General features: G+C 33.1%; 5 protein-coding genes and 2 long non-coding RNA genes across 7 annotated transcripts; all 7 read right to left on the bottom strand.

The window, feature by feature from the left end:
* Window positions 1-11166: 11166 nt before the first annotated feature.
* Window positions 11167-78942, bottom strand: LOC133197100 (uncharacterized). Its single transcript, XM_061332946.1, has 31 exons — window positions 78349-78942; window positions 78038-78276; window positions 77398-77620; window positions 75841-76083; window positions 69512-69643; window positions 63714-63968; window positions 63424-63619; window positions 63165-63331; window positions 59445-59606; window positions 55698-55733; window positions 54218-54337; window positions 53887-54138; window positions 49977-50108; window positions 47818-47943; window positions 46520-46777; window positions 45190-45312; window positions 43991-44245; window positions 43580-43840; window positions 42670-42792; window positions 40838-41482; window positions 36703-36726; window positions 36492-36586; window positions 35769-35830; window positions 35376-35551; window positions 25804-25903; window positions 19997-20013; window positions 19574-19727; window positions 15951-16117; window positions 14879-14949; window positions 14258-14305; window positions 11167-12369 (listed from the first exon to the last, which is right to left on the bottom strand). Exons 1-31 carry the CDS (start codon window positions 78437-78439, stop codon window positions 12367-12369), a joined length of 4956 nt encoding a protein of 1651 aa, XP_061188930.1. The 5' UTR covers window positions 78440-78942; the 3' UTR covers window positions 11167-12366.
* A 57113-nt stretch (window positions 78943-136055) lies between these two features.
* On the bottom strand, window positions 136056-168418 carry LOC133197108 (adhesion G protein-coupled receptor E5-like). The gene is made up of 14 exons (XM_061332959.1): window positions 168187-168418; window positions 152672-152929; window positions 151761-152018; window positions 151463-151486; window positions 150962-151056; window positions 150673-150734; window positions 149830-149990; window positions 147596-147695; window positions 147434-147450; window positions 145088-145229; window positions 143146-143312; window positions 138264-138334; window positions 137349-137396; window positions 136056-136764 (listed from the first exon to the last, which is right to left on the bottom strand). Exons 1-14 carry the CDS (start codon window positions 168416-168418, stop codon window positions 136762-136764), a joined length of 1638 nt encoding a protein of 545 aa, XP_061188943.1. The 3' UTR covers window positions 136056-136761.
* Window positions 168419-169901: 1483 nt separating this feature from the next.
* Window positions 169902-171095, bottom strand: LOC133190691 (uncharacterized). The gene is made up of 3 exons (XR_009721604.1): window positions 170917-171095; window positions 170594-170647; window positions 169902-170030 (listed from the first exon to the last, which is right to left on the bottom strand). It is a non-coding gene; the product is annotated as an uncharacterized LOC133190691 (long non-coding RNA).
* A 2007-nt stretch (window positions 171096-173102) lies between these two features.
* On the bottom strand, window positions 173103-233724 carry LOC133197116 (fibrillin-2-like). Its single transcript, XM_061332970.1, has 21 exons — window positions 233533-233724; window positions 233242-233408; window positions 232938-233099; window positions 230673-230801; window positions 230469-230591; window positions 228861-228974; window positions 226397-226516; window positions 225595-225849; window positions 223921-224052; window positions 223290-223415; window positions 223028-223156; window positions 205080-205211; window positions 204618-204875; window positions 204184-204423; window positions 203943-204068; window positions 203544-203669; window positions 203168-203425; window positions 178551-178811; window positions 177052-177174; window positions 174549-174803; window positions 173103-173407 (listed from the first exon to the last, which is right to left on the bottom strand). Exons 2-21 carry the CDS (start codon window positions 233282-233284, stop codon window positions 173103-173105), a joined length of 3417 nt encoding a protein of 1138 aa, XP_061188954.1. The 5' UTR covers window positions 233285-233408; window positions 233533-233724.
* LOC133190699 (uncharacterized) lies at window positions 199377-201184 on the bottom strand. Its single transcript, XR_009721605.1, has 3 exons — window positions 201019-201184; window positions 200513-200577; window positions 199377-199908 (listed from the first exon to the last, which is right to left on the bottom strand). It is a non-coding gene; the product is annotated as an uncharacterized LOC133190699 (long non-coding RNA).
* Window positions 233725-233793: 69 nt separating the features above from the next.
* On the bottom strand, window positions 233794-241134 carry LOC133197125 (mucin-like protein). The gene is made up of 5 exons (XM_061332983.1): window positions 240867-241134; window positions 240325-240567; window positions 238821-238952; window positions 237363-237566; window positions 233794-234083 (listed from the first exon to the last, which is right to left on the bottom strand). Exons 1-5 carry the CDS (start codon window positions 241132-241134, stop codon window positions 233794-233796), a joined length of 1137 nt encoding a protein of 378 aa, XP_061188967.1.
* Window positions 241135-245246: 4112 nt separating this feature from the next.
* LOC133197134 (mucin-2-like) lies at window positions 245247-285020 on the bottom strand. Its single transcript, XM_061332995.1, has 19 exons — window positions 285015-285020; window positions 284646-284735; window positions 272225-272306; window positions 264209-264280; window positions 263608-263928; window positions 263174-263268; window positions 262991-263049; window positions 260539-260711; window positions 260326-260422; window positions 257826-260209; window positions 257255-257349; window positions 257072-257130; window positions 254309-254490; window positions 254052-254148; window positions 253095-253933; window positions 250052-250876; window positions 249169-249296; window positions 246423-246589; window positions 245247-245397 (listed from the first exon to the last, which is right to left on the bottom strand). Exons 1-19 carry the CDS (start codon window positions 285018-285020, stop codon window positions 245247-245249), a joined length of 5922 nt encoding a protein of 1973 aa, XP_061188979.1.
* Between the last annotated feature and the right edge of the window lie 3338 nt (window positions 285021-288358).

Here is a 288358-nt window from a genome sequence, read left to right on the forward strand (position 1 = left end):
ATCCCCTTCCTCCAAAAAATAAAATTTAAATTTAACCTTGTATGGTGTGGCTTCAGTTTTCAGAGGTTAACTTTTTTGACCAATCAGATTCGAATAAGCTTCAAAGTATGATTTAAAAAATCATAAAACTCCATCTTTATTGACCTATGGTAGCATAATAAAGTTTCGTTATAGACAGTATATCATGATAAAGTATCATGATAGACATATTTTACCTTAATAAAGTACCAATGAAACGTATTATCTCATAATAGTATGTCTACTTGATACTTTATCAGATATAAAAAGTAAATAGTTTTTCTACTGGACTTTTTTTCACAATAGAACCCCAATCAGCTTCCATAAAAGGCACAACTAAAAATAGGTATTCCCCTTCAGAAAAAATGATTTTGAAAAGTAATACTCAGACGTGTGAGCTCCTTCCAAAATTTTGTATGTACAAGAATTCCACGAAATTCAAGTATACAGAATAGTCTCCTGAACTAACCTTAACCCCTAAACGATTTTTTGTTATTCAGTAAAACACATAACAAGAGGTCCTTCGGCACATCGTCACTTGAGTCACCTTGGTCCTACTGTTTTTCTGAAGTTTTCCCTCTTATAATTTTATAGAACATAATGAAGCCATATTGTGACCCAATCCTAACCTCAAGGTGTTATGATTTAACCAAATTTGAATCCACACATTGGGATACTTCAATATCAGTAGCATTAACATGACCGCGATATTTCCCCCCTTGAGACGTTTTCAAACGATTGTTTTATGTATACATGCATTATTAAAGATTTGATCACAAATTTTTGCCCCATCCTAACCTAGGGTTCATTATTCAAAATGGGTGCTGTCGACTTTTTACATGCTTGTACATATTCTTTTGTGAACCTTTAATACTCAATTGTAGTCCCACCTTTACCACCCGGTCAGGATATGATATTCCTTTAATATACAATCTTTCAGTAAAATACAATGTGCCTTCCTATGACATACATGTATCATGAACATTTTATTAAGGAGGATTTTTATAAGCGTTTTCCTATATATTGAATTATAAAACTTTGATCCCACATCGTGACCCCATCCTACCCAAGGAATCATGAATTTAACAAATATGAATCTACCATATGAAAATGATGAAGATAATGAACGAACAATAGTCGATCAAAAATAACCGATACAAATCTGTGAACAATGAGAGAACACGGATTCCGGAAATTCCAATGGTAGAATCATATGCCTAGGAGGACAATATCTGTGGATGCTTCCATATTATTATGAATAATCATGGTCCTGCTGTTCATGGGAAGAGGAATTTGATAAATTTATTCCTATGCATTGCGATGTAAATTTTGATCTCTTATTGTGGTCTACCCCTAGCCCTTGGGGTGATGAATAAAAGAATTTGAATATAAAATACCTAAGCCTGCTTTTATTTAGAAGAAATTTTTTTTTATTTAGAAAAAAAGAAGATTTTTCCTATATATTTATACATTGTATGTATTCCATTGTAAAAACTTTTCCCCCTATTGTAACCCCTTCCATCCCCCAGGCGCCTTAACTTAAACAAATTTAAATCTACACTACTCGAGGATACCGACATATATTTAGATATGTCTAATCATGGCGACACTCTTTAAAAAAGAGGATTTTTAGAAGATTCATCCCATATGATCCCATGTAAAATTATGTCTTCTTTTTGAGGACCCATTTTACCTTCAAGGGCCATAACTTGAATAAACATGGATATACATTATCCGAGAATGCCTCCTTATCATTATAATTGATCATGACTTTGCTGTTTTAGAGAAGATGATTTTAAAATATTTTCCCAATATATTGCCGTGCTAAAGTTTGCCTTCCTATTGTAGCCGTACTCTTCCATTGCATGGGGTACGATTTTAGCAACTTGAATCTACACAATGTTATGAAGCTTACGTTAAGTATTGTCTTTTCTGGCCCAGTGGTTCTTAAGGAGATGATATCTCAATGACACCACAAAATTTTCACAAATTCTTAATTATATCCTTTTAAAGGAGGACAAGTCAAGTTATTTGAAGAAACTTGAATTCCCTTCAATGACGTTTGCTTTTTGGTAAGTATGGTTACAACTGGACAATTTATGACTTACAACAGATGGACGCCGGACACCCTATAATCAGAATAGCTCACTTCATCCTTTGAATCAGGTGAGCTAAAACGAAATGGTGTTTTTCATTCCTGGGAGAAGGCACATTTTGCACACTATGCAGTAGTGTAGATTTTGCATGTAATTAGAATTGTCTCTCAACAAAAGTCATTCAAAAAGTCACAGAAAATAGCCATTTCATAGCAAACAAAGTACTCCGTCTCGTACGCAAATGATTTTATTTGTCAAGCCTCTAACGAGAAAAAAAAATCTCTTCCTGTTCCTAATATTATCAGAATTAATGCTAAAACATGTCGATCAACGTAAAACACAACAGGAGGTAAAGATTTTTCTATAAGGTTCAACAATTTTAATCCATGTTTCTTTTGCATAAACATGAGATTTAAGAAGCCCTGCAGGTATGCAAATAATAAACCCGTTTCAAGATTGGCGTATATATCAGATATCCCTCACTGTCTTTGAGTTTCGTAGAGAAATTCCACAAATTTAACATGTTTCAAACTAGAACCTACTTTTCCCAACCACTACGTATAATTTTTTCTACAATCTAAGGTTTTTTCCTGATATTTTTTACAAGAGTACCATTACATTTCAGTATTTTTTTTCTACATACATGTATTACATTAGTACATGTATAATGGTAAAGAGATTTCATGAATATTTGTCATAGAAAGAAAGACCGTGAATGTTTCCATGAAACATGAGGAAAACAAACAGTATTCAATCTCAAGAGTTCGTTGAAACAATACAAATTAGGAGAGAAGCAAACACGGACCTCTAAGAATATCAGAGGTGGGATCATGTGCCATGTTACACTGGTTTTATAATTAGGAAAAGCTTTTTGGACGACCATGCTATTGTGACATATTTCAATCCTTTTTTATTATTTCTAGATTTTATTTCATGTGTTGTGTTCATGCCAACCTGGTCACAGTAGTGTAGTAAGGATGCTCGCTTCGTGATCGGGGGTCCCTGGTTCGATGTTCATTTCCGCTGCCGCCTCATAGACGTAAACATAGGTAGTGACTGTTCCTTCGCACCCGGCAGAAGAAGTGAAAGTCACGGGTCTATCGGTGGAGAAGTCCCATGTTACGGTAGACGTTGTTACGATAAAGAACCCTCACTGCATAATTATATAAGCCCTAAGTGCCCAATAAAAGTGTAAATTTGAAACCCTTCATCGGGATATACAATTGATCAGTCAATCAATCTTCATGCTAATACTTTGTACATACATAGATTCAATATGTATCGAAAATAAGCAGGGTTGTCAACTAACACCTAAACAACAAAATTTTTCATTTTCATGGGATTCTAGGGTTTAAAGTTTACAATTTTTACAGTTACCATAACTTTAGCACTGAAGAAAAAACACATTTGTTTGCCAACTTATTTTTGTACACTAGGAATGAAAGGAAATCAAACGTACTACTTTAAGGTGAAACAATTTTCACTTTCCTAATTGTTTAATTACAAGATTTTCATATGTTTTCAAGATTATATTTCCTTTGTCAATAGCAGCTCTAAAATATACGTATTGATTATCATAGGAAATACCAGTTGGTCATTGCTACATACTACTGTAAATTCTACGAAAACAAGAGGCCCAAGAACCTTAACGGTCACCTGAGTACAATACAACAATTTAGAGGATCCATAAACTGATAAATGAAGCTTTGTTGCCCAAAACAAGAAAAATAGTATGATTAGCATCAACAAAATAATTGGTCTAGTATCTATCTGTCCCCCATTTATCACTATTACCATGCAGACTATTAACAAAATGTCTATTTTTTTACCCCATATTATTGCTTCTCACGGTGGCCTCTCTTGGCCTTTGAAGAAAAAAAGATAAGTTATTTTTGTCTCATTTTTATTCATTCGTTATTTCCAAGTCTACCTCATCATTAAAACTTTGAAAGTACTTTTTGTATTATACAATAAATATTCTTGCACAATTCTCTTATTCTATTAACCTTTCAAGTACATTATTTACAGTGATTAATTATCAAAGGTGAATGGCAAAGGGGAAAAACTGTGTTCAGCAGAATACAAGTTAATAGAGCCCTGGCCAGGACCAGAACACTTGACTAAATGGTCCAGGTGTTCAAAATTCTGGTAAAAATACCCCTGCACATGTTGCATATTAAAACTTTTACTCTTTTTGCCTCAAATATGCCCAGAAGCATAGAAGATTTTCAAAGAAATGCATTTTCACTTTATTTTTAAATAAATAAAGCCCCGTCCTTACACCAGAACATCTGACCCATTGGCCATGAACTCACAATTCTGGAAGAAGCACCCTTGCACATCATAACTTTACACTTGTTTCTTTGCTTTATAACCAGTAGTACAAAAAATATTTTGAAAGAAATTATGCATTTTCACTATATAATCAATAGAGCCCCCCTTCACCAGATCCCCTGACCCAGGGGCCATGACTTCACGATTTTGGAAGAGGCATTCTTCTGTATCATAACCATGCACTTCCTTTGTTTGAAAAATACCCAAGTGCAGAGAAGAAGATTTTGAAAGATTTTATGCATTTTCCCTATATAATCAATAGAGCTCCGCCCTAACACCAGAACCCCTGACCCAAGGGCCATGAAATTCATAATTTCTGAGGAGGCAGCCATGCTCATCATAACTTTGTACTTAGTTTTTTTAATATCCAGGAGCAGAGAAGAAGATTTTCAAAGAATTAATGCATTTTCACTATATATATCAATAAAGCCCCGCCTCAACACCAGAACCCCTGACCAAAGGGCCATGAAATTCACAATTTTGGAAGATGCATTCTTGCTCTTCATAACTATGCACTAAGTTAGTTTATTTAATACCCAGGAGCAGAGAAGAAGATTTTCAATGAATTAATGCAATTTTACTATATAATCAATAGAGCCCCACCCTAACACCAGAACCCCTGACCCAGGGGCCTCGAAATTTACAATTTCTGAAAAGGCAGCCATGCTCACCATGACTGTATTCTTAGTTAGTTTATTTAATACCCAGTAGTAGAGAAGATTTTCAATGAATTAATGTATTTTCACTATATAATTAGTAGAGCCCCGCCCTAACACCAGAACCCCTGACCCTTGGGCCATGAAATTCACAATTTTTGAAGAGGCACTCTTGCTCTCCATAACTATGTACTTAGTTAATTTATTTTATACCCAGGAGCAGAGAAGAAGATTTTCATAGAAATAATGCACTTTCACTATATGATCTATATAGCCCCACCCTAGCACCAGAACCCCTGACCCTGGGGCCATGAATTTCACAACTTTGGTAGAGGACTCAATGCTTATTACAATTATACCAACAGTTTGACTGCTTGATGTCCAGGAGTAAAGAAAAAGATTTTTAAAGATGGCATTAATTTTGGTGATTTTAGCCCCACCCCTCAGGCCCCAGGGGGGCAGGGACCATGAAATTTATTTTTTCCCCTTCATCCATATATGCTATATGTCACTCAGTGCCTCAGGTGACCTAAAAAATAACGTGCATTGATTGATTGAAGAAAACCTACACAAAAAACATAATGTGAACAGGCCAAAAGACACACACCGATAGAAAATTAACAAGTGTAGTCAGGTTCCAAAAAGGAATAAACATTCTCTGTTTACCGGTTAGATCTGGTTTAATCAAGTAGATAGATTAATACGTAGTCAAATTTAGTATGAAAGCGATGGCCTAACAGTTGGTTGATTGATTGACTGTATATTGTTTAATGCCCAACTCGAGAATTTTTCACGCATATAGCAACGTCACTGTATATGAAATTAAAATAATTTCTTTAGAATTGTATTTCACTTTACTGTACAAATTAAAATATTGCAAAAATCCCAATTTAATTTTTTTAAAGTTTTAAATAACAGGCAACAAGTTATCGGCGTCAAATCTTGTCAATTTATAAAACGCAGAGTGTTTTATCTGAATTTGTTGTTAGATATATTTATTACATTTATAATGTATGGCAAAAAATCATCGAACATGTTAGACCTCAGAGCACTTATCTCTGTATCAAAATAAGGGTTTTATTTCTTCAGTGTATCATTTTTGCTTTCAGTTCTATTCCTTAGAAATGAAGAATGAATACTGCAGTTTATTGAATTTCTAGATTATCTGGTGCTTTCGCTGTCAATCCTCTTTGTATCATCATTTGAACATTAGACCAATCCGCTTTGCAAACCACACATTCTTTAGCATACAATAGAATTCTCATTGACGTGAATACTTGCTGGTTCGTTTGACAATCGGCATGGTTTGGAAAGGTTGTCACGATCGTATAACTTGAGAACACTCAGTGCACTATCCTTTATTTTTTCCCCTTCAACAGTTTTATCCATTTATATCAAAACGGAAATAAAAGAAAATATTCAATAACTGGAGACGGGCGAACAAGAAAGAATTCCTACTAACAATGCATTCCTTTTATAGTATTTTTGAATTTGGAATCTGCTGTGCCATTGGGCTTTTGGAAAAATGAACCCATTCTATTTTGGGGGGAGGGACTGGACAAATAATTATGAAGGATATTTTGAAATACCTCCTCCTTTTAATGATGATATATGCTTATGCATTTCAAAAACCAATATGCACTTACTAAGTACTCATATATAGCCTTGAGATAGTTTCATACTAAGGAGAACTTTATCATTTGAACAACGGTTGGTAAATGTTACGAATATTCAGGCAGGGATAGAAGAACGATTCAACATGCTTTATAGCTATAGCATTCTCCCTATCAGTCTTATTGTGCAAGATAGTAATTTTAGATAACAGATAACCTATTATTCTTGAAGTTGGTTTAAAGGGTGCTTTAGAATAGATTAGAGGTAGTCCCTAGTTGCATAAAAGTTACCTTGTAGCAAAGATTATTGAGAGGATTTATTTTAGTATCATTTGTATACTGGTCTGTGCAAAATAAAAAAGAATGCTCCTTTCCGAGTCGCTTTACGTGTATTTGCTAATTAATTATTCTTAAAATGCACCGCTGCTTCACTAAAATTTCTTGGAGGAATTTTGAAGAATATTTTTATTCGAATCATAACCAAACCAAAAGAATGCATTACTATTATTTCGAATTATTTCAATTAAAAAAAAACGCCTTGGCCTTTACACTTGATGAATTTGAATGCACCCTTTGTAAGAACAAATGTACTTAAATTTTGAATAATCCTACTTTCGTTTTATAATAACATATTGAAGAGTCAGCATATGTTCTTCTTGAGTTATATAATGAAAGCAAAACGTCTGATTTTTATCTTAAAAAATGTGTCGAAAATGATATGGTAAAGAAAGTAAAACAACTCAGTCATTTTTTTTATAGATGACATTAACTTACATGTCATGAATAAGATGCCCATGGGCCACAATGTTCACCAGAGTAAGCTTGACCCAGCTGCTTTTAAGATTTTTTTAGAGGTACATGTCTGTTACCTTTCAGGTTCCAGGACAAATTTAACTTAATACTGACACCACCCTAACTCAACCCAAAGGGATCAAACCTAAGTATGATTCAATATCAAAATCACTTAAATGGGCTTTTTCTAAAGGAAATTCCTTTTCATGTATGCAATTTTTAACTGAAATTTAATTCCCAAATTCCCAGTTTGCCTTACCTTAGGAAAAGAATACATTAGAAAAAAAAATACTTAAAAAGAAATAATTCACACAATTGCAAATTAATAATTCTTTTGCGTTTCCTGAAATCTATGCTTTCCCAGTACATATTCCTATGGAATCGCTGTCTAGTATGTTAGGAATGCCAGGACATCAACGATAGTTGGAAAAGTAGGATAATTTGCATAACAGGCGAAGCCCGTTTCCAACTATCGTTGATGTTCCTGGCATTCCCCACAAGCTAGACAGCGATTCCTTATATTTGCACTTATATGTGAGATAAAAATCTATATACAATGTATTATTCGAAAATTAATAAATATCAATTTCCATAACCCCGCCAACTGACCTCAACTTTTACTATTAAAAGTAGTTCGGAAAAATATGGAAACTAATTTAATTATTGTTTATTTCTTTTATTAATTATCAAAGGAATTATCAAAAAATCAACAAACTGGACTTTCAAAGTGTTTATCATAGAGGAAGCAGCTGGAAATGTAAATATTCATGTACATGTAAAATGTTATATCTTATCGTGCCCAGACCCTTAACCCTTGACATTGATTGGAAAAAAAAAATATGGATCTGCACACCTGTAAATATTTGCATATTAATGACTGATCACGTACTTCCTTTTCTTGAGAGGGTAGATAAACAAATTCCTAAAAATCCTCATAAATATTTTTTTATATTCCAAATTGAGTCTTTCTATCCTCGGGAACAAGATTTGAACCATTCATAATCTGCATAATGATGTTAGGAATCAGACAGGTTTGATTTGTTTTTAAACAGATTTTCAAAAAAAAATTATATGTATTATATGTTAACTGTGATATCCGAGGCTATGATTTGAAGCTATTGTAAGTGTAAAAGGTGAAAATAAGTTACAATGATGAATCCTTTAAATAATACGACCGGTGAACAGGACAATAAACATGTTTTGTACCAACCTTCTTAAATACCAGTAGTCCATTTTTTCTTGAGAAATTTAAAAATTGAAAAAAATATATAGATGTATAGACAGACAAAGGAACAGACAATTATACTTATAAACAGACCAAAGGACGCTGAAAAAGGGCGCTCAAATAAACCATATGAGCCTATAACTCAGGTGGGCTAAATTTTCTTAATATTTCAGTCGATGACCTCGAAATAAAAACCCCAAAAAGGAGTTACCGATTAATTAAAATGTATAGAGAATTGTGGATTAGTTGATTTCACCTCAAATGATTAAACATTTCCGTTTGTGTAGTGATTTAAAGTAACATCTACTACTTTTATTTTTATTTCAGAATATCAAATAACAATAAAGTGATTTATCTCTTTTTCAGCGTTCCTAGTGTTATAAGTTGTTGATGTATTTTATTGCAAGCCTTTGTGAAAATTTGGTTTTAAGTTTTAAAACTGTTTTTTTTTTAATTCAAGTTGCAACAAGAGTTACCTAACAAAATTCATGTAGTCTACTTTAATTTACGCTTAAACAACTTTATACTCTCATACGTGATATTGATACATTATACTTTACTATGGAACTTTAATTTACTTTAACACTTCACCGAAGAACTTTTTGAAGATTAACAACATAAACATTTTAAAACATTTTAAAACGTTGAATCACCGTCGTTAACTTTTGTGAACTATTCTGCATTTTACAGGGCAATTTTATTTCGTAATTTAAGGAGACACTTTAAAGATTTTTAAAATATAAATTAGTTATAATTTCAATTCTTAAATGTGACTTTAAGTAAAGTTTAAATGGTTTAAATGGCGAGTTGAAAGAAAGTTGGATGCAAATATATCTTTTTTTTATTGATGGCATAAGTATATCGATAGGCTAAGGATATATGTCTCCATGTTCTATGTCTACTGAAAGCAAATATAGTGGATATCAAATATATGGAATTTATTTCATAAAAGGGACAGGGTTTATATAAAAGAAACTTTCTCACAAATGAAATTAACTCCTTATTTAACTACAAAATATTGAATTTTCTCCCTGTTACAAGTTCTTGAGTTTTCCTTTATACCCCTTCTTTTCGTAATATAGTGTCATAGTTCGAGACTTCTGGTTGCACGGGTGAGACGTCATAGCTAAGCGATTGTGAGATTCAAAGCATTGTAAACATAGATTTCAATAACATGTTTGGAGAAAACTTTGAGAGATTCCGTTTCTGTCAGGACAGTTTATCTATAATTATTCATCCTCTATATCATTTACGGGGTCAGGGAGTATTTTTAACAACACTCATCTTGAAGGGAAGGACAATCGAGAGTTTTGTCGCACTTGTGATATTCTTTCACACAGTGACAGAATATCATTTTAATATTCCTACAAATTGTAACAAAATATCATTTTCATTCAATATGTAATTTTTATACATTTTTTTTTTCAATCAATAAATTACATATTACACCATTGAAGATATAACAAATAACGGATATCCAATCTTTTGTTGCTGGATATGGAATTTATTTCATGTGAGGGACACGGTTCGTTTAAAAAAAATCACAAATGAAATAAATTCCTTATTAGGCTACAAGATAATGAATATTCTCTTTTACATATTCTTCAATTTTCCTTTACACCTCCTTCTTTTCGTAATGTATTGTCATAGTTCGAGACTTCTTGTTGCAAGGGTGAAACGTCATAGCTAAGCGATTGTGAGATTGAGAGATTGTAAACACAGATTTCAAAAACATGTTTGGAGAAAACGTTGAGAGATTCTGTCTCTGTCAGGATAGTTTATCTATAGTTATTCACCCTCTATATTACTTAACAGGTAAGGTATATTTTTAACAACAATCATTATGAATGGAAAGGAAAATCGAGGATTTTGCAGCACTTTGATATTCTTTCAGACTTTGAGAGAACATTACTTTGATACTCCTTTACATTGACCAAAATATCCGTTTTATTCAATTCAGAATTATAGTATTTCAACTTTGAAAATGTGATAATATTGGATATTTAACAAATTAATCAAAATATCGTTCATACACTTTGTTCAAGAAAATATTTCTGAAGCTTTTTTATTTCCTTTTAAAAACAACAGAAAATTTTCAAAATCAAATCCTTTATTATCAATGTACCCCAAATAGTTAATATATATATAATGAAACACATTTCTAAACACTACTGTACGCATATTCATTGATTATATATATCCAAATTCTAGTAAAAACAATGGTAAGAGATTTTTTTCGTGCAACTATGAATATCTACTCCTATCACAAATTTTCAATAAAGATAATATGATAATTATGTCTAGTGAGCCAAGAAAAATAACTCGAAAGAACCATACATCGTATAAATGTCCTACAAGTAAAATTGAGATAAACTTTTCAAATATATTTGTAGATAAACTTTTCAAATATATTTGTAGATTAAAAAGACAGGTTTGGGAGATTTATAGTAATCTATTTTCATGTTCAAAATATACCATATAAGTGGAAATTTTAGTGAGACGATAAATTAAGTGATTTTTACTAAAAATATCAGTAATTTTAGCGAGAAATAATTTTAGCGATTTTATGGTGCACAGAAATATAACGGTTACCTCTAATGCGGAATAAATTGTTAGCGATATTTAATTTTAGCGATCTCCACACCCTCGCAAAAAATGCCAAAATTGAATCCTCGCTAAAATGTCTGCTTATACGGTAGGTTTTTTTTTACTAGTAGGAAAACTTCTGTTTTGATAGGTTAAAAAAAATTAAAAATTCAAAGCAATCTGCATTGGAGTATTTTAAATATCATTTAAATTCTGAAGTTAACTCAAATTAACATTGTGAACAATTGAAAATGCTACCCTTGTCCTTTTTCACTAGTTTTCTACGTAGTTCCAACAAGACAGTGCCAAAGGGCAAATATATGATTTTTTTCTTGACAAAAATACACTATTTATAGTTAATAATATACAATTGTCCAGCTGAGGATTAATACAATTTTGTGAACCTGCAATTTTTCCATATTGGTGAATCTCTCTACATATAAATATACTGTATCGTACAATTAACAGTTGTTTCTGTAAAATTTTAAAGATTTTAATTGGATAAATAAAACATTACAAAACATAACAACGATAAGAAAACCAACTTGATTCGAAATACTTGCACGATTGAAAAATTATGGATACCAATTACATTATATTTTGTTAAAACTTTTTACATTTGTTATATTGGCATTTCTAAATCGCTGTTATACCAAACCCTATTTAACCAAATCTTCACATAACATACAACCTTTCTAACAATTTTCTACTCGTACCTAAGTCAACTCTCAATGTCTCGGAAGGTTTACAAGATTTCTATATAGGTTAAACAGATGATAATCAATTGTATGTACCACTTAACAAAGGTCATAATAAAAGATATATCCCTTTATAGATCTTATATTTATTTCCGCTGCGGAATTTTCCCAAATATAAAGAATCACTGAAGTAAACAATATATATATAGTCTATATAAGGATTAAATGATAATTGCTCATTTTATACATTTTGATTATTGCACATTATATACATTTGACAGTCTATGGCAGCTTGTAACGTCGTTGAAAACGCACAGCACATACATGAATATCACACTGTTTACAATGTCACTGTGAAAAGAAGATAAGTGTTGTTTAATATTTTTATCATTCAAAAGTTTGGATAAGATTTTTTAAATACCATTTTTAATAACCATTAATTAAAACATCTATATCGCAGAATTTATTTAAAAAACTTCAACATGAGGATAAAACACCTGCTCTGGCCTTCAACTCGAAATTCAGATATATCGACGACGTTTTATCAATTAACAACAGCTATTTCCATTCATATGTCGACTTGATATATCCCAGTGAACTTAAAATAAAAGACATACCAGAGTCTACCAAATCTCTTTCATATTTGAATGCTTTTCTGACTATAGACACCGTTACGGTAACTCAGTCGGTAGAGCGCTCGCCCCTTGATCAGAAAGTCGTGGATTCGAACCTCGGCAGCAGCTGTCCGACCTAAGTCGATACAAAAATAGGGAGCAAATGTTCCTTCGCTAAGCGCTCGACACTTTGAAGTGTAAGTTTCCTTCGGATGAGACCTTAAAAACCGAGGCCCCATGTCACGGTAGGCGTTGTCACGATAAAGAATCCTCACTGCTCAATAACCCCAAGTGCCGAGTAAAGGTCCAAATGTGGAAACCCTTCACAGGTATATGATGACGTCTCTATATGAGTGAAAAATTCTCGAATGAGACGTAAAACAACATACAATCAATCAATCAATCTGACTATAGACGATAGGGGCAAGCTAACAACTAAATTTAATGACAAACAAGATGACTTCAGCTTTTCCATAGTCACCTTTCCTTGTAATATTCTGCTATCATCTGCATATGGTGCTTACGTCTCTCAAGAGCATGCCCTGAGTACGATCAATTTTTAATCCAAAACAGGCTACTGACAGATAAATTGATGTTACAGGGATTTCAACAACCACGTTTAATGTCAGCATTTCTTTAAGTCTATAGTCGTTATTATGACTTTGGTATCAAATATAAATCATGTACTTAGGCCGATGTGTTTCATACCAATCGGTAGGCCTTTATTTGTGTACTTAATTTGACTACGAAATGTTCCATCTACCTGATCATTACATAGAGTTCAAGGCGGGTGTGACCGGTCAGCAGGGAATGCGTACTCTTCCTATGCACCTGATCCTACCTCTAAAATTTTCAGCGGTATGTGTTTTATGCCTTGTTCACAAATTTGTTTATTTTTTGTACATTTTTATTATAACGAGATCGATCACTGTTTAAAGTTATCCTAATCTTATCATTAAATGTCGTGATCTTTTTTAAATAGACGCGATTCAAATTACAAATGTAAATGACTTCTTATTTCAAGACATTAATCAAAATTGAATTTAAACAATTAATAAATAATCAATTGTCGACCCTTTTCTATGAACATCCCCGTAATTTGTACTAGAACGCCTGCAATTGCAAAGTTTAACCATAAACTTTACTTGGTAAAAACTCAGTAAATTTCAAGCAACTCACTGGCAAGGTAGGGAATAATGGGAATTCGTATTGCATCTCTTACTGTGATAACATATTTTCTCCAATCCCCCCCTTAAAAAGATCATTCAATAAACAAATCCCCCTACTTTTTTATTTATAATTTTTTTTTTTGGATATGGACTTAATCTTAAAAATTACTTAGTTTATTGTCATATTCGTATATATCCATTGATGCTTTACGAAAAGGTGTTTGGAGTTGTTTCGGCGAATTTATACACCAGGAAGAATTATTATTATTATTATTATTATTTTATATATATATATATATATATATATATATATATATATATATATATATATATATATATATATATATATATATATATATATATATATATATATATATATATATATATATATATATATATATATTGCTGGACAAACTTCAATCATAATGTTTTAAAAGAATTGAAATCTTCGCTTACCTCAGTATTTAATGGTTTTGTTCTAATTTCGGGCCGTTTGATTTCAAACTGGAATAAAATTTAGACAAGGTATAAACATCTACTTATCCATCTGAAGTTTGACTCAATATCTTAGTCTATTTATGCATAACATTAAAATTTCTAATCACAAAAATTTAAAAGAACTCTCAATAAAACATTGGTTTTTTTTCTCCTTTGCCTTTATTAAGAATACAGAAAACTCCTCCTGAAATTAAAGGAGTCCAATTACTTTATTGTATATTTACGCTAAAGATAAAATTTATTCAAAGTGTTTCTTTACTAAATCGTGATTAGATGGCAGACTGTATCAAATCTCAGAGAGAATCTTCACAGATTTGAAAGCAGGAATTGCTATTCACTCACAACGAAGTTGAAGAGGATAAGTAACGCTCTTGTGTGTGTGGATGAGTGTTAATGAGGTAGGCGTATCGTGGAAAGTTGTTCTTGTATTCATAAACCCCACAGAACTGTGATTGGAATTTTTGTGTGATGAATATTTGTCACTTGAAATTGTATAATGCTTATTATTATGGGAAAACAAAACAGGTGTAAATTAAACATCATCCATGTATAAATCCAAAATTAAATCAGGAAACTCACTTTCTCGTTTGGGTGCAAAGCTTGGTACATAAAATCCCATGAGAAATTAGACTGAACTGGATCATCATACACTGTTAAAAAAACGAAGTAAGATTAAATATGTATATTCATTACAGTGATTTCATTTTTAAATACATGTAATAGGTTAGTGTGATTGTTAGATTATTAACAATTGCTAGGAGATTCTTAATTTTTTACTATCCTTAATTCGCTGACTTAAGGATATTTATTCCAATGGAAACTTAATTATACTAAAATATATCAAATTATTGACAAAAATTCCACTGTACTTTTAATGAGGAAAACTTTCAAAGTTCCTCTTATGTTCATTATGTTCAAAGCAGTGAAAAATTAACATATTTATGATAAATCGTTCAGTACAGCTTTTAAGCCTTACAAACATTGAAGCAGGTTTGTTGGTATAACTCTTATAAATCGCCAGAAACAAGGTAGAAACTATTTCAGAATGAGAAGGTCATTATTGTTTTTAAGAATGCACACAAGGATCAGAAGTCAGATTCGATCTTTCATTAAGCTAGTAACACAATCATGCTGGAATTCATTTATATTTAAACAAAACTAGAGCAAAAAAATATATAATTTTTAAAACAACAAATTCAGTGCCATATATTATGAAACTATAGCTCATGATATGGTTCATTATAAACTATACTTATAAGTAATTAATGGGTATAGCGAAAAATAGGTAATCTTGGAATGATAGTCTCAGTTTTGAAGACCCATAAAACTGTCGACAAGGTAATAGGAAATTTCAATACAACAGGGCTCTCCCTATTCCAATTTACAATCTTTCTCATGTAGCATCTCCTTATATAAAAACATAATAAATAAAAAATTGGCAAAGATCACGTTGTTCATTTTAAATTTACGGGAGATAGTTTGAATGCATTGAGTTTAAATTCATTATAGCGTAAATTTTGAATAATATTGATAATTAATAATGCCAAAAAATATAAATGAATTTTGAATTTAAAAAAACCCACATGATTAGTCCTATGTAGTTTTTCATTTTCTATATAAAATTAAGACTATTTTTTTAAAGGGTACAAACTAGGCGATACTCCTCCTCTAGTAACATCATCAAATCCATCCTTTTCTCTAAATGCAGTTTGATACCCGTGATGAGGTGAGTAGGGCGATCTCTGTCTACCCCAACTGTCAATCTTTGTTGGAATGCCAGAGGAAAAGTATGTTCCTTGACCTCCAAACATGTTTCTGCTAAAAATATAATGATGCTTGTTCAATAAATTTATGAACTTATAATATATCATATTGCATTATATATATATATATACATATATATATATATATATATATATATATATATATATATATATATATATATATATATATATATATATATATATATATATATACACGAGGGGTTATCAAAAAGTTCGTGGACTGACGCGATAAAATTAATAATATGTAGTCTTTGCTTACAAAATTTATGCGGAACATAAAACAACAAAAGTTTAAGAAATGTTGAAAATTTTAGCTTAATACGTTGATATTTTGCCAAATTAGTTTTTCTCAGTTACACTCAGGTAGAAAAAAACGTCATATTAGAGGTTGCGCCGCCTGGACATACCTTTTCTTACATAAACACTAACAATTTATTAAAAAATAAAAATTAGGATTTATGGTTTATTCTATAGATAGAAAAGATTATGCTAACTAAATGTGTAAAAATTCATTGATGTACGTAAAGCGGTTTTAATTTTATGACGCTAGTCCACGAACTTTTTGATAACCCCTCGTATATATATATATATATATATATATATATATATATATATATATATATATATATATATATATATATATATATATATATATAATGTCAAATTGGTCAATATTTGATACATGTAATCGGTTACTCAGACAATCATCTGATCGAGTACCCGGGTACTGGGTAAAATGTATATACAAGTGTGTTTATTCTTTTAAGACTAGTTAATCCATGATCAACTCCAATTTTTTTTAATATATTTATAATGAATGACTGTATATAAACATCGAGGTCAACGAAAACTATATTTTTTCATCAAATAAAAACAAACAAGCAGAAACACGAATTAATACACAAATAATACAAATAGTTTACAGTTTATGTTTAAGAAGACAATTTGATTTACGCAAGAGGAGGACAATCTGTTAAGCAGCTTTGTTAATAAATGATTAGACTAGCAAAAGAGAATATCTTTTCGGGCTCGCTAGTCGTAATTTATTTGATTTGTAGGTTTTCTCTGTATACGCTAATTTTACTCCGCATAGCTGACTTTCAACATTTTCAATCTTCAGTTATTTCTAATTCTACTACAATCATTGCCGAGATCAAAGAAATGCCGCAGACATTATTCTCCAATAAATCACGAACGTCATAAAAAATATCAGATCAGAAACACATATTAAACCTGTACAGTTGAAATGAATATTTAACTGTAGAATCTGATACTTATTCATACCATATCGATGTGTCGTCTTCCGCAGTCTAAAAAGTGTGTATTGCCTAAAACAGCGGTTTCTAAAGCTCAGTTGGGCTGTTCCACGGACCTCCCCACAACATTTACACTCCGTGATTTTACTGGTTGAGCAATGAAACGAACAACTGATTTTGTTTTTTTTTTTTATTCTCAAAAATTAACCAGTATATGTTACAAACAAATTTATAAATAATTAAAGGTTATATTTAACCCAACAAAAGCTCAAATCGTCTGCATTTTATGCAAGTTATCAAACAAATTGACCCTCTGGTGTTAAATGGAACAGCAAAATCGCGACATAATGACCTAATTCGTTTCTCTATAGAAGAAACGATCAGCCGCATGTTTGAGCTGTTAGTAGAATAAAAACAAGTATTAGCTTTCCTAAAAAAGCTTGTCTGACTTGAGCAAATTTATTTTATGCGAAGAATCAAGAAAAGCATAATTCAGTCTAATCAACATGAAATGAATTCTTTTGCTAAGAAACAAGAAAAGTTCAATTCAGAGGCATCAACAAAAAATAAAACGTGGACATGAATTTATTCTATTTTGAATTTATTGTAATTTCTTTTTTTCATGGACGTACTGTAGGAACCGGAAAGGGGGGATGTTGGGGACCGTGCCCCCAATAATTTTGCCGATTTATACATAGCTATTTTATGCTTGTGTCCCCTAAATCATGTAAATATTAGCTTTTGATAACTTTTTTATGCTATATAAGGATTTTTTTCTTGATAGTGCCCACCATAAATTGAAAATGTCTGAAATTTCTTCCAACGAGCCTGATTATGGGTTCAAAATTATATCTAGTGCTTTTGAAAGAAAAAACTACAATACATAAAAATCTAAACATCAATGAACAATTTTGATAATTAAGAAATGTTTTATTTAAAAAAAAAATAAACGTGTTACAAATGAGCTAACATCTTTGCATTTAAGCAAAGGAATATTCAACATCTATTCTTCACTTCGATTTTTTTTTACTATGAATAAATCAAACGTTTGAAAGTTATGAATATGTGTATATTTATAAAAATGCTAAAGGAAAAGAGGCTTAGTGTGCATTGAAAATAAACATCCATTAGTTAATCCGATAAAGATAATCGGCAGTATTGACCTGACCAGTTTCATTCCTTCTGTTTTGCTAGACATGAATGATGCATTCGGAGAATGGTCAAATGTTATGTAACCTATAATGTATAATGTGATAATAATGACATCAGCTCCAATGCTCTGGCTTGTTTGGGTGTTTAGCATGTTTCCTTTACTCCTTATGCTCTCCAATTGATAGTTAAGATAGTATGAAGTTTCCAAGATCAAGTTATCACAAGAATTCTATTGAACGACTTGACCAACAAGCCTTGGCTAAATCAAGTACTGTCTGACGCCATGACGTCAGACAATTGATGCAGGATAACCTCCTCGGTCTCGAAATGTTGTTCGAAATATAAAAGCCTCGGCTAACGCCTCGGATTTAATTTTTCAAACAACATTTCTCGACCTCGGAGGTTATTCTGCAACATTCACAAAAACACAGACTTTATTTCTTAAATATTTCTTCACTTTTGACTTGGGTAGCGGAATTTCTATATATTTCGATACCGTTTACTTAGTAAGGCTTACAAATAATTTTAAAATAATAGACCATAATTAAACGATGATCATTGAATAGGAAATCAATGAAACCATCCAAAAACACAATAAATGTAGGTGAGAAGAGCTGTACACCGTAATTGCAGTATATACACAGCCCTGGGCAATTACGAGCATTTACTGGTGTAGGTGACGGCATGCTAATTCCTGATTACTGTATTAGATATTGACAATATGTTTTTTTTTTAATTTAGAAGTTTTTGATAAATACATGTACTTTAAAAAATGAACAAAAAGAAAGAAACATTCGAGTAATCGAGTACCAATTTTGGTATTCGATACTCGGGCGTTCGATTCAGTACCCGGTTAATCGGGCACTCGTTGACATCCCTAATATATATATATATATATATATATATATATATATATATATATATATATATATATATATATATATATATATATATATATATATATATATACTTATTCAAAGATTTGTATTGTTTGTATTTTCTTTTATAAATGGATCACTGTTCGTATTTTTTCCCACTTTTTTCATATCAAAAAAAAAAAAAGAAAAAAAAAGAATACTTACTCTAAATAATCATCATTATCATCAGACGAGCTTAATGAATTTTCTTTATAGCGATGTCTTCTTAAGAAAACTATTACAATGGTGAAGATGAGAACTGCGGTGAAGAAGAGGGGTATTCCAACTCCAAGACCGACAATCAGCTTAAATTCGTCATCTTTGTCAAAAAAGTGAAATCATGAAATCTTTTATAAAAGCCTAAATCCATAAATGTAATTGATGTTTTTTTTTTTGTTTTTTTTTTTTTTTTTTGGGGGGGGGGGGGGTTCATATTTGATAAAATGAAATACTTTAAGTTAGTTAACGACAGTGCTATTTATGTGTTTTGAAGATTCTTTTAAATCTATCTCACAATCATCTCCTCAATTCAAGTAAAGGTGCGTACAACCATATTATAAAATATAAACATATTTATAAAATACTCACAATCATCAGAGATCATTCTACAAATATGCAAGAATAACAAAATATATAGAAATAACTTTTTAAAGCATGCTATTAATAATAACAATAATAACTAGGAGACTAATTGTTCTCGAACAATTAGAGGTCTTTCCACCTTCTTTAAATCTGATATATTTTTCATATTTTACTCTCTAATGATAATTTTTATCCAAAAAGAATCCATAAATGGCTTGAAAGATAGAAAAAATGAGAATTTTAAAAATTTTGAAATGACCTTGACCTTTGACCTTGAACAAATATTCAAGGTCAAAGGTCAAGGGTCACATTGCACTTGACCCCATGCTTCTACAACTTTTACGTTAAAAGTTATAAGGTTTACTAGTAAGCGCAAAGACGTTAAAGGGCGATAACTCATATAAGGGGTCATCGGATACTTTCGCACTAAATAGATTGAAGTTGTGTCTAAAGACCCTGAAGACATTAGTGAAGGTTTTGTGTCTCTACGGTTTACGGTTTCGGAGGAGTAGCAATAACAAGGTTTTCAGTAAAAGGGGCAATAACTTTTAAAGGGGTAAATTTCAGGGGACAAGTATGAAATCTTTGAAATAATTTTAAGAGGACATATTAATGATGCAAAGATATTTAATATATGTTGAAAGACAAAAGAGATATAAAAAGAGCCTAATTTCTCATATTTTGAATTACCTTGACCTTTGACCTTTGCATATATTTTAAGGTCAGAGGTCAATGAATCTTATGCAGTTGGTCCCATCTCTCTACAACTTATCGTTTTGAAAATTTTTAATTATTCGTAAGTTTCATAAACTTTCAGGGGCAATAACTCATAAAAGGGGTTGACGAATACTTTCGCAATGAAAAGACTGAAGAGTCCCCTCAATTAGTCGAAGACATTGGTGAAGGTTCCATTCCTCTACAGTTTATGGTTTCGAAGGAGTAGCGATAACAAGCTATTCTTGCGAAAGGGGCAATAACTTCGTAAGAGGTCATAGGTCAAACACGGGGGGTCGTTTTTCGGAATAACTTTTGATATCCAGTATCATGAACTATAAAGTTTTTCGATAAGTCTTGCAGTTTCAAAAGTCCGGGAAGAAAAATAATAATAACTAGGAGACTAATTGTTCAGAGAACAATTAGAGGCCTTTCCACCTTTTTAAGTGTTTCCGTGTCATTTGGGTTGGAAAAAAAGGAGAAAAATGCAAAAAATGCAACAACAACAACAAAAAAAAAAAAAAATTGCTCCTCCAGCTGGGATCGAACTCAAAACCCTTGGGTTGAAAGGCAGGTGCGCTAACCATTCGGCCACGCTTTCCGATAACATACGTAAGTTAATTGTTTAAGACTATAGAAGAAATGCAAGCGTATTTTTGGAATCGGTAGGGGAAGAAAGAAGTTCCGTAAAAGGAAATAGTTCCTGAACTTGCAAGCAGTATATAAAATAATAAGGGACGGGCTGCGTGAGAAAACGTTAACACTGTTCCCTAAGGAAAATGTATTAATGGACTGTAGCCCGATTCATCGATATTGAGCGCATGTTGAATTTTTTGTAAATAGCTTTCTTGTAAGCTTAAAAGATCGGGTTCGGATTTTAACCTTTCTGACTGAATATCCTGAAATAAATATGAAACATTAAAACAAGCATTTCTTTGGGTTAAATTAAATATGTGTATCACAAATTAAACTCCCAACATGCATTTTTAGAAGGGAAACACGACAATGAAAGCGAGAATTGTTTTTAATATACCGAAAATCGCTATTTCTGGAAACTGATTAATTCTAAATAAAAATCAAATAAATTCCAAATGTAAGAGAAAGAGAGAATGCTTGGTGTTAAAATGTCGTATCATATCAGGAGAATCGAATGCTACTAACGACATCTGAAGAAATAGCCGATAAAAGGTTTAGATCACTTCTTCGTTCACCTGCACTTAAATTTCAAACACAACAGAACTTGTAGTATTTGCCGTGAAACTTCATGACTTCTATAAACTTATAAGACTCACCGTAAAACTCTACAGAAAGTTTCTCTGAGGTCTATACTACATTTGTACCAAATTTGGTGTCGATCCGAGGTCTGGTTTGAATTCTAGAGTAATATTCTACATTGTTGTTGATGTGATTTTTTTTTTTTTTTTTTTTAAGAAAAGGGGGGGGGTGAGGTGAATTATTTATTTTATGCCTCTTTTAAACTACGAATTGTAACTACTTCCACATCCTTAAGCCTTATTGTGACCTTTGAGTCAAGGTCAAAGGTCAAGGGTCAAGGTCATTCAAAAAAAAAAAAAAAAAAAAAAAAAGAAATCTTTACTTTCTGTATTTTTACCTGATACTGGAGCTGGATGCATGTCCTAACTTTTCTATTTGACCCAATGTCAAGGTCAAAGGTCAAGGTCAAAGTTCAAGGTCAAAGTTCAAGGTCATTTGGTGAATTGCTATATTTTACACATATATAAGGGATTTCTTATGTTTTTAAATGACCTTGACCTTTGACCTTGACCTATATTTCAAGGTCAAAGGTCAAATATGCCGAAGCAGTTGGTACCATGTCTCTAGGATACACCGTTTTAAAAATAAGTTCATTAAATGTAAGTAGCGTAAACTTTCAGGGGCAGTAACTCATACAAGGGTCCAAAGAATGCTTTTGCAATGATAGAATGAAGAGAGTACTAAATGAGTCGAAGACACTGATGAAGGTTTGGAATCTCTACGGTTTACGGTTTCGGAGGAGTAGCGATAACAAGGTTTTGTTGCAAAAGGGGTGACAACTTTTGAATGGGTCAAGCTCGACGGACAAGAATGAATTCTTTGAAATAGTTTTAGAAGGACATACTATAGATGCAAAGATATTCAGTATGTGTTGAAAGACAAAAGAGATATTAAAAAAAGCTAATTTTCTCATATTTTGAATGACCTTGACCTTTGACCTTCACAAAAATTTCAAGGTCAGAGGTCACAAAATCTAATGCAGTTGGTCCCATGTCTTTACGACTTATCGTTTAGAGAATTTTGTCATTATTCATAAACATCAAAAACTCTCAGGGGCAGTAATTTATTAAAGGGCTCGACAAATCGTTTCGCAATGAAAAGATTGAAAAGTCCTCTCGAGTAGTCGAAAACATTGGTGAAGGTTCTGTACCTCTACGGTTTATGGTTTCGAAGGAGTAGCGATAACAGGCTATTCTTGCAAAAGGGGCAATAACTTCGTAAGAGGTCATGGGTCAAACACGGGGGGTCGTTTTTTGAAATAACTTTTAATGTCCAGTATCATGAACTATAAAGTTTTTCGATAAGTCTTGTGGTTTCAAAAGTCCGGGAAGAAAAAAAATAATAACTAGTAGACTGATTGTTCACAGAACAATTAGAGGTCTTTCCACCTTCTTTAGGTTTCTTTAATTTATATATTTTTCTCTCTAAAGTTAATTTTTATCCAAAAAGAATCCATAAAGGCTTGAAAGATAAAAAAATGAAAATTTTAAAAATTTTGAAATGACCTTGACCTTTAACCTTTTCCGCATATTGAAGGTCAAAGGTCATGAATCACATTGCAATTGGTCTCATGCTTCCACGACTTTTAGTTTTAAAGTTACAAGGTTTAATAGTAAGCGCAAAGACGTTAAAGGGTGATAACTCATATAAGGGGTCATCGGATCCTTTTGCACTGAATAGATTGAAGTTGTGTCTAAAGACCCTGAAGACATTAGTGAAGGTTTGATGTCTCTACAATCTACGGTTTCAGAGGAGTAGCGATAACAATGTTTTTCGCACAAGGGGCAATAACTTTCAAAGGGGTTAAGCTTAGGGGACAAGAATGATATCTTTGAAATAGATTTAAGAGTACATATTAATGATGCAAAGATATTTAGGATATGTTGAAAGACAAAAGATCTATAAAAAGAGCTTAATTTCTCATATTTTGAATGACCTTGACCTTTGCATATATTTGAAGGTCAAAGGTCAATGAATCTTATGCAGTTGGTCCCATCTCTCTACAACTTATCGTTTTGAAAATTTTTAATTATTCGTAAGTTTCATAAACTTTCAGGGGCAATAACTCATAAAAGGGGTTGACGAATACTTTCGCAATGAAAAGACTGAAGAGTCCCCTCAATTAGTCGAAGACATTGGTGAAGGTTCCGTTCCTCTACGGTTTATGGTTTCGAAGGAGTAGCGATAACAAGCTATTCTTGCAAAAGGGGCAATAACTTCGTAGGAGGTCATAGGTCAAACACGGGGGGTCGTTTTTTGGAATAACTTTTAATATCCAGTATCATGACCTATAAAGTTTTTCGATAAGTCTTGCAGTTTCAAAAGTCCGGGAAGAAAAATAATAATAATAATAATAATAATAATAATAATAAACATAAGCATTTCAAGAGGTCTTTCCACAGAAAGGTGGAAAGACCTAATAATAAACATAAGCATTTCAAGAGGTCTTTCCACAGAAAGGTGGAAAGACCTAACTAGTAGACTAATTGTTCTCGAACAATTAGAGGTCTTTCCACCTTTAAATTTCATATATTCTTCATATTTAACTCTCTACTCTTTATTTTTATACAAAAGAAACCATAAATGGCTTGAGAGATGGAAAAAATGAAAATTTAAAAAAAAAATGAAATGACCTTGACCTTTGACCTTGATTAAATATTCAAGGTCAAAGGCCAAGGGTCACATTACAATTAACCCCATGCTTCTACGACTTTTAGCTTTAAAGTTATAAGGTTTACTAGTAAGCGCAAAGACGTTAAAGGGCGATAACTCATATAAGGGGTCATCGGATACTTTCGCACTGAATAGATTGAAGTTGTGTCTAAAGACCCTGAAGACATTAGTGAAGGTTTTGTGCCTCTACGGTTTACGGTTTCGGTGGAGTAGCGATAACAAGGTTTTCAGAAAAGGGGGCAATAACTTTTAAAGGGGTAAATCTTAGGGGACAAGTATGAAATCTTTGAAATAGTTTAAAGAGGACATATTAATGATGCATAGATATTTAGTACATGTTGAAAGACAAAAGAGATATAAAAAGAGCTTCATTTCTCATATATTGAATGACCTTGACCTTTGACCTTTGCATATATTTTAAGGTCAAAGGTCAATGAATCTTATGCAGTTGGTCACATGTCTCTACGACTTATCATTTTGAAAATGTTTAATTATTTGTAAACATCAAAAACTTTCAGGGGCAATAACTCATAAAAGGGGTTGACGAATACTTTCGCAATGAAAAGATTGAAGAGTCCCCTCAATTAGTCGAAGACATTGGTGGAGGTTTCGTACCTCTATGGTTTACAGTTTCGAAGGAGTAGCGATAACAAGGTTTTATTGCGAAAGGGGTAATAACTCTTTGAGGGGTCAAAGTTCATATACGCAGGGTCAACTGCAAAAATCTTTTACGGAGTTTATTCTCATGGACTATAAATCTTTTCGATAAATCTTGAAACTCAAAATCTTGCGGCGGAAAAATAAGAAGAATAATAAGAAACAGAAGAAAACCAATAGGTCTTTCCACAGAAAGGTGGAAAGACCTAATAATAATAATAATAAACATAAGCATTTCAAGAGGTCTTTCCACAGAAAGGTGGAAAGACCTAATAAAAATTTATATAGCGCCTTATCTTATATAAACTCTAAAGCGCTTTACAAAAATATAACAATCTACGTCAGAAACGCAAGACTAAAATAATCTTACAAAAGCTTTAAAAAGAGTAAGAAAATCTTTTTAAAAATCTTGTTGAATGAATAAAGAAATAAACAGTATATACTAGGAAATAGTCATTGAAGTATTTTTGGTATATGCATAAAAAATTACTTACGAACAGTATACTCTGTTTCCACTCTCAATGCATTGTTCCCCAGGTTTACAAGGATTGTTTACAACATAAATATCACATCTAGAAGATGATGATGTTATATCTAAAAAAAAAAAGGGTAAAGCAAAGAGCCAATGATTTATTATCAAATCTAATTGATATGTCTTGGCAATCTTTTGGGTGATTCAAATATGTTAAGCTTACTGTCTGATTCCATTGCATCTTTAGGATATACGAATATTGAATTAAATATATAGAATGGCGTTTATCATCAGGGTTTAATTTACAGACACGAATTGCTATTAAGAAAAAGTACATTACTTTAAATAAGAAATTGTTCTAAATGAACATAAACAAAAAAAAAACATGCGATATCAATATGGAAATTTAATGTTTTACTATTTGAAGAAAATATGCTAGAACAAAGGTAAATTTATAGTGATGCACGGAAAATTCGAACCGAGTCTTACATTTTGTAGAACAATATTCCGAAAGGTAAGATTCAATGTGTTTTTAAATATCATTCTGCAAAAAATAAATGTTATTGTTTATGTTTTATGTCAAATGATTGAACTTAGCTTTTTAAAAAAAAATTGAAATCACTATTTTTTTCAATAGTCAGTATTATCAAACATATGAATTTTCTACACTTTATACAACCGTTCCTCGCGATAAATTAAATATTAGGCTTTGTGATATTATAGACAACTACTTCTTCAATAAAGATGGAACTCGAAAATTTTCTTATCTTGCGATTGGTCACCAACAAAAATATTTGGTTAAAAATCATTCTGATTCAACACACAAGTACTCTGAAGTTGATATTAAAAGGATTCTGGAGTTCCTCATTAACAAAATCTATGTAGTCTTTAGAGACAAGGTCTTCCAAGCTTAAAGAAACTGTTGGAATTTCGATGGGCACTTATTGTGCTTCTTTATTAGCCAACCTGTTCTTATATGCCTATGAAACAGAACCATCAAAACCATTAAATGAGAAGAAAACATTTGCTGTGGTATTCAACTCGACATTCAGATATACATGTAGATACATCGACGTTTTATCAATTGACAATAAAAAGGGCCTAAAAAATTAGGCCTATTAATATCATAGACAGCTACTTCTTCAAAAAGGATGAAACAAAATCATGTCAACCTTGTACAAAAATTTCAAGTGCACCTTTATAGCATTTACATTGTATAAATTAGGATGAATAGTAGCTCAAATATTTCTAAACTGGTTGTGAACAAATGCCCAGTCTGCAACTTTTTTCATCATAATGTATATTAAAGATGAAAATTTCATTGCCTAATAAAACAAATCAAAATACTTATAATTTTCTTCATGATTACCCTGATAAAACTTCTGCAATCATCATCTACATGCAAGTGCGTTACTACGCAATATCAAGTTATATTCGATAACTTTATATAAAATTAATTTTGAAAAACAAACACTGGCAATCTAGAACAATTTAAGGAGGTTCGATCCTGAGCTTTTGAGCAGATTTTGGTCTGGACCTTTATTTATAAAATTCTGCATCATTTTTAAGTTCAAACATTAAATCTGAATTCTACAACGCAAATTAAACAATATCCAATTAAAAAACTGCGATTAAATTCCATTCAAAGAGGATTAAGCCAGGAACTATATTTTGTGGCGGAAGGATTTTTAGGAGAAAATGATCATTTTGTCCTATTTTGAAATATATACAGTATGTTAAATTTAGATTCTTATTTTTTCATGCTGGTTGCACACATAGCTGTTTTTTGCAATGAAATGTTTTATGCTGGGTCTGAAATATCTATTAAATTATTTCTTATGAATTCTTTCATTATATTGTGACAAATATAGTAATATATATTCTGAAAGTCCAGGAAAACATTTAGCCAATTTTAACATAAAATTAACACTTTTTTAGTAATATCTAAAAATTTACATCATAGACCACTTTTGTTTTTCTTTTCTGAAAATATAAGATAACTTTGATCAATCTGCCTAAATTCAGAAAAAGTTTAAGACTTTAAAATAATTTTCTTGCTTGTTAAATTTTTAATACCAGAAAAATCACATTTTTTGAGTGCAGAAAGGTCAAATAATTGATTATGTGAAGCAATTTGAAACTTTTTCTTAGTCACAATTTTGAAGTGTCTTTTCTTAAATTGACTAATAGTTTAATTTGTCTCCTGATTTATTTGGATAAAAACATTGGAGGGAAAACGTCGAAGATGTGATTTTTGATTCAGACACAAATTTCAGTGCAAAAAGGTCATATTAAATGTACTGTAGCGCCAAAAGAAGCGTATTGACCCCCATTTTTTGTTTTGATTTTTAATTAAGCTATGTGTGTAGAAACTAAAAATATACTTTACAAAAAAAGTTTAAGACTTTAAATATCAGGATCTAACCTCGTTAAGGGGATGAAGGACACATGGTCACATGACTCTGTTACACATGGTCACATGACTCTGTTAAACTACGTCATAATCTTCGTTTATATAAGTGGAAAACGTGTAAAGCATCAGTTCTTGTATAATTTTTTGGCATTTTTTTTCTTTAATTACCATCTTATATAAATAAAATAAAAAGTTTAACATTCTTGTAAACATTAAAAAATTTAGAAAAAAGATTGATCCATTCCTCTGTTTCCCTAAACTGCGCGTCCAACAACTCGGTGACGTCATACACGATCCGTTAGTACAGCAAGATCATACTCAGTAAATACAGGGGCGGTATTATTATGTAAAAACAGGTCATAATCAGTATATGATGAAATATTTTGAGAAACAGGGAACACAAAAATTATTTTTGCATGGCTGATGATGGAAATCTAATGTAGGTATATCTTATTTCGCTTATTCAGCTTACGTGTGACGTCATAGTTGGGTTTTCCCGTACTCGGAAAATGTATACATGACAAGTTTTTGTCCTGCTTATGTCGTCTTTAACCATGTCCTGTGCAATATTGAGGTCAGCTTCACCATTCGAAATTTTTACAGTTAATCGATAATTTGAAGCACTTGCATTTCAACGTAAATTTAAAAATATTGAATGATAGAATTTTTTGTAAATTACGTTTTTTGTTGTTTAAGTTGTCTTAAAAAGTTCGTAATTTTCCTATCCAGATGCAGTGTAATAGTAGAAACTTGCTTTTTCGAATTTTAAACCCTATTCATACTCTAATATTTTAAAAGATACATGTTCACTTCCATATTTTTTGTATATGCTTTAAAAAATCCCATTATGGACAGAGTAATGAGCCCGGAAACATGGAGAATTAAAACTCCACTTAGATACTGTAGGGCGTGGTATTTATCAATCAATATCTCTAAAATAAGGTAAGAAACCTAATGATATAACTGCTTTAAGATATGTGGGACATACTTAATTAGAAATATACAAAATATAAGAAAAATTGAATGACAAGTATTTTTTTCAGCTAAAGGTCCTTCTTCCCCTTAATTTGACAGACGCTAACAATTGCAACTAAGAGGCCAGATCTTTAATTTTTCTACCCAATTTTCAAGAGATATAGATAAAAGCTCCTTGATCAGAGACGTTCCTAAATAAATAATAATGACAAACTTCTTACATTAAACGCATTGATTAATTTTACGTGATATATGCAATTTGTCTCTTATCAAAATACCCTTTGCATGTTCAAATGAACACCAACAAACCCATGGGACAAATGGAATTGTGATATTTTATTTCATGACCTACTTAAGTCGTAGCATATTTCTTGTACAATGTCATTGCTCTTTTTTTTTTTAGAGACAAAAGAATTATTTTTAAAAAAAATTATTTTATTGCTGTATATTATTTTTAAAAAATGTGCATTTCCTGGTGTTACTTTTTTTTTTATAATCTTACAATAGTTGGGATAAGCTCCTTTGAGACATTTTTTTTTCAAAATTCATCTTCATTATATATAAAGTAGGACGCAACATACCGTTTACCTAAGATGCATTATCTATCAAAGTCTGAATATTCTAAGCCAAAACATTTTCCATATAAGAGCCGGACAATGCTTTGCCATATTTGTCCATATCATGTTCATTAAAGGTTACAATGACCTTAATGTGGGGTGCGACACACTTTCTACCTAAGATGCATTATTTCAAAGCTGGAAAATTCTAGGCCAAATAATGTTATAGTTATGAGCCGGACAAGGTTTTGTCATGCTAGGCCATATGGATTTATTAAAAGTCACAGTGACCTATCCAGTCACAGTGACTAATCTTAAATCTGCGACACCCTGCTAGACAAGATGCATCAGCTGACAAAGTTTGAAGATTCTAAGCTTCATAGTATATATGTTATGAGCTGAAACACGAAAAAGAAAATAGACAGATAGACGGATGGATATGATCCCATACCATAATAGACCCTTAAAGCACGGACGTATTAGAAGCATTTATAGGGAACATATCTCAAGAATTTAATCAATGATCTTACATAAATTTATATCAGCAGAACTAGGGCAAAAGACGTTTACTGAGGCTATAAATAGTAAAAAAAAAGTTCCTATCAACTAGATTTTTGTGATATTTCATTAAAATGGGAGATCTACATAGAAAATCGACATAGAAAATTTTAACTGGAATAATTATCGAGTCTAATTTTTAAACTCTACTATTTCATTTTCATTATATACCATCATCCTAAGAGTTTTATTACTTGATATATTTTGTAAATAAAGATCAAATTGGTCATATTTTAAATAATTGTGATATTTTCCAAGAAAAACTCAGATGCCACTAACATGAAAAAGGTCCCTGACTTAGATATTTGGAGGTGAACAATGGACTTTTTATGAGAAGCGCTGACGTTTACAATCGACGGCTTACTAGGACAATATATGGAAGCTCTTTTGCAATATAAATATTAAGCTTAACAGTTAATTAAACAATAATAATGGGTCATTTCAAAGCACATATTACGTTGTCTAGGAATGGAGCGGCAATCACCCTACTATCAACCCCCTCCCTTCCCACACTGACCAACTCTTGCTTAGTTTTCCTTCCGGAATGTAATTTCTTCCTTATTTGATTCCTTCAGAAAATTAGATTGAAAGAAGATACTAACTCTCACAAATACACACCCTAAAAAGTGCTACTACACCTCAGAAACGAACCGTACCGTTCCGTGCAAGAAGCGTACCGTACCGTGCAAGAAGCGTACCGTACCGTGCACAAAGAGAACCGTACCGTAAACAAAACGAACCGTACCGTGCACGAAGCGTACCGTACCGTGCACGAAGCGAACCGTACCGTTCATGAATAATTTTTGAAATAATTATGCAAGCCACGCCCCGAAAGCATTCCGAATCTTGCAATGACCAAATACAGTAAGTATTTTTTTTTATTCTTTTCGACGCAGCGCCCGTCAAAGAAGGACAGAAAATAACCCTAGAGATTCAAAATATTAATATTAAGTGCCATGCATCTGGACTTACATCTGTTAATATAAGGAAACTACCGGTACTCAAAACTAGTAACGACTTCAAAACAACTCGACAGAGTGTGAGGTGATTCCTTATTTGCTATGCATGATCGGGTTGTGCTTGACTGACATTTTATTCATATTAAATGCAGCGTCGTAATATTTTCGTGTACAATTTATAATAAATAAAAGTGAATTAAATACATTATCATTTATATCTTTAGCTTTTACCTACCCTATTCTTGTCTCTATGAACGTTCTCGGAAACCAAGACACATTGAAAAATCTATACTTATAAATTAATAAATTTTGTAAATAAACTCCGAAAAGGATGCCCCAGAGTTTTTACTTACTCCTTTAAGAATACACTAGATACAATATGATGTCCGTAAACTATATTTAGATTTCACTCGCATTGTAAGTATCGTACATTAAATTAAAAGTCTACTTTTATTTTCTATAAACAGCCATGAAATAGCAAAACGTGAGTATGGTGGCGTTTCCGGTTGGCGGATCTAAGTTTCTGGCAATTTTCAATTAAACTGACAACAAGCAATCGTTTATTTATTTCATGAAACGTCATCACTGAATTATTCAATCAAAACTTGATTTAAAAGACATAAAAGAAATAAGTTGTGATAACCGATTAAAAAGGGAAATGTGCAAATTATTTTTGTCATTCACCGATCTTAATATTGACGGAAGCTTCTAGAACATCATATAGCATCGAGCCCGATGTTAAAAAGAAAAACGAGACGAACATAAAAAAGCTTATGTGTGAATGGTCATTGAAATAATGGTAAATGTTGATAACACTATAAGTTGTGAAAATATTTATATATCGAAAGACTGTTACATATATGTAGTAGGTTTTCCTAATAAATTTATTGGTAAAATGCCTCACCGAGAGCATCGTGGCAACGAACCCGAAGTACAATTTCTACTTCGTAATAAACTTGCTTACATGAAAAGAGAAAATTAATGAATAAGACATTGTTCAAATACAATTAAAGCTGTAAAATTTTGTGCTTTAATCAATACATTTCAGTTTTTTTTTTTCTGAATACAGTCTTTTGTATCAAATACTCGGCCTATTCAAAGCTATTAAAAGCTAATTTTTACGCAGGTACTTGCGTTTTGGTTTATATATATATGTATGAACCTTATTGATATGTAAAAAAAAAAAAAAAGTAAAGTACATTTACATAAACCAAGACCCAAGTACCTGTGAATTTTTACCCCCCCCCCAAAAAAAAAACCCAATCAGTTTATCAGTAAGATGTGCATATTCGCTGCTTTTATTCTTGACGGAAATGATATAAGAGCATCTGAAGTACAATATCCATAACATCATTAACATAGTATAACAGGTTTCACAATAAACATCAATTAATGAAATTGTTATTTTTTCAAGTTTTTACAAAGGGGGGGGGGGGGGGGGGGAGAGAAGCACATGCGGGATTTTGAACAAAGTATAATTTCTTCCTGCTATAACCCTGTAGGCTGTCAGTAGAAACTACAATATATTTTCTGTCGGTAGTGGTATAAATTCAATTCCCCGCGCTTGCGCGGGATTTCATCTAGTGTATTAGAATTCTGTGCTTTTTTTAAGAAATCAAGCCCTTAAAATATTTTTTTATTCATGTAAGTAATAGTTTTAGGGAGAAACGTTTACAGATTTAGCAACAACAACAACACCCCCCCCCCCAAAAAAAAAATATATATATAAATTTAAAAAAAAAAACGAACTAAATTGTCAATTTGAAAGCGGACATGTTAAAATGTAAACGCCTCTCAATCACTAGAAAAAAAATAAATAAAAGTGATGTATATATAAATAATATGTCTTGGTTTACACTCTTCTGACCAACCCAAGATGTTATTGCCAATAAAACATAGTCAAAAAGTTCGATCGCCACATTTCCGCATGGAATTTTCAGTTTAATACACGTAATCAAAAAGCAAATCAGAATTAATTTTTATTTAAAGCATTTCCCATTTCATTTGCTTTATTCACTGAAACCTGCAGGTAAAATGTGTTACTTGGAATTCACACATAAAGCCCAGTTTAATCTATTTGATTTAAAAAAAAAAAAAAAGCTTAGTCCGTGCATGCGTGTTCATCCAAGTTTTTTTTTTAAGAAACACTGTACATTTCTTGCCATGGTCTCGTTATCTAGACTGACGTCTTTCTATACTTTTGTTATTTACTCTAAAACATTTGAAAATTTCGATCAAGTATTGTCATCACACATGCACATGTACAATGTAAAAGCCTAAGCTGTGTATATTGAAGCGTATCTAATCCCGTTAGTCCAGATTTACCTACATTCACACGTGTATCAACAGTTTGCTGACTTAAACAGTAAGTCTACAACAATGAACCAGTTTTAATCAGCAGATAAACAGAATTTCATGTGCAATCAGCTTTTCTTATAGATCTTCAATAAAAAAAAAAGTTTGAGTTTGACAAGGAAACAACTGGGGGTGGGGGGCACCCGGCATGGGCAAATTATTCATTTTCAAAGTTTTTGGGGACATGCATGGCTGCATATTATTTATTTTCTAGGTTAATTGAAAGCGGACTATTTATTCCTAACATTTTGAGATATTATTTGTGTCGGAAATTTGTCTTTGCAATCAATATATATTATATACATTTATACATTGTAGATGGAATTGTAGCTGTCTTAACCGTATTCTTGATTGTAACCTCCTTTCAGAAAGCGTTTTTACACATTGATGGAAAATTTTTGTAAAAAGGAAAACAATTAAGCGCACAAAAAATAAAGTAATATTTTGCACTAATTGTGTGCACTTCTACCGATTACTTTTTCAATGTATTTTTCCTAGTGAGCCAAATACCTAAGGAATCTATGTTAAAAGAAATTATAATTCCTCGCAAATAAAAATGAAAATAATAACTTATTTTCTGACTCTTTGTTTAATGAACAACAGCGACAAAAACGTAAAAAGAATGGTTGACGAAATGAAAGCATGAGGGATTTATAATATCAAACTCATTTGTTTAAAACTGTAATAAGTGGATATTTCTAAAAATAATTGTGTATTCAATAAGGAAAATTAAAAGAAAAAATATGTACGCTTATTCTTTAAAAAAAAATACAGAAAGGCCTTTATGGCGACGCAACCAAAATATTTTTTTCATCCTTGTTATACAGTGTTTGTTGATATGTTCGATTTATTTCCATGGTATTGAACCATAAGACGATGGTGTACAAAAAAGATAATAAATAGACAACTAAAATTATTTTACTTTTAAAATTGAAAGTACATGTAGTTCATACAGAAAGTAAATTTAAAAAAGACACAGTTAATAAGAGGACTAGTTAAATGTAATAACGAAAATACAGCTGTAAAAAGGAAATATTTATAACAGCTTTAACTTAAAAACAACTTATTAAAAATGCTTGCGACACCGTCCTTCCATTTAAATAAAATAAAGAGATTATAATAAAGAAATAAACGACTTTATTAAATAGCCAATCATAAACTAGGTCCAGGCTACGCCCACTTAATTTACATACCGTTCACCAAAGCGTACCGTTCACAAATCGAACCGTTTCGTGCAAGAAGCGTGCCGTACCGTGCACAAAGCGAACCGTAGCGTTCACAAAGCGTACCGTACCGTACACAAAACAAAACGAACTGAACCGTACAAGTGGTGTAGTAGCACGTTTTAGGGTCTGTAAATAATTTAAGCTATGTATTTCTGCCTCCCATCATCTCCTTGGTTGATTGCATGCCATTTAATGATGTAAGTGCCCCAAACAAAATACCTATAATCACTATTAAGGTTTTCTTCTCTATTATCAATTTCGTACCTCCGTACATAAGGTAGGTTTAAATGTCAAAGTAAGCCGTCAACTGTAAAAGTCAGTGCTTCTCGCAAAAGTTCAATAAGACTACATTACAAGTCGACAATATAAACTGCATGCAAGTGTTTTTTCTTTTCTTTTCTTTTTTTTATCTAAGTAAACGTCATCCTTAATGTAAACTATTGAGGAAGAAAAGTACTACCACTAACTTCTCAAATGTCTTATAAAGCACAATGTCACAAAATATGATTGCAATATGACAAACAGTTGTTTTGTTTAGATAAAATACTAACTTTTAAAATTCCCACTTCCGTCATCCACCGCTACCGAGTCAGTCGAAAGGTTTCCATTATTATACTCTACTTTATTCTCTCCCTTTGACAGGCTTATAACTGTCTGAGCAATGTCTTGCTCGGTATCATCTGTTCTATTTGCGACAATATCGTGTTCCACAATTGTACTCCCTCGCCTATTTTTGTGAAAAAGATAAAATTATTACTCAAATTAAACAAGTAATTTGTAAAGCTTCTGCTGTTTATGTGGCCTAGTAATCACTTATAAACTTTTGATTGGTTGATGTACCAGTTAAAGGATCCTCTCATTTGTTATCCGTACGAGTCCCTTGGAGCTGGTTTTTATTCATTGTATATAGTCTAAAAAATTATGAATTATTGCCAACACCTCACCTTATTAATCGGATAATAACTTTTATAAATCCTTTAATTTTCTTGCTGTAGAAATTCGAAAGCTGCAAGGAAAAAATAATTTCTTAAATAATTAAGAAATAAGATATCGTAAAAAAGGATTTCGTACATAATTAAGACATAAGATATCATTTTCAGAAGTGTATCGGGATATATATGGGAAGGTAGTGAGTATTCGACCCACCTCGGCCGATTCGTACCTCATCTGATGAAGGTGACGGAATCAGCCGAGGTTTGCCGAATGGGTAGTGAGATATAACCCGAATCAAAGGGCTTTTTTGTAAATTCCATGAAGAACCAACTCGTATTTATTTAAAAATGAGACGTTATTATATAATTATATTTCCATTTGTGATTGATTTGTAAGGAATATTCCCATAAAATAGTTTTAATCCCATGGAATGGTTAATTTATTTCAAACCTCAATGGTATAAATTGAACGTGTTTAAGATGTCGACCACATATGATGTCTCTGTGAAATATCATTGATCGTTAAATTTGTGGTCCTGTAACGAACCTGTATCTATAAAGGTCAAAATACATAATGCTGCAATAATGTTATATAAGGGGGATATTAGCATAATAAATATCTATAAATGACGCAAACTTTCTAAAAAGTTTATAAGAATAACAAAATGATGATCATTTTGTGCTCTCAAAATTTCTTTAATGAGCATAATTTTAGTTCCTATAACTTTTACTCACTGCTATTCCCATGTTTTGTTTCACTGTATCATAATCACTCAAGTCTATATTGTCTTCAAAAGTTAAAACAACTCCAAGTTTGACCTCATTCTCCTCTGTAAAAATGGGTGTAAATTACATCCTCAATTTTTAAAGTAAATAAAAAAGGTTTTCATAATATGAAATAATTATTTTTTTTAAAGAAAAAATCGTTTATTAATTCAAACTTTACCTGGAACATAGGGCTCTATTTTTCCTGGAAAGAAATTTTGATGTATATATCAAATATATATGTAAATATTAAGACGTTTGACATTAATGACCTTCGATACAAAACTGAGTATGGTATTCTTTGAATATAATCTTCAGGTATGACAAATTTCTAAGGTTTGCTTTGTATATTAATTTCAACGTTCATTTATTTCTCATATTCTAAGTGCTTGATCTAGTGAACCTTTAAATTACATTCAAATTTACATGTATCCTTCAATTACAATCCAATTAAGGTTTAATTTATGCATAAAATGACCCTGTCCATAGACACATGAATGAATTGTAACCCATTGTCTATTTTAAACACGATAGAAAATGTGAGGCTTATTGACTTTGTTACCATTTGTTAGGTCACTGAATTGAATAGAATAAACTTGATTCCTGGGTATTTTGTCTACTTTTTGAAATACATTGGGTTCATGAGGTTGCTCCCCCTGACATGGTATGTTTACTCCTCCTAGTCACCTGATTCCACCTCTGGTGTTTCCAGGGATCCACGGCCATGTTTTTGCACCATTCAAAATTCCCTTTCTTTATTTGATTTATGAGATTAATCACTGTTCGTTATCTTCCCCTTTTACATTAAAATAAAATCGTTTGAGAGTCAACATATTAATAATAAGCTAATTAAGAGAATTTGTGTCCCCTATGTAAGGAAGAAAGGAGAGTGTGGAAGAACTGGAAAAATTTTGCAGATGGAGAAAGAAAAAAAAGGTCAAGCTTAACCTTTCAGCTCTTGGCTTTAAAATTAATACGAGTCTTTTAAAAGTTAAAAAAACTCATGACCAAAGGTTTCACTGCAAAAGCTTAGAGAAAAATGAAATTATTATCTGAAAACAATAGATACAATACGTATTTCTGACCTTGACCTTTTGATCTCAAAACCAATATGGTTTTTTAAGGCCATGGGGAGCTGTGATATAAAAATTTCATTGCAAAATCTCAAGGGCTTTTTAAGATGTCGATTGGAAAAAAAGGTACAAACAGACGGAATGTATCAATGTATCAGCTTCACCTCTGACTTTTTGATCCCAAAATCAATATCATTCCTCTTTAGGCCACAGGGAGTTGTGATATTAAATTTAATCAAAGAAAGCTCAAATAAAAACTAAAGCTATAAGCTGGAAAATGTTATTTTCAATGTATGAATCGATTACCTTTTCACCTTAAAATGATAAAAAAAAGTCTTCTTTAGACTGTATGGAGTTGTGATATGTAACTTCATTGCAAAAGTTCAAAGAGTTTCTATGATTTCGTCTGGAAACGAATGTGTTACATACAAACAGAAAGTATGAATTTATTACCATGGCCTCTGACCTTTTGACCTTAAAATCGATATTGGACTTCTTTACGTCGTAGAAAGTTATGATATTAAATTTTATTGTAGAAGGGATAAGAAAACTCAAGTTATCATCCAGAAAATGTAATATTTAATGTATAAATTTTTAACCTTAACCTTCGACTTTTTGACCTCAAAATTAATAGGGGTCTTTTTTAGGCCATAAGGATTTGTGATATATAATTTCATTGCAAGAGCTCAAAGACTTAAAAAGGTGTCACCCGAAAACAAAAGTTTTACATACAAAAAGAATGAATAAATTTATACCTTGGCCTTTGACCTATTGACTTCAAGATCAATTGAAGTCTTTTTTAGGCTACAGGGAGTTGTGATATAAAATTTACTTGAAAAAGCTGAAAGTGGAAACGAAAGTGTTACACATGAACAGAATATATGAATTTCTGACCTTGACCTTTGAGCTTTTGACCTCAAAAGCAGAGGTCTTCTTTTGGCCATAGGGAGTTGTTGTATGTTTAAATTGTGTGACACAATAAATTGTTTCAATTCAAAGCAAAATATCAAAGACTCCTTAAAATATCTTCTATTACACACAATCAGACAAACATATAGACAGGCACACAGACAGACAGCTAGACAGACGGACGGACGGACAAACGAACGGATGGAAGACCAAAATTAATATCCTCCAGTTTCAAAGAAAACGGGGACAAAAACAGGACTTGTAAAAACGGTTGATACGTTTTACAAAAAAAAGAAGAAGAATATTGCCCTTTTTGAAAAAAAATGAATTGTGAATGGGAATAATAACGCAGTTCATGACGTAACAATTCATAAATTAGCAATAATATCTATTATTATATAGTCTATTTATAGTCCCTATATAATCTATACAAACGCAAACAGTTCATAACACTACATATTCACTGGTTTTGAAGCCGTATTCACCGGAGGGTCGGTGCGCGTGCAGCGGCATTGTGACGTCACAATCAACATCTCAAACAACGTTGTAAACAATGGTTGCAACGGCAAGAGCCAGCTGTGTAACAGTAGCCAAGCCTATCGCAGGATTATTTTCTAAACATTTCGATGTCTTACAAACAGCAAAAGGAAAACACATAAGCTTTAACTTGTAATCTGGACATTTTTTTTTATTTTTCCACGACAGAAGTTCGTAAATGAAAGTGATATCATCATGCAGCCTTCAATGTCTTATTTATTTAAATCCGGACTATATAATAAAACAATTATGGACTCTTTCGGTGGTGAATATGGTTTGTTATTCACCAGAAAAATATCAATATTGACCGAGGCGAAGCGTGGTAAAACTTTTATGTAATGAAAATATGTCATGCAAAACCAAAAACCTTCTTCATTGCATAACTTATTGCATAACTTGTAACAACTGCGGAGAGGAATACATCGGCCAAACCGGATCACAATTAACCGCCCGCATGCGAGTCCATCGCCAGCAAATTAATAATCCCGGCATCAGAAACACTCCATGCAGTGAGCATTTCAACATTTACTCTCAAAGAAACTACTGTGTCTTTCCTTTTTATAAACTTAAGAGCGATTCAGTCGTAATGAGAATGGTAAAATTGAACCATTTTATAAAAATATTTTCACCAAAACTGAACAAACATTAATATATTGAGATGTTTATGTCTTTTTTGTATAATTAATTTGTTTATGGTTTGATTACCGAGACTGTGAAAATCATAATTTTTTGTCCAATTCAATTTTCCGGAACTTTTACGTTACATTACATACTATTACGTCATGGATTTATTCCTTCTCTGCAAAGACACCCATGACGTCATATTTAACGTTACCAAGCAAAACAAAACAGTTCAAATGTTATGTACACCTGAAATCCAGAAAGCGCTTGTGTTGAACAAATTAATGAAATTTAAAAACTGTGCATTTTCTTTCGCTTTTGTGATAATTTTTACTGTGTGACATCATCTTTTAAGTACTTTTGAATTATATATATATATATATATATATATATATATATATATATATATATATATATATATATATATATATATATATATATATATATATATAATGTTTATTCCTTTATCCCGTGGATATTACTCATTGGATTTTTATCATATTCCACTGCTGTGACGTCACAATGGGTTTTGCGTTAAAGTAATGAAATAAATTGTGTGGATTCATATATGAAAACAGTGTAAAACATCGATGTGTTATTAAAAACATGTGATAAAAAGAATCTTCCATGATTTGTGGTTGGATATTAATTTTATCCAACTCACTGTGTGTTTTTCATCCCCTTGCCAAGGCTCGGGGATAGAAAAAACTATTTGACTTGACAAAAGAAGAGGAATTGTTTTCTAAGTGCTAACATGGTTAAGTTAACTTTACTTTCAATGGAAAATGATTTAAAACTAACTTAAGAATTGAATAATAAGTTAATAATTATGATGGGATGTAAAAACCTATTACTCTCCAGGATGAGAATTCTGACGTCAAAAATGACAAGAAATTAAATACGGATAAAAACAATGAACTGTGGATATCATGTACAGTGTAAGTTTTGTTTCTTCATCCTATACATGTATGTCGTAATTTGATTGATATTTGATTGTTGAGCTCAAAGGATGCAGCGAGGTCAGATTTCATCATACATGTAGACATTGTTATTGACAATTATTATTAACAATTCATAAACAGTACCAATTCAAACTTCGCTTAATCATATTACTGAGCACGAGACCTATTAGTGGTTTAATGTCAGATAAGTTTGTTTTGAATACAGCATTTATACCTTGCGTCGTTACTTCGGGAGTAGATTGTTGTGGACTTTCAGTTGTACTTGTACTTTGTGTTGTTGGTGCTGGGCTTACTGAAGAGCTTTTCGTACTCTGTGTTGTGGGCGCTGGGCTTTCTGAAGAACTTCCCGTACTCTGTGTTGTTGGCGCTGGGCTTTCTGAAGAACTTCCTGTACTCTTTGTTGTTGGCACTGGGCTTTCTGAAGAACTTCCCGTACTCTGTGTTGTGGGCGCTTGGCTTTCTGAAGTACTCGTACTCTGTGTTGTTGGTGCTGTGTTTTCTGAAGAGCTTCCTGTACTCTGTGTTGTTGGCGCTGGGCTTTCTGAAGAGCTTCCTGTACTCTGTGTTGTTGGCGCTGGGCTTTCTGAAGAACTTCCCGTACTCTGTGTTGTTAGCGATTGGCTTTCTGAAGAGCTTCTGGTACTCTGTGTTGTTTGCGCTGGGCTCCCTGGGGTACTTCTAGTACTATGTGTTATTGGTTCTGAGCTTTCTGAAGTTCTTTCAGTACCACGTGTTGTTGGCTCTGGGATTTCTGGACTAGTTTGTGTACTTTGTATGCTAGATGTTAAGCTCTCGGATGTTGTTTCAGATCTCTGTGCAGTTGTTTCTGTTGTAACTAGACTTGTTGTTGTTGGTAAAGCTGTACAATGTAAAAAATTAGGTGTAAAGTTATAACGTTTATTAGAGTAAAAATATAAAGTTTAATTTCAAAATATTTTATTGTCCTCTTTACATTGTTAATAAAATGTATCAATGATATTATAGAACAATGCATGTTACATGCATATTTCCTAATATACTTATAGATAATTTTTTAATGGCAATGCATTAATTTGACAAAGGTGAAAATCTAGATACTACTTCTAACATTTGAATGTGATACTAGTATACTCTATAAACTCAGTATCTATACAAATAGTTTTTCTTTCATATTAGAAAAATTTAAGGAAAATTCAATCATTAAATCCCAAGTACAATATTACTGTTTTTATTTTTTTAAAAAAATTCATGTTATAACTTACAGCTTTATAACTAACAAATACAAAAATTAACTAATATGTTTATATACATATATAATTAAATGTCGTAATTTTCGTAAATAATTTTTTTAATGAATGATAATTGAAACTCGTTTTGAGCCGGTAACAGTAGCCTAGTGATAGGGCGCTGGTTTAGTGATCGGGTAGCCTGGGTTCGATTCTCGTTCGCCGCGCCGCGTCAAACCTATGACGTAAACATATGAAGTGACTGTTCCTTCGCCAAGCGCCCGCCATTAGAAGTAAAAGTCACTGGTCTTTCGGATGAGACCTTAAACTTGGCACGATAAAGAACCATCACTGCTCGATGGCTTTGAGTGCTGAGTACATGTAAATGTCTAAATTTGATGCCCTTCACCGGTATATGGGACGTATGAGTGAAAAAATCTTGAATAGAAGGTAAACAACAAAACAAACAAACAATCAATAAATCTTGTAAGACCTTTACAGATGTTCTCAAGACGCACTCATACTCCTTTTTTGTGCCAACTCCTTAGAGTTTTCATTATATTTGGCAAACTTGTGCACTATAGAATTTCAAATTTCTTAGTGTTTTTAGGATAAGAACACATTTGATGCAACATAAGTACATGTATAAGCCAATAAGATTTCAGTGCACATACATGCGCATGTTTTCAGAACATTCTGTGTGCGTCATATCAATGCATCTCAGAATATACTGTAGGACTACATTTTAAAGGAATTTCACCAAAAAGTTAGAAAGTTATAATAAAGGATACTAATTAAAAGCAAAAAACTTCTTTTATTATGGAATATGATAATCACTTACGTGTACAAGAAGAACCGTTCCCACTAAATCCAGTATTACAGGCACAACTGAAGCTCCCAATTGAATTGGTACAATTTGCATGTGCATCACAGTTGTCCGTCCCTATTACACATTCATTTACATCTAAAAATATAACTTACCAACTCATCAAAGGGAAAAGAAGATTTAAGTACTTATTTAACATTTTATCAATTATTGCTCCATTCGACAAGGACGATGATACGCGAAGGTATGACGGACTGAAAACTTGTTTTATGTATTAGAATATACATGAGAAAAGTTTAATGAGAGATGCCCCAATAGACTTATATGCGCCGAAGGGAATAATTAGAAGAGGACAGGGATGAAACGTATATGTATAAAAACACTGTCAATTACTCGAACATCAGTGCTTTAAAGGCCATTCTTCCAGTTCAAAAACTTTGATGCAATTTGTATTTTTTTTTAAATTTCTTTTATGAAGCAATCATTGTAAAATGTAATCTTCAAAAATGTCTATGTACCGTTAAGACGAAATTTATTATACGGCAAATTAATAACTACATATACTTCACAAGAAAAGTATGTTTAGTACGGAACAAACTACTAAATGTTAAAACATGTAGTCAAGGATAAATACAATTTTACGGGGCTTAATGTCAGTATAAATATACTGAACGTACATGTATCGTTATTTAACTTCATATTTTTTGTATGGAATATAGTTGTAGAACACATAGAATAACCATAATCATTGGAATAGGCATTCACATCAATCACTGTTATCCCATATTCAAGTTAATCAATGAATATAGTTGATAATTTTATCATTTATATTTTTAAGAACAAGATCAAGGATTAAAACACTAAGGAATATATTGAACTTACCATTTTTTCAAGCAGATAATATAAGAAGGTATAAAAAATTTACCTTCACAGACACCACTGGCATCCTTTTTAAATCCAGGATTACAATTACACACATATGAACCAGGAATCTCAGAACAATTAGCATTAGCTCCACATATATTTTGATTGTTATCACATTCTCTGATGTCCTCTGTACAATTGACACCTGTCCATCCATCATTACAGTAACAAGTTCCGTTTTGTTTGTCACATGACCTTGAGTTAGTGATGTCACATGTGCATTGATTGGCACAATCCTGTCCATATGTGGTACTAGAACACCCTACACAGGTTAAAAGTATTGGCAATTATAAGAGTCAAATGAAATCACACCTTTTAAACTTGTGTAGAGAATATGCATACATGTATATTCACTTAAGGAAATTGTCTCTTTAAACGAGTTTACCATAAGATTATTTTTTATTTTACATACCAACACACTTTCCATTGGCAAACGCATAACCAGGATTGCAAATACAAGAATACGATCCATTACTGTTCAAACACTCCGAGTTAATAGGACAAATTGTCGTATTTTGACATTCGTTTATATCACTTTGGCAGGTGGGTCCCTCCCAACCAGATTTACAGGCACAGCTTCCGGACACTTTCTCACAAGATATAGTGTTCTGGGTGTCACATGTACAATTTGAGGCACACTCAGGACCATACCTCCAACCTTCACAGTCTGAAACACGAGAGGCTTATATGTCACAATGATCATATGAGTAACCTTGTCCCTGCCTTTCTTAAAAACGATTTTTACTCTCAATATTTTTGCAGGAAAGATTTTTAATCCATATGTTCGCCCTATCTATCCTTAAAGAGTCATGACTCCACATGTAACGACATTATATGGGGATACTGTATATTAAAATGACTATTTTGGCCTTGTTGTTCTGGATAAGATGATAAAAACGTTTTTCTGAATTTTTCCCTATATGAATACATTAGGCCATCTTTAAAATGATGTTTGTTTGCCCTCTCCCGAATCAGGGTTAAAATAAATGGGCTGGTAGGTAGGTGGAATTTTTTCCCTAGAAAATTTCAACATGCATATTGACGGGATGAGAAAATTCAGGAATTAAAAAAAAATGTCGTTTTCTAGATGTTAAAAAAAGTTTGATTCCGGCCATTTTAGCCAGTCGGCCGGGAGAAGGCAAACCATCTTTTTTTTAAAGAAGGCCTTAGGAAAGATTTGATCCCTGATTTTACATGTAGCTCCAACCTTATTCCAGGATCCATAATTAATTAAAAAAACTTGAATCAACAAGATTGTGAATATTTGTATATCAATGATTTAAGGTGCCCTGATACTCTTCATATCTTTCATTTTTTCTAACATAGTCCAATGTAAAATTTGATCCCTTAATTACTTTGGTATCATCCATATCGAAATCAATACCACTGGTTCTGGGAAGAAGTCAAAATAATGAAAAATTGACAGCTTTAGTGCTAGACGACAGATGCTGAATATATAAAACAAACATAGTTGATTCTTTTGTTCACTTGAACCAATAATGCAAATAACATAAGAAACATGGCTTGTTACATTTATCTTTTTGTTTTTAGCAAAACGGTTAAATAACAATCATTTTTATTTATAGACAATGCATAATAATTTTATCCTACCAACACATGTTCTCTGGTCTACATCCAGTCTCTTTCCTGCAGCACAGGAACACGTGTATCCGGCACCTGCGGCATTCTGGGTACAGTTTTCACTGCATGGATTCGGAGAACATTCGTCGATATCTATGTAAAATTAATTCAATGCAATATCTGTTTCCTTGTTTCCAATTAGATAAAATATTTTTCAGATATTTATTGAAAATAAATTGTTTATTAATAATGACATATTAGCATATAATTAAAATACTGAAATGTTCATTTACCAAATTTTTTTCTAGGTTGTTAACTTTTAAAAATATTGTTGCATGTTTTAAAAATGGAAAATCGTCGTTAGAGCATCTGCGGGATACATACCAACACAACGAACATTGTCTGCATTTAAGGAGAAGCCCTTGTTACAGAAACAATACTCAGAACCATCGGGATTAACTCCACATTGCTGTGAGCAGTTAAATGTAGTATTTGTACAAACTGTTTTTTCTACAAAAGGAAATAATAAACAATGACCATGCTGCTCTACACTTTATGCTTTAATTTGGATATTTTTTTTCAAAAAATGCAGTTATATAAGCAGTGTTCTTACGAGAACATTTAGTCCTTGTTGAGGTGTCTAGGATGAATCCTGGGTTACAAGAACACTTGTAGCTTCCTATTATGTTAGTACAAACTTGATCACAAGGACTCACAGGGGAAGAACATTCGTCTACATCTTCACACCTTGATATACCAACCAGTCTAAAACCCGTCTTACAGCTACAGGAGTAACTTCCGGGAGTGTTCGAACATTCCTGACTACAAGGACTGGTATTACATTCGTCTATATCTAAAACAGAATTTATATCCACAAATTTTGTTATGTACAACTCAAATAAAAAACTGGCAATTCGCAGCTCGTTTTTTGCTCAATCGCATATATTATAAAATATAAGAAACAACGTTGTATGAGTGAAAATGTCATTTAATCAAATAAATGACGAAAACAGACAAAATATAAAACACATACATATATTTAATTGGCTTGGGATATAAAGTCAAGCAAACAATGTTTAAATCTGACTAGATTCAATTAGAGAACATGACAACTAGTCATATAATAGAAATCCCAGCCAATACAATTTCAAGAAAGGGTAGTTTCATTCTTCGTATTTAAAATATTCACAAAATTAACATAACATTACATTTTCACATCTTTTTTCTCATTGTCCTTGCCCACTCTGCCATGTTCTTGGCGTTCTCAAGTTTTATGTAGTCCAATTTAGAATAAGAAAAATTTAATTAGAATTGTTGTAAAAAGTAAGAAATGAATACTGAAAAAAGTCGAGAAAATTACCTTGACATGTCTGGGTGGTTGTATTCTTTTCGTATCCAGTGACACAAACACACATATATGATCCTGGACTGTTTCTGCATTCTTCATTTATTCCAGTACAAGGATTAACTGAAGCACACTCGTTTTTATCAAGGTCACATTTTTCTCCAGTCCATCCATCTGAACATACACAACCTCTTACTTTGTCACAGCTTGCAGAACCAACTCCACAATTACAAGGTGTGGCACAATTCTCTCCATAAGTAAATCCATTACATTCTGCAATCAAGAATCAAAGGCAACATAGTTATAATTAAGATGCAGCTGTAAGAGAAGTAATTCTAAATTTGATGGAAAGTAATTTTTCTTAACAATATGTTCATACAAATATATATACATAGGATTTAGCAATACTGAACTATCATGCAGATAAAGGAACAATTTATCTTCCCGCTCAATCTAGAATTAAGCCGTCCCCATAAATGCTAATTATTAAATAGTAGAAATAGGGGTTATATGTTACAAAGAGTAAGGATAGCATTACATTATTTTACAATATATCTCATACATGTACTTTTCTAACCAAGCATATTTCATTTCCTCACTTTATAATGATCGTATTATTCACCTTTACATGTTCTTCCATCGTTTTCTAAGCTGTACCCTGTTGGGCAGGAACAGGTATAGGAACCGTCAATGTTGACACATTTATCTCTGAACGTGCACTTATTTAAAGAATTGTCATTACACTCATCCACATCTAAATGAAAAAATCAATTCAGTTTTTATTTTTTTATTTTGTTTGGTAATGTGCAGTGTTTATGATCCGAGACATAATAAAGTACTCAAATTAAAATTTAAATTGAATGTAAAATAATAATATGTATTAAAAGGGTTATACTTTAAAAATAAATAAGATCATGAATTTGCTTTGTTCACTGGGAGACATTTCTTAGCGAAATATTGTTTTTTTTTTTTTTTTTCAAATAATAATACAATTTAGGTTTCATAAAACATACCGATACAGGATCTTTGGTCCTGGTTATTTAGTAGAAATCCAGCAGGACAAAAACAATATCCATTATCCCCGTCCTTTTTACATCCATATGTACAATTCAAAGATGGAAATAGCGAACAGATGTCTTGCACTATTATATGAAAATGTTGAATAGAAATGAGAAATATAACAGTTTCTCACTGATTTTAAAAAAAAAAAAAAAAAAAAAAAAAAAAAAAAAAAAAACATGCTTAAAAAGAAAAAAGAAGATTTGAATAAAAATTCAGAATGAATTTATTCATCCTTCTGTAGATTTTTTTACCCTCTATACACGTTTTTCTATCATCATCCAATGTGTAACCAAATTCACATTCACAGTTAAATCCTCCATCTACATTCACACAATTCTGAGTACAGCCATGGACTTCAGCTTCGCATTCATCAAAATCTAAAGAAAATGAAACATTTTTATTCAGTTTAAGAAAAGAAGTCTCCATATTTACTATACTGGTACATTGTTTAATGCCTCTTTTAACTGTAGTAAACATTAACTTTGATTTACTACAGTAAAAACTTAAGTAGTTGAGTTGTTTTTGTTTGGGATGTCATGCATGCGAGTAATCATCAAAGAAATGATCATGAGTACTCGTGATGCCCACTACTTTGAAAAAATGAATATTACGAAGACGCTAGATGATGCCAGAATTGCAAAAATTCAACATACTAATAGAAAGGTTAGACTCGATACGCATATAGATATTTAGTCTTTTTAATGCCTTTTCTCGTTTATATCAATAATAATTATTTTGGAAGACTTTCGCATGTTCCACCTGCAAACCAGCAGTTTGATTAAAAAACAAGATGTGTTTGTGAAACACTGATGCCCCCGTATTGCAACTTATAGCGAAGGTTAAACTTTCTCAAATGCAAATCAAATATGCTGGTACCCAAAGTAAGGTCTTGTACCGAGGAATATACTTGTGAAATGTGAAAGCCCTACCAGCAATCATTGAAAAGATATAGAAAAGTAAAAGTTTTTTTTTTTCAAAAGTAAGTCAAACATCAAGGTGAAGGTCAAATGGTCAAAATTAATGGCGCCCAAGGAAAGGCCTTCTCACAAGAAATGCACTTGTCAAGTGAAATATGAAAGCCCTAGCACCAACCGTTTAAAAGATATGGCCAAGGTTAAAGTTTTTCAAATGTAGGTCAAACTCCAAGGTCAAGGTCAATGGGCTATAGTTGTTGGTATCTAAAGGAAGGGTTTGTCACAAGGATTACACATGTGAAGAATGAAAGCCAAAGCACGAACTGTTCAAAAGTTATGGCCAAGGTTAAAGTTTACCAAAAGTAGGTCAAACTCCAAGTCAAGGTCAAAGGGTCAAAGTTGTTGATATCCAAATCAAGGTTTTGTCACAAGAATTACATATGTGAAGAATGAAAGCCCTAGCACCAATCGTTCAAAAGATATGGTCAATGTTAAAGTTTTTCAAAAGTAGGTCAAACTCGTTCGTCAGAAGTCCAAGAGTCAAAGTTGTTGGTATTCAAAGAAAGGTCTTGTCACAAGGATTACACATGTGAAGTATGAAAGCCCTAGCATTAACCGTTCAAAAGTTATAGCCAATGTTAAAGTTTTTCAAAAGCAGGTCAAACTCGTAGGTTAAAGTTCAAAGGTCAAAGGGTCAAAGTTGTTGGTATCCAAAGAAAGGTCTTGTCACAAAAATTACACATATGAAGTATGAAAGTCCTAGCACCAATCATTCAAAAGTTATAGCCAATGTTAATTTTTTTCAAAAGTAGGTCAAACTCCAAGGTCAAGGTCAAAGTTGTTGGTATCCAAAGGAAGGCCTTGTCACAAGGATTACACACTTGTAGTATGAAAGCCCTAGCATTAACTGTTCAAAAGTTATAGCCAATGTTTTTTCAAAAATAGGACAAACTCCAAGGTCAAGATCAAATGCTCAAAGTTGTTGATATTCAAAGGAAGGTCCCGTCACAAGGATAACACATGTGAAGTATGAAAGCCCTAGCACCAACCGTTCAGAAGTTATGGCCAAGGTTAAAGTTGGGTAAAATTTTGTAAAACTGGGTCAAACTCCAAGGTCAAGGTCAAAAGGTCAAATATGATGGTACCCCAAAGAAAGGTCTTGTCACAAGGAACACACATGTGAAATATGAAAGCCATAGCTCCAACCAATCAAAAGTTATAAGCAATGTTAAAGTTTTTTGCGGACAAACAGACAGACGGACGGACAGGGCAAAAACAATATACCCCCGAATCTTCGATACTAGGGCATAAAAATAGTTAAATGAAATGGATAGATATATATTATCATAAAATTTAATGCACATACAGTATATGTTCGACAATCCAGTGGGCTGAGCTCGGTTTATCAAATACACATTCTGCTTACAACAATTCAATACCTTTAAATCAAAAAGAATTCATAGCACATATGTGCAGAAATGATTTATATTACTCACCTTCACATTCGTAAGGGTTCTTATTATTAAATCCAGATTTGCATGTACATGTGTAACCTCCAATGTTATTGGTACAGACAGACATCGCTGTGGAACAGTTATTGGAGGCAGCGTTATCACATTCATCAATATCTGTGGAGAAACTAGAATTGTTAAATATGATAACCATCCATATATATCACGTATCAGACCGCGAGCAAAAATTCATATCAAACCGGAAAAAAAGTTTTAATAAAGTATAAAATATTTATGTAATACAATTCAAGTAAAAACAGTTGAACTTATTTGTTTTGAATGAAAAAGGGTAAAAATAACGGACAATCTTCGATAAAAACAAAAAAAAAAACTTTACAAATCTCTGAACAGGGTATAAAATACGGACCAACGGAAAATCCAGAGGTGGGATCAGGTGCCTAGGAGGAGTAAGCATTCCCTGTCGACCGGTCACACCCACTGTGATTCCTTTGTATTGATCAGGTTAGACGAATATTCCGTAGTCAACGTTTAGTATAAAAACAAAGGCCTTACAATTGGTATGAAATATGTGAGTCGAAATACAACCCAATGATAGGTTATACATGTTTTTGCTAAAATAGTCTTTATAACGAACATATTTTACAAAATGTTGGCTTTAAACAAAAATCCCAGTAACATCAACTTATCTGTTAGTAGCATGCCTCCTTTTGATCATACTCAGATCGTACTCAGACCATGTTCTTGAGTATCGAATAAATTGGGAGACATAACACCATTTGCAGGTGGTAGCTGAAAATTACTATATAAGGCCACACCAATTTAATTTCTTGTTCGTCGGACATTTGATGGAAAAGAGTACGAGCGGGCAAGCGGCTACATAATAATATTATTACTTTTTTGTAGGTAAAATTTTTAAGTGGGGTGTGAAAAAATTTGAGCGGACAATTATATTTTTCTGATTTGCAGAGTAAGCAGATTTAAAATACGAACAATACAGCGGAAATGGAATAGGAAAAAAAAACACATAATTTCCATGGTGCAGGAAATTAAAATTAATATTATTTGTATAGTTTTGTTTAAATACGAGCGCGCGGGTCCGACGAACAAAAAATTTTATTGGTGTGGCCTAAATAAGTAAATTTGACGATGGAAAAGCTGAAGGCATCTCGTTTGTCAGACAATGCACTCGTTAGTTGGCCATTATCGTTTATAGCCAGTAAAAATCCAAATATGAAACAGATGTGACAGTCTCTGTAGTGTCTTTTTTCAAGTTCACTGGGACATATCGAGTCGGCATATGAATGGAATTAACAAATGTTAATTGATAAAACGTCGTCAATATATGTGAATGCCGAGTTGAAGGCCACAGCAAGTGTTTTCATCTTCTCATGTAGAAGTTTTAAGATAAATTCTGGTACATAGGAATCTAAAAACAGGTCGGCTAATAAGGCACAAGATTCTGTCGGAATTCAAACAGTTTATTGGAAAATCTGGTCTTCAAGGACTACGTATGTGTTGTCAATGAGGAACTCCAGCATCCATTTAATATCAACTTCAGAGAAACAAAGTAATTTTGTTGATAAGCGATCAGCTATGAAAATTTCCAGGTTTTTTTTTATTATTGAAGAAGCAGTTGTCTATGATATCAAAAAGCTTAGGTTTTTATTTATCGTGAGGAATGTTGTATAAAGTGTAGAAAAATCGTACGTTTTCATGTTTTTGATTTTAGAAAAAAATTGCCTTTAAAATATCTAAAAGTTATTTGGAGTTTCTGAGAATCCATATTTGATATACACCTCTTCTTGAACATGCTGTAGCACAGTTCGTCTGAAGTTTTTCTTTACAATGGTTAATATTTTAGTGAAGGGTAAAGATAGGGAGCTTGGTAGAGCATTTCCTGGGCCCGGCAATATATCTTTAATTGTAAGGATTTTATGAAGTTTAGGAAGCAAGTATAGGTAGGCTAGATTAAATTAACATTCGTTGATTGGAATGTTAAATATAAGAGACTGTTGTTATTTTGAAGAATTTCATCTTTGAAAGTGAACTATGAGTATAAGTTGATATGACCTAAAAGAATGAGAGGACTTAAGAATCCTGAAAAAAGCTATTAAATGAAATTTTATAAATTGTTTATTTCTTTCCATAATATAAATCTTTACAGTGCATTCTTGATACATATATGAATGTAAAACACTCTTTTCAAGGAAAACAAAATAAATTTCGGAGCATGGGACTCGAAGATTTCTTGAATATCAATTGATAATCATCCTCACGCTTTTTTATCGTCTTAATACACAGTAAGCGTATGTTTGTCGGCTGTGTTGAAGAAAACTATATTTGTATTTTGAACAAAATATTTTTTTCATATTAAAGGGAGATGAGCCAACAAACGTGTGCTCATACTTAATTTTCAAAAAAAAAAAAATTGTTCAAAAACAAACTTGTTCATTCTTATGAGTGTGTTAACCTTGATTCGATCTCGATTGACTTTTGAATATTACAATTCATCAAGTGCTGTCCAACTGTGAGTGTACTTGTGAAAAAATTATTCTAAAATGCGACCTTGATCTAAATCAGGTCTGAGAGCGTGTTTAGTTCATCTGCCTTTTACAGAATTCATCAAATTAAATCTGTTGTTATAATTTTGCGTGTCCTCAAAATGTTTTCTAAAGAAATCTTTTTATTTCTTATTGACATCGCTGTAATTGTTGTGAGTAATGATACTTATACGATAAACATATTCGAATTTAGAGAGAGAGAGAGAGAGAGAGAGAGAGAGAAGGACAGAAAGATGTCGATATGATGCTGGCCGATAACCTCGCCCCCTATTAATATTAATTAGCTATAGGTGACCTAAAATCACTCCGGGTAGATGTCAAATTCTGGACGGAGATATTAATAAAACGTTGCTTCAATTTTGATTCATGACACCAAGGCATTGCTTTGGTACAAATGTTCTACCTAATATAATCATTAATATATAGAATTTGATATTTCTTGTAAGATATGTTTTCTATCGTCAACTTCTCTTATTTAGGTAGCAATATAATCTTATCACCTGCATATGGCAGTCATATCTCCCATTTGATTCGATACGCAAGAGATGCTCCACATATGCACAATTTCTCAAACGAAGAAAGCTATTGACAAACAAGTTGATGAAAAAGGGATATCAACAATCTCGTTTAAAGTCATTATTTCGCAAGTTCTATGGTCGGTACAATGCTGTTGTCAACAAATACAACCTATTACGTCGAATACTGACTGAAGTTTTTATTCTAATTGTTACGCCATTATTTAAACACTGAATTGTCTGCGGATTTTTCCGTTTGCCCGGTCATTACAAGTAGCATACGGCGGGTGTGACCGGTCGACAGGGAATGCTTATACTCTATGGCACCTGACCCTACCTCTGACGTTTTTTAGAGGTCCATGTATGCTCTGCACCCGATTTGTATTGTTTCATGGGACTTTTGGGCTTGATTACTGATCGTTATCTCCATATTTCAATTTTAGTGGAGAAAAAAGGTACATTATCGAAACATTCTTATATGACTATCATAATGGGAACTGACATATTATATATTTCATATATATGGAATACTACATACTGAAATCCATATCATATGTCCTATCAACCCTTTGGCCCCGTATCGACCCTGGGGCATTCGGCCCTAGTGCTGAATTGGGGCCATTGGGGCTGATAAGATATATGATATTGATTGTAGTATGTGATATTCCTCATATAATATATTTCAATTCTATACGGTCACAGGTTTCAACCTGGGTCTAATAAGATACCGGTATATGATATGGATTTTAGAATGTGATATAATTCATATAATATATTTCAACTCTATACAATCACACGTTTCACCATCCATTGTACACAATGACATGAGCTTATCACATGGATTTTAGTTAATCTCACCAATACAGTTGTCACTGACTTTTTCCAATCCAGTTCGACAGTTACACGAGTAAGATCCTTCCAAGTTTTGACAAATTTTGTCACTACCACAGATGTTTGGGTTTTCTGTACATTCATTGACATCTTGATCACAGTTACTTCCTGTCCAGCCAGATTTACAGACACAACCTGTCACTGGATCACAGCGGTCCATCCCCTTACCACATGTACAAGTTTGTTGACAATCAACACCATAGTTAGGAGGTTCGCATTCTGTAATTTAGAAATATTACTTTCTGCACATGCTAAAAAATCACTTTAAGAAAAAAATAATTTTTGAATAAGATATTACCTAAACAGGTTGTTTTATCTTGGTCTAAAGTAAAGCCAGCAAAGCATGAACAAGTGAATGAACCAACAGAATTCTGACAGTCCTGGGAACAAATACCTCCAACCTCACACTCATTTATGTCTAAAAAGATAAGATTAAAAATTTCACTACATTTGTAATTGAATGACGGTAAAATGGTTTTTAATTTGCCAAAATTCGATTTTGATTCCATCGGTTTATATACAGGGGTGGAAATATCCACGGGATGTCACCTTCTCTGCAAGAACAAAGCATGCACGATATGGGTCTTGAATGCTTTCAATTACACATGACCTATTCCCTGGACGTTTTTATTCAGATTTACCTAGTTTTAAGATCACAATTTTAGATATTAGAATATTTTAGAAATTCTGAAAGTTAGATCATCTCCAAAGGGTAAATGTACTAAGATATGCAACACCAATGTTATGAAACTCACTATCTGAAAATGTTAAATGTCAAACATCCTTTTAACGGCCCAGAAGTACGATAGTCTTGTGGACTGACAAGAACTGTGACAATACTGAGAGTAGTACTAGGTAAAATCTGATTTCTTTGTTCTACAAGATGTACACACAGCTCACGTGCTACCCAGATTGACCTGTGTACATGTAACATCGCGCTTTGAATGTTGGGAAAGGAACTATACTTCGATACAGTGTATTTCTAATCTACCGGAAAAACACATTCTAAAAATAGCGGTCGCCGTCATCTGATAGCTTGTCCCGCATAGAGGAAAAACCTACCTTTGTATGCAATGTTATGTATTTCAAATTACCGAATATCATTAGCGAGAAAATTTCTTTTGTAGTACTACATGTAGTTTTTATCACTAGATATATAAATCTGTTCATGTTTCAAGTGTTTGTGAATTCTAGATCCGCCCTGCATGTATAGCAATGTAACACATATTTGCATGAAAACGTAACGCGACTCAATTCTTATTGAAAACTCTACAAAATATTAATTCTTTGAAAAATAACCACAAACAATGCAAAGTATACACTTTAAAATAATTGAAAGTAAGTTAATCGTTGTCTGGTTTACAACATTTAATGAAATTAAGCGGTGCTTTTTCTTCCGGCAGTTCACTGCTGCGTATGAATATAAATCATAATTTTTAGGTGATTTGTTCCTTATAAGGAAAGAGGTCAGTGTTAGCTTGATGACGCGACCTCTGTGTAAAGGATGCAGTGTTCAATGTTTGACAAGTACATTAAAACAGAAACATTTCAAAAAAAAGAAAACAGAGCCTGTTTCGAACCGTTGAAAGGTAAATAAAGGAACAAGAACAGGAGTAAAATATACATATATGTCTTATTACCGAATGTCATACTTTGGGAAATTTACACATGTATAATACATGTACGATGAATAATACCTGACAACGCAAGCAAAAAAGAAGTCGCCATATATAAATCGAAGGATAGTAGCTCTGCCTTAATAATCTATTCCCTATCGCATGAATTTGTTGCTGAACTATTACATTCATTAGTGTCTGTAAATATATTGGAATAATATACAATATGGGTCAACCTCAGAAACACTGTAGACTATTTTGAAAGCTTAAAATCCACTCATTCTTCTTTCCATAAAATAAAAACTAGAATCGAGTTCTGACTTGATTAGAAAAATGGACACCGTCTGTTCATCAACTTAATTGATGAAGCTAATATGATAAAAAAGAAAAAAATAAAGATCAAATAAAACCCCATAAAAGAGACATAATCCAGTTTGTAAAGAATTTTTTTCTAAATTTTCTAATGTCGGAAGAAAGACTTTCTATTAATAACTATATTGGGATTTACATCGAGATTCAAACTTTCCTTCTAGAACTAATCGCATTTTTAAGCATGGCATGTCAAAAGTAGCAATATTTTATATTTTCTATTTGTGTTGTAAAAGTTCATTTGTAATGTGTAATTTTCCATTAGTTCTGTATGATTATCCATAAGTTTTGTATGAATTTCATTTGTAATGTACATATATAATTTTTACTTGTATTGTTTAATTTTCTTTTTGTAAATAAATGTATAATTTTTATTTGTATTCGTATTCTATAATTTTCCATTTCTTTTTTTAGCTCTACTGGTCAGAGACCAGAAGAGCTTATGCGATAGTAAGGTGTCCGTCGTCCGTCCGTCTGTCTGTCTGTCTAGCTGTCCGTCTGTCTGTAAACAATTTTTCAAAACGCTACTCCTCCTACAGTTTTGGTCTGATTTCAATATAACTTGGCACACAAGTAGACTACACTAAGATACATAATTTAGTGCATCGGTTTTTGATTTCAATGAACGGTGTTGCCATGGTTACTAAAAATAGAAATTTCTGTGAAATTCTTTTAAAATGCTACTCCTCCTACAGTTTTGGTCTGATTTCAATATAACTTGGCACACAGGTAGACTACACTAAGATACATAATTTAGTGCATTGTTTTTTTGATTTTGATGAACCGTGTTGCGATGGTTACTAAAAATAGAAAATTCTGTGAAATTCCTTTAAAACGCTACTCCTCCTACAGTTTTGGTCTGATTTCATTATAACTTGGCACGCAAGTAGACTACATTAAGATACATAGTTTAGTGCATTGGTTTTTGATTTCGATGAACGGTGTTGCCATAGTTACTTAAAATGGAAATTTCTGTGAAGTTCCTTTAAAACGCTACTCCTCCTACAGTTTTGGTCTGATTTCAATATAACTTGGCGCATAAGTAGACTACATTAAGATACATTATTCTATTTATTGCTGCATGTTGCAAAGTTTCAAATCCATGTGCTCCTTTTCCTTTGTTATATGTACAGACCAGTAGAGCTACAGTCTCATCAGAGACTTCTGGTTTTATTTGTATTCTTTAATTTTCCTTTTAAGTTGGATAATTTCCATTTGGATTATACAATTTTGAATTTGAATGACTGTGTAAATTTGCATTTGTATGATATTTTTCATTTGCTGTATCATATAATTTTCCATTAAAAAATTCCCATATATATTGTATAATTTGCCATTCGTATTGTATAATTTTCTATTTTTATTTTATAATTTTCTATATATATTTTATAATTTTCAATTTCTCTTCTAAATATATAAACTATCTATTGAAAAGGGTTTTTTTTCATTTGTGTTGTATAATTTTCAATTTGCATTTTATAACATTCGAGATAGAAAAAAATACAATACAAATGGCAAGTTATAAATAGAAATGGCAAATTATTGAATTCAAATGGAAAAATCTACAACACAAATGAAAATTTATACAATACAAATGGAAAAGAAAAGAAAAGAAAAATGAACAATTTTACAATACGAATAGAAAATAATACAATATAAATGGAAATTATAGATTACAAATGAAAAAATTATACATTACAAATGAAAAATTATAGAATACATGTGAAAAATTATAGAATACAAGTGAAAAATTATTGAATACAAATAAGATTTATTAAATACAATGAAAATTTTAGAATGCAAATGGAAAATTACTAAAAACAAATTAGAAAGATGTTTGACATGCTTTATTATTCATGTAAAATTCGGTTATATTGACTGATCATTTGGACTTGTTTAAACTTTTGATATTTTATTGAGGCATTATATTAGTGTCACAATAATGTATATTTTCAGGAGACATTTCACGTTTTCAGCTCACCTGAGATGAAATATCAAGTGAGCTTTTCTTATCACATTTCTATTATGTGATATCTAAATGTATTGCATTTCTATTATGAATTCTATGATTATACCAGCCGTTGGGGTAAATATGAGAGGAATACCTGAAAACTTTGTCAAAATGGATTACGTGTTTTAGAAAAATATTAAAAAGCTGCATTAAAAAGTTAAGAGGCAATATGCAAACTTTTCATCCTTCAGTTTTCACTAAATCGGAGGTGATAAAAGAATTTTATTTAGTGTATCTAACAGGGATTTTCAACAATCTCGTATAAAGTAAGAATTTCGTAAATTCTGTGTCCGATAATTGTGTTGCATTTTGGCTGACGTGCTTCATACCAATTGTTAAGCCTTTATTTTTACACTTTGTCTTCGGAATGTTCGGTCTACCTGATTAAGCATAGAGCTCACCTCCTGTGAGACCGGCCAACAGGGGATGCTTACTCCTCCTAGGCACCTGATCACACCTCTGGGATTTTCAGGGGTCCGTGTTTTGTGCCCTGTTCACAGATTTTTATTGTTTGTAGATTTTTTTTTGTCCCCGCGTGGCGCAGTGGTTAGAGCGTTCGCTCTAGAGTCGCAGAGTAAGGGATTGATCCTTACGTCGAGGGTTTGAATCCCACTGTGGGACTTGGACACTAATTAATTGGTCGTTAATTCGGATGAGACGTATAAATGGAGGTCCATTGCCAGTAGATGCTGGCACGAAAAAAAAAATCCCTCACTGCTCCATGGCCCTGAGTGCCGAGTATAGGTCAAAATTTGCAGCTCTCCACCGGCAAGTGATTGCGTCTCCATATGAGTGGAAAATTCTCGAGATGGACGTTAAACAATAAACAAACAAAAACAAACAAACATCGATCACTGTTTGTTATCTTTAGCTTTTTCATTGGTATGGAAAGATCCTTGCGTAGTATAAATTCGAGATTGATCAAATCATGACCCTACGGGGGTAGGGTCGGACCGCAATGGATGATCAACGTTTTACAAAGAAATGTACAAGGAAAAAAATTCAATTTACTTCCCAAGAACAGATTAGGCATGGATATTCACATTGGTATAGAGGAATCCTCAGTATTTTAGTATAGATTCGAGCTTGTTCAAATTATGACCCCATGGAGGTTGGGTGGGGCATAATGGACGATATGAATATATGGGAAAAAATGAGCTTATGAAAAAAGGCAGGGTCATAGTAACTTGATTGAGCGTTGGGGCCAATAAGTCCATGTTTTTAGCACAGTTTCGTTTCTTCTTTTTCAGACTTCCATAAATTGAAAAAGAATGAAATGAAATATTCCTAAAATCTAGGAAAAGCATTTTTTTCGAATTGTAAAACATACATTTATATCTAGAATATCATAATAAAGTATGGAAATATTCTTTGCATAACGCTTTGAGTTCATTTTTGATCAAACTGTCAAAATATTTATCAAGGACACACAAACAAAATGTCACAGAATCAGCTCATCATGTTTGTGCACCAACTATAATAAACTGTCCTTCAGTAAAATGTTAGAGTGAGTGAATTAAAAATGATACCTTCACATTTGTTGTCCGATAAGAAATAACCAGTAGGACAGTCAGAACAATTGTATCCCCTCCCCTGTACACGCTCCTCCTCAGGTGTCAAGTCTGTACAATTTCTACCTTGGGCACAGGGAGACTGGGCACACCCATCTATATCGTTCTCACAATCTTGTCCTGTGATATATATATATATATATATATATATATATATATATATATATATATATATATATATATATATATATATATATATATATAGTACAGGCCACGAGTTTTCCCGAAAAACACGGGGCCCCGTGGACCGAAAGAACACGCTTTAGCGTGGACCTTGATCAATGTCGGCATCTTTGAAGTCGGGGTTTCTGTGCACCGTGTAACACGGTGTGGGCACGGTGCATCACCGTGCCCCTTTACGGAAGATCACGCGGAACTTATAATAAATATTTTGAAATTCATTGTCTTTATTTAAGCAATTATATAAACTTCCTTTTGAAATAATTTTTTTGAACTTTTTCCATAAATATTAGTACCTACTCGCAGATGTTTAAACAGTACCAGTAAGATGCCCTAAAATTTAATATCCACTTGCTTGTGTCCAGCAAACAACAAACTCTTCAAATGTATATGTATATTCAAGTTTCAAAATCCTAATTATATGAGACAAAAAATATGTTCAATAGACTTTTATAACGCTAAGAAGAAATACACTTTCATAAATTAATTACCTGGTTGTCTTCACTTTCGATTTTAACCGTGTTCATTTAAATTATATTAGTCAATACTCATTTTCGTTACAAGATCGTTTTTGCAATCATTATATTTATGCATTCATATGTAGTACTTATCAGATGCGTGATTTATTTAATGAATAATTTTGTACGTATTTTTTTTTTTTTTAGAAAATTGATGTGTATCTAAAATAAAATTTAAAAAAACGCATCAGACTCGCACATTAACTCTGCTCTCTGATGATTACTCGTCGAATTATTTCAGTTAAGGATTATTGCAGTTAAACTAACACTGAAAATCTGTAATCATGTAAAATATGGAGGTAAATATGATATGCGGTAAACGTGTACTACTAGATGTTTAGTGAACAGACATATGGATAGAGATGATAATCTAATTAAATAGTGATCAACGTACACACTGCATACAAAAATTGCCTAAATTTTTGGCTATTCAACTGCTGTGGAAATATTACTCTATTCCGAGATTTGTCTTAGTTATTAAAAATGTGTCGTACGGTTTGCGAAAAAAAAAAAAATAGAATGGGGTAGATGTATAGGTCAACGCTTCTCTCTCATAGTCAAAGTCAATGTTATCATGATTTTAGAGAAAAAAAATGTATGACTAAGAATTTTCCTGCCCTCTTTCAAGCTATATTATTATTTAAATATGTAATTTACACGGTAGAGGGCGTAATAAGTTTTCAGAACTTGTGCACAATCCCTTTGTAATTATAAAGTACAATAAAATATGTTCAAACCAAGCTATATTATGTTTGCTACCCCCCCACCCCCCCACCCCCCACCCTTCCTTCTAGAAAGCGATATGAATCAGCTGAAAAAGTGTTGGGAAAAAAATCATAATCTACGGCATGTACGGGATACATGCTTAAACGTGTCTGAAAACTTAAGGATAATTTACGAAGTAAGTTGAAATCTGTGTTGTGATGAAACACAGTGACTGTCGATTGATTTGGCTGGAAGTCAGTTGAGTGTGTTATACACTTGATGTGGTCAGGGGCTAAAGAATTTGAAAGGTGTGATAAACACACAGCACCCCACGGCCTCCGGCTGTGACCCAATATACTATTAAAACAGGTGTGAACTCGGAACTGACCATAAGAATGTTTCAAATCACAAGAGAAATTCTTTCCGCGTAAACTGACTTTCAGGGCCACCTAGCGTCGCGCGATTTTGATTGACAAGCACGAGGAATTCATGCCTAATAGAGAACGAATTGATTGCTCACTATTTGTAACAGGGTTGAATATGAATTTAAACAAAGTTGTGGAAATTAAATATTATTATAGAATGGTTAATTTTAATTGTAACAGCACTGTTACTTTGGTTATATAAATAAAACAAAGAATTAAATTTTTTTTACAGAGGTTGCTCTCTCTCTCTCTCTCTCTGACATTGTTTCTTTACACACTTTGCAATTAAAGAAAAACTTAAATACTTACATTGAAGATGTTTAAAACATAAATACTGGTTGATGAAAAGAATTTATTGTGGTACGAGAAATACGCTCGGAAATTATAAATTTAATGTACACAGTGATATCGTGTTTCTGATGTCGATTCTTGTTTCTAAATTCAGAATAATATAAGATTAACAAAATAAATGTGTTTTACTCAGGAATACATATGCTTGAAACAAATGCAGCTCGGATTTTATTCTAACACGAATGAAGTAAAGAGCTCGATGATATTTTAATTAGTCTTTCTTCGTTGCATGAACACGTGGGATTAAATTATTCGGACATATAAAAATTCAGTCTAAATTTTTAATTCTAAAAAGTGAATAAATATTTTTACAAAATATAAATTTCTAGACACACCATAGATTGAAATGTAAACAATTTAAATATCTTGGGTTTGAAATTAACTTTTACAAGTAGTAGACAAGTCGGGCTACTTCCAATAATGTTTACTAACCCTGACCATAAAATCACTAGCACATACCAAACTTGGAAATTTACTTCTTATAATTGAGAATTTTGATGAGGCAACATTTGAGATCATATTTAATAAACTGATAAAGAAATGGTCTTTTGCGTGTGACTATACTGACAGACTGTTCGATAAGTCCTAGCCAATTGAGTCGGGTTCATCGGGACATACGTATTTCAAGCCTCAAAGAATATTCAACAAACTTAAATAAAATAATTATCATAAAGATTAATCAATTCATTTCAAACTATACTATACGTAACTATTCATACCATATTGATACTGAACGACAGTATTTTTGACTGTGACTTGTCTATTACAGCGGTGGCTAAAAACGGCGATTGTGTCACGCGGGGATTTTTTTTTCTTTTTCACAGCGAAGGCTGATAACTGTCAGAAAAATTAGAAAAATTCTTTAAAAGCTTTTAAATTATTTATTTGAAATACTGAAATAGGGGTTTAACAGTTATTTTGTCAACACGACCAATCGGTCCAGTTCAGGTAAATTATATACTACCGGACCACTCATTTACAAACCCTGCCGATATTTAATCTCACTATCATTAGTGCAATTGTCTTTGCACAATGTCTTGTAGATTTTAAAGCGATAATTAAACATGCATGTATAAATCAAAGTGATCAATTATTATTAAAATCAAAATATTTTATCAAACTATACGAACTTTCTCTGTAATATTACGTACACGGTGCGGCACGGGGAGCATTAGCTGGGATTTTTCTAGACATGGTGCGGCACGGTGTGCCTACCTGTGTATTTCAAATCCACACACACCGTGCTACACCTTGTACACGGTGTAACACAGAGCATTTCACACGGTGTGTTTTCCACCGTGCGACGGGGAAAACTCGTGGCCTGTGCTATATTATATATATATATATATATATATATATATATATATATATATATATATATATATATATATATATATATCCCTTCATTTAACATAGTGGTTTTATTTATTTTGCATAGCTTTGATTGTAAAAACATTGAAGCACACAAATACAAAACACATTAATTTAAAAAAAAATACCTGTATATCCTATATCACAAATGCATTTAGCATATTTAAACAGTTCACTTGCAGAACTCAGTGTATCATTATAGTTGCATGTTCCCCGACCACTGCAACCGGAACATAGAATAACAGCGACGTCTACTGGAGCAGCTTGTTCTCCTTTGTTGTCAACCACAGTCACGCTGCAAAAAAAAAATCTTGAATTATAGCGTTGCTTTCCTAAAAAATAGTGCAAAGTACATGTAATAGATGAAACAGAATTTGTTACATTTACCTAATATTTGCTATGTTAGTGTCCTGTGGCGTCCATGTAGCTATGCCAGTAAGGTTATTGAAAGAAAAGCCTGGAGGTTTTTTAAGTACTTCGTAAGTATAAGTACCATCATCTGAAGCATTAAACTTTATTTCCACCGACTTGTTAACCAATGCCTGAATTTCCGTATCCCCTTCTATATTTGGAATCTCATTTTCTAAAGAGACGAATTGTAACTACATATTTATAAAGGACTGAGTTTTCTCTTAGATAAAACTATCATGCTTTTATCAAATTGTTTGGAATAGTACCTAAAGAAGCTGAGTCGGCTGCAGATGAATCAGCGTCTGCCCCTGAGGATTTTGCCAGTGACGTATCCCCGGTTGCTAGAAAGTCAAAAATACAAGCTTTTGGGGCATTATTGCCACCACATACTTGTTTTGCTTCGTTGACTTTTTCTTCTTCTACCTCGTCTATAAAGAATGGCACGAAATCTGGGTGCGAGTAATTGCTGTGAGACAGTCCAGTGTCATAATGGAAAAGAGACGTGGAGGAATTTATTGACCCTTAAATATTGGAAAGGTATGAATATATCTAGTAATGGCATTTTCTAAGTACATGATAATTCAAAGTTGTTAAAATAACCCTTTGAAATCAATATCAAAAACATAAGAAAAAGAAGGCTGAAAAATGTCTTTCTAATGCAAATATGTCTATCAATTTCATGGGGACAGAGGAAAAAGGTGCTGATCTTTACGAGTAATGAAAATTCGTATTTGGAAGCAGCAAGATAATTTTTCCGTGAGTGTTGTCTATTTATTTATTTATACAATTCTTTACTTATTTATTTGACATTTCCCCAGCGTTTTGAATAATTATACATTGCCTTGTGAGTCAATTGAATCATTCAAGGGAAGAAAAGTAAATCAAAGGATGACTGCACTTAACGCCGGTTTTTGGGTCTTTTTCGTTTGCTTCTGTTGCTTTTATATCTAAACCTTATTTCACTTTTGTATGTTTATGAAAGAAAACTGTCAATTTGGAACCAAGTTTAAATCTTAAAATGATTTTAGACTGTGATACAATAAAATGATTTAATGTTTTTTGTCCTTACTGCTTTCAAAAATATAGAGAATTTACACTTACCTGCCCTTGATTGAACATAAGATATGCATGAGAGGTGGAACTAACATTGTAAGAATGGGTCTAAGATTAGACTAGAAAAATAACAATGACACGTTTGAAAAAATACACTTGTACGTGATCACTATTTTCCATCTTCCTCTCAATATCTGTATGACACTACTGACAAAGGTTTCAAAACAAAACGTCAAATGAATGTAATTAAAGCAGATTTTATATCAATGCCAGATGACTTAACGTGTTCGAACACAATGTCCTAGTTGGCAGAAAACATGCTACCTTACAAATCACGTGACGGAATTTAGTATTCACAAAATTACTTGACTGAGGTAAGAAATCACGTGGTGAATTATAATATTCAACATGTCACAACCCTTGGTTACAATACAGAGAGCGAATGTAAGAAGAGGCAGTTTTTTTCCCTTTTTAACCATGAGCGCATGTTTGTCTATTAATCTCCGTTTGACACAACATTAGTAATGCAAATATACAGCTACTGTTAAAAGGAGAACAATAGACAAACATGCGCTGACTATATATGAAGTCAGTAAAAAAGTGGGCGTCCTCATTATCGAACGGAGATTCAAGAAATTATGATGACCCCTGCCTTTGAAAACAGATTCGAACTTCGTAAATGCACATTTTTATTAAACGTAATTACATAAAGTTGTAGGTTGGATGTTGACCATTCTTGCAATGAAAAGAAAAATGCTTGTTTTTGAAAGTTCATTTTGTTGCAAATTTCGCATGTCCTTAAGTGCAGTCATCCTTTACAATGTTTAACATCACATTCAAAATTGAAGTAATGCACTTGCTTTATTTAATTCACCTGAAAACTGGGGGGTTGGGGGTTGGGGGTTGGGTTGGGTTACAAACACCTTCGAACAACTTAAACGTCCATTTAAGTTTAATGATATTAATTCACAAATGGAATCAACTTCTTTCAAATAAATCTGTATTTTTATTGATCTGAATATATTTCCATTTCTATTTGTTTTCTCTGCGATAACTCTTTGAAAGTAAGTTGAGTTGATTTCTTGATCATTCAACCGGTATGCAAATTTCACCAAGCGAAAGGTCAGGAGCTAAGAAGGCCTAATATGCATTTAATTCTCGTGCGGCTGTCTTTGTGTCAGACGCTAAGGAGGTCTAATATATGCATGTAATTCTCGTGCGGCGGTTGTCTTTGTGTTTGACGTCAGTGGGCGGGGACTATTGAAATTGACATCTGTGGCCTCGTGTAATTTAAAATAAACCTATTAGTCTACATTTTTAAAATCTAAATTTACAATTTTATTTCACAATGAAATGGAAATATATGGAATCACTGTCTAGCTAGTAGAGTATGCCAGGGACATCAACGATAGTTGGAAACGAAGCCCGTTATGCAAATTATCCCATGTTTCCAACTATCGTTGATGCCCTGGCGTACTCTACATGTACTTAATAGACAGTGATTTCTTAAATACAATCACATCAGAAATTAGATACATGTAAAGGAGTAGCCTTTTTAAATGGCTCTCTACCAGTTCGTACATTCCTAACATGCTTTTTCCAATATTACATGTACATGTATCTTTCAAAAAGGGTTGTAGCTACTTGAGCAGATTTGTGTGTGAGAGAGAGAATGAGATTATCTTACAGAGTTGTCCAAAGTTCTCGTATATTTTTCGCTCTGTGTCGACATCACTACCGTATAGTGTGGTTCCATCTGGAAGAACAAAATCGTTGGTTGCATTTCCGTCAAAATTCCCCATCAATCCTACCACTTTCCCCTCGTACTTGCTGTCCACCATCGTCTCCGTTGTTAGGAAGCGTACACCTAGACTTATTTTGATCGTTATAGCTGGAAAAAAACCCAATAAAAACAAGCATCAAGATTTCTTCTAAAATAACTAATTGACTGTTATTCTCTTTCTTTAGGAGTTATTGAAAGGAAAATTCGAGATCAAACATGTCCTTCCAGGTGTAAATGAAAGTTTTGTCTAACACTTACATAATGCACTTATAAAGTTGTTAAGAGCTATTCTCTGTAACCACTTAAACTTTTTTGCCACGCATGGTCACCGATTTTGATGAAACTTTGCCCATTGTTACAACTTAACACAAGAAACATATATTAAATAAAATTTGGTTGCTGTGTGTCTTGGTTGCCATGGTAACGTCCAGAAAAGTTTGAAAAATGGAGACTTTCAGGTAATTTGAATCTTTTTTTAAGCCTTAATTATAGTTAGAAATTCAAACGAACCATTCTCACAAAAACATGGCAATTTGTTGCCATTTATGCTATAAAGAAATAATTTAGAATTTATCTCTAAGTAAGTGGTTACCATGGGTACAATTGGAATACATTTTAAATACAGTAAAAATGCTGAATATTCACTAATGATAGGTGTAACATGATCAGACTTGATTAACAACTCAAGAAAACAATAATATTTGACCTTAAGCAATTAGGTATTGGCGATATTTTTCTTAAAATAATTTTTATCCAATGTAACAATACAAAATTTGTTGCTTAGTTTTGTTGAATAATGCTTCTATCCATAGGAAAAAATTGAAATTCAAGACTGGCAAATGTACATCGCTAGGGCCGTGTCACACAGATAACATAATAAAAATTAATAAAATCACGTACAAGTGATTTAAAGTGATATTTTTTGTTGCTTAAGAAATTTAGTTTCCTTTTAATGAAGAAAAATATTATTTGACTCAACAGGAATAGTACTTATCTGATAGAACTTGAGTTGAATGTCATGTATTGGTAAAGTTTGATGAAGAAAATAACACTGTTACTATGGTTACCAAGAAGGGAAAATGATCGATTTTGTCTAATTTATAGCAATATTCAACCCCATATGCCAGCTTCTGGCATCCAGTCAGAGTTTGTGTGGTAGAAAAAATTTAAAGTCAGGTAAATTGTTCATAACTAGTATTCTTAAAAGCTTTGGGAATGTACACATAAGGGTACGTATCCAAGGAAACAAAATAAATTTTCAGCGTTTTATTTTTTAATTTTTTCTGCTTATTTCCATAGCAACTCTATATTTCAAGGATTTCATTTGAATTTTTTTGAAATGTGAAAATTAGGACAACGCCAACGTCTTTAAAAATTGATCAACAGTTATATAGAAATTTGGTTTTTAAAAAGATAAGATTTAAAGATACTGAGAGTAAATTTTGAATCTTTTTGCGGTATTAATAGCATGACAACCATTGCCAACCAATAAGAAATATCACATTTTTTCCTTGGTATGTGTTACAAGGATCTTTATCTATTTATTGATTGTATTTCAACCTAATATTGTTTTTAGTCCCCTACCGGTGAAACCGGAGGGGACTATAGGTTTCCTCTGAGTCTGTCCGTCCGTCCGTCTGTCGGTCCCTCTGTCAGTCTGTCCCACTTGGTTTTCCGCACTTTTTTCCTAAACACTTGCAGATATTGAGCTGATTTTTGGTATGTAAGTGTATCTTGATGAGTTACAGATCAAGTTTGCATTTCGTTCCGCTTCATTGATTTTTGACGGAATTATGGCCTTTTCAATTTTTAAGGGTTTTCCGCAATTTTCTTCTAAACGCTTTCAGATATTGAGCTGATTTTGGTATGCGACTTTACCTTCATTACTTATAGATCAAGTTTGCATTTCGTTCCGCTTCATTGATTTTTGACGGAATTATGACATTTTCAATTCTTAACGGGAACCAGATTACACTTGCCGGTAGGGGACTAGTATTGCTAATGCAATACTCTCAGAATGCTTGTTAATTTTGAGTGTATGACTTTATAAAAATGAATAAATGAAATTATTACTTTTGAATACTTTATTTCCATGGTAACGTGTATAATAGTTGATTCCGCAAATATGCTTATTATGCATTTAATACGTCAGGCATTCAACTTTCGGAAACAGTCATTGCCAGTTGTTTGTACTGCTGAAAACATTACACTGAAACTATGGGACTCTGAAAATGTTGAGAAATGCCATTTTTCAAACTTTTTGGCATGTTGCCATGGTAACCATGACACATAGCAACCAATTATTGCCTAATTTGAGATTACAATATCAAAGACTTTCAACATAGACAGTTTAGAGAAAGTCTGAGACCATACGTGCCACATCTCTTATATAAAAATTAAAGTCATTACAGAGATTGGCTCTTTTTAAAATTAAGTTTTTAAAATCTTCATTTAAACTTATAGATCTATATAATTAGTTACAGAAAAGTTCAAATCAAGAGTGACATAGTTTTATCACATCTGGCTCAGTCGCTCTTTCATAAAATTTAAGAACATCATTTTTATTTATTTATTATTTCTCCATTTCTTATTAAGCCAGAATTGGTATGGCGGGGGCATTCTTTATCAAAACATACAGATCAACTCTCTAGTGAAACAAAATTAAATGCACAACACAAAAATGTGCCTTTTTAGCAATTATACATAAAATTGACTCAGAAGTTCTATAGATATTCAAAATGTGACTAGTATTTCTTTTGCTAACACGACAGCCTATGGATGTGAACTGAAAAATAGCAAAGATTATTTGAGTTAGCTTTTTTTATAGGCCAAAAGTTGTTTGAAGGGGTACTGATCATCTGACCTGAATTTCATCCCATTCAAAATTCCAAATAATGATTTTCATTATTAACATGTTAAACATACCTGTACTATTTTTATGATAAACTGAACTATTTGGAACCTTTTTTCCCAAACAAAAATCATTAGGCCTTTTTTCATTCTTTGATTTTTCTAGGTCAAATACTAGTACTCTCGTTATATCTCTATTGATTTTTTCGGCACAAGGGATCGCGCATAAATTGTTTTTTTTTATACAACGACATGTACATGTAAACGGTAAATAATTACTTGCCCATAATATGTTAGAAAATTCTAAATCGATAGTTCATTGACGCACATGCTTTTCTGAATTCTCTAGAACAACATTATAAAAATTCTATCACTTACCACTTTGAACAAATGATGCAACATAAGTTCCATTGTCTTTTGATAAAGACAGATTTAAGGTTCTCAAAATGTAGTCGGGGTTATTCTCAAAGTCCGTTGTCAAATCTCGTCCATTTCCACGAACATACATGCCTGATTTTATTATATGAGTGAAGAGTTAGTACATGTAAAAAGAAAAACACTAATTTCTGTTTTATTAGATTGTCATTTCTTTCCCTGAAATACCCCCGTCATCACCTTGACATCAGGCAAATGGACATATATAAAAATATAATTTTCTGCTCTAGAACAATAAATCAGGATCTAATACATAGCAATCCAGTTTTTGAGATGAAAGTCAGATCGCTATATTTACATTTCACTGCAAAGTTACTTAAAAAAAAAAAAGATTGGTAAGTCAGAGTCTAATTATACTACCACTTATACGAGCCTGGTCTCGGATAAGTGAGTTTATTTCAGTAACCCTAGTAATATTTATCTATTCCGGATAAGTTACGTACATTCGGATAAATATAAATTTTCACCCTTAGTCACAAGCTATCATTCCGGATAATTTAGGTCCATTTGTATATAGTCTAATAATAAGTTCTTTTCTACCTCCTTTCTAGAAGAATCGATTAAACGGTAAGGTCATGGAAAATTTTTGGGAGTTAAATTGTGGCAATGTTTTAAATTTTTTAAATCAAATAAGTTTGATTTTTAGTATAACTATTGAGGTTTGTAGTTTCAAAGCAAATTAGACGTATCGATGGCGAAGTTTGACTTTGGATTTGGCCTGATTGGACTTTTTCGTAAATTGAATTGATTTTACGCGATGTTGTAATTTGTGAGACTTTACATGTAACAGGAATATATTAAGATCAATTTGGGGGTCAAATGATTGTTTAACTTGAGTTATTATTTTTAGGAGCGAAATGTTAAACTTCGAGTCCATCATAGCTATAACGGGGGGGGGGGGGGTAATTTCATAAAACACGGAATATTCTCAGAAGCTGGGCTTACTAGAAGGATTTTAGTTTGTTTTCTACATAGATTTATCGTACTCGAAGGAGGTATATTGATTCGCATTTTACAAAATGTAATCGTCGTTAAATCGGAGAAAGCATTCACGAGAATTTGTGCACTTTCACTTTTCAAGTAATCAAAGTACTGTGTGTACTGAGAGGAGGTTTATTAAATTGTGTAAGTGTTATGCTCTATTTGCAGACTTGTATCATTTCATTTGTTTGTTGGTCTTTTGAAAAGGTTTGGAACAGTACTGTTTGTTATCTTTTCCTATTTTTTTTTTTTTTAAGAAAACAAAAAGATGTAAGGTTTTATGGATGATATTGTATGAACTGATTTTCCTATTACATAATGGGATGGGAGTTAACTTGTATATTATGTTACACAACATATGGGCGCTCATTTGGTCCACATGGTCAATTTCTGCATAAAAATCCAACTAATGAAAGCAAAATCACAGTTTATTGAAATAGGATGAAAACATTTCTTATTAATTTTGCAAGCATTTGTCTCACAGTGAGCAGTCAAACTGCAGCAAAGCTGTGGAAAAGTATTTTTCATATGCATTAGAATAGGTAGGCAAATTTGCAGGGTTCAGGCACAAGCAAGGAGCAAATTATATTGGTACAAAAGGCAGTAAGTACATAAAAAACCTTAAGTAATTGATAGTGATTACAGATGTATGTTACCATGATTATTTATTTTCAGGTACATTACCAAAAACAGGTCAACATTTTTAATTTTATTTTTTTAAGACAGCTTTATCAGTGAGTCAACAGCTGCAATGGGCACAACATTCCTTTCCATCAAAGCATGACCTTATCACTTCCCCAGTAATTCATTAAAATAGTAATTAAAGATTTGCAAAAAAAAAAAACAAGTAGGAAATGTTGCAGTTGTGTTAATACTAGATATAAAAGTAGAATTGGCAAATGATATAGATCCTAATCCAGCTTCAATTAATCGCAGCTATTAGATTACATTCTAGGGAAAAGTATAATTTGGTTAAGCGAGTCTTTGTGTGAAGTGGGGGGGGGGGGGGCATATTTCAAATAAACTGGTACAATGTAATTTTTTTTAAAAAAGATGGTCAAAATCAAATTGGTTCCTCGTCTCCGTCGGATGGACTTGTTCTGATATTTAGTTAAGCTATTAGAGCACTGTGATAGGCAGATTAATAAAAGTGATTGGTCAGGAGTCTCACTAGGATAAGCAGCACCCAGTACTTGCTCCGTATGTTGCTTATCAGGCTATCTTTGAATGGATAGTCTGCTAATGTGTTCGACGAGACGGGGAAACAAAGCTTGTCAAATAATCAGTTAAATTATATATGAATCAATTATTATTATTATTTAAAGAGTTAATAGGTTGATATGAAATTGCAATATTGAATTTACTAGTACATAAGAAAAGTCAAAACCAAGGAGTTAATAATGTGTGGTCAAAACAATATTGATCCATTTATTTAAGGTACACTGACATTCAATTTTAAGCTAATCTGGTAAGGGATATCGAAGATATGTCCAGAAGTATGCCTTATAAAGTATACCAGTTTTTTTTCCACCGCACATACCCATGGACAAAGAGTTGCAACGTACTCAAGAACTTGTTTTCTTGGATATTTTATTGTGTTTATCTATTTTATTGCACACCTATGTCAGTGTCTAATGGGGATTTAAGCCTTGAGACTAATTTTATCATTCTGTTTAATTTTTACCAAATACATGTATAATTGGTGTAATACACAATGGTCCACGATTATACCTAAATTTCCCAGAGATAAAACTACTCCCTTACAGATATTTTTTGAATACTCAGAACACTTAGTATCGCAATTACCTCGAATTGTATAACTTACTGCGGCTGTTTTGCAATAAAGTCAAGAAACTTATAAATCTCCATTCATTTTCGGGGCATAACATGTTGTTTACATATATTGTTTACGCTAGTGACAATTGAATGATACGAACAATAAGTATGCCGAAGGTACAATGTAATGCCGATGGTTGCACTTCAGAAAGCAAGTCAAAGTATTCGGAATATTTAGACTTCCAAAATAACGTTGATCAGAAAGAAAATGATTAAACTTATTATTAGAATAGTCTACTTAGCGGGAAATATCCACAAAAAATTAACACAAGAGAGCTAGCATTTTAATTTCATAGCGTGGTGCAACGAACATTTAGCTAGGTATTTCACCAGGGCTTCTTTCTTATATTATATGTCCCTTAAAAATCTGCAGTGATCTATCTCATAGTGTAGTCAATAGCTATAGCACATTGTCCTCAGCTATTAATCAACGTTTCCTACCTTCAACGCAAAAGAGTTTCATTACGTTAAGTAATAGCGATATAAAGTATTCTTCCTTTTGTTTGAAATAGGTTAAACTACCCTTGTGGCATGAGGTTATATAAAACTAAAATTAGTCGTACTTTAAAACACTTAATAGGTGATGATTAAATTAATAAGCCTTGGCAGTTATTTTTAATTAAAACAGTTTAACGATTCGAATGTAGTTGCAAGTACTTCCATGACCAGTCATAAAAGGTGTTTATCCTTTTTTCAGGGAAACTTCGAGCAGGTTTAGTCAGTATTGGATACCGCATATCATGCCCATATGTTTTATTATTTGTAGAATACAAAATTTAAATCTCATTCACTACAATTGGGGAGCAACCGCTAAAGCACATTTGCCACCAACATGCAGGGGGGTTATTTTAGCTTTGAAACCCTGGCTATAAAATGTACATGTTTAGGCATCCATTAAGTAGTTGTTACAAGGCTCACATATTTTTACTTTCTTTCATTTCAATGATTTATTTATTTATTTTTTTTAATTTTACTATGGATTATAGTTGTTTGATAAATTGTGAAGAGGAAATATGATTTATGCAGCTAGGGAAATGAGAAGGGGGGGGGGGGTTAAGTACACAAATATTGTTTTTAAAAGTATTCTAAGTTGAGAGATGACGTAAATATCTCGTTTTTGTTCAATTTGGGTCTGATACACTCCACACTTTTTAGTACAACTATAACCAATACTTGCAAAGATAGTTTAAATTTTTATAAAAGCCATAAAAATGCGTAACAGGAGTAACAACCTAGTAGGTAAGTAGTACGATAAAATAAACCAACGGGACAGGGAATAGAGTGCAGGTATGGATCCACAATTTTAGATTAAACGGGGAGTTATTTTATTCTCACAAGTCCATAATTGCATTTCAACACATATAACGGAATAGGTGAATGACCGTTGACGATTTAAATTCATATATTGCTTTAATGCATTGAAACGTAATTGACTAATAAGTCACTTGTTTTATAAGTTGTATTGGTGAATGAGCAGGCCCTGGTCGACGGTGACCATTTGCGTTGAGGTACTGCCGCCGTCACCATGGTTCTTGGCACCCCCATTGGTGGCGGTTGCAGTTCCATTCTTACTCGTGGTAGACACGAGTATTCATGGCCCTTGCAAGTGGCGTATTCCGTCGCACCTCAACGCAACTGGAGGAGTGCAACACATATTCTTACGCTCATTCCATTGTTTATCCTATTGCACATGTAAATTGAAATTCAGGATTTGAATTTGTGCATTGGCTTGTAATTGACAAGCAGTTGACTTGATTGATATTGAATTGATTGATTGAATGATGATTGATTGATTGAACTTGATTGATTATTGATTTATTGATTGAACTTGATTTATAATTGAATTGGTGACGTTCATGCACTTGTGACCTACCCAGTGCATGATCCGCCCGATTTGGGTCGTCACATTTGTTGTATTGATTGTTGATTGTGGGGCAGCCCTGTGGTAGCCCCAGCAAATTGATCACCGCGGCCAGAAGCGCCACATTAAACAAGCAAAATAATATCTGTTGTTTGTTTGATTAATAGGGAATCTGCAATAATACCACTTATACGAGCCTGGTCTCGGATAAGTGAGTTTATTTCAGTAACCCTAGTAATATTTATCTATTCCGGATAAGTTACGTACATTCGGATAAATATAAATTTTCACCCTTAGTCACAAGCTATTATTCCGGATAATTTAGGTCCATTTGTATATAGTCTAATAATAAGTTCTTTTCTACCTCCTTTCTAGAAGAATCGATTAAACGGTAAGGTCATGGAAAATTTTTGGGAGTTAAATTGTGGCAATGTTTTAAATTTTACCCACCCACCCTCCTCTTGTTTTTAGAACAAATACTGCTGCTTTTTGTTATGTCATTGTAGCTGAAGACTGCCTGCTTCGCCCAGCTTCCACAACAGCCTATGTCGCGGTGGTGGATTATGTGTGTTCGGATATTATATGTACGTAAGGACGGCTTGCTTGGTCCAGCACCTACATCAGCCTATGTGCCGATGGTGAATTTTGTGTGTTTGCTCATTCCGTAAATACAGCCTGATTGGTCCAGCGTCCACATCAGCCTATGTCAAGGTGGTGAATTCTGTGTGTTTACGTAATCCGTGATGACTGCCTGCTTGATACAGCGTCCACTTCAACCGATGTCGCGGTGGTAATTCTGTGTGTTTGCGTATTCCGTCGCACCTCAACGCAACTGGAGGAGTGCAACACATATTCTTACGCTCATTCCATTGTTTATCCTATTGCACATGTAAATTGAAATTCAGGATTTGAATTTGTGCATTGGCTTGTAATTGACAAGCAGTTGACTTGATTGATATTGAATTGATTGATTGAATGATGATTGATTGATTGAACTTGATTGATTATTGATTTATTGATTGAACTTGATTTATAATTGAATTGGTGACGTTCATGCACTTGTGACCTACCCAGTGCATGATCCGCCCGATTTGGGTCGTCACATTTGTTGTATTGATTGTTGATTGTGGGGCAGCCCTGTGGTAGCCCCAGCAAATTGATCACCGCGGCCAGAAGCGCCACATTAAACAAGCAAAATAATATCTGTTGTTTGTTTGATTAATAGGGAATCTGCAATAAACCCTTCGGTCGTCATTAACAATACATGCAAAGGAGATGGGTGATCAAGGCGTGCAGAATGCTTATAATATCAGATTCAATTTGTGAACTAAGTATTTATTCTTCTTTAACAATATATTATTAACAATACATATTCAGGCATTTTCAAGCATCTTGTCGTTTACAGAAGAAAAATACCGATTCAACAGCCAGAAATGCTTACAAGGAAGATTGAGGAAGAAAAGAAAATCCGAAACCATCACTGAATTGAGTTCTCAATCTCTTAAGTATAGGACAATGTAAAAAATATTGATATGAATCTTAAAAATAGATAGTAATTATTTGTGTAAGTTTTCAATACTGAATTTAGTCTCACGTGTTCTGCTCTTTGACATTTCCACCTGTACAACAGATCCCGTTTGGTCTTTTGCAACAAAGGCACTAAATATTGTGGCGTTTATCTTTGTGCCATTTGCATTCGTTGTTAAATCTGTACGAGCCTGGAGTTCAAACTTGGTACCGTTATGGTCTATTTTCATCATTGTATATTCACCATATCCATTGAAAGTGTACGCTCCACCATCCAGTGTGTTTATATGAGGATCTCCAAAGAACCACGCTGGAATCAGCATTCAAACATAAAGAACAAATTCAAGTTTATAGTAAGTCAAAGTTAATGATTAGTCATTATATACGATATATATATATAATTAAGATAATACTTTTCTTTCCAAGAAGTAAAGAACGTAATACTGTTCATGAATATTTAACTCTTACTGCATACAAGCATAATTTGAACATGTCCATGTGCATTAATACCACGGAACATTAATGGCAAGATTGGAAATATGCAGCTTATGTCATTTTCATGTACTACAGTCAAGACATTTGATGACGGACTATAAAATGGGTACGTCGAAAAAAAAAGCAATGAATCGAAATTCTAGTTCGAAATTCATTTTCAATCCATCTGAGCTGTTTTCTACGCTAAGTGTCAACGCATGAATCAAAAGACAAGTAGTTTTAACTCCTAACTACATGTACATGTAGTTTGAAATTAATGTGTATCAGAAGTTTTTATCCAATATTTTAAGGACACGTAAAAGTTATAGATATAGAAGATATAGATAATTATATTCTTTCAGGGGGCAGTCATTTGATTCTAGAAGGGGAGCAAACTTTGTCAAGACAGTTTATTTATTTTCAGGCCTTCACATAACTAACAGAATTATATTGATTTATTCGTAGGATGACAAGAGATATTACATGTGTATTTATAAAATGTTTGACAAGCAAAATTGGGGAGGGGATGTCCAAACTCACACACACTTTTTTAAATCTATATTTCCAAGATCTTTCAGCCCCCTCCTCCCAAACAGGAATCATATGGTCGTCCTCTTTTTATTTCTTTAAAACCACTGGAAAAAAATTCTGATTTATATAAATTTCAAACTACTCCGAAACTGATTTTTTTCTGAAACAATCAGTAACAGTAAGTTTACGAGCCTTGCTGAAGTGGATTGAATTTCAAGCTAGAATTTCATTCTTTTTCTCAGACGCCCGACCCGAATCGTACCCGCCCATGTCATTGTCTATCATCATTTTTTTTTACGCCTACAGACGGAAATGACGTTTGCTGCATATTTGAAATCTTGTAAGTTTATGTTCCACGGTCTTACTGGTAATTAAATGAAAATATTTCAAATATGATATTACATGTATGTCCATTGTAATTTTCAACACACGGGCAAAACAAACTGATGTGTGTTTGATATTGCTGTGCTAAAATGTCCAAAATATTTTATTCTTCATGAAATACCGACAATATTTTAACATATTTAATTGATAAATCAAAATTTAAAAAAAAATCAAAAAGATCAAAAGGATCGGGAACAAGTTTTAGCACTTACGAGTTCCTCTAACAATAACACACCTGTTCGAACAGGTATCCGCCTGAGGCAGACGGAGGGTCTTGGTCGTAAGTTGTAATACCAATCGCAATGTCCTGATGCACAGCATACCACTTTTGCTCTCCAGTTATTAAGATAATACTCTCTTGGCTGAAAGAATGGATTTTCTGACAGCACTGATCCGGCCTCAGGAATTCGTCCGCTCAGAGGTCCCAGTAAACCAAAAATCAGCTGATAGCAACACTCCTTAGTTGAAAAAATATATAAAACAATAGTAATCACAATGTGTAACCTATTAAAGAAAATAAATAATGAGATATCTTCAAAGAAATGTAAAATTTATTTGAACAGGTTGAACTGTATATTTTATGTATGTAAAAAATAAAAAAAAAAATGTTTAATTTATCGTGGCATATTTTGCAAAAACCTTTTGTCGATGGATACTAAATATTATTTCATTTAAAGACAGTGCACACAGTTACTAGAAATACTGATAACAAAAATAATTTCTGTGTTAAAAAAAATCCTGAACATGCTTTATCTAAATTCTCAAGATATTTTGTGTCTCGCTTAATCTTTAAAGCGTTGAAAAAGAATTGGTTTTATCAATTCCATTGAATAATGGCCTCTGAAAATGGCATTTCGAATTGATCGCAAACTTACCAAAGATGATCCAAAGGTAATTGATACATAACAACCAACGTTGTTAACTGCATCAATTCGATAAAGGGCAAATTGAGAACTAAGGAATCTCATAGCAGAACCACTACAAGGACACGTCAACCACCATGGAGACGGGATTCCCTTTTGGGATTGTACAACATACCAGTTATAGCATTCGATCTCCAGTGGATTTGCCACGATACCTGTTGTCATTTTTGTAACCCAGAATCCACGAATCCCTAAAACGTGAAAATATTTGAGATGTTCTCAAAGCAAATTGTCTCGGAAGGAATAACAGCTACTAGACTTACCTGTATTACCAGGAATTTCTGTCATTCGAAAGCAGGCTGGTTGATTAGAATACGTATTTCTTTCTACAAATCGTCCGTATCTGTAGCCCATTGAAACACGAGTACCAAATGTCGGGGGAACATTAACATCTATATGGTTTATCACATTAAAGGTGTCACGACCATCAGAAACAATGAGCGATTGAAAAGTTACTCTCTGAAAGTTAATAATAAATCATTCAAATATCTGTTAAACGAATGCAAAATATACAAGGGAATAAATCATCATAAGACTGATGCAAAGTGTTGATGTGTCTTTATTTTTCGACATTTTATTCAATTTCCTACACTGACAGGACTACGGAATCTTTTTTATACATCTCTACACTACTGAAAAAGTCCATGTTTTGGTCTTTAATGGAATGGGAGATTCAATCAATTATTTCGCTCTAAATATAGTCCTGTTGTTTTGGTACATGTAAGCACAGATATAGGCTAACCACAGATAAAGGTTAACCACAGACACACGCAGAAAATAAACATATTCATCTCAATGATCTTTCGGGACAAGTTATACATGTATATTAAAAGTAATCCTTTCCTATTCATTAAATACGACACAAACTCTGCACTGGGGGAAACCTTCGTAACTTAGATAATGATTGCATAATTCAGACAAGCTTTCTGAAAAAGGTTGTTACACGTCATTATAGCCATCTAAGTAAACAATCGAAACTTCTCGGGCCTTTCCGACATGCGGTAAAACAACGAAAGACCCGAGATGATGCGATTGCTAAGTAAAGTTTGGAGCAGTTTTAATTAAATCATACCTTTGTTGTGTCCATGAAAAAGGCCAGGTTGTACCATGTAACTTTGAAAACGACGGAAGATTTGAAATTTTGAAAATCACTAAAAAATGTTTGGATTATCTTGTCGACTCGATTCAATACAGCTGCGTCGTTTTGATTTTCCCTACAATGAAAATTAAACAATAGACAGAAATACCATTAATGAAGTATTCATTCCTATGAAGAAAAAACAGCATAAAATTGTTTTTAAATTATATTCAAATCGTTACCAAGATTTACCATCAAACTTGTTTTTAATTCAATCTGATATATCGACTCTCTTCTTTTTTTTCCCGTTACCACTAAATTGCCTAAAAATGAGATTCTAATCAACGTATGCTTCTAAATAACACGTGTTCCAAGTCAAACGGAAACCCTAGATGTGTGTCTTAGAAAACTTGTACGCCATGACACGGGTCAAACATTCTGAGTCTAGTTTTATGAAGAACTCAGTAGTAACTTATACATGTACATAAAACTAATTTAGATGAACAATACGCTTTCATTCTATAAAAGAGCTTTATTTTGTTAAAGTTCAAATATATTTTCGAAAAATTTTCCAAAGGATCTAACTAAAGAAACTACCGGTAAACACGTTTGCCCATTGGTTGTTGCCTGTCCATATTTTGAACTTTGTTTGGTTTGTCGTTGTTGTTATTGGTTGTGTGTGTTTGTTTTCGTTCCCAGTTTCCTTTCTTAAATTTTTTATGTCCCCGTATCGAAGATTCGGGGGTAAATAGTTTTTGCCCTGTTTTTGCTCTGTCTGTCTGTCTAGCTGTCTGTTTGTCAGCAAAAACTTTAACATTGCCCATAACGTTTGATTGGTTAGAGCTATGGCTTTCATATTTCACACGTGTATTCCTTGTGACAAAACCTTTCTTTGGGTACTACCATATTTGACCTTTTGACCTTGGAGTTTGACCCAGTTTTGCAAAATTTTACCAAACTTTAACCTTGGCCAGAACTTTTGAACAATTGTTGCAAGGGCTTTCATACTTCACATGTGTAATTCTTGTGACAAGACCTTCCTTTGGATACCAACAACTTTGACCCTTTGACCTTGACCTAGGAGTTTGACCTACTTTTGAAAAACTTTAACCTTGACTATAACTTTTGAACGGTTGGTGCTAGAGCTTTCATACTTCACATATGTAATCCTTGTGACAAGACCTTTTTTGGATACCAACAACTCTGACCCTTTGACCTTGACCTTAGAGTTTGACTTACTTTTGGAAAACTTTCACCTTGGTCATAAATTTTGAACGATTGGTGCCTCTGCTTTCATATTTCACCTGTGTATTTCTTGGCCTTTCCTTGTGCACCATTAATTTTGACCATTTGACCTTGATGTTTGACTTACTTTTGAAAAACTTTTACCTTTTCCATATTTTTTCAATAGTTACTGCTAGGTCTTTCATATTTCACAGGTATATTCCTCGGGATAAGAACTTACTTTGGGTACCAACATATTTGATTTGCATTTGAGGAAGATTAACCTTTGCTATAAGATGCCATACGGGGGCATCAGTGTTTCACAAACACATCTTGTGAGTTTTAAAACGATAATAAAGCAGAAAATTTGAAAAATTACTCAATGTTTTTGAAATAAATTTTTATGCCACCATATCGAAGATTCTGGGGTATATAGTTTTTGCCCTGTCCGTCCGTCTGTCTGTCTGTCTAGCTGTTTGTCTGTTTATCTGTTTGTCTGTTTGTCCGCAAAAACTTTAACATTGCCCATAACTTTTGATTGGTTGGAGCTATGGCTTTAATACTTCACATGCGTATTCCTTGTGACAAGACCTTTCTTTGGGTACCATCATATTTGATATTTTGACCTTGACCTTGGAGTTTGACTCAGTTTTGGAAAATTTTACCCAACATTAACCTTGGCCATAACTTTTAGACAGTTGATGCTAGGGCTTTCATTGTACACATGTGTAATCCTCATGACAAGGTCTACCGTTGGATATCAACAACTCTGACCCTTTGATCTTGACCTAGGAGTTTGACCTACTTTTGAAAAACTTTAACTTTGGCCATAAGTTTTGAACGGTTGGTGCTAGGGCTTTTGAACTTCACATATTTAATCCTTTTGACAAGACCTTCCTTTGGATACCAACAACATTGACCCTTTGACCTTGACCTTGAATTTTGACCAATTTTTGAAAAACTTTAACCTTGGACCTATTTTTTGAACAGTTGGAGCTAGGGCTTTAATACTTCACATATATATTCCATGTGACAAGACCTTCCTTTGAATACCAGCAACTTTGACCCTTTGACCTTGAAGTTGACCTACTTTTGGAAAACTTTAAACTTGGCCATAACTTTTGAACAGGGATGCTATGGCTTTCAAACTTCACATGTTTAATCCTTTTGACAAGACCTTCCTTCGGATACCAACAGCTCTGACCCTTTGATCTTGACCTTGGAGTTTGACCTACTTTTGTAAAACTTTAACCTTGGCCATAAATTTAGAACGGTTGGTGCTAGGGCTTTCCTATTTAACATATAAATTCCTTTTGACAAGGCATTCCTTTGGATACCAACAAATGTAATCCGTTGACCTTGACCATGGTGTTTGACCTACTTTTGAAAAACTTTAACCTTGGCCATAACTTTTGAACGATTGGTGCTATGGATTTCATTTTTCACATGTATATTTCTTGTGAAAAGGCCTTTCCTTGGGCACCATGAATTTTGACCATTTGGCCTTGATCTTGATGTTTGATTTACTTTTGAGAAACTTCAACCTATTCCATATCTATTCAATGGTTGCTCCTAGGGCTTTCATATTTCACAGGTATATTCCACGAGACAAGACCTAACTTGGGTATCAACATATTTGATTTGCATTTGAGAAAGGTTAGCCTTTGCTATAAGTTGCCATACGGGGGCATCAGCGTTTCACAAACACATCTTGTTTTACTTTTGTTTTCTCCTTTTTTCTCAACTTTTCTTCGATATTTTTGTTACAATTATCAATTTGTGGGACGGATGAGGGCATTCTGTTTTACTAATGAATAATGGATATACATTTATACATATTAAAAATGTTTGCGCATGCGGTTCACCGTAGATTACTTGTATTATTAAAAAGACGTCACTTTTGAAAAAAAAATTCAAACCAAAGTAAATCTTTTCTTGTATTTTTTATCTACTTTTTTTCAGGTGGTTTGTTTGTTTGTTTCTCTCTGCTTCAATTTGAAAAAAAGGCGCATATTGGTTTCAACTGTCGGTCGGTCGATTGTTCACAAATATTGTCGACTCTTTTGAATCTTTTGCTTGAAAGACATCAAACTTAGTTAACTGGTATTCCTAAAGGACGGTATGACCCATATTGTTTTGAAGGCAAAGCATCAAGGGATAAAGATCAAACTATTTGGACATGGGAAGGTATAGTTCGCTTAGTATATATGTTGAGAATCCTTTGCTTGACAGGCATCAAACTTGGTGAGTAAGTCCTTGTTCAGGAGTAGAAACAAAGTTAAACCCGTATTGATATAAAGGGTCACATGATCAAAGGTCATAGAACTCTAGACATAGGAAAATATCCTCTGAATATCTTGTGGTCCCATTGCTTGAGGTTAAACCCTGTACTTTGGAATCCCTAAGGAGTACAATTGCATGGTTTCTAGCTCACCTAAACTGAAAGCAGAATATAGTTACATGTAGTTTGCTCTTCTTTAATTTTATGATTCTTTATATTTGTTTTGCTATTCATAAGATAGGTAACTGTTACAATACATGTATTTGTGCATTTTGAAAAACAGAGAAAAGTTTTTTTTCTGAATTTAAGAAAATGAAAAATGTAACTTTAATCTGATTTAAATAATGAACCTGTCTTCTTGACAGTAAAAAGAGAATACAATGTCACGTGTACGTATTCAAATTTCTTTCAAGGTACCAGTGTTAAAATACTACTGAAAATGTTAACTGTAAAGAAATTAAGCATACTTATTATGTAAATGATTTACTCCATTCGATATGGTGATTATATAGCATCTTGCACATCTTGCATAGGTCCATTCAATTATTTTTTTAAAAATGTTATTCATATTCATAGTTTATGGAACATGGTGTAAAGTTTAATACAAGGACAGAGGTTTGGAAAAAGACAACATGCGCCTATAATTCATTTTTACAAGTTTTGAAAATAAATCATTCCTAATGCAACTTCTTGATTATTTGAATACACACCTTTTGTATACGTTGTAATACACAGCAGAATTCGTTCCCATTGATATTAAGTCCACCCAATATGGACAAAGGATTCTGAGGTTAATAGTATCTGGGTCATTTAAATCTAGGACTGAAAAGCTGTTATAAGGCTGGCCTAATCCCAAAATTCCATTCACACCGACCTAAAGAAATAAAATCATAGTGACTTTGAAAGGCTATAGAAATTATCGTAGAATTGAGGTCTTATATAAAGAATATTAGATAGCCATGTTAGCTGATGACACGTCTCTTATATTGGACGGTAGTGAAAACATTTTAAAAACTTTGCAAATATATAGGGGCTTCATATCAAATATAATAGAACACAAGTTATATGGATATAGTGACCATATATTGAATGCAGAGGAAGATTTAGAATAGGGAAAAAGCACAAGTATTTTAGATTACATGATATTTATTTTTGATGTTGATTTACAGAAAATCTTTGATTTAAATTTCAAGCAAAAGTTTGAGAATATTAAAAAAAACAATGAAAAACTGGAATTGCAGAAATCTTATCACACTAGGTCATCTAACAGTGTTAAAAACTCTTTTCCTACCACAGTTTTACAAAATTTTTGCCTCACTTCCAAATCCTTCTAAATCACAGTTAAAGGAATTAAATGTTTTTCCTCTGTTACAGGAAAAAGGAAATACAGAGTGAAAAAAGAATAATTATACATAAAGAATTACAAATATGGTGGTATAAAAATAGTTATCATCAAGGAGTTTATTATTTCTTTAAAACGTACGCGGATGAAGAAAATTGTGATGCAAAAGAGCAATATAAAATTATCTACTTTTAAATTTGAAACTGGGGGGATAAGCCGAGCCATATGCCTACATAACGATCGATAAAAAATCAATAAATTCATTTTACAAAAATTTCACTTTTTGTTGAATTAATGTAATGCTTATTACCATTTGCATACAAATTTGACAAAACCTGAATACTGTAACAGTGAAAATGATTCTGATTAACACAAAAAAATGGCATCACGCTCAATTTTCACAAAAACTGACATAAATTGGATGATATAACTACATTTTTTAAATAGAGTGGGTCATCGTACCATTTTTTTCAGAACGATTAATGAAAGGCAATGGAAAGATGTTGCTTTTTACACTTGCAAATATTTGGTACGAAGACCCACTCTACATAAAAAATTAAGTTAACTTACTTAAATTTTCACCGTGGTCTTAAAAAATTCTAAGTCCAAATACGCTTGCTAAATATAGAGAACTGTATGCTATTTAAATGGGTATGTATGTGTGACTCCGTGGTACAGTGGTTAGCGAGGAGCTCTTTAAAGGGACGTTTATTGAGGAAAGTGTTCGAGTCATGCTCTGATTTTTTGATTTTGTTTTTTGTTTTTTTTTTTTTTGTTTTCTTTGGTTTTAATTTTGTTTTACTTTATAAAAAATGTCTATAGGAATAACATATTTTTCACTGGAAATAAAATATATACATGTAGTAATGAACTTATTTACAGTAAATTATTTAAAATGCCGGATAAAAATTATAATAGATATTTGAATACTTTTATTCCCGTTCTTATTTATTTTAAATAAAAGCGCTTCTAGATCACCATTATCATTATAAACGATGTTAACATTTTTATAATATCTCCACAATAAGTGTAAACACTCAATATGCAAATTAATTAATAGAAGTCCTTACCCATGTTAGACATTTGTGACAGTAAATGAAAGTCAACTGTTTAGCTTGTTTAGAATATACATATCATTTTGAAAACTACGGTAAACGTTAAAATGCTTAAGTAAACTCGAACAATTGAGAGATTTTTTCCAATAAATGTTCTTGCATAGCCGAAAAATGGGCACGGGCACATGGCACGTCTTATCCCCCCAGATTCTTTAGAGATAAAAAATAATTCTATTTGGCACAGAATATGACAAAAGAAAAATGAAGTGTAGTAATACATGTAACATGTTTTGGAAAGCTATGTTTGAATCATGTGCAAATTTTAAGGAATAAAAAATCAGATTCAACATTTAATGCAGCCATGGAACCACCTTTTTACAACAAAAATATCTTAATTGATAAAAAAAAACAAAACAACCTATTTTCTATAGAAAATGATGTGAAAATAATATCTGTTGTGTTAATGATTTATTAAATGAAGACGGCTCCTTCATGAACTTGATGACCTTTAATAAAACAAGTTCACTTTCTTGTATATAATAGACCCTTGACATCTATCAGATAATGGATAAAAAGAGCAAAAAAAGTCTTTATTGAGATTAAGTTATCCATGAAAAAAAAAGAAAATTGTACAAAATCTTAACAGGCAATCAAGAAGAACCTCTAGGGAAAATTGGTTGGAATCGAATCTTCAATCAGAGTGATGCTAGGTTGGAAAAGATCTTTTCTCTCCCTATTAAGCTTACTCAAAACACGAAATCTAAAACTTCTTAGCATAGTTGAAAATTTTCGAGGCGAGATAACAAGATAAAGTGATAAGCATTCATTTTAATTGAGGCCTTCCGAGTACAACAGTGTACTTATTTCGTAATGGTAACATGTACTTTACGGTTTCTTTCCCCGGAAGGTAAATCCATGAATGGAGTTTTCGACAAGATTCATTTATGCACTGTATAACTTGCAGTATGTATAGTGTATGTCTACAATGACATTAAATTGTGCAAGGGGTAATACGTCTTCACAAGATACGGTCATATCGAACAGTCTTGGGCGCAAGGCGTGTACCTTTTCGGATGTAAGCCTCCACGGCAGTAAGGAACAGGAGGATAAATCTCAATAGCAGTCTGGAGACCTCCATGTATCGTATGATTTAAAGACAATCAGCGACAAACAACTAGGTTATTGACGGCCACACAACCATAATACTGTATATAATGTATATTTACGTTTATAAAAATGTAAATTATTTAGGTAAAAAGATTTTTTTTGTTAATTGAGTAGTCAAAACGAGTTGGATCAACATTATCTAAGCTTCTTTATTATTTTGACAATGTTTTCCTCCAAATTTGTACAAGGATGTAATATATACAAAAATATCGGGATACGAAAGTTTTCAGATGAATTGAATTTCAAATATATACACTTACGAAAAATAATGTCAGTTCAATATTTTACGGAAGATGGGCGAACAAGGCGTGCAAAATGCCTAAAAAATGTATACGTCATATTCAAGTTGTGAATTTAGTATTATAGTAAAGTTCTTATTGAAAGAAATGACAGTATAACAAACAAAACTTTAATTTTGCGGAAAAAATTCTAGATCTTTCAAAAAAATTCATTCTATGATTTGAAGGGGAAAACATGGTATTCTCTGGGTTCTTGTTCCATGTTTTTGTAAACCAAAGTATGAATAGTTTTACAAATATTGAGAATATAATCTTTCAAAAAATGGAGAGAAGACCCTCTCACATGGAAAAAAAAACACCACCAAAACGATACAGGTTTTTATCACGTTTGGGAAATGGATTTTACGGGGGTTTTTTTTGCTTGTTTTGTTTTGTTTGTTTGTTTTGTTTTGTTGTTTGTTTTGTTTTTTGGTGTTTTTTTTTTTTTTTTTTTTGGTTGTTGTTGTTCTTTTGTTTTGTTTTGTAATTCTTTTTTTCTTTGCTTCTCAAGAAATTTCTGGATTGATTTTTTTTTTTTTGACTTGGGTGGACAACCCCCTCTCCTGAAGGAAATTTCTGGATCCGCGCCTGCAATATATTTGAAAGTCACTGAGAATGTAAATCACTTTACTGTGTAAGCGTAAATTGTTTCAAGTGTGCTCGCTATAAGTATGTTTAACTGTATATATTTACTAAAAGATATTTTTTCGCATTACGTCAGATTCTGAGCTATCCTTCACTCTCTTCTATAACTTTCTTTCATTCGCTGTCCCCATGGTAGTTGCATGATTAATTAAAACCAAACAACATATACCTGACATGGTAACTAGGTATTACGCCGAGGCTGCTGTTCTAATTAATCTCCACATCGTCTATTTATAGCCATTTATCAAAAATCTAAATATAGGTTTCCAACACGCCAATTATAGACATAACTGATACTACACTTTCTCAGCAGAAAAAGGGGTATCTAGTCGTTGATGTCAAGCTGTAATGTCAGGGACTGCACATAGAAGTAAAGTTTCTTATGAGTAGATAGTACAAATTAAAATCTGTTTAAAACTACATGCATTTTGTGTTTCTGTGTTTTTTTGTTTTGACTCCGCCACTTTGAAGCGAGGGCATTGCTTGACGCCGATGGGAATGTTACATTCAATGAAGAGCGAAAAAAATAGGTTAACAAAATAAAGCATTTTATCTTGCTTTCATTTGCATTGGTCGTATTTCTTCTAATAATATATTGATAGTAATGAAACGTAGTAGAAACGTAATAGAACATACCCATGGAGTGACCTGACACCCCTTTGAAAATAGATTGTTCTAAGGGTATATAAGTCAGTGCAGCTGGCACTTGGGGCAGAATTGCATGGTGTGAAGTCTGCTGAGTCCGATTGAAAGACGAAAGGCATACGTAATAGCTGAAGAAGTAAGGCTAGGGTAGAATTTGAATTAGCTCACCAGCGGTATTTATTTGTGTGTCAGGAGGTAGTAGATCTGATTAGATCGAGGCGCCTGATTCACTATATTAATAGGAACCCTTAAACCAAGAATACGCGGTGACGGGTTAGCCAATCACATTTAGTCCTTTAAAAATACTGTAGCACCCGATAAAACCTCTGATAGTTTAATTGTATTCTAATTATATATACAGAATCATTATACTCAGGAAGAGTTAAGGAAAATTATTATCGCCTGATCATTTTAGTCAGACAGAGTACGAGGAAAATCAGATCCCTTAAAAAGAGCCCTGGTTAAGATATATTCAGATAGACATGTTACAGTAATCAATGTAGCATGAACCCTATATCTGCTTATGATTATTGAAATATATAATGTGTTTATTTTTACTTACGTAAACATCTTGAAATCCATCACTTGAACCGTCGCCAATCTGTAGTTTAGTAGGAGCTCTTAGAGCAGATGATACGGCATCATCCCCAATCATGGATGAATCTTGTGCAACAGAACCAAATGGAATAGCTTCTGTAACATTATTATAGTTTCAATATAACATTTATTTAGACCTCTAGCATTGTAAAAGTCATAAAAGGTTAAATACAAGCTAAGGAAAATTTTCATACTGTACCAGTATTTGTTACAAAATCGACACAGACAAAATAAATATTAGTATTAAACACTTCATTTTTCAGAATACAAACATTCAATTAATAAAACGGGAGCAAAATCAATATCGAGTCTCCTATTCTTTCTATAAATCAAAAGTATAGTAAAAGTATAAGAAGTAAAAGTATAGTAAGTATAGCAGGGCAATTTAATTGCATGGATATACCCATCGTCGCAAGCCACGGGTTTTGTGTCCATGCTATTCCCATTTGTGCAAATAGCATGCACACAAAAACCGTGGCTTGCAATGATTGGATATATCAAGATTTCCATACGAGACAATTTTGTGCATAAGTTTTTTGTCATCTCTTTTGCAGTGATAAATTAAATAGTAAATTCTCAACTTCATTTTCTATGTAAACCTAAATATATTATACCATTTATGGCAGGCGCACTAGTAGTGGTTGTTGTTGGTTCTGTTGTAGTTGTAGGTTCAGGTGAACTTGTTGGTTCTGTTGTAGTTGTTGTCGGTTCTGTTGTCGTTGTAGGTTCTGTTGTAGTCGTTGTAGGTTCTGTTGTGGTTGTTGTAGGTTCTGTTGTAGTCGTTGTAGGTTCTGTTGTGGTCGTTGTAGGTTCTGTTGTGGTCGTTGTAGGTTCTGTTGTGATCGTTGTAAGTTCTGTTGTAGTCGTTGTCGGTTCTGTTGTAGTCGTTGTCGGTTCTGTTGTGGTCGTCGGTTCTGTTGTAGTCGTTGTCGGTTCTGTTGTAGTCGTTGTAGGTTCTGTTGTAGTCGTTGAAGGTTCTGTTGTGGTCGTTGTGGTTTCTGTTGTAGTCGTTGTCGGTTCTGTTGTAGTCGTTGTAGGTTCTGTTGTGGTCGTGGTCGGTTCTGTGGTGGTCGTTGTCGGTTCTGTGGTAGTCGTTGTCGGTTCTGTTGTAGTCGTTGTAGGTTCTGTTGTGGTTGTTGTCGGATCTGTTGTAGTCGTTGTCGCTTCTGTTGTAGTCGTTGTAGGTTCTGTTGTGGTCGTTGTCGGTTCTGTGGTGGTCGTTGTCGGTTCTGTGGTAGTCGTTGTTGGTTCTGTTGTGGTTGTTGCAGGTTCTGTTGTTGTCGTTGAAGGTTCTGTTGTGGTCGTTGGGGGTTCTGTTGTGGTCGTTGGGGGTTCTGTGCTGGTCGTTGTTGGTTTTGTGTTAGTCGTTGTTTGTTCTGTTGTAGTTGTTGTAGGTTCTGTTGTTGTCGTTGTCGGTTCTGTTGTAGTCGTTGTAGGTTCTGTGGTGGTCGTTGTCGGTTCTGTTGTGGTCGTTGTGGGTTCCGTTGTAGTTGTAGGTTCTGTTGTTGTCGTTGTCGGTCCTGTTGTAGTCGTTGTAGGTTCTGTGGTGGTCGTTGTGGGTTCTGTTGTAGTCGTTGTAGGTTCTGTTGTTGTCGTTGTCGGTTCTGTTGTAGTCGTTGTAGGTTCTGTGGTGGTCGTTGTTGGTTCTGTTGTAGTCGTTGTCGGTTCTGTGGTGGTCGTTGTCGGTTCTGTTGTGGTCGTTGTGGGTTCCGTTGTAAATGTAGGTTCTGTTGTTGTCGTGGTCGGTTCTGTGGTGGTCGATGTCGGTTCTGTGGTAGTCGTTGTTGGTTCTGTTGTAGTTGTTGTAGGTTCTGTTGTTTTCGTTGTCGGTTCTGTTGTAGTCGTTGTTGGTTCTATGGTGGTCGTTGTACGTTCTGTGGTGGTCGTTGTCGGTTCTGTGGTAGTCGTTGTTGGTTCTGTTGTGGTTGTTGTAGGTTCTGTTGTTGTCGTTGAAGGTTCTGTTGTGGTCGTTGGGGGTTCTGTTGTGGTCGTTGGGGGTTCTGTGCTGGTCGTTGTTGGTTCTGTGGTAGTAGTTGTTTGTTCTGTTGCAGTTGTTGTAGGTTCTGTTGTTGTCGTTGTCGGTTCTGTTGTGGTCGTTGGGGGTTCTGTTGTGGTCGTTGGGGGTTCTGTGCTGGTCGTTGTTGGTTCTGTGGTAGTCGTTGTTGGTTCTGTTGCAGTTGTTGTAGGTTCTGTTGTTGTCGTTGTCGGTTCTGTTGTAGTCGTTGTAGGTTCTATGGTGGTCGTTGTACGTTTTGTGGTGGTTGTTGTCGGTTCTGTGGTAGTCGTTGTTGGTTCTGTTGTGGTTGTTGTAGGTTCTGTTGTTGTCGTTGAAGGTTCTGTTGTGGTCGTTGGGGGTTCTGTTGTGGTCGTTGGGGGTTCTGTGCTGGTCGTTGTTGGTTCTGTGGTAGTCGTTGTTTGTTCTGTTGGAGTTGTTGTAGGTTCTGTTGTTGTCGTTGTCGGTTCTGTTGTAGTCGTTGTAGGTTCTGTGGTGGTCGTTGTCGGTTCTGTTGTGGTCGTTGTGGGTTCCGTTGTAGTTGTAGGTTCTGTTGTTGTCGTTGTCGGTTCTGTTATAAACGTTGTAGGTTCTGTGGTGGTCGTTGTTGGTTCTGTTGTAGTCGTTGTTGGTTCTGTTGTAGTCGTTGTAGGTTCTGTGGTGGTCGTTGTTGGTTCTGTTGTAGTCGTTGTAGGTTCTGTGGTGGTCGTTGTACATTCTATGGTGGTCGTTGTAGGTTCTGTTGTAGTCGTTGTTGGTTCTGTTGTAGTCGTTGTAGGTTCTGTGGTGGTCGTTGTACATTCTGTGCTGGTCGTTGTCGGTTCTGTTGTAGTCGTTGTTGTTTCTGTTGTAGTCGTTGTAGGTTCTGTGGTGGTCGTTGTACATTCTGTTGTAGTCGTTGTTGGTTCTGTGGTGGTCGTTGTTGGTTCTGTTGTAGTCGTTGTAGGTTCTGTGGTGGTTGTTGTACATTCTGTGGTAGTCGTTGTTGGTTCTGTGGTAGTTGTTGTAGGTTCTGTTGTGGTTGTTGTAGGTTCTGTTGTGGTTGTTGTAGGTTCTGTTGAAGTCGTTGTAGGTTCTGTTGTAGTCGTTGTAGGTTTTGTTGTAGTCGATGTAGGTTCTGTTGTCGTCGTTGTAGGTTCTGTTGTGGTTGTAGGTTCTGCAGTGGTTGTGGTTGTCGAAGGATCTTCGGTGGTCGTTATTGGTTCTGTTGTGGTCGTTGTAGGTTCTGTTGTAGTTGTTGTAGGCTCTGCAGGGGTTGTGGTTGTCGAAGGTTCTGTTGTGGTCGTTGTCGGTTCTGTTGTGATTGTTGTTGAATTAGTTGTTGTAGGTATTATTGTTGTTGTAATATCTGTAGTTGATTCTGTTTTTGATTTTGTTACCAGTAAAACTATTATTACAGCAACAACTCTGTACATTTTGCTGCTTTTTATTGTCTGGAAATTAAAGTGATAATTGATTATTTATTTATTTGAGTTTATTTTTCATTTCTAAACTCATGCAGAATTTTGTAAAGTTCCAAACGCTTCATATCTTATTTCAAAAGCACATCCTCTATTAAAAGGTTTACTTTGTATGCATGTCTCAGTTGTAATGTGATGTTATTTTGTACAGGTTACCTTTCTATTTTTAACTGCTGCTGTGCGTTTGAATGATCAGTGACCTACCGTTCGGACCAATGATTTCACTTACCACTAATTTATTTGCATGTTTTACTAATTTGTACACTTTATATATGCATGTTTTACTAATTTGTACACTTTGTAAATTAAAAAAAAACTTGCACAATGCCCGACCCCGAGCTTTGTACCTACCTGGTGACTGCAGATTGTAATTACATCTAAGATCGATTCGATCAAGGTGTTTGATTTTATTCCTAATGGTAATATTCCTGGAAAGATGAATTTGTATCGGTACCTTATATTGTAATATATTTACATGTAGTTGTTAAATATATACATGTATGTAAATGTTTGTAAATTCACTGACATATAAATATCTCGATGAGCGTTATATTTCGTAAATGATTTTATTTCTTTTTATTTAGTGTTTTATCTATGTCTATTGTCTTATATGTGTCTTATACTGTGTCTTACTGTCTTATACTATGTGTTATATGTGTCTCCTGTGTGTTATATGTGTCTATTGTGTGTTTTATGTGTCTCCTGTGTGTTTTATGTGTCTACTGTGTGTTATATGTGTCTACTGTTTGTTATATTGTGTCTACTGTGTGTTATATTGTGTCTACTGTGTGTTTTATGTGTCTCCTGTGTGTTTTATGTGTCTACTGTGTGTTATATGTGTCTACTGTGTGTTATATGTATCTACTGTGTGTGTTTCTTTGAATAAATAAAACCTCAATCCTGTTAAAATGGTGTCCACGTCGATTTTCTACCAGTCTACCAGTTGATTCGAATCGCAACAGCATGCTTATTTGTCACAGTTTGATGATAGAATTCATTAAAGTTAATCTAATATTTGATATTTAAGTTTAATTCAGCAAAAAAGAAATGCATCTGCCCTATTAGTAAATAACTCTATGTGCAGCCTGCATGGATAAAAAGGATCTAAACAATACTTTGTTAAAAAAAAAACAAAAACAAACAAACAAACAAACAAACAAACAAACAAACAAACAAACAAAAACAAACAAACAAAAAACAAAAACAAAAAACAGAACCAAAAAAAAAAAAAGAAGCAAAAATTGTTTATTTTCTTCTTTCGCCACAAAATAAAAACAATATAATTTATCCGTTTTTAATTTAATACAGTTTCATTGGCCTTGCAGAATCAAAATTCAGTGTATGAACTAAAATATAGTGCTGCAGAACTGGTCCAGGTAAACATCTGCTTTGAAGCTAGGGATCGAACTTCCTTAAACTAGTTTCAACTCCTGTTGCAAAGATGCGCAGGAGGATAAAACGTACGCTCAACTAGGACCTCGGGTCACCCGCAAATAGTTCGTCATTTTGCGTAGTAATAAAATATCATATGAACTCTCCAGGCATTAAAGGCACAAAAGTAAATTCATCTATATCAATACGGTGACCGGAGGACACCTTATATTTTAATTGAATTTTATTTAACAGACATAGTTTTAAAATCTATCTCAAATACAATCATATTAATAACTTTAATTTACATCTATCCCCTTTCTAATAGATTAGCACAGACGTGAAAGTAATGCTTTTAACGTTTAAACACACGACGACAAGTTGTTAATAGGTCAGGCCCCTAAGAATCTGTGTCGGACGGGTCCCCCCACCCTCACCTCCCAATAATTTTGCCAGAAAAACAAAGAAAATATCCCTCAATAATTTTTCGAGTAAGTATCATAGCCTGGCATTTCACAAATTCATAGATCTGATTCATTAATAAATTTGTTTACATGTAATTAACAAATTTTCCCTTTATTTTTTTTATAGTGGGATTTAAATGTTAGTAATGCATTTTTCTTCACAAATGCTGAACTGCTTAACTTTTTTCAAACAAAACTATTATCGGACACTGGAGCAGCCGACTATTTGTAGTTATATTAGAAGGTGAAAATGGGGAAATGAGTCGTTTTTTTTTTTTAAATTTTCTTTACTCGTTCAGTACCATCATCAATCATTTAGGGACATTGCTAAACTAAAAGACTTTTCAAAAACAAAATAAAGGAAACAAGTATGAGAATAAGCATCTGAACATTTAATCATGTGAAGGAAAAAAACTCATTTCACTCTATGCTTACTTCTTACCTTACATAAACAAAGACTACAACTTTCATTCTTTTATATCATAACACAATAATGAAATATGAAGAAAAAGAACAGTAATCAATTCAAATTAAAGTCCATTGAAACAGTACAAATTTGGAGCGGAGCATACACAAACCTCCTAAATCATCAGAGCGGGATCAGGCGCCAAGGAGGAGCATGCATCTCCGCCGACCAGCCACACCCGCCGTTTGCTCATTTTCATGATCGGGCAAACGGAAAAATCTGTTGACAATTCAGTGTAACAGTTTAAATAGTGGTCTAACAACCAGCACGAAAAAAAGTCATCCAGCATTTGACTAAATGATACAAGTATGTATTTGTCGACAAGGTTATTGTATCGACCATAGAACCTCCGTAAACTAGATTCTTGTCATCCCTGTTTCATCAACCCGCCTGTAATATATTCCGCTTTAGAAATTGTTCGCACCTAGATTTTTAATATCTTGAATTTATTTTCAAACAAATTTTACAACTGATGATTAACTACAAACTTGCTGAGCAATGAAAAAGGTGAAGATATTAAACAGGAACCGAACTCAAAAATCCTATTAACAAGGAACATTTGTGAACAGGGCATAAAACACAGATTCCTAAATTCAAGAGATGGGATCAGGTGCTTAGGAGTAAGCATCCTCTTGCATACGGAATGATATATTAGTAATAATATGTCAATACGGAGACCAGAGATCATCTTGTATGGTATACTAGTAATGTACATGAACAACATAAGGTGACCTCTGGTCTCCCTAATGGTGAATAATATAAGGTGACCTCTGGTCCCCCTAATGCTGAACAATATTAGCTGACATCTGGACCCTCTAATGATGTACAATATAAGGTGACCTCTGGTCCCCCTAATGATGAACAATATAAGGTGACCTCTGGCCCCCCTAATGATCTACAATATAGGATGTCCTCTGGTCTCCGCATTTATATACAACTTTAGGTAACCTCTGGTCTTCCTTATGATGAACAACATAAGGTGACCACTCGTTTCCCTAAAGATGTACAATATAAGGTGACCTCTGGTCTTCCTAAAGATGTACAACATAAGGTGACCTCTGGTCTCCGTATTCATATACATGTAGAACCTTTGGTCTTATACAACTTTTTTTTACATCATTAGCAGACCAAGGGTAACATAAACTTCTATATGTATACAAAGACCAGATGTTACCCCATATTGTACATGTCTAGAGAACGCAGGGGTCACATATAGTTGTATATGAAGAAGGAGGATAGAGGTCACCTTATATTGTGCGTCATCAGGGAGATCAGAGGTCCCATAAAGTTGAATATCAATACGGAGACTAGAGTTCCCTTTTTACTGATAGCAGTATTCACATTAAGTTGTATACGGAGACCAAAGGTCACCCTATATTGTACATCATAAGGGGGACCAGAAGTCACATAAATTTATATATGAATACGGAGACCAGAATTCGCCTTATATTGTACGTCATTAGGGGGACCAGAAGTCACATAAAGTTGTGCGTAAATGCGGAGTACAAAGGTCACCTTACATTTTACATTATTAGGGAGACCAGAAGTCACCTAATGCTGTAGATCATTTGGGAGACCAAAAGGTCACCTAATGTTGAAAGGAGACAATAGGTTAAAAGAGTGGTATATGAAGAATTATTTCCCAAATATAGACTTTGATTTTAATGACATGCGAAAACAAAAAGGTACACGATTTCTTCATATTCACTGAATTTATTTCGTCGGAATGGGTGTGTGTGTTTGGACAATTTGCTTGTCTTCATATACATGATTCTTAGAAGCAATTCTCAAGGGGTCCGTGTTTTCTATGTCTATTTTTGGTTAGTCTCTTTTCGGTTAGTTGGTTTTCCCATTTGCAGATCTAGCGGGGGTGGTGATTGGAATTCAGCATCTCCCTTCCATTAAATTTTCAATTATCAAATGCAAGGGGAACACCTGTTTTGTAATATCAATAAGTTAAGGAGGCCAGAGGAATAGCTAGATTGCTATATTGAGAAGGTCGCCTATTGTGGTATGATATATTATTTGGGAGACCAGAGGTCACCTAACGTAATAAAGTCCAAGGGGGCATTCTCTCCCCCCCCCTCCCCGTTAGAACTGCGTGTGCTGAGACAAAAGGTCACCTACTCTTACATATCAATAAGGAGGCCAGAGGTAGCTAGTGTGTTACTTTGATACGGTCGCGTAACGTGGAGACTACGGGTCACCTAGCGTAATTCATTACCATATAACTTATATATCTTAAAATATAACAATCAATGTTGCTTGCTTTTTTACCCCCTTTTTGGTATCTTTCCTAACATCAGATGATTATTCTTTAAAGAAATGAATTTTCTGTTTGATGTATTACATTTGTAAAGGCATCCCAGTAGAACGATTTATTCTACTTTCACTTTGCGCTTGCAATGCACTATATTTTGTAGCGGAGTAAACAGGTTTGATAGTTGTGAATGAGCAGGTGACCTTAGGTCCTAGTTGGGCGTTCGTTTTATCCTTCTGCCAAAGATGCATTCAAAATAGCCATATTTCTACTGTAAATTCTTCCAACTCATAATTTAGTTAAGTTGGTGAAGCCAAGATTCTGAAATAATTGTCATTGACATAAAAACCAAAGCTCTTATTAACTCAGGATATATGATAACCTGTATTTTAGAAGAATTTTGCAAAAACTTTGTTAATCCTATGTCAAGGCTATTTACCATAACAAAAATTGGACTTGATGTTCAGAGTGTCGCCCATTTATGGTTGAAATACTGCTGACTTAATTGGCTTTAACCAATAATCATAATCTAATGTAGTGCTTTGTGTTTGTCATAAAGGGGCTATATTGAACTAGACATTTGTTTACTTTACTTTGGTAATTCTACACGAACTATACCTACTCAGGTAGTTCCCCAGACAAATTGTTCAAAGCCTGTACCAGTGATTATTATAACTAATTTCAATAGTATTTGCAGGAATACTAATGATCATAACTCCAACGAAGATGTTCCAAAAGAATGACAGATAATATTAATATATTGGATAGTGTGAATGAGGAGACACCAGTCAAGACAACCAGCAAGTATACCATTTAAGTGTTACCAAATGAGACGAAAATTATCAGGTCGACATCTGAAATAGCCATGAGATCGATATTATATCAGCTTTAAGTCTCATGGTTTGTCCTAGAGTTATTCATCTTACTCAGAGCAAAGATACTCGTTTGGAATCCCGAGTCGTCAGAACGAGGTATTCAAATCTCTCTCCAGGCATTTGACATCAAGACATCTGAGGAGATCTTCTGAGCAAGTAAGTAAGGCAAAGAAGTTTATCTATCAACGGACTAACTTATTTTCCGATGGACCAACTGAGAAAGGTAAGACCAATATTCTGAAACACGACATTAATTTCATGTTCACATGGAGAGTTTAATTCGAATTAAACATAAGGTACTGCGAATTAAATAAGAACCGGGTTCACACGGAGAATTAAATGCGAATTAGTCTAATTCGAATTAATTTACTGAGCATCAGATTACTTTGCATTAGCTCAGTGTGAACGCTAAGCATGCGTTGTTACAAAGCACTTTGAAAAATTACGCACTTTGAAAAAAAATTTTCGAAGAGCGTTAATTTTGGGACCACGTTAACGCACTTTGAAAAAAATATTTCTTTTCAAAGTGCGTTAATATCGACCATATTAACGCACTTTGAAAAAAAATTGCACAGCTTGGTCAATATTCTTGCAAATTTTAGGCCTGATAAATAATTATTTGAACCTGTTTGGATAACTTTTCGGTGATGACGTCAGGATCTGAGATATAGACGATTTAAAGATTTTTAGGAGTTGTCCTGTTTCCAAAGGTTCTCGTAACTGTAATAAAAGGGAAATGAATCTCTTAGAAATAATGGGGGAATAATTGTTTAATAGCACAGTTTCGTTTCTTTTTTTCTTTTCTTTTCTTTTTTTGAAATTTTATCCAGTCTCTAATAAGTTTGGTAAATGTAGGTGTCGATAACTGACTTAAAGCAGCGCATTCTTCCTAGGGAAAAGGGAGATTTTTCCATACCATGAAAATTCTTTCTCTCATCTATCTTTCTATCATATTCATCTATCTATCTATTGTGAACATATATGAAACAATGGTTGACTCATTTATTTAATAGTAAGAAAATAAACCTTAGCCACATTACTCACTCGACTGAAATTTTTACCTCGTTCACTAATAACTTTTTCTCAAAAAAGTTATGCAGTCAGATTACTTCTAAACCTGTAATTTGATATCATAAAAACGCTAGACATGTCAAATAGCATGTTTTAATTATCATGTAAATTATTTTTTTTTCTGAGGAATTATTGTGGATACATTTTGAATAAAGGTTATGCGACTCTCTTCTTTAATATAATAGGGTGTGTATTTTTTTTTTCAGGAAAGCCTATTTCAATTGTTTCATCTATTTTACGATAACTCAAATTTATTGAGAGAAATAATATCAATAGCATACCAGTTATGTAAATACATATATTTGTGTAGGAAAGATAGAGAGTTGGGCTGAGGGACTTTCTACCGGTCTTCACCTCGTTCTTGATGAGGGTAGATCAATTCATCAGTTTTTCAGAAGAAATATAACAAATTAATGCTGTCTATTACTAAAATCTAAGTCCAGAATTTTTGTTTTATACGTATTTTTTCAAAGTGCGTTAAGTGTCTACATGGTAAAGAATGTTGATTTATACTCTTAATGCACTTTGAAAAAAAATTTCAAAGTGCGTTGATTTTGTTCCAAATTTAACGCACTTTGAAAAATATTTTCAAAGTGCGTTGATTTTGTCCCAATTTTAACGCACTTTAAAAAAAATTTTCAAAGTGCGTTGCCACAATGCGTAATGGAAAAAAAAGTCACGTGCCACATGTCAGTGGTCAGATATAGGTACTTATTTTCATATTATTTTTTACTCATCAATTCTGTTCATATTTTGTATATTTCCAATTTTGGATGTCCTAGCTACATATCTTAAAGCAGTTATGTCATCAGATTTCTTGACTTATTTAAGAGATATCGCCATTCAAATATCACTCGGTACAGTGTCCGTATGAAGTTTTGATTTTTCATTTTTACTGAATGATCCATTATTGAGGCTGTAAGGGGATTTTTTAAGTACAAACCAAAAAATATGTATAAAGACATGTATTTTTTCAAATGTTGCAGAATATAAATAGAGTTTAACAATATGAACTGCAACTTTGATGTCGGAAATATTTGTTGCAATTTTGTAATTAACTATTTCAATGACAGAAAAAAGAACGTTTATAAACTTTTGCTGTTCATATTTGAGATGGAAGAACTATTTATAAGCTTTGATTGAAGCAATATTACATTATTGTCGTCCTGTACAGTATTGATTTCTCATACATTCCATTGTACAGAAATCTTTCTTTAAAAAAAAAATGATACTTTTTAGAGTAATTGGTCATAAAGGATTAAATTACGTGCAGATTTAACATTACAGCACATTTTAACAGCAAAATCAATTTTTCAAAAATGCAGCTCATACTGCTTTAAAGCACTTTTTCATATTTCACAATATACTAGTTTTATGGATTGGATAATAACGCACTTTTTAAGAGAGCTTCAACGACAAAAACTCATATGAGAAAAAATTCTGTCAATGAATATTTTAAAATTTTTGATAGAACTGAAGTCCTTATCGTAGTATTTAACTGTACAAATATCAAAAGGTGAAGCTTACTCCATATCAAGGACATCGTTGAACAAGACATAATCATAGGGGCTTGTCTTCTGGATAGTTAGATGTAAAATAAATTAATAAAATTTGAATCCACTTTAAATGCACTTTAAAAAGTTAACAATAAAGATTCTGACACTTTCAGTCAAAAGATACTATGTTTGAAAAAAGTACCACACCTATATACATAAACTCTACAAGGGACGAACGCTGTCATCTTGGAAAAAAATACTCCCACCCACTTCCGCACCTATTTCTGGACTCTAAAGCATTCATTTATTTCATTGCCATGGTTTTATTCCCTACAGTGATGATTTTACTTAATGTTGATGTGTCTGTTAGTCTGAATCTTTATTGTAACAACTTTTTAAGGTACGTGTATTATCTCTATTGTAGGGAAAAAACGAATGTATCTTAATAACGTTAACTATGAAACACTATATATATGTATATTGTTTGTATCAGGATCGCTATATGAAAAAAACTCTAATAGTCTCTAACAAAAAAACTATAGTTTACCAATTTGAAAGTTAACTATAATTTAATGCAGTATCAAAGTTTTTACGATAGTAAATCAAAGTATTTTTTTTTTTTTTTTTGGATATATGATTGTGATATTTTATGTTCTTAAATTTATATGTGCATATTTTTTTTATATTTTAGGGAACTACGAGAAGTGATCAAAAAGTTCGTGAACTATCTCGTTATTTAAAAAAACCACAGCTCAGATCCAAATGAAATTTGGCACACATTTAGTCATAAACATGTTTTATAAAAGCAGATATTTGCTTCACGTTTGGACGTCACAATATATTAAAAATGACTCAATATGTAGATGACGTGACAAAAAATGGTTGACTCAGTCGTACTTGAGCAACGAACGGCTTTGAAGTGTAACGTTTATCTTAGAAATTCCTTTTCAGTAGCATATAATAATTTGTACACGATTTATGAAGACAAAAAGGCATGACAGAAGTTCAATCCATCATTAATTGATTGGATTGTTTCAGTGAAGGAAGGGAGGTGGTTAAAATGATGTTTGTTCTGGTGCCCTGTGAAAGCAAGCTTGGGAAGAGATGTGTCCTTAGTTGAGCAATCTGTAACGAAAGATCGCAAATTACAGTTAAAAAATAGCTGAATATCTTAACAATAATATTAATCATTGAATCCGTAAAATGTCGTTTACCTTAGATTTTAAACATATCATATATAATAAAAAGAAGGCGCCCATACTGTACTAAACGACGCACCCTAATACAAAAGAGTCGGGTTGTGATGGTCACTATGCTCATTCTGAGAAAAGATAACCTAATCCTCCAATCCTATTTGTGATAAATGGGCTATTCTTGTTATAAAAAATAACTTGCATGGTAAGAAATATAAGACTCGGAAAAATCTTTTAATTTCTGTGAACAGAACGCTATGTTCTGAGCATGAGTATGAGCATGTCACGTGAACGCCTGGATCACGTGATTCGCGCATGGACAGAACGATGGCAGATGTGCATTCAAATTGGAGAGGAACACTTTAAAAAATAAAAAAAACATATTTCTTTTATGGAAGTAATTCAATTAATTCGCGAACTTTTTGATTACCCCTCGTATTTCTTGTTCATTAACATATCATCCCAATACGCTGACATGAATCACGTACTTGATTCGAACACAATATGTGTTACAATAGTTTTTTTGGCACAGTTGCAAACTCAACTTTAATTGCGCTAATATTGCCAATCATACTTAGGGGAAAAATAATATGTAAATTGGGCAGAGAAGCTTTTTCATAATGCAACATTCAGTTTTTTCTATTGGTAAAAATCATTACATGTAACTAGGAAGGGGAAATACGTACTACTGGGTGTTTTATTAATTAATAATTTTTTTAATGTAAAAAACCTCATTTTGTTTATAGGCTTTGTTGACACTAGCAAACGACAAAAAAAGACATTGGTTAAGATTTTGAGATAACCATTTTTTGTGTCTCAGAGATCGAATATCAGAGGAATTTTGATTTAGTCCTGTCTGTTATTTTTACACAAATTTAATTTTCCTTATATTTTTATTAGAAGTTTTCACCAGAAAATCAAAGATATATATGAGATCTAATTTTCTTAACAATTGTCCATTTTTTTCACGCAGATTTATTTGGGTGGGGTTCGGAAACATTAATCTTTCTTGTAACTTCTGAAGAAAAAAAACGCTTGAGACTATTTTCATTCTTTTTTTCCCCCTTTTTTTTTTTACATTATTTACCCAGAGTAAAATTTAAAGAGGATCATTACAATTATACACAGAAACCATGAATTTTTATTCATATATAATTTCTCTCTCTGACACCAGCTAAATAAATAATCTTGATTTTTTTTTTTAAAAAATGACGACTCTGGAAACTTTTTTAAATAAAATTTGATAAAACAAATCTAAGAAAACGTGTATTTTTGCTCTTATAGTCATCGAACAGCATAATAGCCTATAGTTATTTGTTTTCCTTTAATGGGATAAAACATCATGTATCACTGATGTAAATGTAAGTATAATGTAGCCTTTTGTTACTTAAACTTTAAAGCTTTTAGGCTGCGTGATTTTACCTCTACGTATTTGCCTTACAAGAATATTCCTACCAATACCAGTTTTTGTATTAAAAGAGACACAGGGTCACTATTCTACGGGTCATTTTTCTACAACCCACACGGAGAAAATTGACCCCCAGGCCATAATTTCTACGAAAAAGGGGTCATTTTTCTACGTAGAATATTGAACAGGGGGTCAAATTTTTACGTAGAAAAATGACCCCCGGTCAATATTCTACGGGGGTCACTTTTCGTCGTTACACCGGTTCAAATTACCATAAGTGTCTTAATATTTTTTTTTTTTTCAACAAAACTAGATTGACTCAATTAATTACTTGTTGGAGAAGTGTATCAAAGACTGACGCAATTAAATACATGTTGGAGAAGTGTATCAAAGATTGACGCAATTAAATATATATTGGAAAAGTGTATCAAAGATTGACGCAATTAAAAACATGTTGAAGAAGTGTATCAAAGACCAACACTTACAAAAAACCATACGACCCCAAACCCATATGGCTAGCCTGACCAAAATGGTGACTCTGGATGTAATATTATTAAAAGGTATACCTTGTGCAAGGGGCTGGATAACATCCAGGATCCCATATTTAGACTTCCATCATTTTTCAGGGGAGGGTTCTGGGAGAGACCGTTTCGCTGTCAAACTGGCTTAAAATGGGAAAAACGCGAGTAATACTATAATATACTATCAATTTAGAAACTAGGTATACCTTATATGGTATATAAGTATCATCTCATATGGTACAGTCGAACCTTGTTACCTCAAATTCGACGGGACCAAAATTAAACTTCGAGATATCCGAAAAATTGTTGATAACGAGTGCTAAAAATATTTTTAAAAACATAAATGGGACTGCCAAGTCACTTCAATATATCTCCCTGGTATTTAAGCTATCAATGTTTAAACAAAAGAAGTTATCACAACTAAAAATTGCATTTTATTAACCTTATATGTTAATTTTAAATGAGTTAAACATAACATAGAAAGATTTAAGTGACATGTATCCATACTCATGAGTATTTTAAAGCCTGGTTGTTATGCCCCCTTCTAAAAAATGTTGTTAATATTTAAGAGATTGAATATCTGACACTGGTAATTACAATTATTAATCAATTACGACTGAAATTTTCTTCGCATTCAAAGACGTTTTAATGCATAATTGTCATAAGTATTAAATTTAATACGTGCAAAATGTAGGCAAAAGTTTAGGGTAACCGTGCACAGACGAGGTCACAGGAGTTGAGACGATGTCACGGGAGTTGAGGCGAGGAGTTTCTGTTTTTCCTTTTGTTATAAAATGATTTTTCAAAGTCAAAGATGAAAGAAAATAGTCTGTAAAAATTAACTTCTTGAAAATATATCGGGAACTCATAATTCATAAGGCGTAATAAGAAGGACGTAAAGAGGCTTTTGTGTGCATATTGATTTCGGTGTTTCCGAACCCGATGACTATTCAATAAGTACATGTAAAACAAAAAACATGTCATACTCGTTTTTACCATTTTTGGCCGAGCTAGCTTAAAAAGTTACCGGTCTTGTAAACTCAATTCCTTTTGAAAGTCAAACGGTCCCTCCAAGACCCCTCCCCTGTAAAAAGATGAAAATTTAAATATGGGATCCTGAATATTATCCAGCCCCTCGAACTACATGTATGTGCTCTTACAGCAGTAATATACAAGGTTTTCCAATTTTTGGCCGGGCTAGCTAAATAGGTTACCGGTCTTGTAAACCCAATTCCTTTTGACAGTCAAACAGTCACTTCCTGACCCCTTCCTTTTGAAAAGATTTAAAATCTAAATATGGGATCCTGGTTGTTATCCAGCCCCTCGAACTACATGTAAGTACTTTTGTAACAGTATAATTATACGAGTTTTCCCCATTATTGGCCGGGCTAGATAATAGGATACCGGTCTTGTAAACTTATTCCTTTTGACAGTCAAATCACTCGCTCAAATGATCCCTCCCAGACCCCTTCCCTGTAAAAAGATGAAAATCTAAATATGGACTTGTACCAAAAGATGAAATTTATCATGTAATACATGTACCTGTGAAAGTGTTATAACAATAAAAAAAATCTAAATATGGCATCCTGAATGTTATCCAGCCCCTCGATCTATGTGCTCTTGTAACAGTAATACAAGGTTTTCACATTTTTGACCGAGCTAGCTAAATAGATTACCGGTCTTGTAAACTCAATTCCTTTTGCAGTCAAACGGTCCCTCCCAGACCCCTCCCCTGTAAAAAGATGAAAATCTAAATATGGGATCCTGGATGTTATCAAGCCCCTTGCACAAGGTTTACCTTGTCTTGTGTCTTTTTTTTTTTTTTGGTAAGTGTGGTCTTTAATACACTTTTCCAACATGTATGTAATTGAGTTTTTTGAAAACAATATATATCAGGACACTTACGTTAATTTGAATAGTGAACCCACTGCTGGTAAAGTGCGAATCGAGAAAATCTTGGTTTCGGGCACTAGCTACTATTGGCACCTGTGAATTGTCTACTTCAAATTATATTTTTTTGAAATTACACAGTAAAACTCATTTTTCAGAAAGCAAATTTATTAAACGGTAAAGCGATTGAATTGCTTTCATACCCAAAAAATGCTCAATATCGAAACATGACATGTAAATGGCTGTTTACATCGTGTTTTCATGTACTCACATTCGAATGATACATAAAGGACTACAAGACTAATTGGACAGCTAAGTGGATAAATTTAACTTTAATTAAACGTTATTCAATGCTATGGACACACACAGTGTGCTTTGAATGAATAATTTCCATGGAATTTGCCAATAACTAGCAAAGTCATTGTGTAGGTGCTACAACTGCATGGTTTCTGTAAAACGTTGACACAGGCGACTTTTTATTTGTGTAAATGAGACAACTGGTTTCTATGAGACTGTTGGTTTATGTAACTACACGTGAATAATATGAAATTATTCAAACTTGCATAAGAATAATAGTTTTTATAGCATATAATCATTTTTGACCATTTCTTGAAGTGTTTTTGACTAAATTATTTTTTTACTTACAAAAAGTGATGTGGTATCTAGGAGCAAGACGATGACACCAAATAATTCAAAACCGCACCAGGTATATACGAATGTTGTGATGGTTGTAATTTTTCGTTCAAATAGCGATCAAGCATTTTAAAGCAATAAAGGAATGCATAATGGAAATTTTTTCCTTGCAATATATTGTGTATTCAGAACACGATATGTTGGCATCTTTAGTATTGAATTGCGTTTAATAAAATCTACATTTATCCGGTAACATCTCAGACCCGTATATAGTATGCAAGTCGGGGTGTACTTTTTCCCGAAAATAGTCTTTTGCTGTAGTTTTGTTTCTTGTTTGGAAAAATCATAATTGCTCCCTTTTTCCTAAGAAAAATGCGATGCTTTAAGTCACTTATCGACATCTACTGAACTTATTAGAGACTGCATAAAATTTAAAAAAGAAAAGAAAAAAAGAAACGAAACTGTGCTATTAAACAATCATGCCTCCATTATTTCTGAAAGACCAATCTCCCTTTTATAACAGTTACGAGAACCTTTGGAAACAAGACAACTCCTAAAAATCTTTAAAACGTCTATTCTCAGATCCTAACGTTATCGCCGAAAGTTGTCCAACCAGGTTCAAATAATTATTTATCATACCTAAAATTTGCAAGAATATTGAGCAAGCCGTGTACATTTTTTTCAAAGTGCGTTAACGTGGTCCCAAAATTAACGCACTTTAAAAATTGTTTTCAAAGTGCGTAATTTTTCAAAGTGCGTTGTAACAAAGGAGTCTTTGTTTTCTCTAAAATATTGGATTTCTCCGTCAAATCTACCTATATGTCATCCTCTGCAATTAGGTTGTACATGTACTTTTGCTAAGAATATCCACTCCTCAGCCAGGTACGATAGCTCTTAAAATCATTATTTAATGAAAAAAGTATCAAAAGGAAGCTTGAAATTGAACTCTTTTCTTGCAACAATTTTCATTTCATGCATTCCAATTTGATTCAAGGTTCTTTGAAGTCTTAGAATCACTATTGTAAAATGTTGACATTTTTATCCCATGAAAGAACAAAAATAAATACATTTTAGAGAAAATGAATTTTCTGTAATATAGACATATGGTATTAGCATGAGATGAAATCGCAAGTGATCTGTAATGTCTTGCAATGATAGAACAAGCTTTTTGTACTGTGTATTATATAATAATTAAAGTAAATAGAATAACTAAAGTACCATTTAAGAATGAAAACATGCAGTTTTCTCCGAATGCCTGGATACCTATAGTTTTTTTTTTATCCTAAAATATATTTATTGATCAATTTTCAATTAGAAAATGCATACCTGGTGCTTTTATTCACATATCCCAAAAATATATCTGAAATTTCATAATTTTCCCTCAATAATATGATTCACTTTAACGATGAACTTTAAAGAAATACCATGCACATTACTTTGTGAATTCAGAGATAATTTTTGTAAGCGGTATGAATTACTTAAAGCACTTGTCAAATATTTTTAAAAATCCGTAATTTTATGAAAAACATTATCTACAACCTTGTGTATTAAACCATAGAATAAAATAAAGGTTGTTGTAAGCATATTTTAAGAGAAATTTAGGGTTGAAATTCAAAAACGGCGATGACGGTTCACGGTAGCTCAGTCGGTAGAGCGCTCGCTCCGTGATCTGGAGGTCGTGAGTTCGAATCTCGGCCGCGACTGGCCTAAGTCGATAAAAAAAATGGGTAGCAACTGTTCCTTCGCCATGCGCTCGGCACTTTGAACTGAAAGTTGCGGGTCCTTCGGATGAGACCTGAAAAACTGAGGCCCCATGTCACGGCAGACGTTGGCACGATAAAGATCCCTCACTGCTCAAAGGCCCTGAGTGCCGAGTAAAGGTCAAAATTTGAAGCCCTTCACCGGTATATGGTGACGTCTCTATATGAGTGAAAAATTCTTGAATGGGATGTTAAACTACATACAATCAATCAAACAATCATCAAATACGGCGATATGCATATTTCAAGCGGATTTCGGCGCCATACTGCTGTGACGTCATATGCGACAATTCAGTGATAGCGAGATGAGAAACTGTATACTTTTAACGAAGTTATCAACGACAAATGCAGGGTAATAAGAATAATTCTGAATCTTACATGCTTTTAAATAACTATAGAAGTATGAACTTGTTCTTATTTAAGTATAAACATTTAATAAAAGATGAATTTAAAAATATATGCATGTAAATATTATAAACGGACTACAGTGTAGGTATACATGGTGTAATGATGTTAGTATGAAAATAAAAATTTTAAATCTCGAAAAAAAACTGCTGATTTATTGCACAGCTTGTCAGTTTTAATAACAGTAACTAATGTATGGTTATAGTAGAAAGGATAATTTAGTAAAGATCCCGTTACCTTTTCAAACTATAGATATCATTATCAATTACCCCGGTCCCGCGTTCCCCCTATGATTTCAATGACGATTCAGTCGCTCAAGTATTCACATTATAATTTGGTTTAAGATTATTTAATAAAATGAATTAACAAAGTTCTGTAATTTTATATTTGTGAATAAGGTTGGTTAATACATGTGATAAGATGACAAATTATATAATTATATTGTACAGGCGAGTTTCTTCGTCTTCGCTCGTCTCCCTCCCTATCATTACTGTTAACAGGCTAATTTACCATGTTTACATATATTTTTCGTTTTTTTTTTCCGCTAACAGTTCAAAAAAAGGTTGAATATTCAACTTCATACAGATAAAATCAGTGATTTGGTCGTTCATAACGCAGAAAATCCAGTTTGCATCGAGTACATTTTAGTAAGATTAAGTAAACGTAAATAGCTGATCAGCCATTGTCGCATATGACGTATCATGGTCACGTGATCGCTAACTAATTAAGTTGGATTTTTAACTGAGGGATTTTTATTTTAATCAATAATGTTTAATTACCGCGTTATCTCCACAATAAAACACGAAATTTATAAACTATGATCATAAGGGATATAATACGATTTTAATTTCAAGTAATTTAGAAACATGGGACAAGTCCTTTAACTGGTGATTTTAAGAACCTTGGGATCGGAATACTTGAGGTTTGAAATTGGCTATATACGGTATCATAAAAATAATATACCGTATTTGGCCCAATTTTTAAACTTTAACAAAAGTACAAACCAATTGCACAGAATGACATACAGATAGAATTGACGGAGAAATCACATATTTTCGGCTGATCCACACTTCAGGTGCCTGTGAAAATGGCAGTAAAAATGCGAAATTCGATGGTCTGAATTTCATGTCAAGGAGGGCTATTTACAACAGTTTTAAAAGACTGTTTTGTTGTGGAAATAGTAAGTGGAAATAATGAAGGAATATGTTTGGAACACACATTTAGAAATAATTTGATATGACAGTTTGAAACATGGAGAAATAAATCGAAACAGCGCACTTTTTGTGCGCAATAAATATACACTTTTTTCCATTTGGTAGCACTGCAGCTTCCCCGTCTATCAATCTATTTTTTTTTTCGGAGAGCAACAGTTCTACAGCTAACTGGAAGGATAGACTCTGGCAAATTCCAGCCGTTGGAGAAAACGGAAAAGTTAGAGAAAGCCCCCCCCCCCTCTACACACACACACACACACACACACACCCTCACACACACACACAAAGAAGTAGGATTGTTCTTCCAAGATGGGGCGGTTTGTGTGTTTTTTTTCTTTTTCTTTTTGTTAAATTGGATTGTCAATCACCCCTGCCCCTACCCTTGCCCTACCTTTACATACTTTGAAAAAAAAATTGCCACGGGTTTGCATGTTTAATAAGTAGACCGGCCTCTAGATGTCATTCAAATATGAGAACATTTTGTTGAAATATTAAAATATTCCATACAAGTTAATTATCGTTAATACTTAATGCCTGTCCATGCTATCTTTCCAAATCAAAGGTTATTCAGGGAGGGATTCGCACTTTACCAGCAGTGGAACCGGCCATAGAGTACGGTTCGCTATTCGAGTAGTGAATAGCGAATAACCTTCTTACTTCTGATTGTCATTGCTCTGTGCCACGGGTTTTAATAAATACATATTAAAGTTGAATTATTTCTTTGTAATTCGCAGTCATCAACATCGTGAAATTACGAAGCATTTGATATACACGAATGATAAGAGTCATCAATGTAGCAGAACGAATGTGCGTATTTTCATTTTTATGTTTGCTCTTTATTTCCTATTTATTTGCATTAAACAACGTGTACACACCAATGCAGACTTTTAGATATTTCAAACTCAAGATGAATCAGCGTTAAAATAAATTATATCATTTGGAGGGTGTGGTGAGTTTAATGTACAATTATAAGCAGTTTTATTTCCTTCCTAATCCCTTCGAGGAATTGACAGTTAATGAGACTTGTTTTTTTATAAGTATGTTACAACCAAAATTAAGGGTTTCTACAGTTCTGCAATGGGTCGTGAAACTTTAAACATAACACAATTATTAAGTAATTTAGTGTAAGAACGAGTTCAAAAACTCAGACAGCTTTCATATTTTGAAATAGGAATTTTTAGTTAGAAAATTTGAATGATATGGACTCGACAGGAAATGGGCGCTTTTGAAAAGTGAAAACTTCACTGATCCTTCAAATTAATGCTTAGCATAGTTACATGTACCAGTGATACACCGGGCTCCTTTGATATAGGAAAGAGAAGTTATTTTCCTGTCATTGTGATTTGATTTACTAAATATGCAATTAAATATGGATATATGAGTAATTTGATACAAAAGCTTACATGTTTAAACACGTTTTTCTTCGGTACATTTTATATATCTGACTCATTTTTCCATGCATTTCAAATGTTTTATGCTTTATTATTCAATTAAACTAGTAAATATATGTTAAAAGTGGAGAGAAGACCCAGAGACAATATTAATGAACTTTTCACAAAAATCAAACTGTATAAAAATGTAATTGCGCTGCATATTTAGTTTTTTTTAATTAGATGTATAAAGCACGATGGTAAAAAGTCACAATTCTTCATCAAAAAAGTGAAAAAGTTGCTGAATTTGAGGAACTACGAGGGGTTATCAAAAATTAAGTTCGTATACTGATGCTATAAATTTAAAGCTATGTACCCAATGCTTACAAAATTTATTTGTTACAAAAAACAACAAAAGTTTAAGAAGTCTTGGAAATTTTAGCTTGATACGTTGATAATTAGCCAAGTTGTCATAAAATAAAAATACATCGTAAGATCACCCGGAGCTTTCGCCGTTGGGTTTCATGACGTCCGATAACGTCGACGTCATTGATTCTCATTATTCTCTCCCTCTGTCTCAATATACTTTTCTTTATGAGATTCTTTGGAATTGAGTTACGACTGAAACTCATCTTTATACGACTTTACAATGCTATGATTTCAATGTATAATATTGTAAATGGATTCATACATAGGCAAAAATCCTCATTTGATTATGCCAGCATATAATTTGCTTGTCTGTGTACCGCACTTGAGGATCGTTGCTTTTTTGACGTCACTGATTTTGGACACCCGGCCTGTAAATCAACATTGTCGAAAATCGTCTCTTCTCCTGAATCTTTTTCGGTATTTAAAAACAGGTACTTTGGATCCATCTTATTTCTCTGTACTCTTTTTAAACATTTTCTTGGTTTAAGCCAGTTTTTTCCAGGGGATGAAACTTTATAAAATGTTGGAAAAATATTCCTTTTCCCTCCTGACGTCATTTGAACCCCATAATTGTTTGAGCATTTTATAGTACTTTAGAATGAAGTAAAAACTACAAATTTTACTGAGCAATTGTGTCATACCACGTGAGTGAATTAACGTAATTACTAGACGACAAATGCTCATATCAAAAGAGTTTTTCTCCGTTAGATTCGTGTAGGAATAAGTCATTTTTTGAGGTTGCGCCGTCTCGTCGTACTATTGCTTACAAAAACATTAACAGTTTATTAAAAACTAAAACTTATGCTTTATAGTTTACTAGTATTCTATAAATAGAAAAGATAATGCTAACTAAATGATTAAAAATTCATTGATGTACCTCAAGTGGTTTAAATTTTATGGCGCCCGTTTACGAACTTTCTGATTACCCCTCGTACATGTACATTGTTTGCTATCAAGATTTTTTTTAATTAGAATAGAGTATTACATTAGTCCGATTTTCTATGTTAATATTCAGATTCCTGTAACTTTCTATTTTTTCATTGAAATTCTTTTAAGTCTAAAATGAAGATCTTTACTACGGCACACTATGAGGTGATGTATATGGAAATTTTTGAACTCATGTGCAAGAACGTGCACTTAAGTCTGATTGTTATATACCCATTTTACTTTGTTATTTCCCTCCAAAATACTTCGGATAATATGTTTTTTATGTCAATAGTACAAATTTTGAAAGGTTATGGGAAACGGAGCACCAAAAGGGAGGGGGGAATGTTGGGGTACATCTATAACGGTCCCTGTTACAATCAGAACTAGTGGAATTAGAAATGATTTTTAAAGTTTCTCTCCAAAATACAGTATGAGATAATACAGCATACAATGCATGCTTAATCAAATATTTTTAATCACAACTGATCGTGTGAAAACTTTATTTTAAAAATTGTTTATTTTAAAAATTGTTTCCACTGTATACATTTGGTTACCCGTAAACTTTATTCACTTTATAAATAATATACAATAATTGAAGCATAGATCGTCCCTGACTTTTTAAACTACATCGTTAACGGAATCAATATATAAAGGTTTGCGAAGAGAAGCATCCTCACAATGTCAAGGTTTTGTAATTTCGGAACGCCAAACAAACCCTTGACATAAGTCTCTATTTAAAAGTTGGGCTTGTGGTTATACATGACGTAGTGGGTAATTATAAACTAACCAATGAGAGTATATTTTTCAAATTCGTCGTTTTCAAATGGCCCAACTCCAGAGCATATCTTTTGTGATTGTTAGGAGGGCGATCTTCCAAAATGTAATCCCCGATGTTTCATTTAATGTAACTAGTCACAAATGCTACAATATCGACAATTTCCAATTTAAAGACGAGTCATATTTGTTTACAAAACTTACCTACAATAAAACCTGTTCTCTGATTGGTTCCAGTCCTAAACCAGGAACAAATGAAATAGTAGCTTTCTAGCCCAACTTTTAAATAGCGACTTATGTCAAGGGTTTGTGTGGAGTTCCGAAATCACAAAACCTTGACATTGTGAGGATGGGAGAGAAGTAGTTGAAGGCATAAGTCTGACTACTTCTCTTCATGGAAAACGGTTGTTTTTGTGTCAATTTGGCACACCGAGTCTTACTCTATCGAGATACATTGAATAAACAGATCATAAATAAATAAAATAGATAAAAGAAGCTACAGTACTGCAATATGGATTCAAGAGAAAGGGAATAAGGTAAACTGAACACGAGATTAAATGCTTTGAGTATCAAAGTTATTTTTATATTTAATTCAGTGAAGCCTGCTTAATATTATATTGAAAACTCTGTAACATTGCTTAAGATCTTTTAGCATATTCATTAAAATAGATTCAGCGATAATTTTGCATGCATTTTTTCTCAATTTCGCAAGAAGTTTTCTTTTTTACTGGTCTATTGTCTTTGCAATTAGGATTCAGTTGATTGTGTGAAAATAAAGCAACTATTAAGTGTAGATAGTTACTTTCTGAACCAACCATAATATTTAAATTATATATATATATATATATATATATATATATATATATATATATATATATATATATATATATATATATATATATATAAGGGATGTTTTTCAGTTTTGTGTGAGTTATTGGTGTGTAAATCACACAGACTTGCACGTAGGCATATTTTTCATGAAGCACACTAAACTGAAAAACATTCCTTATATTTACATTTTACAAGTTTAAAAGCACCAGTAATATACTCAATATTTGAATTTCTCCCTGCCCTATATCGTTACATTTTTATTTACGTCTCTGTAGTCTCATTGTGACGTCACACTAGCGCGAGTTTCACCGTGTATATTTCTACGCGTGAGTATACACAAAAATGACTTTTAAATCAATTTCACAGTTGGCTTAGAAGAAAATCACAGCAAATATATATATATATATATATATATATATATATATATATATATATATATATATATATATATATATATATATATATATATATATATATATATATATATATATATGAAAATTAAAAATAACAAGGCAACAATGTTAGTAAAACGTAAGCGCTTTCATTATACTTCTTCAGACGTTTTACAATTCAAAACAATTCAAACATGTGACGTTATAACGCTACCTGATGATAACGTCAACAACAATGCAATGACGTCACAATGCTTATAGAGGAAACAATTATAGAGTCTAAGTAAAATTACTTTGTTCATTAATAGCGTAATAAATAATAAAGTCATGAAACAGTCTATATTAAACTATTTAAGGACGGTTTAAAAATCTTGATGAAATGTTTTTCTTTTTCCCGTCTTTCTAAAAGATTTTCTGTTTTGAGTTTATAAAAGGGATAAACTGAGAATTGTCCCTGTCCACAAACAGCAAGATGTTCACTGAGTTTTATTTTTCTGTACTCGGGTTGGTTGATATGTTGTCTATGTATGCGTATACGAGTGCGTAGTGTGGTCCCCGTTTCTCCTATGTATAATTGTCCGCATCCAGTGCATGTTATACAATAAATAACGTTTTTAGATGCACAGGTCATATCTGCATTGATAGTAAATTCTTTATTTCCGAGTGTAAAAGTACTTCCCTCTTTAATATACTGGCAGGTTCCACAACGTGAATCAGAGCATTTATTGACCACATACAAATTCCGTTGGTGAAATGTAGATTTACACAATATTCTTCGGAGGTTTTTAGGTTGTCTTTTACTGTTGATGAATTTATATTTTTCCAGTACTTTGGACATTTTCTCATCCGTCTGTAGAATGTTGTTGAGGTGACGCACTGTAGAGGTTATATTCCTGTTCTTTGGATTGTATGTAGTTACAAGCGGTAATATTGCAGAATCTGATGTGTCACTTTTTGAAGAATTAATAAGTTTATCTCTGTCGATTTCTATAGCCTTTCTGATTCCGTCCTCAATGATTCCAAGAGGATAGCATTGTTCAAGCAGATATTTTTTTAATTCATTCAGACGTTCATCTCTTTTTTTCTTGTCGCTAACAATAGTGCAGATTCTTCTAGCTAAATTGTAAGGGATTGAACGTTTCGTATGACTTGGATGACAGGAACTGAAATGGAGATATTGATGTGTGTCTGTCGGTTTGTAGTATATGTCTGTCGAAATACATTCTCCATGCTTTGCTATAAGGACGTCCAAAAACGGAATGCTTTGTAAACTTTCGTCCATTGTGAAGTTGATGTCAGGATCTAGATCGTTTATAATATTTAGGTAAACTGCTAGATTCGCATCGCTGTCATTCCAAATGATAAAACAATCGTCAAGGTATCTTTTCCAATTGTTCTTTATATTTTCTGAAGTCTGTTGGTCAAAGTACTGAGTAGTTTTTTCATACATCCTCTCCTCTAGATATCCTAGTGTAAGGGTGGCAATAGAATTATCAGGAATTATCTAAGGATATCAAGGAATATACAAGAAAATTAAGACTAGCAGAGTATTTTCATAATGATGACGAAGACGAAAACACGTCTGAAGGTGATCTTGTTAGGAACAAATCAAATTTTAATCCAAAGAAAGGAAGGAACAGTCTCCTTGACACCGTTTGTAATACTCTGCAAAATATACCTCTAAATAATGAAAAAAATAATACAAGAAATAATTTACGAAAAGAAGAGGAAAAGGCTGTTCAATCATTGTCAAACGACAGTTCAATCGTAATCAAAGAAGCAGACAAGGGTGGAGCAGTAGTAGTTATGAACGCAGAATTTTACAAAACAAAAATATTACAAATGCTCAATAACAGCGAGTTTTACGATGAAATATCAGAGAACAGTGATAAAAAGACAATGCGAAAAATTAAAAACTTAATAAAAAACCACAATACAACTTCCTTTTTAACAGCCAAAGAAGAGGACTTTTTGACTAATTTTGATTTTAGAGAAAGTGCCTTTTTTGGACTTCCTAAGATACACAAATCTAAAATAATTAAGGAAGCGATCAAAATACAAAACTCTGCATACATTACATGTAGCGATCCAGAGGATCTTACATTTAGACCTATCGTGGGTGGACCAAAAGCTCCAACACAAAGGCTGAGTCATCTTATGGACATATTACTGAAATCTTTATGTTTAGAAGTAAAAAGTTATGTTCGGGATGATCTAGATTTCCTGAAACATCTTCCTGAAAAAGTTAGTCATGATGCCAAGCTAGTCACAATGGATGTTACTAATTTGTACACTAATATTACTACTTCTCTTGGTGTCAAGGCGCTCGAGTACTGGATTGATAAATATCCACAAAAAATTAATGAGCGTTTCAGCAAAGACTTCATCTTAGAGGCTAGTAAAATAGTATTGGAAAATAATACTTTCTCTTTTAACGACAAACATTATGCACAAAAGAAAGGAACGGCAATGGGTACAAAGATGGCCCCTACTTATGCCACCCTTACACTAGGATATCTAGAGGAGAGGATGTATGAAAAAACTACTCAGTACTTTGACCAACAGACTTCAGAAAATATAAAGAACAATTGGAAAAGATACCTTGACGATTGTTTTATCATTTGGAATGACAGCGATGCGAATCTAGCAGTTTACCTAAATATTATAAACGATCTAGATCCTGACATCAACTTCACAATGGACGAAAGTTTACAAAGCATTCCGTTTTTGGACGTCCTTATAGCAAAGCATGGAGAATGTATTTCGACAGACATATACTACAAACCGACAGACACACATCAATATCTCCATTTCAGTTCCTGTCATCCAAGTCATACGAAACGTTCAATCCCTTACAATTTAGCTAGAAGAATCTGCACTATTGTTAGCGACAAGAAAAAAAGAGATGAACGTCTGAATGAATTAAAAAAATATCTGCTTGAACAATGCTATCCTCTTGGAATCATTGAGGACGGAATCAGAAAGGCTATAGAAATCGACAGAGATAAACTTATTAATTCTTCAAAAAGTGACACATCAGATTCTGCAATATTACCGCTTGTAACTACATACAATCCAAAGAACAGGAATATAACCTCTACAGTGCGTCACCTCAACAACATTCTACAGACGGATGAGAAAATGTCCAAAGTACTGGAAAAATATAAATTCATCAACAGTAAAAGACAACCTAAAAACCTCCGAAGAATATTGTGTAAATCTACATTTCACCAACGGAATTTGTATGTGGTCAATAAATGCTCTGATTCACGTTGTGGAACCTGCCAGTATATTAAAGAGGGAAGTACTTTTACACTCGGAAATAAAGAATTTACTATCAATGCAGATATGACCTGTGCATCTAAAAACGTTATTTATTGTATAACATGCACTGGATGCGGACAATTATACATAGGAGAAACGGGGACCACACTACGCACTCGTATACGCATACATAGACAACATATCAACCAACCCGAGTACAGAAAAATAAAACTCAGTGAACATCTTGCTGTTTGTGGACAGGGACAATTCTCAGTTTATCCCTTTTATAAACTCAAAACAGAAAATTTTTTAGAAAGACGGGAAAAAGAAAAACATTTCATCAAGATTTTTAAACCGTCCTTAAATAGTTTAATATAGACTGTTTCATGACTTTATTATTTATTACGCTATTAATGAACAAAGTAATTTTACTTAGACTCTATAATTGTTTCCTCTATAAGCATTGTGACGTCATTGCATTGTTGTTGACGTTATCATCAGGTAGCGTTATAACGTCACATGTTTGAATTGTTTTGAATTGTAAAACGTCTGAAGAAGTATAATGAAAGCGCTTACGTTTTACTAACATTGTTGCCTTTAAGTTTTTCATGGATACTAATAAAGCAAGGTTAGAAGTTGCCAAATTTGAATTTTTATGGCCCTACATCAACTCTAAGTAGGTTTTTTCTTCATTTATATCAATGATACTTTAACAGGTAAACAATGACGTCATGTTACTTTCGCACCAACGTCAAAAGTTTTCAGAGTGAACATGACTTTCACTTCGCATTGTAATGTTATTACGGTAATGAATGTATGTTATTGAGCATTTCCAGAGACATTTGTAAGTCATTGTCTCTTTCAATAATTGTATAATATGATGATAAATAGTTGTATTAACTATTATCCATCATGCAGTGGTGTATAGAATTATAAGTGTTTGTTCGTTTGTTTGTTTTACATTTCACTATGCTGGAATGTCAGGAAAACCCGAAAGCAAGCGGCTTCTGTTCAATATCAATTTATTCTCTCAAATCCAAAGTATTTATCTCGTGTAATAATCGTTTGAGAAACCTGTAGAATTCATTCAAAAATCATTCTCATTTTAAGCATGGCTCTCGATAGGACAAGATGTCATTTTGTGTGTGTGTGGGGGGGGGGGGGGTTTGAATCCAGTATAAACGATATCTCTTTCGAAATGTGACGTTAAAAAATATTTCAAAAAAATTCTCGGAAACAACAATAAAATAGATGCTGCTGGGTAGTGAAAATTTGTCGTGTTTTTGTTTTCTAAATAAGACAGAAAATTTGTGAAATGTAGTGAGTTACCGTATACGCTGTACAACAATTTAAGGACATTAAGTTGATTCACTGCATGTTAAGCAATATTCGATAAAAAAAAATTTCAAACAAAAACTCAGAAGGACTTCTGCCCGCATGTAGTAACAAAACTTCTTTTTTAAATTGAAATGATACACATTTTTTCAGTCACAGCAAGGAAAATTTTTGAATAATTAATTTTAAGTAAGCAGGTTGATAAATTATTATTAAACAAATGGATGAATTATAATTCACATGCATTTAAAATGAAAGGAACAGAGCCAGGATGACCAGTGGTTGGATTGTGTGTGTGTGTGGGGGGGGGGGGGGGTAAAAGTTAAATGACAGAAACATGCAATACTTGTAGTTAACATGAGTTTAATAGCATACGAGGGTTGTCGTATTTTTAAAATCTTCCTACATTTTAGGTGTGCAGGGGGGATGCCTTCCCACCACCAACCCCATAACCTCCAAATACGTCATTTGGTTAGGTTTGAAATAATATTGAAATAATTCCTCAATTTATTTTTTGCACCTTGAACTCTCTCCTTACGTACATGTATATGAGCAGGGTCATTTTCAAAACAAACAGCGATCGTGAGCTCCACATGCCTGGAACTGGAAACTTAACTGCTATCAAATCTAGTTAATCGTGAGAAAAATTGCGTCCTAGAATAACGATTTTGTTTGATTTTGTAAAATTAAATGGTTTTAGAAGAACATGTATACACTGGGTATTAATAGATATCGAGTATTTTATTGTCATTTCAACAAATTTTATCCGAACTTTGAATTAAATCAATATGTCATTTTTTTAAATTAATATCAAATAGATTTTTCTAAGAAATAAATCATAAATAATTATATATATATGTCGTCGTTATGAATCAATGACATGCAGATTAATTAATAGAATTTTTTTCGGCTGGGGGGGTGTAAAAATTAATTGAAAGTTTTATATATCCAGTCAGTTAAATGCGACTGGTTCATAATATTCCTTGACTGGCTGAGTTTTTAAATGACAAATTTTTACGATGTGACACACATTTAGGTACTTTAGGAATGACTCTAATTCTTGGCCAAATTATTCGAGGATAACCTGGTTTGGGTCAGTTTACGCTTTATAATCCGCGAAGCGGATTATAAAACAGCGTAAACTGACCCAAACCAGGTTATCCTCGAATAATTTGGCCAAGAATTAGAGTCATTCCTTATAATTTAATTCTAAAATCATTAAACAACTGTGGGTGTAAAATTTCGTTGCTTTTTATTAGTTCAAATTTGCCGCTCAATAATACAACCCTAGTAACGGAAGTGATGGGAAGCGAGGGGAGGTAAAAACTGATACATAGTCCTAGCAGCCATGTTTTTTGTTTACATGTGGTAAGATCCGAGTTACTGTTTGAAGTTAAAGGTACATTTATTAAATCTGGAATTTTCCATGAATCCCGAGGACTGGAAATGAGAGGATTGCATGGATACAGACGATTCAGCTGGTTGTCAGGGGGGTGTGTCCCCATACCAAACCAGGTTATACAGAAATAATTTGTGTTCCTTTTTGGATATTAACCAATCAGAGGCTAGAGTACAAACAAAATTAAATTATATGTAAATATTGTTATGTGATGGTGTGTGTAGACCTCCCCCCTTTCTCGCGGCTTCTTTATCGTATGAATTCTAATGTTATTGTTTTCAAATTATTGTATTTGAAGTTTTACAATATAAAAATTCCATTCTGGCCCCATGCCAGAGACTTGGATATGCTTATCCTTGTAAAGCTTTACAGATACACTGTAAAGTAGTTAGGTCCCGGTAATATAAAATGACCCTGGCCCTCTTCCCCGGTCTCCAGCACTGCCACAAAAATAAAAACTTGCAAACATATTCTTAGTCTTTTGTGCAGTATATTTTTAGCATTTAATTTAATTTGTACAATGCATGTTTAAATACAATTTGATCTTAACAAGATTTATTTCAATAAATCCAAATATCAAAATCCGCCCGTTTACATAATTCAACGGCAAGTTAAGCAATATCATACTAAACCGATAAATGAGATTATTATTTCAATAAGAAAGCGAGATTTAGATTGATAATAGAACTGTAATGACATACAATGCTGAGAGTCTATGAATGACAAGGATTACATATATTTGACTTTTAAGTGACTAAAAACTGCAGATAAAGCTAAAACCTTTGAACTTTTTTATGCACAACACGAGTACCAAAATGTTATATTTTCGCTTACTGAAAATAATTAGACAGCAAAAGAAAAAAAAAAGAGATAGAGATTTCTTTTCATAATACGATATTGTTGTGTTTTTGAAAATTCGCCTTTTCATTAAAGTTTCACATTTCACATTATATTAATAAATTGGATTTAATGTAACATCTCTCTCTCTCACACACACACACATCAGGTATACATACATGTAAACTTTTTTTTAAGGTAGAACAATTAGAACAATTTTATTTCATTCGGTAGTTTTTGTTTGTTTTCAAGTACTTACATCGGAAGTGGCAACAACAAAAATAAGACGGAATAATTTTATTTTTAATTTCATTTCATTTTATTTAAATTTATGATCATTATTACTAAAAAAAAAATAATAAAATTCAAGTTATTTTAAAAAATAATTTCATGTTAAAATAAATAGATGCACATGTAACAGATTTAAAAAATAAATGAAAGTCTGGTTCAATGTAGCATCTATTTCTTATTCTATATTTATTTCTCTTTCACTTTGACAGCAGCTAGTTCCATGAGCTTATAAAAATACTTTTAAAGAAAATATAAATATGATACTTACAATTAAAACGTTTTTTAACTGATGATAAGTAAGATTTTTTAAAATATTTTTTATACTACGGGAGCAAATTTGTATGAGTATGTTGATTTTGAATGGTGTTTAAAAAAATGTCCCTCTCTGGTACCTCTCTAGTATCTCGCTTGTCAGAGTTACCTCTCTTGTTTTTACTTATAGTTCTTAAAAATTCTGTCATTCGTTCGTACTTTTGCTAGATTTGTGAAAACTTACAAGAATACTTTTCTTTTCTGTTGGAAGAAGTGTGATCAGTTTCAAATTTTTGGCAATTAAAGCATTTTACAACAAAAATTTATGCACGATGTACCAATGCTTCAATGTTTACATGATCGATGTGTTGAGAATGGTGAGGCGGATCTTATATAGGAAAACGATTTCCTCTGCAATATTTTAATAATATACCCGTGTCTAACAAATAACTTCAATTTGTCTATATATCAAAATCGCATTCGTTCATCCATATTCAAATATCCAGAAAATCACCTTGTCTGAATCTTCTATACATGTATAGGAAATGCATAGCCCAGATCAAAGACGTATAAAGCTACAATAACATGTAGTAAAGAAACGGGTCTCGAATAAAATTCTAAATATTTAAATTAATATCGGTTGACTAGAAGATCAAGACATGAATTAAAGATATAAATGAAAATAAATAATTATTTCAATGTTGAGAACAACGACAAAAGTGAGCTAGACGTGTCAAAACGTAAAACACGTGGATAAAAAAAATCTGCGTCGACGCTCACCGTCTGCAACGGTGTATATATATATATATATATATATATACAGTCCCTGAAACGTTCTACTTTCCCACTTGAACGGTGAGCGAACGCTGAACGAACGGTGAACGAACGCAGAGCGAACGGTGAGTGAACGATGTGTGAACGCTGAACGCAACATGGTGAACGATGTGTGAACGGTGAGCGAACGCAGAACGCTAACGGAGCGCAAAGTGAACGGTGAACGCAAGATGAACGATTTATTCGGAACACGGGTATGTTAAGGCTACACCCAGAGATATCCTACTTGCCTTTACAATATGACGTCATAGTAAGCTGTATGACGTGATCTTTAGAAATAATGATTTCTTAAAATATATATTTAAAGTTTAATTTCAGATCCAAGAAATGAATGGATTCATTCAAAAACATAATATAAACTAAATCTTGACATTTTTGGCTGGTATATATAGCTAGTATTTATCAAGGGGGTGAAACGTGACGAGAATTCATATAAACAAATATATGAAATGGGAGTTTTAAAGCATATGCATTGAATGTTATGTGTGATTCATCAGGAATTAAAGATTAAGAAGCAGGTACGCTGATATATTCTTATCATGTTTTCTTATAATGAACAGAGGCAGTGCTTTGAAATCCCGATCAGTCTTTCCCCTGTCGCTCTATAACAACAAAGATGCAAAAGTTCAACACTACGCCGCATACGGGGAAATATAATTTTTGTTTGTATCGAAACTTTGTATTCTATAGTAGTTGGAAAGTACTGCTAGAATCGTGTGGTTAACATAAATTGATGACAATTCCTTGATCGTATGTATAAAATTTAAAAATTTTGGTAAGGTTTCATGCGAAACTTTGGAATAATTTTTTCTCTGTTTGGAGAGTAGGATTCTAGCAGCACTTTTCATGGTCCAGTGATGTTTTTACATAATTATTTTCACAAAAAGAAATGAATTATCCCCGGGGTAGTGTTGAACTTTTCACTTTTTCATTAAGGTAATTTTTCTATTTATAGACGTCACGTGATGACGTCGTAGTGGAGTGCTTCTTTTAGCCTCAGACTCAATGACGTCTATACAATGGATAATAATAGTAAATGTTTTATCTATGGCTTTTCCGATTTATTAGTGTTACATTTTACGAAAAAAGTCTAAATTCGCCGAAATATGATCTGTGTACTGCCTTAACGTACCCGCGAATGCCTCTGATCTTTTCCTTGCATTGAAACTATTCTATTGTATTCTAATGCCTGGTGCTAAAAAAATAAATAAATAATTAATAAATAAACAAATCAATGAAAATTGTTCTAAGACGATTCATGCAAATTAAGTAAAATTATTAATTTAAGTTTCTTACAATATTTTCTGCACATACATGTATGTACGATGTTTAAATTCAACTTTTTGGTAACACGATTTTTATCGCTGTAAAACATTGTAATTGTTACCGAACGCTGTAGTATAACAGATGAAATTAATATAGTTGTGAAATAAATATGATATTCTTAGTTGATATATATAAAACCATTACAAATAATGTGGATTTTAGAAGAGAAAACTACGGACTTATAGAATGAATTACAACGGTTGTAACAACCATACAAGGCGATTCCGTGTAAAATAATGAGAGAATTTTTTTTTTTTTTTTTACAAAGGTATGGGAACGTATTGCATAAATACACTCGTATTTAAAAATTTTAATGCAATAATATATTTATGTATCAGTTTTATTTTTTATGATGATTTATTGAGCAACAACTTGATATTTTTAAAAGTAATATACTGTCATAGTTTTTATTAAACAGACAAATGAGAGAGAGAGAGAGAGATTCGGTTTTAGCACCCCTTCCTCAAATGTTTGTACCTATATCAAACAAAAATTCTAATTTTTTTCTAAATATATAAGGCAGTGAAAGTAACCTTTTTTTTTTTTTTTTTTTACAACAAATCCATTTGTTTTACAGTCATAATCAGTTTATATTTTCCTGCTTCAAGTTCATACATGTACGAAGTCCACGTGCTTGACCTGTCAATCAAAATCATTCGACACTGTGCAGGTGTGAAAGTCTCGTCACACCGAAGGCAAAGTGTTAGTATTTCCAAGAAGTTTTAACATTTTTTCTTATCATTTCTAGATCTGATTCCAACATTTCTAAAAATAAATAAATAAATAAAATACATTGGGAATAAATACTTGGAATAATTAAGCCGCTTGAATTTGAAACATACTCCCTGCCAATTTAAAAAATCACCGCCGGCACATGTATATTTTGAACACCTATTGTTTAATGACTTTGTTTAGATGCATGTTTGTTTTGAGACTGAATATTTGTGCTACAAAACACATTAACTTCTTTTTAAATGTTAATTAAAATGTACTAGAAATACTAACTAAGTAACCGATGTAGGGGAAGCGGGGGGGGGGGGGGGGGCTCTAAATAATATCGAATGATAACCATATAAAGTTAAGGTGAAAAATATCATTACTGGAGAATCACCTTGGTTATATAAATGATAATCATGTTGTAAAGGCATTTTTCTCTCTCTAATTAAAGACTTTATATATGTAAAGTAGAAAAAAATTCTTTAATGTATTACAGTTTAAACAAATATTTTTTTAAACCACACTATCAATTTAATTCGCTCTTAAGATATTTAATTAACTGGATATCCGCAGTACTGTTTATCATTCTCAGAACAAGTTCTAACATGTATTTCTGTATTATTTGAAAAAAATGTGAATGAAGTAAATATTTTCGTATTTTTGGTGCAGTTGGTAAATTAATTGACTTCGATTATTATCTACCCATTAACGATTTGTCGTCTTTAACATAACAACAAAATGTTGCAGTGCTTGAAGTAACAGTATTTTGCTCGTATTTGAATTTAATTTTTCAGCATCGTTCTACATAGGTACATACATGTAATTATAACAACATTTATTTTCCAGATAAATTTTATAAATAACTTAATAGCTAAGTTAGAATAATAAAAATAAATATTGTAGATAATTTTTTCCCATGAAATAATGATTCTTAAAACACGGTATGTTATTTATTAAATTCAAAACCTGTAAATCCTTACTTAAAAAAAGATAGGTCCTTTCACTTCGGAGTTCCGAATGACACTGAAGACTGAACGATAAGTGAACGCTGAACGCAAGGTGAACGCAAAGTGAACGAACGAAGAGCGAACGGTGAAGGCTTTGTGAACGGTGAACGCGAGCGCACGGTGAACGCTGAACGCAAAACTGTGAACGTAGAGCGAACGGTGAACGAACGGTGAACGCACGCTGAACGAACGGTGAGCGAACGGAAAAATGGGAAAGTAGAACGTTTCAGGGACTGTATATATATATATATATATATATATATATATATATATATATATATATATAAAGAGAGAGAGAGGAGAAGCTGCCCTTGCTTACTTACTATGCACTTCACAAAAATAAAATCCTTGTTCCTGCATGGATATCCAATACGACAATGTGCATCCCAGAACCAAGTGATTCGCGCAGTCTTTATTATAGTAATATGCAGCACTTGTTTGCTGGTATGCAGGCTAATATTTCAAAGCGAGTCCTTTTTCAAAAAAAAAAATTATCTCAGACGTTCACTTAATCTTTATAATATGCCCTTTTAAAGATTCGCCTTGCCGACTTTTAAGTTCAGATGTGCAGATTTGAATATTTGAATTTTGATAAATTATATGCTGTGAAAGATTCGTACGCATGAAAGTATTTGTAAATGAACTTCATAATTGGTCCATTGAAATCCAAGTTAGAGTTACATGTAATCGCTAAATGCATTAAGTGAAGCAATTCTGAAATTAAATTGATGTCACAAATCAGGAACACATTTATAACTCCACTTTATCTGATTTTCAGCGGCATGGTAAAATTTGTGTTAGAAGTAAAGAGGTGAGGGTTAGTTCATTTAAAGTTATTTCGATATATGTGGTACATTCAACAACCACCATTTTATTTTTTTTTTATAATAGATTGTTTCTGTTTTAGTACATCTGCCTTATATTTCATTAGTGGAAACAATAATTTGAAATTACATTCGAATTTGTTAAAATTAAAAATCAAAATTCTTATTACACATGTACATGACACCACTAATCATATTGCAAAAGATGATTTGACTACAATGTTTATCATAGAACTAGTTCTGCGAAACAGGTTTTCGTAGAAAAAAACGACGTTTATCGACCCCAAGTAGGCCCCAAGTGTGAAAATGAAAATTCCAAAACCTTTCATATCTACAGGATACCACTAATCAAATTCCAAAAGATGAATTGGTTCCCTACTGATAAAAATGTTAGAGTACTGGCCCCAGGATCATGAAACAGACTTAGACTTAAGTTAAATTTTCAATTGCCTGTAAAATGTTGATTATTTATTGGATTAATCGCTAATTTTGCAGATAACAACACTTTTGGAAAGCAGTATTGTAAAATAGATTAATTTTGGTCTGCTTGACGTCTACAACATTTTAGTGCAACATAAAGATTTTGACTTAAGCTTAAGATGTTTCATGATCCCGGGACCTGGAGTTTAGCTGAGTGAAACGTTGAGACAGACGGACAGACAGACCGGGATAATAACAATATACCTGGACATTTTCAAAAAGTGTGGTTATAATTCAAGAATATAAAAAGTAAAAAAAAAAAAAAACAGAGAGAGAGAAAGAGAGAGAGAGAGATATTGTAAAACCTTCATTTTTTTGTTCAAGTAAAAGTAAATGTCCCCAAAACTGATCCCCCCAAATAAAATCATGTCGGATAATAGAAAGTAGCCTCTTGTCATTAACTGTACTATATTGCAGATATACAACATTTTGTCATTTCATTGACATGTTTCCAATAGAAAATTAAAAAAAAATATTTTCAAACAATGCAGAATAACTTCCTTGCTGTGATCATTTATATGTTCTCCTTGATGTTTTCCTTGTCGTGAACAATAAATGTTATCCATATTTCTACTGTATATATCTCTAAATTCCATGAGGAACCCAACTATTTTATTTTCTTATTTTAGCTGCTGTTCATGTATCGTTTTGATTACAGGGTTTATGAGGCTAATAAAAGTTTGTTGTCTTCAACTTTTTTCATTAAAGCTGGGATTTCTCAAAAAAATCAAAAGAAATCATGTTTTTTTTTTTGTCATTCTTCACAATAAATAATGAAGCATGACCAAACTGTGGATATCCATCACATGTGGACATCCATCTTTAATCTAACTGCATGCAAGTTCAGCTTAAACACTTATTCCCATATCCCACCCATTTAGCTACGAAAAGTATTACTTTGGTAAAAATATTTCCTGTGGTATTTGATAATCCAAACGAAAAAAACTATAAGCTCAAATGCTTCCCGATAAACCCTCAGCTGATCACGAAACCAAGATAAGTTTGTTACGAGGATGAACATCAGTTTGATTTATTAAGAAATCCTGAATGAACGTCTCAAGCCAAATCCAAAGTAAAGTGCGTTGCTATAAACCTATACAAATCGTTCTGGCAAAATATACCAGATTTCCTTTTACTAATAAACTTGTAATATTTAAAGCAACAATGCGGCTACTTAGAAAAAAGCACGCCCCTTAACTATGCAGTTTGTCATCATCTCCGCGCAGCACTGTTAAGGCTTACTATAAAGAAATCTACAGAATGTAGAAGCGTAGAAATAGCGACCTTTTTGTTTTTAAGACATAAAAAGTTCTATCTCATGGCTCTTATCAGAAAATCTAAATATTTTTATCTCACGTGGGATTCTTTCAAATAGACAAGTTTGCTTCAGTAAATATAATACATGTACATTTGTATTGTCGTCAGGTTTAGAAATGTCAATACAAAAATCTTTGTTTAGTAACACCTCAAAAATTCTTTAATAAAAAGAGACTTTTGAACCCTTTATTCCGTTTAAGCAGCTTCATGTAAGCTCTTTTCCTGATGACAATTAAAGAACTCTTAAATTGGAACATTTTTTGCTCAAATTGTCTTCAGAAATTATTGCTCATTTCTGACATGTGACAAACTATATATTAAGAAGATTTAATGATTTTTCTGACGGGTGGAACTGTCTCAGATCGTTTTTAAAATTTTTTGCCTCAATAACCAATCAGGAAAAACTGTATAAGGGGGCCAAAAATACTCAAAATTTAAGAGAGCTTGTCTCTTAAAATTCCATCCTTGCGTTCTAAAAATAAATACATAAAAACAATTGATTAAAAGGAAAAGATTCACTTTCATAAGTACATATACTCGTAAATTGTCTAGTTTTTAACCTACTGAAATAAATAAATAAATCCATCTGTGTCTGTCAGCCTGTCCCACTTGGTTTTCCGCACTTTTTTTCTAAACGCTTGCAGATATTGAGCTGATTTTTGATATGTGAGTGGATCTTAATCAGTTACATATCAAGTTTGCATTTCGTTCCGCTTCAATGATTTTTAACGGAATTACGTCCTTTTCAATTTTTCAGGGTTTTCCGCTATTTTCTTCTAAACGCTTGCAAATATTGAGCTAATTTTTAGCCTGTGACTTAATCTTGATGAGTTATAGATACAATTTTGCATTTCGTTCCGCTTCATTGATGTTTGACGGAATTATGGCATTTTCAATTTTTAACGGGAACCAGATTACACTTACCGGTAGGGGACTAGTATTGCTAATGCAATACTCCCAGAATGCTTGTTTTTAAATGTATATGGTGTCATATTAGTTCTCTGTCGAAAATCATTCAGCTCAAAATACTTTATAACTAATCAAATGCACATTTATTTATTAATTTATTGCTACCTAACAAAGACTCCAACATAAGATGTGATGAATTTTGCAATTTTATTATAGTCTTCAAACTCATGAGTGGTTTCTTTTTTAAAGACTAGATGAAATCCAGCGCAAGCGCGGGAAATTTGAATTTTACCAGTGCTGACGAAACAACAAGGATACATGTAATATACATGAACGAGGGTTGTACATAAAGTTCAAGGACAATGACGCTCTTGTCAAGATGAATGGTTCTGCATATACTTATTGCATACCAAATTATTTAAGATGAAGATCCAAGTCAGAATACTTTAGTTTTGGTTGTTTTAATTTTATAATTTTGTAGAAATCGCGGTCTTTAAAGGCCGCAGATAGTGCTCGGGGTTCAAATGCCATTAACTTTGAATTAAAAATAAAGTTCTCTAATTTAAATGATTATTTTCCATGTAAAACAAGTCAAAGCTTAATAAAAAAAAAATGTAACATAAATAAATCGGCTATCGTCATTTTCTGATAGCTTACGTATTGTTTATTATACAGATAGTGAAAATATTAAGAATACTACAAGAAATATGTTTCATAAATTTGACAGAAAAAGCGACGTCGAGATCGGCCATCCGATTGGAACAGCTTCCGATCATACAATTATGTTTTTTGAAATGGTTGAAACGTCGTCAGAAACAAAATATTTATTCAAACAACTTAAAATTATTGGAATATATTTAGTTCATCGATTTGAAGAGGAAACGATGAAACTTATGTGAATATAGGAAATAATAATAATAAATAAGTCGTCTCCAAAACACCTAGGCCATTATTAGTCATATAAATATACACTGTAGAAGTATCTTCAGGTAGTGTAGATTCAAGTTTATTTAAATCATGACCCCTGGAGACAGGGCACAAACACATTATGGGGCCAAAATTTATCATAGGAATATACATGTATAGGAAATATCTTTAAAAATTTCTACTCAAGAACAGCTAAGCCATTATTTGTCACATGAACTTAGAAGTATCCTCAGGTAGTGTAGATTCAAGTTTGTACAAATCATGACCACCGGGATAGGGCCGGTCCACGACAGTGGGTCGAAGTTTTACATAGGAATATATAGATGTAATGGTTAAAGGCATTTGCGTAAAACGCATTGAAGATATCAAATAGTGGAATGACCTGACAACCCTTGGAACTGACTAGCCAAAGGGTATATAAGATAGCTTTGGGAAAGTTAGGCAATCAGAAGCTTGCTGAAGAAGTTGGCCTTTGAATCAGAGCAGTCTTAATAATCATTCCAATCATTAACTCAGACAGAGTAGAAGGAAAATATACATATCCCTTGTAAGAACCTGATAGAAAAAATCTTTAAAAATCTACTTCTCAAGAACAACTTAGCTATTATTAGTCATATTTATACAGAAGCAACCTTACGTATTGTAGAATCAAGTTTGTTCAAAGTATGACCCCAGAGGTCGGGGGGGGGGGGGGCACAAAAGAGGGTCAAAGTTTTACATATGAATATGTAAGAATCATCTTGAAAAAAATCTTCTGCTCCAGACCAGCAAAGCTATGATTACTCATATTATTATTGAAGCATCCTCAGGTAGTGTAGACTCAATTTTTTTTTCAAATTTAGGGTGAGTAGTATGGGACCACAATGAGCAATCAGAGTTTTACATAGGAATATATAGGGAAAAATCTTTAAAATTCTTCTGATGAAGAAAAGCAAATCCATGATTAGTAATATTGGTATGGAACCTGAGGTATTGTAAATTTGATTTTGTCCCCTCACCCCCGTAAAATTTTCAATATTCAACTGATTTCTGCTTTTTTCCTAGCCAATGCGCGCAAGTATGGCCCATGGAATTCTTGTTCTTTTTCAACATCGGGTTTGATCCCATCTGACGTCCTAAAAATGTCCATCAAAAGTTAGATCGGGGACTGATAAAAACGTTTTGCACATTTTGTTTTTTATCAGTTATCCTAACTTATTTCATCTGTATCCCTTTAATCAAGTTTTGATTGCATAATTCAATAATGACGTTTTGACAAATAATTAAATCATTGCTTGTTGTCAGTTTCATTGGTTCAAAGAAGAAAATTTTAATCAAAAAAAATATGTGATTAGGTGATATTTTAAGTCAATATCGTAAACTAGGAAAAGTGATGGAAGTTGACAAGTCTTCAATATCTATATTTTAGCTAGAATTGGTTTAAGAGTCTTGCACATTAACTAGAATAGACGAAACAACACCGTTCGAATTTCCTCTCTTTCCCGCAATACGCAAAGATCATGGCGTTTACATTGAAAAAATGTTTGTCTCGGCAAATTAGATTTTAGTCCAACTAATTATTTCCTTGAAAAGAAATAATGTTTGCCAAAAAAAGTTTCACAGCCGTACAGGTAAATAAAAAAAATCTGTTTGAAAAATTAGACACAAGTATTTATGAAGAATCTGCTCAGATTTTCACATTCACGCGTCTGAGGAAAGACTGGGACTATGGATCAAAGCACTTTTTTGTCCCCCGCTTTCACTGAAAGTGGGGGATAATAATTTGGGTTTGTCTGTTCGTCTGTACGTCTATCCGTCCGTCTGTATTTTTGTCTGTCTGTAACACTTTCGTTTCCGCGCGATGTCTCGAGAAGCCTATGAGCTTTTGCAACGAAATTTTGAGCCACAACTCCCTATGGCCCATGAAAGATCCCTATTGATTTTTGAAACAAAAGGGCAATGATCAAGGTCGTAAATTCATACATACTGTCTGTGTGTAACACTTTCGTTTCTGGGCGATGTCTCAAGAGGCTTTTGAGCGTTTGCAATGAAATTTTACACTATAACTCCCTGTGACCCCACCCGCCCCTCCAGCCCGGTTTCTTTTATATTTTAGTCAATTTTTTTCAAAACTAAATTGTAAATTTGTTGGTATCGATCATGCTCCCTGTTTGTTTTAAAAGTCGAAATGTTAATTAGACCACATGGTGCTCTAGAAAGGAACCTAAACATAAAACAACAAAAGCCAGAAGTGCTTTTGGTTTGGACTTCGAATATCAAAAACATAAAAGGAGACAAACTGACATGAGCAGTTCTGAGCAAGTCAAAACAACATTGGATGAATCTAAGAAAGAACGAGGGCGCTTTTGATTGGCATTTAGCAGGAAAAGTGAAAAATTCTTTGTTCTGCCCCCATTAAGTTTTTGCATTCTTTTGATGTATCGGATTCCTGTGAAAAATGAAAGGGAAATATTTTCTCGATATTGTGTTTTGATTTGCTAAAAAATAACTTGAAAATACGATAGATGATTCATTTGGTTCAAAGTGTCACATTCTTAAACACTTTTTTCTAAAAATTAGTGATCTCTGTGTCATCTCTCCATAATCTTCAAAAGTTATTTGTATGCAATCTTCTTCAAAGAAACAACCGTAATTTGTAAAAAATGGAGAGAAGACCCAGAGACCATAAAAATGAACTTTTTCCCAAAAAAATCCGATGTGCAAATGCGTTGCTTCATTATCGTCTTAAAAACCAGGTTGTATGTGTCTTGATGATAACTCAGTAGTATGCGTAACCCGTCCAGTGCAATGGAGTTGAAATTTTTTTGGTTCGATCCTCGCGTGGAGCGTTAATATTTTTTTAATGCAAACAATCACTTCTTTTATCCGTTTAAATTTTTGTACTGATTTATTTCAAAATAGACAAATTCTGGTTCTGTTGCATCGAGAGTGAAAGCAATTTCTTCCAACCAAGTAAATACTTTAATATACACATGTACTTGTGATTGCATTTAACTGTACTCTTATTATCTTGTAGGTGTTTATTATTTATGTGAAGCATTACTATGTTATAGTTTGATTATTAAGATAAGTGGCCCTAAGTATTACAATTTGACATGTTTTTTCAAACTAAATGTAACATTTTCCTATGTGTGTAACTGTAAAACCTATCCAGCTGTGGTCAGCCGACCAAATCGTGGACATTTAAACTATAAATGAATGAATTTAAAAAATGTGTACTATATATACATTGTATTTAAAAATATATGTTAAGTGATGAAAACTATTCTCTGAATTGACTGTAAAATGTCTTTGATTAGTTGATAGACATAATGCTTTGAAAATTAAAATAGTATCAAACTTTTTTAAAAAAATTATTTTTTGTAAAGATAAATGAAGATCTTTGATAATTATGAAACAGTTTTGTTGCACTCCTGACTGCATTAAAAAATTGTGCAATATTTATAGTCCAATACTTCATAATTAAAACACATGAAAATATTTAAACTTGCCTTTATATCTTGAATTATTCCCTATTTATGTCAAAAAACTAGCTAAAATATATGTTTAGAAGATAAAAATTATTTTATACTATATTTTTCCTTCACAGGACAAACCTTGTAAGCAACTGAGGTCAACAAGAAACATTCTACTCATCAAATTTTTCTTTATATTAATTCATATTTGATCAGCAACAATTGTAACATATTTGTTGCACTCCTGACCAAGAGCATGGAAGTCTTAAAAGTAGAATTGTGAAGCGGAAATTACATGAGAACTTGTTCTGTTGTGTCAGTGAAGTTAAGCAGGAATTACTTGAACTTTATAACAATTTTTCAGTGTGTTTATTTTTCACGTTCTTAAAAAATCAAAGAAAAAAAAAACACTTGAATTGATAAAATTGAAAAAAGAGAAGGATTTTATTAATAAGACTGTCAATAATTTAGTACTAATTTATTGAAAAAGATCATTAATTATTAATCAAAGAATATATCTTAGCATAAGTAGAAGTCTTTTCATCATATGACCTGAATCTTTCAAAAAAAAGTGTTGCACTCTGACCATAGAAATATAGATCTGAAACACAGATAGATCCTGTAATTGATAAATCTATGTGGTAAAAATGTTCTTTGTGTCTTTATTTTCAAAAATAAAAATCAGAGAATCATATACTGTTAAAAGTTTGTTCATGATGGGGAACAAAACATCACTCCTGACATTATTGGGTATGCACAGATACTTGACTCTCATTAATGCTGCCTGTGATTTACATTTGTATATAACATTTTTAAATTTTAAATTATATATCAGTTATTGTTTTACACTTTGAAAATACTTTTTTTGACTTAATTGTAATTCAGAATTTTAAAATCGATGGGTTTTTTTGTTGTTGTTTTTTTTTTTTGGCAACACTACATTTTTTCACTACATGGTATAACATTTTGTCAACATCAGCCATGACCCCAACTTGACCAAACAAAAGTTGCTATAGTCTACATTTAAAGGAGCTTGGACACAGATTTGAAGTTAATATTTTCTCAAGTTTTCGGTATAATATCATGACTTATATGTTTTATAGCATTTTACATGGAATTAAAATAAAAACCTATTTTATCTGGAAATTATTGAAACTACAAATTTCGGGAGGCGTTTGATTGACACATCTATGCACTTTCACAAAGTAAATTTTATCCTTAATACTTTAGAAAAGTAGAATTTTTGTTGTGCCTTAATGAAAAATATGAAAATATAATCCAAAACCCCTTGGGGGGGGGGGGGGGTTAAACACACACACTATTCACACCTCAGGTGTTTGTTACATATGTATATTGTTATTGTTCAATTATTGATTGCCCAGGATATAAAGATATTGCAATATTTAAGCGGATTGTTTTAATAATCATCGATGTGTCAAAACATATCGCAACTAAGGTATGTTTCCTGTAACAAAATACAATGGGATATGGTATGAGATCAAGTGCAATTAAAATTTTTTTCGAACAAAGCCTAGTATAGCGATGCATAATGTATTACAAAATTAACACAGACAGTAATTGACAAATAATTTTCGCGATTGTGAAGCATTCATATTAACCCTGATGACTGTACTCTCTATATACACATATACACGGAAAGTCAACAGGTTTGTTTAGGAAAATTATCCTATCGGCTGTGTCTAAAGAAAGACTATTCGCAATTTTAAGATGAGAATTACATCTTGTGTTCACTCTTTTATTGCATGTATTTATTCGAATGTCGTTTCGTTATTCCATCGTCTCCTAACAAAACTTTACTATAGTTAACTATAGTTTACTATAGTTAACGATAGTAAAAATTTTGATACTTATATGGTTGTGAAATTTCAGGGGCTTTTTACTCTTGGCTTCCAAATTTAAATATTAAATACTGTAATGTTATTCTTGGTGTGCATAGAAAGTCAACGAAATTTGCAGTTCTATCTGAGCTAGGTAGATTTCCACTGTATTGTCAAAATATTAAAGCTATGCTAAATCATTGGATTCGACTTGAAACATTACATCCATCTTTTTTCTTACTCAAGGAAGCGTATTCAGTCTCAAATAGCCTTTTCCTACACAATAAACCATCATGGATATTGGGTCAGTTATGTGATTTCAAAAATATTGACTTATCAAAATCGAGTACTTAATTTAAAAAAAATTCCCCTTTGTTATTAAAAAATCTTTAATATTTTTTGCTACACTTTTAATTCTAAAAATATTTATCCATTGTTAATTGATTTTATTTATTGTTTAATAATAACAAAACGGCTGTTATATTTTTATCTAAAGTTCTTAGAATCCAAATATGAAATCACTTATTACAACTTTTATTCCATGTCTGGCGATTACATAAATAGATGAGGTACTCCGTCTTTCTCACCTAGGAAACCTGAACTTCCAATATAGGCTTACATGTATAAATACAGCATGGCTTGATTATTTCATAAATTTTACTCACTATAGAAACAAACAGGGATTAGCTACGCTCCACTGCACAAGACAAGTGTAAAATTGATATTTAATTGCAAAGTACACTACATGCATTTCTACGTCAATTAATTATATAAAACGTAATTTGGTTGATTAATTTTATGAATTCATTACAGGTATCGTTTATTTTATAAGCATATATTTATTCTGACATAAATGCTTGTGATTTGTTTTTTTTTATTACGGGAGGGGGGTTGTAACAGGGGAACAGTTGATCGACGACATAAGAATATTATCAACTTAACAATTATAGTTACTTTCATTAGTCGACTCGATATATCCAAGTGAATTCAGAATACGACACCAATGAGTATGCCACTTCTGTTTCAGTTTTGCATTTTTTACTGACAATAGACGATAAGGGTCAACAAACTACTAACTTGTATGTCAAACGAGATGATCTCAGCTTCTCCATCGACAACTTTTCTTACATGTATCTATGAAGTAATATTCCGCTATCACCTGCATAGGGTGTTTACATCTCCCAACTAATTCGATACGCAAAAGAATGCTCCGCGAAATATTAGATTTTATACCGAGGTAGGCTACTGACAGACAAGTTGATGCTACAGGAATTTAAACAATCTCGTGTAAATAAAGCATTTTTGCAGTTTTTGAAGAGAAAAAAAACAACAAAACCAGAACAAAAAAATTAACAATTTAATTACAAAAGGAAGATATCAACATGAAAATATACAAACATATATATTTAGAGTAAAAATATATAAAATATATGATGAACAATATAGTTTTATGAGCAAAAGAAACACATGATAAAAAATGTTTATTGATTAAAACAGAAATACTGAATATGAGTGTAACATGTATTAATTGCATGCATTTAAAATTATACGTCTGCTTGCTTTTGTTTTGCTGAATTCTAATGAAATATGCTTTTTTAATTATTTCGTGTTTTATTCTCCTCAAACTCTTTAATGTTTGATTATTTTTATTTATAATATACGTCATAATGTTTTCAATTGCTTAAAATAATTAAAGTCACTCCTTCAAATCTTTATATACAAGTATGAGCTGATATATATAAACAAGTGGTGCCTGTTTAGATTACAAAGGTATACGTGATTATAAATCAGCCACCAGAAAGGTATTGTTGAAAAAAATATATACATTTTGCTTATCCAATAATGCTTTAAGTCAAGATTTTTGAAAAAAAAGTTAAAATTATAAAATATCATAGCTGCATTATATATCCGCACATATACATACATAATTAATGTATTTCCCTTTCAAACAATCATTCAAATGAATTTTATTCTGACTACATAATTCCTGACAAACATTTCATAAAGTACTTCAGAAATTTCTAGTTGATGATGAAAGTCCTGCTATACCCGGCTTAATTCACTCGATGAGTGTCTTTGATAAATAATGAAAATCTATGGCACATTAAAACACCGATGAACAAAGCGCAAATATCAATTTCCTTAAACATCACTGTGGAAAGAGAAAAATATATGATCATAAACTATATTGAATAATACAGGTATGAACTTGTTTGACCATTATTAAAATGTTATAAATTAAAACGGCTGACACTTGTGCTCTCTCACATTTTCATTTTTTTCAGCGCATATACATGTAAAAGAAAGACCCATACCACAACGGTCAGCTAATATCTCTCTCTCTCTCTCTCTCCCTCTCTCTCTCTCTCTCTCAGTTGATTTTATACATGCGTACAATTTTGTCAAACAAAACGTCATTTTAGGATTAACTTATTTCCTTTTCTTCTGTTATGGCAATGCACAAAGTTAGATGATATTTTTAATATTTCTTCTGTAAGATTTCGAAAATTCTTATCAGTTCTTGTAAAATGGATAAGAAATATTTCATATCTTTAATAAAACAATTACTTATTTTTTCAGAAAGGTAATAAAGAAGGGTAAGACATTTCAAATGATGCCTTATAATGAAATTGGTTGATCCTTGTCTATAGCTGGGAAAATAGGCAAGTGCTGTAAAATGCTATATATCAAAAAAGTTGTTATGCTAAAACATAAAGAGGATCCTTTTTATCTTACCTCAGTTTTTAATGGTTGAGATCTTATTTCAGGCCTCCTTATGTGAAACTAGAAAAAAAAACATTGACAAATATTTAATCGTCAAAATTTTACTTATCATGAAATAAATTATTATTCAAGTGAATGTTTCACTATAGCGAAATCTGGATTCCTATATATGGAGGAGCAATGGACATCAAAGTTTAACATGGAATTATCAAGGAAAACATCTTTGAACACCTTTAAACACCTTTCCAAGAATCATGTAGAAATGTATCACGACATTTCCTGGAAGAACATAGTTTATTTTAAAAACCCCTTTCGAAACCTTCTGTCTTTTTTTCATGAATTTTCCTTTGCATATATAGATAAAACTTCTCTCCTATATATGGCTGAACTATCATCCATCAGGCCCGCAGAACGCAGGGGTATTTTGCTATAGTGACCCCCCCCCCCCCCCCCAAACACATACACTTTTTAATGCACTGGTAAATTCCAGGATTTGGATAGTTAACGAGTTTTTTTTTTTTTTTTTTTTTTTTTTTTTTTTTTTTTTTTTTTTTTTTTTTTGCTTGTCCGATTTTTTTTTTTTGGAAAGTTGCCTCTCCCTCTTTTGAAACCGTTGCTACAGACCTGTTCATTAACCAAAAATTTTAAAATCATCTAAATAAATTTCTAAATTTAATAAGTAAAGTTGATAAGTAAATAAAAAAAGTATTTGTCTTATTCTTTTATGTTTATAATTAAATTCAGTTTATATAATTTGAAGCATTGTTCCTAAAACGAGTTTCTTTCGAAAAGTCATAGATCTTATTTTCATTCTTATGAATGAAAAAGCACACCAAAGTTAATGCATGTTAAAGGATAAAAAAAAACCTCTTATTTTAAACATGATGAAAAAGGTTTAGTTTAACAGAATTTATTTATAATACTTACTTTTTCATTAGGATGTAAAGACTGAAACATGAAATCCCAAGAAAAATTCGATTTCTCGCCATTGTCATACACTGAAAAAAAATGGATTTTGGATGAAAAATCTTTTCAAATAAATAAAAATACGTAGTGGGTTCTTCTAAATGTTCTGCCGAACCATTTTCCTTAATCCTGAGCAAAAAGGAAGAGAAAGGCCAGGTGTACGGTGCAGCAACATATTTGAGGAGTGGTCGTGCAGCAACATACTTGAGAATCAGATTTGGATAATTAAAATCTCCAAGGAACTCTTAGAGAATGTAAACTCGCAACATTTACCAAAACTTATACCATCAAAACTATACGAAAAACTTCTCAACACATTATACAACAATTCCCAACCATAAATAAGGAACCAGGCTTTCGGACAATAACGCCGAGTATTTTTTCAATCAATGTAATGAAAGTACTGGGGAGGAAAAGCGATAAAGGAAATGGATATGTGCAATTTGTTTTGTTGGTTTATTGTTTAACGTCCCTCTCAATTTTTTTTACTCACTACTTGCCGATGGAGGGTTACAAATTTAGACCTAATCTCGGCATACAGGGCTATTGAGCAGTAAAGGATCTCTTTCGTGCCAGCACCTACAGCAAAACAGGACCTCAGTTCATACGGTCTAATCCGAAGGACCTGCCTCCATCTCCCACAGTGGGATTCGAACCCGCAACATAAGGATCAGCTCCTTACTCCGCGACTTAAGAGTTAACACTCTAACCAATGCGCCTCGCGGGCGACATGTGCAATTTGAAATTCATAAAAATGAAATTGAACTTACATTTCCTGTTATATTGGAATAAGTGCTAGAATTTTCTACTGATCATAACTACACAATTAAATAGAACATTCAGATGCAAATCATATTTTGCAAAAATTTTGTGACACAGAGGCTAAGCCACATCGACATAGCATTAGTTGCATTGGCATTTTGAACAATTTTGAATTTCCCCTATTTTTTTTTTAATAATAATGATTTGAACTAATGGAATATGAACATAACGAACAGTAATCGAGCTAAAAAGTTCATTGAATCAATACAAACTGGGAGCAGAGCAAACACGGATCTCTAAAAACATTAGAGGTGGGATCAGGAGTCAAGGAGGAGTACGAATCCCTGTCAACCGATCAGACGAGGTGTGTGCTCCTTGTTATAATCGCACGAACGGAAAAATACTAGACAACTTAGTGTGAAATATGAAGATAACGAACAGTAATCATGCTCAAAAGTCCAATTAAACAATACAAATCGGGAACTGAGCAAACACACACCTCTGAAAACAACAGATGTAGGATAAGGTGCCATGGAGAAGAATCGTCCCCTGTCAACCGGTCAGACTCGCTCCTTGTGCTCCTTGTCATGATTGGGAAAATCGGAAAAATCCTTGGACAATCCTTAGACAATTCAGCGTGTTAATAATGGCCTAACGATTACTTTGAAAAAAAAAAAAACCGCCTGTCAGCATTTTTCTTAATGACATATTATTTTTGTTGACAAGGTCAACATTTCGAACATATAACTTTGAAGTGAAAGTTGCGAGTCTTTCGCACGAGACCTTAAAAACCGAGGCCCCGTGTCACGGTAGGCATTGGCATGATAAAGAACCCTCACTGCTCAATGGCCCTGAGTGCCGAGTAATGGTGTAATTTTGGAGCCCTTCACCGGTGTATGGTAACGTCTCCATATGAGTGAATAATTCTCGAACGGGACGTAAAACAACATTCAGTCAACCAATCGACCATAGAACTTGCAAAATGATGACCTCAACTGCTAATATTCTTGTTTCATCAACTTGTTTGTCAATAAACTGCCTCGTTTTAGAATTGTTCGTATGTAGAGCATGCTCTTGCGTTTCTAATATAATCACTGGGAGACATTAACCCTATATAAAGGTGATAACGGCATATTGCTACGTAATAAGTAGGGGAAGTTGACGATAGAAAAGATGATGCCATCATGTTTATCAAAAATTTTGTTATTAAGTTATCAATAACGTCTTTCTCTAAAATAACCAAAAATGTAACAATTGTGTTAGACTCTGTGTTAGCTTTTATTTCAAGCTAACTGGGATATATTATTTACAATGAATGGAAGTAACTATTTTTATTTGATAATGCGTCATCAATATATCTAAATGTCGAGTTGAAGGCCACAGAGTTTTCTTCTTCTCTTGTATTAGTTTCTATGAAAATTCTAATAGTTCAATCTTAAATCATTAAAATAAAATACTGTGTTTGTAATCAAAGGTTCAATCTTTGTTTTAAAGTATGTTTATGTTTAACAGGGTGTACCCAATTTCCTAATTCTGCAAGCATAACATGTATCATAAAAAGACAATTGTGCAATTTTTACAATGTTTATATGACTTTTAATCGTATTTTCTGGGGGAAAACTGATAATTTTTAAATTAAAAAGAATTTTGAACTCGCTTTCATAATATCTGGTTATTAATATGAAACACTCTGAGAGCAAGAGTAATAAAAACTTCCATAAAACTTCGAAGCAAGTTCAACATCGTATCATTCCTATCATAAATGTGCAATTCTGACTTCAGAAGTCTTCTGATGATAATTTTCAACAACAAAAAAATCATTCAAACAACATTTACTAAAACCTGCCTAAAAGCGCAGAGCTCGGCAAAGTTTGCATTTCAAATTCAAGATTGGCTGTTGGTCCTTAATTTTTCTGTTAATGTGTTATGATCTTCATTTCAGAACAAGACATGCTAATTAGAATGCATCATTTTTTTTTCGCCCGCACGAAACTCTCTACCGTTTTCTGCCTGGAGTTCAGGCGGACTGAGCCGGATTCCGGTTTAGTGCTAGCTAAGGACTAAGCCAAGTAAAAGACGGACATCGAAAACGTCTTAGCTTTAACCGTTTTCCGCCTCATATCTTAGGCGGATTCAACCTTAAATCTTAGACGTATTTTTGTTAGACGTTTTCCGGCTTAGCTTTTGGGCGGATTCTGCATTAAATCTTAAAAGTAGGAAAACTTTAAATTAAATCCATGTGGTTGATCATCCCACTTGATGACCTTGTTTTCTAAAGGCACTTATGGGGGAGATATTTGAAAAAATACAGTCAAAAATTGTTTTTGATTCGGTTATTAGTCTTCGAACTTCATGCATATCGTATGACTTTTAATTATAATGAAGACTGCGTTTCCTAAAAGATTAATTTTCGCAGTCATATTTTATCAGATATACATTTCTAACACATTCCTGCTTGACCACCCTCTACAAGGGGCGAAAATTTTCAGGCAGAGCAGACAGTTTGAATACAGTTTTTGAAAGTGATGACTGTTGATGAATCTTTATATCAAATTCAGTTTAGGAAGGAACTCGGGCAAGATACTATCCTGAAGATGATTCGTTAAGTGTTATTGGAAAAGAAAGTGATAAAATGCCACTTTTAGGTGTTATTCTACTGAGCTTTGACGTGAGACAAATTATGAATATGCTGAATGGACAAAGAAGGATCTCTAAACAGGAATAATTGTGGGAAAAAAATTATTTTTTTTCATAATTGTTTCCTCTTTTCTGTTATTTTAAATGAATCCGACGATTAAAATGCAAAATACTTCCCATTTAATTTTTATAGACCAAATGTATACCCCCCCCCCCTCCGATTCCTAGGTTAATTAAATCCAACTGGGATAGCATTTAGAGTCAACTTACACATCTGTGCCTACACTGACCCAAGTGTTTTAAAAAAGTTTGTGCATAAAATTCGTGGGCTCCATTTCTTTATGTCAAAATGTAGGGTAGCATCAAGCCCCCCCCCCCCCCCAATATTTTCAACGCCGATCTTATGGGTAGGATCTTTTAGATTAAAGTGGTAACAAATCACAGGGATATAAGATAAAAAAATTATTTTTTCATTTGTTAATCATTAATCAAACTGAACATGTGTTTTTGTAATTTTATTATTTCTTTAAAAAATTCACTTTACGTACTGTGTTTTCCGGAAATACGATTACATTTCCTTTTAAATTTAGCCACCCTAAGTGACTTCCAATTTTAAAATTATAAATGATGTTGTGTTACCCTAAATTTTAACAGTGCAGTTCGCTGCTCAGTTGGGATTAGGAGTGAGTCAGGTTCTGGGATGTAAGTCATCATTTGAAATTATTACTGGGAATCTACATTTTTTGTACCTGTATGAAAATTCTTAAAATACATATTTATGGCGAAATTTGAAATATTGAAGTGCCCCATTCCTCCCCTTTGATTCATCTTCACGATAGTTTTCTAATAGTTATGATTAAGGCTTTAAGTATTCCAGAATTTGTGGTCTTGTTTAAGGACTGTTATTTGTATAAAACATACAAAATTATTGCATAGATTAATCATTTTTTTTTATTCTGGATGTTGTAGAATAGAATCTTCAAACATAAAGAAAAGCTAGTGTATTTATCATAATCAATAAGCAGCTGCAAATATTTTTCTGTGTTACTATCTATGTACATTTCAATTTATACATGGATAAGTTTGCTTGTTTGTTTGTGTGTTGTTTAACGTCCCTCGCGAGAATTTTTCACTCATATGGAGACGCCACCATTGGCCGGTGGAGAGCTGCAAATTTTGACCTATACTCGGCACTCAGGGCATTGAGCAGTGAGGGATCTTTTTCCTGCCAGCACCTACTGCGACACGGGACCTCGGTTTATACGGTCTCATCCGAAGGACCGAACTCCATGTCCCACAGTGGGATTCGAGTCCGCGAGGTAAGGATCAACTCCTTACTCCGCGACTCTAGAGCAGACGCTCTAAACACTGCGCCACGCGGGCGACTGATCACATGTAGAAAGAAAGAAGAGAATGGTTTCCTTTATATGATATATATACTTACAATATGGTTCTGTGTAGTTTGTGACATCATCTAATCGATTGCCTCCTTGTATAGTGGAATGATCCGAAAAGTAATGTGGAGAGTACGGCGATACATGCCTACCCCAGCTGTCAATTTTCGTTGGTATTACAGAGGGAAAGTAACTTCCTGGACTTCCATACGCAATTCTGCAAAAAAATCTTCTTATGATAAAAAACTAATGTGTCATCAATTATAAATGGCATTAAAAAGTGTTATGCTCGCTATTTAGATGATAATTACAATTAAAATTGATTATCTCTGTCTCTCTCTCTCCCTCTCTGCTCTGTGTCCTTCTGTCTGTCTGTCTGTCTGTCTGCAGACGATCATTCACTTAAAAAAATAGTCAATTTAATTTTCATTCCTCCGGTGTGTAGATACATTACTGCACGCTATCTACATATTTCATTTACAGGATTAGATAATTTCTTTGAATATTTTTGAATCTTTTCATAAAGGTCTACATTTAATCCCTACGTTCATTTCATGAAAATATTTAAATTTCTCCATAAAAAATCAAAATTTGTAATCTAGGTTCATTTCACATCATATTGTTTTCACTTGTATTTATCTTCGCCAAACCAGTTTGGAAAATTTTTTTTTTTCATATCTGTCTGGGTTTTTTTTTTTCTACAAATCCTCATAGATTAAAAAGTACATGTAATATACATTCAAGTGTGATTGACAATGGAAAATTGACTCAATTATTAAGAGTGAAAAAAGGCTTAAATCCTCTATTTTAACAAGGAAGGATAAAAATATTTGTGATATTTTTATTACTATGGGTCAATAAGTTATCAAGAAATTGTTTTGCTCAAATATTTACTAATTCGTTTTTTTCTGATTTGCTACCAACATTAAAGGGAAGTGGTTCTTGGATGTTTTTTTTTCTTCGAAAAACAGCCAAGTTTAATGCACTGTCCTTAGACACTACTTTTCTTCCTGCTTTTCCTGATCATACTTGTTGCCCAATGTTACTGCAGCTATAATTACTCTGCTTATATATTGATCAGATGAAAATATAGTTTTGTTATAAAACTCATAGTTGGTTAAAAGATATGTTTATTTGGAATAACTGTCGTTACAATCGCTTTACATTTTTATTTTACTTGAAATTAATCAACTTTAAGATTAAACTATACGTGCTTGCTTGCTTTTACATAAAATTAATAAACTATGCTTTGGTTGTTTTTTTTTTCTCTGCGTATTCCTCCTTCCTAACTCTTTTCCCTGGGTTCCATGAAATGAACAAACATGAATCTACACCACACCTTCATTCCGATGCTTAAAATGTAATTTGTTCAATCGCATTTCTTTGTTTTTAAAAACGATATTTCAGCGTCTACTACGTATTCATACTTGCATGTACAGTTTACCCTTCATTATTAAGAAAAAAATGTGCAAAGACGTAAAACTATTTTTTGAATTCTCTTACAAGTTTTTACGAGGAATAAATTGAGTTTGCTCCAACCGTATGTAACCTATCCATAATATCAGACAGCAATTGTGTTGCTTCATTAACAAACTATGAACTGTAAGCCCTGATGATTCTTATAATTTAATTTCATTTTTTTATTTAAGTGTTTCCTATTCTTTTTATCTCATCCGAGTTTCACAGTTTGATATTTGTTTAATTTATACATACTGAATGACAGAGAAATGCATTTTGTCTTATATACTGCTAAAGACAGACGAACATGAACTGGTATGATTGCAAATGTCTAGCTGCCGTCATTTTAATCCGTAACAATCAAGACATGCACGATGTATTTTTCCATTATACCTGTTAATGTTCAACGGTATTGTGTATAAATTCAACATCAAATATCGAATTTGTGTGAATCATTTTTTTCATTTATTGAGCGCAGTACTAATTAAACAATGCAGGTTTAAATTTTCATCATTTATTGTTTTCATAACATACCCAAATTCATCTTCAGACAAATTTGATGAATCATCATCTTGACGTCTTCTCCAGTAAACACAAATAATTGCGAGGATTAAAACTGCTATGAAGAGGAGAGGTATTCCAACTCCAAGACCGACAATCAGCTTAAATTCGTCATCTTTCCAAAAATATAAAAGATTTATCAGATGCAACGTAAGATTTTCCCCAAAACTAAAGATCATATGTCAGAGATGCACATGTAGAAAAGATTTTTCTCAAGGTATAATCAACACATAGCTACAAGAGAAAACATTTTAAACAAAAACATGAAATGAGTCTTTATAGTATTATAGAACATGTAGCAACATATACAATAAAGGTCAATTGCCCTTGAGGTAACATAAGTATCTTGAATTTCTTTGCCCATAATCAACTTAGTTCTACCTACAACCCCGTACCCATGTGAAAGTTTACCAAAGTGTACCAGAGTACTTTTTTTCATTTTAATTTTGCACGCTGTTTCAGGCGTAGATGCTCAAAAGAAGAGACGATTTATACAGATATCCATATATGTTGTTAGGGAAAATTTTGAAAATAAAATATGGAGATAAAGAACAGAAGTCAACCTTAAATGTCTATAGAAACAATACGAATTTGGAGCAGACCAAACAAGGATATCTAGAAACATCAGAGCTATAGGTTAAATCATGTGCCATTGAGGAGTAAGCATCCTCTGTCGACTGGTCACCCCAACTGTGTGATTCTTGATTGAAAAAATCCGAAGACAATACTTTGTGTAAATGATTAATGATCTAACAATTTTTATGAAAAAAAGTCAGCATTACGAAAGAACTACATCCTGGATTTTAACACTAAGACTAAAATTTTATGATTTTGACAGATGGCAATCTTATTACAATTTGTCTGTTAAATATTACAGTTTGCAAAAGGAAATTTTGACGAAAGTCAGAATGATGATACCCCCCCCCCCCACCCCACCCCCAGCATAGAAACACTCTAGGATTTCTGTGATCAAGAAATTTTATTTTTTGTTCTGATGTTATATGTCAAAATGAGTTCAAGAGAACAAGAGGCCCAAGCGCCACAATGCTGACTTGAGTCAATATGGTCTTGTCGTTCTTCATCAGCAGTCTTTTTCTCTCCTAAATATCAAGTGTAAAACTTTCATCACCTGTTCTTGCCCCACCAAAACCCCAGGTGTTATGTTTTGAACAAACTTTAATGCAGACTGAGGATGCTTTCACATTTGTATGACTAATTATGGCTTTGCTGTTCTTGAGAAGATTTTTAAAGATGTGTGCCAACCTAAAGGGGGGGGGGGGTGTCATGATTTAGACAGACTTGAATTTTAAACTGTCTGAGGTTGCTTCCTTATCAATATAACTATTAATGGTTTATTATTCTTGAGAAAAAAAGAAGATTTTTCTCTATATATTTCTATTGTTAATTTTGATCCCCCATCTATTTTTAAATTTGATCCCAACCTTGTGATCAACCTGTACTCGAGGTAGTGATTTAAACAAACTTGAATCTACACTACCTGAGGATGCAATTATATCAATATGACAAATCATGGCTTTGTTGTTCCTGAGAAGAAGATTTTTAAATATTTACCCTGTATGTTCCTATGTAAAACTTTGATCCTCCATTGTGGCCCCTCCCTACATTTAGGGATTATGATTTGAACAAATTTTTGAATCTATATTATGTAATAAAAGATTCACAAAAGTTTCATTTTTTCTGGCCCAATGATTCCTGAGATTTTTAAAAGATGACACCAACATTTCACCAATTCTTAAGTATCTCCCCTTGAAAAAGGGCATGACCCTTCATTTAAATAAATGTGAATTCCCTTTCTGCAAGAATGCTTTGTAGCAAGTTTGGTTGAAATTGGCTCTTCTTGGTTCTTTAAAACGCTATAATGTTGTTCGGGCAGACAGGCAGGACAGTCGGAGAGACAGACGGACGCCAGTCAAAATGTGACCAAAAAGTTTACTTGAGCCTTTAGCTCAGGTGAGATAAAAAGTTGAAGATTTTCTCACCATCTCTTTAGGATTGAATTCTTAAGCAATATGTCAAGTCACTTGAGCGACTAAGGTGGCACAGATCAAACATTTCACAGTTGGCAAGGCATTTTGGTGATTTAAGAAATATTTCATCAACGTTAAATCATTTCCCCATAAAATCTTTTGAAAAGGCATTGACGTATCCGGCCTCCTTAGTATTCAAACATACATATTATATCTGCACTATTCATATCTGCCAAATATCAACTTTACTAGAATCTTTTCATATTTGTTGAGATAATTTTTTTTAAAATATTCTAATTTTTTAATGTTGAAAATCGTAGAGAATACTTACTGTCATCGGCTATCTTCCTATAAATATGTTCAAAACAATAGTTGATACAAACACATGTAATATGTTGTTTTTGTTATTTTTATTATTATTATTACTACTAATGAAAATTCATAAAAATAAAACTGAAAAACAATTCATACAAAAATATAACAATGTACGTACGAACAGTAGACGCTATCTCCACTCTCAATACATTGTTCTCCAGCATCACATGGAAAGTTTATAATATAAACATCACATTTAGAATTTGAAGATGTTATGTCTGAAATAATAGTTATATCGTTATTCTTTTCAGTTATGGTCAATGAATAGTCTTGGGTCTACTTAATATCTTCAAAATACAAGAGGCCCAAGGGCCTTAACGGTCACCTGAGTATAATACAATTTAGATGATCCAGAGGATAAAATAAACTGATAGATGAAGCTTTGTTGCCCAAAAGCTAGAGGAAATAGGATGATCAGGATCAATGAAATAATTAGTTTGGTATTCAGTAACAACTCATAAATTAAATTCTAATCTATCCCCCATTTATTACTTTCACCATGCAGACAATTAACAAACTATTAGTTCTTTTGTACTACTTTTAACCCAGTATTGTGACCTCTCACATTGGCCCATATTGGTCTTTCAAGAACATTTAATAAATTATTTTTGTCTCATTTTGATTTATTCATTATTTACAAGTCTACCTGATCATTAAAACTATAAAAGTGCTTTTTATATTATACAATAACATTTTTTGCATAATGCTCTTATTCTATTGACTTTCAAATACATTATTTACAGTGATTAATTATCAAAAGTGAATGGCAAAGGGGAATAACTTCTCTCAATAGAATACAAATTAATAGAGCCCTGGCCAAGACCAGAACACTTAACCAAAATGGTTTCTGATTTTAAAATATCTGGTAAAAATATCCTTGCTTATTAAAACATTTATTCTGTTTGCCTTCGATTTGCCAAGGAGAATGATTTTTATAGAAATAATGCATTTTCAATACAAATTCAACACAGCCCTATCCTAACGCTAAAACCCATGTCCCAGGGTCATGAAATTCACAAATTTGATAGAGGTACCCTCATCATCATATCTTTGCACCTAGTTGAAGATTTTCAAAGAATTAACACATTTTCACTAAATTATTAATTAAGCCCACCCCCAACCCTTGGGCCATGAATTGCATAATTTTTGAAAAGGTATCATTGCTTATCATAATCATGCAGTTAGTTTGTTTAAATAAAATGCAGAGAAGAAGATTTTCAAAGAATCAATGCACTTTCACTATATGATCAATATAGCCCTACCCTAACACCAGACCCCTGACCCAGGGGCCATGAATTTCACCATTTTGGAAAAGGCATCCTTTTGCATCATAATCATGCACTTAGTTTGTTTATATAATACCCAGGAGCAGAGAAGAAGATTTTCAAAGAATTAATGCATTTTCACTATATAATCAATAGAGCCCCAACCTAACACCAAAACTCCTCACCCAGGGCCCATGAAATTCACAATTTTGGAAAATACAGCCTTGTGCATTATAACAATGCACTTAGTTTGTGTAAATAATGCCCAGGAGCAAAGAAGAAGATTTTCAAAGAATTAATGCATTTTCACTATATAATCAATAGAGATCCGCCCTAACACCAAAACCCCTGACCCAGGGGCCATGAAATTCGCAATTTTAGAAAAGGCATCATTGCCTATCATAACCATGCACTTAGTTTGTTTAAATAGTACCCTGGAGAAGAGAAGATTTTCACAGAAATAATGTACTTTCATTATATGATCTATATAGCCCCACTCTAACACCAGAAACCCTGACACTGGGGCTATGAATTTCGCAATTTTGGTAGAGAGCCCAATGCTTATTACAATCATGCCAACAGTTTGACTGCTTGATGTCCAGGAGTAAAGAAGATTTTTAAAGATTGCAACAATTTTGGTGGTTTTATCCCCACCCCTCAGGCCCCAGGGGGTCAGGGATCAGGAAATTCACAATTTTTGTTCCCCTTTACCCATAGATGCTATATGCCAAAATTGGTTATAATTGGTTCAGCGGTTTTGGAGAAGAAGCTGAAAATGTTCAAAAGTTAACGCATGACAGACGACGCGCACGACGACAGACAAAAACGGATAGCAATAGGTCACCTGAGTAATTCAGGTGACCTAAAAATCAAACGGAATATTTTGTTTGCTTGATGTTAAAGTTTATATATAAAACAATCAATTTAAAAATGAAATATAATTTATTTAGATATACCATTAAAGAATAAAGGATATCAAATTCAAAATCAGTAAGAATTCTATCATATTATAATGTTTGCTGAATTTTCAAGAACTTAAGTGACTATATTAATAGCTTGAAAATTACGTTTGGAGTATTTTACCCACTTTTATCCTCCACAGTTACTAAGGTAGTTGAAAGGGTTTGGTTTTTATATTCAACTTTGTTCTCGCCATTAGACAGGCTAACGACTGCCAAAGCAGTGTCTTGTTGTGCTTTTTCTGTCTTATTTGTGACGATTTCGTGTTCAACAACTGTACTTCCTTCCCTATTTTAAACGGAAAATATCAACGAACATTACACCACACTCAAAGCGCTCAGTCAATAAGATTTTTAAGACAATGAGAGCAGCCATTTCTTTTGCATAAATTATACTCATTAATTTTGTGATATTGAATGATTATCTAAGCCTTAATTTTGCAGCTTTAAAATTTAGTATTTTTGAAAAGTAAAAACGTCTTAATTCCAAGATGGTATGTGTACGCAAGTAATTTCTTCCATGTTGAGGTAGCATTTATCCAGAAAATAAATGTTAGTTATCAATATGTCGTGGAAAATTATACCATATATAGTGTTCCCAGAAATTATGAAGAAGTTTTTCGTGATATATTTTCAAAAATATTTAAAAATAAGATATTCATAGTTTAATATAAAATCCCTTCAAAGGACAATATATGTTACTTTCTTATGTTATGCGCAATTTTCACGAATTGTACCATACTTAGGTATGATTTCTTTTGTTTAAAATGTGGGTTATCTGTATGTAACTCATACTTTTCTAAAAACTCCGCCCATCGAGTCAAGACAGGAGATCATTTCAAAGAACCAAGCCACATTTTTAAAATTAACTTTTAATTAAACTTTTAATCTTTCATAAACAACGTAAAATTTATTTTCATATTATGCAAACATGTGTACAAGTAAAAATTAAATATGAAATAACATCCTACCTCATGACAAGGATAACAACTTTTATAAATCCTTTTATTTTCTCTTTGTAGTAATTCGTAAGCTGCGGAAGATCACATCAAATATTTTGACATTATTTAGTTTAAAAAAAAATATTTTAAATTGAGAATTATAGAGAAGTACATTAAATAATTCTTGCTCTTTAGTTTTTTGTGAACAATCAAAAACATACTAAATTGTATATTAAACTAAACAATATAATTTATTCATAGAATGAAATGATTATCTTCTTGTAAATTATAATGAGAATTATCAATAATAAATACGTACGGCTATCTTCATTTCCTTTTTGGCATCATCATAATCACTCAGATCTATGGTTTCATTGAAAGTTACAACAACTCCTATTTTGAGCTCTGTACTTTCTGGTGAAGACATACAAAACTAACATTACATGTGCATGTATATTTACAACACCAAATTAAGGGGTAAATGCCTTTTATTCGCAGTGTCTTAGATCAAACATTGTACATGTACATAAATTGACGTATTCAAATTTTAGTGTAGTACTGGGAATTGAGTGGTTGGCGTAACCATGATTTAGCATTACACACCTAATACTTTTATTGTATTTATAAGTGATTTATTAACAGTATTCATGAATTAGCGCATTGTCATAAAACATGAAGCCCGCATTTTTAAGTACGCATAGTTACAAATTAAAACAATCAAAAATGTAGCTTTCTTTGATAAACGCAAATTAAAAAAGGAAGAATATTAAATCAAACACTTGGAATGAAGAAATTGTAAAATTAAAATTAAATTAGTTACCTGGAGTATACTCTGATTCTTTGGCTGTAAATATGATGTAAAGGCAATGAAACGTGTCATTTTTCAAGCGTAGATTACATCAATATCAATAAAAAGGGTATTTAAAAATACCAACCATGTACAGAGTCTGGTGTTTAAATCATGGATTTGTAAAATTTGCTTAAAATTGAAAAATTGCTTTAAAGCAATAATTTTTTCTAAATTTCATTAAAATTCGTGAATGAATATGCTTTATAAATGTCCGTTTTGTCCAAACATAGTGTTTTAAAAGGTTTTGAAAATTGGCGGTCATACTTACCAATGCATCCTGTGCTGCTATTGCCGTATATACACACACAATTCCATGACCCACCAACATTGTTACAGGTCTCTATAGATGCATTACAGTCGTGCTTGTTGGTAGCACATTCATCTATATCAGTACTACAGTTTGCTCCGGTCCAGCCTGTTTTACATGTACATGCCCCTGTATCATCGTGACAGGCTGCTGTGTTTGTCAAATCACACGGACATGTTTGGTTGCACTGATAACCATAATGTGTATCGTTACATCCTCCTACGAGTAAAATAGTAATATCCAACATATATCTTTATTTAAGTAGATTCTTGGACTTTTGATCTTGAATACTGTTCGTTATCTCCATATAATTCATTATAGTCACGCAAAAACGGCATGAGATTTTCATGAGAAACTGAGAATTTTATGTAATAAGCGCTTTTTTAATTATGAGACAAACTTGTAGCCCAGCAATAGAGCCTGAACCCTGAATCCAGGGACCATAAATTCCCCCCCAAAAAATCCTGTCTCACGAGTGAAATAAATTCCATATCCAATTACAAAACATTGATTTCCCTTTGCCTCTGTCTTTTCTTAACACAATGTCATACGCTGCTTTGTCATAGTTGAGCGGTTGAGACGTCACAGCTTAGCAATTGTGAGATTGAAAACATTGTAACATGGATTTTAGCAACATAATTGGGAAGAAATTGGCAGTTTTAGTCTCTATCAAGAATAGTTTAGTAACTATCTCTATCTTATGACCGGCCAGAAATTAGTTTTTAGTTAATTTGATATTCTTTCACATTGTGACAGACTATCACTTTGATATCCTTTCACACTGTGACAGAATAGCACTTTTATTCAATAAATAACTCAAAGTATTTCACTATTGAAAATGTATAGAAAAAGAAATATACGATCATTAGTACCATTGCATCCAGTACTGCTATTTCCGTATATACACACACAATTCCACGATCCATCAACATTGCTACAGGTCTCTATGGTTGCATTACAGTTGTCCGTTTTATTAGCACATTCATCTATATCAGTACTACAGTCCACTCCGGTCCAACCTGTTTTACACGTACATGCCCCTGTATCATCGTGACAGGCTGCTGTGTTTGTCAAATCACACGGACATGTTTGGTTGCACTGATAACCATAATGTGTATCGTTACATCCTCCTACGAGTAAAATAGTAATATCCATCATATATCTTTAGTATGTAGACCTTTCATTTTTTACCTTTTTTTAATCTATCGAAATAAATTCCAATCTATATTTACAAACAACAAATAAATGCTAAATAATTACATTCCTTTCCAGAAATGTTTCATAATGCTAGTCTCTTTATATTTTGATAAAGAGAGTTTTAAAAGAAACTTAAATGAAAGTATTCAATGGTTAAAGTTTACTCTTATTAGTTCGCTGCACGCTTTAGTTTTGTTCATTAGGTCTTTCCACCTTTCTGTGGAAAGACCTATTGATTTTCTTCTGTTTATTAGGTCTTTCCACCTTTCTGTGGAAAGACCTATTGATTTTCTTCTGTTTATTAGGTCTTTCCACCTTTCTGTGGAAAGACCTATTGAAATGCTTATGTTTATTATTATTATTATTATTTTTCCGTTACCGCCTTTTGAACCGAAAGACTTTTCGAAGAACTTTATAGTTCATGATACTCGACATCAAAAGTTATTTCGAAAAACTACCCAACGAGTATGACCTATGACCCCTTTCGGAGTTCTTGCCCTTTAAACGAAAAACCTTGTTATCGCTACTCCTTCGAAATCATAAACCGCAGAGGTACCAAACCTTAACCAATGTCTTCAACTAAATGAGTACTCGCTTCAAGGTTTCACTGCGAAAGCATTCGTCGACCCCTTTTATGAGTTATTGCCCCTGGACGTTTCTCATGTTTACGAATAATGAAAAACTTTTCTAAATGACAAGTCGTAAAGACATGGGACCAACTGCATAAGATTCTTTGACCTTAGACCTTGAACTTAAGGTCAAGGTCAAAGGTCAAGGTCATTCAAAATATAAGAAAATTAGCTCTTTTTATAGCTCTTTTGTCTTTCAACATATACTACATATCTTTGCATATTTAATATGTCCTTCTTAAAGTATTATAAAAATTTCATTCTTGTCCCCCAAGCTTGACCCATTCAAAAGTTGTCATCCCTTTCGCAGTAAAACCTTGTTATCGCTACTCCTCCGAAACCGTAAACCGTAGACATTCCAAACCTTCATCAGTGTCTTTGACTCATTTAGTACACTCTTCAATCTATACAGTGCGAAAGGGTTCTTCGGCCCCTTCTATGAGTTACTGTCCCTGAAAGTTTTTGCTGCTTACATTTAATGAACTTTTTTTTAAAACGGTCTATCCTAGAGACATGGGACCAACTACATCGGCATATTTGACCTTTGACCTTGAGATATAGGTCAAGGTCAAAGGTCAAGGTCATTTAAAAACATAAGAAATTCCTTATATATGTGTACAATATGGCAATTCAGCAAATGACCTTGAACTTTGACCTTGACCTTTGACCTTGACCTTGGGTCAAATGGAAAAGTAAGGACATGCATCCAGCTCCAGTATCAGGAAAACCATAGAAAGTAAAGATTTCTTGGGTTTTTTTTTTCTTTTTGTTTCTTGTTTTTTGTTTGGTTTTTTTTTTTTGGTAATGACCTTGACCTTTGACCCTTGACCCAAAGGTCACAATCAGGCTTAAGGATGTGGAAGTAGTTACAATTCTTAGTTTAAAAGAGGCATAAAATAAATAATTCACCCCCCCCCCTTCTTAAAAAAAAAAAAAAAAATCACATCAACAACAACGTAGAATATTACTCTAGAATTCAAACCAGACCTCGGATCGACACCAGATTTGGTACAAATGTAGTATAGACCTCAGAGAAACTTTCTGGACAGTTTTACGGTGAGTCTTATAAGTTAATAGAAGTCATGAAGTTTCACGGCAAAAACTACAAGTTCTGTTGTGTTTGAAATTTAAGTGCAGGTGAACGAAGAAATGATCTAAACCTTTTATCGGCTATTTCTTCAGATGTCGTTAGTAGCATTCAATTCTCCTGATATGATACGATATTTTAATATCAAGCATTCTCTCTTTCTTTTACATTTGGAATTTATTTGATTTTTATTTAGAATTAATCAGTTTCCAGAAATAGCGATTTTCGGTATATAAAAAAACAATTCTCGCTTTCATTGTCGTGTTTCCCTTCTAAAGATGCATGCTGGGAGTTTAATTTGTGCTACACATATTTAATTTAACCCAAAGAAATGCTTATTTAAATGTTTCATATTTATTTCAGGATATTCAGTCAGAAATGTTAAAATCCGAACCCGATCTTTTAAGCTTACAAGAAAGCTATTAACAAAAAATTCAACATGCGCACAATATCGATGAATCGGGCTACAGTCCATTAATACTTTTTCCTTAGGGAACAGTATTAACGTTTTCTCACGCAGCCCGTCCCTTATTATATTATATACTGCTTGCAAATTCAGGAACTATTTCCTTTTACGGAACTTCTTTCTTCCCTACCGATTCTAAAAATACGCTTGCATTTCTTCTGTAGTCTTAAACAATTAACTTACGAAGGATATCAGAATGCGTGGCCGAATGGTTAGCGCACCTGCCTTTCAATCCAAAGGTTTTGGGTTCGAACCCTGCTGGAGGAGCAATTTTTTTTTTTTTTTTTTTTTTTTTTTTTTTTTCATTTTTTGCATTTTTCTACTTTTTCTCAACCCAAATGACACGGAAACACTTAAAAAGGTGGAAAGGCCTCTAATTGTTCTCTGAACAATTGGTCTCCTAGTTATTAGGTCTTTCCACCTTTCTGTGGAAAGACCTCTTGAAATGCTTCTGTTTATTAGGTCTTTCCACCTTTCTGTGGAAAGACCTATTGATTTTCTTCTGTTTATTATTATTATTATTCTTCTTCTTCTTATTATTATTTTTCTTCCGCTGATTTTTTGTTTCGACATTTATCGAAAAGATTTTTTGTTCATGATAACGGTCATAAAAATTTATGAACAAATTTGACCCAACGCATATAACCTATGACCCCTTTCGCAGTTACTGCCCCTTTCACTAGAAACCTTGTTATCGCTACTCCTCCGAAACCGTAAACCATAGAGTTACGAAACCTTCACCAATGTCTTCGACTAATTGAGAAGACTCTTCAATCTATTCATTACGAAAGGATTTGTTGAGCCCTTTTATGAGTTATTGCCCCTGAAAGTTTTTGAAGTTTACAAATAGTGAAAAAATTTCAAAACGATAAGCCGTAGAGACATGAAACTACCTGCATTAGATTCTTTAACCGTAGACCTTGAAGATCATGTCAAGGTCAAAGGTCAAGGTCATTCCAAATATGAGAAATAAAGCTCTTTTAATAGCTCTTTTGTCTTTCAACATATACAGTATATCTTTGCATCTTTTATATGTACTTTTAAAACTATTTCAAAGATTTCAATCTTGTCCCCTAAGCTTAACCCTTTTAAAAGTTATTGCCCCTTGTGCGAAAAACCTTGTTATCGCTACTCCTCTGAAACCGTAAACTGATAAAACACGAAACCTTCACTAATGTACTCAGGGTCTTTAGACACAACTTCAATCTATTCAGTGTGAAAGTATCCGGTGACCCCTTATATGAGTTATCACCCTTTAACGTCTTTGCGCTTACTAGTAAACCTTATAACTTTAAAACTTAAAGTCGTAGACGCATGGGGTTAATTGCAATGTGACCCTTGACCTTTGACCTTGAATATTTGTTCAAGGTCAAAGGTCAAGGTCATTTCAAAATTTTTAAAATTTTCATTTTTTCCATCTCTCAAGCCATTTCTGGTTTCTTTTATATAAAAATAAGAAGTAGAGAGTTAAATGTGAAGAATATATGAAATTTAAAGAAGGTGGAAAGACCTCTAATTGTTCGAGAACAATTAGTCTACTAGTTAGGTCTTTCCACCTTTCTGTGGAAAGACCTATTGAAATGCTTATGTTTATTATTATTATTATTATTTTTCCGTTACCGCCTTTTGAACCGAAAGACTTTTCGAAGAACTTTATAGTTCATGATACTCGACATCAAAAGTTATTTCGAAAAACTACCCAACGAGTATGACCTACGACCCCTTTCGGAGTTCTTGCCCTTTGAACGAAAAACCTTGTTATCGCTACTCCTTCGAAACCATAAACCCCAGAGGTACGAAACCGTTACCAATGTTTTCGACTACTTGAGAGGACTTTTCAATCTTTCATTGCGAAATGATTTGTCGAGCCCTTTATTAAGTTATCGCCCCTGAGAGTTTTCGATGTTTACGAATAATGAAATATTTTTCAAAACGACAAGTCGTAAAGACATGGGACCAACTGCATTAAATTCTTTGACATTTGACCTTGAAATTTATATAGAGGTCAAAGGTCAAGGTCATTCAAAATATGAGAAAATTAGCTTTTTAAATATCTCTTTTGTCTTTCGACATATACTGAATACCTTTGCATCTATAATATGTCCTTCTAAAACTATTTTAAGGATTTCATTCTTGTCCCCCAAGCTTGACCCATTCAAAAGTTGTCACCCCTTTCGCAATAAAACCTTGTTATCGCTACTCCTCCGAAACCGTAAACCGTAGAGATTCCAAACCTTCATCAGTGTCTTCGACTCATTTAGTACACTCTTCAATCTATGTAGTGCGAAAGGATACTTCGGCCCCTTGTATGAGTTAATGTCCCTGAAAGTTTTCGCTGCTTACATTTAATGAGCTTTTTTTCAAAGGGTCTATCCTAGAGACATGGGACCAACTGCATGGGCATGTTTGACCTTTGACCTTGAAATGTAGGTCAAGGTCAAAGGTCAAGGTCATTTAAAACCATAAGAAATTCCTTATATGTATGTAAAAATGTAACAATCAACTAAATGACCTTGACCTTGAACTTCGACCTTGACCTTTGACCTTGAACTTGGATGACCTTGGCCTTTGACCAAAAGGTCAGAATCAGTAATTAAGGTATGTCACTCGTCAGCCTTTTAGAAAATTTCAGTCAGAACCTCTTACTTAAAAACTATTTATTACAATTCAATCTTTATAAAATATTTAATTTAAACAATGTAAAATGTTCAACATTCAATTAAAAAACTGCTCAAAAATTCACAAAGAAGCAAGATTTATAAGTGACTATTTCTTGTGGCGGAAGGATATTTAGCAGAAAATTCTGCAAATCTACATATTTATTAAATTTAACATCTTGGAACTTTAGCCTCACACACTTTTACTCAGAGAATATTTTCCGTTATGATATGCCTGGAATATTAAATATAGGTCTCAATTTATATTTTTATAACAAAATTTACACCTTCGCTCAACAAACATTGCCAAAAAAGGAAGATATATTAAGGAAGTCGAGATAAAATTTACACAGTTTTTTGCTTGAAAATCGAATATTTTGACCAATATTTCAAAATTTACATCACTGACCCCAACTTTTTCTTTCATTATTTTAAACTACTCGACACTTTTGACCGATCAGCACTTAAGTCGTAAAAAGTTTGATACAAGAAAATATTCTATTGCCTATTTAGATTTTTAATACCCCAAATAGGAGACTTTTTTAGTGCAAAAAGGTCATACAATAATTTACGCGCATTAATTTGCATGATTTGTTCAATGATAAATATTATTCAAACTATTTTACGTAAAGTAAGATTATGTTTATTGCCATAGTTACATCTTATAAAATATGATAACGGTTAAAGTGATTAACCAAAGAGTTACAATTTAAGTGCAAAAAGGTCATCTTAATTGTACCGTAGCTCAGTTAGATGCACACTGACCCCCAATTTTCTCTGCGATTTTGAGTCATACTATATGAGTACTTATCCAAAATATACTTCTCAAAAAATCCTTGATATAACAAATTTCACGAGTGACATACCTTAAATTACTCCTCTTCTCAAAAAAAAAAAAAAAAAAAAAAAAAAAAATCAAACCAATAGCAACGTAGAATATTTCTCAAAAACTCGTACAACACCTTGGATCGACATAAAATTTCGGGGGAACTGCAGAACAGACCGGAAAGAAACTTTCCTGAAAGTTTTACGCTGAATCTCTGAAGTATATAGAAATTATGAATGTTAACGGCAAACACTACATCTTTTCTCGTATCTGAAATTTAGGTGCCGATGAACATAAAAATGAATTGAAGCTTTTATCGGTTATTTCTTCAGTTGTTATGAATAGCAGTCGATTCTCTTGACATGATATGATATTTTAATACCAAGCATTCTTGATTTATTTAGTATGTGGAATTTATTTCAATTTTATTTAGAATTAATATTAATCGAATGAATGTCGAAAACAGCGATTTTTCAGAGCAAATAAATTTTCACGCTCTCATTGACACCTTTTTCTATCTAAAATGCATATCTGAGATTTTAATTTATGCTACTTACATTTAATTCAGTCCACACAGAGATGCTTATTTCAATCTTACCTAGTATTTCAGGATATTCAGTCATATCCGAACCCGATCCGATATTTTCATATATTTGTAAACAAAGTCACGGCACTGCAGTACTAATGCATCATAGGCTCTAAATGATTAACTCAATGCATTCAAATTATACACCAACTCAAATAATTTTTTTAAACCGAAAATCTGCATTCGTATTATACACCAATCGTGTTTCTCAAAACTATCTAATACTGATTACTACATTCCATAACAAACAAATCGCCACGTGCTTTTAGATTCCTATTTATTCCTAAACAATATATTTACTACCTCCATCTTCATCGGAATGCATGGCCTAATGGTTAGCGCACCTGCCTTTCAATCCAAGGGTTTTGGGTTCGATCCCTGCTGGAGGAGCACTTTTTTTTTTTTTTTTTTTTTTTTTTTTTTTTTGCATTTTTCTTCTTTTTTTCAACCCAAATGACACGGAAACACTTAAAAAGGTGGAAAGGCCTCTAATTGTTCTCTGAACAATTAGTCTCCTAGTTATTATTATTATTATTATTTTTCCGCTACCGCCTTTTGAACCGAAAGACTTATCAAAAAGTTTTATAGTTCATGATACTCGACATCAAAAGTTATTTCGAAAAACTACCCAACGAGTATGACCTATGACCCCTTTCAGAGTTCTTGCCCCTTGTACGAAAAACCTTGTTATCGCTACTCCTTCGAAACCGTAAACCGTAGAGGTACGAAACCTTCATCAATGTCTTCGACTTATTGAGGGGACTCTTCAATCCTTTCATTGCGAAAGTATTCGTCCACCCCTTTTATGAGTTATTGCCCCTGAAAGTTTTTGATGTTTACGAATAATTAAAAATTTTCAAAACGATAAGTCGTAGAGACATGGGACCAACTGCATAAGATTCATTGACCTTTGACCTTAAAATATATGCAAAGGTCAAAGGTTAAGGTCATTGAAAATTTGAGAAATTAGGCTCTTTTTATATCTCTTTTGTCTTTCAATATATATTAAATATCTTTGCATCATTAATATGTCCTCTTAAAACTATTTCAAAGATTTCATACTAGTCCCCGGAAATTTACCCCTTTAAAAGTTATTGCCCCTTTTACTGAAAAACTTGTTATCGCTACTCCTCCGAAACCGTAAACTGTAGAGACACAAAACCTTCACTAATGTCTTCAGGGTCTTTAGACACAACTTCAATCTATTTAGTGCGAAAGTATCCGATGACCCCTTATATGAGTTATTGCCCTTTAACGTCTTTGCACTTACTATTAAATCTTATAACTTTGAAACTAAAAGTCGTAGAAGTATGGGGTCAAGTGCAATGTGACCCTTGACCTTTGACCTTGAATATTTTTTAAGGTCAAAGGTCAAGGTCATTTCAAATTTTTAAATTTTTTCATTTTTTCTATCTTTCAAGCCATTTATGGATTCTTTTTGTATAAAAATTTACTTTAGAGAGTAAAATATAAAAATTAAAGAAATTTAAAGAAGGTGGAAAGACCTCTAATTGTTCGAGAACAATTAGTCTCCTAGTTATTAGGTCTTTCCACCTTTCTGTGGAAAGACCTATTGGTTTTCTTCTGTTTCTTATTATTCTTCTTCTTATTTTTCCGCCGCAAGATTTTGAGTTTCAAGATTTATTGAAAAGATTTATAGTACATGAGAATGTACTCCGTAAAAGATATTTGCAGTTGACCCTGCGTATATGAACTTTGACCTCTTGAGGAGTTACATCCCCTTTCGCAATAAAAGCTTGTTATCGCTACTCCTTTGAAACCGTAAACTGTAGAGATACGAAACCTTCACCAATGTCCTCGACTAATTTAGGGGACTCTTCAATCTATTCATTGCGAAAGTATTCGTCGACCCCTTCAAGGAGTTATTGCCCCTCCAAGATTTTTATTTTAAAAAAATAATTTAAAATTTTTAAAACGATAAGTCGTAGAGACATGGGACCAACTGCATCAGATTCATTGACCTTTGACCTTAAAAAATATGCATAGGTCAAAGGTCAAGGTCATTCAAAATATGAGAAATTAAGCTCTTTTCATATCTCTTTTGTCTTTCAACATATACTAAATATCTTTGCATCATTAATATGTCCTCTTAAAACTACTTCAAAGATTTCATACTTGTCCCCTAAGATTTACCCCTTTAAAAGTTACTGCCCCTTTTACTGAAAACCTTGTTATCGCTACTCCTCCGAAACCGTAAACCGCAGAGACACAAAACCTTCACTAATGTCTTCAGGGTCTTTAGACACAACTTCAATCTATTCAGTGCAAAAGTATCCGATGACCCCTTATATGAGTTATCACCCCTTAACGTCTTTGTGATAACTATCAAACCTTATAACTTTAAAACTAAAAGTTGTAGAAGCATGAGATCAAGTGCAGTGTGACCCTTGACCTATGACCTTGAATATTTGTTCAAGGTCAAAGGTCAAGGTCATTTCAAACGTTTAAAATTTTTATTTTTTCTATCTTTCAAGCCATTTATGGATTCTTATTGTATAAAAATTAACTTTAGAGAGTAAAATATGAAAAATATATGAAATTTAAAGAAGGTGGAAAGACCTCTAATTGTTCGAGAACAATTAGTCTACTAGTTATTCTTCTTCTTCTTATTCTTCTTATTATTATTTTTCTTCCGCTGATTTTTTGTTTCGACATTTATCGAAAAGATTTTTTGTTCATCGTAAAAGTCATAAAAAGTTATGCACAAATTTGACCCAACGCGCATAACCTATGACCCCTTTCGCAGTTATTGCCCCTTTCACTAGAAACCTTGTTATCGCTACTCCTCCGAAACCGTAAACCGTAGAGTTACGAAACCTTCACCAATGTCTTCGATTAATTGAGAAGACTTTTGAATCTATTCATTACGAAAGGATTTGTTGAGGCCTTTTATGAGTTATTGCCCCTGAAAGTTTTTGAAGTTTACAAATAATGAAAAATTTTCAAAACGGTAAGTTGTAGAGACATGAAACCAACTGCATTAGATTCTTTAACCCTAGACCTTGAAGATTATGTCAAGGTCAAAGGTCAAGGTCATTCCAAATATGAGAACTAAAGCTCTTTTAATAGCTCTTTTGTCTTTCAACATATACAGTATATCTTAACATCTTTAATATGTACTTTTAAAACTATTTCAAAGATTTCAATCTTGTCCCCTAAGCTTAACCCTTTTAAAAGTTATTGCCCCTTGTGCGAAAAACCTTGTTATCGCTACTCCTCTGAAACCGTAAACTGCAGAGACACGAAATCTTCACCTATGTATTCAGGGTCTTTAGACACAACTTCAATCTATTCAGTGCGAAAGTATCCGGTGACCCCTTATATGAGTTATCGCCCTTTAACGTCTTTGCGCTTACTAGTAAACCTTATAACTTTAAAACTAAAAGTCGTAGAAGCATGGGGTTAATTGCAATGTGACCCTTGACCTTTGACCTTGAATATTTGTTCAAGGTCAAAGGTCAAGGTCATTTCGAAATTTTTAAAATTTTCATTTTTTCCATCTCTCAAGCCATTTCTGGTTTCTTTTGTATAAAAATAAACAGTAGAGAGTTAAATGTGAAGAATACATGAAATTTAAAGAAGGTGGAAAGACCTCTAATTGTTCGAGAACAATTAGTCTACTAGTTATTATTAGGTCTTTCCACCTTTCTGTGGAAAGACCTCTTGAAATGCTTATGTTTATTATTATTATTATTTTTCCGTTACCGCCTTTTGAACTGAAAGACTTTTCGAAGAACTTTATAGTTCATGATACTCGACATCAAAAGTTATTTCGAAAAACTACCCAACGAGTATGACCTATGACCCCTTTCGGAGTTCTTGCCCTTTGAATGAAAAACCTTGTTATCGCTACTCCTTCGAAATCATAAACCGCAGAGGTTCGAAACCATTACCAATGTTTTCGACTACTTGAGAGGACTTTTCAATCTTTTCATTGCGAAATGATTTGTCGAGCCCTTTAATAAGTTATCGCCCCTGAGATTTTTTGATGTCTACGAATAATGAAAAATTTTCTTAACGATAAGTCGTAAAGAAATAGGACCAACTGCATAAGATTCTTTGACCTTATACCTTGAAGTTAAGGTCAAGGTCAAAGGTCAAGGTCATTCAAAATATAAGAAAATTAACTCTTTTTATAGCTCTTTTGTCTTTCAACATATACTACATATCTTTGCATATGGAATTTCTCCTTCTAAAACTATTTTAAAGATTTCATTCTTGTCCCCCAAGCTTGACCCATTCAAAAGTTGTCACCCCTTTCGCAATAAAACCTTGTTATCGCTACTCCTCCGAAACCGTAAACCGTAGACATTCCAAACCTTCATCAGTGTCTTTGACTCATTTAGTACACTCTTCAATCTATACAGTGCGAAAGGGTTCTTCGGCCCCTTCTATGAGTTACTGTCCCTGAAAGTTTTCGCTGCTTACATTTAATGAACTTTTTTTCAAAGGGTCTAACCTAGAGACATGGAACCAACTGCATCGGCATATTTGATCTTTGACCTTGAAATATAGGTCAGGGTCAAAGGTCAAGGTCATTTAAAAACATAAGAAATCCCTTATATATGTGTAAAATATAGCAATTCACCAAATGACCTTGAACTTTGACCTTGACCTTTGACATTGGGTCAAATGGAAAAGTTAGGACATGCATCCAGCTCCAGTATCAGGTAAAAACACAGAAAGTAAAGATTTCTCGTGTTTTTTTTTTTTTGTTTTTTTTTGTAATGACCTTGACCTTTGACCTTTGACCCTTGACCCAAAGGTCACAATCAGGCTTAAGGATGTGGAAGTAGTTACAATTCTTAGTTTAAAAGAGGCATAAAATAAATACTTCATCACCCCCCCCCTTCTTAAAAAAAAAAAATCACATCAACAACAACGTAGAATATTTCTGGAAAATTCAAACCAGACCTCGGATCGACACCATATTTGGTACAAATGTAGTATAGACCTCAGAAAAACTTTCTGGAGAGTTTTACGGTGAGTCTTATAAGTTTATAGAAGTCATAAAGTTTCACAGCAAAAACTACAAGTTCTGTTGTGTTTGAAATTAAAGTGCAGGTGAACGAAGAAATGATCTAAACCTTTTATCGGCTATTTCTTCAGATGTCGTTAGTAGCATTAGATTCTCCTGATATGATACGACATTTTAATACCAAGCATTCTCTCTTTCTTTTACATTTGGAATTTATTTGATTTTCATTTAGAATTAATCAGTTTCCAGAAATAGCGATTTTCGGTAGATTAAAAACAATTCTCGCTTTCATTGTCGTGTTTCCCTTCTAAAAATGCATGTTGGGAATTTAATTTGGGCTACACATATTTAATTAAACCCAAAGAAATGCTTTTTTAAATGTTTCATATTTATTTCAGGATATTCAGTCAGAAATGTTAAAATCCGAACCCGATCTTTATGCTTACAACGAAGCTATTTACAAAAAATCAGCATGCTCACAATATCGATGAATCAGGCTACAGTCCATTAATACATTTTCATTAGGGAACAGTGTTAACGTTTTCTCACGCAGCCCGTTCCTTATTATTTTATATACTGCTTGCAAATTCAGGAACTATTTCCTTTTACGGAACTTCTTTCTTCCCCTACCGATTCAAAAATACGCTTGCATTTCTTCTATAGTCCTAAACAATTAACTTACGTATGTTATCGGAATGCGTGGCCGAATGGTTAGCGCACCTGCCTTTCAACCCAAGGGTTTTGAGTTCGATCCCAGCTGGAGGAGCCTTTTTTTTTTTTTTTTCATTTTTCTCCTTTTTCTCCTTTTTTCCAACCCAAATGACATGGAAACACTTAAAAAGGTGGAAAGGCCTCTAATTGTTCTCTGAACAATTAGTCTCCTAGTTATTCTTCTTCTTCTTATTAGGTCTTTCCACCTTTCTGTGGAAAGACCTATTGAAATTGTTCTGTTTATTATTATTTTTATTATTTTTCCGCCGGACACTTTTTTGTTTCAAGATCTTTCGAAAAGATTTATAGTCCATTAGAATGTACTCCATAAAAGTTTTTTGCATTTGACCCTGCGTAAATGAACTTTGACCCCTCAAAGAGTTATTACCCCTTTCGCAATAAAAGCTTGTTATCGCTACTTCTTCGAAACCTTAAACCGTAGAGATACGAAACCTTCACTAATGTCTTCGACTAATTGAGTAGACTCTTCAATCTTTTCATTGCGAAAGTATTCGTCAACTCCTTTTATGAGTTATTGCCCCTGAAAGTTTTTGATGTTTACGAATAATTAAAAATTTTCAAAACAATAAGTCGTAGAGACATGGGACCAACTGCATAAGATTCAATGGCCTTTGACCTTAAAATATGTGCAAAGGTCAAAGGTCAAGGTCATTCAAAATATGAGAAATTAAGCTCTTTTTATAGCTCTTTTGTCTTTCAACATGTACTAAATATCTTTGCATCATTAATATGTCCTCTTAAAACTATTTCAAAGATTTCATACTTGTCCCCAAAGATTTACCCCTTTAAAAGTTATTGCCCCTTTTACTGAAAACCTTGTTATCGCTACTCCTCAGAAACCGTAAACCGTAGAGACACAAAACCTTCACTAATGTCTTCAGGGTCTTTAGACACAACTTCAATCTATTCAGTGCGAAAGTATCCGATGACCCCTTATATGAGTTATCGCCCTTTAACGTCTCTGTGCTTACTATTAAACCTTATAACTTTAAAACTAAAAGTCATAGAAGCATGGGGTTAAGTGCAATGTGACCCTTGTCCTTTGTCCTTCAATATGTGGTAAAGGTCAAAGGTCAAGGTCATTTCAAAATTTTGAAAATTTTCATTTTTTTCTATCTTTCAAGCCATTTGTGGATTCTTTTTGTATAAAATTTAACTTTAGAGAGTAAAATATGAAAAAATATATGAAATTTAAAGAAGGTGGAAAGACCTCTAATTGTTCGAGAACAATTAGTCTACTAGTTCTTCTTATTATTATTTTTCTTCCGCTGATTTTTTGTTTCGACATTTATCGAAAAGACTTTTTGTTCATCATAAAGGTCATAAAAAGTTATGAACAAATTTGACCCAACGCGTATAACCTATGACCCCTTTCGCAGTTATTGCCCCTTTCACTAGAAACCTTGTTATCGCTACTCCTCCGAAACCGTAAACCGTAGAGTTACGAAACCTTCACCAATGTCTTCGACTAATTGAGAAGACTCTTCAATCTATTCATTACGAAAGGATTTGTTGAGCCCTTTTATGAGTTATTGCCCCTGAAAGTTTTTGCAGTTTACAAATAATGAAAAATTTTCAAAACGATAAGTCGTAGAGACATGAAACCAACTGCATTAGATTCTTTAACCCTAGACCTTGAAGATTATGTCAAGGTCAAAGGTCAAGGTCACTCCAAATATGAGAAATAAAGCTCTTTTTAGAGCTTTTTTGTCTTTCAACATATACAGTATATCTTTGCATCTTTTATATGTACTTTTAAAACTATTTCAAAGATTTCAATCTTGTCCCCTAAGCTTAAACCTTTTAAAAGTTATTGCCCCTTGTGCGAAAAACCTTGTTATCGCTACTCCTCCGAAACCGTAAACCGTAGAGTTACGAAACCTTCACCAATGTCTTCGACTAATTGAGAAGACTCTTCAATCTATCATTACAAAAGGATTTATTGAGCCCTTTTATGAGTTATTGCCCCTGAAAGTTTTTGCAGTTTACAAATAATGAAAAATTTTCAAAACGATAAGTCCTAGAGACATGAAACCAACTGTATTAGATTCTTTAACCCTAGACCTTGAAGATTATGTCAAGGTCAAAGGTCAAGGTCACTCCAAATATGAGAAATAAAGCTCTTTTTAGAGCTTTTTTGTCTTTCAACATATACAGTATATCTTTGCATCTTTTATATGTACTTTTAAAACTATTTCAAAGATTTCAATCTTGTCCCCTAAGCTTAACCCTTTTAAAAGTTATTTCCCCTTGTGCGAAAAACCTTGTTATCGCCACTCCTCCGAAACCGTAAACCGCAGAGACATGAAACCTTTACTAATGTATTCAAGGTCTTTAGACACAACTTCAATCTATTCAGTGCGAAAGTATCCGGTGACCCCTTATATGAGTTATCGCCCTTTAACGTCTTTGCGCTTCCTATTAAACCTTATAATTTTAAAACTAAGTCGTAGAAGCATGAGGTTAATTGCAATGTGACCCTTGACCTTTGACCTTGAATATTGGTTCAAGGTCAAAGGTCAAGGTCATTTCAAAATTGTTAAAATTTTCATTTTTTTTCCATCTCTCAAGCCATTTTTGGTTTCTTTTGTAAAAAAAATAAACAGTAGAGAGTTAAATGTGAAGAATATATGAAATTTAAAGAAGGTGGAAAGACCTCTAATTGTTCGAGAACAATTAGTCTACTAGTTGTCATTTGATTTTCTGTAGAAAAGCAAGAATAACGTCATGTGAATAATTCTAACGCTGTGTGTCAAACAAAATATATCTAAAAGCAGAATGAATAGTGTTCGTGTCACTGACATTGTGTTCTTGCTCTTCTGCAATGTAAGTATACGCAGTACTTCTGGTGTTGAAGGTGTGTTTATTTTCAATATTTGAGAGTTAATGGTTATTTGAAAATTAATACACATCATTAAAATTATAAACTGAGAAAATTTTTCATGTAGAATTAAGAAAACATAAATGTGAAGTCGACTTAAGTAAGTAAAATTATAATAATTTTGGTAGAAGATTAAGTGGGTTTTTTTAATCATGTTTACTTTTCAGATTGCTTGTAAATGTCAACGATTACAAAAGAAGATTATTAAAGATGTATTATGAATTCAATATATTCAATATATGACCCATGGGAATATTAAATTTTTAATAGGTGCATAGGCTCATTGTTCATTAACATTGAAAAATGATCTTATGCGATCATTAGTACCATTGCATCCAGTGCTGCTATTTCCGTATATACACACACAACTCCACGATCCATCAACATTGCTACAGGTCTCTATAGTTGCATTACAATTGTCCGTTTTATTAGCACATTCATCAATATCAGTACTACAGTCCGCTCCGGTCCAACCTGTTTTACATGTACATGCCCCTGTATCATCGTGACAGGCTGCTGTCCCTAATGTAGATTTTCCGTAAGATCTGTGGAATTCCATAACAAATTCCGTGGAATTCCATGGAAAAAGTGTTCCATGGAATTCCGAGGAATTCTCGAGAGTATTGGGACGGAACTTTTTTGGAATGGTATGGAATTTCAAATCTAGCCTGGAAAAGAGCGGAACAATGCCAGAATAGAAATTTGCAGAAATAGCTGGAAATCCATGGAATTCCAGGATATTTGGAAATCTATGGAATTCCACGGAAATCCAAGGAATTCCAGGAAAATACAAAAACTGGAATAATCAAAATAATTTAAGGGCCAAATAATTACAAAAAAAAAATGACTACATCACAATTTTTCATAAATCAAATCTATATTTTCAAAATAAAAAATCATTTTTGCTTTACAATGTGTTTGGGGACAAATATTGCATACACAATTCTATGTATAATGAAAGCACAAATTTTAAAAAGTATTATCAATGAAAGTATTTTACATCAAAGATTATTTAAACAATGTTAAAAACCCACAGAAAAATATCATTACTGGATGATCACCTTGGTTTAATTAATGAGAATTATTATAATATACATGCATGTACATGTAGTAAATTACGGTCTGCATGAGAAACAAATGACTTTTGGTTAAAGAAAATCCTTTGTACCTAGAGTAATCTCAAACATATGACATTTTTTAATAATAAAACAAAATAGATTTTTAAAAAAACATTAATTATGACCTTTTGCTTCATTGAATGACCTTGGGAAAGGTCACTAAAGCCTTAACAGGGTATATTTGCAACATTTGTATACAGTTACAATGATCTTCCAGTGGTCCATATACATTTACCATACAAAGTTAATGACTAGAGTGACAAACATATGTATTAAGTACACAAATATCTACTACACAACTATATTTGAAAGATCCCATAAAATCAACACATGCTATTTTTTTCCCCAACATGCCCCAAGATCCTAATTATTGAGGGTCCTAAACTTCTGAAGTATTGGCTAGAATCACTTCCTCACTGGTTCTGTTAGAGGGTGGTCAGATAATTGGTGTCACGAATGGATTCACTTTTGGTACGACGGCTTCAAAAGCTCAGCAAGTTTGATGTTGATCATTCCCAAAGACACTTCAAACTTTTCTTGCTCAATTTCTGAAAGAAAAGATTACCATAAAGATGTTTGATATCTATCTCATGTATAAATATATGACAAATAATAAACTAAAGCTATATAAGACAATTGGTTCTTTCAACCTGGCAGATCAGTTTAATACTGTAGAATAGGAATTTATTATCTTGTAATTTTTTGTTCAGATTAGGATTGATTTCTTTTTAAACTAATGGAAGTTGTGAAATTAAAAAAAAATAAAGAGACATGATTGTGTCTAAGTTAATTAACCTTGAATATGAGAGAGAACATTGTAAATTACATAAACTATGTACCCTTAAAAACATTTAGCAAATAAAGTTAAGGTATGAAAAAAAGTACATTAGTAAATATAATTTATATACCATAAAAAACATTCAGTTTTGCCTTGTCAATGGCTCGTCTTTTGTCTCTTAAGCTTCTGATTAAAAGCACCTTGAACAGGAGTTTGGACGCCTATGCTGCCTTTGATATATTATCCTCCATATCAGCTTACTCCGTTAACTGACCCTTGAAAAGAGGAAAAGACGAATTTATAGGCATATGTAATTGCTTTAAATGCACATTGGTTAATTTACAATGTAACAAAAATATAGACAAAGCAAATAACATAAAGTGAATATATAGAATACATTTGTTCTAGGCTTCAAACATGCAAATACATGTACATATACTTTATTTTTGAAAAATTAAGAAAATATTAAATAAACTGTTATAAATACATGTAACTTCCATGCCTCAATAATTCAGTATTGAGTAAGATAATATATTAGTACATGTATACATGTACTTCTTTATTTCTGGAAATTTATATCTGCGATTAAGGGTATAGGTTTGTGTAAGAATATGATGAATGACATTGACAAGGCGTAGGTAAAAACTTGTGAACAGGACAGAGAACTGACATAGGAAACAAGTTAAAAGCAACAACTTCTTAAAATAACTAAAATATATTTGAAAGAGTGGAGTCTAAGGTTCATAATAACTTTTCTCAATGCCTGGCTAACATTGATAAACACATAATTTTAATTCTTTTGATTTTATTGATTAGGAAAATGATTAAAAAATCTTACCTTTGTGTAAATTTCCATACAGCTCTCTCGCTCTTGTCCTTTTTGTGAGCATTCCTGTAAATAATGCATGCATGATTTTATGTCATAGAGTATAGTCATTTTTAATATTTATACTTAAATAAAATGTAAAATGATTATGCATGTAGCATTTAGCATGTTTAGATTACCTGTCAAAAGTTATAATTGTTATGCATTATTAAGGAATTAAGAATATAAACCTCTTGTTACTTGCTCAATAAAAAAAATCTTACGCTATAAAACATTAATTAATAAAAACAATGTTAGTTTATTTGTGCTGAATGATAATTTGAGCAGGCTCTCACCATTCTCACAAGCTAGGTGACTGAATGACTTAGCATCTACATCTACATATTAGGACATTTCATCAAACTTGATGATTATATGCCGGCGCTGTGCAAATCGAGTACTTCAGCTATAAAATAATAAAAGTAAGTGCTGTGAATGATCATGAACATGCATTAAAAAATAGATACAATTATTTACAATGTACTCTGTAAATGTAAGTAGTACATGTACTAAGGAATGTTAAAAAAAATTCGACAAAAAATAAACTGACCTTGTTTTAATGAATATATATAGCAGACAAATAGTAGATCTTACGTTCTTGATTAAAATTAGCACTGTTCAGACTTCGTTTTGATAATGTAGCAAACATACGACGTCATATAACGTCAGAGTCTAGACATAGCAAATGTCACGTGCAGTTTGACGAGCCCGATCCAAATTAAAACTGAAAGGTATCTGCGCTCGCTTTAACGGTCGCACCGTCAGCATATTATATAGACAGCTTATAGAGCATTATTAGTCTACCACCGTCTACACGTTTTTTCTTTGTTGTAAACATGGTAAAGATAGCCAATTTAGATGTTGCATGTTGCAACATATTGGAGACACTAATAGTGTTATGATGTCTGTGTACGATGTAGCATGGACTGTCGTGGCGCAATTGGCAACGTGCCACTAGCATATATAGCGAGGTCTAAGGACATGTACGAACGGAGGAAATTTGGGTTGAAATCCACACATTGTTCAAACATATTTTGATAAGAGATGTTTAGAGTTGTACAATAATTATTAAAGAAATGAAACTCGCCCTAATGGTTTCATCGTCGGGCATTCTATGTGTGTGGTGCCCAGACCAGTCTGGTCGAACCCCCGAACGGGGGTAAACGGAAATGGGAAATCCATACCCCCAAACGGGGGTACGAGCATGTGCAGATGCTTAAAAATGTGCGTATTTCATGCAAAAAGTAGGGGTTTACAAAAATCGCCGGTGCAAAGTAACGGATTATTTGGCAAATGTAAAACCACTCGGAAATGATAGATTAAAGGTGTTTTTAGAGTTTGTATTTTACAAAAATACAACTTTATTGTACAAATCGGGATTTATTCACTGGCAAAGTTGGCGATCTTTTGCTCCTTGACATGCAGGTATTTAAGATAAAACATTCGATAAACAGACATAAGCAACTAATACTAAATTGAAATTATATAAAAAAAATGTATTATTCTACATTATATCTTTTATTTTCATAATAAAATGCAAGAAAAAATGGTGCTAATATCGAATTGTTTATTATCGTGGGTTTCAGTCCGCGTTTCCTCTGACTAGCAATCAACGGTCTTTATTATCGATAATCATGCCCAGGAAGTGTAACAAAAATACATATAAAAATAAAATTCAAATGAAATCTATCGTATTTATTGTCTTTTATATCTTATAAGAATTAAATAAAATGTTTGGCAACATGTTGTTGTAGTTTGTTTTTTTTTTATATTAATAAATATGATTGTTTGAGAAAACACGATCGTATTTTATTTTATTTAAATCTAGGTTCTAGTTAATATTTTCCTCATTCTTAGAATATTTTTCCTTGTGTTTTAAATTCCACGAGACGTCCTACAAAATAATAAATAATTTCATGAAATGACGGAAAATATTTCGCTATTCCTACAGTATAAATTCAAACTATGGAAAACTTAACCTGTCAATTTTTTTCCTGTTGAAATTTTACCAATTTCATAGCAGAAATAACATTATTATCGATCTTTTTCCTTAGATAAATGATATAAAGGCAAGTTTGTTTATGTTGGATACGGCAAGAGTTACTGTTCTTGCGCATTGCATGACGGGACGGAAAACCCTCGTTTGGGGGTATACCCCCGTTCGGGGGTTCGACTAGACTGCAGACTGAGGAACAGTCAATTATCCATTCAACTTCAAGAACACATAAAATACTGATTACTGTACATTGTACCTACCGGGTCTTAAAATGTCTGCATCTTTTGTCAAAATACAAATTCCATTCCAAGCTAATAATAACAGCAGTTCCCTTCTTCGTGACACTCTCTTTCCTTCTGTCCAACAATACAACATGGCAGCCGAATTGTTGAATTTTGGCGGGCTGTAGTTTAAATTAATTGTTCATCGAGCCCGACATCGATCCCGACGTAATTGTACTATGAGCCGACAGTTTAAGAAAAAATTCTAAGTTATTTTCCACAGCTTTCCAGAGCAGAAAATGTCTAAGTTTCTCATTTTATCAGCTTTTCCATAGAATTCCACAACTTTCCAAACCTCAAAATGTCTAAGTCCAAATTTGTTATTCAAATTCCAAAAGATTCCAAAAACTTCCAAAAACACTTTTAGACTCTTGTATGGAAATGTTTGGAATTCCATGGAATTCCAAAACTTTTCCAAACCCTTTGGAAAATCTACATTAGGGGTGTTTGTCAAATCACAAGGACATGTTTGGTTGCACTGATAACCATAATGTGTATCGTTACATCCTCCTACGAGTAAAATATAGAGAATAATACATACCCTGGACCGAAGACCCAAAGGCTGATTTTGGTCGAGGGCTGATACAGGATGTGATGTGGAAAAGGGTATATTTTATTATACTTATTACATACTTAGTAATAAAATGCAGCAAACATCAACTTGAGAAAAATACAAATAAATAATCATGCACTGACTACTAACATGTAGCTTATTATATTGAAGAACAGTAATTTAAAATTAAGAGAATATGAACCAAAAAATTGGTGTATTGTCACAAGTACTGTTTTTCAAGGTTTAATCTACAAAGGATGTGATATAAATCTGTATCAGCCCTGCAGGTATTATCACAAGTACTGTTTTAAGGTTTGATCTACAAGGGGTGTGATATAAATCTGTTTCAGCCCTGCAAATCCATATCAGCCCTGCAGGATCCGTATCAACCCTGGAAGTTGATACGGTTATTGTGACGTCAGGCATATCGCATATGCAAAACACCTGTATTTATTACTAAGTATGTAATAAAGTAATATTCATCAGACCATCTTCAAAAAAAAATGTTTGCCCTTTTCCGACCGACTGGCTAGAAATGGCACGACTCATACCCTTTTATAACCTCCACCACATGAGATTTTTTTCCTTTCTTCCTTTTTCCCCTGAATTTCCTCATTCTGTTAACAAATCTATTCAAGTTTTCCTAACTACCTACAAACCCAACTCTTTTACTCTGAGTCGGGAGAGGGCAAGTAAACATTACATTGTATTTTAAAAATGGCCTCACATATTTCTTTCAACAAAGCTGCTGCATTTCATCTTTTTTAATTATTAAACATACAATCTTTATCTATTTAATATAAAAGATATGAAAAGGAAATATGATTATCAATCGAAAATAAAAGGTTTTTATTTCGAATGTTTTTCAAGGAGATAATGCATAAAAAATAATACATTTATTTTGACAATCACTCGATAATTGCTTTTTTAAGAAAGCAATAATATAAATATTTGACTAAAATTTTAAAATTCATTTGAAGAATCTTTTAAACTTTAGCTTTAAATTATGTTTCATATTAAAAACGACATGTTGAAAAGGTTTGAATTCTAAAATTATCAATAAATTATGAGATCATATCTATAAAATTAAATTCATACCCTTACAAACACCGCTACTTTCTCCATAACGGCAGACACATTTAAAACCACCATCGTTGTTTTCACAGTTTTGGTAAGTCTTGTTGCAGTTGTGAGTACCAAGGTCACATTCATTGATATCGACATCACAATTTGTACCATTCCAAGTCGTTTTGCAGGTACACTTCCCAGTAACATCATCACAGTCCACAGTGTTTGCCTCTATGCAGCTACATAATGAAGAACACTCCTCTCCAAAATGTGTATTGTTACAAGCTGCAAAGAAAATGTTAATCATTAAGTAACCATTATAAATCTTATATTGACATTTTGTCTTCTGACTGTTTATTTTTTTGAGATACAAAAATGTTCCACGATGGGAATTGTTGTAAAGCATAATCAAATTATAATTAAATCCCTTTAGTAAAACAGGTACTTTCGCTTTATTAACTACAGTATCAATTTACATGTACAATATTTCCCCTATATTGAAAATGAATTATATGTATATGTACATTGGTAAACTACAAAAGATATTAAAACAAGAGGCCCAGGGGCCACATCGCTCACCTGAGTACTCTGACTAGGAAAAAGCAGAGATCAGTTCAGTCTTTAAAAGTTCTGATATAAAAGTGGTTTGAGGGGGGGGGGGGGGATTTGAACTTGAATCTATACTTCAAAGGGATGCTTTTAAATTAATATGACAAATAATGGCTATGCTGTTCTTAAGAAGACAATTTTTATTGATATATCATTTGTATTCCTTTGTATAACTATGATCCCCTGTTATGGCCCCTCTATTCTCCTGGGGGGTCATGATTTGAACAAAATTTGAATCTACATTACCCGAGGATGCTTGCATTTAAATATGACTAATTATGGCTTTGCTGTTCTTCAGAGGAAGATTTTAAAAGGCTTGCTTTTCCCTATGTAAAACTTTGATTGCCCATTGTGGCCCCACCCTACCCCTGGGGTGGGGGTGGGGGGGTTCATGATTTAAACAAACTTGAATCTACACTACCTGAGGATGCACCCATAAAAAACAACCAATCATGGCTTTGCTGTCCTTGAGAAGAAAATTTTTGCAAATTTTTCCTCTATTATTTTATGTGGCCCCACCTTACCCCCAGGGGTCATGATTGGAACAAACTTAAACCTACCCTGCTTGAGGATGCTTCCATGTTAATATGACCAATCATGGCTTTGTTCTTCTTGAGAAGAAGATTTTTACAGATTTTTCCTATGTATCTTTATTTAAAACTTTGATTGCCCATTGTGGCCCCACCCTACCCCCAGGGGTCATGATTTGAACAAACTTGAATCTACACTACCTGAAGATGCTTCCATATAAATATAACCAATCATGGCTTTGTTGTTCTTGAGAAGAAGATTTTAATGAATTTTCCTATATATTCCTATGTAAAACTTTGATCACCCATTGTGGCCCCACCCTACCCCCGGGGGTCATGGTTGGAACAAACTTGAACCTACACTACCTGAGGATGCTTCCATGTAAATATGACCAATCATGGCTTTGCTGTTCTTCTTCAGAAGATTTTTAAAGAGTTTTCCTATATATTGCTATGTAAAACTTTGATCACCCATTGTGGCCCCACCCTACCCTCGGGGGTCATGATTTGAACAAACTTGAATCTACATAACCTGAGGATGCTTCCATATAAATATGACCAATCATGGCTTTGCTGTTCTTCTTCAGAAGATTTTTAAAGAGTTTTCCTATATATTGCTATGTAAAACTTTGATCACCCATTGTGGCCCCACCCTACCCCCGGGGGGTCATGATTTGAACAAACTTGAATCTACATAACCTGAGGATGCTTCCATATAAATATGACAAATCATGGCTTTGCTGTTCTTGAGAAAAAGATTTTTAAAGAGTTTTCTTATATATTCCTATGTAAAACTTTGATCGCCCTTTGTGGCCCCACTCTACCCCTGGGGGTCATGATTTGAACAAACTTGAACCTACACTACCTGAGGATGCTTCCATATAAGTTTCATATTTTCAAGCACAGTGGTTCTTGAGAAGAAGATTTTTAAATGATGCCATTAATTTTTCATGAATTCATGATTATCTCCCCTTGGAAGAAGGCTTGGCCCTTCATTTGAACAAACTTGAATCCCCTTTACCCATGGATACTTTGTGGCAAGTTTGATTGAAACTGGCCCAGTGGTTCTTGAGAAGAAGCTGAAAATGTGAAAAGTTTACGACAACGACGACGACAGACAACGGACAAATTTTGATCAGAAAAGCTCACTTGAGCCTTCGGCTCAGGTGAGCTAAAAACTATTTACTATGTAAAAAAAAATGCTAAAAATTTTATTTCCATTGTACAGAAATACATAATTATTGATAGTTTAGAAGCAAACACCTAAACCTAATATCTCATTTAATCGTGCATTCATGGAATCGATGTATTTTTTAAACTATTATTTTAAAATTTCACAAAGTCATTGAAATAAAAGATACATATGGAGCCTATGCAATGTTATATATACTTACACGTGCAAGAAAAACCATCTCCACTGAAACCAACGTTACAAGTACAATTGAAACTTCCAACAGTATTTGTACAATCAGCATTTGCATCACATGTGTCTTTTCCCAGTACACATTCGTTAATGTCTGAAAAAATGAAAACTCTTTTTTTTTTGAGTCAAAAAATTAATTTGAGTTCATTTTTCTGTTTATACATCATACTACTTCACTGGTAAAATGGTAAAAAATATTCTTTATCGTTGAATAAAATTCCTTTCCGTGAAGGATTTTGGTGCATGAATTATTATAAATCATAAAAAAAAGCATTGAGTTATTAACATCTTAAAGTCTGTAAAAACATATTGGACTAAATCTTTTTTATAAAAGAGATTGGACATGGCAGAACCTGATTTTTCATTCACTAGTTTTACTTCATAGAACGCAGTTCCTAGTAATACTAATACTACTAATTGTTTTACTATTAAGATCATTCATACAAATTCTGTCATTTTTCTTTAAGTTTGTCATTTTTCTGGTGTTATCTTGCTTCTTTGAAAAATGTATAAGCAGAGTGCTCACACTGTTCTAATCATCTAAGATTTTAAATCTTTTATTAGCGTCTTTTACAATTGACCTTCAAAATGGAATTAAAAAACTTCTACCTGCACACTTCTTTTACAATATCTCCAAACACACGTAAGAAACTGAAAAGTCAGTTGGTATTCCTCAATGTATTTTGACCTTTCCATCTCACTTTTTAACAAGAACATTTTTCAGCCTTTAGGCATGATGTTTGTAAATTCAAAGTAATTCACTAAAAGCACATTATTATATTTCATGTCCTTTACAGAGTTTACCACTATCACTTTTTCGATCCGGATGTATGACATTTGGATTCTTTAAAAAACCTATAAGATCTTTAAACTCAAGAAGCTTCTTCAACTTTCGTTGCATTTTTTTTACCCAGTAAGAAATTGATACATCACCTTATGTGCTCTATTATTTTTAAAAAGGATCACATACAGAGTCACCAACGCAAAAGCAATGCAAATTTCAGTCTATATTATTTATCAACTTAAGAAAAAGGTATCCACTTTATTTCATAGAAATCCAGTTTTGTTACCTGTTTGTTTCGTTTCTCCGCTAATTACATTTCAGAAGTCTGAGATGTTTAATGATCATGTCAACATAAATGTTACTTTTTTCCATTTTCACATACGTACGTGATTTGTTCCCATATATATGGCAGAAGAGGGAAAGGTTTTGGTATTTGTAAAATATTATAGAGATTTGTTTAGAAGATTCCGATCATAATGATCTATAAACTCTTAAAAATCAGCTGTAATTAATCATAAAACTATATGACATGTTAACTACTTATAAGAAAATCTACACGCGGATGTTCATGTAGCATTAACATGCATAATTTGATTGATTGATTGATTGAATATACTTTTTAACGCTGTGTCAGCATTTAAGCCATAGGCATATTTAAAAAAAACAAATATTAATAATTTATTTACCTTCACATAAACCATTGGTACTTTTCTTATATCCAGGATCACAATTACATGCATATGAACCAGGAACCTCGGAACAGTTAGCATTAGCTCCACAGATATTCTGGTTGTTATCGCATTCTCTGATGTCTTCTGTACAATTGGCTCCCATCCAACCATCATTACAGTAACAAGTCCCGTTTTGTTTGTCACATGACCTTGAGTTAGTGATGTCACATGTGCATTTATTGGCACAATCCTGACCATACGTAGTACTGGTACATTCTGCAAAATGTATTCTTTTTGTTGAATTGTTTATTTTCTTTGTAGACATTTTTAGAGACTAAGCATTTTTGTTTAGATTTTACTGATTATTTATTACCTATATGACTCACTTTCACAAAAAGTTTTCATCTGTAATTAGATCATGCTAGTGACAAGGCTATATATATTTATGAGGAAACTCTTTCTCTTTCTAAAAGTATTATGTTTATACCTTATTTCTCATTTAAATATTTAATATTAAAAGCTGAATTAGCATGAATTGTACTTAATCATTACTTTTCACTATTTACAGTGTAACTGCCATTATAACATATCTTTAAGATATGACAATTAAGATTCATCATACTCTAGATTCATGATGTTCTCACAAAGGAACCATATCAAAATTAAGAAGTAACGACCCTCTGCTCTAAATTTCACAAACGTTTTCTAAATTTCCCAAATTGATTTTCATCAAGAATTATAGCATTACATTCAAATGGAAAATAGTATGAGGTATGAACTAGTGCTTTTATTTTTTAAAAATAATTTTTATTTGGCCATGATATGTAGAATTTTTACACAAAGAATAGGAAGAATATCTTAAATTCATATTAGAAAACATAATTAAGAGCTACTTCCTAAGTCAGAATATCACAATGTTACTTGAGCTGATGGGAAAATAATACTTCCATTAGCAAGAGTTATTTTTCTTAAAATATTTTAATTTAACTAAAAAAAGTAATACCAACTAGAGCAGAGCTCGTTGCAAAGCAACGAGTAGGTCTTCCGTTGGAGCTGCGAACAGGAAGAAGTGACCTTGAGTCAAGGTCATGCCACATTCTAAGGTTATAAGCAATCTTTAAGGGGTATCAACTTGCAATGTCTCACCAGTAGAAAGACAGTTAAGGAATGTTGTTTCTCCGTTGATGACCTTGAACTCGTTCAAATGACCTTGCATCAAACCATGACACACTCGGTTATAAGCAAACCCATCTATGTGTTACCGACTCGACAAGTTAACACATGTTCTTTCAGACCATTCATCCAGTCTAAACATTCTTTCCTTAGTGACCCTAAATTTAATCAACATGGCCGTAGGAACCGAAGGAGGGGGGGGGGGCGTGCCCCCAGTAATTTTGCCGATATATAGATTACTATAGTAGACATAGATACTATAGATTGTGCCACCTCAATAAAAACGTCTGATAACCTTCTTTTTTTTTTGCTTGTCAAGGAATTTTTGGTAGTTGGTGACCTTTTTTTTTTGCTTGTCAGGAAATTTATGGTAGTAGTGCCCCCTCAACTGTCAACTGAAAATGTATGGCTGTGCCCCCCCCAAAAAAAAACCCCTGAATTTGCTTCCTATGGGCCTGATCAAGGCAATGATACACTCTGTATGATATCAGCGATACCCTTTTGTGTGTTTCGGAATTGACAAGTTCACAGTTTGCATTTATTGCATGATAGTGAGGGAGACATGAAGATTTGTTCGCCCATAAAAAATCATATTCCCCGAGGGCAACATGAAGATTTCTTCGCCCATGAAAAATCATACTCCCCGAAGGCAACGTCCGAGAGAAATATGATTTTTCATTTGCGAAGAAATTTTTGCTTCCCTCACTATTATGCAATAAATTGTTTATAATACCGAATTAACCAAAATGCAGGAATTACACAGGAGATCCAATGAATAAAGCAAACATGCATTTGATGAGAACGATATGAAAGAGATGTAAGTTACAGGTACACCAATAGCCTCGTTTCATTAAAAAAAATTCCTACTTGACAAGTTTGTGTGATCACACCAGTAACATTCAAACACCATTACTTTTTTACACATTTAAATCGACACAATCAATCAACGATAATATGTTGACGGTGCGACCGTTGGGCGAGTGCATTGTTCACTTAATTTTAAGATCCGCCTCTTCAAACAGCACGAGACATTTGGAACGTCTAGACAGTGACGTCTCATGACGTATGTTAGCTATATTTCCATAAACGAATTTTGAAAAGTGCAAACATTTTAACGAAGAACGTTTAATCTACTATCTGTATGCAATTCCATTACTTAAGGTGATTTTTGGGGGTGAATTTTTAGTTGTTGTTACCGTGCAAACGAAGTTAGCAGCGTCGCTATAAACAATCTAACTCCTCAGTCGTTTAATTGTGACGTCACAATCGTGAAACACGACGTTTTGTTGCAGGGCAAACATGATGGACACGTGACTTTCTCGGCCAATCAAATTCTATTTTACTAGTGATTTTTCACTTGTAAGCTAGTTTTCACAGAGGTATAATAAACGTTTTTTAAGACCATACATCGAAATAAATTATCATAATTTCTATAGTCGTAATTTATTAGGTTCAACTCACTGCTTTAAAGGATCATTGTAAATGTTCTATGCCCGATTTGGATACTGAACAGCGTGTGATTTTTGAAACACTTATGCCACCATATGGCATCTTATGGCAAAAGTTAAAAGTTTCTCAAATGCAAGTCAAACTCCATGGTCAAGATCAAAAGATTAAAAAAAATGTTATTACCCAAATAAAGGTCTTGAACAAAGAATATACTGTGAAATATAAACTAGTATAAAAGCCACAGCAGCAACAGTTTAAAAATTATGGCCAAGGTTAATTTCTTTAAAAGGTCAAACTCCAAGGTCAAGGGATCATAATTGTTTGTACTTGAGGGAAGGTCTTAATTGTTACAAGGTATCACATGTGGTATTAAAAAAGCCTTAGCACCAACTGTTCAAAAGTTAAAACCAAGGTTAAAGTTTTTCAAAAGTAGGACATACTCAAAGGTCAGGGTAAAATGGTCAAAATTAAAGGTATACAATGACAGGCCTTGTCACAAGAAAATTACCTATGTAATATAAAAGCCCTAGTACTAGACATTCAAAAGTTATTGTCAAGGCTAAAGCTGTTTAAAAGTTGGTCAAACTCCAAGGTCAAGGTCAAATGGTCAAACATATTTATACCCAAGGAGGAGACTTATCACAAGGGATACAGATGTGAAGTATAAAAGCCATAGCACCAACTGTTCAAAAGTTTTAGCCAAGGTTATAGTTTGGAAAAATTTTGCGAAAGAGAATCAAACTCCCAAGTTCAAGGTCAAGAGGTCAAATATGTTGGTACCTGAAGGAAGTCCTTGTTACTAGGAATACACATAAGAAATATGAAAGCAGTAGTTCCAACCAATCAAATTTTATGGGCATAGTTAAAGTTTTTGCGGACAAAGAGGCTAACACAGTCTAACAGACAAATAGACAGGTGGACAGGACAAAAACTGTATGCCCCCCGGATCTTCGATTACAGTAGCATAATAAAATGTCGGCGTCTTTGGGTTTTCGCATTGGCCTTAAATCTGAAAATCCAAAGTATTACAAGGTGCATTACGATACGCTTTCACATCATGTTCTATAACCCAGAGCATATTGTCTGCAAAGATAAATATTTAATTCAGTATTTAATTAGCTATGCATAATTATCTATGTTGTTTTAAAAAGGAAATATAAAAAAAAAATATTTGTTTTATATTTTTCGATGTAGAGATATACAGAAAATGTTTTCCAATTTTAAGTCCTATCGCAATACACATTTAAAAAAAAAGTGTGTGTTGGGGGGGGGGGGGGGTCATTACATTTTTGCTGGGATTCGCCTATGTATGACCGTAGAGAAACAAAGAGTGGGGAGGGTGCAAGCAGCAACTAAATCAAAATTTACATATTAAAACTACAACAAAAGACTATTTTCAGAAGGTCTGCCCCCCCCCCCCCGTACAATCCGTACATCGGACCTGTGAGAAAAATACTGATCCTACATTCAGAGTCCCAGGGCACCAGGAAAGAGTGGCAAAAGAGAATATCGGTTTATTTCAGTCTATAAGTCGAATCAAAATATCTTTTCCTCAAGAGTCTTCTTTCTTTGAGTTCTTCCCAGTGATCGTGTGATTTATTTCATTTAATTTACGTTCTGTACTGGACTTGGAAAATGAGGACATCTTTAGGTTCCTGAGCTGGCCTTGAAGCCCGTATAAACAGATTTTCTGCTTTATGATAAATTCAAGTGATATGTAATACGGTATTAATTTTGTGTTGATTTTATTAATGTTAATTTCATCAAGAAATATGAAAAATTAATGTTTTAACTATACATAGTGAGGCATTTTTGTGTGGAACGATTATTTTGGGGTTTTCACGATTTTTTCATATGGTACACATGATGAGTAAGTGCAATAAATATAATTTGTGGAAAAAATGTCCAACAAGCCCCGGGGTTGAATATCGGGGGGGGGGGGGTCTGTCCACAAGTACCTGTTGTCAAGCCCGTAGAAAACAATTTCAGTTTCTTTGGGAAGGGGGGGGGGGCAAATAGAAATTTCCACAGGTACTTGTACTCGATTTTTTCCTATGGTACACATGATGAATAAGTGTAATAAATATAATTTGTGGAAAAAAATGTCCAACAAACATTGGGGTTGAATTTGGGGGGGGGGGGGGGATCCTGTCCACAAGTACCTGTGGAAATTTCTTGATACATTAACAGAATTTAAAAGCATGTATTAGACATCTTTTGAAGGGGAGAGCTAATCGGCCGTAATTAAAAGTTATATAGAGACTAGGAAGGAATGAACTGTCATTAAATGTTGGTTAAGAACTATTACCTAAACTCTTCACTTTCACATTTTCAATTACAGATTCTTGTTTTTAAAAAGCTATACATGTACATTTATATGTATCTATTAGATGCATAAATTATGTTATTAATCATTTTATCTTAAAGGAAAAGTAAAAATCTCAATCAAACTTGTTCCGCATATTATGCTCTCTGATTCATTACTCAACAGATGCTTCATATACATGTAGGAAGGGAAGACTGCAGGTGTGATAAATTCACAGCATGCAGCTCCAGCCTTAATTCCAACTTTGTTCCAAAATATTATTATTCAACGCGAAAAATTAGAATTAGCCGATAGAATATTTTGAATCACTTCGGAAATGCTGCCGTAACACCAGACTGAGTTCACAATATCGAGTGATTTTGATTGACAGGTGTAGCGCCGTTGTTAACTATACATGTACTGCAGATTGTGGTTGAAAATAATAAACAAACAGATCTAAAGAAAAGATATTGTATACTGTACATATATTTGTTAAGAACAAGTTCATTCATGAAACGAATTTAGTCGTATTATGTGGGCCCATGTTAGATTTGACAGGTTGATTTACTAGTAGAAATTCAATGGACCACAGTCATTTAGGGTATTCCGAATCATCCCGCACATCGCGACTCTCGGTAATTTACCTTACCGCTGTACCTCGCACGACACGTGCACAGGTGTGACAACCAAACAGTCATTATTAGTAAGCTCTATACTTATTGCATACAACAAATAAAGAGGTAAACATAATGCGTTAACTAAAAGAATTAATTATTTTAATTCATTAACTTCCTATCCTTTTCGAAGAAAATGCCCGTGTAGAAACGTATTTCTCATCGATGTCGTGGCGTTGTTGGTGGATGAAACATGGCATATAAGGTATCGATAGAACGGCAATTTTATAAGCTTTTGTGAGTATTATTTGTTTTTTATAACACCTCAAAAATATACTAGTTATGGCCGCATTTGTAGCCCCCTACAGTTTCGAACCACGTGTGTACATGCCCCTAGCCAAATAAATTGCACACGCTACATGTATACTTGTTATATGTCAGATTATTATTTTTTTTATAACATTGTTTTTCTTAAATAGAAGGGGTATGAAAGTAATGATTTGACAAAGCAAGAGCTATAATAAGACTATCCCGGGTCCCGGTATACACTTGATCAGTGTTGATCAATGTTCATATGTACGAGTACACGTATGCAAATAATTCGATAGCTTTTGAATATTTCAACATACATTTTTGTAACACGCATATTTGTAATAACCACTTATATAGTAATATGGACGTCGTAATAGATCTGACTGAATGCTTGACATGCCTGTTTCAAAAACGTTTCGTAAGTTATCTTAAGATATGCCTAAGTTATAACTTTAGAAGTTCCTAAGATTTATCACAGCTGTATCGCGAAACAATCTTATCTAAAAAAAATTTATAAGTCATTTCTTAAGTTGTGCCTTTAAGGACTAATAAAATAACATTCCCGCTCTATATACAACTCTCAGAATGGTATATATTTTTAGATTCAAAAAGGAAGGGTGGGAGGATTGGGGATTGCCCCCACTTTTAAAGGATTTGGACACAAGTATGCTTAACTTTGCGAAGTGTGTTGCTAGATCTAAGCATTCACAGACACACCTTTTCAAGCCATCTTCCCTTCCGAGCACACGATATTTGTATTTTAATTTTTAAACATTGTTCTAGGTGTTATACATTTACTTTATTTTGTTCTTATAAGGTATCTACATGTAAATAAAATTTTAAAATGAATGCTTCGTAGCGAACACATGCGAGTTTATATTTTTCAAACAATCTTTGCCAATTACTACACTGCAGGTACACGTTAGTTGTTTGTGCGGTGTAGAGCAACTATCAGAGTACACAATGTATTTCAACATCGAGGTGCCCGCAGCTGTCTGTGGCCACGTGTATGTAAACGAGGACTGGACTACAACACTTAAAGACACAAAGCGGCAGAGATGGATGAAACTGTTTGCTATATTACAAAGACTTGAATTATAGTACATGTATATTTGAAGGAATTTTTATTTATGTTAATGTTTATTTAATTCTATAAATAATAAATGGACATTCACAAGAGTGATCGTAAAAATAATATGTGCGTAGCATGCGTAGTAATTACAATTATTTACCGAAGCCCCCATTCAATTACAATTGCAGATGAATTAAAATACAACAACACGGGATAGAGCAATACTTTTTTTAAATGTATTGTTGCGTGAACAGACAAAAACAGCGATTAAAATTCAAAACGATTTTTATGCACCAGTGTTTGTAATTAAGATTATAAAAGATTGGTAAAGTAATCTTACTGATTCGATATAATTCAAAACATAACTTTCCATTAATTAATAGCTCTTTGTACAAAATTGACATTATACGCGATCACAAATACTAGCTTTGTTTATGGCCACAGGTAGCTAGTACACTGGTGACCTCGATCAACAGCGTGGGATTCGCGCGTTGGGTTACATAGCTAAACATCGAGCTGAACATGGAGACCGTAATATGCATACAGCTAATGATCGTGAATTATTCAATGCATACAGTTTAAAATCACTTACAAAGTTTGTTGTAATAATAAACGTAGAAAGATAGATTTAATATTCTCCGCTTTTGAACACTATTAACCTAATTTAAAAAAGAAGAAAAGAAAGACTAGTTGTAATAAATAATTTAATAGTGAACCATAAACCACGTTTTAAACCTTATTAAAAAGAAAATTAACATTAAATACCGCAGGGTATATTATTGATAGCAAGTCTGTTTAAGTTATACACATGAAGAGGTCTGATTTCCTTGCCGAATAAAAAACGTTACCTGTTTACCTGGCCTGCTTTCTAATACGTATTACGCAATACCCATGGTATACTCGAACAAAACAACATTTTCATTAGATCAAAAAGGTGTAAAAGAACAATTTTGTTCCCAAGATCCAGATCGAAATATTTACCGTTTTTGAGTTATAAAGCAAAAACTTTTAAGGGCCCAAGATCCCTAATCATAGGGGCCAGCCCCTTTTAAATAGTATAATATGAAAGCCCTTACAATTATGCACAACTTTTGTTCTACATGTCTTAACAAAATATTTCTGGTTTTCAAGATATAAAGGAAAATATGTCAAATTTTTTGCTGTTTTCCGCGTTCTAACTTTTGACCCCTCTCTAGCGCCATTTTTAATGCAAAAATCAAAAAACAAAAACCGATGTGCACAACTTCAATGCTTCCTCTTTTCAATTTCAAAGGGTTTTGTGCTCCAATTATAACCATTTCTGAGCCTTTGTCTGGAAATCGGAGACATGCAAAATTCAATCAAAGGGGAATAACTCGTGAACAGAAGGTAATTTCCGAATTGTATTACGGTATTCTGACAGTGTTTTGTAAAGTCTAAAAGCTCTGAAAATTTGAACAAAATCTGTTTAAAAATGAGGAAGATATGAAGCGTCAAAGTTGGCGTCTAGGGAAAAAAAAAAGAATAATAAGAACTAGAGCCGAGCTCGTTGTAATGCAACGAATAGGTCTTCCGTCGGAGCTCCGGACAGGACATAGCGACCTTGAGTCAAGGTCATGCAACATTTTAAGGTTATAAACAATCCTGTAAGGGGTATCAACTTGCAATGTTTCAACAGTAGAAAGACAGTAAAGGAATGTAAAGTTCCCCTGTCAGTGAACTTGAACTTGTCCAAGATTATAGATTTTTTGTTTGTTTTTTTTGTATGTTGTTTAACGTCCCTCTCGAGATTTTTCAATCATATGGAGATGCCACCATTTGCCGCTGGAGATCTGCAAATTTTGAACTATACTCAGCACTCATAGCCATTGAGCAGTGAGGGATCTTTTTCGTGCCAACACTTAATGCCAGACGGGACCTCGGTTTATACGGTCTCATCCGAAAGACCCGTCTCTGCGTCCCACAGTGGGATTCGAACCTGCGACGTAAGGATCAACTCCTTACTCCACCACTCTAGAGCAGACACTCTTACCACTGCGCCACGTGGGCTACTAGACCTTTTTGATTTTACACTTTTTATATCAGTGACCTTGACTAAATGACCTATGATAAGGTCAAAAACAACCTTTGAACAAGTTATGAGCTTCCAGTGATACTCAGTGACAAAAGGTATACCTGGAAAAGAATATTGCACTTTTCTGTCAGTGACGTTGAAGTTGCCAGAAAGACCTAGGATCAAGGTCAAAACATATCCTTGGATCATAAGCAATCTCTGTATCAAGTAAAAGCTTCCAGTGATTTTATATTACAAAGATATAGCATGGAAAAAAATTAATATTTACATGTATCTGCCAGTGACCTTGAACTTGCCGGAAAAACCTTTGTTCAAGGTCAGGACAAACCCATCTTAAGCAATCTGAGAAAAAGTTTCATGCGTTCCTCCCACTCCTTATAAATTTATAATCCAGGCACAAATTTTGCAACTTTTTCTGCCAGTCTAGTACAATGTTATCTCAAACCGGTGGATCATAAGTAATCTTTGTTCCAAGTATGAGCTTTCAAAATTATAGCACATACAATAATCTTACACTTTTCTGTCAGTGACCTTGAACTTATAGGAATAACCTTGTATGAAGGTCGTGGCAAACCCTTTTGTCATAAGCAATTCCTGTATCAAGTATGAGCTTGCAGTGACTATCTATTACAAATAAATGGGTCGGACAAAACTTTGCTATTTTTTCCAGTGACCTTGAACATGCCGGAATGATGTTGGATCAAATCCATGACACACCCTTGGATCATTAGTAATCTTTGTACCACTATGACCTTCCAGTTTCTTCATAAAGTTATATCCTGGGCAAATTATCACGTACAGACAGACAGCTAGGCAGAGGGACAGTGTGATTCCAAAAGACTCAAAACACCCCCACCCCAAACCCACACACTTCGTTTGGGGGGGGGGGGGGTATATAAATTCCTATGTTAAATTATGAACACTCTTTCCGGCCCAAACCTTCTCCCTGGAATCAAGATTTGAAAAAAAATGAATGTATACTATGTTGAAAATTTTCTCATTGTAGTATATACTATTTCAAATCACCCCATGCGCGGATCTAGAGGGGGTTGGGGGGGGGGGGCAGTTAAATGTATATACTTAACCAAGTAAATGTGAGCATGACATCCCCCTCCCCCCGAAAATGCGGACCCTTCCTCGATAACACGGATCTGTGTTAAAATGGTATGAAAAGTCTTAGGTATGAAGCTTTAAAAGTCAACCCCACCCCCCACCCCCCACCCCCACACACACACATACACACAAATAGGTTTTTCACGTTTGGGAAAAGTTTCTTTTTTTTTTTTGGCTCGTCAAGAAATTTCTGGGTTGAAATATTTTTTAATGGGACCCCCCCCCCCCCGTGGAAAAAATTCCTTGATCCGCGCCTTACCTCATCTAATTTTTACTACAATGTATCGTCGCCCGAGTGGCGCAGTGGTTAGAGCGTCTGCTCTAGAGTCGCGAAGTAAGGAATTGATCCTTACGTCGCGGGTTCGAATCCCACTGTGGGACGTGGAGACCGGTCCTTCGGATGAGACCATATAAACCGAGGTCCCGTGTCGCAGTAGGTGCTGGCACGAAAAAGATCCCTCACTGCTCAATGGCCGTAAGTGCCGAGTATAGGACAAAATTTGCAGCTCTCCACCGGCAAGTGGTACAAACAAACAAACTACAATGTTGAATGTATCTGGTAAAAGAGGATGTGACCCGTCATTTGAACAAAACTTTACCAAAAATATTCTGTAATTTTCGTTGTTATGGCCCAGTGGTTCTTGATAAGATAAAAATGAAAAAAATTTACAAGTACATGTACATAACTTTAGAACGACAACGACGATAACGCTTATATACACCAAGAAAACAAACAAAGATGAAGAATTATGAACAGAAAAGCTTACTTGGGTCTTTGACTTGGGAGATGAGATACTTATTAAAAATTGAAATTATTTTGTCATTTTTTTTACGATCGACGGGCCTGCATTTCAAATAGAGAGAGAGAGAGAGAGAGAGAGAGAGAGAGAGAGAATTTCTAGCTAGGTCTTTGAATAACAGTGACATCAGTTCAGAAAACCAGGTCCTTAGGAATGTACATGTATATAAAATAGGCAGTGCCTTTCTCTCGGAATTCATCACCTGCTTCTGTAAAGCTCTATCCTCACTTGTACTTACATGTACCTGGTAAAACCACGCAGGTGAGTTAAGGCTAGGTATAGGCATTTCTATGCAAATAAACTAATTTAAATGCCCAAGGACTATATCTATTATACAGAGAAAGTTAAAACTTATTGTCTAATACATATTTGGTACCCACGACTTGAGATAGCCAGTACACATTATGACGTCATATTATGACGTCATTGTTCTTTACTACACAAGATTATTATGGACATCAACAAAAATGCATCGGCGCAAGGGCATGCTCTATTTTATTTAACTGAAACAGGGTGTGTTAAGAAGCAATATATTCCAAAGTTTGCTGGAATTGCTGCACAAATATCAACAGCTCAATTGTATAATTTCTGTTTGTAATGTTTTAAGTTGAATAAGGGTAAAAAAGTACGGTCCGGTATAAGTTTCCTCAAGTTCTAATCAAACGAGAAAATGCCGAGGATTTGTGCAGCAGTTTTATTAATCTATAGAATATTCTTCTTAGCATTTTACAATTTTTATGTAAAAATAAATAGGTAATCCCTTGCGCCGAAGCTGTTTTGTTGCTGTGATTTATTACCTCAGTAGATTAGATCAGTGACGTCATAATATGACGTCATAATGTGTACTGGCTTTAACATATCGTGGGTAGTACATGTAAGTATGCATAAGAAAATAAATCAAAACTTTCTCTGAATAATAAATATACCTCTTATGTGTTTTTATTAGCTCATTTGCATAGAAACGCCTATACCTAGCCTTAACTCACATGTGCAACCGACTGCGAAGGAAAACATTCTAGGCCTATTTATTTCGGAGATGGGTGTATATGTATAGTGGTGAGAGGAAATTTATTCACCTATACGTTCATTAAATATAAAAGATTGTTTCTGAGTATTTGTATACGATCGTACAACTTTCGTGTTAATGTATAAAAGTTAGATTATCTAAGCAAAGAACTAAACTAACATTTGTTAGATGAATTAAATAATTATTTAGCCGTTTATAAGGGGTTTTCAAATATCTGTAAGAACCACTTTATTTTAAAAAACAAATAATCGTCCTATTATGGGCGTTCATGATATATTAGATAGGCTATTTAATTAAAATGTAATTCAGATATCGACATCCAAGAGAACAACACATTCTTTTTCAATGGCGGATACAGGAATCTTGAAAAGGGGGCCCGACCAGTTTTGGTTCGGGGTAAGGGCCCAAAGCCACACAAAAAATGATTTATTAAATCTTGTGTATATTTTGGATACAAAAGGGGGCGGGCCCCTTGGGCCTCCTCTAAATTTGCCAGTTTTTTTTTTTTTTTTTTTTTTTTTTTTCATTATAGAGACTTGCAGAAAAAGCGAAATACTCCAGACATTTAATAAAAATCTCGAACCTGATCTAAAACGCGTTGACAAAGTCAAACCAGACGGTTTTATTTTTTAGGGCATTTTTACAGTGATATGAGAGAAGTCTGATAATTGTGTTAATTTTAAGAAATAAAGTTCGGCATTTTTCAACCTCGTTCGGTATAATATAATTTACTGGTAATTTTTTTCCGTATAGGAGGAACATATGGACGAAGGATAAAAAAACGGTATTCTGCATGTACATGTAATCACATCATTGCTATTGTGTACTCGGATTAAACCCAAAATCCTTCGTTACATTGTATTGGGTATAAATTTCGCATGTTCTCAGGCGGATATTCATTTATTTTTAGCTGTGTAAAGACAATAATTTCAGTTAATAGAGAAATGTTTTTATTTCATCGTTTTTTCCGTCCTTTTGATTTACATGTTTGCTTTGTACACAAAAGTGTATGCTCATGTACCGCTGTTTCTACGCGCTATCGATGTGATCAGGGAGAACATGATATCCTCCAGCAATTTACTTCTTATGAAAACAAACAATGAAAACATATTAGGTGAAAATATATATACTCGTTAGTATCTTAATACCTTAGTATTTACCTGTTTAATTGCAATGTCACCAAGCGTAACGATCGCTGGCCAGGACTTGAATATAATTTATTACCGTTATTAAAACAACTCGTCAGCTGAGCGGACTTATGATTTAAACAGTAAAAAAAGGAAATTCCAGAGTTCGAAGTGTATTTATTTTGGGCTCTCTTCCACATAAACAAATAAAACCGCATTTACACGTAGTTACATGCATGTACCAGTAATTCGTATCATGTATATATTCAGTTTATCAGATGAAATAAAACAAATGCATAAGATTAATCTTCCTAAACAACACGTTTTTAAAACTATCTATCTAATATAACTAACGGTATAAAATAACAAAGAAAATAACGGGTTTGTGTTTGTATTTAATATGAAATGAGAACAAATCTTAACCTCTCATATCATTTATAAAACATACTTCGTTTTTCAGACACTAATTGCCATGCGTAATCTTCACATGCACTGACCAAGAGGTCACAAGTTTGAAATGTACATGTATGGCTTCTCACTGCGCGAGTTTTGTCAACACATGTCGGAGTAGACTTATCTAAGCCAATTGATTTCCAAAGAAAACTGCAGAGGAAGTTTTTTTTGTACACTTTTAAACGGGTAAAATTCATTCGACTCTCAATAGAATTTTGAAATACAAGTGAAATATTTAGGTTACTTGAGTTCGACCTAGTATTTTGTATGCAATAATATTGTACGTTAGGAAGAAAATAATACAAACTCAAAAGTACTTAATTTTATTTTCGATTTTCCTGACAATTAAAAATATGACCTTCATGTACAATTATCGTGATAATTATATACATGGTGTTTAATGTTCATAAAAGAAATAGCAACTCGTTAAATAATAACATTAGAGAGATAAATAAACTGTTTCTTTAATACGCAAACAAAGTGGTCTTTTCGGCATTCAAAATGCATTGAATTTGAAGTGAATATACGTGCAGGCAGTTAAGACTAGCTGATTAAAACAAGCGAGTGTTAAACAGTAAGACAAAATCATATGAAAGATTCGAAATGATTTTAAAGTAATTTTCCACAAAGCGCAATTATCTCGATATCGAGAAATACAATGTTTATAAAAAGAAATATGCAACTTTCTTGTAATTCAGCGAATAAAATATAAATCGAAATGTACTAGCGACTTAATCAAAGATATTATGAAATAATCTGAAAGATTGAACATATTTGTCCACTCACCACTTAGTTTACAAAATGTATTTAGAATGGCCATTCTATGGTTGTTTTGTGTATGACCTTGGTCGCTGATTCACACGCCGATTGATCCCCGGTGACCTCTTTTGCCACGCGCTATCGAGTGAGGGGTTACATAATTGTAAACACACAAGGTGAAGGTAAAAGGCGTGTACTTAATGGCTGTGAATACTAGTAGTCTATGTTTAAAGTTTTGTTTTATTGTCTAACGTTATTGTTTGTTTTTATATGATAAGAAGAAAAGGTTATCTTTTCCCCTGTTTAGTAGACTGGTTTATCCAAATTTGAAAACAAACGAATAAAAAGGGAAAGTTGTCAGTAAATAATTTGGAAATAAAGCACAGAATACTTCAAGAACTTGATTCTAAAGAATATTAGCATCTAATGAAGCCAGGTTTATTATTTACAGTAAGTTTATCTTAATTACACGCAGGAAGAGCTCTTGTTTACTTGCTGAATGAAAACAGTAACCTGTCTATGTGTTATGCTTCTAGCTCATTTAGAACACAAGACTCAAACAAAATAACGTTTTCATGAGATCAATAAGATGTTAAAGAACAACTTTACTTCCGGCAGCTATTTCGAAATATTTACCGTTTTTGAGTTATAAAGCAAAAACTTTAAAGGGCCCCAGATCCCTAATTTTAGGGGCCAGCCCCTTTTTAGTGGTCTCAAATGAAAGGCCTTTAAATTGTGCACAACGTTTATTCTACATGTCTTATCAAAATATTTTTAGTTTAGAAGATAAAAAGGAAAATATGTGTAAATTTTCGGTCTTTTAGGCGTTCTAATTTTTGACCCCTCTCTAGCGCCATTTTGAATACAGAAATTGAAAAACAAAAACCGATGTGCACAACTTCAGTGCTTCTAGTATTCCAATTCGGTAAAATTTCTACTCCAGCTTTTGTAGTCTCTGAGCCTTTGTCTGGAAATGAAGCCCCCTAAATTTTCATTTAAAGGGAAATAACCCAAAAGCGGAAGTGCATTTTTGAAATGTTTGACAGCATTCTGATAGAGTTTTGTAACGTCTATAAACCCTGCAAATTTGAGCAAAATCCGTTGAGAAATGAGCGAGATATGAGGTCTCAAAGTTGGCGTCTAGGAAAAAAAAAAAAAAGAAGAATAATAAGAACTAGAACAAAGCTCGTTGCAAAGCAACGAGTAGGTCTTCCGTCCGATTTTCACTGCTTGTAAGAAGGATAAATGGAAGTGAAGTATTCGTTTAAAAGAAGGCATCCTGAATAAAAATGATGTCGCTCTGTATTTAGTATTTTTATATGATTGAAATCAATGCTGATTTTCGTTAAATTAAGCAATTCAAGACTACTTCCGGTTTAACCGGAAGTGACCCCAATCGACAGAAAATTGGGTCAGAAGTCTTGGGTGAATTAAATCATTAGATTTTATGTTGATATCTGCAGAAATACGTCATTTATAGTAACTTCCGGTTTAACCGGAAGTTGAGAAAAGTGACGATACTCAACAGGAAATACTATCGGACGTCCTCTGTGACGTGCATAATTCAATTCAATACCAAAATTTGTGAATATAAGCAATTCTTGACTACTTCCTGTTTGGCCGGAAGTGACGTCATTCAACGCATTTTGATGGTCTCACCAGCTGCTACTTGTCATGTTGAACAACTTTGCTTCTTTGAAGTATTACAAATTCTCAATACTTTTTGAGATATCAGGAAAAAAATTTTGGCCCCTCTAGATCCCTTATTTTAAGGGCCAGCCCCATTTCCTAGATATCATTTAAAAGATCTTTTAATTCTGTACAAATTTTGTTTTATATGTTTTAACAAAATATTTCCAAGTAAAAAGATATCGTAAAGAAAGTGTTAGAAATTTTGAAACTCTCGATATGACTTTTTACGGGCCATACCGAGCGTCGACGTGCGGCACTTCCAGTGAACGTTAACTACGTATTACAGATCTATATATGTTGCTCTATCTTCGCTAAATGTTTCACGTTCCTGTGATGAGTGGCTTATTAGAAAACCTGCGGACAAACTGACCCTCCAAAAAGCACTAAATCGCAAAAATCTTCGGACCGGAAGTGACGTCATCAAAATAAAAAAATATGTATCAAGATTTTTTAATGTTCTATCAGACCTGAAAGTTTCATGAAAATCGAGCAAACCGTTTCCGAGAAATCGCGTGCACAAAATCGGTAAGAAAAAAAATAATAAGAAAAACAGTGGAAAAGAAACCGAAGAATAACAAGAAGGTCTTCCGCTGAAGACGGAAGACCTTAACTAGAGCAAAGCTCGTTGCAAAGCAACGAGTAGGTCTTCCGTCCAAGTTTCAGAAGCACTGCTTGTAAGATGGATAAATGGAAGTAAAGTATACTTAAAAAGAAGGCTTCCAGACCAAAAATGATGTTTTCTGTATTTGGTTTTTTATGCTGATTTTCGTTAAATAAAGCAAATCAAGACTACTTCCGGTTTGACAGGAAGTGACTCCCAATCGACAAAAAATTGGGTCAAAAGTCTTGGTTGAATTCAATCATTTAATTTTTGTTGATATCTGCAGAAATACATCATTTATAGTCACTTCCGGTTTAACCGGAAGTGACAAAAGAGACGATACTCTACAGGAAATACAATCAGACGTCCTCTGTGACATGCATAATTCAATTCAATACAGTGCTCTATCCTATAAGTTGACAATCCTATCCTAGCTATCCTATCGTGAATCCTGCATCCACAATCCTATCCTGTCATTTCAGTCTAATCCTATCCTATCCTACATTGTATCCTGCTGCTCTCAGTTTTTTTTTTAATATTTAGGAGTTAATTTGACAAAACGAAAAAAAAATTATAAAATGACCATCAAATAAAAATCAGTTATAGTTATGTAATTAATTTAGATATAATAAATTTTAATGGAGAAAAAAATAATCGAGATCGACTTCCATTAATTTCTGAAACCCCACATGAATTAATTTGCGAGTAAAGATAAAATGTAAACAAAAGAATTGTAATAAAATGTAGGCAAGTATTGATCTAGCGAACATGTGAAGAAATTGGAACTTCGGAAGAATTGAAGAAAAAAATATAGTAAAATTTTATTTGTGTTTAATTTTACATACTAACAATGATCGTCGCTCGCGTGGCGCAGTGGTTAGAGCATCTGCTCGAGAGTCGCGAAGTAAGGAGTTGATCCTTACGTCGCGGGTTCAAATCCCGCTGTGGGACGTGGAGACCGGTCCTTCGGATGAGATCGTATAAACCGAGGTCCCGTGTCGCAGTAGGTGCTGGCACGAAAAAGATCCCTCACTGCTCAATGGCCGTATGTGCCAAGTATAGGACAAAATTTGCAAATCTCCACCGGCAAGTGGTGGCGTCTCCATATGAGTGAAAAAATCTCGAGAGGGACGTTAAACAACATACAAACAAACAAACAAAACTAACAATGATCGGGAGACGTCAAGGTATTTGTGATTTCTTTCGAATTTGTTCTCTACGAAAAATAAATGGAGTTAAAATTAGAGAGAGAAAAATGGGGAAACAATAAAGATTGCAGATACTTTTCTAATGTTATGATAAAGTAGACAAAAGGAACAAAATTTTTAAACTCTTTATAAGAATCAGTCCACGAATACCAAATCCTTCATGCGGGATAGGTACACTGAATTATAACCGTACTCATTGAAGAAACAATTTCTCTATCATGTCTACACATACTAAATAATGACAAAAATAGGATATGTTTGATGTTTTAACAAGTGTATGTTTCATCTGTTCATGTAAAATTTATGCAAAACTTTGTTTTCCCCATAACTAGGCATCACGAAAATAACATATAGATCTAACTGCACCTATATCAGCTGTATATTAGATAGTGTTGTACCGATAATCAGAAAACATCGATTGTCGACGAAAAAATGTTACCGATTCCGATGATCGATTATAATTTTTCATAATCGATCATCGGAAACATACTTCTAATACAATACATTCCGGAATTCTCCATTTCTGGTTTAAAATTTATTTCTCCTTAATGAAAGAAAATGGCGTCTGCATCTGATACTAGCCAACTAGCACGAAGCAGAGGTGATTAAGAACCAAATGGTGCATATATAGGGTCTAAAAAAATTATGTTTGTTTACTGTAACCCGACCGACCCATTCAGTTTACCCCCAGGTGGATTTTTTTTCTGCCAAATCTGTATTTGCTCTTTGGTTTGATCAATCAGCTGAATCTTTTCATTCAAAAAATATTAATTGTATCTTTCATTTGAGATATAAAATATGCAACTTAGTCAACATTTACCTTCGATATAAAGAGTAATCGATTCCCCCCACAACTTTTTGAAGTTCCTTTTCTGCCGCTAGGCAGCCATGGTGATTGTCCATTGTAAATATAACACCTGGATAATTCAGTCCCGGTGTCATATAATATATTGAACCCCACGATATTTTGAACCCAGGTTCAAAATATCGCTGCGAAATATTGAACCCCCCTATAAAATATTGATCCCGGGGTTCAAAATATTATGGCCATAATATTTTGAACCCAGGGTTCAATATATTGTAGTTTTATGGCCATAATATTTTGAACCCGGGGTTCAATATATTATAGCCTTAGGGCCATAATATTTTGAACCCTGGGTTCAGTATATTATAGCCTTGTGGCCATAATATTTTGAACCCCATTACAGACATTCTCTGTTTAAAGCGTAGAGGTTCATAAGATTATGGCCTTGAAATGTTGTACTTCCTAATTTAATTTTTTTTTTTTTGGTAGAGTTGGGTGGAGGTTTAAGATAGGATTTATGGCTGTAAAATGTTGTACCCCCTACTAGACATATATGTGTTTAGGATGTTGTTTAAAAATTATTGACCTAAAAATAATTTTTGAATGGTAAGAGGGGGTTCAAGATATGACAGTGAAATGTTCAACCCCACAACATTTTATAAAGGATAGAAAATATTTAGCTGAGAAGTATTGAACCTCCATTTAAAGACTACTTTGGAAAGTGAAAGTATCTAACACCCATCTCACACACACTAACTTTGATTTAATTGTTAGATCTCAAGGGTTGGGTATCTTTATATTAAAAATTGTATTTTTTTTTAATCTGTGCAATACCTAAAGAAATGAGAGTAAAATAATGTAATCAAAATTTTGAAGTCTGAAATTGCCATCAATATTTTATGGTCATAATATCTTGATCCCCCTCCCTCTTAGATTAAAAGTGTAGGGGGACTCAATATTTTATGGTCATAATATCTTGAACACCCTCCCTCTTAGATTAAAAGGATAGGGGGACTCAATATTTTATGGTCATAATATCTTGAACCCCCTCCCTCTTAGATTAAAAGGATAGGGGGACTCAATATTTTATGGTCATAATATCTTGAACCCCATCCCTCTTAAATTTAAGGGTACGGGGACTCAATATTTTTTGGTCATAATACCTTGAACCCCTCCCTCTTAAATTTAAGGGAAAGGGAACTCAATATTTTATGAACATAATATCTTGAACCCCCTCCCTCTTAAATTAAAAGAGTAGGGGACTCAATATATTATAACCATAATATGCTGAACCCACCGGGTTCAATATTTTATAAGGGGGTTCGTTATATCGCAGCAAAAAATTAACCCGGGTTCAAAATATTATGCGATATATTGAACCCGGGTTTATTATATCATGGCATCAAAATATTATGCTACACCGGGATGTTTGACTCCATTATTCATAAGCAAAAAAAAAAAAAAAAAAAAAAATTCCCGACCTACCGACCCTTGATTTTTTGGGAATGTTACAGGAAACAATCAAACATAATTTTTTTGTATACAAAACTATGAAATTCGATTATAATCATTAAAATCCTTCAGAAGCAGTAACCGATTCCAACCGATGATCGATTAAGAAAATTAACCGATGTCCCATCACTAATATTAGATTTTACTTTTGGCGTAAATCTAAATAAGAACTTCAAGATATGACAAGACCATAAACCGAGAACAGACAAGTCAAAATTTAGATCTAGAATATGTTGACTTTCATTCATCAAATAAGTTAAAATTGTCTTATTATATTCAATTTTAAATGTATGATAAAAATTTGTTTTATATTTATTATTAAAGTTATTCCTGCTTGAAATGTTCAGTTCATCATTTGTTTGTATGTGAATATTTTACAAACATGCAACATTTTCATCATGTTTGCTAAATAAAAATCCAGATATTCAAAATGTTAAAATTTCTTATTTCGCTTCAGTGTTCTCAATTTATGGTCAGTTCAGTGCCGTACAAGTGTATCTTAATTAAAAAAAATATTTGTGTGAGAATTTAATCAATTAATGTTTACAGAAAACATTTTCCTAAATCTTCATAGTCAGACAGGTTGACAGCAATAATTATTGTAGTCAGCTCACACATATTCCTTAGATCTTATAAAACATGCATAAGAATCCACAGTTGTTACAGTATTTTTAACCCAAATTTAAGTAAATCTTGTATTTTATCTTGACATTTGATCTTGAATGTTATTCAGTGTCTAAATGAGGAATAAAAATAATTGACCAAGTTCACAATATTTATTCAGGGTAATTCCTTTTTTCAGTGAATATAAATATAATTATATATATTGGACCAAATGCATATTATCTACAATTTATATCTACAATGTATAACAATTGAATGTTCCATTATCATGAGACAAATTCATTAAAAGTGTCCATGTAAAGTATACATGTATTTCAATGCCAAGCTCAAAGATACATGTACATGTAGTTTGTTTAAATTGAAGTTTATCAATGTCTTATTACAATTGTATGTTTTACATGCATATTATTTGGCCTGCTTGTCCGTCGCTCAAATTGAATTTCAAATGTCAAAGTAGTTGTCAGAGAGATGGTCATAAAGTAACCGAACAGTTTCACAAATGTCATCAATGCACAGAAAACAAATACATCACACACTGATCTCCTTAATAAAGAACACCATCATTCCAGACTCTAGGAGGCTCTTGGACACTGGTTTGAAAATCTTTCATTATTTATTCCAGCAGCAGATGAGATGAAGTGCAATTTGTACAGTTGCAAATTTGCAGGATTGTCCTGAAGCAAAAAACACACACCATTCTGTGCATGTAGATTGTAAATTTTGTCATATACATTATGCATTAAAACTGTATTTGATTGTGATTATCTTTCTCATTTCATGTACAATTGTCTGAATTTCACATTTTTCTCTCCCAGAGTAATGCATTAATTTTAAAGAAATCAAGCAAAATCAAATCTTATATTGCAACTTCATAGTCATAACTCATATCTTAATTAAACAATCATAATTTACATAATTTACTCGTAGATTATAATTCATTTCATCTCGTCGTCTTGCTAACTAGTATGATTATATGTTTGGATGTTTTTTTCTCTCTCTATTTTTTGCTTGTATTAATCTATTTAATATCTTGTTAATTAATTTCTTTTCATTTTTTGCTTGAAATTTGAATATTAAAAAAAATGAAAATACATATAACATGACCATGATGACCAGAACAATTATACATTAATTTCAGTTTTACTCTCAACATTTTAAAAAGAAGAAAATCACTTATTCATAAAATCTGCAGACACTTCATCCCAACTTAGATAATGATTTTGATGTATTTTAATGAAACATGCATAAACACAAAATAAATAATCTAATCATACGTACTTCTAAATGTAAAATCTTTTATATTGTGATGACTAATGAGGGCAGGCAAAATTGGGTACCATTCTCTGAAATGAAGAAGATAATAAATGATTAATTTATGTTACACATTTTATGTTTAACTCACAATAGGTCATACATACAATGTACATGCAAGTGCTGAGTGGGCTTATTATACAAAGTAGCATAAGAAATGATGATGATGATTCTGCATTTAATTATTTTAAATTGCAATCAGATAAGAAAAAATATTTTTTAACCACAGTAGGGAAATGAGTATATAGCAATAACAAACTGAAAAAGGTATAATACATCTGATCATGTGACAAAGTATTTGTAAATATTTAACCCCCTACCCCTCCCCTTTCTACACAACCTCTTTTTTCCACATCCGATTTCTGTGTATATTACAATAGAGTAAATTTTTAATAGTTCAAGTCATTAAAACATTGCTTAAAGGGAGAGATATGTATAAACATGCACACATTTACAGTGTTTAGTATACTTACATGGTCTTGCACCAAACAACTGCGATTATGATCTGTTATAGTCCACCGCTGACGGTTCAAGTGGAATTATCCAGACAAACAGAGCACATTTAACAGAGAAACATGTTATTGAACTGTAACACAAGTAGGAATTGAGTTAATCATCCAAACATGCTGAAGAAATACGATCTTTTGATGTTCGATCTCTTCTTTGTTTATATGCGAAACTTCTTCCGGTGATCGTTCACGGTTAGATCGTACGCCATATTACTCGAAGGTAATAGAATAAATGTGTGTTAAGAAAAAAACGTCTACTTTCTTTTGTGATTTTATAAATAATTCTTTTGTAAACGTTCTATATCCTTTTGCGTTTCTGTAATTTATTCTGACATATGAATTAACCTTTACTCGAATCTGATTGGCTGTAGGATACAGGATAGGATAGGATAGGATTGGATTAACTACTATATGTTTCTATCGTGAATCCTCAATCCTGAATCATATCCAATCCCATCCCATGTCAACTTGTGGGATAGCAGCACTGTACCAATATCTGTGAAAATAAGCAATTTTCTACTACTTCCTGTTTGGCCGGAAGTGACGTCATTCGACGCATTTTGATGATCTCGCAAGCTGCTACTTGTCATGTTGAACAACTTTGCTTTTTGAAGTATTACAAATTCTCAATACTTTTTGAGATATCAGGAAAAATATTTTGGCCCCTTTAGATTCTTTATTTTAGGGGCCAGGCCTTTTTTCGAGATATCATTTAAAAGATCTTGTAATTCTGCACAAATTTTGTTTTATATGTTTTAACAAAATATTTCCAAGTAAAAGGATATCGTACAGAAAGTGTTCGAAAATTTGAAACTCTCGATATGACTTTTTCAGGCCATAGCGAGCGTCGACGTGTGGCACTTCCGGTGAAAGTTAACCACGTATTACAGATCAACATATGTTGCTCTGTCTTCGCTAAAAGTTTCACGTTCCTGCGATGAGTGCTTTCTCAGAAAACCTGCGGACAAACTGACCCTCCAAAAATCACTAAATCGCAAAAATCTTCGGACCGGAAGTGACGTCATCAAAATAAAAAAATATGTATCAAGATTTTTTAATGTTCTATCAGACCTGAAAGTTTCATGAAAATCGAACGAACCGTTTTCGAGAAATCGCGTGCACAAAATCGGTAAGAAAAAAAATAAGAAGAAAAACAGTGGAAAAGAAACCGAAGAGTAACAAGAAGGTCTTCCGCTGAAGACGGAAGACCTTAATAATCTTAACCATCAGAATCAGTAGAAGGTCTTCCGCCTGGAGCGGAAGACCTTAATAATCTTAATCATCACAATCAGTAGAAGGTCTTCCGTTGGAAACGGAAGACCTAAATAAAGATTCTCAATATGGTATATGTACATTAATGCATTTCTAAAATTATTCACTAAAAGATAAAACTGCTATAATTTGTACAGGTTCAAAACTGGATAAAAATTGTTATTGTTAAATGTAATAAAAATTATGAAAAATATAAGCAAAGGGAAAAAAGAAGTCATTGTTACCATCCTAAGTTGGGTTTCTTTGAATTGATTACTGTCATGTACAAATTTAGAAAATTTTGTTTATTATGATAAAGTATGGGAAGTATTAGGATTTTACATATACATGTACATGGAAAGTTATATCTCTTATCAGATGATCACGCCCCTTAAATATCTCAAAATAAAGAAAACAATGCTGGTTTTGACATTTGAGGACAGAACAGTTCATTTTTCATGATACACATGTAATATCTTATATGAGTTATGTTTTGACTTTAATGCAAGACAAGTTATACTCAGTCTCAAAGTACATGATAGTTTTGAAATCTAAATTTTCTGGCAAAATATATTTCACCCTAAATTTCTGTGTTATTCCTTGTTAAGCATAAGTTCTGAAGATCCATTTTTAAAAATAAAAATCAAAATATCTAATGAAATGTAACCAAAATTAACATACAAAAATCATACAACCAAAAACGTGTATTTGTCAGGGAAAAAACAAATAAACAAATACAGTAAAACACAGAGAATTTCATAAATAAATCCAATCAAAGCCAGCAAACCAAGACTGGATTATTTATGTTACGATATAAGAGTGATTTGTATAAAGTTATAATATAATTAAAAGTAAAACATACCAACACACTTTCCATTGGCCATGGCAAAACCAGGAATGCAAATACAAGAAAAAGAGCCATTGGTGTTTGAACACTTGGCATTGGTCGGACATACTGTTTCAGTACTATTACATTCATCTATATCAATGGAGCAGTTTGCTCCTTCCCAGCCTTTTTTACAAGTACAGCTTCCGTTGACTTTGTTACATGAGAGAGTGTTCTGGACGTCGCAGGTGCAATCTGAGGTACATCCAGGACCATATTTTTGAGAGTCACAGTCTGAAAAGATTGTTTATTATAAAATACATTGCTACAATTCACAATATTTACAAAGTGAAATATATTTAAGATTCTTCCTTGTTTTTTTTTATCCCTGTTCAACTTCTGCGTATCTTACCTATACATGTTCTATTATCTACATCCAGCCTCTTTCCATCAGCGCAAGAACACGTGTATCCGGCACCAGCTACGGCATTCTGGGTACAGTTTTCACTGCATGGATTCGAGGAACATTCGTCAATGTCTACGAAAAAAAATCCCTGTAGAAACTAGTAGTTCTGCCAGTTTTTCGTTAACATTTTAGTCTAAACATTTTATTTATATTTCATTATCATAATACACAAGTTTGTCTAATGGTATTTAAAGTTGCTTTTATCATTCACTAACTTTATTCACTTTCACATGTATACAAAAAAACATAGAATCAAATGTTACAAAATTCATATCAATGGAAATTCTATAAAATGTTATATATTGGCCTACAACGGCATATAAAGATATTTGACATTTTAATTACCAGTGCAATTGAAACCGTCATCATTCAAACTGAATCCAGGATCACAGAAGCAATATTCTGATCTATCCAAGTTAACTCCACACTTCTGAGTGCAGTTAAATGTAGTGTTCTCACACCGCGTTCTTGCTTCAGAAGAATAAGAATAATAAAATGATTATGCTAGTTGAGCCATTTAAAAATACTTGTAATCAAACTGGACATGGTCATAGAAATGATAAAAATAAGTTAAATATGTATTTACTTTCACATGTGGTCCTTGTTGTCGTATTAAGAGAGAATCCTGGATTACACGAGCATCTGAAGCTTCCCTGTGTATTGGTACATATTTGATCACATGGACTTGTAGGAGCAGAGCATTCGTCAATATCCTCACACTGTGACGTAGCTACCAATCTAAATCCAGGATTACAGCCACAGGAGTAACTTCCCAGAGTGTTCGTGCAGAGCTGACTGCATGGATTACTTTTGCATTCGTCGACATCTAAAACAAATTGCACTTACCTATATATGTACATCAATATTATTTATTTTGTTTTTAAGTAATTGAGGAATTTGTCATTCCTTTTAACAACTCTTATTTTTCTGCAATGAACAAAAGCTTTACACATCTATAAGTAAGATTATATAAAAATGGAGAGAGAGAAAAAAAGGAAATTGAAATGATTTTTAAAAAACCTAAGCATTCATCTGACGTTGTATTCTTTTCATATCCAACAGCACAAACACACTGATATGATCCTGGAGTATTCTTGCATTCTTGATTTGCTTTAGTGCAAGGACTTCCGGCGGAGCATTCGTCTTTATCAATGTCACACTTTTCTCCAGTCCATCCACCGTCACATATACAACCTTTGACGTTATCACAGCTAGAGAAACCGACTCCACAGTTACACGGCGTTTTACAGTCTTCTCCATATGTAAACCCATTACATTCTACAATTACAGTGAGTGGTTATTAAAAGTATACATTACTAATACATGCAACTTCTTAATTTGGTTTCCAAAGTACGAATGTAAGCCCCTTAACATAAGAAAAGTTGTTATCGCATTCAATTACTAGTAATCGACTACTTCACATACCATTGTTGATTATATTTAATCATAATAACGACTCTCCTCTTGTATGTTTTTCATTACCTTTACATGTTCTTCCATCATTTTCTAATGTGTACCCTGTTGGACATGAGCAGTTGTAGGAACCACCAGTATTAACACATTTTTCTTTGAAGTTGCAATTATTCAAAGTGACATCATTACACTCGTCAACATCTAAAAATGACATTTCATTATCAATAAATAGTTCAGACTTTCCACTGAATTAGACTAAATTTGAACTAAAGTTCATACAAAGAAAAAGAATCATGATTTAGAATCATTCCATTTCTGTAGTTCTATCAAAAACTGAAAACATGAAAAGGGGGACCGTAAAGGACACTTCCTTCAAGAGAAACTCTTTCTCTGAACATATGTGATTGATTGATTGACTCTATGTTGTTTTAATCATATTCGAGAAATTTTTCACTCAAATAGAGACGTCACCAAATAACGGTGAAGGGCTTCAAAGCATGACTGCTTTTAAGGACATGCGAAATTTACGACAAATAAACTTTCAAAAGACGCAATTTTCTTTTCATTGCAAGAATGGTCAACATCCAATTTAAAACTTTATATAATTACATTAAATTAAAGTGTGTATTTACGAAGTTCGACTCTGTTTTCAAAGACAGGGGTCATCACAATTTCTTGATTTTCCGTTCGATAATGAGGACGCCCTCTTTTTTTCACTGACTTCATCCATAGTCAGCGCATGTTTGTTTATTGTTCTCCGTTTCACAATAGTTGTATATTTGCATTAATAATGATGTTTCAAAAGGAGATTATAGACAAAGATGCGTTCATGGTTTAAAAGAGAAAAAAACTGCTCTTTCTTTTGTTTGTTTGTATGTTGTTTAACGTCCCTCTCGAGATTTTTTCACTCATATGGAGACGCCACCACTTGCCGATTGAGAGCTGCAAATTTTGTCCTATGCTCGGCACTTACGACCATTGAGCAGTGAGGGATCTTTATCTTGCCAGCACCTACTGCGATACGGGACCTCGGTTTATACGGTCTCATCCGAAAGACCGGTCTCCACGTCCCGCAGTGGTATTCGGACCCGCGACGTAAGGATCAACTCCTTACTTCGCGACTCTAGAGCAGACGCTCTAACCACTGCGCCACGCGGGCGACAACTGCTTCTTCTTACATTCACTCTCTCTATTGTGACCAAGGGTTGTGACGTGTTATTATAATTTACCACGTGATTTCTCCCCGGTAACTTTGTGAATACTAAATTCCGCCTCATGTGACTTGTAATGTACATTTGTACATGTAGCATGTTTTATGCTTAACTAGGACTTTGTGTTTGAACACGTTAAATTGTCTGGCATTGATTTTAAATCTTCTTTAATTACATAGAAGTGCTCACATTGTTAATTTCGTTTTTGAAACCTTTGTCAGTAGTTGTGCCAAAGAGAATCGGCGGGGGGGGGGGGGGGGGGGGGGGTGATGGAGTCTAAATTAAGAATGGTAAAACTCGAGTGTCATCACTGTGTTTTAAGCTCAATCTATCGTTCATTGTAATTTCAATATTGAGCTGAATAATACAACAAATTTAAGGAATCGGTAGAACCAATGAGTACCCAGTTAAAAACATTACATTGTGGAATTGTTTTCTTGCAATCGTATATCTGCTTGGGCCTTTTCGGCATGCTGGGAAAAAAAACTTTACATCTTTGGATGTTGAAAATTTGTACAAAATAGGGTCGTTTCCTTATTGGCTAGACGTGTTTCTTCTGTAATATGTTTTAGGTTACTGTATATCATACGTTGCATTCAATGAAGTTTAGCTCCAGACTCTAAAGATTAGACCCCAAGCTAGGTTTTAATTATCAATTTGGATTTTTTTTTACATGTTAGAGGACAAAACACGAAATTTGAGATACTATTTAATTTCAGATGATAATTTGAAACTGACAAAGTATTTTCCCAGTATGACCCTATCGTGAATTCTAGCGTATTTCAGTAATAAAGACTTACATAGTTGCTAGCGCTCGAGAGGGCTAGCAAAAACATTCGCCTCATACGAAAACACTTAATACGTAAACCTGTGGTTATCAATAATTGAGTGAGTTCTTAAGTAAAACAGATTCTCCTAAAGTAATTGAAACCTCTACAGTATTTCCATACCAATCAAAGTCAGAAAGTCTTAATTTAAAAGTGAATGATAGATTTTTCTACTCTGAAATTCAAATCGATGCATACAAGTATCGTTCTTAAGTATTTAATTGCGGTATTTTTTTTAATTGAATTTAGCAATTTTACTCATAAACTTAAACCAATCCTTCTCACTATATTGTTAAGTAACTTCGCAAATATTTTTCTACTCTTATATGTAGTTTAGGACAGAGTACTCTGCTTTAAAAAGCACAGAATAAGAAGTATTTTTATACAATGTATAGAGGGTTCCTGAAGCTTAAAGGTCAAGGGTCAAATGACCACTATGTAGTGTTTTACAAGCAGGCGAAAAAAGTGTGTATCCTGAGCGTTTTTTTTTTTTTGTTTTTGTTTTTTTTTTTTTGCGAGATTTGAAGATTGAAAAGATGTGGAATTGATTTTTAACATCCTAATGGACCTAGGGATGATAAGGATGTAAATAGTACAAAGGAGGTTTGTGTTTTGATCTCTCGTTTTTATTAAACAGAAAGAACAAAGGAATGCGTCCTCCATTTTGAAGTCATTTTGAATTCCTATGGCTCGCTCACTAGCTGGTTAAATAACTCAGTTGTGATTAGAATGATTTGAGTTCTCTTACATGTACATCATTTAAAAACTTTCCTACAACCTGTGATTTCTTCAATTTATGTTTCAAAATTTAAAAATTACAAAATGCCTAAACTGGGTAAAAAATCACAACGTGGAGGTCAAGGACAGCCCGAAAGTGCTAAACCTCTTTCTAAAAGAGTAAGGGAGAATAGTCGTGAATATGAAGACTTTGATGACGATGCTGAATCAAAAGTTGATACATTAGCGGGTGTTTTAAATAAACCAGAAATAATGTCAAAATTTGTTGAATGCATCTGCTCTTCAAAAGTACTAGTAAAATCACGTGTCAGTCATTTCCTTCCTAGTCTAACAGGAACATTACAAAGTGTACTTGACCCTCTAAGAATATCTATTGATAATCTTACTAACCAGCTGTTTCACTTGGTGGGTAAATGATGCAATGTGCATATAAAATCCCAGGCACGTTGACAAGAACTACAGCCATAAACGATAATCAAAACTACGATTTCATTAGCCAAAACGAATACATACATAATTGTACAAATACGATCCATATTAACAAAACGAATAAACATAACATGTTACATCTTTTCTCCTTTGTAAAGTTTCTTTCATTGTACAGTACCAACCAGACCCAACCTGACACAAAGCAGTCCCAGAGCAGTCCCGGGGACTGCTTTCTCGGACTGCTAAAGCAGTCCCAGAGCGGTCCCAGAGCAGTCCCAGAGCGGTCCCAGAGCAGTCCCACAGCGGTCCCAGCAGTCCCAGCGGTCCCAGAAAGCAGTCCCAGCAGTCCCCGAAAGCAGTCCCAGCAGTCCCAGTGGGCGGGGTAAATTAATTTAATGGGCGGAGCTTACTCAGAATGAGATTACCAATAAACAATGCAACTATATAAAAGCAGTTGAAATTGATGAGCAATTCTTTCTGAGTAGTATCAATAAATATTTACAATTCTTACGCGACAGTCATTTCTGAACTGTTAAGAAAATCACAGTACGCGTATAGAAACAAATTATAATTATTGAATGAAGAAGACGTTCACACATATTAATAACATGAATATTTAAACACAATTATTTGGTATATTAATTTTTAACCAAAATAAACCAATTTCTTTATTTTTTTGATTGATATTGGTTTTCATATTTATTTTTTTATATAGAAAATTAAACTTGAATTGTTTATTTTATACCAGAATTAGCTTTAAATAGATAATAATAATTATAGAGCAAGGCCGATTCCCATACTATACTCTGAATGCATTTTTCTTAAGTATTGGAGCTTTTGAAAAATTCTTTGTTAAACATTGCCGAGTATTATATTTCAGTCATGATTATTTTCAATGACTTCTTAATTAAATTATCTTTAGATTCTCAGTTTTAAGTGTTTTATTATATAAATGTTCGAGTGTACATCTGTAAATCACGCAATTGGAACCCTTAGATTATGTTCAGAATTAATTAATCCCGAAATAAATTTATACACAATTATTGAAACTAAGATTTTTTGCAAGACATAGATTGAAATAAGGGTCAATGTTGACCAGCGTGTTCAATGATGTGTAACACTGATACCCAAATAACATGCATTGACTTTCTGCTAATTATGCCCAAAGGCGATTGAAAGCTCAGGTGTTGACACCATTTTATACAATCCAGCTGTATTAACCGGCCAGGTAAACACAAACAAAGAAATAAGAAACAAGTCACAATTTCCGATATTTTCAAATGTTAATTTATTTTTTAAATAAATGTACTCTTTTAATAACTTGTTTATAAATTAAAAACTAATTCATAAATAAATCCCCGAATAACTGTTCACATTGTTTATGTGACAGAAGAATGGTAGAATAATTTTATTTCATGGTCATTAAATAAATTATTATGTTTTATTTGAGGATGGTAAAAAATTGCATGGAGTGCTCTTTTTTAAGCATGGTATTAGCTTTTTCAATTAAGAAAAAAAATCCAGTACAGTACGTTCATCTGAATACATGTATCTTACTGAAATGACAAGTTTGTTTGTTTTTAAATAGTGCTAATGCAAACTTTGAGTATATATGTAATTTGAAAGCATTAATTTATTAAATAGGCCTAGAAAATTTTTTTTTCAAACACCTGTATTGAAGTTTAATTTAAGGGATAAAAATCATCCCCTGACTTCCCTTTTTAACTACTTTTATTTTCTTAAAATTAATTCTAGGCTACAATTGTGTAAATTTACAGCTGTCTTAAGACATTTAGTAATTACATGTATAACTATCTCTATTTATTTAATTTTTGTAAGAAATTAATACTTGTTTTTTTATATTTGTTTCTATCTTTAACACCTCTCTGCAGAAAGTAAACAAAACAACAAGGAGCTGCAAATTCAGAATACACAAGGGGCGGAGCTATCATGTCACTCAGAACCTTTTTCACGCATGAGTGAACAAAGCAGTCCCAGAAAGCAGTCCCAGGGACTGCTGGGACTGCTGGGTCTGCTTTCTAGAGCAGTCCCACAGCAGTCCCAGAGCAGTCCCATAGCGGTCCCAGAGCAGTCCCACAGCAGTCCCAGAGCGGTCCCAAAGCAGTCCCGGGGACTGCTTTCTGGGACTGCTTTGGTGTCAGGTTGGGTCTGGTTGGTACTGTACAGTAAGTCCAGAACAAATTTCGAATTGATTACGTTCAGAGAAATCATCAACGTAGCATTGAGTTTGAAAATGCAGAATGAATGAATTACGATTATCAACTTCACATACAGATAAAATACAATACAATAATGATAGTAATTGAGCTCTTGCTCAAAATTGGTAAGCCAGGGATTATTGTGCCCTATTCACAACTTACCAACATAAATTACATACAAATAATACACTGACGATGTTACTTGACATAGTCCTTGAATCGAATTGGCACTTTCACTTGGCGTCCTGATCTGGTGATTGCCTGTGGTGCCTTAAAAGTAACCTGCTCTTTTGCTGACTCGGTCATCTGTTTCGAATCAGGTGGTTGAATTTGTTTCTCTTGTTCGACACCAGTCTCACTGTATTCCTCAGGGACAATATCATCACTTTCGGACTGTTCATGATGCTTGCTAGGTCTTAGATGACGTCTGTTCCTGCGGTAATGTTGACCATCAGACTGGACCTCATAAGAGCGATTCGGTAGAACTTTGGTCACCACTCCTTTCTTCCATTCTCTTGACTGTCCTATTCTATCAGGTGGTGCAATGCGCACAAGATCTTGAATCTTCAATGGTTTCAGGTCCTTTGCCCCATGATTGTAGTAATGTGCTTGTCGTTCTTTCAGTCTCACAAGCTTCCTTCCCTGCTCCTTCAGATCTGGAACTTCCGGCACTAGTAATGACTGTTTAGTAGGCAATAAGGTTTTGGTTCTCCTACTCATGAGACGTTGTGCTGGGCTTGTTCCCATGCCTTGTGTAGGTGTATTCCGAAAGTCCAGTAAGGCTAGATAAGGGTCAGAATTAGACTTCACTGCACGCTTCATCAACCTCTTTGCCATTTTCACGGCCTGCTCTGCTCTCCCATTGCTCTGGGGGTATTTTGGAGAACTCGTTATGTGTTTAAATTCCCAAAGGTGAGTGAATTCAGCAAACTCATCTGAGCTAAACTGCGGTCCATTGTCACTGACAAGAGAGTTAGGAGTCCCGTATCTCGCAAAATGTGCTCTGAGTTTCTTGCTAACTGTTTTCGATGTCGAACGGGAGAGGTGGTCAACTTCCCTGAAATTCGAAAAGTAGTCTACAGTTACCAGATAATCTTGGCCATCAAATGTAAAAATGTCACAAGCAATCTTCCCCCAAGGTTTATCTGGAACTTCATGTGACCTCAGTGTCTCTTTACACTGTTTATCATCCAACGATCTGCATATTTCACATCGGCTGATAAAATCTCTAGTCTCCGCATTCATGCCTGGCCAGAATATGTTCTCGCGTGCTCGACGTAGACTTCCTTCCACTCCTATGTGAGACTTGTGAATCTTGCATAGCATGTCCTGTCTCATGCTGATGGGTATCACAATTCTGTCTCCACGGAAGATAACTGCATCCTGAACGTCCAGCTCATCGCGAAAATTGAAATATGGCCGCACTGTGTCCTTGACTTCAGATACCGTCTTGGGCCATCCAGTAAGTATTACATGAATGAGATCCTGTAATGTTCTGTCTCGTCGAGTTTCGTCCCTTATTTCTTGAAGACTATCTCCTAGCGTCGGCTGTAGATGTGTGAAATGAACTATTTCATCTAGGAGTGCACCTGTTCGGTCACTGTTCTGCAAGTATGCTCGACTAAGCGCATCAGCCAAGTGCATTTCCTTGCCAGGGCGGTACTCTAGCTTTGTTGAGTATTTCTGCAGTCGAAGCAGCATCCTCTGTAAACGTTTTGGTGCTGTATGAAGTGGCTTCTTCATTATAATCTCTAAAGGTTTATGGTCACTTTGTACGGTTACGTTTCGTCCGTACGTATACTGATGAAACTTTTCTAGTCCAAACACAACAGCAAGAAGTTCTTTTTTCTATTTGGGCATATCTTGTCTCTGTGTCTGTTAGGGCTCTGCTGGCGAATGCTATTGGTTTCCCTAGTTGTAGCAGTGCTGCACCCAATCCTGTCTCGGAAGAATCACATTGTAAGGTAAGTTCCTTGTTTGGGTCATAATAACTAAGAACTGGTTTTGATGTTACTAGTCTTTTGACTTTCTCTACTGCTTGGTCATGAATCTCGTGCCAGCTCCACAATGTGTCTTTCACTGTAAGCTTTCTTAGTGGTTCGCAAATGTCACTCAAACTCGGTAAAAATTTGCTCAGATAGTTAACGAATCCCAGGAAGCGTCTCAATCCTGCGACATCTGTAGGATTTGGCATTTCGTTCACAGCTTTGACTTTCTCAGGGTCTGGTTTCAAACCGTCCTTTGTTATGAGATGTCCTACAAATCTTACTTCAGTCTCTCGAAGTCTTAGTTTATCCTTGTTGAGCACAAGTCCTCGTTCACGACATCTCTTCATGAGTGCTTTCAGTTTCTGGTCATGGTCTAAAATGGCATCCTCCCCTGTGTCACCTTCACCATAAACCAGTATGTCGTCAGCAATACTCAAGACACCTGGTAGCCCTTCTACTGCCTGATCTTGACGACGTTGATACTCTTCCGGTGCCGTCGAAATACCAAAAGGCATTCTTAGCCATCTGAACCGTCCAAATGGGGTGTTGAATGTAGTGAGCATAGAGCTTTCCTTATCTAGTTCAACATGCCAGAATCCATTCCGTGCATCCAAAACACTGAATACTTTTGCACGAGAAAGGTTTGGAAGTATTTCCTCTATCGTAGGAAGTGGATAATGGCTCCTCTTAAGTGCTTTGTTCAAGTCCTTTGGATCTATGCAGATTCTGACTTTGTTCGGTTTCATGACCATCAAACAGCTGGAGACCCATTGGGTTGGTTCACTAACTGGTGTGATAATGTTCATTTCTTGTAGTCTGTCAAGCTCAGCTTTTAATAATGGCTTCAGTGCGATAGGTACTTTTCTCGGTGGATGAACTACAGGCTGTATGTTTTCATCTAGAACTAAGTGATATTTCCCTGCGAGACGACCTACACCTTCAAAGACATCTGGATACTCTGCGAGTAGCTGCTTCTTACTGAGAGGTGATGGCAACAGCTGTCTCACACTAAGAATGTTCTCCTTTCTCCAGTTCAAGAGCTCCATGTGCTGTAGAGATTTATTTCCTAAGAGTGGCATGCAGTCCTCTTTAATTACAACAAATTCAGTGTCATATGAGGTACCGTTCCTTGGATTGGTAACTTGTAAATGTGTTTTTCCTAGTGGCCTTATGGTAGATTTGTTGTACATCTTCAAGGTATAATCTGTAGGCTGAAGTGGTGGCATGTTTGGAATCACACTACTAGGTAAAATGTTACATGTGGCCCCACTGTCCAGTTGAAATGTCACTTTCTTTCCATGAATGACCATAGACGCATGTACACTGTTGGAAACGGTGTGTGCAGAATGTGTGTTTTCTTCTTGTATGGTCCAAACAGAATAGTCATCATCACTGTCAGTGTTTGAACAACCTGTCCCAATGTGATGTACAGTTTTCTTTTTATATTTTGGTTGTGATTTCTTGGAAGCACTTCTGCATACTGTTTCAAAGTGATTCATTTTATGACACAGTCGACACTTTTTTCCATATGCAGGACATTTTTCTTTCTTGGGCTCATGTATTTTGGCACAATATTTACAAGGTTTGTTATCAGTATGTGACTGTTTATTTCCACTTGTCTTTACACTAGGTTTGCCTTTGCTGATTTTGTTGACAATTTCTGTATGGCTGCTTGATGAATTGTTGCCATCCAATACACTAATTCCTTGTTTCGTGATTTCAGCTGCACGTGTTATGTCGACACACTTATCCAGGGTAAGTTCTGGTGTTCTCAACAAACGTTCTCTCAGGTGTGAGTCAAGTTTCCCACAAACTATTCTGTCTCTGACTAATGAGTCAACTATTTCTCCATAGTTACACTTTGCAGCTAATGTTTTTAGATCAGTGATAAATGTTTCTATAGTCTCACCTGGTTCCTGTTTCCTCATATTGAACCTGAATCTCTCTACCGTTTCGTTTCTTTTGGGTCTACAGTAAGCGTCAAAAGCGTCGAGGACGTCTTTCAATTTTCTGTCCTTCTCTTCTTTATCAAACTTTATCGTGCTGTAAATCTCTCTGCCATCCGCGCCAATCAAATACTTCAGTAACTGTATCTTAGCTTTGTCTTCTTCATCTTTCATCGATAGAGATACATAAAGTTCAAATTCTTCTCTCCATTTTCTCCAGTCTTCACTAATATTCTTAGTGTTGAACTTTATTTTGCCAGAGGGTGTAAGTCTTTCGAGTGCCATTTCCCGACTGGGCTGCCGTAATCACGATGCAGCGCGCCAAATCGAAGAAATCAAAATATGCACACTAATACTCAAATTATGGCGAGAAAACAGTTCTGCGTAATCCTGTTATCCTCTTCTACAATCCCGCTTCTGACACCATGTTTCACTTGGTGGGTAAATGATGCAATGTGCATATAAAATCTCAGGCACGTTGACAAGAACTACAGCCATAAACGATAATCAAAACTACGATTTAATTAGCCAAAACGAATACATACATAATTGTACAAATACGATCCATGTTAACAAAACGAATAAACATAACATGTTACACCAGCTGAGGAAATCAGAAGAGAAATGTTGAATTAGAATTGAAAAATGATGATTTAGAACAACACGAAGACAAAATTTGAGAATATCTGGAATCACTGAAAATGAGGGTGAAAATACCGATGCCCCGGTAGTTGACTTTGTTAAAGAGACAATAAAAATTGACTTAAATATGCAAGACATTGACAGGAGCCACCGGAAAGCGAGACGTAATTCAAAACCAAACCGTGACATTATTGTCAAATTTAATTCATGGAAGGCAAGACACAATATCATAAAGAGATGGAAATCAGTTCACGAGTATAATCAATCTCATAACACTTCCTTCTATATTTTCGAAGATCTGACCAAAAACCGTTCCACGATTTCCTATCATGAAAGACAACTAAAAAAACCAAAGAAATTAAAGATACGTGGACGGCAGATGGGAAAATCTTCATAAAATACCATGATGACAAAACAAAAATGTGTACAAGAATTGATGACCTTAAACCAGGTGCAGTATCCCCCCCCCCAAAAAAAAAAAAACATATGGCAATGCGGCCATTGAAACAGTTGGACTTTCCTCATAGTGGCCACACTGACTGTAAATACCAAAGGTGTCTGAGATACCAGTCTGACTATACAAACTTATACACAGGTTAAAACTTACAATTTTATTCTATGAACACAAAAAACAATGTATATACTGCTTAGATTTAACCTAAAGTAGATATTTATATGCTTACCACATGTATTTGTGTAACTCCAGATCCACGTGCATTTCTATTTTATGGAAAATCCCTAAAGTCACGTGATATTTATCCAAAAAAAGGGAAAAAACACAACTTATTTTTAGAATGCCAATACACATTTTTATGCTACGTACAGTACTTATATTATGATTTTATGACTAGGGAAAAACTTCCCCTTATTATTCTTGTATATATTCAATTATTCTTTTTCCAAACAAGTTGCACTTTTCTTTGTTGTATTCTTGTGTATATTTGCACTTTTCCTCCTATATATTCTTTTTTTTCGTACCAGTGTAATTATTTTGCACTAAAAATGCTGAGTATAATTTTATCAGATTGTTACAAATTATATGTATATCTTCCAAGTTGGCGAAATACGGCAAAAAATGTTAACTGCTCCGGAAATTGTTGATCCTTTCAAAATCTATATTTATTTTGAACATGTCAACATCCTGTGTGTACCATGTGGTGAGACTCAATTACTTTTTCCAATTATTCAACTGATAACTTATGATACACTTGATTGATTTTCTTTAATGTGTTAAAAAGCAGAGTCTCCCGAATTATTTATATATTCCAGATTGTCTGTCACTTATATGTAACTATTCTGACATGAGGTTCACATGGAAATGAGTTAATTTCTATGGTTAGAAATGCCAAAGAAAAGTATAAGCAAAAACTTACATCTCAAATACTTAATAAAGATATTCCACCAGGTAAATGGTGGCAAATTACAAAATCAATTGCAAAACTTTCATATAAACATTAACCTATGCCTCCCTTAAAACAAGAGGCCCAAGGGCCTTAATGGTCACCTGAGTACAATACAACAATTTAGAGGATCCATACACTGATAAATTAAGCTTTGTTGCCCAAATGCAAGAAAAATAGTATGATAAGCATCAACAAAATAATTGGTATAGAATCTATCTGTCCCCCATTTATCACTATTACCATGCAGACTATTAACAAAATGTCTATTTTTAACCCCATATAATTACTTCTCACATTGGTCTCTCTTGGCCTTTGAAGAACATTAAAAAAGATAAGTTATTTTTGCCTCACTTTCATTCATCTATTATTTCCAAGTCTACCTGCTTATTAAAACTACAAAAGTACTTTCTGTATTATACAATAAATATTCTTGCATAATTCTCTTATTCTATTAACCTTTCAAATACATTATTTACAGTGATTAATTATCAAAGGTGAATGGAAAAGGGGAATAACTTTGCTCAGCAGAATACAAGTTCATAGAGCCCTGGCCAGGACCAGAATACTTGACTAAATAATCCAGGTGTTCAAAATTCTGGTAAAAATACCCTTGCATATTAAAACTTTTACTCTGTTTGCCTCGAATATGCCCAGAAGAATACAAGATTTTCAAAGAAATGCATGTTCACTATGTTATTAAATAAATAAAGCCCCCCTCCCCCTTTACACCAGAAAATCTTACCCAGGGGCCATAAACTAATAATTCTAGAAGAAGCACTTTGCTCATCATAACTATACACTTGTTTCTTTGCTTTATTACCAGTAGTAGAAAAAATATTTTGAAGAAATTATGCATTTTCACTATAAAATCAATAGAGTCCCCCCCCCCCCCCCAAAGAACCCCAGACCCAGGGGCCATGAATTTCACAATTTTGAAAGAGGCATTCTTCCTTATCCTAACCATGCACTTCCTTTGTTTGAACAATACCAAGGAGCAGAGAAGAAGATTTCGAAAGAATTTATGCATTTTCCTTATATATCATTAGAGCCCCGACCTAACATCAGAACTCTTCATCCAGGGGCCACAAAATTCACAATTTCTGAGGAGGCAGCCATGCTCATCATAACTATGTACTTAGTTTATTTAATATCCAGGAGAGAGAAGATTTTCAAAGAAATAATGCATTTTCACTATATATATCAATTGAGCCCCACCCTGACACCAGAACCCCTGACCCAGGGGCCATGAAATTCACAATTTTGGAAGAGGCAACCATGCTCATCATAACTTTGCACTAAGTTAGTTTATTTCATACCCAGGAGTAGAGAAGAAGATTTTCAAAGAATTAATGCAAATAATCAATAGAGCCCCCCCCCCCCAACACCTGAACCCCTGACCCAGGGGCCATGAAATTCTCAATTTCTGAAAAGGCAGCCATGCTCATCATATCTATGTTCTTAGTTTATTTAATACCCAGGAGTAGAGAAGAAATTTTTCAAAGAATTAATGCAAATAATCAATAGAGCCCCCCCCCCCCCCAACACCTGAACCCCTGACCCAGGGGCCATGAAATTCACAATTTCTGAAAAGGCAGTCATGCTCATCATATCTATGTTCTTAGTTAGTTTATTTAATATCCAGGAGCAGAGAAGAAGATTTTCAAAGAATTAATGCATTTTCACTATATAGTCAATAGAGCCACCCCCCACCCCCCACCTTACACCAGAATCCCTGACCCTGGGGCCATGAAATTCACAATTTCGGAAGAGGCACTCTTGCTTATCATAACTATGTACTTAGTTACTTTATTTAATACCAAGGAGCAGAGAAGAAGATTTTCAAGGAATTAATGCATTTTCACTATATAGTCAATAGAGCCACCCCTCCCCCCCCCATACACCAGAACCCCTGTCCCTGGGGCCATGAAATTCACAATTTTGGAAGAGGCACTCTTGCTCATCACAACTGTGTACTTTGTTACTTTATTTAATACCCAGAAGCAGAAAAGAAGATTTTAAAAGAATTAATGCATTTTCACTATATAATCAATAGAGCCCCGCCCTAACATCAGAACCCCTGATCCTGGGGCCATGAAATTCACAATTTTGGAAGAGGCGCTCTTGCTCATCATAAATTTATACTTGGTTTGCTTTTTTAATACCCAGGAACAGAGAAGAAGATTTTCAAAGAATTAATGCATTTTTACTATATAATCAATAGAGCCCCGCCCTAACACCAGAACCCCTGACCCTGGGGCCATGAAATTCACAATTTTGGAAGAGGCACTCTTGCTCATCATAACTATGTACCTAGTTCCTTTATTTAATACCCAGGAGCAGAGAAGAAGATTTTCAAAGAAATAATGCACTTTCACTATGTGATCTATATAGCCCCACCCTAGCACCAGAACCCCTGACCCTGGGTCCAAGAATTTCACAATTTTGGTAGAGGGCTCAATGCTTATTACAATGATGCCAACAGTTTGACTGCTTGATGTCCAGGAATAAAGAAGAAGATTTTTAAAGATTGCATTAATTTTGGTGGTTTTAGCCCCACCCCTCAGGCCCCAGGGGGGGCAGGGACCATGAAATTCACAATTTTTGTTCCCCTTCACCCATAGATGCTATATGCCAAATTTGGTTGAAATTGGTTGAGCGGTTTTAGAGAAGAAGCTGAAAATGTTCAAAAGTTAACGCACGACGCACGACGGACGACGCACGACGACAGACAAAAACGGATAGCAATAGGTCACCTGAGTGACTCAGGTGACCTAATCAAATGGTCAAATTTTACTTCATCCATTAGAAAAGGCAGAAGCATTAGATAATTTTTACTCAAATGTTTCTAGTGTTGATGAAAGAAAAACCTTGCCTGAGCATAGCCCTGGTCCTCCCTTAGTAACCATTGAAAACATATTTGTCACTGAGCAAGATGTGGCTGATCAATTGAATAATTTAAATGTAAGCAAACCCCCTGGTCAAGATGGTATAACACCAAAGATTCTTAAACAATTATCCTCCTTCATCTGTAAACCACTAGTAAAACTTTTTAATAAATCATTTGAATTAAAACGCTTACCAAATGTATGGAAGCAAGCTAATATTGCCCCAGTTACAAGGGTAAAGGTAGTCCTGATTTAGTTAATACCTATAGACCAATTTCACTAACTAGTACTGTTCGCAAGATTATGGAAAAAAATATTTTTAAATATTTGTACAATTTTATATTAGAAAACAATATCTTAACAAAATAACAGTCAGGATTCCAACCAAATGACTCAACTATCAACCAATTTAATAGTGGAAATTTATAATACGATTATATCAAACCTAGATAAAGGTAAAGAAGTTATATTTATCTTCTGTGATATTTCAAAAGCTTTTGATAAAGTTTGGCATAAATGCCTACTTTTTAAATTAGAATCTTATGGTATTCAAGTTACATTATTAAAATGGATTTAAAATTATTTAGATGATAGAGTTCAAAGAGTGGCCTTAAATGGGTTCTATTCAAATTTTAAACCTATATCTGCGGTGTTCCTCAGGGTCTCATATTTCAACAGTTTTCTGCCTTCTACTATTCAATTATGGAACAATTTACCATTAGAAACAAAATGTATTGAATCTTATTCAAGTTTCAAGAGTATCTGAAAGAAACCTAGATAGAATAAAGGATGTCAAGATCTTTAATTATGGTAATCGTAAGGAAAACATTATACATTGTCAACTACGAAATGAATCTTGCTAGTAATCTCAATGCTCACCTGTATTAGCATTATTTAAGTGAAATTTAAGTGAAATGGCATCTTGTACTAAGTGCGGATATCTGAACGAGGATAACTATCATTTTTTCTAAGAATGAACTGCCTATAATAATCAGAGAATGATACTTTTTGATAGTCTTCAGAGTATTATAGAATTAGAAACCCTCTCTCCTGATCAAATTTTGAATACTTTGCTATTTGGTGATAGGCAATTACCTGATAAAACTAACTTTTCAATTTTTGAAGCAGTCCAACTATACATCAAGTTTTCAAAGCGGTTTTTATATTATTTCATATTTAAGTTTTAATATTAATTTCCTAATATTTTTTATATTTATACTTACTTCAAATCTCAGCATTTCCATGTACAAATGTTGTATTTTTTTTCTTGGTTATTTGTCTTTTGCACTTTCGTTCTTTTTTTTTTCTTTTTTATTATCCAGTGTTTTTGCTTGTTCCAGATTTATTTATTTATTTATTTATTTATTTATTTATTATTTTCTTCTCTTTTTTTTATTTGTTTACTTATTCTATTTTGTTGTTTGTTTGCACTCTTTTATTTTCTTTTAATTATATTGTATAGTGAGTAAACATGTTAAGTAATAACTCCTGTGTATTTATTAATTTATCTCTCCTTTTTTCCGTTTCTAGTTAACAAAAGAAATTAATGTAACTTATTATGAATTATTTCAATATGATTGTAAATCATTGTAAATTCTTAATCTTTGTAACCCTGACCTTCTTGGAGAGGACTTATATAGGCCATGCCTGATGTCCAATCCAATTATGTAAACTGACTTTACATAATAAAATACTGATTAAATTAAATAGAGGGTTCCTGCGGGAGTATAATATTGTTTTGAAAGGGACCTTACAAAATGTGGCTGTTTCATTATGACATAGGAAAAGCATTTGCAAGGTTTTTCCTTAAATATTCAAACAACATCGTGACTTGGACATTCCTTATTTATTCTACATAAAGTTATATGTATCAAGATCGTTGCATATGCCTGACATTCCTGTGTGATATTCATAAGAAAATACTTTTTATAATTGGTTTTAAGGAATTTTCGAATATAATCGAATGTAAACCGTCAGGCTGCTACCGTAGCTTTACTCAGTAATAGCAAGCTGGGGAGTGTGGTTTGAAATTGAAATCTACCAACTCAAACATGAGCATCATAATAAACTCAAAAATGAGCATCATAACCTTGCTGCTCTTTCCAATCAATGCGTTTTCAAATTAAAAATGCGGTCATCACTATTTAAAAAATTATTATCTCTATTTTCCAAAAGTAGATTTTCTTCTTAACCTACATGTATTAGTCGGCAGATGAATTCTATCAACTTGCGTAAAACTATTATAGTATGATCATTAGCAGAACTGATAAAGACACTAATTATTTACCCTTTCCTCAATAAAGCAATGGGTATTGCTATCCAAATTACGCGGTTGACAGTTTCTCTTTTATATCATATTAAGGAAAAATGATAATCAGGCCATTGGTGGAAAAAATGAATCCGAAAAAGTCGATGAAAATTTGCAATTTTAAAAATCTGCACTTTTTAATCAATAAATTTTGCAAATTATCTCCGAAACGGGTGCACCAGAGTTCTTATTCTCCTCTATGAATACACTAGATACAAGATGATGTCTGTAAACTATATATTTAGATTTCTCTGGCATAGTAAGTATCGTACATTAAATTAAAAGCCTATTTTCATTTTCTATTAACAGCCATGAAATAGCAAAAACGTGAGTATGGTGACGGTTCCAGTTGGAGGATCTAAGTCACTTACAATTTTTAATGAAACTGACAAAAAACAATCCTTTATTTATTTATAAAACGTCATCACAGAATTATTCAATCAAAACTTGATTTCAATGATATAAAAGAAATAAGTTATGATAACCGATTAAAAAGGAAATTATTTTCGTCATTCACCGATCTTAATATTGGCGGAAACTTCTCGAACATCATATAGCATCGAGCTCGATGTTAAAAAAACGAGGCGATTATAGCTGCATGAACATAAAAAAAGCTTTTGTGAGAATGGTCATTAAAATAATGGTAAAACCTTGATAACACTATAAGTTGTGAATATATAAATTTATATATCGAAAGACTTTTAGTAGGTTTACCTAGTAAATTTATCGGTAATTTTTTTATATTCCTCACTTAGAGCATCCTGGCAACGAACCCGAAGTACAATTTTAATTCGTAATAAACTTGCTTACATGAAAAGAGAAAATTAATGAATTAAGTATTGTTCAAAGCTGTAAAAATTTTGTGCTTTAATTAATACATTTCATTTTTTTTCTGAATACAGTCTTTTGTACATGTATCATATACTCGGTCTATTCATAGGGCGTTAAAAGGTCATTTTTACAAATTAAAAATAAAAAATGTGCATATTCGCTGCTTGTATCCTTGACGGAAATGAAATAAGAGCACCTGAAGTACAATTTCCATGTTGTAGTAGTGTAACAGGTTTCACAATAAACGTCAATTAATGAAATTGTATGAAATAATTAAAATAGATTGAGATAGACCAGTCAGAACTCAACGGAGATGCTCCATACCTAAAATCTTAGTGTTCAGAAGAAGGAAAACAGGTAAGTAAAATTAAACCTACTTATTTTTTCATTGTTTGTTTGAGCATTCGGACAAAAGTGTTGTTATTTTTCAAGTTTTTACAAAGGGGGTGGGGGGGGGTGGGGGGGTGGGGGTTTCATCTACTTCTGCTCCAAAACTAAATGCGTAAACATACAGACAGAAATACAAGACAGAATAGACACATCTTTCAATCAGAATAATTTACTCGAGTCTCTCTAATTTGAGTACATACCAACACAAGATCTCTTGTCCTGTGCATTCAGTAGGTATCCAGCAGCACAGAAGCAGTATCCAACAGTATTATTCTTTTTGCATCCGTATGTGCAGTTTAATGATGGAAACAGGCTACATATGTCTTGTACTATAATAATCAAAATTTAGAACAACACAGCAGTAGTATTCAAAAATTTAATCTATTTGGCTTAATTTATTGTGCCATCTGTATGTAAACTACACTCTATACACATAATTTATCGTTATGTAGATTTCTTTACCTTCTATACATGTTTTTCTATCATCACCCAACGTATAACCAAATTCACATTCACAGTTAAAACTTCCATCTACATTTTCACATTTCTGAGTACAACCATCCGTCCCAGCATTGCACTCATCAAAATCTAAAACAAAATTATTCCTACTGTAAAAAGACGCCAATGATTACATATTTATATGCTTTAATTTACAATTTAAGTATTTTGAAATTTGCAGTGTCGATGAAACAGACCTTCGAAAAGACTCAACACAGTAAATCTATCTTACAATTTTATTTGACATACTTTTTCTGGTTATGATTTACAGTAAAAAGTAATACATTTGATAACCCAGTTAAGGTAAGCAAGCGCAGTAACATAAATGACGATTCTGAAAAAGTTTACATTTAATGTATATACTTTTCATCAATATTCAGATTACCTATAATAGTCTGGAAATAAATACAATATACTTATGGTACATCATTTTAGAGTTTATGCATTTTGTGATATTTTCAGCCCTGCGATTAGGAGATCAGCATAGACTTGACCTTGAATAAAAATACAATCACACTTCCGAAGAAGTTTCTTTGAAACTTTTGGTTACACTAAATAGAACAGCAAAATATAACTATGAAATGATTCCACTAACCTTCACACTCATAGAGGTTCTTGCGCGTGTATCCAGATTTACATGTACAACTATAGCTTCCGTTGTTGTTGGAGCAGATTGTCGTCTCTGTAGAGCAGTTATTAGAAGCAGCATTATCGCATTCGTTGATATCTGAAAAAGGCGGAAAAAGGCTAACAGAATTAAGAAACTTAAACGTGACTTTAACTAAACGAAGTTTAGAATGACTTAAAGCTTTTCCGAATTCATACGTGAGGACTTAAAACCCTTCCTGGTCCTTCGGCCTACGGAGTGTCCATTTTTGTGGGGGTGGGATGGGGGGTTGAGTGGTAAAATTTTATGAGTAATACATCGTTTCCTGCGTGAAAATCTTCCAATGAAAGTTATCTTTTCTATTTCTCTTTCTGTTTATAAAGTTAAGTATATTCATTCAGGTTAATAATACGTGGGGTAAGGGGTAGTCCAAACATCATTCACAAATTAAAAAAAAATTAATATAAACCACACACAGTCAGATACACTTTAAATGTGAAATTCATTGCGGTGGTTTTTCATTTCAATTTGTTCGCGATCAATGAATTTTCTGCAAACATTAAGGCATAGTTATCAATGTAGAATTCATATATCAGTAAATCACTGAGAATCTTTATGAAACCAAGATTTATTGCAATCAGACTAAAACTGTAAGAGGAGTAGCCTTTTAAAACAATTTTACAGACATTTCAATTTAAGTAACCATGGCACCATCATTCAACAAAGTCAAAAAACAATAACTACAACTATGTATCTCAGTTTAGTGTACTTGTATGCCAAGTTATACTGAAATCAGACAAAATGTGTAGGAGGAGTAGTGTTTTGAAAGTATTTCAAGAAAATTTCTACTTTTAGTAACCATTGCAACACTGTTCATCCAAATCCAAAACTGGTTCAGAGAATTATGAATCTTAGTGTAGTCTACTTGTGTGCCATGTTATACAAAAATCAAACCAAAACTGTAGGGGGAGTAGCATTTTGAAAGTATTTCAAAGAAATTTCTATTTTTAGTAACCATGGCAACACCGTTCATCGAAATCAAAAATCGAAATAAATAATTATGTATCTTAGTGTAGTCTACATGTGTGCCAAGTTATACTGAAATCGGACCAAAACTGTAGGAGGAGTAGCCTAGCGTTTTGAATGTTTTTCACAGAAATTTCTATTTTTAGTAACAATGGCAACACCGTTCACTGAAATCAAAAACTGATATACAGAATTATGTATCTTAGTATAGTCTACTTGTGTGCCAAGTTATATTGATATCAGACCAAAACTGTAGGAGGAGTAGCGTTTTGAAAGTAATTCCCAGAAACCTCTATTTTTAGTAACCATGGCAACACCGTTCATTGAAATCAAAAACCGATATACAGAATTATGTATCGTACTATAGTCTACTTATGTGCCAAGTTATATTGATATCAGACCAAAACTGTAGGAGGAGTAGCGTTTTGAAAAAATTGTTTACAGACGGACGGACAGACAGACAGCTGGACAGCTAGACAGACAGACAGACACCTTACTATTGCATAAGCTCTTCTGGTCTCTGACCAGTAGAGCTAAAAATTTACATATTAAACACGTTGAATTAAAGACGATTATATTAGTCTCTAGTGTCTTCATTCTTACGACCGTACTTGCGTTTGAAATAATTTATCTCACCACCACAGTTTCCTTGGCTGTCTTTTTTATATCCAGCTCTACAGTTACATGTGTAACCTCCCTCCAAGTTTACACAGGTTTTGTCACTACCACAAATATTTGGGTTTTCTGTACATTCATTGACATCTTGATCACAGTTACTTCCTGTCCAGTTGGCTTTACAGACACAACCTGTCACTGGATCACAGCGGTCCATCCCCTTACCACACCTACAGGTTTCTTTACAATCTACGCCATAACTTGGAGGTTCACATGCTAAAAATAATAGGGCTGTGTCAATATATCGAATATTCAATACGTATCGATATTCAGGAATTTATCGTATCGAAAAAATAATTTCCAATACGTATCGGACAGGCAGTTTTCCTTATAATTCTGTATAAAAGTTGGGAATTTCAGTTACCAAAGATTATTTTTAACTGTTTTGAATTAAAACTGGTCAATGATGAAATAAACATTAAGGAGATAGCACATCTTAAAAACTATTACAAAATACATAGACAACTATATTTTAACATGTTATATTAGACTCACCCATTTTTCATCAAATTTATGCATTAAATGTCATTTACAAGACATTTTTGAAAGACTTTATAAATGATCCAATATATCGCATATCGCTTTATAAAATATCGTATTGTATCGTATCGAAATATTTTGCTCAATACACAGCCCTAAAAAATAAAGCGCGTGCATTTTTGCACAGTTTAGAGTTTTCAAAGGATTGCAATCAAATCATAAGTCGTGAATTTGACCAGTTAAAAATGATTACATTTTTTTAAACATTTGGTGAACAAATTACCTGAACACGTTGTTTTATCTGGGTTCAGTGAAAAGCCAGAAAAGCAGGAACAAGTGTATGTGCCAACAGAATTCTGACAGTCCTGGGAACAAAATCCTCCTACCTCACATTCATTTATGTCTGAATAAACATAATGTAAAATTTATTTTCATTCTTATATACAAAAAGTCATAAGTCATAAGTTTCTATAAATTGAAATTAAAAAAAAATAATTGAAATGGTTATGATTTCAAAAGAAAAAAAATTCCATGTTAATATTCTAAATGCGCTTTTTAATGAAATGAGTACTTCAATAAAACAAACCAAACTCACAAATGGAGTAGATAATTCCATTTTATGTTTTCGCATACTCAAAAACCATGGAATAATTTTTTTTAAATAATGATATAGTTTATTTTAAAAAAAAATGTAATAGTTTAAATAATTATTATATCTACAAATAAAATGAATGGGGTAGGCCAGGCCATAATGGAAATGTTCTCAAACACTATTGAGACGAGAAAAGTTATATAATATACATTCATCCAATTTATTTAAAAAAAGGATTATAATGATTCAAAGAATATATTTTAATTCATTTAAAGCATTATCACCGATTGAGACATTATTTAAAGCAATGTACAACCTGTAATACCACTGTACGTATATATTTATAAATATCTAAATAGCCCAGTCGATGCAGATTTCAACTCAAAAGAGTGATTATTTATTCATTATTTTATTATTTTTATTATCTATCAACTCGTATGTACAATCATGTCTTTTTAACCTCCTTTTTCATTTTGTATGAGATTTTAAATCTCCGAAACGAAAAGCTAAATGGGTAGAAACTATGTGCTTTCATGTACAACGTGCATATTAAACGAAAACCGGGTATTTCGATCACTTGACAAAAACCCAAAACCTAATGATTATACTTTGATCTAGGACTAAACCTACTTAATCCGTGTTTCTCAAAGCAGGCACATGTACAATTTTAAATTCATGTACATGTAATTACTACAGGGTCGATGTTAAAAATTTACAATGGAAAAATAAAACAAGAAGTCTGTGAGCCAATGCTCACTAATAATACCCCCGCTCTGATGTGAATACACAAGTTCAGTTATGGACAAACACAGTGTTAATCAGGAAATTGACATCGGATTTGTAAAAACTGAATCCCAACATATGGCATGCCTAAACAAAGAAAAAATTTCAAGCATCTGCAATGAGTAGTTGCTGAGAAAACTACGACCAAAATTTATTATGTATGGTACGGACAGACGCACGGATAAACAGGAAGTTGACATCGGATTTGTTCCAAAAATGAATCCTATTATATGGCATGCCTAAACAAAGATTGTGCTAAAATTTCAAGCATCTGCAATGAGTAGTTGCTGAGAAAACTACGACCAAAATTTGTTATGTATGGTACGGACAGACGCACGGATAAACAGGAAGTTGACATCGGATTCGTACAAAAATGAATCCCACCATATGGCATGCCTAAACAAAGATTGTGCTAAAATTTCAAGCATCTGCAATGAGTAGTTGCTGAGAAAACTGCGACCAAAGTTTGTTATGTGTGGTACGGACAGACGCACGGATAAACAGGAAGTTGACATCGGATTAGTACAAAAATAAATCCCACCATATGGCATGCCTAAACAAAGAGTGTGTTAAAATTTCAAGCACCTGTGATGAGTAGTTGCTGAGAAAACTGCGACCAAAGTTTGTTATGTGTGATACGGACAGACACACGGATAAACAGGAAGTTGACATCGGATTCGTACAAAAATAAATCCCACCATATGGCATGCCTAAACAAAGATTGTGCTAAAATTTCAAGCATCTGCGATGAGTAGTTGCTGAGAAAACTACGACCAAATTTTTTTATGTATGGTACGGACAAACGCACGGATAAACAGGAAGTTGACATCGGATTAGTACAAAAATGAATCCCACCATATGGCATGCCTAAACAAAGAGTGTGTTAAAATTTCAAGCACCTCTGATGAGTAGTTGCTGAGAAAACTGCGACCAAAGTTTGTTACGGACAGACAGACAGACAGACAGACGGACAGACAGACAGACAGACACACAAGGGTAAAACAGTATACCCCCCTCTCCTTCGGAGCGGGGGTATAACTAATCAAACCTGGGTACTCTCAATTTATACTGTGAGTTTTTATCAAAAAATAAACACAATGATATTCGTTTGGGTGAGACAATTATTCATAACTGTATATACTATATTTCTACTACAATCCACACATAAAAAGATGTACAAACTTTCTTGATTTTTATTCTTTAAACATTGGTTTTAAACAGTTTTTTTCTTAATGAAAAGTTTCTAAAGGAAAACAAACTCGAAAGTAGTCCCCTTGTCTCTATCTATTACATATATCTCTCATATTTTCTTTTTCCGCTAGTTTCCTGTCAATACCTTGTTTATCTCTTATATGTTGATGCTTTCGCTTACCTGTACAATTTTCTTCGTCTTTTAACTTGAAACCAGTCCTGCATATACATATATCACTACCAGTTGCGTTGGAACAAGCATATTCACAATTTAATCCAATGCAATTTCTCGATCCTTAAAAAGATATACAAAATAATTCAACAAAAATAATTCGTTTAAAAATATATAATTTTGAAAGATTTCTGGTAAATTGTACTGAAAGAACGAGGGCGCTTTTGATTGACATTCGGCAGGAATCTGGGCGCACTTGAAAAGTAAAAATTTCATTGATCTGTCACATAAAATTTTAGCATTCTTTTGCTGTATTGGGTTCCTGTGAAATAGGAAATGGAAATATTTTCCCGCTATTGTATTTTGATTTGCTAAAAAAGAACTTGAAAATTGGCTAGATGAGTCATTTGGTACAAAATGTTACATTTTCAAACACGTTTTTCTAAAAATTTGCTTCCTCTGGGTCATCTCTCCATGATTTTGGAACGTTATTTGTGTGCATTTTAATTCAAAGAAACGAACAAATATTTGTAAAAAATGGAGAGAAGACCCAGAGACAATAAAAAATGAACTTTTTCCAAAAAAATTCCAACGTGTAAATGCGGTGCTTCATTGTCGCTTTAAAAACACCATAAGCGTGTGGAGCGGTGATAGCTCAGTAGTATGCGTAACCCGTCCAGTGCAATGAAAAATACATATTTTTGGTTCGATCCTCGCATGGAGCGTTAATATTTTTTTTAGTACAAACAATCAATTCTTTTGTCAGTTTAATTTTGTGTACTGATTTATTTTCAAATAGATAAATTCTGGTTCTGTTGCACCGAAAGCGAAAGCAATTTTTCCAACCTACTGACACTTTAATATATACATGTAATTGCATTTAACTATACCCCATAGGTGTTTATTACTTATGTGAAGCGTTACTAAGTTTTATATGTAGTAATTATTAAGATAAGCGGACTGATATATTAAATTCGACACAGTATTTCAAACTAAATATAACATTTTCCCATGTGCGTAACTTTGTAAAGTGTGTCCAGCTGTGGTCAGCCGACCAAATCGTAGACATTTAAACTATAAATGTTTCGTACGCCTTATTCCTGCAGATCACACGCCAAACACGCCCATCTTCTTTCACCAAAAACATAATATCAAAAGTATACCATGAGAGATGATAAAAACAATTCCCTGGTCGTTTACAATGAAGCACCATTCATTTAATAATTATGTTTTTCTATCAAAAAGTGATTTTCTGATTTCAACAGATTCAAATCCATAATATAAAAAAATATTTTATTTCTCAAAAGAAAATACATTGAAACTTGTCTAATCCGGATGTTGTATAATCCAAAATCTTGCCTAATACGATGTTAATTTTAAGTCCTTTTCAGTAAATTCATTTGTTCAAAATGTCGTCTAATCCGGAATGTGTCTAATTCGGCCAATTTCTTTGGAACGAGTGGTGTCCGGATTAGACAAGTTTTACTGTATATCTAATTTGCAATCGATTTTTTTTATACCGAGGGATGTTCATGAAAAGACGCGATTTCTGGAAATTTTTATGCTAAAAATTTCAAAAATAACTAAAACAGCACTTAAATGAATTGTTTCATTTACCGTTACATGACTTCTTGTCACTATTTAATTTAAAACCAGTGACGCAAGAACAAACAAATGACCCAGGAGTATTGGTGCAGCTCTGCTCACATCCAGATGTGCTTTCTATGCATTCATCGACATCTGATGAAAAGAAAGATTTTCAATAAATCATTCTATAAAATTATTCAGAAAATAACTCACACTAATAAGGATTTCATGTACCTTGACAAGTGTCTCCAACTTTTCTGAATCCCGTCTTACAATTACATTGATAGCTGCCCTCCGTATTTTCACAATCTTGTGTCGTACTATCGCATGTGTTTGTTGTTGTACTGTTACATTCATTTTTATCTGTAAAAAAAGTTTCAATCTAAAATAATGATCCATTTTTAAAGAGTTTTTATTCAATGCTCAATTTTCACGAAAATTTCGAGAAAAAAAATAATTGGAGGAAATTGGTGATAGTAAACGTTTAAAAGTTTGGATGACGAATAATCAATTTTGAAATAAATTTACCCGTAAAGATATCTATCATAAGCAGCATCAAGAAAGGAACTGGCCTCAAAACCATAAACTGAAAACAGACTTTATTCAAAATTCCTAATAGGAATATCTTTTGAAATAATTTTGAAAATAAAAACAAACTTTTCTTAATCAGTTTTATACACTGCATTTTCATAAAATATCAATGTATTTTTTAAAGAACATTTTTGTTTTAATAAAGTCAAGATATTATTCGAAATCTCTAATTCCGACGTTAGTATGCTCTTAGTTTATGGTCATGTGGCCTCGATGTGTTAAATAAAATTTAGGAGAGACAGATGAGTCTTGATAATTTTAAGCTAATGCAATCACAAAAAGTTGTATAATAGGAAAGAAATCAATAATCTTGATTATGCTTGCGTAGAAGTATATCTAGAAATAACGTTCTGTATGTTAAACTGGCAACTTTTTTATTGCTCGTGTAGTTTTTGTGTCGCTAGCAGAGCGACACTTAGGGATCACTTTACCCCCATCAGTCTGTCTGTATGTCCGTCTGCTCCTACCAGAGGTAAACTGTGAGGTTCATTATGCGTATTTTCCAGTATTCTGGAAGTGTTTTCGTATTGTGGGGTTAACCCTTCAATAACAAGGTTTATTTATGCTTGATGTGACTGTGCGAGGTTAAAAAAATAGATATAAACTTAAACCGTTAACGATTTTCAGAAAAACTAGTATTATGGACTTGTCAAAAGTAGGTAAAGAATTGGGGAATCCCGTACTAAAATTCACCCCACTCTGTAGTAAAAATACGAACATAAAGCTGCAGTATGAAAGAATGTACAAAATATTATTTGGACATATGCACCCCACTGCAGACTTAACTACCGAAAGTAACTCCGGACCTTCATCTTTTGCACAATGTATCTCTAATCTGTATGTCTGTCCTTCTGTTACACCTTATATCTCAACAACTGTAAGAGGTATAAATCTGATATTTTGCAAATATTTTGCTTGACACTATGGCTTTTGTAAATAACTATGGTTGCTGACCTTGGGACTCTCGACCTTGACCTCTGACCTACTGTTCAGAATAGTTCATAATACCGAAATAAAGCATACTAGGTTTGACATTTAAGAAGCAAATCTTTATTATTCAGCATGTGCACTGTTTGTCAAAAACACAATGAAAATTCCATCGTTACAATTCAATTGACTTGACCTTTGGCCTATTTTGCAAAAAATATCCCAGTTTAATTTCTGTCTTTTATATTTTAAGAGACAGGGTTTTGTTAGCTAGCATTTATACATGTTTATGAGCTCATTAGACTGTATTTTGAAACTGTGTGATATTTAGTTATCACACAAACTTAAATCCTATGAAAATACATCTGGATTGGTATTCCACTATGGATCTTGTAGACTGACAACTGCTTTCTTGCTTGTACTTTTATGCCTCATGTGAGGCCATTAAGTGAAATAAAATGTTTCAAATGTTGCAAATGTTTTGCAGTAAAGACAGACTAAAATCTCTTTTGGAGAATTGTTGGAAACACGAATTAACAAAATAAGAAATAATTATCTCTAATAATTTCTATTTAATTAAACATTTGAGGATTGGGAACCAAATTTTCTTTGATTGTCAGATTTAATCGCAGTCTTATACAATCCATGGATGTTTTTTTTTTCTTTGCACGCAAAAGTATTACTATCATGTTAGTAATAAATAAGTACTCCTATATTTATTTACATCTTTAATGAAGCTCAAAGCAGACGACATATGCGTTCCTTAGAATACATTTTTTTTTTAATTTGGGGAGGGGAGGTCTAATCAATTAGATAAATTTTACGTATATATATATGTGTGTGTGTGTGTGTGTGTGTGTGTGTGTGAGGGTGTGTGTGTGTGTGTGTGTGTGTGAGGGAGGGTGTGTGTGTGTGTGTGTGTGAGGGTGGGTGTGGGTGTGTGGGTGTGTGAAAGGGTGTGTGTGTGTGTGTGAACAGTACCTTCACATTTGTCTACATCTAAGAAATAACCAGCAGGACAGTCAGAGCAACTGTATCCCCTCCCCCGTAGACGCTCCTCCTCAGGTGTCAAGTCTGTACAATCTCTACCTTGGGCACAGGGAGACTGGGCACAACCATCTGTATCGTTCTCACAATCTTGTCCTGTAAGTGTATGGGTTGTGTACATCAGTACTACATGTAAATGCTTATATCCTTTGAGAATGTGTCTCTTTCATTTTAACTACGGAGATAGTGCAAATCTATTTGGACATGCATACAATTTTTTAATTCAAAAGTAGTATACCCGAGTATCCGATATCGCATTCACATTCAGCGTATTTAAACATATCAGATGTAGAACTTCGAGTATTATTATAACTACAATTTCCACGCCCATTACAACCGGAACAGAGGATAATAGCGACATCTACTGGGGCCGCTTGTTCTCCTTTGTTGTCAACAACAGTTACGCTGAAACAAAATGAAAATTTAAATTCATTTCTTGAAAATTATGCTATTTTTCTTTTTTTTTTTTTTTTATTTACTTGTGAATATCATATTTAAATGATAAATAGTAATAAACATTTTAAGTCACCTAATGTTTGCAACGTTATTATCCTGTGGTGTCCATGTTGCTATGCCAGTGGTATTGTTAAAACTGAACCCTAGAGGTTGCTGAAGTATTTCATAAGTATAACTTTCATCATCAGTAGCATTAAACTTAATTTCCACCGACTTGTTAACCTCTGCCTTTATATTATTATCTCCCTCAATACTGGGAATCTCATTTTCTGGAAAGAAATAAACATATAACAATTAGAAACCTTTTAAATGTCAAATTCATGATGAAATTTGTTTAGGTTTTGGGTATTCGGTAGTTAGAAATGCAACCTAAACTAGCCGTGTCAGTCGCCGAGGTGTCGTCGTCAGCACCAGATGCTTCGGCTAGTGATTGATCTCCAGTAGCAAGGAAATCAAAAATACAAGCCTGAGTGGCTTTTGCTCCACCACAAACTTCTATTGATTTGTTCCTTTTGTCCTCTGGAAATTCATCTATGAAGAACGGTACAAACTCAGGATGCGAGTACTCGTCGTGTGTTAATCCAGTATCATAATGAAAAAGTGACGTTGTGACATTTATCGACCCTGTAATAATTTGAAAAGTGTTATATTATGCACTAAATATGTTAGAGTCTGATTTAATATTATGAAATAATACTGTGAAATGATCTGCGGTATGAAGAATTCATTGGGCTTCATTCTCCACTGAAACGATAAAAAATTTAGAATTCTGAAATATGTAATTCTTTTCTCAAGCTTAAGTTAATATCCTCCTTTTTTGCTCCCTCTTGCGATAATGCATAGCTTGAATATTTTAAAACAAGTGGCCCATGGACATCATTGTTCACCTGAGTAACTATGGCCCAGCTTTTTTTCAATCAGCAAATTTCCTCCTATATATCCTATCTAAATTTTGATCACATAATGTGGCCAAATCCTACATCCTACACATTAGGAATTGAACAAATTTGAGTCTTAACTACCTGAGGAAGCCTCCTTATATATATATATATATATATATATATATATATATATATATATATATATATATATATACATATATATATATATATATATATATATATATATATATATATATATATATATATATATATATATATATATATATATATATATATATGGCGTTTTTGTTCCTGAGTAGAAGATTGGTTTTTTAAAGCTATATATTCCTATGTAAAAACTTTGATGGTCCATTGTGGCCCCATCCTACCCCTTGGGGGTCATGATTTGAACAAACCTGAATCCATACTATCTGTAGTTGCTTTCCTATAATATGAATATAAATGATCTTGACTTGTTCTTCAGAATAAAGGTTTTTGAAGATTTTTCCTTTGTAAAACTTTGACACATATTGTGGTCCCACCCTATCCCCGGAGGTCATCATTTTGACAAACTATAATTTTTACTATCAGAGAATGCTTCCATTTAAATATGACTTTTTCCATATCTTCCTATGTAAAACTTTAATCGCCTATTGTGGCCCCGCCCTAGCCCTGGGGGATATGATTTGAAAAAAAAACTTAAATCTACACAATGTAATGAAGCTTTTATATAAGGCCCAACTTTAAAATAACTTTAAAATATAATGTTTGCTTGCCCTCTCCCGACTCAGGATGAAAAAAAAGAGTTGGTGAGAAATTTGTTTTCAAAGGAAATTTAAAAATCAATGCTGAATTTTCAAAATCTATTTTTCAGAATGCATAAAAAAATGATTGCTACCTGGAGGTTATAAAAAAGTTTTGAGTCTGGCCATTTTTATCCAGTCGCTCGGGAGAGGGCAACCAAACAATTTTTTAAAGATGGCCTAAGTTTAAATTTTCCTGGCCTAGTGGTAACATTAAGAAAAAAATTTAAAAGAAACCATTAAATCTTCACTAATTCTTAATAGAGATTCTTCGAAGAGAGCGTGGTCCGTCATTTCAACAAATTTCAATCTCCTTTATTAAAGGATGCTTTGTGGAAAATTTAAGAGGGTGTTGCAGAAATTCGTGACTATTCCCTATATCGAGAAGTACATTTAAATACCCACGATGCATGAAGATTGAGGGAGTTCTTAATTTAGTTACAACTAGTGAGATCACTTTATTTGTAAGGCGGGCATGACCTTGTTTATCTTTTACTAGGGTGGCAATTTTCAACCGGTTAACAGATTACTCTGTCGAAACGACGGTATTATAATCGCGGTAAGAAAATCAGTAATCGCTAAGTCGAAAAAAATATATGTAAATTTGAACGCAATTTTCTTACAATTCGTTTCCTAAAATGAAACTTCTGCATAAATGTTGATAATTTAGCGTTTTCACATATCTATTTAAGCTGATTTATAGGTAGGGACCTACTCTATATACGCCCCTGATCTGGGCCACTACTTCTCGATAACAAAAACAAGTCAAAATCAATTATATAAAATTATATTTCATTTTTTATCACACTGTCCTCTAATTATATAAAATCCTTATGTTTCATTATTTTGAAATCCCAGTATCGAGGAAAACAATTTAAATGTAGTAAAAATATTGCTCTTTCAAAGAACACCATACCAGGATAATCTCTGTTTAAAATTTAATATTTCACTATATTTTCATTATTCTATATTAAAAAAATATCATATATATATCATCCATTCCGGGATTCGAACCAAGTTCACAAAGACATCCACGGCTCACGGCTACTGCTGCTTTACTAGATCAATCCCGATACGATATAGACATACACTTCTTGCGTTTTGGAGGGATATTTTTTTTCTTCAATTTTTTAAGATTTTTAAAAATATTCTTCCTTGAAACAAGAATCAGAAATGACATTTTTGAAAAAAAAAATCCTGGCTCTTAATGTATATATCTGAGACCATCTTTAAAAATTGTTTGGTTGCCCACTCCCAACCGACTGGATAAAAATGGCCCTACTCAAAACTTTTTTTTAAACCTTTAGGAAGCAGTCATTTTCTTTATGCATTCCGGAAAATAGATTTTGAAAATTCAGCATTGATTTTTAAATTTCCTTTGAGAAAAAATTCCTCACCTACCTACCGACTCATTTTTCATCCTGAGTCGGGAGAGGGCAAGCAAACATTATTTTATAGCTGGCCTGATTCGTTCCGTTTCAAGGAGGCAATTTTCAGAACAATGGGGATTCCCTTATTAAAAAAACACAAAATTTGTCATATTTTGATGTGTGACTAAATTACATTTTATTTAATCATAAACCAGAAACCGATATTAAGTTTTTTTTCATACTATCTGCTACAAATAATATAAAAACTGCAACACCCTCTTTGATAAAATTGACCCAGTGGTTCTTGAAAAGAAGTCGAAAATGCATTGTTAAAAGTGTACAGACGACACGCAACAGACGATATAAGTACGCAAGACACCCTTCGATAAGAAAAGCTCACTTGCGTCTTTGGCTCAGGTGAGCTAAGAAGTTTGTGCTTTACTGTAGATTCCCAAATATACGAGAGGAATTAATGATCGCGTCATTTCGAGAGAATCACACTCGCCAAGATAAAATTACTCGGGCCAAGTTTAAAATAATGTTTGCTTGCCCTCTCCCGACTCAAGATGAAAAAAATGAGCTTCGAAATCAAATATCGCTAAACAGAATGGTGAACTTTTTTACAGTACTTTATAACAACATTTCTGGGGAAAAAAATGTTGGTGAAGTCACATTGTGCCATTTCAAAATTTGTTTTTTGGAGGGAAAAACCGTTCATATTAAATTCACTTAATCTTCGTTTTGATTGACCGTTTATTCCTTTGAATGATTTCTGTTAATATTTCAAAGAACTGTACACTTTATGATTTTAGCATGTTCCAGTAAGTAAAAGAAAAAGTGTTGACTTACAAAGTTGTCCAAAGTTGTTATAGATTTTCCTCTCTGTATCTACATTGCTGCCATATAATGTGGTTCTATTAGGAAGAATAAAGTCGTTGGTTGTATTACCGTCGAAATTCCCCATCAGTCCTGTGACTTTTCCTCTGTATTTTTCGTCCACCATTGTTTCTGATGTCAGAAATCTCACACCAAGACTAATTTTAATTGTTATAGCTGTTATAGAAAAAAATGTAGGGTTCACCGACTGGGGTTTAGGGCAACATTCATTATGTTAGCCCCAAAGGGATGAAATATTTTCATCCCGAGAGGGGGGGGGGGGTATGTTCAAATATACATAATATGTAGTAGCACTGGTGATGGGTCTATAGGAAATACTTTTATATTCAGTAAAAGAAAAGTCTCTACATTCTCGTTATAGAGAAACAGTCAGCATAATTGATCTTAGCTTCTCCAAAAAAAATATTGAGGGCCATTTAATTTTTACTATTGACTAGCAAAGAGATTTTTCTCAAAATATTGAACTTGATTCTGGTTTGTACATATAGATTGATTTATTGTGACGTAATGATACCGTCGCGACTTCAAAATTAAATTTTTTTTAGTTTTAGGTAATTAACACTGCTGAATTTTAATGAATGAAATCAAAATACTATTATTATTATCATAATTATTATTATTATAAAATTTGTATAGCGCTAAATATAATTAAAATTACTCTAAAGCGCTTGCACATAAATATAAAAATATACAATAATTAACACATAATTAAGAATCTGAAAAAGACATATAGATATTTAAAAATAATAACAATAATAATGATAAAAATTATTTAAAAATTAGATCCTAAAGTAGCTATAACTATATACAATTACATTATCGAATTGAGAAAAAAAATAACCTTAAAACATTAAATAGAATTACAAAAAAAAAAAAATAATAAAATAAATAAAAAAAAAAAAAAGAGAGAGAGAGAGAGACCATAAACTTTGTGTATAAGCAAGAACATAAAATTTTAAATAATTACTATATTAATTATAAAAAACCATTTTAAACAGGTGAGTCTTAAGACACTTTTTAAAACTATGTAAATTTTGTTCATGTCTCAAACTTTGTTTTCGGGTTACAATGATTATATTAGCCCCGTCGGGACTAAAATATTGCCCGGCCCTCCGGGTCGGGTAATACTTTATCCCTTGGGGGCTAACAAGTCAATGTTTCTTTCAACCCCAGTCAATATTTTTATAATATTGTCGTTCGTTATCATGGATCCTTTATTAATTATTTTCAATAGTAGGTAACCAAGGCCAGTCATGTTTTTTAGGCCATCTGAGAGTAAATAAATACTTGAAAATCTTAAAGTACAAAAAATAAATCAATTTACTCCATTTTTTTTTAAAAAAAGAAGTTTTTTCTTTAGCTGAGCTGTTTCTGGGATCACATGAAGTTTATCAAAATCACACTTCTTACCGCTTTGAATGAACGATGCTTCAATAGTTCCGTTGTCCATGGATATGGATATGTTCACAGTTCTAAAGACGTAGTCAGGATTATTTTCAAACTCTAACGTTAAATCACGTCCATTTCCTCGCACATACATATCTATAATGTAAAATACAGTATAGATAACAGATAAATGAAATCTAAATTAGAAATTACGCCGAACTCTATAAATTAAATGATTTATTATAAAACTTCTACATGAAAAAAGGGATCTTGCTGTTGTCTTCAATTCGGCATTTAGATATATTGACAACATTTTATCAATGAATAATACTTAGTTCCTTGCCTACATTGAATTGATATATTATCCTTTTGAAATCGAATTAAAAGACAACACAGAGTCTGATAAATCTCATATATATTTAGATATTTAAATTTACTAGATAATGACATTAATGACAAAATAACAACAAAACTTTATGATCTACGTATAAACAATTTCTAAAACGAGGCAAACTATTGACAAATACGTTTATGATACAAAGATATCATCAGTTTTGTTTAACGTCTCCAATTCGCAAATTCTATGGTCGATACAATGACTTTAGTAACAAATGCAATCTTCTGTTAAGTCGAATGTTGACTGGCGTTTTTCATACAAATTGTCAGACCATTATTTTCACACTGAATTTTCCACGGACTTTTCCGTTTGCCCGATCTTGACGAGGAGCTCTCGGCTGGTGTGAGGGGTCGACAAGGCATCCTTACTCCTTCATGGCACATGATCCCACCTCTGATTTTTCAGAGGTCTATGTTTGCTCTGCTCCCAGTTTGTATTGTTCCAACGGACTTCTGAGCTTCTGAGCTTGGTTACTGTTCGTTAGCTTCATATTTCATTCTTTTAATATGCTATGATAATAAGACTTTCAAACGGATTTGTCATACAATTAGTACCGCAGGTAAAGTATGGACAAAACTCCAATTTTTGTTCAGCCCCACCTTAAATCTTTTGTTTTGAAAATCTTGACAGTAAAATATTCTCTATCAAAATGATATACATATAATTTAGAACACAAGAAAGATTGAGGGTCTTTCTTGGATGGCATGCAGAATAATGCAATATTTCATACCCAAAGCCATATCTGATGCATGTAAATTATAACACCAATACATGTCTCTTTCAAAATTATTATAGATTTTAAAGATAAAATAATGTTAATGGTAAAAAAAAATTGTACCTTTGCAATTCCCAATTTTAAGAAAACCATCAATTTTTAAAGAAACATCGATTTACTCTGCAGAAAACATAGTAATCTCTAGCCTTTCTTAAAGAAATTATAAATTTTGTACAGAGGTTCCAACTATACAACAGCTTGCGAACAACATTTTGCTGCAGTTTCTGCATCCTTTCATCACTGTAGATTTAAAATTTTGAACTCTAATTACCAAAGAGTGAATAGCACTTTAAATAATGAAACGAAAGACACAGAAAACTATGATTGCTAAAGATTTTTTAAAAATATATATATACTTTTTTTATTTCTTGACATTTCCACCTGCACAATAGAGCCAGTTTGATCCTTTGCAACAAAAGCACTGAAAATTGTTGCGTTGATTGTTGTTCCATTTGCGTTTGTCGCCAAATCTGTACGAGCCTGGAGGTCAAACTTCGTTCCGTTATGATCTATCTTCATCATAGTGTATTCACCATATCCATTAAAGGTGTATTTTCCTCCATCAAGCGTGTTTATATGTGGATCACCAAAGAACCAGGCTTAAATTGGAGTGCAAGTATAAGTGCTTTCTTTAAAGTGCAGTGTTTATATATCAAGAAACCAATAGCATTTTACTATTTAAAATTTATATGCGTAAATTCAAAATACAAAGTAAATACTTTTTAAAACGTTAAAAGCATATTTTTTCTGACAATGTAGATAAAGATTAGTTTAATAGATCTTAGGTCTTGAATATAAAGTCATTCATATATGTAGGGAATTTTACAATCATCTATACATTGCTTTTATAATATTTCTTTGAAACGATTTCATTGCATATATGCAAACAGTTATATACCCGTTCGAACTGGAATCAACCTGAGGCAAAATCTCGGTCTTGGCCGTAAATTATAATACCAGTCACAGTGTCCCGAAGCGCAGCATACCTCTTTTGCTCTCGAGTTATCTTGATAATAATCTATTGGTTGAAAAAAGGGATTTGCAGACAATACCGATCCGGCCTCAGGAATTCTACTGCTCAGTGGCCCTGGTCGAAATCGAAAACCCCATCGTCGATAACAACATTCCTTAAAATAGTGAAGGTCAAAATCTATTTTAATATTCATTTCAAAATATAGCAATAAAGCCAGTTTTGCATTTCATGGAATTATTCAGAAAAAGCTGTGTAAAATATTATGATATTTTAAGTGTGAGATAAGAGTGAGTTGGTATTATATATCATACTTTCATGTAAATAAGTTGAATTTGATTCGTTGAGAAACATTTGTTAAAAAACACCGATACCCTCTGAATGATGAAACCACGCCCTCCAGCTTGATAGAACCTAGCAACAGTCAACATTACTTGACGACAGGTGATATTCCAAAAAAAGTTAGTGTGAGGAATCTATGAGCGCACGTCTCATCGTTATTTGTATAAATTTGTAAATCATTCAGTATTATAATATATTATACTTTTATGTAAATTAGTTTAATCTGATTCGTCGAGAAACATTTGTTAGAAAACATTATTACCCGCTGAATACTGAAGCCACGCCCTCCAGCGAAGCAACAGTCAACATTGCTTGACGATGGGTGATATTCAAAAAAAAAAATACCCCGGTACTGACTGCGCAGAATTTATGCGTGCAAGATTCACAGTAATATATATTCGTGTAAAACATTCAGTATAATATAATATTGCATGTAGTTGAGTGTAACATTGAAAATTTTCCCACCAAGAAAACCATTGTCAATCCTGGCGCAGCCGAGGTTGACAATGGTGGGACTTCATTTGTCAAACCGGCGTACGCCGAATGCGCCGCTTGACCTTTGGTAACCCGGCTTGTTGCTTCATTTGACCGGGGAAGGTTCGCCGGCGTACGCCGATCTCGCCGGTCTGAAATGACCGGCGAGCAATTCGCCGGTCTTAGAAATATGGCGGGAAGATAGAACAACTTATAAAATGAGGATACTTTTTACCAATTCGGCATATTCTTTAATTGTTTACTTTTCTTGAACAAATCTCCATTCATGTATTTTTAAAATCCGTTCTTATTTTCTACAAATAATGTTTTTCATCAATTCCATGACTTTTTTAAAAATTGAATTTCTAATTATCCAACCTTTTTTTCGCTAAGACATAACGTAAAAAGTGATAGATCTTAATTAATTGATTGTTATATAGTATAATTATTTTTTCTTATCGCCGGTTTACTTCATTTGCCAGTTAGCCGTTTTACGCCGATCATATGACCGGCGCAATTCGGCGTACGCCGATTTGTGACAAATGAAGTCGGCCCAATGGTTTTCTTGGGGTGAGGATTGTTTTATTAAATTTTCTTCATTGCAGTATTAAAGATAATATTTTCAACTCCAATTTTCCAAGAAATGTGCCAGAGGAAGGGATGTGTACTGTAGAGCTGGTATGTTCCCCACCCTTTTTTATGCATAGTAAAAATATCTTTTCTGCTTGAACTTTCAGTAAGGCGTGACATTCTCTGCTATACATAATTAGCGTCTCTCATATAGTGACCTAGATTCTCGTTGGCTGCCAGATTAGCTCATCAATACTGAAATTTACACAGCTTTTCATTCACGGGTGAAATACACATGGGATAAAAATGGTTCAGACGTCAACGAGTGACGCAAGGAACCAATTACATCGTTTCTTACAGTAAAGGGGTGTGGCGTATGTCATCTCATTGTTTGTTAACAAGAATCTAAAGTTGCTAATGTTATTAATTTCTTAACAAATGAGAATCTAGGTCACTATTTGAGAGACGCTAATTATGTATCGCCGAGATTATCACGCCTTCTGAAAGTTCAAGCAGAAAAGAGATTGTACTATTCAAATCCCATGTTTCCAATATTCCAAATTCCAATGTTCTTAGACTCTAACCCCATCCCCATACATGAAATAAGATTTTGGAGACTAATTTTGAGATCAATATCACTGATCATTATCTTATATTCACCTATTTCATTTAGTTATTCAACAACACATATGTTGACTGATTTTAGTTTTAACCTTCTTAATGGTTTCAAAAAAAATTATGACTGGTATTTTATAACGTCCATGAACTAGAATTCAAACTGTTATTTTGTATCTTTAAAATTTTTTGTAGATGGAATTCTATTTTTGAACTAGAAATAATATATTTTAACAATCTCGTAAGGAGGTTCTATTTTATTTTTTTTCTGAATATCTACACACATGGCTTATTAGAAGAACAAAAGAAAAATAAATTCAGAGTCGATATGTTTCTTCTAGTGCTACGATTTAATATGAACTTTCTGCACACCTATATCTACTTCCACAAACATGCACCATCCCCTTTTCTTAAAAAAAAAAACAAAATTAAAATCCGAATGAATCATAACATCAAAAGTCTGATTGAACAGAATTAAATGTAGACTGATCAAAGTTATATTTTATATCTAGAAAGAAAAAAACAGAAGGGGTCAAAAATTTAAAGTTTCATTTAATTTTCAAATGTAAATAAGCAAAGATCTAGGTAAAATCATCCTTGTAAGAGATTTCGATACGAAAAAAAACTTTAGAAGCAAGCTTTTCCAACCATATGAATACAAATTAGTACACTGTGTAGTTGTAAGCATGTGAATTTTCCCTTATACCAGAGACACAGTAAGACACAGTTATTTAATTTGTATTTTATATTAAAGTTATATCTACTTTAAACGACAAATACATGTAATTCGATTACCCTGTATTTGATATAAAACAATATACTTACCAAAGAAGGGCCATATGTAATAGATACGTAACAAATAACGTTGTTTTCTCTATCATATCGATGATAAGTAAATCGGAATCCAAAGAATCTCAACGCAAAGCCATTACATGGACAGGTCAACCACCATGGATTAGGAATCCATCTCTGTGATTGGACAGCATACCAGTTATAACACTCGATTTCCTGAGGATTTACTGTAGTCTCTGTTGTCAGTTTAGTTACCCAGAGCCCTTTTTGCCCTAAAGAGAAAAAAAATCGATTTTTATAATGGGGAATGTTAAACTTTTTTCTCAGAAAACAACACATCAAGTGTTTATATCGAGCTTCCTCACCTGTATTGCCATAGACTTCTGTCATTCGAAAAGAAGCTGGTCGATTGGAATATGTATTACTTTCTACAAATTGTCTATATCTGTAGCCCATTGAGATACGAGTACCAAATGTGGAAGGTACATTAACGTCAATATAATTTGTGACACTGAAGGTTTCCAGACCATCAGAAACAATGAGCGATTGAAAGGTCACTCTCTGAAAATAAAGTTATAAATCACATATAGTTAAACTTTCAGCTAATGAGAAAAACCATGTTGGAATGCGGTTTTAAATGCAGTTCATGTGAGATCTTGTATATATATATTTAAGTTTCAGGTTGGAAGAATTGCTTTTGCAACCAACAAACTTTTATTTTGTTTAAAAGTTTTAATAAATCAGTACATAAAATTATGAAATTGATCCCCAAGTGCTCTGGATCGGCAAACTACTGAGCTATCATCGCTAGACAAAGAACCCCTCTTTAAAGAGACATCGAAGCAACGCTTTTTTTTAAATATGGTATTATCATATTTTTTTAATATAGAAAAAAACAATTCTTATAGTGTCTGGGTCTTCTCTCCATTTTTTTTTCATTTCTATTAAGTAAAATGCACATAAATAACGTTTTAAAATCGTGTGGAGATAACCCAGAGATAGATAAGTTTTAGAAAAATGTGTTTAAAAATGTATCATTTTGTACCAAATGACTCATCTAACTATATTTCAAGAAATTTTTTAGCAAACCAAAACTCAGTATTGGACATACTATCAGCATATAATGTTCTCCACGTGAGGCAGCTGAAGCGTTCCATAGAAAACATTTTCCCTTCCTATTTCACAGGAACAAAAGCATGCGAAAACTTCATTTGACAGATCAATGAAATTCTCAAGTGTGCCCAGATTCCTGGCGAATGGCAATCAAATGCACCCCCCCCCCTTTTTTTTTTTTTTTTTTTTTTTTTTTTTGTCTCTGTTGTATATAGCTTTCATTAAGATTTCGAGAGAATTTTGATATTTTTTTACGGTAAAAATACAATTTATGTTGTTTTGAAGAGTATATAAATTAATAAAAATACGACGTACAGTTCATTCGATTATTTTATTACAATGTACCATTGATACATTACTTGTACATGTATATATACAATTCAAAGGGTAGTGTTTAAAATTTTACAGTACCTTTGTTCTGTCCGTGAAAAACGTCATATTATACCACGTTACTTTGTAGACGATGGAGGATTTGAAACTTTTAAAATCGTCAAAGAACGTCTGGATTATTTTATCAACTCTGTTTAATATTGCTGCATCATTCTGATTCTCCCTATAATTAGAAAGGCTCAACATAAACATTTCAGATTTATGTTTTTCCCTGCCAATAAAAGAATTTACTATAAATATGAATAATTATTCATAACTGATATTCCTTACCTTTTACCATAAGACAACCATTACTTTCTAATTTTGGTATGTGTTTGAATTTCTTAGAATTTTCATTTATTTCGATTGTCTATTCCATAAACTAGAATATTTAATAACCATAACTATATGCCTTTCCATTCACGAGAAACCTGCAGTAAATGGATTCATAATTTATTATTTTTCGAAATGGTCGAGGATCAAAATAAAATCAAGAAAGCTATGAATTTCTCTCATATATAATACATATGATAAAACATTTGCATAAACAAATGTTTTTGCAAGGACAAAACATTGGGGTAACCCGCTTTTTTGCAATATGTAAGTACTGCGTGATTGCTTAAAGTCTATTTTTTGCGGGGGGGGGGGGGGGGGGGTAAACAAATGACCAAGTAAAATTATTGAAAAGGCCATCCAAATAGTCAAACTGTCAACAAATTTCATAAATCTAATTAATTTCACAGTTCTTAAAGAATTAATACTAGTGTAGTTTATTATTGCTGTATATTGTTCAAGAGAATGGTTTTGATTTGTTCCCAGTATTTGAACCCTGCTTAATATGTACTATCTTATAATAAGAAGGATAATTTCGGCATAATCGTTCCCAAGTTATTCATCAGCATCTCAGAAAATGTTTTGGAAAAATGAAAACATTCTCCACATATTTTACAGCCCTGCTTTACAGCAGTAGAATATAAGATATATCATTAAAATTAAAAACATATATCATTAACAGAAAATTCAATGTTTTATAGTAGAATATAGAATTAATTTCATTCATAAGACAGGATTTTTTAACATATATTCACTGATACTTTGCGCTCTTAAAATATGTCGTTGTTTTTTGTTTTTTTTTTTTAAAAACTCCCGTCCCACTCGTGAAATAAAATACTTGTCAAAGAACAAAAAATATTTTCTATGAAAACATACCTTTTATACACGTTGTAGTATACAGCAGAATTTAATCCTCCCTCAGCTACTAAGTCTACCCAAAATGGACAGATAATTCTTCGATTAAATGTTTCTAAACGATTGAGATCTTCAATTGAAAAACTGTTGTATCTTTCTCCAAGCCCAATAATGCCGTTTGTACCGATCTAAAATAAAGTAAAATTATAGTGAGTGAAAAGTAATAATAGATATTCATTTTATTTATTGTCTAGTCTTTTTGTAGGTGTAATAAAAAGTGCGATTTCGATTTTATACTTCAAACGTATTAAATTTTTTTCTAATTTAAAGAATGATATAAGATTCTATTCTACATTCAATATTCGAGACTGAGCTTAAGATTTATCTTAATATCATTCACTGCAATCTCTAAATGGTGAACTACTCAGTATTTCCAAAATTTTACACTGTACTGAAACTTATATGATACTATATGAAATTCCGCTCAAGTGCAGGGAATTGAATTCATACCACTACCGACAGAAAAATTCCAGTAATATACATTGTAGTTTTTACCGACAACCTACGGGCTTATAGCAGGAAAAAAATACTTTGTTCAAAATCCCGCATTAAGTTTTGAATTTTGAAGCAGAAATAGATGTACGTCTCTCTCCTCCCCCCCCCCCCCCAAAAAAAAAAATAACAATTTCATTTATCAACGTTTATTGTGAAACCTGTTATACTATGTTATTGATATTGTACTTCAGGCGCTCTTATATTATTTTCGTCAAGGATAAAAGCAGCGAATATGCACATTTTAGTGATAAATTGATTTTTTTTTTAAGCTTTTAACGCCCTATGAATTGGCCGAGTATTTGATACAAAAGACTGTATTCAGAAAAAAAACTGAAATGTATTGCTTAAAGCACAAAATTTTAACAGCTTTAATTGCTTTTGAACAATACCTTATTCATTATTTTTCTCTTTTCATGTAAGCAAAATTATTAAGACTTCGGGTTCGTTGCCCCCATCCTCTCATGCAGTGAGGAATATACAAACTACATTTACCGATAAATTTATTAGGAAAACCTACTAATAGTTTTTCGATACATAAATGTATTCACAACTTATAGTGTTATCAATGATTTACCATTATTTCAATGAAAATCCACACAAAGCTTTTATTATGCTCATGCAGCTATAATCACTTCGTTTTTCTTTTTAACATCGGGCTCAATGCTATATTATGTTCTGGAAGAACTCTGGTGCAGCCGTTTCAGAGTAAGTAAGAACTCTGGTGCAGCCGTTTCAGAGTTTATATGCAAAATTTATTAATTTATAAGTACAGATGGGTGAAGACTGCTTTCACGGATTTTGTCGATAGCAGGTCGAATGCCGAACCTTATGCGTTTAAAGTGTCACTAAGAAAACGAAAAATCTGTAAACAGGAAATGGAACCTGTTAACCGTGACGATAGCGATGTGCACATCAACACAATGCCTCCCATCGTTGCTGAATATTGCAGCATTCTAACTTATCCGTTTTAGAGTTTTTGAGCAGACAAAAAAAAAGTCATCTGAAAATCGATAAAAAAGGAGATAACTTTCGACCGGAAGTGAATTTGCAAAAATTGAAATGTCGGTACAAATTTCAGTTTGTACTACATTAACCATGAACATTTGAAATCGATCGAATCATCTCCGAGATACCGGTTATCCGAGAATCAACTCCGAGAATTTTTAAAGAGTAAGTAGATGAGATCTAGTTTTGAGTAACGAGTGGGTCTTCTGACCGATTTTTTATAAAATGAGATATTACGAGAATATTTGTTCATAAATAATGATTTTTAAAAATGCTTCCTTTGAAAACTGTACATTCCGGTGTTTTGCGAACAGTCTTCTGAACTTGATTGCTATAGAGCTATAGATTAAAGCCTTTTGGTCCCTCTGGACCCCTTGCTTGAGGGGTCAGTCCATTTTTCTTAATGTCAAATGACAGGTCCTGTGATTTTGAACACTTTTTGTTCAACATCTACTCAGAAGTTTCTTTCCGTTTTCGAGATATATAGAATAGAAATATTTAGAGGCCATCTTTTCATATGACAATGTGTTTGTAAGCAATGGTATGACCATGCAGCACAACCTAAACATAAGACGTATTTCTAGCCGAGACCAACGGAGACAAAAATCTTTTGATATGAGCATTTGCCATCCAATAATTACGCGAACTCGTGTGTTGTGACATAATAGTTCCTTACAATAGTTGCACATTGTTAAGATGAAAATTTTTTGATTCAGTTATTTTTAACAAAATATTAAATGTCAAAGATTTAATTACAGATGAATTACTTTCTGCCCTTTTGGGTCCCTTGAAATCATGTTAGAGATCTTCTTATTCTGCACAATTTTTTTTCAATATGTTTTAACAAAATAGTCATGGATAAAAAGATGAGATAAAAATGCATAAAATTAAACTCATGATTCATTTCCTAAATTTCGACCCCCTACTGAGCTTCCATACTGGACATTTTCGGATAATTTAAAACAAAACATTACAGCAAATTGTCCTCTACCGTTGCTGAAAATGTCGACTCTGACGTTTTAGCAAGTTTGGACTTCTAGATCGGACAAAATGACCCTTGAAAAATCTATTAAAGGGTGATAACTTTGTATAGCATTAATTTGTCACGAATAACTATGCAAAATATCCAAAGCACACAAAATTTAAAGTATACAGTTTACAAATGATTTCAAGATCCGTGTAATGTTTTTGATTTGAAGTAACTTACAACAACATAATTGAATCCACTAGTTGTCCCGTCACCAATTTGTAATGTCATAGGAGATGTTAGACGTTCAGATGTTACATCATCTCCAGTGATTGAAAAGTCTTCAGTGGAACCAAAAGGAAGAGGTTCTGTAATAACATAGGATTGCTCTCTGAGTAATCTGTTCTCAGAATTCTCTCATTGTTCATGTGGTATGTACAAAAAGAATTTTTCATGTATATTTATCATCATCATTTTACTAGCATCAATTAATACCTCGTCTGAGATTTTTAGATGCCTTTTTTAAACAGTAAATTTATATATATATATATATATATATATATATATATATATATATATATATATATATATATATATATATATATATATATATATATATATATATATATATATATATATATATATATATACATAAGAGCGTTAAGCTTAAAAAAATAAGAAACCCTATTAGATACATGTATTTTTTCTTGTAAGAACTAAGATCCCCCCTAAATAATAAAATAAAATGACCGATGATTGATCGATTGATTGTATGTTGTTTTACGTCCCTCTCGAGAATTTTTCACTCATATGGAGACGCCACCACCTGCCGGTGGAGAGCTGCAAACTTTGTCCTATACTCGGCACTTACGGCCATTGAGCAGTGAGGGATCTTTTTCGTGCCAGCACCTACTGCGACACGGGACCTCGGTTTATACGGTCTCATCCGAAGGACCTGTCTCCACGTCCCACAGTGGGATTCGAAACCGCGACGTAAGGATCAACTCCTTACTTCGCGACTCTAGAGCAGACGCTCTAACCACTGCGTCACGCGGGCGACAAATGACCGATGTGAATTTAATCTATATTTATTGAAAGTCCTATGGAACTAAAAAAAGAATACCATTGACGGCAGGCTCTCTTGTTGGTGGTGTTTGAGTTGTTGTTGTTGTTGTTACAGTTTGAGTGGTTGTGGTAGTAGGTGGCTGCGTGGTGGGGGTGGTGGTAGGCGGCTGCGTGGTGGAGGTGGTTGTAGTAGTTGGCAGCTGTGTTGTAGGTGTTGTGGACAATTCTGTTGTGGTTGTTGTTTCAATTTCTGTTGTGGATGTCGTCAATGACTCTGTTGAGGATGTTGTCGATGACTCTGTTGAGGATGTTGTCGATGACTCTGTTGTGGATGTTGTCGATGACTCTGTTGTGGAAGTAGGTGACTCTGTTGTGGAAGTAGGTGACTCTGTTGTGGATGTTGTTGGTGACTCTGTTGTGGATGTTGTCGATGACTCTGTTGTGGATGTTGTCGATGACTCTGTTGTGGAAGTAGGTGACTCTGTTGTGGAAGTAGGTGACTCTGTTGTGGATGTTCTTGGTGACTCTGTTGTGGATGTTGTCGATGACTCTGTTGTGGATGTTGTCGATGACTCTGTTGTGGATGTTGTTGATGACTCTGTTGAGGATGTTGTCGGTGACTCTGTTGTGGAAGTAGGTGACTCTGTTGTGGATGTTGTCGATGACTCTGTAATGGATGTTGTCGATGACTCTGTTGTGGAAGTTGCTGGTGACTGTGTTGTGGATGCTGTCGCTGACTCTGTTGATGATGTTGTCGCTGACTCTGTTGTGGTTGCTGTTAGTGACTCTGTTGTGGATGTTGTCGGTGACTCTGTTGTGGATGTTGTCGGTGACTCTGTTGTGGATGTTGTCAGTGACTCTGTTGTAGAAGTTGTCGGTGACCCTGTTTTATTTTTTTTTTATAATTTAGTTCTGATTGTTTTGATTGGATAAAAAATTACTTTATATTGTATAAATTTGGTTGCCTACGTCACAATGACTTGCGTCAAAAACGTATCAATCTACCTGACGTTACAATTAGATTTTGTACAATCTGAAGTCATTTTTAAGGGCAATCATCTTTTTTCTTACACTAAATGAATAAAAATTAAATTATAAGAAATGAAATTAATAGCTACACAATTTATACGGTATAAAATGGGTTGGAACAGTTAACGCTTTTTTATAAACCGCTTCTCGGTTTATTAAACGTAAACTGACACAACAAACTTTATACCGTATAAATTGGTTAGCTATTAAATTCATTCCTAATTAAAGACTAAAACCAATGAATAAATGATTTCTGTGATTTATTGCTGTATCATATACTAAGTAGTAAATACACCGATTCTGCACTGTACGATACGGGTGACGTCACAATACCCCATATCAAGGACCGGTCCGAAAATCAATATCACGTATCGGACCGGCGGGCAAAAATCCATATCAAACCGGAAGTAACGTTTATTTAAAGTTTAAAAGTTAATTAACTTGTTTTTATTTAAATATACATCTAAAATAATTCTTTGCTACTATCTGTGGACTTTGTTTTCAAAGACCTAAAATTTGCTTTATTAGATTTTTAAATAAAAGGTCATAATTATATGATACATAGAATACTACATACTGAAATCCATATCATATGTCATATCAGCCCTCGAGCCCCATATCAGCTCTCGGGCCTTCGGCCCTCGGGCTGATATGGGCCCCCTCGGGTTGATATGACATATGATATGGATTTTAGTATGTAATATTCTCTATTTATTAAACTTTTCTTATGCAGGTTTTTTAAATTAAATGCTCTTATATTATTTACTTTTGTTTGAATGTTTGATTTCCAAGAACATACAGTATAAGAGAATTTTAAATGAGAGTTGGTACGTGCAATTTTTGTACGTTTTTTATCATGACTATCACTGAACTTTCTATGGAAGCCCTACGAAAACAAAAAAAAAATGTATTTTGTAGGACTCGCTTGCACAAAGCTTATATCATTTGGTGACATATGCTTAATATTCATAACACTGAATAGTTAATTTCTTTTCATATAAATTGTGATATGGTTTGCAAAAAAATTATTTTATTGCATTCTACATGTGTTAAATTGAAATACACTTATTTAGAAAAATATTTGAAAACAAAAAGAAAACAGTGTATTAACTTTTATAAAAAAGACGAACAGTCTGAAAAATAAATTAGACAACTAAATTTTAGGAAGAAAAGATTGACATAATTTTTAGGCAGTGCTGATAAAAGAGGCAGATAAAATGTTAGTCTATGATAATTCAAATTTTGAATTAGGCTTTACTACAATCTTGCATGAGAAATAAATGTTAAGAGTTTATATATATAGGAAAGGTCTGAATTTTTTCTCAAATAAAATGAGCGTTCATTTCATTATACACTTTTTCTTAGACTAAATAATAGAAAAGATCCGCATGAGGTGATATTAATCATTATCGCTTTATCTCATCTTCGCTAGCCAAGGGTTTCTGATCCGCTACTCTCCTCACGAACCCTTGGCATATGGTGCTATTAAAAGTTGTTTTTTTTTCTCGAGTTGTGATTGGAGTTGATCGACATGATTCGACCAATCAGCAATTGATTTTGTAAATGATGATATTTGCCTTCGGGATATATTTTGATTCTTTAGTCTCGGGAATGAAAAACTCAAGTAAACAACGATTCGTGAGATAACATGCCACTCTATAAATAGATATGGTGTCATCCAATCTTAAGCTCATGTACAAATATTGTGACCAGGAATCTTATTAGAGATGTAGATTTGCACGATAAATAACAAATAAACATTGCTCGATATCTTCTTTTTAATTATTCTTTAAAAACTTAAATTTTCAAATACGCCTTTAATTTTTGTCGATGACGCAATTCGTGCGTATGTTGGAGGATTCGAGATCACGTGTCGTAAACAATCCCAAGTTTTGACAGCACCGTATGCCAAGGGTTTGTGAGGAGAGTAGCGGATCAAAAACCCTTGGCTAGCGAAGATGACTTTATCTAAGAGAAATACTTCTTGAATCTGTATCTCCTGCAAAAATATGATTTAAGATATATATTTTCCTAACATAAATAACTAGCTGGTGATTATGAGAAATATTTACCAATAGTTGTCGTTGGTGATTCTGTAGTAGAACCATCTTCTGCTGTTGATATAAGTGATTCTGTAGATGTTAAATTATATGCACTAGTTGTAGATTGTTCTGAAGATGTGGTTGAATCATATGATAAAGTTGTCGAAAGTAATTCTGTAGATGTCGTTAAACCATCTGCTACAGTTGTTGTTAGTGGTTCTGAAGACGTAATTGAAACAAATGTTGAAGATGTCGAAGGTGATTTTGTAGAAGTTGTTATATTATAAGTTGTAGTTGTCGACGTTGATTCTGTAGATGGTTTTGTATCAAAGGTAATTGTTGTGGATGGTACTGTATCAAATATGGTCGTTATTCGTGGTTCTGTAGACGATGTTGCAACATCTATTGTAGTAGATGTAGATGGCTCTGTAGATATGGTTGAACCGTCTGCTGTAGCCGTTGTTGGTAGTTCAGTAGATATGGTTGCGTTATCAGCTGTAATTGTTGTAGGCAGTTCTGCAAATGTGGTTGAACTAGTTGTAATTGGTGTAGGTGGTTCTGTAGATGTGGTTAAATTATCAGTTGTAATTGGTGAAGGTGCTCTTGTAGATATAGTTGCATTATCCTCAACTGTAATTTTAGTAGGTGCTACTGTAGATGAAGTTGCATTATCATCAGCTGTAATTTGAGTAGGTGTTACTGTAGATGAGGTTGCATTATCAAATGTAATTGTTGTAGATGGTTCTGTAGATATGGATGAATCATTTAATGTAGTTGTTGAAGGTGGTTCCGTATATGTTGTCATTGGTGGTTCAGTTGTCGTAATAAATTCTGAAGAAGTTGTCATATCTGTGGTTGCTGTCACATTCCTATATGATACAGATTTTATTTCATATAAAGTAGCTTACGAGACAGTCTTTACTCTTAAACAATCAATTACAAAAAATAACAGGTCAGTATTATCTCAAGAAATATTTTTTTTCTTACATGCATTTTAGATCATTTCCAACCTGAGTGCAGTCTCCATTAGCACATGGTTCTATGGCGGTAAAAATCTCGCAGGGATAAGATGTACTTGTAAATTCTAATAATCAAGAAATAGTTTTTAGATTAAATGCTTTCATTACATGAAGCCATATCAGATATCAGACAAACGTTTCTTGCACTGTAAAAAATTACAAAAAGGATTAGAACTCTTAATTACTGTAGAGGTTTAATAACTTCAACTCTTAATATTTGCTCACTTGCTGTTTGTCCATTATAATCTGTTACGGTCACTTCATCTACTGTATACTGAAGCCCATCAAATGTTATGTTCAGTTGTTGATTTAACATCACATGAATTGTAAGAGAAATATTGCTTTTGGCTTCTTTACCGAATGTTTTATCTACGACTATGATAAAGCTGGTGTTGATGTTAGGACATCTGTCAAAATATATGTGCAAACACTGTACTGGCATAAGAAAAACAAGTGAAGTATCATTTTTGTGATTGATTCTAGTAACAAAAGTATTTCTTTGTATTGCATAAAAATTTTCATTCTTTAAATTTTGCTTTTTCGTCTACTATAACGGATACAATGTACATGTAAGTGAAAGTCAATTATACTAGTACAAAAATAAATCATATGTACCGATAATAGGATTTCATGGTTTAAATATTGAGTTTTATAAATCATACTCAAGGCTACTGATGGGTAGTAAATACTAAGGAATATAATTTACGTTTTATCAAATAACAAAATATGGAAGAATAAATCCCTTCATCAGAGTAAAGTTGTTTTATCGAATAAAAAACTTGATCTACTTTAGTTTTTCTTTGTAAAAACAACAAAGCCGTCATTACACTGTTGATCAATGATATAATAGTGTATCATGAAATAATAACAAATATTAACTTCAGCAGTTCTTCAACATCACATTTCAGTCCTTTACTTTTTTAACATTCTCGTCAATGAAGGTACGTTAAATCTACCCTACTTATAATGGATCAATTTCATAAAAATCCTTACAGATATAATTTACCCCTCACAAAAAGATTAACTGCAGTAAAGGAGAAACTTAAGACGTATTGTTTTTAACTATATTCTAAACTTTATTCTAGAAGTGGTGTAAATCAATGTGGATTCTCAAAACCTCCGAAAAACTTTTAGAAAATTAAAAATCACAATATCTTTTTTTCAAAAGCTAGCAACATCAAAACGTATCACTTTTTGACACTTTACACAACAATTTTTCACACTTAATTAAAAAAAGGGGTTTTTTTATATAATGGACAACAGCTTCTTCAACAAAAATGAATCTCTGAAATTTTCATATTTTGATTGATCACTAACAAAATTACTTTGTTAAAAATATATATACACTATACAATATGACGTCATAGCTAGCTATATGATGTGAACTTTAAAGATAAAGATTTCTTAATATTTATATTTTAGAGAATTAATTCAAACCCTAGAAATGAATGGAAACATGCAAAACCTAATATAAACTTAATCTTGTATATTTTGGATGTTATAATTAACGAAGTATTTGTCACGGAGTTAAATATCTAACTTATGGTTAAATATTTGCCAAGTGAAAATTATTCAAAACGAGAACTCATGAGTTACATGTAACTGTGTAAAGTGTCAAAAAGTGATACGTTTTGATGTTGCTAGCTTTTGAAAAAAAGATATTGTGATTTTTAATTTTCTAAAAGTTTTTCGGAGGTTTTGAGAATCCACATTGATTTACACCACTTCTAGAATAAAGTTTAGAATATAGTTAAAAACAATACGTCTTAAGTTTCTCCTTTACTGCAGTTAATCTTTTTGTGAGGGGTAAATTATATCTGTAAGGATTTTTATGAAATTGATCCATTATAAGTAGGGTAGATTTAACGTACCTTCATTGACGAGAATGTTAAAAAAGTAAAGGACTGAAATGTGATGTTGAAGAACTGCTGAAGTTAATGGGAGTTAAAAAGCATATACTGTGTGCCTCATAAAAAATTAAGGGTTATTAATCAGGTTCGCAGATTTATTTTCTTCGTTTTGTTTTATAATGAAGACAGGCAGTGTTTTTATCAGTAAGTCCTAGTCAGCATTTCCTATGTTGTACTTAACATGAAAGATACAAAAGTTAAACATTACGCCGCATACTTTGAAGTATAGTTTTTGCCCATACTGAAAGCTTATATTCTACAATACTTGGAAAAGTGCAGCTACATATAGAATCGTGTGGTTTACATGAAATGGTGAAAATTCTTTAATTGTTTAAACGATTGTTTAAACACTTTGGAAAAGTTTCATGCAAAAGTGTAGAATAATTATTTCTGTGACAGGAAAGTAGAATTCTAGCAGCACTTTTCATGGCCAAGAGATGATTTCACATAACAGAACTTATTTTCCCCGGGTTAGTTTTGAGCATTCAACTCTCTCTTCTAAGGAACTTTTAATGTCTTGTAAAACTCTACATTCTTACATTTTCTAACAGCCCTATATTCAGTCTTTTAATTTTTCTACTTTGTCCACTACAACCGATGTCTGAAAGGTCGTTATTTATAATACTTATAGTTTAAAAAATACATATGTACCCTGTATATGATCTCGAGAATGAAATATAGATAGTTTACTACTGTATCTCCTCGTCAAGGGCTCTTGGGTAATGCATAATCATGGATAGTAAATGTTCAGTAAGTGAGATCAAAGTTTTACTCAATCAAAGCATAACATTAGTGTTTATTTTTCTATTCCAAATTATTTTTAGTATAGCAATTAAACACCTTATTCTATCATCTGACTCTAGCTGTAACAACAATATTAACATCATAACACTCTGAACAATAACTAATATTTCACTGCTAAAAATAGTTTATCGTGAAATAAAACTGTCTTTCTTTAGTTTAAATGATCATTTCTATGAGTTAAGATAATTCAACGTTCAATTCTCACGTTTACAAATATCGGAAGCATTTACTTCTATGCTCTTAAGAGCTTCTACATTTCTTGTCCTATACTTACATTGCGACAGATACCTCCAATCTTTTAAAACCTGGTGTAGAACTGAAAATTTCCGTCAGCTAAAATTAAAGACATACTTTTAGCAAGTTAAGAGTAATTTTCTTACATGTGAAATAAATGTAAGAAATATTTTTTATGATCAATATAGGTTTTACATCAGAATTAAAATTTGTAGATAGCTACCGCTGCATGCATTTTAGTTCTGGTGGTTGATCCATTCGATTGATCACACAAAGCATTAATGTATACACTTCCAGAAAATGTCATTTCATTTGGATCTGAAAATGAAGCTTTAACTTTTAAAATGATCAAGCAATGTTTTTTTTTTTTTTTTTTTTTTACAATCTTCTAGTTAAAATACCAGTTCAATCAAATATTAAAAACCTTTTATACACGTTAATTCAAAAGATATTAGATTCTAAAGGCGAATGAGTGAGTAATGGTCAGATCAAAGATCTTAATAAATTAGTCTCTCCTCACTCCCTTAATCCATTACATGATTTTAAAATTTCTAAGCTGTTGAACTTCTGTAGAATATTTATATTATCACCATCAAGGCATGTAATACTTTTTAAATTAAATTTCAAGAATGAAGATTAAAAGATAAAAGATATAAAAGATCAATACAGTTAGTATTATCTTCCTTCTCATTTTGATCTACAAAATGTACATTTCAATTTATTTAATTCTAACTGATGAAATATCGGAATCGGGATTATCGGGATTTGTGATTAATGTTTAAACCTACATGTACCTGTCGTATATCCTGATGTAGAGGATTCTGTAGTGTTTGTCGCGGGCGGTTCAGGTGTGACTGATGAAGGCGATTCTGTGGTGTTCGTTGTAGGCTGTTGTGGTGTGGTCGGTGAAAGAGATTGTGTAGAATTTACTGTTAGGGTTTCAGGTGTGGTTAATGAAGATGCTTCTGAAGTGTTTGTCTTAGGCTGGTAAGGTGTGGTTGATGAAGCAGGTTCTGTAGCGTTTATTGTAGGCTGTTCTGGTGTGGTTGATGAAGGAGATTCTGTCAAGTTTGTTGTAGGCTGTGTTGGTGTGGTTGATGAAGATGGCTCTGAAGCGTTTGTTGTAGGCTGTTCTGGTGTGGTTGATGAAGAAAATTCTGTAGCGTTTGTCGTAGGCTGTTCTGGTGTAGTTGATGAAGGAGGTTCTGTTATGTTTGTTGTAGGCTGTGTTGGTGTGGTTGATGAAGATGGTTCTGTAGCGTTTATTGTAGGCTGTTCTGGTGTGGTTGATGAAGGAGGTTCTGTCATGTTTGTTTTAGGCTGTGTTGGTGTGGTTGATGAAGATGGCTCTGTAGCGTTTGTTGTAGGCTGTTCTGGTGTGGTTGATGAAGAAAATTCTGTAGCGTTTGTCGTAGGCTGTTCTGGTGTAGTTGATGAAGGAGGTTCTGTTATGTTTGTTGTAGGCTGTGTTGTTGTGGTTGATGAAGATGGTTCTGTAGCGTTTGTTGAAGGCTGTTCTGGTGTGGTTGATGAAGGAGGTTCTGTCATATTTGTTTTAGGCTGTGTTGGTGTGGTTGATGAAGATCGCTCTGTAGCGTTTGTTGTAGGCTGTTCTGGTGTGGTTGATGAAGGAGGTTCTGTCATGTTTATTGTAGACTGTTCTGGTGTGGTTGATAAAGAAGGTTCTGTGGCGTTTGTTGTAGGCTTTTCTGGTGAGGTTGATAAAGAAGGTTCTGTAGTTTTTGTTGTAGCCTGTCCTGGTGTGGTTGAAGAAGGGGGTTCTGTAGCGTTTGTTGTAGACTGTTCTGGTGAGGTTGTTGAAGGTGGTTCTGTAGTGTTCATTGAAGATGGTTCAGGTATTGTTGATGAAGCAGGTTCTGTGTTGTTTGTTGTGGGTTGTTCTGGTGTAGTTGATAACGCTGGTTCTGTAGCATTTGTTGTCAGCTGTTCAGGTGTGGTTAATGAAAATGGTTCTGTAGCGTTAAGTGTAGACTGTTCTGGTATTGTTGATAAAAAATGCTCTGTAGCGTTTGTTATAGGCTGTTCTGGTGTGGTTGATGAAGGTGGTTCTGTAGCGTTTGCTGTAAGCTGTTCTGGAGTGGTTGGTGAAGATGGTTCTGTAGCGTTTTTTGTAGTCTGTTCTGATGTTGTAGCGTTTGTTGTAAGCTGTTCTGGTGTGGTTGATGAAAGAGATTCAGTAGCGTTTATTGTAGTCTGTTCTGGTGTTGTTGGTGAAGATGGTTCTGTTGCGTTTGTTGTAGGCTGTTCTGATGTGGCTGATAAAGCAGGCTCTGTAGTGTTTGTTGTAAGCTGTTCAGGTGTGATTGATGAAAGAGATTCAGTAACGTTTGTTGTAGGCTGTTCTGGTGTAGTTATTGAAGATGATTCTGAAGCGTTTGTTGTAGACTGTTCAGGTGTTGTTGATAAAACAAGTTCTGAAACGTTTGTTGTAGGCTGTTCTGGTGTGGTTAATGAAAATGGTTCTGAATGGTTATTTGTAGACTGTTCAGTTGTTGATAATAAAGCTTCTGAAGTGTTTACTGTGGGTTGTTCTGGTGTGGTTAATAAATCAGATTCAGTAACGTTTGTTGTAGGCTGTTCTGGTGTAGTTATTGAAGATGATTCTGAAGCGTTTGTTGTAGACTGTTCAGGTGTTGTTGATAAAAAAAGTTCTGAAACGTTTGTTGTAGGCTGTTCTGGTGTGGTTAATGAAGATGGTTCTGAATGGTTTGTTGTAGACTGTTCAGTTGTTGATAATACAGTTTCTGAAGTGTTTACTGTGGGTTGTTCTGGTGTGGTTAATAAATCAGATTCTGTAGCGTTTGTTGTAGGCTGTTCCGTTGTGGTTAATAATGCAGACTCTGTAGCGTTTGTTGAAGACTGTTCCGGTGTGGTTAATAATGCAGACTCTGTAGCGTTTGTTGAAGACTGTTCCGGTGTGGTTAATAATGCAGACTCTGTAGCGTTTGTTGAAGACTGTTCAGGTGTGGTTAATAATGCAGACTCTGTAGCGTTTGTTGAAGACTGTTCAGGTGCAGTAGATAAAGCAGGTTCTGTAGCGTTTGTTGTAGACTGTTCAGGTGCAGTAGATAAAGCAGGTTCTGTAGCGTTTGTTGTAGACTGTTCAGATGTAGTTGATGACGGCGATTCTGGTGTGTCTGTTGTTGCTGTCACGTTCCTGGATGAAATTTTCATTGCATTATATTTGTTTGCCTGTCGGACATATTTTGATATATTTTTAAAAAGAAGGGCGATATATAATCTCAGAATGAAAATTTAAGTTGTATATTTTACCTGCATTCCAGGACATTTCCAATCTGAATACAATTTCCAGTCGGGCAAGGTTTTATGGCCAAGAAAACATCACAGGGTTCAGATGTATTTGTAAATACTATTAATCAAAACAATATTTTTGTCGTATATCAAACACATTTCTTACTCTATTTGAATTGACATATGTTGATTAGAGCTATTATTTATTGTTATATGGTTTAAATATTTGCTCACTTGCTGCTTGTTTATTGTAATCTGTTGTGGTAACTTCATCCACTGAGTATTGCTGTCCTTCGAATGTTATGTACATTTGCTGAGTTAACATCATATGAATTGACATAGAAAAGTTGCTTTGGGCCTCTTCACTTAACGTTCTATTAATGACTAAGGTAAAGGTGTTTGGGCATCTGTCAAAACATGCAAACAATTTTTTTTTTATTTTCTGAGATAAAAAATGATTTATTAATGCATTGATTTAATACATACTAGAGATAATATAATATAATATAATAAAATATAATATAATATAATATAATATAATATAATATAATATAATATAATATAATATAATATAATATAATATAATATAATATAATATAATATTTTATTATATGATTGAATGATTACTATCTCTCTGATTGGCTGAGATCCAACAATGTTGAAAAAAAATCAACGTTATATTCACCTGCACATGACCTTTCAGGGGAATATAAGGATTTATTTTCTCTACATTGGTCTAAAAATAGATCGGAAAATTCCAAAATGATACAAATAGTTTTGAAAAGCTATTTCACTTGCTACCTGCTTCCACTCAAGTGAACATCACATGAGGGAATTTATAATTTGGGTTGGGGTGGTTGTGGGGGGTTGAGATTATGTGCAGGGAACCTCCCCCCAAACAATATTTTTTCTGAACATAAATTTTAACTTTTAATTTAGACTAAAAATATTCATTGAAATGCTGGTCCCTCACTCCAACCTTAAAACAAAATTTGAAGTTATAAGAATTCTCTTTTCCTCGGAGCTAATCAAAGATCTTTTTCAGCTCTCATCTTCCACTGATAATACCCCCTCCCCTTCTAAATCTATTCTATAAAAGAGCCAGACATTATTTCTTTTTCTCATACCCACTAAAGTACATTTTTTAAAATTCCAAATTAATCCGATTGTAATGCTTATTTAACCCTGCTTCTCTCATTGCATTTAGCTAGGACCTAAGTAAATGTAAACAATTAAGTAAGATTGCATGAACTGCTTAATGAGTTCGTATCATTTAATTATTAAATCATTTGATCAAACAATTATTTTCAGGGTTTTTTTTTCTCACTCCATTCTATGATGTTGTCACCTTTACCTTGACGTTTGGTAACATGAAAACCTGATTCAAAACCTGTAAATCCTTTTCACAATAGTTCTATGGTCTTGTCGTGTCTTTTTCCCGTTTAGAAATGTATTACTTTAATCAAGATATATTACTTTTTTGGTTATATGTCTTTTGTGGCATATCAGATATCAGTTATATCCTAAAATCACCGTCTACGCAGAGATGAAAAAAAAGTGCAAAATCCATGCGGAAGCAATACCTAGGCGATATAATAAGAGGGGCATCGTGACAATTGATCAACAAAAGTGCCAATCCTTCTGTCTTAAAAAATTCTGTTGGGATTTGAACACTTTGGTCCCAGATATGTGTAGGAAATCACAAGCAACATCTTATACCTTTTCAGTCTCTTTTGGGCATTTTTCTGCCCGCACACATCATTTTTAAACAACTCGGTGCTCCAAGACGTTCAATGACGTTGCCATTCTCGATGCCAATTTAAATCAAAATTTCATTAAATGACGTTTCATAAATATTGTAGCAACAGATGAAATATTTAAATCTTCATACGCTAGAACAGTGCAATTGGTGATTCACAACATTATCTATATAATGAAAATGTTAGGGAAGTGACTTGCTCTGTGAAGCATATTTTATCATATTAATATAGCTGTTTATTTATATTTTTTAAATCACCGGCGAACATGAAATATTTGTATTTTTATTTGTATTTTATATCTGAATTTTGTTAAATTCATGCGAATAGAGCACTCACAATACAAATTGTCCGCACACTTTTCTAACAGCCCTATGTATTTAATCTTTTAATTTTGCTAATTTGTCTACTACAACCGATGTCTGAAACTTCGTTATCTATAATACTTATAGTTTAAAAAATACATTTGTACCCAGTATATAATCTCGAGAGTGAAATATTGAGAGTTTACTACCATACATGTATATCCTCGACAAGGGTTCTTGAATAATACATGTTCGTGGATAGTAAATACTCGATAAGGGAGATCAAAGTTTTATTTAATCAAAACATGAGTTCATTTTTCTATTCCAAATTATTTTTAGTATAACAAGTGTACACCTTATTCTTCGTTTGGCTCTAGCTGAAACAACAACATAACCACTACAACACTACTGAATAATAACTGACTTATATTACACGGCTCAAAATAGTGTATCATGAAATAAAACTAAATGCTACTACCTTTTTTCTGTTTAAATGATAAATTCTATGAGTTTAGATAATTCTACGTTCAATTCTCACGTTTACAAATAAACACACGTACTTATTGTAGCATTCACGTCTCTGCTCTTAAAAGTTTCTAATTTCTTGGTAAAACCTACACTTACATTGCAACAGATACCTCCAATCTTTTAAATCCTGGTGTAGAATTGAAGATTTCAGTCAGCTAAAAATGAAGTGATGATTTTACAATATTCCTAAAGAGATTTTACATGTACATGCAAGTAACAAGTAAGACATATTCTGTAATCATCAGAGGTTTCAGATCAGGAAAAAATATTAATAGTTACCGCCGCATGCATTTTATTTCTGTCGGTTGTTTCATTGGATTGATTACACAAAGTACCCATGTTAACACTCCCATAAAATGTCATTTCATTTGGATCTGAAAAATGTAGCTTTTACATAAAAACTAATCACGTAACTTCTTGTTTTTAATCATTGTAAATATTTAGCTACACAAATCTTTGTTAGTGTTCCGCTAATTAAAGAGTAATTTATTGGTATGGACTGGTCTTCCCCATTCACGTAATACATAAATTATGACTCTATCTATATACAGCATTAAAAATCAAGATATGTAGAATTATCTTGCAATTACTCTCAAATGAAGTGCATAAAACTTAAGTAAGATTTTAAGTGTAAATACATCGCTACATAATTTTAACTCTGCATAAATTACATTTTATTTACATTTGTAACTGATATAATGGACAACGGTTACCTGTAATAGTTACTACTGTAGATGATTCCAAAGATAAAGTTGTTGGTTCTGTAGCGTGTTCTGTTGTGTTTGTCGTTGGCTGTTCAGGTGTGGTTGATAAGGGAGTTTCTGTGGAATTTTCAGTAGTTTGTTCAGGTGAGATTGATGAAGGAGGTTCTGTTGTGTCTGTTGTTGACAGTTCGGATGTGGTTAATAAAGCTGGATCAACACCGACTGTTGTTTGTGTTTCTGTTGTGTTCAATGTAGACAGCTCTGTTGTGTCTGTTGTTGGTGTATTAGCTGTGGTTGATGATGGTTGCTCTGTTGTTTTAGTAAGCATTTCTGAAATTGAGTTCGTTGTTTTTTTCCAATTGATATTGTGATATTAAATTGGAATGAAAAGCAATATAAAAAGTCACTTCATGATGCTTACATCGCATGTTGTGGGTCCCGAAATTAACATTTTGCAAAGTAGCAAAATCTTGGTGCAGGTGCAGTTAAATATTACTGGTATATGAAGAGTAAAGAGAAAATTTTAACCTAATCTTAATAATTATGTTAATCCTCCTGGTCATCAAAGATTTTATTGATATTCAATCCATACATGTAAACAAAATAATACCTGTTGTGCTGTCAGGGTCTTCTGTTGTACTTGTGGTTTCTGCTGTTGTGTTGGTTTCTGCTGCTGTGGAAGCTGTTTTAAAAAAATACTAAGAATATGAACAGACTTTAAAATTCATAGCTGAGGTAAGTGGCGCTTATTCTTATTATGTCATTAAAATAGCGCGCTTATTACATGTACAAATGACCAATAATATAATCTACATAATTTACCTATACATTTTAGCTTGTAAATAATAAAACCTCTATGAAAATATTATGTATTTACATAGATTTCTTTTCATTCCAATTTCCGTAAATTGTTCTGAATCATTTCAAATAATGAAAAAACAAGTTCTTGTGCTGTCATAAAATTATAACAAATAAAAATTAAAAAACTATTGAATCTGCCTTATGTTACGTGATAAAAGAACCTCTTTGTTGCATTTTGCAAATAGAATTATGTTTTTATCAAGAAAAATATTTTCTGAAATCCCTATAACTAAGATGTTGCATTTTGCGCCCTCATAAATTCAAGAAAAAGCGCAAAAACATTAACTAAAATTTATCATTCGAAAAATTTGACTTGACTACATGTACATTATGAAGAAATTATTGGATACAAACACTCCAATATGTCTGCTGTATAGTTATTCATTGAAAGTTAATATTTTCTTAAAACTTTCCTTGCTGGCATCTTAGCGAGGCCGAGCCTAATTACTTCTACCCTAGATATTTTGATAAAATTTCTTAAATGAATTTTTACTATTATACTAATTATTTTAAAATAAAAAAAATCAAATGTTAACTATCCCGATTTTTTAGGGGGCCATCTCAAAAGTTGTCAAATTTTACCATTGGAGCCTATGGGAATTTGTTGGAAAAGCGCCAAATTATCACATGTTCCCCTTATTTTTTGTATTTCTGCCCTAGGGATTTCCTTTTCAGTCAAATACATTAAAGTTATTGTAAAAAGGCACCAAACTGAGAAATTTCAAAAAAGTTGACCATCTGGTTTGGTCTAGGAATTATTACAAAGTTTATTTTTTTCCAATGGCCAATACCTCTAAATTTCCCATATTACGGCATACCTTTTGTATATATCGGTGCAGATGAATTACTTTGGAAAAAAATAACCATGTTTAGAATGCTGGTATGTTTCCTTTGATGTTCTTTCAACAGTTTTTAATAAAATGTCCATGGACGTCTTGAATACTCAAGCGAGTTATGCGTCATTCTTCAGCGTCATGCATTGCTTACAGAACCAGAAAACAGTGACGTCGTGAATGCCATTTTAGGGTTTAATCCTAATTATTGTCTTAAAAGCACATTTTAAGACCCACAATCATTACAGGTAATATAATTTAATGTAAATTTTGTATTAAAATTACAATACTAAGAATAGTTGTTATGTTGCACCTACGACTGTATGAAACTAAAAAAGCTGCGCAAAGACATGCGCACTCGAATTAGACTCGGCCTCGTTAAGCTTATATGAATATTTTAATGGACAAATTACAGTTGTTGCCTATGACCCAGAACATCATCTTATGCCTTGTTCACTCGAATGTTCACTCATTAAATATTTAACTCGCAATAAAATAATGCCACGTAAAATAATTCTAATAAAACTAATGCGAATTATATTGTATACACACGACAGTTAATGAGAAGTTAACTAATGCGCATTAAAGTTTTATTTCTACAGGTAAGTTATTCAATAAGGCCATTATGACGTCATTTGCAAATCACGTCACCTTATACAGAGCAGCATCTAGCTTACATAATGTTATAGTATCTGTAGACGTTTTTGTAGATAAGCATATTTTTCCTTTGTTTTTTACTCACAAATAGCATAAGTACCTACCACCGACATGTGGCATGCGACTTAATTTTGCTATTACGCATGCGTCAAAATTTAATTCGAATTGGCTTCGCTTAGCGTTCGGATGGACCTAATGCAAAGTAATTTTATGTGTATTAAACTAATTTGAACTAGAGTAATTCGTATTAAATTCGCCTTGTGAATGCGGGTCAAATTTAATTCTCAGTTACTTACGTTTAATTCGAATTAAACTCTTCTTGTGAACAGGGCATTATATCAGCGTCATATTTCAAAGGTCAGAGTATCTTGGCAATGAGATACTGAAATGTATATAGCTATAACTCTGGCATCACTGATCTGAACAAACTCTCTGTTGTGTCGTTGCCCATGACTTATAGTTAAAGGTGTTTCATGATCTTGACTCAAGGTTTTATCTAGAAGGTACATGTAAATGTCACTAGGGAACGACATATTGAAAATGTCTCCTAGCCATTACACTTGAATCCCTGATTGGAAAGGGTTCGAAACTGAGTATGTAGTGGCTATTTGACCAATGTGTGTGTTTAATCTTTACAAATAAAGTCAAATATTAAAGGTCAATGTATACCTTCCCCAATTATATTATCATTATACATGAATCATCTTCACTGAGTGAACTTGATTTTAAACAAGAACATAGATTACTTAATTCAACACTTAACTTAACAAGTATAAGGTTTTCTTTATATTCATATACAAATATATTGTAAATATTCACCAATATACCGCATGCATATAGCTCAGTCATCACCTAAGTTATGTCTTTGAGAATACTTGTAGACCATGTATATATAAAAAAGTACATAGTAAATTTAGCGAATTCCATTTTTGAAAATTTTTGTCAATTGCAAAAAGGCCAAATTATATCCCCGCCAAAATAACCAGCTAAACGGTATTTTAATCTAGAGTTCAAATTTAGTGACTTTTAAAATTAGATCTGACAGACATAACAGTGAAAAATCAAATTTAAAGATTTCAATTTAGACTTAATCCCACTCCAATTTTCTGGAAAATATACATGTATTTCTCAACCATTGTTCTTCATAAACACATTCTCATCCAACTCTATAGTAAAAATAACACGACTGAACTGGACCGAATTTGAAGATATACCATTTACATTGAATTTCGACTATTCAAACGAGAGAATATCGCCCGCGTGGCGCAGTGGTTAGAGCGTCTGCTCTAGAGTTGCTCTAGAGTCGCGAAGTAAGGAGTTGATCCTTACGTCGCGGGTTCGAATCCCACTGTGGGACGTGGAGACCGGTCCTTCGGATGAGACCGTATAAACCGATGTCACGTGTCGCAGTAGGTGCCGGCACGAAAAAGATCCCTCACTGCTCAATGGCCGTAAGTGCCGAGTATAGAACAAAATTTGCAACTCTCTACCGGCAAGTGGTGGCGTCTCCTTATGAGTGAAAAATTCTCGAGAGGGACGTTAAACAACAAAGAATCCCAACCCAACAATGGATATTACTAAAGAAAGAAATTAAACCCTTATTGTTTTATATTTTTGCAGCCTAATCATCGAATCATCTTTCATTGTAACCTTTCGTTTTAACACGCAGTTGCACCAATAGGATTGCAATTCTTAGAGATTTTCTTCAGCTCTTCGATGCACACAAGGACCATGATATGACTGTTTTGGACGTTTCAAAGGGATCTTTACTCGAACATGGTATCGCATTAACTTTGGAAGCAAGTGCAGTGAGATCAGCAATAAAGTGATGTGTTGGTACTTTAAAAAGAGTGTAACTACCGTAGCATCGGTATTCTAACGTCTCTGTAGTTAACCTATTGGAAGTGTTTCAAATCATACTCTGTAGGAGGGCAATTTTTAGACAAGACGTTCTTGGCGGCTTGTCTAAGAAAGACTTCTTTCAAGATTCAGGCTTGAAACTTCTCCGTATTTTTGAATTCACCTTCATAGTTTTAGAAATTTTGTGATTAGATTTCTTAAGTGAAGAATGGGATGATTTTTGTCAAAAAGTTTAAAGCAGTGCATCGAATTATGATACAGATAATCTAGTGAATTACATCATTTTGAATGGAAAAGAAAATGCAGATGTAAACTTTGATTTGAATTGAACAAGCAGAGAAAAAAAAGTAGATGTTGAAGGTATTTTAAATTCTAATAAAAAATGAGATTAACTTTATAAAAGTTTGTATGGGTAACGGATAATTTTGTGATGAAGCCAGGACTTGAACACTTCTATGCTTAAATGACAGATTTACTAGGTAATTGCTCATGGCGGTAAAGTGCCTCTGGTTTTAAGTAATCAACTCAGTTAAAAGAATTTCTGAACATCTAACACTAACTGGAACATTGTGTAAGTTTATTACAAATTAAGAGCGCTGTTCTCTGATAGGTTACATTTTCTCCATTCCTGATAATACATAGAATATTCAGTTTTAATTGGAATTTCGTTTATAATTTTCTCGTTTTTAAGAATCAATACATAATATTCTATTTTTTTCAAATAATCGTCCTACTATAAGCTAAAACTTTGATTTTTGCTCAAAAATCATGTTTTTATTCTTTTGTTCAGTAAGGGTTCAATTTTGAAGGATAACCTAACAGAGACGGTCTGATATTACACTTTATATGAGACTGCTCCTCGCTAATACCGGACTGCCAAAGATAAATTTTTAGACTGCAAGAACAAAAGAATGAAATCGAAGCAATGATGTATCGAATTGGTATGCAAGTTCAATTTTCTGTAAAATCACATATTTTAGTGGGGGCAAATCGAGGTTTGAGGATAAAATTAGTTCTTGGGGGTTTGATGTCGTGGTTGAAGAATTGTTGTGTAGATATACATGTATATATGGACATTTTAATTTCATGGTGGATATGAATTCTTGGATCTCCTCATACCTCGCAATCAACGAAAATTAAACCCCCAAGAAAATAAATGATTTCACTATACCTTTATATGTTTGTAGAAAAGATTTTATTTTCAACGATTCGATTGTCGACTTTAGTGTCTAATCTCTGTATTAAGACACATATCTCAATATAAAAACATGCATAATTTGGAAAAACATCATATAAATTAAATTCACAGTTCAAAACATATTTTCTCTTTTGTTGTCGTTTTAAAAAACCGAGGACAAGGATTCTGGACTCTAGAACATGTCAGTGTTTAATAAAAACACTTTTTTTCAACAAATAAGTTTATTATTTAGATGTAATCAACAAACTGAAGCAAAGACATTCTACACTGTGAATACCTGCAGATCTGCAGCTCAGTTTGTTGGTCCGAAAAAATGGGGTTGGACGACTAGAAAACTAAAATGCAACCGATTGAAAAAAGTGTATATTTATTGAGCACAAAAAGTGCGCTGTTTTTCTATTATTTCTTCGTATTATTAAGATGCTATTTCAAAAAATTTCTAAACGTGTGTTCCTAACATATTTTAAATATAATGAAATTTTGTGTATAATATCTGTTGTGGAAATAGTAAAAGAATATGCAAGGAAAAAACGATTACTAATATTTTGAATATACGAAGAAATAAATCGAGAAACACTGTGCATTTTGTGTGCAGTATAAATATACTTTTATCAGTGGATGGTAGAGTATCTCTCTGGTCGTCCATTCCATATTTTTTTCAGACCAGCGAGCTACAGATCTGCAGCTACACTGAATTCAGGATAAAAATAGAAAATAACTAAAGAAGTTACGTTCCCTCGTCTATTTTGTCTTACGTTGTGATCTTAAGGATATTAAGCTTAAGGATTGTGTTCTTCAGGATTTCTAAAGTTGTCATCGTCGACGACCTTGTAAATATTCCCTACCATTTATTCATTATGTCCAACAAACAATCAAATTTGTTGTGGATAACTTAGTCCACTCTAAAAGACATAGTATTTATCCAGTTTCCAAAATTGCCAATGAAGAGATCTTCTGAAGGAAATGACTAACAATTTATATTGGAAAAAACAGATTCTTAAAAATTTGGTGGAAAAAAAATATATGGAAACAAAGAACTGCATGCATGCCCAAAAGTCCATTAAACAATACAAAATAGGAGCAGAGCAACACAAGGACCTCCAAAACATAAGAGGTGGGACCAGGTGCCATGGAGGAGCAAGAACCCCCCGCCGACCGGTCACACCCGCCGTGTGCTCCTTGTCATGATCGGGAAATAACGGAAAAATCCGTCGACAATTCAGTGTGTAAATAATGGTCTAACAATTAGTATGAAAAACGTCAGTCAGCATTTGACTCAATGATAATTGTATTTGCTGACAAGGCCATTGTAACGACCATAGAACTTACGAAATGATGACTTTAAACGAAACTGCTGAAATTCTTGTTTCATCAACTTGTTTGTCAATAATTTACCTCGTTTTAGAAATTGTACATACGTAGAGCATGCTCTTGCCTATCGAATCAACTGAGAGATATATACCCCGTATGCAGGTGATGAAGGTATATTGACGATTGAAAAGTTAAAGTAATCACGTTTATCATAAAGCTTGGTTGTTAGATTACCATTAACGTCTTTTTGATGTGTCAGACTCTGTGGTATCTTTTATCTCAAGCTCACCGGGATATATCGTATCGACATAAGAATGGAAATAACCATGGTTAATTGACAATACGTCGTCGATATATCTAAATGTCGAGTTGAAAGCCAATGCAAGTGTTTTCTACTTTTCACGTATAAGATTTGGACAAATTCTGCTTTATATGAATACAAAAAAAGGTCTGCTAATAACGGGGCACAACTGGTACCCATGGAAATTGCAATAGATTGTTGGAAGACCTGGTCTCCAAAAATCACATAGATATTGTCAGAAACTCAAGCATCTTTTTATTGTCAACTTCAGAGTACTTGTGTGTACAGTCAGAATGTTTTTTAACAAAATAATTTTGCAAATGACCAATGACAAGGTAAGTTAATTTACGAGTTCCATTTTTATTGAAAAAGCAGCTGTCAATAATATCAAAAAGCCTGGACTTTAATTTATCGTGGGGAATGGTTGTGTATAAAGTTGAAAAGTAATAAGTTTTTAAGCTGTTGATTTTGGTTAAATCTTGTGATTTCAAATTTTCCAGAAGTTCCTTGGAATTTTTAAGTATCCACATCTGATTTACACCACTTCTCGAATATATTGTTGCACAGTACTCTTGAAGTTTCTCCTTCACTACTGTTAATATCTTAGTGAGGAGTAAAGAAAGAGGCTTGGTTGAACATTTACTGGAACCTGCTATGTATCTTTGTTTGTAAGGATTTTTATGAAGTTTCGGAATCCAATATAGATATGGTAATTCAAATTCATTATGGTTGTTTGGAATATTAAAAAGATTCAAAACTGACATATGATTTTGAAGAATTTCTTCCTTAGAGAGGGAACTATAAGTTGGATTACCACTTGTAGAATTAAATCCAAGTTCCTCTAAAATTCTTTTAATATAATGAGCCTTTTAGGAAATATTTAATAAATAATAATAATTTACTTTCAAGTTATATCTTGTTGAAAAATGTTAATGAAATAAATACAATATGCTTTTAAATTAATTCGTGTTCTTATCATCATATGAGTACAACCTTGGAAAAGACTAAATCAATTTAACAAATTTTGACTTTCATGCATGTCTAGAAATTAGTTTCTTTCCTACATCTAGCTCTGGATTTCCTCAAAATTTCTGTTTTCATGTACTATGGATTAAACATGATTTCAGTCTATTGCAAGCTTTTGATGAGATCATACGGGGTGAAGATTTTATTTTACCTCAATAAGTAACAATTATCATTTGAATATATACCATGATACCATGACGGTGTAATATTCTTTTACAGATCAGTCGATATTATGACTAGTAAGAAATTTTAATAACAATTTCACTATTACACCTACAAACCTCTTAATTATTGATTTTTCCGTCATTGTTGAGATTTATGCAAAACATTGGCATGGAAATTTTCTATTAATACCAGTTCGATTTTAATTGATATTATGAAGGCATATAAGGTATTTTAAAAGAATATATTTCTACAAAGTTGAATGAGGGAAAAAATTATGATAATGACATTGTGTGAGTTTGTATCTCTTGATTGACATGACTCTTAAAAACAAGTCCACTGGAGGATTAAAATGTTACCACATCAATTGCAACCAGATTTGGGGAGAGGGCAATTCAAAAGCTAAATATGACTTACCTCTGATAGAACCATTGAGTACGACTAGAAAAACTATTACAACAACACATGCCTGATTTCTACTGCCACGGCCCTTCATTGTCTAGAAATTACAAGAAAAATCAATAAATCATTCATTTATTCAGGGTGAAATCGATAGCAAGAAAACACATCTATCAATCAATTAAATGTTTCGGCTTAGTTCGCAAAAATATTAATGATATGTTAACCCCATAGATCAACTGCATCCCGTTGTAAGAAAATAACAAAATAAGCTTCTTTTATTATTTTTTAAAAGAAAAATTAGTATTTCTTTAGTATTTTGTTGTTGTATCAGTGACCACTAAATTAAATTCTCTGTCAAACTTTCACAAAGTATTCTTCAAAGGAAAAGAATTTTGCTTGTTTAGAAAAATAGTTTCAGCCCTTTAAAGGAACGTTCTGATAAAATATCAGAGACTCTCTTGCTGCATTAAGGTACGTGTTATTTCCATGTTTACTATATGTATATATAATGAATATTTAAGATAATACATAAGTTAGATATAAATATTTTAATTCTATATGCATCGTATTTTATATAATATCACTCAATATCTAATCAATTAACGAATTCTTAATATTTTAATAGGTTAACATAAATTAAACGAATGATTTATATACATGTATTTTCATCATTTAGATAAGAAACATTGTTTTTATTCATCACTTAAGTACATTGTTGTCTTTGAATTTTTTTTCATTTTCTGAGAGTAAATGGCTGATGCAATTTTTTGAAAATAAAATACATAAATTTAGAATTTGAATTTGATTTTGCAAATTCCATGGTCGATACAACGACCGTGTTCGCAAATATCGTCTATCGTTAGGTCAGTTGTTGACAGACATCTTTTATGCAAATTGTTAGGCCAGTACTTTCGCACATAAATTGTCTACAGATTTTTCTGTTTTTTCATGACGAAGAGCACACTGAGGGTGTGACTGGTTAACAGGGGATGCTTACTATTCAATGGTACCTAATCCAACCTCTGTTTTCAGATTTCCGTGTTTTCTCTGCTGTTCAATTGGAATTTTTTCATTTGAAATCTGAATTTGAAGTTTGATTACTTATCTTCACATTTCATATGTAATTTGTGCAAAACGTGTCATTTGTGCAAATAAAGTCTTTAAAACAAATAGCTTATTTATCATTATTTAAGAATCATACAAATGTTATATGTATTTATTACGATTTGTTGTACCTTGTCAGGTATTTAAATAGCTTTCAAAGATCAGCGATCGTATTAATGTTGCGATGGGTATGGAATATATTCGTGTACAGTGATTTTGCCACCAATCGCATCTCAATGCAAGGGGTTTGCATGTTTTCCACGAATTGTTCTGCATTCATATGGTTCGTTTTCTGCTAGATTTGTTTCCCTTGTAGCTGTGTTTGGATAACGGGATTTTTGGCAAAGTGTATTAATCAGATTCAAACTTGGAATGATCCAACACCGTAGCAAGCAGGCATTTTTTTTCATTATATGTAAAAGTAGAACCAAAAGAAGTTGAATATTTCTTAAACGAAAAAGCATTTCATTTAAAATTACTTTTAACGTAATAGTTTTTTACGCCCACGAACTAAAATATGCGAAGATTTGGAGGATGAAGTTTTTGTCTCTCAATCCTTTTTTCTGTCTGTTTGCCTTTTGTCTGTTTGTCAGCAAAAACTTTAATCTTGCCCATAAATTTCAAATGGTTGGTGCTAGGGCTTTCATATTTCACGTGCATTCCTTGTGATTTTTGTTGGGGGGGGGGGGGGGAGGGGTACGAATATATCAGACCTCTTGACCGTGGAGTTTGACCAACTTTTGTAAAATCTACAAAACTGCAACCTTGGCCATAACCTTTGAACGATTGATGCTAGGGCTTTTACATTATATATGACAAAACATTTCAATTGGTACCAATTTTTTTTTACCTTTTGACCTTGACCTAAGAGTTTGACTACTTTGGAAAACATTAACCTTTGACATATTTTTGAACGGTTGGTGCTAGGGCTTTCTAATATCACACGTGTATTTCCTGTGGCAAGACATTCCCTTGGGAGCCAACATTTTTTACCTCTTGACCTTGAGCTTTGATTTTAACCTTCATCTGTAAAAACTATATAACCATTTTTGAATGGTTGGTGCTAGGGCTCTCATTTTTCACATATTTCTTTTTTTCAAAAATACGTTTACTTTTACCAACCTTTTGACCTCATGACCTTTACCTTAGAGTGAGATCTACTTTAAAAAATCTTTCATCTTCCGTAATATTTTCTGAACGTTGGTGCTAGGGCTATCATATTTCAAATAATTATATATCTTTGAAGCAAACTTTAACCTTGGCCTGGAGCTGCCATACGGGTGCATCAGTGTTTTACAAATACGTCTTGTTTCATATGAAAAGGACTAAATTTCATTCAAATAGAAATTTTTATAGTACCATGTAACAAGTATATATATATATATATATATATATATATATATATATATATATATATATATATATATATATATATATATATATATATATATATATATATATATATATATATATATATATCACAAGGTATCGAAAATTTCACGTTATAACTTATAAGGTATACAACATAGAAGTCCTAAAGAAAATTAAAAAATAAAGGACAGTAATAGTATAGAAGTCTGTCGATCAGGCCAATCACAAAGAGTTACAAACAGTTGTAAAGAAATAAAGAAAGCGTAATGAATGCTATATAAGTGACAATTGATTTTATCTTCCTTTTAAAAACCACTGCACTGTGTTATAAATCACAGGTAGTATGCTTTTGAATTTTTATGATGCGCTAACGTAACAACTATTATTCAGTTTCTTTGCACAGGTCTTGCGATTTTGTTGCAATGTACAATGCAAAAAAAACTTATCATTGATGCATTTAAAAAAAAAAACAACTTTGGAAGATCAAGTTTCGATTTGTCACACTGATAATCTAGCTAATGGATTTAGCACGTTACTATAAATCACATATGTATGAAATCCATGTTTACAACAAAGTGCATATCAATAATTAGAAAAAGTAATGAAGTTCTTAATAAATTGAAAGTTTCTAACTTTCAAATTCTTTTTTATATATTCAACTTGAAACACTTATTATAATAATGTATTTCATATTTACATGTACTTGCATTTCTGAATCTATGTCCTTCTTTTTTTACTTTTTCTGTAAATAGATCTGATTTTCAAATCTTTTTTTTTTTTTTGTTTGTTTGTTATTCGACTTTGGAAACTACATTCGATCTTCATGATCAGTGCCAAAGCTATAATCTATCATGACAATTACAAATAATACTGATAAAGAATACAGATAGTTGCTCTCTCTCTCTCTCTCTCTCTCTCTCTCTCTCTCTCTCTATATATATATATATATATATATATATATATATATATATATATATAATTTGCATGGTATACAATAAATTATGTATAAACATTAAGGAATTAAGGAAATCAGCAATCAGCAATCCATGAAAAGTTAAAATGGGCGTTTTAGTGTATTGAAGTCCCACTGATCTGAAAATTAAATGGGTTGGAAGGTGTACTCTACCGAGGGCAAAATTTAGTGAATTTCAAATATTTAAATAATTACATATTTCGTAAAACAAGTCAACACTGAATAAAATTTTATTGTTACGTGACTAAATAGGCTAAAATCATTTTCTGATGTTGTACGTATCGATTATTAGACGGACAAAGGAAAAGCAAACGGGAAAAAACGCAAATGAAATATATGGAGATAACGAACAGTATTCAAGCTCAAAAGTCCATAATCAATACAAAATAGGAGCAGAGCAACACACGGACCTCCAAACATCAGAGGTGGGATCAGGTGCCATGGAGGAGTGAGCATTCCCTGCCGACCGGTCACACCCGCCGTGTGCTCCTTGTCATGATCGGGAAATATCGGAAAAATCCGTCGACAATTCAGTGTGTAAATAATGGCCTAACAATTAGTGTGAAAAAAGTCAGTCAGCATTTGACTCAATGATAATTGTATTTGCTGACAAGGCCATTGTATCGACCATAGAACTTACGAAATGATGACTTTAAACGAGACAGCTGATATTCTTGTTTCACCAACTTATTTGTCAATAATTTACCTCGTTTTAGAAATTGTACATACGTAGAGCATGCTCTTGCGTATCGAATCAACTGAGAGATATATACCCCGTATGCAGGTGATGAAGGTATATTGCTGCATAAGTAAGGGAAGTTGACGATTGAAAAGTTAAAGCAATCACGTTTATCATAAAGCTTGGTTGTTAGATTACCATTAACGTTTTTTTCAAGTAAAATATCCAAATATGAAACAGATGTGTCAGACTCTGTGGTATCTTTTATCTCAAGTTCACAAGGATATATCGTATCGACATAAGAATGGAAATAGCCATTGTTAATTGACAATACGTCGTCGATATATCTAAATGTCGAGTTGAAGGCCAATGCAAGTGTTTTCTTCTTTTCACGTACAAGATTTTGAACAAATTCTGCTTCATATGAATACAAAAAAAGGTCTGCTAATAACGGGGCGCAATTGGTACCCATGGGAATTCCAATAGATTGTTGGAAGACCTGGTCTCCAAAAACCAGATAGATATAGTCAATCAGAAACTCAAGCATCTTTTTAATGTCAACTTCAGAGTACTTGTGTGAAAAATCAGAATGTTTTTTAACAAAATAATTTTGCAAATGACCAATGACAAGGTAAGTATATTTACGAGTTCCATTTTTATTGAAAAAGCAGCTGTCAATGATATCAAAAAGCCTGGACTTTAATTTATCGTGGGGAATGGTTGTGTACAAAGTTGAAAAGTAATAAGTTTTTAAGCTGTTGATTTTGGTTAAATCTTGTGATTTCAAATTTTCCAAAAGTTCCTTGGAATTTTTAAGTATCCACATCTGATTTACACCACTTCTCGAATATATTGTTGCACAGTACTCTTGAAGTTTCTCCTTCACCACTGTTAATATCTTAGTGAGGAGTAAAGAAAGAGGCTTGGTTGAACATTTACTGGAACCTGCTATGTATCTTTGTTTGTAAGGATTTTTATGAAGTTTCGGAATCCAATATAAATATGGTAATTCAAATTCATTTTGGTTGTTTGGAATATTAAAATTATTCAAAACTGACATATGATTTTGAAGAATTTCTTCCTTAGAAAGGGAACTATGAGTATAAGTTGGATTACCACTTGTAGAATTAAATCCAAGTTCCTCTAAAATACATTTAATATAATGAGCCTTACAAACAAAGACAATGTTGTTACCTGCTTTGTCAGCAGGGACCTGTACGTACTGATCATGTAATCTATCTAATTCTTTTTTCACTTCTGGATTATTGAATACAGAAGGATAGATGGTTTTCATATTGCCTCTCAATCTTTTAATGCGCGATTTTAACATACATCTGATACATTTAATCCATTCTGACAAAGTGTCAAGGTCTTCTTTTTTATGTCTGGTCCATCGCCTGGCGTAGTCCTCTACAGAATCCATAATATTTATAAAATTCCGACGCCAGTTGAAGGATCTGGGTTCCTTAAATTTAGGACCTTTTAAAATTAGTCATCTAAGGTCCTCATTATTAACTATATTTACTGTTGTCTTAGAAAACGCTGGAAAAAAGTCATCCCAACGCAAGGGTGTGCAATTAATTAAATGTATGTTTTTGATTAATTACCGAAAATGTCGTCTGGATCGAAAAAATTACTTCAATCGATAGGGAGTTATATAAATATTTATTGTTCATTAATAAACAAGTGGCAAGAAAACGGTTTTTCGACCGTGTATACAATTTGAGAAGTGAGAGACCAATGTTATGTTTTATCATGAACATGATTCAAGGCCAAACTGGAATAATATATATATATATATATATATATATATATATATATATATATATATATATATATATATATATATATATATATATATATATATATATATATATATATATATATATATATATATTTATTTATATATATATATATACACGAGGGTTGTAAGGAAAGTTCCGGACACATTAATTTACGGAAAATTTATTGTGTACTTTTGTTAACTAGTATGTAAAATATAAGTTCTATTTATTAAAATTTTGAAAATATACAATGCGTTTTACTGTGTAGTTATAGAATTCACGGAACAATTACTTGACGTTTTTGGACGGTGACGTGACAACCCGATTCCAAACCTGTTACGTTTTTTCACAGTTCTAAAAATCTTTCATTGCTATAGAATGTTATTTTTCCTACGTAAAAATTGAATAATTATATGAAGATACGTTCATTTATTTTTTATTAAATGTCTTTTGTGGCGTATCGGATATTATTGGGATCTTAAAATCAATGTCTACGCAGTTTAGCGATCAGGTATGGAAACAATTAATGCAAAATCCATAATCGCAACGTCCATGGATAAGCGAGGTATTGGTGTTTCACAGGAGTTGATCACCAAAAATCTCAATCCTTCCATTCTTACAGAGCTACTACCATTTGAACACTTTGATCCTAGGTAACTGTCAGTGTAGGCAATCCCCAGCACCTACTAAAACATTTGTCTCTTTCGGGCACTTCCTGTATGTTCCTATATTTTTTTTAAATTGCTCGGTATTCCAAGACGATCAATGACGTCGCAATTTTTGACTGTTTGTTTTACTCAATGACCATCTATAATTAGCGATGGAACACTAATAACCCCTCCAATTTAATTTAAAAAATTCGTTTAATGACGCTTCATAAATATTGTAGCGACAGATGAAACATCATAAATCTTAAGCTTTGTTCATACACCACAACAGTGCAATTTTTAATTTAAAACAATTCTATGTAATATTTCGTGCGAAAAAGTAACTAGATCCGTGAAGGCGAACTTTTCTAACAACCCTCCTAAATATAATATATAGAGGCTATTCAATGATTTGTAGTTGGATATGGAATATATTTCACGAGTGGGACAGGATTTTTTTCTATTTTCACGAGTGCGAAGCACGAGTGAAAATATCAAAAAATCCTGTCTCACGAGTGAAATAAATTCCATATTCAACTACAATTCATTGAATTTTCTGTTTATTACTTTTTCTTTGATTTTCTTTTTGCCTTTGTGAGATTTGTTATGAGATTGAAATCATTGTAATATGGATTTTAGCAACATATTTGGGAAAAAATTGGCAGTTTTAGTCTTATTCAAGATGATTTAATTACTTTCTCAATCTTATTACAGGCCAGAAATTATATTTTACTTACTTTGATATCCTTTCACACTGTGACAGAATATCACTTTGGTATCCTTCCACACTGTGAGAGAATATCACTTTTATTCAATGAATTAATCACAGTATATCACTGTTGAAAATGTAATAAATATATGTACTTAACCATGCCTTGGTTTGTCATAGAATACAAACCTGACAGTTTTATCATTTTAAAGAAAAATAATGCAAAAATACATTTCCACGAATTTTACCGACAGCCGTATCATATCACTATATAAAAATTCGTTTCATAATATATGAAACATACAGTTTTAAATAAATTAAAGGACAACCACAGCATTGTAACATCCAATTACCAAAATATATACCTTCAAAACATCAGTGGTAACGAAAGTAAAAGTAATGAATGGACAAGTGATTTATCTCCCTTTTTGAAAAGGGGACAAAGCACTGTGTTAAAATCACAGGTGGTATGTAAATTTGAATTTTATTGATGCATTAACGACGACGACGGTTATACAATCGTTTGCACAGCTCTTGTAGTTGTGATACAAAAAGGTAATGTAAAACTTATCACTGATGCATTAAAACCTACGTAGTTTTAAGACTGAAGATATCACCATGATAATCTGACACATTTCCAAAATTTATATATAAAAAAAAAAAAAAGTAAAATCGGAGAGGTTGACAATAAATTTTAAGAAAGAAACGAAATTCTCAAAAAATGTGTTATTTTTAGTAAAATTTGAATTCTTGTATTCAGGAAAATGAAACAATCATCTTAATGTTATCATCACAATGATATGCACGTAGATGACCATGTTATTGCATTTCTAAATAGATTTTGTATGTTTTGCAAATTAAATAAAAACGATTTTACTTCCTTTTCTGTATTTCTGTAGATTATTGATCTACATTCAATCCTTGTGTCTAGTGTTACGCTATACTAGGACCATTATGAATAAACTGTTAGGCGTAACTCCTCACAAAAAATACAGAGGATTTGGTAGACAAGTTTTTTATTTTCCTAGTTTTTTTTCCCATGCTTTCCAATTTATTATTATTATTATTATTATTATTATTATTATATATATATATATATATATATATATATATATATATATATATATATATATATATATATATATATATATATATATATATATATATATATATATATATATATATATATATATATATATAAAATTTAGAATACTAGTATACATGTATGTGCAAAAAAATGACTAAATAGAATCTTTTATTATTATAAACAGGAAAATGGCAAAAATATAACCTTGCAAATTGAGAAAGCTTTAAATTCTCAAATGCTCGAAAATTCGACTGAAGAGCAAGTTGAACAATTCTGTCGTTTACATTTTTATGGACACTGACATTACATCAAGCGTCCTGCTTTTTTTATGGTCAAAATTCTTAGTTAGCTTTAAACTTTGAGTAAGTTAGTTGACATTGCTACAGCGAATCTATTTAAACAGTTTCCTACATTCTCCAGGATAATTGCGTTTTAATTTTCTCTTTTCGCGTCTTTTTTACAGTATTCATACATCAAACATACCAATTTTTACAGTATTCATACATCAAACATACCAATTGTCAATTTATCCATCCACTGGATATAAATAGCAGCTTGCAGCGACCAGTGAATATTTAAGCTTAAACAATTCATTTTCCTGTTTATAATGAGATACTGTGTGATTTAGTGCAAACCATTACAAACCATACCTACATATATGTATAAATGGTGTATTTATCATCATTTTGTTTTATTCAAGTGCAAATAAATTATTTTTTTATTGTTTGACAATGCTTGTGTCCAACTAAAGATGCCAATAAAGTCACAAGGAAGATCAACAAAATCAATAACGTCTACTGCTGATCAATTTTAGATCAAGATTTTTTGACATGAATCTAAGAAGAAAAGTGGGAATGGAAAGATAAACAATTGATCTTTGCACTTTGTCTGAACAAAGGAACATACGAGCAATCAAAAGATGCTAAAGGCATTTAAAGAGTATTACATTTTCAGAATGACAGACATAAAATTCATTATTAACTGACAATAAATTTTTGCTATGAACTGGCTAATGGTAACATCGGAGCGTTTGTAATTGCACGGGGTAAATGCTTGAATTTATGATTAACCAATCTTTGAAAATCTGACAGAACAATACTACAAAAAAAATGGATGAAAGGTTATTCTGTATTAATTTAGTAAATTTTGCCAGTGAATTTGACTATAAAGAATCTACAGATAAATCATAGATCTATTAAGATATTGTCAATATAAATATTGTTAATAGCAACAAATTTCTGTAATGCTGAATCTCATTACTTTTAATTCCACAACAATACCTTACAAAATGCTGATGATGATGATAGTGATTCTTTTTGAAGGGGGAGGGGAATAAAGCGACAACAAAGAGGCTAATGATGCCACAATATTATATTACAATCTATTGTGATATGTAACAGTCGTATAGCATAATTTCAAATGTATCTATACCCGTTGAGAGAATTAATTGATATATTTATGGATGATTCATTGGAGGCTGTTTGTGATGTTGTTATAAGGACGAAAAAAGCTTAAAGAAATTTGACAAAAGCCGATGTTTTGCTTGAATATCACATAATTTTTTTTGCAAATACTTGTATATTCTGTTTACTGGGACTCATAATATTTCTGTTTTTGATGTTGATTAACATAAGTTATTCATTGGTCAATTCAATGGCATTTGGGTGTATAAATCATCTCAGTTCAACTTTACCTCAACTAAATGCAATGAATTTTTCTTCGCGTACGTTTGAGTGAGAGAACATATTTTTTGGTTCACTGCACTTTATTTGCCTTGGTAGGAAACGTACAAATAAAGTAATTAACATGTCATATAGAGTGGATTTTATTTCAGGTATTTTTATTTTTTAAATAACATTTAGACCATGTATTAATTTTTTCGCATCACGTTTCAATGTTCAGTTGCAAGATATTTTTTTTTAGATATTCATATTCGGGATCTTTTGCGAAGATAACATTTACTGTAGACTACATATAAACACTATATTCTGATTTAATACCTTCCTTCATTCAGTACAAAGGTAATAAACGGAATCAAATATGTTTTCTATTAATTTTGGAAGCGTCAACACACATGTAGACTCAAAAGGAGTGCTCAAGGCCATAATTACAATTTTAGTTTGAAGGAAAAGGTAGCTAAAACCAGAAATTGCATATAAAAGGAAATAGAAAATATAATAAGGAAATAACAAGAAGACATGCATAAAATGCTGAAAAAAAATGCCTGTAAGAATATTTGAAAGAAGACAAGAATTCGAAAACCAGGAAAATAAACAACTGTTTCCATTAAGAAAGAGGATTTTCTATTCCTGTCCTCTTTTTTAAAATTTAAAATGAAAAATGAAGACAGTGCAATTTCAGAAATCGACGATTTTTTTTTATTCATTTACCTGATTGAATAGATTAAGAATTGGTGAGTTCACCAATTTTTATGTTAAAACAGATCAATAATGTATCGGTATTCTATATAAACAGTCAAAGGATTGGTGAATACACCAATTTGAATTATCAAATATCTTCAAATAAAGATTGATCTTGGTGGTTCCACCAAGAAAACAAGAGTGAATTTGACCATTCTACAATCCATTCAAAGAATTGATGAACTTGACAACAAAACAACTAAAATATCTTCATGAGAACTTGGTGATTCCACCAAAATTACAAATAGACAATTTGGCTTAAATTTATAAAAGCGACCTGGTGAAATTCTCAATATTACTTTTAATAATGATGATACTTTTAAATACGGGTTTGGTGAATCCACCAGTTTTAAGACACTGAAACAACCCATTGAAAGAAAATGAGTGGTGAAGCAAAAAAAAAAAAAAAAAAAAAAAAAAAAAAAAAAAAAAAAAACTAAAATTGTCCTTAATACAGAGTCGGTGGACTCACCAAAATGCAAAAATTCAACTAACAAGACATTCATACTTTCTCTTATATATACTTGGTGGATCCATCAAAAATACAAACAGGAATACACAAGAATACTTGAATGATATACTGTAAACATTACGCGTGTATTTATCAGTAGTGGGGAGTTTGGTGGATCCACCAAAAGCATTAAAATCAAAAGCCATTCATAAGTTTCCTTTACAATGACTTAGTGACACTTCCTTAATATGTTTATATACACAAGGGCAAAAGCTGGTGGATCCACCAGAAAAGTCAAAAATCTACAAGTAAACCAAAGTTCGACTAAATTGACCTTAAATACAGAGAGGAGTTTGGTGGACTCACCAAACTGTAAAAAAAAATCGAATAAGAAAGCATTCTCAATTTCACTTACAAATACTTGGTGGATCCACCAAAATACAAACAGGAATACACAAGGATACCTGAAAGATATACTGTCAAAATTGCCTTTGTATTTATTAAAAGTGGGGGGTGGGGTGGTTGGGGGATCCACCAAAAGCATTAAAATCAAAAAGCATTCGTAGTTTTCCTTTACAAATGACTAAGTTCCTTTCTATGCATTAGGACAAAAAACTGGTGGATTCACCAGAAAAGTCGAAAATCTACATCTTTACTTTATGTTGATACATTCGGAATTCAACAATAAGTGGACCTATCAACACATGATCAAAATAAATACGAAATACAATGTCAAAGTTCAAAAACAAATATGCATTCTCCAATTAAGGCACAATATTATATAAACAATACATAAAAATAACCCTCCATATGCCTCCATATACTGTTTTATCTGCACGCTAATAAATAGCTGAATGAAACACTTCTTTAACTCATGTTTTATAAACGAAAAAATACTTTGTTTCTTAAACTTCCCTTCTTCCCTTGCTATTTGAAAATTTTCCGTGCCTGCACCTACTGCACGTCCTGTAGTGGGGTGCGAACCCACGACGTATGGATTAACACTTAGCTGCGTGATACTCGAGCAAACGCTCTTACCATTTCGTTATAGGAGCCTCAAAAATTATCTTGAGCTAAACATTTCAATTCATACACTCCTCTGATGAAATCTGTGGGTGAAGCAATCAAATTACAATAACTTAGTATTCTCATATAAATATATTAAAAACGTAAGAAATTAATTGCTTTGCGAGAGTCAAGGTCCAAATTACTGACTGTTCCAAATTCTGTTTGCGAGGTGGGTTTCCTTGTTCCAGCTCGTAGGTAACATTGTTATAAAATCCTAGTGGTTGGGCCTTGATCTGTATCATTTGACATCTGATATGAATTTTCATTTACACGTTTTTAGCAATCCTTCCACTTTGAACTGTTGAGTACTTCTCCTGATGTTTCTTGAATAAAAGGACCACTATTGTTAACCATTTTACGTTAAACCCGTCATCAGAATGTTATTATACCGATGATTTCCTGTTTAATACTGTTCTCTTGTCTCTTTATAAATGTATCTTTTAGACATCTATGTGTTTTCTGTTTTTACTCCTTAGACATTTTGGTGGCTGCGGTCCTGCTGGGTTGTTTACCTCCATCTTATGCTCTATGATAGAAGTACATGAACAAAGTCTATGAATGGTGCACAAAATTCAAATGATTCTTATTTTCTGTTTTTTTTAATATTCTATAGAATTTCAAATTTTGAACAAGTAATTAAATTCATTTCCAGTAAACAGAATTTAAAAAAGAGTCCCATATGCCACATCGCTGAAATCAATTAAGTATTGAAAAGTTTAAATACAAAAGTTGTCCCGACATTTGATCTCCAGCGCATTGCCCTACACCAGGCAGATGATTTGAACACATTTGTATCTACACCACCTGAGGATGCTTCTCAATAAATTTTCTGTTGTTTTTTTTTAATATTCTATAGAATTTCAAATTTTGAACAAGTAATTAAATTCATTTCCAGTAAACAGAATTTAAAAAAGAGTCCCATATGCCACATCGCTGAAATCAATTAAGTATTGAAAAGTTTAAATACAAAAGTTGTCCCGACATTTGATCTCCAGCGCATTGCCCTACACCAGGCAGGTGATTTGAACACATTTGTATCTACACCACCTGAGGATGCTTCTCAATAAATTTTATTTATTATACATTACGTATACATAAATTAACGCATTCAAATCGTACATGTGTGTTTGTTGTGGGAGAGAGGGCTACAAAATTATCTTGACAAAATGACTCTGCTTGAGAACACAGTTTTCACAATATTGTTATTTGATTTATTTTGTTCTTTTTAATATGAGAACATTAACATGACTACGAAAAATTCTTATATAGGCCTGACTGCACCAGGTTTGTTCTCTGCTTTCAAAAATTGAGTCCTGGATTTTAATGTTCTGAAATTTGGGTTATTTGATTTTCACTTTCGGGGAACAAATTGATTTACAATAAATCATCAATTATTTCAATAGAATCTATGCCAAATTTTATAGTTGGATGAGAATCACTAGCTAGAATTTTATCTTTAATTCTAGCAATTATAGATTTAACAACAGTAGACTTTGACTCTCAGTACTCATGATCTGAAGTGAACGTACTTTGTTTTGTTTTTTTTCACAATGCATGAAAATGAAAAAAATTCCAATCCCATTCCCTATAGCCCCAATTAAACAAATAAATACTAGCATATCCTGAATTCTTTGTTTTCTTTGAAAACGTTTTTTTTTCACATTAGAACCCGGAAATCTTTGTGCTTGATATAAAATATACAGACATTTCTCTGGACAATGTTGTTTGTTTTAATCATTTTATGAGTGTGTTTGGCACATGTATCGATGTGTTAATTCAAAAAATTATACAGAAAGTTTTTTAATGATTCAAAAGTATTCGAATATAATTTTTAAAAATCAAATGGGCTAAGTAAAGGACGCGCGTATTAACATGACAATTGTGTGTAACAACACTATAGTAGACTGAACACACAAATAAAAAAGGAAAGTATATGTAGACCTTCATCAAATTATAAACCCATTTTGTTTACAAAAATTTCACTTGTCCCATTTTATTTATCCTGATATTTTTTAAATGTTCTTTACTTCTTTATCAACAAAATATCCAACAAGATAGACACACATTCTTCATATTACATTTCTGAGTTTCAAAATAAATGTGACTTACCATTATAACGCCAACAAATTCCATTAAAAAAACAATCAAATTTAAAGCCATTTTTAAAATTCAACAGTATATCAAGTCATTTTTTCTCAAAGTATCGTTCATCTTATTCCATTTAACTGAATTGTCTATAAATGGGTGGATTTAGACAGACTGTGTCTGATAGCCCTTAGCAACCTACATGTACCCAAATATGTCAAGCTTAAAGACGGATGATACAAACTTTCATCAAAAATTTAATTCATGATATGATTAAGATTAAATATTAACCGCATTGAATTTTATTTTTTTTTTTTAAAGTTTCAAAATAATTTAATTTAAAATGACAGAAATTTGTATAGAAAAATAAGGATGGTTGCAGAAAATGGAATTTTGGACATCGTTGAAATTTTACAATTTCTTAATTATAGCAATTTTTTTTCTAATCATTAACAGCAAAAATATGTCGACGTCATAAATATATACCAATTTTTTGGTATCATTTCTGTCTTTACGACAAGCAAATATTGAAAAATGAAGATTATGAAGAAATAGACAGATACGGTGTTCAAAACATTTTTTTCTAGGACAGTTTAAGATTCAAATTAAAATTCGCTATGAAATGTCACTGAAAATAAGACCAATTAATTTAATGAAATAATTTTATCTATGTTTCCTCCTGTGCACATTTTTCCTCTGGGGTCTTAATTAACAATGACTAGTACCACGACATTTAAAAAGAAGAAAAAAACTAATACTTTTAGTTAAAAAAAATACAGCAATAACTCTTTACTCTGTGCTAGAAAGAGGAGAGATACCTACCAACAGGTAAAACTTCTGACTGGAACTTTGGTGAAGATAAAATTGAATGCTGTTTTTGTTCGTCAACGTCTCATTTATCTCCGTACTGCTGGCGTTCCGCTTCAGTTGTACATGTAGATATGGTCAAATTTGAACTTTTCAAAATACTTTTCCACTATCTTCTCTGTCAGAAGCAGCTTTTGATACTCTAAAAGACTACAGTTTTAGAGTGCTTTAGCATGTTTAGTAAATAGTAAAATATAACGGAGAAGTTGTTTCATCTTCGAAGAAAAAGCAATGTTATAGAAATCCTCAAATAAGATGGTGATGATTCAACACAGAAAACGCAGATAAATTCTAGCCAAACCACTTATATGTTGCACCACTTGAAATGTAAATCCAAGAATATAATTACATGTTCACTAAAGGATGTACGTGCTCCTTGAAATTCACCATCCTAAGTTCTTGCGTTTTCTTCTGCATTCCCATCTTCGATTTAAATAGAATATTTTCACTCCCTGAAAATAGCGCATTAAACAGAAGTACAGTAAAGTTTTACTTCTAGAAGTTTCTGTTTCAACAAATAAATTGAGTCTAGCATCTTTTAAAAGAATTACCTTTAAATTAGAATTATTTCCATTCTCCTTCTGCATGGTCCAGTGGGCACATAAAACGTTATTTGTTGCTCTTGGATTTAATAATTAGTAGAAAGTGAAGACAAAGCTGAACATTTGTAAGATCCGTCCTGTGTACATTTCGTACGCCTAGCCCAGTCGAGACTATCACCAGTCACAGCATGTGGCCATTGCATACACAAATTTCCTGTATTGAGTTGTGTTGAACTTATTCCCACATTACCTAAGTGACTATTTCAGCTCTCTAATTCTCAATATTTACTCAATCTATATTTTATTTTCAGGGAACAGAATAATTTCAGTTTAATGCAGTGTCATTGATGTGAATTCATTTT

The sequence above is a fragment of the Saccostrea echinata genome, unplaced genomic scaffold, assembly GCF_033153115.1.
Source record: "Saccostrea echinata isolate AGI-Se365-2 ecotype Australia unplaced genomic scaffold, CSIRO_AGI_Sech_v1 ptg000001l, whole genome shotgun sequence".
Classification (NCBI taxonomy): Eukaryota; Metazoa; Mollusca; class Bivalvia; order Ostreida; family Ostreidae; genus Saccostrea; species Saccostrea echinata.

Coding starts and splice junctions, on each gene's coding strand:
- LOC133197100 (XM_061332946.1), bottom strand. CDS start 78,439: ATGGGCTACAGATACGGACGATTTGTAGAAAGAAATACGTATTCTAAT. Junction 76,084..77,397: donor GCGGATACCTGTTCGAACAG/GTGTGTTATTGT, acceptor TGCTGATTCCAG/CGTGGTTCTTTGGAGATCCT. Junction 14,950..15,950: donor TAGAGGAGGAGTATCGCCTA/GTTTGTACCCTT, acceptor TTTTTTTAACAG/TGTATGATGATCCAGTTCAG.
- LOC133197125 (XM_061332983.1), bottom strand. CDS start 241,134: ATGAATATTAAAATAGATTTTGACCTTCACTATTTTAAGGAATGTTGT. Junction 238,953..240,324: donor AATGTCAAGAAATAAAAAAA/GTATATATATAT, acceptor TTTACATTATAG/ATATGTATGTGCGAGGAAAT. Junction 234,084..237,362: donor TAACAACTTTGGACAACTTT/GTAAGTCAACAC, acceptor AAATTATTACAG/GGTCGATAAATGTCACAACG.
- LOC133197108 (XM_061332959.1), bottom strand. CDS start 168,418: ATGGAATTCCACAGATCTTACGGAAAATCTACATTAGGGACAGCAGCC. Junction 149,991..150,672: donor GTTGTTATCCTTGTCATGAG/GTAGGATGTTAT, acceptor CGTTTAAAATAG/GGAAGGAAGTACAGTTGTTG. Junction 147,696..149,829: donor AGTAACTGTGGAGGATAAAA/GTGGGTAAAATA, acceptor CTATTATTTCAG/ACATAACATCTTCAAATTCT.
- LOC133197116 (XM_061332970.1), bottom strand. CDS start 233,284: ATGTTTAAATACGCTGAATGTGAATGCGATATCGGATACTCGG. Junction 223,416..223,920: donor GAACCTCTATGAGTGTGAAG/GTTAGTGGAATC, acceptor ATTTTGTTTTAG/ATTTTGATGAGTGCAATGCT. Junction 204,424..204,617: donor AACGTCAGATGAATGCTTAG/GTTTTTTAAAAA, acceptor AATTTGTTTTAG/ATGTCGACGAATGCAAAAGT.
- LOC133197134 (XM_061332995.1), bottom strand. Junction 263,269..263,607: donor TACAGTAGTAACTATTACAG/GTAACCGTTGTC, acceptor TACATTTTTCAG/ATCCAAATGAAATGACATTT. Junction 253,934..254,051: donor GGAAATGATCTAAAATGCAT/GTAAGAAAAAAA, acceptor TGTATCATATAG/GAATGTGACAGCAACCACAG.